We start from the raw sequence: 269677 nt of genomic DNA on the forward strand, positions 1-269677 counted from the left end.
GAAAGTCTGAATCATATCTATAAGATGACATTGACTCAATGATGAAAAATCTCCCAGCAAAGAAAAACTTAGGACCAGATGACTTCATTACGGAATCTTACCAAAATACTTAACACAGAATTTATTAATCCCCACCCCTTAAAAATGAGGAAGAGTAGAAACTTTCAAAATCATTTTATGATATCAGTGTTATTATAGCATCAAAGTCACACATCATTATGAGAAGAGAAATTTCAGTCAATATTTTGGATGAATATGGATGCAAAAATCTTTCATAAAATATTAGCAACCCTCATCCAATACATTAAATGGATCATATTTTGTAGTATTTATCCCTAGGATACAAAGATCCAATGTACAAAAATCAATTAACATGATACAACATATCAACAGATTAAATCAAGAGTCATATAACCATTTACATAAATGCAGATGAAGTATTTGACAAAACTCAGCACCCTATACTGAATGGAGAATGGTGGAATGGAGACTGGGTTTTGAACTGGCAAATGGCAAAGTTCATCCCACTTTTGGAGAAAAAGTGAGCAGATGAACAATACAGCTCTTAGTTCCCTTCTGGAACATTAAAAAATGGAATATAAAGAATAAATAAAATAAAATAGAAGTTTTGATATGACAAGCCCACGGCTAACATTATACTCAATGGTGAGAAAATGGAAGCTTTTCCTTTCAGATCAGGAACAAAGATGCTCAATTCCAGGATTTCTATTCAACCTAGTACTGGAATTCCTAGCCAGAGCAATCAGGCAAAAAAAAGAAAAGAAAAGAAAAGGGAAGGAAGGAAGGAAGGAAGGAAGGAAGGAAGGAAGGAAGAAAGAAAAGCATCCAAATTGGAAACGAAGAAACAAAATTGTGCATATTTTCAGAGGACATGGTTTTCTATATACAAAACTCTGAAGACTGTACTAAAATTGATTAGAACTAATAAACACATTCAGTATAATTGAAGTTTACAAAGTCAGCAATATAATTTAGTTGTGTTTATGTATACTAATTCATCTGCCATAAATGTGCCAAGAGTACAAAATGGGAAAAGAATATTCTCTTCAATGAATAGTGTTAGGAAAACTAGATTCCATGTGCAAAAAATGAAACTGAAGCAGGGTGTGGTGGTGCATGCCTTTGATACCTGGGAGGCTGAGGCAGAAGGATCACAAGTTCAAGGCCAGTCTCAGCAACATTAGTAAGATCCTTAGCAACTTAGCAATACCCTGTCTCAAAATAAAAAAAAATAAAAAGAAGACTTAGAGCTGTAATCAATGGTAAATTATCCCTGGGTTCAATTCCTACTATCAGAAAACAAAAACAAAAACAAGGAGATGAGCTTTCAGCTTATACCGCATACATAAAAAGGAGAAAAAAAATAAAAACAGACCAGTGGGACTATGTAAAAATAAAAAGCTCCTGCGAACCATAATAATCAACACATTTAAAAGGTAACTTACAATATTGGAGAAATATTTGCATACCATGTATCTGATAAGGATAAAATATACAAAATATTAATACCTTCAACAACTTTGTGGCAAAAAGACCTAAAACACCCACTAAAAAATGAACTAAGGACTTAATAGATATTTCTTTGAAGAAGACATACAAATGGCAAGCAAAAATATGAAAAAATACTCAATGTCATTGATCAGTAGGGAAATTCAAATCAGAACCACAATTATATGTCTTCTCACATTAGTCAGGATAGCTATTTAACATGACAATAAGTATTGATAAGTACGTAGAGAAGGGAAACTATTGTACATTGTTGGGAATATAAAATGGTACTGCTGCTCTGGAAAACAGTATGAAGATTTCATAAGAAATCTAAAGAGAGAATTATCATATGATCCAGCAGCATGACTTTTGGGTATTTAATCAAATGAATTAAAATCAGGTCCTTGAATAGATATTAACACTTACATGTTCATAGCAGCACTACTCACCATAGACAAGAGGTGGAAATAAACAACCTAAATATCCATTCACAAAAAGTAAAGCAAATGTGTGCCGCAGTCCAGCTGCAGCAAAATAGCCTGGGGGGGGGGGGGTGACTAGCAACTTGTGTACATTGATACAGCAGGAGTGGGAGCCGTTTATTGTAGGACCGGAGGGATATTTATACATTCCACACAGCTTATCTTAATTAACATAAACTAGATACAGCAGTCAACCAATAAGGAATCTCCACACTTAATGGCTTGCTGGCGTTACTTCACAAACCACTCCCTCTGGCAAAATGCCAGGCGCCATCCAGACTTGTTTACAAATGTGGTGTACACATACAGAATAATATTTAATCTTAAATAACAAAAAAAAAATATGTAATATGTGACAACATGGATGAATCGTGAATAATTTTGCTTAAGTGAAATAAACCAACCACAGAAAGATAGACAATACATTTTTCTACATATATGTGGTATCTAATATAGTCAGATCTACAGAAGCAAAAATATTCTCAGCAACTTGACAAGACCCTGTCTCATAATAAAAATAAACAAATAAAAATAAAAGATCCAACGATATAGTCAAGTGGTAAAACTCCCCTAGGTTCAATCCCATAGCATAATAATAATAATAATAATAATAATAATATTTAAATTTTTTTTGGCTCTTGTCAGTTATACATGACAGTAGAAAGCTCTTCTATTCATTGTACACAAATGGAACAGAATTTTTCACGTTTATGGTTATACAGGAAGTAGAGTCACATCATTCGTGCAATCATAAGAGAGTAGGTCTCATTTGAAGTGTTTTAACTACATTAGTAAAATTTAAAAAGTTTTTAAAAACACTCAGAAGAAGACACCAATAAAGACTTTGGGGAAAATTCAAATTTTTAAGAATTTCATATTTAAAACACAGTAGACTACAGAAATTTCTATTTCTTCTATAAGGGTTGACAGTTTATGTTTTTCAAGGAGTCTGATAATTTTCATTTAAGTTTTTGAAGGTATTAACATAAAGGTTTTTCATTTTGTTCTATTTGTAATTATTTGTATGATTTTATGCCTGATATAGATAATTTCCATTTTTCTCCATTTTCTTCATCAACTTTCCTGATGGTTCATATTTTTTATTAAAGTTTTAAAAGGATTAACTTTTAGCTTTTATATTTGTCTACTGTACATACACTTTCTGTTCAACTGGTCCTCATTAGATTATCTTCTTTTACAACATTATAGGATTTCATTTGCCAAAATTTTATTCTCACTTCTTCATATCAAAGTTTAAATTGAAGGTTTTTTAACCTTTCTTCTTGTGTAATATGATTATTTAAAGAATGGAGTATTACTCTGCATTAAAAAATGACAAAATCATAGAATTTGCAGGGAAATGGATGGCATTAGAGCAGATTATGCTAAGTGAAGCTAGCCAATCCCTAAAAAACAAATGCCAAATGTCTTCTTTGATATAAGGAGAGTAACTAAGAACAGAGTAGGGACGAAGAGCAGGAGAAGAAGATTAACATTAAACAGGGATGAGAGGTGGGAGGGAAAGGGAGAGAAAAGGGAAATTGCATGGAAATGGAAGGAGACCCTCAGGGTTATACAAAAGTACATACAAGAGGAAGTGAGGGGAAAGGGAAAAATAATACAAGGGGGAGAAATGAATGACAGTAGAGGGGGTAGAGAGAGAAGAGGGGAGGGGAGGGGAGGGGGCATAGTAGAGGATAGGAAAGGCAGCAGAACACAACAGACACTAGTATGGCAATATGTAAATCAATGGATGTGTAACTGATGTGATTCTGCAATCTGTATATGGGGTAAAAATGGGAGTTCATAACCCACTTGAATCGAAGTGTGAAATATGATATATCAAGAAACATGTAATGTTTTGAACAACCAACAATAAAAAATTAAAAATAAATAAATAAATAAATAACTTATTTTTAACAGTATTTAACAATATAATTCCTCATTTCCATGTGCTAATAATAATAGCACATCAGCCCTTTGATGAAAATGTGTGTGGCATTTTCCCTTCTTTGATAAGCAGACTTCAAATCATAACACAGAGTCTCCCCAATGCTATGTCTCCAGAAGATCATTTTCCTCATTTTTAGGGAAGAACATGAGACTTAATAGATGTGAGTAGCTGTGAGAATTATCATACTTAAATAGAAACCATTTCCCAAAATAATAAAAATCATCTTCCAGTAGTCAGAGCAGAGGGATCAAATAAAGCTTGACATACCTGAATGTACCTGAGAAAACCAGTGAATTTAATGACATTATTTTATAGGTAACTGAATTGAAAAGTTTACTCATGGCCAAGAGTGCAGACGGTAATTCCTTCTTCAGTTAAAAAAAATGCCACTTAATAAAATTTTTTATTATGACTTACATGCTACAAAGTAGCCTAGAGGAGTTACTATATCACCCAACACATACTTACAATAAACAGAGGCAAATGGTTACTGAAGATATGTAGGTTTGATTGCTATCAGACCTGAAGACCCATGTCTACTCTTTGGTTAATGAAAGAAAAATTAACTAAGAAGGCCCAAATCTCAAAGAACTTTCATGTGCATTTACATTACACATTCACTTACTACATCACCAAGACAGAGTTTCCTATTTTGTGCAGAAGACCAGAAGAAAATCTCTCAGCCTGTTCAAGCTCTAGATAATCACTCAATTGAACCCAAATAAATTATAACTTTATTTCACTATTAAAGCCTCTAACTTACTTAGGACTTAACCCTTTCTATCTATCACTATTCTCTATTACTTTGCTCAAACCATTTCTCTTTCTATTACTGATAATTACTCAAAGGTGCCTTTTCTCTGACCTTTTATTTCCAGTAAGTCAGCTATAATTACCCATCCGTTTGCCGTCTGGAACATCACTAAGAACAATAGACCTTTACCAGGTTATATAGTTAATCTTAGCCATAATGACAGAATTTGTAATATTCTAAAAATCAAATCCATTTTACTGCTTCAGAGTTAGTTTTAACAGTAATAGCTTCTGTGTGATGAGATTAATTTATCTTTTGCGAAACATGTAAAACATTTGTTCAGCTAAGTTTGGCTAGTGATTTTTAATATTCTTCACCATTTCAATCAATCAATGAGTCACCTACAATAACTCAAATAGAAATAACAAGACATACTCTTTATATTAGAACTATATCTGCTCTGAATTCAGCTGGATACACACATGTACATGCACAGCATAAAGCATCATTTGGTTTTAATTCATTTTGCATTAATCTGCCAAAAGATATCTTTATGCTGATTCCTTGATACTTACTAAAAGCCATAGCTCCCACCCCCACTCCCCTTTGATGACCATTCAGTAAAAGGAAACAAAAAAGTAGCAGAAATGCTATCAGCAAGGCAAAGTAATAATCAACAACAGTTAAACAATAAGCATTATGTTTGCTGAATATAGTTTCTTTGCAAGAAGGTATCTGAGCCCTATAAAATTTTCAATTAATAATATTATTCCAGTTTGCATGTGTAACTTCAGTTTAGTTACATAAATGTAAGGAACTATAGGCAGTTTGTTCTATAACTTAAATGTAAGAATAAAAAAATCAATAGAAACTAAATCATTTTTAATAATTATGATATATCCCAATTTAAACTATGGTCCCTTGTATATAGCTTGACTTTGTTTTCAAATGCTAGAATCTGGACAGAAGAACACAAGTTAAAAAAAAATAGCTACATGTTTGAGGTCTTCTCTGGGCTTCAAGGAAATAATTGAAATCATTAATGAATTACTTGACCATAAATAATTAAATTTACAAATCTGAATCTTTAACTTTCCTCTACTTGACCATAATAACACCTGCCCAACTCAACTATTTATGAAAGTCAACCATTAGGAAAATGCTTTACTAAGGGAAAAGCTGTCAAATAGAAACTATTATTAAATCATGTTTGGTTCCCCTCTGCTAAGGTGGGCCCAGTTGGCCTCTTGCTTTCAATTCTTAGTGAAATAAATCTTCCGTCTTTGAAAGGTCTTTGCTTTTCCTTATGGTATAAATTTTCTCCATTCTTCAAGACTCATTTTTTTAATGGAAAGTGAAAGTTCCTCTGTATTTTTTAAAAAATATTTATTTATTCTATTTTTAAACATAACAGCAGAATACATTTTAATTCATAATACACATATAGAGCACAATTTTTCATGTCTCTGGTTGTACACAAAGTAGAGTCACACCATTCGTGTCTTCAAACATGTACTTAGGATAATGATTTTCATCTAATTCCACCATCTTTCTTACCCCCATGTTCCCCCCAACCCCTCCCTTCCCTTTGCCCTACCCACAGTTCCTCCATTCCTCCCATGCCCCTCCCCCCATCCCCATTATGGATGAGCATCCACATACCAGAGAAAATATTCAGCCTTTGGTTTTGGGGGGATTGGTTTACTTCATTTAGCATGATATTCTCCAACTCCATCCTTTTATCTGAATGTGCCATAATTTTATTCTCTTTTAATGCTGAGTAGTATTCCATTGTGTATATATATCACATTTTCTTTTTCCATTCATCTACTGAAAGGCATCTAGGTTGGTTCCAAAATTTAGCTATCATAAATTGTGCTGCTATAAACATTGATATGGCTGCTTCACTGTAGTATGCTTCACCCAGACCGCCAAAGCCAGGAGATTCTGGAACAACATAAACCAAGCTCTGAACGAAAACAGATGCCAATGAAGAAGTCATATAATTTGTAAGGCCTTTGGGTATAGACCGAAGAATGGGATAGCTGGGTTAAATGGTGGTTTCATTTCAAGTTTTTTAAGGAATCTCCATACTGCTTTCCATATTGGTTGCACCAATTTGCAGGTCCACCAGTAATGTATGAGTGTACCTTAATAATATGCTAGTGAATGAATAATTGATTGTAAAAGACATCAAAGAAGAGATTAAAACAGTTCTTAGAGGTAAATGAGAATATTGCTAAAACATATCAAAATCTCTGGGACACTTTGTAGGTAGTACTAAGAGGAAAATTCATTGCATAGAGTTCATTCCTTAACATAAGAAAAAGTCAACAAATAAATGACCTAAAATTACATTTCAAGAGTCATTTTAATTCACATTGCATTAGCAGGTTTCCTAATTTTTCCTGTTGTGTAATGATCTCTTTTATTGTATGCCTACACCTTATGTCCTTTCAAACACAAAGGTGCTTGCTTTATCTGAGTAAGAGTAATTTTTATACCAGTTACAATGAGAGAAACTGACTATAAAGTCCTCAATTAAACCTTATTTCATTCTTTTTCAAATATTTATTGAGCATTTACTGAATATCAATCTTGTACAGATTCTTCTCTTGTCTTTTTCATTAGGACAAACAAAAATTCCTGTGATCATAAAAATGGACATTTAAGTTAGCAGAAAAGACAGAGAAATGAATTATTAGTAGCACAGGTGCAGATCAACTGGTGGAAAGTGCAATGAATAAACAAATAAGGCAGACAGTAATATTAAGAAGGATGAGAGGTCAGGCCCAGGACCGCCCCCGCTGACCTGCCCACCTGTGGTGGAACCCAAGCTCAGGCCTAGAACCACCCACGTTGACCCAGGCCAGGAGCCCAGGCCTAGGTCAGGCCCAGTACTGCCCACACTGACCCACCCAGGAGCCCAGTCCTAGATCCATCTCTGAAAGTGGTTGCATCCATCTTGGGATACCTTCACTGCCATCTTGAGTTACCACCACTATTGCCACCACTACCTTCAATTGAAGTAGCATCCATCTTGGGACACCTGCTGGGGACTGGAAGCCCAACACACAGGTAAGCTGCACAGATACTACAAGATTATAGGGTAGAAACTGTAATGCTTCAGATCTGCATTGAAAGAAAGGAAGACACACAGACAACATGAAAAAACAAGGGAAGAAAGTGACACAAACAAGCCAAGATACTATAACAATTGAATCCACTGACAGCACAATTGATGAAATGTCATAGAAGAAGTTTGGAATGTGCATAATTAAAATTATCCGCAAGTTAAAGAATGACATAAGAGAGCAAATGCAGGTAAAAATTAATCACCAAAAACGAGATAAGGGAACAAATATAGGCAACCATTGAACACACCAACAAAGAGTTAAAGGAGCAAATACAGGTAGCAAAAAATTATTTCAAGAAAGAGATAAGAGATTCTGGGGAAAAAAATTAGAAATCCTTAAAATGAAGGAAACAAAAAAACAAATTAAAAAACAATAGAAAGCATCACCAACAGACTAGATCACATAGAAGATAACAAAGATAAAATATACAATCCTGAAAATAAAGTTGACCACACAGTGAAGATGATAAAAAACCATGATCAGAACATCTAAGAATTATGGGATAGCATCAAAAGACCAAATCTAAGATTTATTGGGATAGAGGAAGGCACAGAGATTAAATCTCTTCAATGAAATAATGTTCGAACATTTCCCAAACATGAAGAATGAATTGGAAAATCAAATACAAGAAGCTTACAGGACATCTAATGTAAAAAATCACAACAAATCTACACCAAGTCACATTATAATGAAAATTCCTAGCATACAGAATAAGGATGGAATTGTAAAGGCTGCAACATAGAGGAGTCAAATACATATACAGGGAGACCAATTCAGATCTCAGCAGATTTTTCAACAAAGACCCCCGAAGCCAGGAGATCCTGGAATAACATATACCAAGCTCTGAAAAAAAATGGATACCAACAAAGAATCTTATATCCAGCAAAATTAAGCTTCAGATTTGATGACAAAATAAAAACCTTTCATGATAAACAAAAGTTAAAAGAATTTATAGTGAGAAAGCCTGAACTACAGAGCATTCTCAGCGAAATATTCCATGAGGAAGAAATGGAAAACAACAATGAAAATCAGCAAAGGGAGGAACTACACTAAAGAAAAGGCCAATCAAAGGAAAAATCAAGTTAAGTTAAAAACCAAAAATAACCCAAAATATCTGGGAATACATACCATATTTCAATAATAACCTTGAATGTGAATGGTCTATCTCATCAATTAAAAGGCACAGACTAACAGATTGGATTTAAAAGACCCAACAATATGCTGTCTTCAAGAGACTCATCTCACAGGAAAAGACATCTACAGACTGAAGGTGAAAGGGTTGGAAAAATGTGTCACTCATATGGACCACATAAACAAGCAGGGGTTTCCATACTCATATCAGCTAAAGTGAACTCCAAACCAAAGCTAGTGTAAAGGGATAAAGAAGGACATTTCTTCATACTGCTTAAGGGATTCATACATCAACAAGACATACAATTATAAATATCTATGCCTCAAACAGTGGGGCATCTATGTTTATCAAACAAACCCTTCTCAACTGTAAGAATCATATAGAACACAACACAATAGTATTGAGTGACTAATACACCTCTCTCACCACTGGATAGATTTTCAAACAAAAACTAAACAAAGAAACTATAGAACTCAATAAAACAATCAATTATTTAGAATATATATATATATATATATATATATATATATATATATATAATATTCCATCCATCAATGAATGAATACACTTTATTCTCAGCAGCACATGGATCCTTCTCCAAAATAGACCATATGTTATGCCACAAAGCAAGTCTTAGCAAATACAAGAGTAGAGATACTCCCCTGCATTCTATCTGACCATAATGGAATAAAGTTAGAAATCAATGATAAAATAAAAAAATAGAAGGTACTTCAACACCTAGAGACTAAATAATATGCTATTGATGTATGGATAACAGAAGACATCAAGGAGGAGACTAAAAAAAATTCTTAGAGGTCAATGAGAACTCCAGTACAACTTATTAAATTCTCTGGGACACTATCAAGGCAGTGCTAAGAGGAAAGTTCATTGCATTAACCTCATTCATTAAAAGAAGAAAAAGTCAACAAATAAATGACCTGCTTTGAAATTACATCTCAAAGTCCCAGAAAAAGAAGAACAAACCAACACCCAAAGTAGTAAAAGACAGGAAATAATTAAAATCTGGGAGGAAATCAATGAAATTGAAACAAATAAAACAATACAAAAGCTCTTTCTTTGAAAAAATTAATAAAATTGACACACTCTTAGCCACCCTAATGAAAAAGAAAATATCATAACAGACACTATTGAAATTCAGAAGACAATTAAAAACTATTTTTAAAATGTATACTCTGTTAAAATAGAAAAACTCAAAAGACACTGACAAATTTCTAAAGGCATATGATCAACCCAAACTGAGTCAAGAGGTTATACATCATTTATACAGATCAATTCCAAGTAAGGAAATAGAAGACAACATCAAATGCCTACCAACCAAGAAAAGCCTGGGACCAGATGGATTCACAGCTGAGTTTTACAAGATCTACAAAAAATAATTAATATCAATACTTCTAAAATTATTTCATGAAATAGAAAATGAGGAAACCCTTCCAAACTCATTCTCTGAAGCTAGTATCATCCTAATACCACAACCAGGCAGAGAAAATTAAGAAAAGAAAAATGCAGGCCAATATCCCTGATGAACATTGATAAAAAATTCTCAATAAAATTCTTTCAAATTGCATACAAAAACATATTTTAAAAATTTTGCACCATGATCAAGTGGGATTTATTCCAGGGTTGCAAGGTTGGTTCAACATACAGAAATCAATAAATGTAATTTATCATATCAATAGACTTAAAGATAAAAATCATATGATTATACCAAGTAATGTAGACAAAGATTTTGGCAAAATACAGTGGCCTTTCATGTTCAAACACTAGAAAAACTAGGATATTTTCTGAACATTGTAAAAGCTACATATGCTAAAACCAAGGCCAACATTCTTCTAAGTGGAGAAAAATTGGATGCATTCCCTCTAAAAACTGAAACAAGACATGGATGCCCTCTTTCACCACTTCTATTCAATACAGTCCTTGAAACTCTAGCCAGAGCAATTAGATAAAAGAAATTAAAGGGATACAAATAGGAAAAGAACTCAAATTATCATTATTTTCTGATGATGTGATTCTATACTTTAGAGGGTCCAAAAAACTCCACCAGAAAATTTCTATAATTAATAAATGAATTCAGCAAAGTAGCAGGATATAAAATCAATACCCATAAATCAAATGCATTTCTATACATCAGTGATAAATCCTCTGAAAGAGGACTTACGAAAACTACCCCATTCACATTAGCCTCAATAAAATAAAATAAAATACTTGGGAATCAATTTAACAGAAGAGAAGAAAATCCTCTACAATGAAAACTACAGAACACTAAAGAAATAAATTGAAGAAGACCTTAGAAGATTCCATGAAATAGAAAGTTCTCCCATGCTTGCATAAGCAAATTTAGTATTGTCAAAATGGCCATACTACCCAAAGTGCTACACAGATTAAATGTGATTCCAATTAAAACCCCAACATCATTCTTTACAGAAATAGAAAAAGTAATCATGAAATCCATTTGAAAAAAATAAGAGATCCAGAATAGCTAAAGCAATCCTTAACAAGAAGAATGAAGCAGGAGGCATCACAATACCAGACATTAAACTATATTACAAGGATATAGTAACAAAAATGACATTGTATTGCACCATACAGACATGTAGAACAATGGTACAGAATAGAGACAAACTCACATAAATACAGTTATCTTATATTAGACAAAGGCTCCCAAAACATACATTGGAGAAAAGAGAGCTTCTTCAACAAATGGTGCTGGGAAAACTGGAAATCCATATGCAGCAAAATGAAACTAAATCCCTATCTCTCACCATGCACAAAACTCAACTAAAGTGGATCAAGAACCAAAGAATTAGACCAGAGACCCTGCGCCTAATAGAGGAAAAAGTAAGCCCAAATCTTTGTCATGTCAGATTAGGCCACAGCTTTCTTAACAAGACTCCTAAAGCACAAGAAATAAAATCAAGAATCAATAAATGGGATGGATTCAAATTGAAAAGCTTCTCAGCAAAAGAAACAATGAGGTGAAGAGAAAGCCTACATTCTGGGAGCAAATTTTTGCCCCACACATGTCAGACAGAGCACTAAACTCCAGGATATATAAAGAACTCAAAAAACTTAACACCAAACACACACACACACACACACACATACACACACATACACACACAATATCAATAAATGGGCTAAGGAGCTGAACAGACACTTCTCAGAAGAAGATATACACTCGATCAACAAATATACGAAAAAATGTTCACCATCTCTAGCTATTAGACAAATTCAAATCAAAGTACTCTAAGATTACATCTCATGCTAGTCAGAATGGCAGTTATCAAGAATACAAACAACAAGTGTTGGCAAGGATGTGGGGAAAAAGGCACACTCATACACTGCCGGTGAGACTGCAAATTGAAGCAACTAATATGGAAAGCAGCATGGAGATTCCTTAGAAAACTTGGAATGGAACCACCATTTGACCCAGCTATCCCACTCCTCAGGTTTATACCCAAAGGACTTAAAATCAGCATCCTATAGTAAAGCAGCCACATCAATGTTTATAGCAGCTCAATTCACAATAGCTAAACTATGGAACCAAACTAGATGCCCTTTAATAGATGAATGGATGAAAAAACTGTGATATATACACAATAATGGAATATTACTCAGCATTAAAAGAGAATAAAATTATGGCATTTTCAAGTAAATGGATGGATTTGAAGAATATCATGCTGAGTGAAATAACCTAATCCCCAAAACCAAAGGCCTAATGTTCTCTCTGATAAGTGGATGATGATTCATAATGGGGGTGGAGGAGCATGGGAAAAATAGAGGAACTGTGATTGGGCAAAAGGGGGTTTGGGTCCATGAAATATAATGGAATGAGATGGACATTATTACCCTAGGTATGTATATGACTGCACATAGGGTGTGACGCTACATTTCGTACAACCAGATAAATGAAACATGATGCAATTGTGTACAATGAATCAAAATCCATTCGGCTGTCATATATACCTAATTCGAATAAATAAATGAATTTTTAAAAGAAGGATGATATCACAATTCTTATTAAAACTTATAGGCAGAGATTTAATGTCTCCTAGTATCTGTATCTGTCCTCTTTTTCCACAGATACTTTTATGATTATCTCATAAAGTGTCTGCAGTTTCCAATAACCCATCTAGTTAAATACAGTCTTGTGATTGGATTTTGACCAATAGCATTTTAGGTAAGAATTAAAATCATCTTTAAAAGTTTTTTTTTTTTTTAATGACATTTGACATAAGCCTTTGCCACTTTTCTTCTCATTTGTTGTACGTGGTATTCTGGTAAGGATGGGTAGAACTCTGGCCACCAGGTGAGCCAGGATGATAACAGCTACACCCTAAGGACTGCAGAGCAATACACTGAAAGGAACCTGGGTTTTAAGGACTCTGCGGAACAGAGACAAACTAATACCTTTGCACAAACTCCCAAATTTTATGTGATAGAGAAATAAAATTTCACCTGTGTAAGATATCTTTGTTTGGGGTCCCTATTATTTATAGCTTGACCTAATCCTTACCAATAAATTATAGATCTAACTGATGGTAAGGAGTCTTCAAATCATCAATGGCTTCTGGGCAGGAACTGAGCAAACCTTCAAATTTTACTCAATGTTTTTTTTCTTAGAAATATAAAAAGTAAGCAATCATGATTCCTGACCAAAGTGAAATATTTTAAAGCTGATTTACATACCACACACTTTCTCTTCCCTTATTTATGCAACTTAATTTATTGATTTGTAATTCTAAAATGCAATGAACAAAGTAAATCTCTATAAATTTCATAGGTATATGAAATATGTATATATATCAGATTTTCCAAAATTTCATGAGAGAATTTTCCTGAATCTCTATAACATTTCTACAGCCAGGCTTCTTAGGTTTGACAAGGTTTTTGAAAAGACAAAAAATTGTTACGATAATTTATTATTTTTAATATATATAAATTATAAAAACAAAGCACAAGTTTCTCATATGATGACTTATACAAACGTAAAATAAAACAAGTTTTAATTTAAAATAAAACAAATATTTTAAACTAGGAAAATATCAATCAGCAATATTATTTTAATATATTAAAAGAAGTTATTTTGCTCAAATTCAATTTCTTCTTGAAATGTGAATATGTACTGTTAAAGGTAATTCTCTTCCATACATTATATCTATAAGTTGTACAGAGATTTAATTCCTGACCACTGATATGTTTGAAAACCCCATTATTCTAAAACACAAAGTTGCACAAGTTGGCCTTTGCTTGATACCAAGATATCTTTGTGCATTAAATCATCCTCTGGAGGTTTATTTTTAACCTAGAAGAATGAAATCATGTTTATACAATTTTTAAATTCAAAAGAAAAGTAATCATAATGATTATATGGCAGATTTTCCACTATGGTATTCTAATATAGAGTGGCCTTTTGGTGCATCTGAAACAACTTATAAATGGATAAACATATGAATGATTTCCCTTAAGATATTAGATATTAGAGAAGAAAGCACAAAGCCCACAATAGCTTACTGTAGCAGGACTAATCAGCCCATTGGAAAACTATTCAACATTCAGGAAATAAGTACTAAAAGAATTGCAAAGAAGAATGCCCACAATTCACATACTGTTGGAAATAATACTTAGCCTCAGTGACCACAGTAGGAAAATTCAAAACTCACAAGTGTTCACCATGAGTACTAATAAGGATTGTACCTCAGTTAGTGGGAAAAATTGAAGTCTCCAGCTCTGTGCAAAAATGCTTAAGCAAAATTCAAAATTATAAAATTAAATAAATTTATGTCTAGATAAATTAATCATGTCCCAGGGAGAAGTGAAGAATATGTTTAAGGGTACAAAAATATTTAACAGTGAACAAAATAAAATTTACAATGTGTGACAATCGATCATACAAAGAAATAGGGAAAAAACAACTTACAATAATAAATATGAAAATAATACAATTGATCCAGAAATGATGGAGATGACAGATTTAGTAAACAGATATTAAAATCATTATTAAAGTTGAATTGTAAATATTTAGGAAGCATCAGGAAAGATTGAACATGTTAAATAGAAATATGGAATACATTTCAAAAACAACTATCTAGAGATAAATAGTACAGTAATTCACATGGAAAATACATCAGGTGGAATTAACAGCAGATTAAAAACTGCAGAAGAAAATATGAAAATATCAGTGAACTTAAAGAAATAGCAATAAAAAAAAGTCAAGATGAAACACCAAAGGGAAAGGGACTGGAATAAAAAGATCCTCACTGAACTGTGGGACAACTTCAAGTAGTCAAACATAGGAGTAATTAGAATTCCCAAAGTAGAAGTTAGGAAGAGAACTTTGTTGGTTCTTTTTAATTATACATAATATTAGCATTCATCTTGACATCACCATAAAACCATGGAATATAATCTGCTCTAATTCAGTCCTCAGTACTTTATAAACATAAAGGTGAGATTGGCTGTGATATATTCATATATATATATATATATATATATATATATATATATATATATATAGAGAGAGAGAGAGAGAGAGAGAGAGAGAGAGAGATGAAAGTTAGGTCAGATTCATCACACTGTTCTTTGTTTACTCTGTCCCTCCTCCCTCCCTGTCAATCCTCTCTAGACCACTGATTTTCCTTCTATTTTGATGGAATTCTTCCCACCCCATTTATTTTCCCTTAATTTGGGCTAGCTTTTGCATATCAGAGAAAATATTTGATCTTTGACTTTCTGGGTCTGGCTTATTTCACTTAGGATGATAGTCTCCAGTTCCATCAATTTACCACAAATGCCATGATATCAGTTTTTTTTTATGTTGAGTAATACTTCATTTTGTATGTTTACCACACTTTCTTTAACTATTCATTTGTTGACGGGCACCTAGGTTGGTTCCATAGCTTTGCTATTGTGAATTGTGCTGCTCTAAATAATAATGTGTCTGCATCCCTATAATATGTTGATTATAGATCTTTTGGATGTATACTGAGGAGTGTGATAGATAGATGGTGGTTCCAGTCCTAGTTTTATGAAAAATCTCCATACCAGTTTCCAGAGTGGTTGCACTGATTTGCAGTCCCATCAACAATGTATGAATGTACCTTTTTAATACATCCTCACCAACACTGTTATTATGTGTATTCTCAATAATTGCCATTTTGATTGGAATGAGATGAAATCTCAATATAATTTTGATTTGCATTTCCCTATAGAGCTATTGAACATTTTTTTCACATATTTATTGATCATTTGTTTTTCTTCTTTTGAGAAGTGCTTGTTTAGTTCTTTTTTTTGGGGGGGGGGGCAGGAAGAGGGATTAAACTCAGGGGCATTCAATCACTGAGCCCCATCCCCAGCCCTTGTTTGTATTTTATTTAGAGACAGGGTCTCACTGAGTTGCTTAGCACCTCACCTTTTCTGAGGCTGCCTTTGAACTCACAATCCTGCCTCAGCCTCCAGAGCCACTGGGATCAGAGGCATACACCACTGTGTGTGGCCTGTGTAGTTCTTTTGAACTTTTTTTTTTTTAAATAGATAAAACTTTGCCTGAATTGTGGAAATTATAAATGTACAGATCTGAGAAGTTAAAAAAATATCCAAAGCATGAACACATACAACTACACCATTCCATAGCATATAAAACTATTTTAAATTAATAATAAAAATCATTTAAAAACAAAGAAAAAATAAATATTATGTACCGGGGCACAAAAATAAGTATGGCAGCAAATTTCTCATCAGGAATAGTATAAGCTAGAAATCATGGAGAAAATTCTGTAAAGTACTAGGTTAAGGAAAAACTTGTCAACTAGAACTTTCACCCAGCCAAAACATGTTTCAAAACCAAAAACAACATAAATACCTATTCAAACATAGAAACAATGAATAAATTCATCATCAATAGAGCTGCACTACTAAGAAAGTTAAAGAAAGTCATTAAATTACAAAGAGATCCCAGGTGCACTTGAATATACACAAAGGTATAAAATCATGGGAAATGATAACAACAGAGGTGGATATAAATATTTTTTTCTTATTATATCAACACAGTCACATTAACATTTATAGCAGCTCAAGTCATAATAGGTAATCTATGGAATCAATCTAGGTGTCCTTCAACAGAGGAATCAATAAAGAAAATGTGAGATACACACACATACACACACACACATACACACAATGTTACTCAGTCATAAAGAATAAAGACTTTATGACATTTGCTGGTAAGTGGAAGGGTCTAAAGTGTTTTCCAATCCCTGTTTAGAACAATTCCAATTATTCAAAGATGTGTGAATATCAACTCTAAAATTTAAATTATTTTTGTTTAATTTAATAAATAAAGGAAAATATTTAAAATGTTGTAATAGAAAAGTAGTGAACAATCATAATATGAAAAGGGGTGAGATGGAGTAAACATTTCCTATTGAAACCTTACTGTCATGCACTGCCTAATGTGGAATATTATAGGATCTCCACTAAGTGGTTTGTTTGGGTAGGTGGCAGCTGGGATACTATAATATTCCCCATCAGTTTATGCATGAAAACATATAACATAGCAAATTGAAAAATTAAAATGTTGACAATTTAGAGCAGTGAAAAAATTCTGAAAATAAAGGAAGAAGACTTAAAAGTAAATGTGACATATAAAAAAACTATATTTCAGGGACACATTATGGGCAATTGCATGGAGGTAGTCTGTAAAAGCTAGATGACTTTCAGGAGCATTACCTGTATTTTGAAATCTTGCATCCTACAGAAGAGCTGCTTTTTGTCTTGTAGGACGTGGTTCTCTTCAGAAAATATGCTCACCTCCATTTTCTATATGGAACCGCTCTTTTTGAACTTCTTTAATTTGAGCATTGTCAGTTAAGTTTTCTGTCCTTTGTGCTACGTGTCTACGTTGTTTTTGGCATGCAGAAATCCATTCTCTGTGCACTCACACACAGACTACACATGGGATGGAAACGATACTGGTGATCAAACAGCAATATCATGTGTCTTCTTATCCTGTCATGCACATGATTATTTTCAAAATAGTAACTTTGCAGACTTCTTTAGGCTAATGTGGCTTTAATTCATTAAAAGTTCCTGGAATTTCATCAGCTGGAAAGAATGCCAATGCAGACAAACGATGGCTCCTTCTACTAAAGTTTCCATTATTGCCATAAACATGGCCAGTCCACTCACCTAAATTTCCTGCCAAAAGCATTCAGCTGAATGAAAGATGAACAAACTTCATGGTTAAGACCTTGAAATTCACTTTTAGAAGCCTTGTTCACATCTCATTCTAAATGTGTCATTATGGTTTAGGGATTTAATTGAAACTCATTTTTTCCTTCACCATTCACCAAATCTTCAAATACTTACAAAGTACCTTGCTGTTTCCTGTCATTGATACATAAATAAGTGGGTAAGTTCCAGAATTTTCAGATCCAACAAAGCCATGAATTACATATATTTGATTTAAAGAAATAATTGGGAACAGTTCTGAAATTGCTATTTATTAGCCAAAATGAAGAATGTGCTAGTTTTTCTATGTTAGATATATTGACAAATATGTCTTTCTTAACAATCAAATACCTAACCAATAATAGTTCATCATTTAACGTGTTTTGTAACATCAGAACCATCTATATCAGTAGGTGTCTTTAATTGAAAAAGTTGTTGAGATTTTCAAATTCTTCCTATTCTCTGATGAAGGGCATGATTATTATTATGTTTTTTAAAACGAGTTGTGTGCTGTGTGTGAAGTGGAAGCAGTACTGAATTATTTGGCAACAACCCAGCATACAACCCAAAATACATTAATCTCTTACCCAGTATTTGGCCTTGTATCTGTCTTACTTACTTTTCCCTTCAATGAGAATTGTGGTCTTTACAATTGCAGCTTTTATCAGAATTTCAACATTTTATCATTTGGAATTTTCTCTCTCAGGATTTTACAGAATTTTGATTATCTGGATTTTCACCTTTAAGGATTTTAGTCTTCAGGTATTTTGATTTTTTAGGATTCCATAATTTAAGATTATAGCTTTCAGAATTATCTTTCAGGATTACGATCGGAATCAACACTTAGTATGGGTATAACACCAACTATCATCTAGCCAGCTAGTCCATTTTCTGTCATCCCTCATGGACACTGATCATCTTTTTCCAAGATAGATAATGGGGGACAGTGTGTTGCAATCCCTTCAATCAAATGACATTGAGGTCACAATCGTATTAAACTGCTGATTTTCTAACTTGTTCAGAAAAAAGTTTATCTCTATTTCTCAGCATAATCAAACTAGCATATTTTTGAGATTTGTAAGAGATAAAATGTCCTGTGTATCCAATGCAGTCTCTAAGCCACCAAGTAGCAATTTTAAAATGCTAAGCTGCTATGATTTCCTCTGATATGAACCAAAGATGCTATCCATTAGTGTATTGGACATTTATAGGAAATTAAAGAAAAAAATCAGGAAAGAGAAAATATAAACTTAAGAGATTAATAGCAAAGAAAAAAATAGAAGTTAAATGTTAGAATGGATGCATTTTCAACAAGATTATCATAATGCTATGTAGTCAAAGGTATATTTTATAAAAGAAGAAATGTATTAAAACATACCGGACTCCTTTTACTCCCATGAAAGAAGAAAAACCAGAAATTTAGGGCTGTGACATCAAGCCGAGAAGTTCTAAAACATGACATCAATTTCAACAGTCTAACAAGCATGAAAAGGTGGCTCCCAGCTAAGAGACTCCCTCCGCCCCTTTTGCCAAGCTGGAGACACTACACTACCTGCAGTGAGGATTTGGGCTAAAACCCTGGAGAGGGCATTCTGCAATAAACTACTCAATACCAGTTTATCTTGTCACACAATGCTGACTCTTCAGGATAATTTGTAGCTTTGTGCACAGGCAAAGCTCCCACTCCTGTCTGCATAAGAATAAGCTCAAAATGCTGTGTGTTAAGTGGAAGAACCCTGGTCACCTGGCAGTCCTTCATTTTCAATTGCTGCATTAGCTCTAACTCTTCAATGCAATCTTTAACAGGTAAAATGCAAAACACACAAAACACACAACAACTGGATAAGAGTTGGATTATTTCAAAGTGTTCCCTTAACCTCGATGATTTTGGAGTTTAATTATAAACAGTTAAAACAGCACATGCACATTTAGTGTACACGTGTGTATATATCTATACAAATTTACACAGTGATAAAGAAATTTTTTTGGCCTTCATTTTAAAAAAGTATTTTATACTACACCTAACTGCTGATGTCATTAATGCAGTTATGCTTTGGAGCTATGTGGTTTCTGTTGTGTTATGGATATTTTACTTAAAAGTTATCTACTGCTACATAATAGATTGCACCCAAACTTAGTAACCTAAAACAACATAGACTAATTATCTCCTATCTTTTGTGTCTCAGGATTTCAAGCTTAGAGTTATCTGGGTCCTTTGCTTTGGGAAGTTCTGGATTCATATTCTACCTTAACTTATTTCTGAATTACTTCAAATATGGCCTTCTTTGCTTTGCATTTTGGAGATTTGTTGAATTACTAATGGTCCTAATACTTTCATGGACTAAGTGTAAGTCCAGGATGCTCTAGGAAAATGATATTTGATTACCTTCCATGGACACAGGACATAGTAAGAAATTTCTCTCAAGACATCGTTATTATTGATAAGGGCAAAATAGACACAGAGAACTTAAACATGGAAGGGACTGGAGTATTCTCTCTGGAGGACTGGAGGTTCTCTCTGAACCTTTCTCATTTTCATTTTTCTTTAGCGTTTCTGCCCTGATTGGCATTTTCTCTTGCCTGTTTTTATTCAGAATTCAATATGGTTCTCAAAAAAAGTTTCTGTTCTTCATCTATAATTCCAAGTAGACCAGTGTCTTCAAATCACTTGTGTGAGAATATCTCCAATGTTTTTTTTTATAATCTAGTTCAATTTTTTTTTCACCATAGATCAAACTGTTGCGAAGCATGATATCTAAAGCTTATCAGGAAGGAGGGCATTTAAAGAGGCCATACTATAAAATGCAGTTCTATATTTTTAGGATACAGCAAGATGGTCACTGCATCAACTTGAAAGAAAACACATATATTTCAAAAATAATATCATTTGGAAGTCATCAGCAAAAGATGGACATTGTAGGAAAGGGGACAAACCAGAAATAGATTACATTTTCACTAAAACTGCAATTTAATCAAAACCCAGCTTGATTCTGCCTTTTAGAGGAATGGGGAAAGCTGCTTTGGGAAGTACTATCATCTGAAGCTGCTCTGGTTGTTTTATATACAGTATCCAATAAGTGAGGGAAAATTTACTCGATAGTCAAAGATACAAGACCATTCAAAACAAGAGAAAAGCAAAGTAGAAACAGAAACATAAGGGATAACATTTTAAAAGGTTAGAAATTCAGACTATATTTTTTTAATTTGTTCTAATTAGTCATGCATGACAGCAGAATGCATTTTGGTTCACTGTACACAAATAGAACACAACTTTTCTGGTAGTGTACTATGCAGAGTTGCACCATATGTACAGTCATACATGTACTTAGGGTAATGATGTCCATCTTATTCCACCATCTTCCTATCCCCATACCCCTTCTCCTCCTCTCCCTCCCTTTGCCTAATCAAAGTTCCTCCATTCTTTTCATGCCCCCCCATTATTTTTAAAGGAATCTCCATACTGCTTTCCAAAGTGGTTGCACCAATTTGCAGGCCCACCAGCAATGTATGAGTGTACCATTTTCTCCACATCCTCACCAACACTTATGATTACTTGTATTCTTCATAATTGTCATTCTGACTGGAGTGAGATGGAATCTTAGAGTAGTTTTGATTTGCATTTCTCTAATTACTAGTGAAGTTGAACATTTTTCATATATTTGTTAATCAATGGTATCTCTTCTGTGAAGTGTCTGTTCAGACTCTAAATTTTTAATGATTAATGTTTTAAAATGAGAAGACCGAGGGGAAAAGGAGATGAAAGGATATAGAGTTTCACCAAAGATTGACATCTACAAAAAAATATATTTTGAAAAACACATTCTTTAACTAAAAAGTATATTAAATTATTGATTCAGATGGTGAGTTAGTAGCAGATAAGACACAGCAGAACCAAGATTAGATGTTTCTTCAAGGAAATAATAGAATATATATAAATTGAAGCAGAGAAAGAAAAAAATGAGAAAGCAATGAAAGAAACATAGGAAACACTCCAATATATCTCAGAAATCAAGAATAGGGACAATGAGGCAGAACAATATTGAAACAGATAAAGCCAATAATTATTCAGTACAATGAAATAATCAACCCACAGATTCAAAGAGTAAAAGAATACATAAAAGAAATTCTTAGTTTAATCACCTGCTGAACATTAATTTCCAGGACTGATTTTAAATCAAATAGTGCAATAGATAAATTATTATAAAATAAATATAAAAGACAAAGGACATTTGTATTCTCAAAACAATGAAAACCAAAAGTCAACACATGAATAATGCTACAGGAATGTAACCTCATGACTAGTATTAATAAAGCAAAAATACTCTTTGAAAAAGCCAAAAAGACAAAAATAAAGAGGATATTTATTGTTGGGATGTTTCTAGTAGAAGGAAAACCAAAAGGAATTATATGGCAGCAAAAAAGCAAAAGCTCCCATTTGGAAAATGAAAATACAGGAGAAAATGAAAAACATTAAAAAATAAATATCGACTTTAAGTCTATAATTATAATGTATTTTGAAATTTAAATGATATTATATTTAAAATACAAGTGAACAGCTAATAAAGTCTAATAAAAGATAATAAAGCTATTGAAGATACAACATACAAAAAGTTATGGAACATAGATAAAACTGTGCCCAAAAAGGAAATATACAAATTGAAGGGCATTTATCAAAAGCTGGTATCTTAAAATAGCAAAGTAAACTCAAGGAAAATAGTAAAGATATATAATAAAAAAATCAAAATCCAAGAAATAGAAGACAGAGCTGTAATAGAGGAAATAAATCCAAAGTTGATTATTTTAAAAAATTAAAAATTGATAAACTGCCATCAAAGCTGATAAAGAATTTCTAAAGAAAAAAACAAGATTAAGAATGATAAGTAAAAAATGATAATCTAATATTTTGCATAAGAATAATAAAATTCTCAACATTTTTGGGGAAAATCCAACCAAATTACTTATACTGGATAATTATAAGGTAATTGTTTTTAATAATTTCCACTGAGGGGGGGAAGGAAGATGGCGGTGAGGGGAGTGCATTGCCCCCGTGTGCTGCTTCACTGTGTGGGAGTATGACAAGTCAGGACAGCTAAAGGATATCTTGTTAGGAATTTCCAGCAATAGTGGGGTGCTCCGGAACCTGGAGGAAGGATTTCCATCGCACGAGGATCGGCTACGGGGACTCAAACGCGAGAGGTTTGTTGCACGGAGGGTAACACTGCTTATTCAGCAAATCGCCCCGTGGCTAGAGTCTGCAGCGCGCGCTGGGAAACGAGGAGATAGCGACTCAGGGATACAGCGCTGCAGTTTCTGCCAGCCGTGCAAGCACCGTACTCAGGGCTGAATTCTGGGTTCGAGACGGGGGAAGGAAGCGGTCCATCTCGGTTCTCCACACCGGTCAGACCACAGAGGAGGCCAGCAGCCACCATGTTGGAAAGCTGACGTCACCATCCCTGTTTTCGACTGACCGCAGCTCATTCAGCCATAGAACAGGTAATTTCAGGCTGCCATTCGCCTGCGGCTTGCAGACAGATTGCTAGGGTTCAGTGCCTGGGTGCTTCTTAGAACCTGATCTTATCGGAGCGAACACCGAGTGCGGGGCGGCCGAGTTCCGGCTCCCGGAACCGTCCCGGAACCGCCCTGGCCCAGGGCTGCGGAGCCTGCGGAGGCTGCTTCTTGGACCCTGCTCCTTTCAGAGCATACACCAAGCACTAAGCGGCCGAATTCCGGCTCCCGGAACTGAGCTCGCGGGGACTGCTTCTTGGAGCCTACACTTATAGGAGCTTACACCGAGCACGGAGCGGCCGAGTTCCGGCTCCCGGAACTTCCCTGGCCCGGGGCTAGGAGCCCACGGAAACTGCTTCTCGGTCCGAGTCCTGCTGAGGGCCGGTCAGGACTCACCCGTTGCTTTGGTTGCCCGGCAAGGGGAACGAAATGCTGCCATTTGCATAGGATACCAACATGGCAGAGATCTGATGTCATCAGAAAGCGGCGGAGGAGAGAACTTCATCAATACCAGCGGTGACATAAACAGTTGGTCTCCTGGTAGGGGGGGTGAGGCACAGACACCCGAGTCTCCTCAATTTGTCCTCGAGCCAGAGGGGAGGAGCCGGGCCGCCGCCAGCGCCCGGAGCAGGCCCAGCGGCTCGCCAGCGTGGTGACCGCGTGACCCAATTGGAGAGGGGGCGGAGCGGAGCCGCCACCCGCACCCGCAAGGTGGGCAGACCCGCGACCCAGTGGTACATGGGCGTGGTAGGAGGGGCAGGGCAGAGCCGCCGCTCGCGCTTGCAAGGTAAACAGACCTGTGACAGCCTGGCGGGTCAGGCCCAGTGGCCTGCCAGTGTGGTACACACGTCACCCCAACTGGAGTAGGGGCAGAGCAGATCCTTCTCCCACGCCCGGATCAGGCCCTGCCGGTGTGGTGGTCACGTGACCCCAATTGGAGTGGGGGGGGAGCGGAACCGCCACCCGTGCCCGCAGGGTGAGCAGACCTGTGACCAACCTGCAGATCAGGCCCAGGGGTCCGCAGGCGTGGTAGGAGGGGCAGGGCAGATCCGCCGCCCGCGCCTCCAAGGTAGGCAGACCTGCAACAGACCGGCGGATCAGGCCCAGGAGCCTGCCGGCGTGGTACACACACCACCCTAATTGGAGTAGGGGCAGAGCAGAGTCGCCGCCCGTGCCAGGAACAGGCCCAGCGTCCTGCAGGCGGGGTAGTCACGACACCCCAATTGGAGTAGGGGCAGAGCAGAGCCTCCACCCGTGCCCGAAAGGTGGGCAGACCTGCGACCGACCAGCGGGACAGGCCCAGTGGCCTGCCGGTACGACAGACACGTCACCCCATTTGGAGTAGGGGCAGAGTAGAGCCGCCGCCCACGCTTGCAGGGTAGGCAAACCTGCAACCGACCGGCGGACCAGGCCCGGTGGCCTGCCGGCGTGGTACACTCGTCACCCCAATTGGAGTAGGGGCAGAACAGAGCCGCCGCCAGTGCCCAGAACAGGCCCAGTGACCTGCCAGCGTGGTAGCCACGACACCCCAATTGGAATAAGGAGAGAGCAGAGCCGCCGCCCGTGCCTGCAGGAAAGATACACAAGCAGTATGAAAAGACAAGGAAAGAAAGGACCACAAGCAATGCAGGTCAACGCAACTTTAGAAGAGGTAACAGCTGCAGCAGATGGAATGTCAGATAAAGAATTCAGGATATACATGCTTCAGATGATCTGGAGTATCAAGGAAGACATTAGACAGCAAAATCAGACAATGAAAGATCACTTCGACAATGAATTACGCAAACAAATCCAGGAAGCAAAGGATCAACTATACAGGGAGACAGAGGTTATAAAAAAACAAACAAACAGAAATCCTAGAAATGCAGGAAGCAATAAACCAAGTTAAAAACTCAATGGAGAATACTACCAGCAGAGTAGAACACTTAGAAGATAGAACATCAGACAATGAAGACAAAGTATTTCAACTGGAAAAGAACATAGACAGCTCAGCAAGACTGTTAAGAAACCGTGAGCAGAACATCCAAGAAATATGGGATAACATTAAGAGACCAAACTTAAGAGTCATTGGGATACAGGAAGGTACAGAGCTCCAAACCAAAGGAATGAACAGTCTATTCAATGAAATAATACGAGAAAACTTCCCAGACTTGAAGAATGAGACAGAATCCCAAATCCTAGAAGCCTACAGGACGCCGAATGTGCAAAATCATAAGAGATCCACACCTAGACACATTATAATGAAGATGCCCAACATACAGAATAAGGAGAGAATTTTAAAAGCTACAAGAGAAAGGAAGCAGATTACATTTAGGGGTAAGCCAATCAGGATAACAGCTGATCTTTCAACACAGACTCTGAAAGCTAGAAGATCCTGGAATAACATATTTCAAACACTGAAAGAAAATGGGTTCCAACCAAGAATTGTGTATCCAGCGAAATTAAGCTTCAGGATGGAAGATGAAATTAAAACCTTCCACGATAAACAAAAGTTTAAAGAATTCGCAGCTAGAAAACCATCTCTTCAAAACATCCTCGGCAAAACATTACAGGAAGAGGAAATGGAAAATAACAATGAAAACCAACAGTGGGAGGTAGGACAGTAAAGGGGGGGAATAATCAAAGAGGAAAACAAACCATGTTTAGTAACAGAAATAAACAAATATGGCTGGAAGAACAACCCATATCTCAATAATAACCCTAAATGTTAATGGCTTAAACTCCCCAATTAAGAGACACAGGCTAGTAGAATGGATCACAAAACAAGACCCAACAATATGCTGCCTACAGGAGACGCATTTGATAGGAAAAGACATACATAGGCTGAAGGTGAAAGGTTGGGAAAAATCATATCACTCATATGGACTTCAGAAACAAGCAGGAGTGTCCATACTCATATCAAATAAAATAGATTTCAAGCCAAAGTTAATCAAAAGGGATAAAGAGGGACACTACATACTGCTTAAGGGAACCATACACCAACAAGACATAACAATCATAAATATATATGCCCCAAACAATGGTGCAGCTATGTTCGTCAAACAAACTCTTCTCAAGTTCAAGAGTCTAATAGACCACCATACCATAATCATGGGAGACTTCAACACACCTCTCTCGCCACTGGACAGATCTTCCAAACAAAAGTTGAATAAGGAAACTATAGAACTCAATAACACTATTAATAACCTAGACCTAATTGACATATATGGAGTATACCACCCAACATCAAGCAGTTACACTTTTTTCTCAGCAGCACATGGATCCTTCTCAAAAATAGATCATATATTATGTCACAGGGCAACTCTTAGACAATATAAAGGAGTAGAGATAATACCATGCATCTTATCTGATCATAATGGAATGAAACTGAAAATCAACAATAAAAGAAGGAAGGAAAAAGAATACATCACTTGGAGAATGAACAATAGGTTACTGAATGATCAATGGGTTATAGAAGACATCAAGGAGGAAATTAAAAAATTCTTAGAGATAAATGAAAACACAGACACAACATATCTGAATCTATGGGACACATTGAAAGCAGTTCTAAGAGGAAAATTCATTGCTTGGAGTTCATTCCTTAAAAAAAGAAAAAAAACAACAAATAAATGATCTCATACTTCATCTCAAAATCCTTGAAAAAGAAGAGCAAAACAACAGCAAAAGAAGTAGAAGGCAAGAAATAATTAAAATCAGAGCTGAAATTAATGAAATCGAAACAAAAGAAACAATTGAAAAAATTGACAAAACTAAAAGTTGGTTCTTTGAAAAAATAAACAAAATCGACAGACCCTTAGCGATGCTAGCGAAGAGAAGAAGAGAGAGAACTCAAATTACTAGCATACGGGATGAAAAAGGCAATATCACAACAGACACTTCAGAAATACAGAAGATAATCAAAAACTATTTTGAATCCTTATACTCCAATAAATTAGAAGGTAGTGAAGGCATAGATAAATTTCTTAAGTCATATGATCTGCCCAGATTGAGTCAGGAGGATATAGACAACCTAAACAGACCAATATCAATCGAGGAAATAGAAGAAACCATCAAAAGACTACCAACTAAGAAAAGCCCAGGACCGGATGGGTATACAGCAGAATTTTACAAAACCTTTAAAGAAGAACTAATACCAATACTTTTCAAGCTACTTCAGGAAATAGAAAAAGAGGGAGAACTTCCAAATTCATTCTATGAGGCCAACATCACCTTGATACCCAAACCAGACAAAGACACTTCAAAGAAAGAAAACTACAGACCAATATCTCTAATGAACCTAGATGCAAAAATCCTCAATAAAATTCTGGCGAATCGGATACAAAAACATATCAAAAAAATTGTGCACCATGATCAAGTAGGATTCATCCCTGGGATGCAAGGCTGGTTCAATATACGGAAATCAATAAATGTTATTCACCACATCAATAGACTTAAAAATAAGAACCATATGATCATCTCGATAGATGCGGAAAAAGCATTCGACAAAGTACAGCATCCCTTTATGTTCAAAACTCTAGAAAAACTAGGGATAACAGGAACATACCTCAATATTGTAAAAGCAATCTATGCTAAGCCTCAGGCTAGCATCATTCTGAATGGAGAAAAATTGAAGGCATTCCCTCTAAAATCTGGAACAAGACAGGGATGCCCTCTCTCACCACTTCTGTTCAACATAGTTCTCGAAACACTGGCCAGAGCAATTAGACAGACGAAAGAAATTAAAGGCATCAAAATAGGAAAAGAAGAACTTAAATTATCACTATTTGCAGATGACATGATTCTATACCTAGCAGACCCAAAAGGGTCTACAAAGAAACTATTAGAGCTAATAAATGAATTCAGCAAAGTGGCAGGATATAAAATCAACACGCATAAATCAAAGGCATTCCTGTATATCAGCGACAAATCCTCTGAAATGGAAATGAGGACAACCACTCCATTCAAAATATCTTCAAAAAAATAAAATACTTGGGAATCAACCTAACAAAAGAGGAGAAAGACTTATACAATGAAAAATACAGAACCCTAAAGAGAGAAATAGAAGAAGATCTTAGAAGTTGGAAAAATATACCCTGTTCATGGATAGGCAGAACTAACATCATCAAAATGGCGATATTACCAAAAGTTCTCTATAGGTTTAATGCAATGGCAATCAAAATCCCAACGGCATTTCTTGTAGAAATAGAGAAAGCAATCATGAAATTCATATGGAAAAACAAAAGACCCAGAATAGCAAAAACAATGCTGAGCAGGAAGTGTGAATCAGGCGGTATAGCGATACCAGACTTCAAACTATACTACAGAGCAATAGTAACAAAAACAGCATGGTACTGGTACCAAAACAGGCGAGTGGACCAATGGTACAGAATAGAGGACACAGAAACCAATCCACAAAACTACAACTATCTTATATTTGATAAAGGGACTAAAAGCATGCAATGGAGGAAGGATAGCATCTTCAACAAATGGTGCTGGGAAAACTGGAAATCCATATGCAACAAAATGAAACTGAATCCCTTTCTCTCGCCATGCACAAAAGTGAATTCAAAATGGATCAAGGAGCTTGATATCAAATCAGAGATGCGCCGTCTGATAGAAGAAAAAGTTGGCTACGATCTACAGTCGGTGGGGTTGGGCTCCAAATTCCTCAATAGGACACCCATAGCACAAAAGTTAATAACTAGAATCAACAAATGGGACTTACTCAAACTAAAAAGTTTTTTCTCAGCAAAAGAAACAATAAGAGAGGTAAATAGGGAGCCTACACCCTGGGAACAAATCTTTACTCCTCACACTTCAGATAGAGCCCTAATATCCAGAGTATACAAAGAACTCAAAAAATTAGACAATAAGAGAACAAACAACCCAATCAACAAATGGGCCAAGGACCTGAACAGACACTTCTCAGAGGAGGACATACAGTCAATCAACAAGTACATGAAAAAATGCTCAACATCTCTAGCTGTCAGAGAAATGCAAATCAAAACCACCCTAAGATACCATCTCACTCCAGTAAGATTGGCAGCCATTAGGAAGTCAAACAACAACAAGTGCTGGCGAGGATGTGGGGAAAAGGCTACACTTGTACATTGCTGGTGGGACTGCAGATTGGTGCAGCCAATTTGGAAAGCAGTATGGAGATTTCTTGGAAAGCTGGGAATGGAGCCACCATTTGACCCAGCTATTCCCCTTCTTGGTCTATTCCCTAAAGACCTAAAAAGAGCATGCTACAGGGACACTGCTACATCGATGTTCATAGCAGCACAGTTCACAATAGCAAGACTGTGGAACCAACCTAGATGCCCTTCAATAGACGAATGGATAAAAAAAATGTGGCATTTATACACAATGGAGTATTACTCTGCATTAAAAAATGACAAAATCATAGAATTTGCAGGGAAATGGATGGCATTAGAGCAGATTATGCTAAGTGAAGCTAGCCAATCCCTAAAAAACAAATGCCAAATGTCTTCTTTGATATAAGGAGAGTAACTAAGATCAGAGTAGGGACGAAGAGCAGGAGAAGAAGATTAACATTTAACAGGGATGAGAGGTGGGAGGGAAAGGGAGAGAGAAGGGAAATTGCATGGTAATGGAAGGAGACCCTCAGGGTTATACAGTGGAGGGGGTAGAGAGAGAGGAGGGGGGGAGGGGAGAGGTGGGTAGGGGGGAGGGTGGAGGATGGGAAAGGCAGTGGAGCACAACAGACACTAGTATGGCAATATGTAAATCAATGGATGTGTAACTGATGTGATTCTGCAATCTGTGTATGGGGTGAAGGTGGGAGTTCATAACCCACTTGAATCAAAGTGTGGAATATGATATGTCAAGAAATTTGTAATGTTTTGAACCACCCACAATAAAAAATTAAAAATTAAAAAAAAATAATTTCCACTGAGAGTAGAATGCTCAAGTCTGGTGAGAATGTTGTCGTTCCCAAAACTTCTTTTAAACTTTTGAATAGATTTTCATTTGTCAAAAATAAGTTGAATAGGGGCTGGGGATGTGGCTCAATCAGTAGCATGCTCACCTGGCATGCATGCGGCCCGGGTTCGATCCTCAGCACCACATACAAACAAATATGTTGTGTCTGCCGAAAACTAAAAAATAAATATTAAAAAATTATCTCTCTCTCTCTTAAAAAAAAGTTGAATAGAGAAATCAGGGTCATAAATACTTCCAAAAAGTTACATTAACATACTTCATAATTTAAATGAAAATTCTTTTTAAAATGTAACTTAACTGAAGAAATACTAGAAATTTATAAATTCATGGCTTTGTTATTAAATGTAATCAAATGCCTTTCCATTAAGGAAAATGTGTCCAGGTGGCTTTGTAAAATGATCATTTATTTACTTATTTATTTTTAGTGAGGATTGAACCCAGGACTTTAAATGTGTTAGGCAAGCTATATCCCCAGCCTTCATCATGTAATTCTTACAAACAACTAAGAAATATTACAGAAAAACATCTAAAATATAAGAAAGAAAGTAGTACCAAGTAACTTGTTTTATAAAGCCAAAAAATAAATAAATAAATAAACCCTAATAAGACTTGCTCAGGAAGGTCTCTTATATGAACATAGTTGTAAAATACTTAATAAAATATTAGTTTATTAAACCCAATGAGAAAGGCAGAATAAACCCCACCTATACTGTTCAAAGATCAGTCAGTGGAATTTGTCATTTGGAAAACAACTGCCCAAGGGTCTCATGTTTTTACACATCTTGCCAGCAGAGGTACTTACAACCCTGTTCTAGATTATCTTCCAAAAAGAGATGTAGAGCACATAGACTTAAATATAAAGATAGCATCACCCTGCAGAGAAAAGAGCAGGTTTGCTTACTATCCAGCAAAATAAATGTTGCAGAGCATGAATTAAAATTTTTGCATTTTACATATTTTTACATTTTATTATAATATCTTAAAACATTTATTTAATAATTTTTTAAATTTACACGTTTGATAAATTCCATTGTTATTATTCCATGTTTATTATTCACTGCCGCAGTCTGGCTGGGTACAAATCACGAGCCACTCAAGCAGAAACAAACTTTATTTCCAAACTCCACCAGCATACTCCCCTGGAACTCTCCCAAATGCTACCCACGCAGCTCCTCCAGGAACACACCACACACCAACTGGAACTCCCTCTCCCAGAACTTCCCCAACCAATGGGAACTCCCCAGGCAATCCTCGGAGAACTGCAAAGTAGCGAGCACCCAAGGACAGTAAAGGTCTAATATACAATTGAATCAATCCAGCATCATCTTAATGGCTCGCCTCTCAACCAATACTATTGGCAAAATGCCAGGGGCCATTCCAACTGGGCTGTGGCTCTCAGCAATTCAATGTACAAGATTTAGATTGTCTAACCTAGGGGTTGCTCTCTTTAAAGTACATCAGTGAATGTTTTAGGTATCATCCGGCTTTTTCAGGTTGAACTGAAGCTCAAGGAACCAAACCAAATGTTTCTATGAAAACTGTGATTCGGATGTGGGGATAAGAAAAGTAGTAGAATGAAACAGACATTATTGCTGTATGTATGTATGTGACTGTATGACCAATGTGATTCTACAATATGTATACTCAGAAAAATGAGAAATTATATCCCATCTATGTATGATACATCAAAGTATAAAAATGCATTCTACTGTCATGTATAACTAATCAAAACAAATTTAAAAAAAGAAATCTATGACAGCAATAAACTGACAAAAATATGAAAAAAAAAAAAAGAAAAGAAAACCGTGATTGTTGTTGAGTAATGAACCATCCCTGTCTCTGGCCCAGGACTCTTGTCTTCTGTCAGCATCCATGAAACTGGCAGGATATTCATTACTTGCCAAGCAGAGTTTAATCTCAGCCCCATCACAGTTCCAACAGTAATATTAACCAGAGGAGAAAAAAAGAAAATTTTCTACCATTATCTCAGTAAAAGCAGAGGAAGCATTAATGGTATTAACATTAATTCATCATCTAAAATTCTTAGTCAACTAAGACTAGAAAGGAACTTACTAAATTGGACATGTAACATCTTTAAAAAATGTGCTAATTAATGAAAACCTTTCCCCAAGATTGGAATGAGATAAAAACGCAAGCTAGTCATTATTTTACTAAAGGTTCTATCAAGTGCAATTTTGCAAGGAAAATAAGTAAAATGCTTGTGGTTTGGAAGTGAAGAAATAAAAGTGATATTATTCAAAGACAATGTAATGATGTATTTAGAAAATCTAAAGAGTTTATAGATAAGGTATTAAAATCAGTAAAGAAATTCAAGTGGTTTATAGGACACAAAATCAAAATATAAAAATAACTCTGCATATACCAGCTAAGAATAGTTTGTAATAGATAAAAATGGAATTTATCAAACTTGCAAATTTAAAAAATTATTAAATAAATGTTTTAAGATGTTATAATAAAATGTAAAAATATGTAAAATGCTAAAATTATAATTCATGTTTTGTATGAAGAATATTATACAACTAGGAATTAAAAAAGAACTTGAAGAACTTGTGCTACATCCTACAAAACACTGATGAAATATAAAAAACGATAAATGAAGGGATATATTCATTGAAAGAATATATTAAAGGTTCAGTTCTCCCCAGGTTATTCTTTATGCTCAACAAAATGTAATTAAAAAATTTAACAGTTTTTATTTGAACATTGTCAAGTGATTTAAAATTCACAGGGTCATGGAAAAGTTTTTAAATGGCCATGGTAATATATGACAGCGGGACAGTGGCAAAAAAATAAATAAATAAAAGACAAACATGTCAATGGAACAGAATTATGAGTGAAGAAAAAGACTCAGAGTTACCTAATTTATTGCAAAAGTTACACTGCAAAGTAATGCGGAAAGATGTCTTTTCTATAACTGGTACTAAATAAATTAGACATCTGTATGGAAAAATGTATCTTTCTGTTTACGTGATTCATAAAAAATTAATTCCAGATGGATTGTTATAAAAGGTAAAATACCAATGCTTTTAGAGGAAAACACATGACAGGATTTTTGTGGTTCTGAAATAGATAAAGTTCTCTTAAATATGCTAACCATAAGACAAAAAGTGGTAAATTGGTTTTTATTAAAATTGAGAACTGCTGATCATCAAGGGACCTCATAAAGAACGGTAAGGAATGCCCAACAGAGTGCATGTAGCCAAAATCTCAGAGGATGAGAAAACAACAGTGGCTACAAAAATGAATCTCAGGCCTACCACAAGTGGTAGCAGAGTCAATTCTGGGATCAGAAACCATGGAGTCAGTATTGAATACCCAAACAAAACTCACACATTGAAGTAAATACATACACATAAATAATAAAACTTATCAATGATGAAATTCATCCATCATATGTAAATACCTCCTACAAATAATCAAGAAAAAGATGGGCCATATGGGCAAAAATACTCGAAGAATAATTCATAAAAGAAGAATTCAATTGGTCAATTTACTTATAAATTATATCTTTTCATCAATCATTAGGGAAGTGCAGATAAAAGGTACCATGTACTACTACTATATGCCCTACCACCTGAATGGCTAAAATGAAAGTGATGGAAGATATTAAGTATTGACATGGATATAAAAGAACCTGAACTTTCATTTTCATTTACACTAAGTATAAAACCAGGCAAAAGCATCTAGGCTGTTAGTCCTCAGGACAGTGGCCCCTGTGGTTGTAGGCATGTGACTGCAAGGGAGAACAAGGACTCTATGGTAGTGTGGTTCTCTTCTCTGGATGCTGGTTACCTGACTACATTTGGTTTAAGAAAATGTATCAAAATCTACACATTTGTATCCTTTTTTTTTTCTTTTCATACAATATAACTTGATAGTTATAATAAAGCAAAAGAAAACACTTTTATCTCTTTTAAAAGTTTCTAGTGGAATCAAAATACTGTAGAAATTTTATACTAACATTATGTATAAGATATAGGCTATTATACATATACATTGTATATATATAAAATATATAGGCTACTTATTTTTAAACAGAAATGTTGCAACATTTCTTTTTTTAATCTTTGATTCTTCTCCCTTATCCAAAAACATTTTATTGTAATGAAAGCCCTCTACTAATCACTACATCAAAACCTCACAATTAGGTATGCACATTAACCTGTAAAAATACCTTGTGGTCATAATTTTCCAAGTACTAATGAATGTTTAAGGTAGAACTATCACTGTAATTATATTAGTCAACAATTAACTGATCAAAATGCATTTTGGTTTGCAAAAATGTTATAAAATAAGTCAAATTATATTAATTTATTATTGGAATAATTAAGGATCCTCCCAATTAGTTTATGTGTCTTCTTTTAAATACTTCATTTTGTAAATTGAGTTAGGGTTTAGCATCTGCTCTAGCTACATTTTCACACTTGTAATGTAAACACTGAGAAATCTAATGCATATGAATCAGTAGCTAGAGTTTAGGAATGTCAATGTAGTCTTTGAGCCTCTACAAAGATATATGTCCAAAATCATATAGAAATCTATAATTAAAGTTATTTAAGTCTATTTATTGAAAATATAAATGGACCCTCCTTAAATACTGTAGAAAGCTAAGTATTGCAAACCTTACTTGTGAAACATTTCCTTAATTATTCGAGTCACTCACTTTCAGTATTTCAGGAAAGTCCACCAAATTGCTTTACCAAGGCTTATCAAAGGTTTAGTAATCATTCCTCTTTATAGTTCACTTAAAGATACTCTGTTTTTAGTTAAAAAGATGTGAATCAAGGGTAAGAAAAAAAAAACATAATTGGAATTTTGGATTAAATATTTTGGTACAGGCATATAATTATGTCAAACTTCAATTTCATAATCATTTCCAAGTGTCTTAAAGAGTCACGACCTGAAAACAGAAATAGACACTTGAGAAATATTTTATGAATATATTGGTAATATTGCTATGAAAAATTCAAGTTTAAAATCATGCATTTGACAGAATTAAAGTAGCATTAGAACATATGAGAAAAAGAAATTGATGTTAATCCAATAAAAATCATTATACAAATTTCAAGACATATTATATTATGGGGATATGTCATCCTATGTTAATATATAAAGAGACTTTTTCTCTTAAAAGTCCATAATAATATTGTTTCTTAAGGTTAGCAATGAAAGAAAAAAAGTAGTATTTGGGTCACTGATATGTAATGACTAAGGGTGAGTTCATTATTTAAACTTCCAACATCTTACTACTAAGGGAATATTAATTTAAAAACTAATACACGAATTATAAATGATAAGAGGCTTGAATGATCAAGGAGAATAAGTAGCAACCAAATAAAGACTGAATACAGATTTATAATATCTGTAAATTTTGGCAAATGTCATCTAGAGAATTTTTCTATATTTGTGAATAAACAGTCAAGAAAATTTAAAATACTGACTTGTCTTTGATTTATGTTCCATTAAAGATATAAGAACCATCCATCAAAGATGAATGTCCACATTTTTGCCTTGTCTTCCTCAAAATCATGCAAATTGTATCATTAAGACTCAAGACATAGTCCAAGATCCAGAAAAATGTCTCATCAAATTCTTTATCATGAAAGAATCCAATAATAGGATCCATGTCTCAGAACACTGAAACTGACCTGTAGTCTTTTTACAAATCTTGAATCGATTACTTCTAAAAGATATACAGATGCTAGATAGAATGCACTGGATTACAAAGAGAAAGCTAGCCTGCTCAATAGGCTGTCAGAAAGAGGTAGAACAATTATATTGCTTTCTGAAGCCTTTTCTGGTGCTCTCTATCTCTAGTGCTCTGGTATTCACTCTCTCAGGACCTTTGCATTCTTTTACCTGAGGTGGGAAATGAAAGAGATAAGATCATAAAATAAAAATAACCATCTATACTATGCAACACATCTGAGTTCAGTTAATCTCAAACATGAACAGAGATATTTTGTATCTAATGCCAGAGAGACATGAATAGGATTCAGGAAGACATAAAGTGGCATAGCATAAAGATCCTCCAGGTAGCTATATATTGATTGATCTCTTTTATCTCTTGCCAATGTGCCTTACCAAACTGAGCAGAGAGGGAAGTAGCCTTTCTTTGTAGAGTATAAAAAGGATAATTATGACAATTCATGTGACAAGAGAGGTATGATAAGGTTCTCTGATTCTGGGGTTAATCAATAGCAGATCAGTTTTAGGAAGGAGTGAATATGGAAAGGGAGAGTCTAAAAGCTGACCCCATTCAATGTTATCCATGCCCTAATAACATGGATATCATAGCATGGACTATTATAGCTGTTTTAGTCAGCTTTTTCACTGCTGTGACTAAAGGATCCGACCAGCACAATTGTACAGGAGAAAAGTTTTATTTGAGGGCTCATGGTTTCAGAGATCTTAGTCCATAGAAGGCTAGCTCCATTCCTTGGGGCTCCAGGTGAGGCAGAACATCATGGCGGAGTGTGTGGCAGAGGGAAGCAGCTTACATCATAGTGATCAAGAAGCAGAGAGTGAGTCTCTAATCTCAGATACAAAATGTATACCCATAGCCCCACCCCCAATGAACCACTTCCTCTAGCCAAGCCCTACCTTGCAGTTACCACTCAGTTCATCCCTATCAGGGGATTAAATCACTGAATGGATTAAGGCTCTACCCAATCATTTTCTCCTCTGAACCTTCTTGCATTGTCTCACACATGAGCTTTTGGGGGACACCCTACATCCAAGTCACAACAATAGCATAGCATGGACCATCCATGCCCTCCTAGCAAAAGATTTTTAGAATCTTTTGGACCCTCCAGGAACATGAGTAATCCAGTTTCAATACTGCAGAGTAGCTCAGGTTTGGCACACCTCAAATACAATTCCCACTAAGGCTCTGCCTTTTTAATTTGACACACTGGGCAACATATCTATGTATTTTCAATTCTTATCAAGGGATTATTTAAAATTAATCTAATATAACCTAGCTAGCATTTTTAAATTTTTGTTGTTGGTTTTGTTTTTATGCTATTTACTCAATTCTTAGTTATTTTGAAGTTAAATTCCCACTGGAATGAAAGAAAAAAAATGAATGAAAGAAATAGAACAGTGTCAATACAGATATCAATAGATATAGTTAAAGTTTATGTTCCTTTTTACTCCTCTAGACAGTAGACTGGACATATCTGAAAGTCCAGTGGGGAGGGAGAGCAGTTTTTTAAAAACAAACAAGGTTAAGAATTCATCATAATCCTCTTCATCTTCGAATCCAAATAACAGAGGTCAAGGCTAGCATCTGAAAACAGAAAGATAACTTACTCCTCTTACATATGAGAAGATGAAAAGAAGCTGTACAGAGAACAGAGTGTATTTGAGAGGGGGAGCATATTTGTGAGTGGATTAGTTTGGATGGTATTGTATACAAAAGTCACCTTTATTGAATGGACTTTTCAAAACAACATCCACTGGCATATTTGTTAAACTAGGCAATTCCTGGACCTGTGACAACATTTTTTCAAGTATTCATATGGTTGTTGGGATTCACATAGCTTTATGAATAGGCCTGATTTAATGCAGCCTCATAGGCAAGTCTCTGCTTTAAATGGGAGCTCCAAGTTTGCAAATGCTTCTTCCAAGCCATTGTGTTTGTTTATCAAAAGCATTTGAGCCATTCCACTTTTCACAATGATCAGGGGACAGCTCCTTACTTGACAATGGTTTTATTTCTAAAGATGATTTATCACAAAATATGTACCTGAAATTACTCTGTCTACACACACGCACACACACACACACACACAAATGCATGCATGCACATAGCTTACACAAAACATGCTTTATTTATTGATTCTTAAGATGGATATTATGTGATTACGCTCCAAAGTTATTATAATTTAAGGTCTGTAAGAGTTTTCATTGTCAGCAATTAGTATGAGCTGACTTCATACTTTTGATCTAAGAGATATAAACATATACATTGTGATTGGTTTAACATTAATCAATTTGATTACTGTTAAGATGAATATATCTTTATCCTTTTCTCCAACTAGTTTCCTCTTCTCTGAATTTCCTATTCATGTTCTCCTCATATTTTCTGTGAGTCTTTCAGTTGTTCTTTAATAATTTGTAGAAGTTGTATATCTATTCTGAATGGCTTAATATTTTATTTTTATGGGATGTAAGTATCATCCTCCCTGCAGTCCACAGATTCTTACTTTGCTTAAGTTGACTTGGTTTATGAAAGGTTTATGAAAGGCAAATGCCATTGTTTGTAGTTTGGACTTTTGTGTCTGTTTATAAGAAAGTCTTCCCTATCCAAAGTCTTAGTCAAATTGGTCTATATTTCTTCTAAGTAGTTTTAAATTTTGCTCTTGGTTTAAGGTATTTTGTCCACTTAAAATTAATTTTAGTAGCATATGGTATAGGTATTTAATTGTATCTTTCTTCATGCAGTTAACTAAATGATACATCATTTGTTGAATCCATTCTCCTCATATTTTTAACATCATCTTTATCATATGCCATGTTAATATACACACAAGTTAGTTTCACAGCTCTAATCCATTAAATTTTTTATCTTATACCCTATGCCAATATCATACTCTCAATAATTGATAAAGAAGAATTATTTATAGTTCTTGCTAAAAATTTTACAGTTTGCTTTTTGATATTTTAATCGTCATTATTTTAAAATTATTTATTTTATTCATGATTGTGATTATTGATACATTTATAATACCATCATACAATTTTGTGTTTTCTAATAAGCTTTTATAATTTCACAAAATATTTTCTATTTTTCATTCCCATCTTCTGCTCAATTACTGAAATGATTTTTTACCCTTTTATTTTCTGCCCATTTTTTTCATTCTAGAAATATTCTTCTACCTGAACTGTATCCTTTAGGCCTACTTCTAATAAAAGTTGGAAAAAAGTACATTTTCTCCTTATTATTTTACCCTCATTCTTGAATGATAGTGCAGCGTGGCTGAGAATGCTAATTTAAGGATTGGTTCTCTTTCTAGCACTTTGAAAATATCATGTCCTTATATTCAGGGGTTTAGTTTTGCTGTTAAGAATTTTGCTCCATTCTAATTTCTTTTCCTTTGTAATTTCTCTCTCCTTGTTCTTTTTTTAAAGTTTTGTTTTAAGGTTCTGCAAAGTATATGTTCAAGTGTGGATTTATTTATGCTTGTCCAGTCTTAGTTTTGCTATTTTTCTTGAATCTGATGACTCTGATGAATTTTAATAGATTTGGAAAATTGTCAATCATTTTCTAATACCATCTCTGCCTTTTCCCTGCTCTTCTCTCTGTTCTCTGATACTTGAATTCCAGATACTTTATCATTTTATCCCATTTCTCCTGTTTTCTCTTTCATATGGTCCTTTCCTTGATCTCTTTGTGCTATGATATTTTCCTCAAATAATCCTTCACTTTCCTAATTCTTTCTTTAGATGCAACCAATCCCTTGTCAAACCTGTGTTCTGACTTTCCTATCAAAGTGAGTGACCTTCTCATTTCTAGAGGTTCTACTTCTCTGATATAACCTCCTGGATCTTTTCCGTGGTTATTCCATGTTTTGAGATGATTCCTCATACATAAGTCCTTCATGTCACCAGACCACTTCTACATTTGCTTCTACCAGGAAACATTTTTTAATGTTGCTTCAAGTGGGTAGTGTGAAATCAAGGCATGTTTGAGTATGAATTCTTATATGAGAATTTGTTCTTTCCACCATACTCTGCTATAATTTTCCTGTATCTTGGTTATAAATTTAATTTTATAAATTTTCTGCATGTTTTTCACTATCCCTCCTTTTTGATGTCTTTGAAGCTTTTCGAATGTTCCGCATTTTATTACAGGGGTCTTAAGTTACATTTTCTCATGCTGTGGTGATTGCGCAAAACCTTTCTTATCTTTGCCTGAACACAAGATCCTCTCTAAGCTTGATAACACAACTTATCCCTACCCCACCACCAGAGGGCAGCATTAAAATCAGCTCAAGTGCTTGGGACTTCAGTTTCTCCCTTTCAGCACCAGATTATTTGGCTTATCTTTATCTCAGCTATATGATTAAAATAATTTCAAAATATACTTTATTCATTGGGTATATCTAAATTAGGATAAATGTCAAATTTGGTTTTATTGCTTTTTTTTTCTTATTTTCCCTCAGAGTTCTGGGTGTACCCTAATCAGGTGTTGTGCTCATGGGGGACACACACAAGCGCTTCCAGCTCACTAGGACAATATTTAGGATGAATCCATGTGTCCAAAATTGACTTCAGAAATGGAAAGCATGGCTCTTCTTCCAGAGAAACAGAAAGAGGCTTTTTTCCTCAACAATTGGCATGAATAAGAAGGGAGTATTATGGTCACCTTCAGAACAGAGAATCAATCAATCCACACATTTATTGAGTGTTCGACTTCAAGTAAATCCCAACTTTAGAAAGAGTGTTCATGAATTTCTACTACATCACCCCTTCTACAATTTGTATATAAATTTGAGAGCCAAAAGACTTTTTATAAATGTCATTTTCTCTTGAGAATAGGGTTGCAAATTTTCCTTTATTTTTGAACTTACATGTTGTTCACCAAAGATACCAAATTCACAGTAACATATTTGTGATTTTGAAACTATTATCCACAAACCACAAATCAGAAAACAATTATCATGGAGACTTTTAGTACAATTGTACCATTTTGCTTTTATTCAGCAAAAAGAAAAAAAGAAAAATTAAGGCTCAGTATGTAACACAGGTCATACAAAAATATACACAGGTTTTCAAATAACTGCTAACAAGCAAATTAGCTACTGATGAAATGGCAGTAGATCAATAATGACAGTAAAACTACAGAGTTCTTGCTGATCTCATACTGTCTGTGAATGCAAACTGTAAAAGAGGTCCCTACAGGCCTCCAACAATAACCTACAAAGAATGAAACACAAAGGGTATCGAGCATAAAAATAGTTCAATTTCCCAAGACAGCCAGCTCTTGTCACATCAAACCACCTATTAGTCACAAACTCATACAACTAAGAATTCTCTGGCCTCCCGAGATTGCCTGTCATCTTGAAGGAGATAATACCAATGAAAGGCACCAGTTTCTTCTGAAACGTGTTTAGTTTATTGTTTTCAATACATCAAGCTATTTATGATGTTGCTATCACATAAAAATAAGGTACTATACTCTTAGATTAGAAAATGACACTAATGTGTCAGTAAATGGAAAAGGAAAGGTAAACAAAATGAATGTGAACATGAAGTAATATACCAAAAATAACATGTATCCTATTATTATTTTATGTATCTTTATATTACTTATAATTGCCAAAAAGGGTGTTGATAGAATAATAAACAGTAGTAAGAAATTTAAAATTTGAGAGCTTACAGAGCAATTTTTAAAAATCACTGGTTAAATCTTATTTGATGGATATTGAAAATGAGTCTTGATAGATATATGTAAGGTAGATAGGGTGACATAGTGGGTTGATGGTAATAGAGGGGCTGGATTCTGAAGTCAGTGTTGGAACACTCAAAAGGACTATGTAGTCTACACATAATACCAAAACATCTCTAAGAAGGTTGAAGTTTCACATACTCAGGCAGCAAGATGCAGTAGCAAGAGGCTACATAGACTCAACTCTGAACCACCATTGTTCCAAATGGGTATGGAGGAGCTAGTGACGTGCCAGGTGATGGGCTAATTGCTGCAACTCTAAAGGTGATAACTTTCTTCAAAAGTTAAAAGTCTATGGGGCTGAGACTGTGGCTCAGTGGTAGAGCGCTCGCCTGGAGTGTGTGAGGCACTGGGTTCGATTCTCAGCACTGCATATAAATAAATAAAATAAAAAGTCTATCAACAACTAAAATACACACACACACACAAGTTAGGAGTCTAATGGGAGAAGGCAGACAGGCATTTCAGTTAGACAATAATTGCTGAGTTTTGTGATGGTAGTATGAACATGGTGCCATTTGTGCAAGGATGGGGGAACCACCCAAATGGTACATCAGAAGGCTTCTAAAAATGCCTTCAAGAGAAGGAAATTCTTAAGTTTGAAAATCAGAAGGACAGAGTAGATGGAAACCAGAGGAGCCGAGAGTACTCCAGCTAGAGACAACTGAAATGGACAGAGCCACTGGAGGAATAGGGCAAGGTACAGAGTCAGGAGGGGCTTGCAGAACTCAAGAATTGTGGGTTACAATCAGTACTTTTACAGACTTTTTTTCTCTCTATGATATGAAAATAACTTGAGATTTTTAACAAAAAAAAATCATTCTAAGGAACGTGGACAATGGAATCAGAGAGGCAATGTGAAGGTTAATAGAAGAGGCCTGCAGCACTGGTAATGGAATGAACGGATTAAACGAGAGACATGGGGAAAGCATGGGTGTAGAATTTGGCTGGTAATGGAGCAATGTCTACAGTCAGAGCGACGTCTGCTGGGATATCTAGATTCCTGTTCTGATTTCACAAAAGGTAAGGAAACACAATTAAAGAGAATGTTTCACAGGAAAAGGGGGGAATGGTTTTATTTGTGATGAATTTAGTGGAAATACTTAACAGTCAATGCCATGAATATTTAGATATCAAAGATTTGGCCGTCTTTAGTACATGGTAAGGGCACAAGTGTTACATCTAAATGAAGAGAACACACAAGGTCAAGGAAGCAAAGGATCAAGAAGGGGCCTTTAGGACATTCAGATTCTTAGGGAGAAAGCAGAGGCAAGAGAATCCCAACCTATGGAGTGACTAGCTGGGTGTGGTGGTGCACACCTGTAATTCCAGTGACTTGGGAGGCTGAGATAGGAGGATTGTATGTTAAAGCCTAGCCTCAGCAGTTAAGCTAGACCCAGTCTCAAAATAAAATAAAATAAAAAGTTCTGGGGATGTAGCTCAGTGCCCCAGGGCTCAAACCTCAGTACCTGTCCCCCACAAAAAGGTCTGACTTGATAAGCAGGAAGTAGATTTAACAAATATATATCATTATGAAAGCCAAGGTAGAAAGGAATTTTTCAGAAGAGGAATCAGAAACTGACTGCAATGTTGGGCAAAAGTCAGGTCAAGAGAATTTAAAAGTATCTAATAAGTTATTTTAATTAGAAAGATATTGATGACCTTAGTAAGATGAATTTTAGTATAGTAGTCAGATAAAGACAATTAAATAATAAACAGGAAATGAGCTGGGCACAGTAGCACATGCCTATAATTCAAGCTACTTGGGGGGCTAAGGCAGGAGGACGGAAAGTCAGAGCTTGGGCAATTTAGTGTGAACCTGTCTCAAAATAAAACAAAAAGGGCTATTGTTATGGCTCAGAGGCAGAGAGATCTTGGGTTTGATCCCCAGTACTGTGAAAGTAAGTAAATAAATAAATAGGAAATGAAGAATTGAAGATATTATGTACAGACTGCATTTCTAAGAAGCTCATCTGTGAATTAGTACCACAATAGTTATTATAATGTGGCTGAGCCTTTAGGAGTGTTACCATATGTCAGCTGCATGCTAAGTGTAATATAGCAACTAAGCCATCAAATCATTAAAAATATGCGAAATACATATTATTATTCTCACTTTACATAGATAAAACTGAGGCCTTTAAAGATTAAGTCACGTGCCTCAAATCCCACAGTCAAGAGTCACATGCTCTTAACCACTGTTCTGATGCCCATAAACAGATGTAAAGAGTTGGAACAAGAAACAGAAAGAGCAGGCCAAGGGGAAACATTTGTTTTAATATATAAGAGATAAGACTGATCAAAAGGGTCCAGAGTCAAGGAAAAGCCAAGAGTAAGAAGGGGTGCAGGAGGTGGCTAGGAAGAAGGAGAAGAAGAAGAGAAAAGAATAGGAAGAGGAAAAAACCAGAGGTTACAGGGACTGGTATATAGCACCTGAAGGACCATCTTTGTATAAGACATTACATCGTACCTTCTGGGGCAGCAGGACTGAGGGAGGTCTGTGATCATAATTATTTAGTATCCTAAAGCTTCCACTGTTTTAAAAGGTGGAGGTAGCGAAAATTGCTTAGCAAATGTCATTTTGATTTTACCAGAAAGAATGATGGAATCTAAAGCATTTATGATCAGTTGTGGAGTTCAAATAGTGGTTTGGGCAGCAGTCTGTAGGCATGTATGTGTGCAGGCCACAGTGTTCCAAAATACAGGGATGTCATTAGTATCTCTGACCTCCCCACTCACCTGTGGCTTCCAGGTAGCCTTTCTGCAATTGCTTCAAAACTTCTCTACCATTCTTTTTTGGGACTCATGTCCAAGAAGATATTTCAGACTGTCTTCCATACCGCTTCATAATACTCCAGAGCATCCCCACACCATTCCTGTATCTGCACAATACTTAAACCTCCTGCCACACACACATAAAATGTGTTTTGATTTTTCCAAACCAGAGACAAAGTGTTTTGGTTTAAAAACTACTTTTTCCACATGTTTCTAATACCCAACTCCTGAGAACTTGGAATAAACAGTAAGCAAACAAAACTGATTTGCAGTCCTACTTCTATTGCATATGTAGGCACATGAATTGAGACAATAACCCGGCTGAACTTAAATTTCCTAATTGGTGAAATAAGGATATACTATTAATAACAAGACAGTTGGAGGATTGAGTTAGATATTATATGTAGAAATGGTGAGCTGTGAAGGCTCATTTTTCTGTCTTCTAAACTTCTTGTTTGTATCTTTTATTTTCTGTGTCTTATTTAAATGTTTTTCTTTTCTTTTCGTCATTATTTATTTATTTTTCTTTGAGGTGCTGGGGCTCGAATCAAGGGCCTCTTGCATGCTAAGTAAGCACTTTACCAGGGCACTTATTCCTTTCAGTACCTTCTTATCTCTGTTTTCACTGAATTATTTTATCCTCATTTAAACCAAAACAGAAAACTATGAACATATTTTTAGTAATACTTTCCTTTCTCTCTTCTTCCACAGATATCATCTCACTTTTAGTACATAGTACTTAAATAGTCCGTCTTTGCCATGTAACACTTTTACGTCTACCACTCCACCAAAATTAAATCTTCTATGTACCTCAGCCAAAGGCAAGTTACATAAAAGGTGCTTGTTGGATTAATGAATAAGTAAGGAATGTGTGTTTACAAGTTCATTTTATAAACACTTCAGTAAACTATATCTTGATTACAAAATCAATAAGCTAAGCCACACATTTGGTTTATACAAATGAAAACACAAAATGGCTTATTATATCAATATCAGTAAATGTGGATGTCAGCAATGGCAGAACAAAGATCATCACTATAATGGCCCGGCATTTTACACTTTGCTAGTTACATTGATTTGGTTCAGAATGCAGGTTAGTGCTGGATCTGCAAGAGACACAGGACAGAGCTGAATGAAGACAGCAGGGAGGAAGTTTATTATTCCACCTTTCACCAAGCAATTGCCACTCCTCTCTTATTACAGCTCATCAAAATATATTGAGGTAATTTCATTTATGCTCTACCTTTTAATTATCTTATTTCTCATTAAAAAACACATATGTGAGGAAAAACATGTTTGTTAGAATGTGATATAATAAACAACTTTGACTTTTGATAAAACCTAATAAGGATGATTGGTTACCAGTATCCCACTTAGGGATGACGTTAAGTAGTTTTTCTTAATTTGGTATACCATGACATTTCATCTCTCCATTATTCAGCAAAAGAGTATGAAGCAAATATCTCAAGAAACTCAAAAGGAATGTTTGTGGCATTCACGGTCCACATTCCTCCAGATCTACCTGGAAGGCTTTTTTATTTTTTTAAACATACATCTAACAAGGCCTTCTTATTATTCCAGGATCAGGTACATATATATTGGTATGTGCATGATTTGAAAGCAGCAAGACGTTCCCCTCCCATGCCAGTAGTTTTTCCACCAATTTAATTGACAAAATAAGTCAACAAGCTATAAGTTACTCTCATGAGACAGTAGTCAAAATGCAGTTGGATTGACTGATCGAATCATTTACCCTTCAATATTGAGTGCCTATCTGGAGCTTATACCATCTAAGTACGTAGGAAAGAGAAGTACTCTGGAAAAATTAAGTAACAATTCACAGTAGTGTATAATTAAAGAGGGAAAAAAGATACATACAGAACATGAGTATGTTTTAAGAAATAACACTGTAGTTATAAGAAGTGAAAAAAGGAAAACACTGCAAATTGTAATAAGTCTGGGGAAATTTTGAGATAGATGCAAGCCTTGCACAGAATCTTGATGCATGAGTAGCATTTGAATGGGTAACTGCATGAGGGAAAGTCATTCTTAATGGAAAAACACTGTGGATGTGTGGGCAACTTGGAATAAACTGGGTATGGACAGTGTGCCCAGGGTCAGAGGTTCACATTGTGGAGTAATGAGAGATAAGGCTAACCATATTGACAAAATTTGAAATCTTAGTCCAAGAACTGTGTGAGATATGGACAGTGAAATAGAGACATTTTAATTATATAATGAAATATTAGAGCTCATTCAGCAGAGCTAATGCCTATTTATATGGAATTGGGAGAAAGAATATTGGAATTCATCTGAAAAGAATAAAACTTTAAATCAAGATGTTTTTGAAACTTCCTTTAATGTATCACTCTTTCCAGTCTCTATACTGATCAAAGTTCCTATTTTTATGCTGCACATATACTTTTATCATGTTATAAAAGGAAGTAACTATTTACTGACTACATTTTTCTACAGTAGGACTTTTGTGTAGATATTTTTTGTTCCAATTGTAACAGCTGGAAGGTAAGCCTCATGAAGTTGAAAGTGAGTCTGTCTTCTTCACTGTTCTCTTCTAATCACTGGAAGCAGGCTTGGCATATGGAAATTATTCAATAAATATGTGTTGGATGAAGAGCTAACATTGGAGCTAATATTATCATCATTTTACAGACAAAAAGCAGCAACATTTACATGGTTTAAATATATATCTACTTGGCTTTAACACTTACCTTCTCTATTTTGAAGGTCAAATAAGTGACAAAGTTAAAATTAAGATGATGAATTCACAGCAACGTAGGCTTTCTGGAGATCCAGACAGCTAATGGCATGATCCAGCTTAACCTGACCCTATTTGTGGGGGCGAAAAGAAAATGATTTCCTCTTTCTTGATAGATCCATTTCTTTTCCCAAGTATGTTATCCAGAAAAAGTATGACTCGGGAAAAAGCACAAAAGAGAATTCATATGTTTGGAGACTGTCAAAAGAATTGGGCTCCTATCCGAGGCTCTGCTGGGGTCTAATCAGGTCCTGGATTAATGACTGCATCTATGAACAGCTGAACTCATGGACTGAAGGGAAGAAGGAGAACATCCCTGCCCTCCTACCTGACTTTCCTTTAGAATCGTAGTAGTGCTGAAATCCAGAGTTTAGATAAAAAGACACCATGTGTTTTATGTTAGCCATCAGAAGTGTGATTTCAGAGCTGGCAATAGCTACTCTTTTCTTTTTACTTTCTTTCTTTCTTTCTTTTTTTTTACTTTTACAACAGCAAAAACATAAATCAGAATTTCTTGGTTTTGTGATTTGCTTATATTTTCTACAGTTAAACTGGCACACGATACAGAAAATTAAAAGACACATTTAACAGTTGATTTTGAGTCATAAGAAACGTTTGATAATGCAGTTATTTCTTTAAAGGGATATGGTGAGAGACAGAGACAGAAGAGGTGGCAGATGTAAAGGTGGCAATAGAATGAGCATCAGGAGTAATGAAAATGCAAATCCTTCTCGCTGACTCTCCACTGACATGGGGAGGTCTTCAGTGGCTTGGCTGGTCTCTGAGTCTATTTGATGTGGTTCTTTCAGTCCTCCCGGTATTTGCATAGCCAAATCCACTAGGTTCTTTTTCCAAACCATACTTCTTAAAGATGTGTTTCAAATAGCAGTTGGGATCACTACCACCTCAGCTGAGACTCATCACCAATTGTATAAGCAATATTGTGATAAAAATACAAAATAAATCACTGTATTTAGCAAAATATTTGAGTTATTATTCAGTTAGTAGAGAAATTATTTTCATATTAATCATAAGTTCATATTGAAAAATGGGATGGAAAGAGTTTAAGATGTAATGCAAATAATCTCATTGAATCCTACACTCTTTTGTAGTGCTTTTCAACATTTTAACTTATTGTGTAATTTTTCATGAAATATCTACCTTCTTTTCTCTATAGTTGCCTGAGGGTTGGGATTCCGATGTCTTTCTCACTATTCTAATCTGCTTCTGTGCAGTGCTTGGAAAATAATTGTAAGGTACTCTATAATTATGTATTGGTTGAATAAATGACAGACTACTAAGTGCATACTATGTTTTAACAATTTACCTAGAGCCCATACAAAACAATACTAACACCAGAGCGGGTTCATATAAAAATGTTCAGATGAACACTAACAATGTATTTGAAAAGTTGTATAGCATTTTCAGTGGCTTATGTGTGCCTTTGGTTAAGAAAATGTCAGAATTATTCTTAGTTTATGAATATACCACATGGCCCATAAAACCATCTCTGTTGTCTCTGTTAAAGACAGATCGGAGGTGGTTGGTTATTTCCTACTCGAGAGTGTCCAGATAAAGTCATTCAATTTCCTTTCAGATCTTGAGAAAAAGTAGTCATAACTGTAAGATTCTTGAAGTCAGATTTCAAGTTTTCTAAGCAGCCATTATGGTGTCAACTCCTTCATTTAAACATGGAATGCATGATAAAATAATTACCAGTGTGAAGACAGTTTATAGCACATGGAGAGTCTGAGCCACATAATAAAGTATTCTTTAATATTATTCTTGCATTGACTTCAATAGACCCTTACATGACCTGCCTTTTTTGTGAAACAAGTGCTCTTTAATAACTGAATTTATCAACAGATACAGAGGAGCAAGCAAGGATTGTAGCTAAATACTTCCTTTAGTACTAACCCATGGTCCCTTTCCTTGTTCTTGCTATATCGAGAGAAAAAAATAAAAAACTCAGAAAGAGAGAAACAACAGTGAGCGAGGAAACTGGGAATGCCTCTAGGTTACAGAAAAAAAAAAAAGAGTTAACAGGGAAACGCGTTCTAAAAAAGAAGAGAAGCCAACACAGGAAGAACTCTCAACACAGAACGAATAACTTTTATCTATTTTCTTGTCCCACATAAATGTTCCCATTCCTAGTTCCTTGATTAAATTCTTTCCTTGAACTTGTCCCATGTTAGCAATCTTTCTCCTCAATGGGCACAAAAGGATAAAAGTTGAACTCCTACCAGAAATCGGAGCCTAACAACAAAGGCAGTGTCTTCAACTATAGTACACCACACTCAACAGACATACCAGCCATTTCCTCTTCAAGCTCATTTCTTCATTGGGCAAATAAATACCAGCTGCCTACTGTGTGACAGTCCCTGTTCTGGTACTGAGGACACAGTGATAAACTAAACAAAACACCTGTGCTCACAGAACACAGTAAATGTGATCTTTGGCAGCAAGAGCTATGTGCCAATTAAGCTCTTTATGGAAAGTTTTTTACTTAATCTTCAACACTTGGGGTGGGCTATGACATTATTCTTATATATGAGGAAACTGGGGAGTTAATAACTGAGGCAATTTGCAAAGACTACATACCTTGTTAATGTCAGAGTCAGGAACCAAGCCTAGTCAGTCTCCAGAGGGCTCATCTCAAACTCTCTATTCCTCCTCAAATATTGGAGAATGAGTGCAAAAACAAATCTTTTACTTTGCTTCAACTCTGTCATCTGGCACTTCATGTAGAAGTTCTATAGCTCTACAAAGCTAACTCTTTCCTTCTTAAAATATCTGAAAATTAAGCAGTGACCCCTGGCCAAGCAATTACAGAACAAGGTAGGAATCCTTACCCCAAATGAACACAAAAGAACACGCTTTAAGAACACTATGTGTTCAGAAACTTGGGAAGCTGAGGCAGGAGGATCACAAATTTAAAACCAGCCTCAGCAACCCTAAACAACTTAACAAGACCCTGTCTCAAAATAAAAAGGGATGGGGATGTGGCTCAGTGGTTAAGCCCCTCTTGGATCAATCCCTGGTATAAAAAGAAAGAAAAGAATAAGAAAAGAAAAAGAAAGAGAAATAAAGAAATGAATGAACTATAGTTACTTAATAATCAGAGAAACATTTTCAGAACTACTTGACAACTATGTTAAAGCCATGCTAGACATAGATAAAAATAAAAATAAATTTTATTTTCAACTTTCACTGGCAATGCTTTCACTGAATGATGGGTGAAACATGAGTCATCAATAGTAAATATCCACATCATCATCATTATCATGTTAATATTATTAATATGCTTCAGGTATACAAACATACATTTTTTCTTAATGTAAAAAACTTTGAAATTTCTTATAACCTCTAAAATTTAGAACTTAACTGGCTTTTGGTGGAGCATTAATTTTGGCGAACTATAATGAGCTTCTTTTCTGTTTATTCTTTCCCTGTCACAGTATCCATCACTGGAGTGGCCACTGTTTCTGTCCCCACTCTCTCTTCTTCCAGCATTATTTTTCTAGCATTAGTACCCTGCCTCCACGGCAGGCATTTTCTGGATCCCATGATTCTCTTAATTCCTTTGGAGGTCTTTCCCTTGAAGACCTCATCCTACTACCATTGATGTAGCCTTCTCCCAGTGACTCTTGCACATCCAGCAGCAAGCAGACTTTTATGTCCCTCCAAAGGATCATCAATAGCAGCACTTTGGCCCACTAGAAATACTTCTAAGGTACTTAAATGCTTCCCAACAACATACCTAACCATCAAAATTAAAATAGTAAGGTAGGATGCACCAACCAAAGACAACTCCAGTTTCCTGGTACACATGATTCAGGGAAGAAACAGGAAACTCATAACAGCAAATAACATTTCCTTTAAGAATTATTTACATGCCACAAATTGTACCTTGAAAAGTGCCTTTGTGTCTTCTAAATATCCCCAAGAAGTTCCTTTTTCCATGCACAATAGTCATCAGGAAAGAAAAAAAAAAAAAGCAAAACCAACAGTATTCAAACTGGCCTTTGTGTAGATAGAGCCTTAGTCTAGTTTATAGACTTGGACCCAAGGGATGTTATCTCAGATGCCTCTAGAATGAAATGGAATTAGCAATTACACAGATCTTCTCCACTAGAATTGCATTAAAAATAATTTAGCATACTTGTTACGTATACTTTAATCATATTATCCCATAAGTAACCAGCCACTGATCTCAGAGGTCAGTGTATAATTACAATGAATGTACTAGGGGGAATACAGCCCAACACTTTGGAATGTAATGTTGCAGCTACAATTCTTCCTCCCTTTCTTTCTTTCCTGTGCAGTCCAGTTGAAGAAGTTAGCTTCTTGCCTCTTTGTAGAAACCATGAATGAGAAATCTTAGAGAAGAGATACTATAGAACTGGTGCACTTCTCAGAATATAGCAATAACCTGTCGTCATCAAATAGAAAAATAACATCATCATTAAAATATCTCTGTTGTTAATATTTTTAAATCTAACATGTATTTCCAGAATAGCTGCTCGGAAGTAGCTGAACTATGGAATGAAGCATATTAATTATCCTTGTTATGTATATATTTAACTCATGACCTTTTCCAGAGGTACAAAAACAAATGTGTAATCTCTCAACAGTGCTGGTTGTATGTTTCCATAGCAAACTGAACTTCATCTGCACAAAATTTCTTGGAATCAGACTTTCTATTTCTTAGGCATTAAGTGGGCAAATATCTTTTCTGTTATGTATCCAGGAATCTATTATGAAACTTATGTCTGATAAGCAAGAAAATGATATGATCACCCTGTATTGTTATCTGGTGCCCAAATACTTAATCCTAAATAGTCCTTTTTTGGTGTATAAGATGGCTTATTGTATGCAGAGAACTAAGACATGATGCAGTGAAAAGAAGAGCTTAATTTAATGTCTGTCTCTCTATTCCTCTGCACTGGTACTTCCCAGAAAAAAACAGGAGCACAGAATCTACTAAACAGAGAAATGGTGATGGTATACAAATAAAGCCTGATGCCACTACCTTGTCTGTAAATCTCTGAGTTCCAGAGGAAAAACTGCCAAGTGCCATGTTCAAACTAACATAACAACATTCATTAGTACAACCAAAAGAGATTGGAACCACCATATGACTCAGCAATTCCTCTCCTTGAATTTTATCCAAAAGATCTAAAATAAGCATACTATAGTTATACATACATGCCAACTTCTATAGCAATGCCCACAATTCTAATAGCCAAGTTATGGAACAAGCCTGGGTGCCCATCAACAGACAATGGACAAAGAAAATGTTAGAGTAGAGAAAGGTAAATAATAAAAATAGAGTAGAGGAAGGGAATCAGGGGCAGAAAGGATGGGAGGGAAAGAGGAAGCACTGGGGATTAAAATGGAGCAAATTGAATGAATATGCCATGAATATGTCAAAATGAACTCTATTATTATGTAAAACTATAATGCATTAGTAAAAACCTTAAAAATGAAAAAGAAAGAAAAAAAAACACAGAGGCAGTGATGTGCTTCTCAAAACGTACTAAGAAGGAAATAGGAAAACAAGCTACCATTCCCTTACTGAGTTCTATGGGTGAGAATTCTAGGCATTCACATGTGATAAACAACCAGTTACCTAACATGTATTATCTCTACATGTTGATAACTTCACACACACCTCCATAACATTATACCAACAAATTTCATCCTTTAGTCCCCAAAGAGGTGTCTTTTCCCCAAAAATGGTGCCTCATTCTTGTATGTCTTCTCTACTTAAGGAAACAAGTAGATAATAGGTACGTAACAGAGAGGTATACAATATTAAATAAAAGAGGTATAAAATATTAAATTAAAAACAGACAAAAATATAGGTGATAATATAGAACCTTGAGTAAAACCATGTTTTTAATTTTTGTTTTATTTTGTTTCATTCCCCCCGCCCCCGAAACCAGAAAATATTCCACCAATCAGAAAATTATGTTAATATGTAGTTATTCCTTTGTCCCAGTCTCCTGAGTACTCTGCCTCATTGGTAGAGTGGAGAAGGTAGTAAACTAGCTTCCACCCAATTTGGGACCATATCTGAATTAGTTGTGTATGTGTGCCTCAGGTACATTTTACTTATATGTAATGGATATCACCATTTATTACAGTCTGAAGAAATAGATTGTGTAGTAGTCTAATTCACCTTTCAATCTCAGTTTGTTTTTTTGTCCTTTTGAGTGTCAGGCAGCTTGTTGTTCTGTGAGGTCTCTATTTTTGGCTGTCCAATTTCAGTGTGAGTCATCTCAATGATTTTAGCTGCCATGAATCATTGTTTGCCAAAGTTGTCTCTTACCACTACCCAAACATTATCAAAGAGCTATCATTCCCACCTGTGAACATTAACACACACCGAGTGGCCATCATGACTTCATGATATGAGCCCCCATGTTTACGTTTTATAAGTAAGCCAAATATTGTTTGATGATATCATTCTCTGAATTTTCTCAGCATTCTTGTCTACCCTTTCCATGCCTCTAGTTTCAGAGAATCTGTTTCCATGACTAAATTTTTAATCTGTATACTTGATAAAATACTTAGCTACTCATTTCTCGATTTCATTATAAATCAGTCCTTCTCTACAAGATCTCTTTCATCTATAATGTAGTCAATCTTCAACATTTTAGGAAAGTAAAATTCTATTTTATACAAGCCACCATTATATTTTTTGCCTAGACTGTCAGGATAGCCTGAAGCTTGGTCTCTGCTTCCTGACTTGCTCCAAATACTCTAGTTTTAATATAATAACCACTCTCCTGATTTTCTCAAATTCTCAGTGTGAGTCCAGAGTCCCTACTTTGTGCTTTAAAAGGCCAGTATATACATTGTATTCTGTGCTGCAATAAGTTCACTTGTTTCTCACATTCACTGGACTCCATGGTCTCAATTTATAGTATGTCATTTGTTTTTGTTCACAGGATGCCCAACATTTCCAGGTGATTGGTAGATGAATAAATGAAGGAATGAACAAATTCTGAAACTGTTCACAACTTTCTCTTTTTCGACACTTACTGGGTATTCTTTCTTCGGAGTGTTCTCCACTCTACATTTAGCATTTCCATTTTTTTTCACATTTAATGCCATCATAGCAACTGATGATCAGACTCCCAAAACAGACAAATGGTTGACCAAGGGCAAAAAGCTTAGGCTAAAAAGAAGACCTGGACCAAGTTCTTTAGGATTTCCTCACAAAGTGTATTCTGTAAAGTCATTTACTTTGTTAGATGTTGCATCCAGAAAGAGTTACGAACTTTTTATGAGATACAGAAGAATAATATTTGAGAAAGCACTTTGCAAAATGTCGACTCCTATACCACCAATAATATGTTAGAGTTAGTGACAGCAATTATCATTCTCACAGCATCAACTATTTTAACCTACCAAATCCTCATAATAGCTTTACAAGATGATTTCTATGTGTATCCCATCTTACAGATAAGTAAATAAAGACATAGAGACGTTGTATGAGATTCACAAGAAAATGAAACAATAAGTGAAAGCATTGAGGATCCATCCCAGGCTATCAAGCTCTAGTTTTTGATAGTTTTTGACTTCTCAGCTTTTCTGTACTTTACACCAAATTAAAATGATGGTCTGCTTCTCTACCAGGGTCCTCTTAAAGGCAAAGCTCTTTTCTTTTGATCTTGTGATGGGCTTTCTTACTAAAAGCTCTGCCATAGCTTTTTGAGCTTTTATATAAGTTTAGAGAACAGGATGAAAATAACATTAAAAAAAGGAAAAGAAGAGAAAGGAAAACAACAAAACAGAAAACTCAAAGCAAGAAAGCAAACAAATAAAAGTTCAAGAGAAATAAAAAATGCACACAAGGATCAAGACTTGACAATAACCTACCTCTCTGTCTACTCTATTACAATCATGGGGAAATATTTTGAGGCAGGTCAAGACAGATTGAGGACCGTAAACTTATAGCCTCCTTTTTTTTCACAGTTCTATATTCTCTAGTCTCTTTTTCCTCCACATCAAATGCAGCTCTTCCCTTTATAGTTCACAGAGACATTGAAGCCAAAGGTGAAGGGTGGGGCTGGAGCCTGCCGACAGCTGCCAACAGGGCCCTGACGGCTGGCGGCTAAAAGCACCAGCAAGCCCTGGGTGCAGCCCACTGAACTGTGGGCGCTGTCTTCCAGGCATGCCAACAAAGAACAAATCAGCAGCTCCTCAAAGAGAGGGACAGAATCATTTCAAAACTTGGAATCACTACTGTGCAGTGCTTGCCTGATACCCTGGTGATAAATTCAGAGCAGCACTGAACTCACCGGTTTTACAGACACAGGAACACAACACTTGTGCAAAGGTAAGCGCAAGGAGACCTCTTAATCAGGCAACTTCTCAGACATCCGCGAAAAATCTGCTCTCATCCAGTGTTTATCTTGAGTGGCAGGGAGATGTTCAGAAATCTGTTTTATTTACAATTTTTTAATACCTCATTAACAATGAAAAGCAGCCAAAACATCAGCAAAGAATTCTCTATAATCTTTTGGATTAATACAGTGATTTTTTTTTTTTGCAGTAGCTTCAATATGGCAAACTAAAGAAAAAGAAACATAATATGTTTTAGCAAATACAACACAATGTTCAGCAATTTAAATTAAGAAATTAAAACTAGTCATATGAGAAGGAGAAGAGAATGATAAAGACCCAAAGTGATATGCTGCAATTTTTACTATCTGCCTTTTATTTTAACTTTTACGGTAGTAGCTAAGGTCTTATGGTCATTTCAAGAGCTACATCCAGAAACCCAATTAAACCAGCTCACTGCATTTATTGCATCTGCTTCGTGGTGTGAGGGTAAATGCAGTTCTTAAAATCTAGTGAAGAAAAGATGAGAATGTGAAAGGAAGAAGAATTCAAGTTTGAATCAGAACCATTTTTTAAGTAAACTTTTATTATCTTAGCTATAATCTCTCAGTACAGTTAAATTTATTAAAAGACAATTTATTATAGTTTCTCAATAGCAAATATTATTTTGTAGTAAGTATTTTGATAAATGTTTAAGATATGTTAATTTTAAATAAATCTTTGTCTTAAAATTGAGAGAAAGTAATTAACTGGTAAGAATGTATTTTGTTCCTTAAGCTGAAAATATTTGGAAAATTTTTTAGAAAGGACAGAGATTGTTCAATGTTTTTCCTTCCTTAATATAATCTTTAAAATATGTTCTCTCTTCTATGCTTTACTCTAGGACATATATGTACTTAATGCAAAATAATTCTTCTAAATCAATCTTAATTTTTCACAGTTTGCATGAGAAGCAGCTTTAGTTTCCTCTCTAATATTATATGGTAAAAGGTTTGATTACAGTTACAAAAAAGGTGGTCAAAAACCTTAAAGCAGACTGTTAAAAAGACATGGAAAGGAGCAACAATAAGATAAAATAGTGGCAAGAGCTTGAGTTAGTGAACAAAATCTAGTGCAAAGAGGGTAAGAAAAAAAGATTTCAACAAGAGTAGACATTAAATATGCCAATATTATGATATCCTAAATAAAAATAAAGTATATTATTATAATGAACCTTCTCTACATCCAGGATCCAAATGAACATCGACAACTGAACATGATCGGTATCAGTTTGAGTTTTGTCACAGTTAACAAGCCAAATTGATGCAGATCAAAATGCTTTTTTCATGTCGGAAATAGAGCTTGGTTGTCAAAAAAGCTTGGTGATGAGTGACCGTGGGGAGACATCCCAGCAATAATCAATCGTCAATCAGTCATGGAAAGTGCTTATTCTGCTCTTATAGGCGCCTCTTCATTACTTGCCGTGCACCAATCTCAGGAGAGAGAAGATAAAGGTTCCTTTCAATGAACAAAGCAATAGTTTCTACACAGGGAGAAATGAAGAGAAAAGCAACCTGGATTGGTTTTAGAAACCACTTTTTTTTTTTTTTTGCTAATTTTTAGGAGCTTTATTTTTCATTTTTTAAAAAAAGTTTTTTTAAAAAAAAATGTTCGTTTTTTTAAAAAATAGCATTAGAAATACCAAAGTGGCGCTAACATTTGTCTTCTTCTAAACTGGCAATTCAACATTTCTTACATAAATGTCATAAGTCAGATATCTAAATGGAACTGATTAATTAAAGTGAATATGTTGCTTTAAATATGAACATAAGATTTGTTCAATTTAGGTATATATGGTGAATGGAGAGATAGTACATGGCTGCAATATCTTAAGAATATTAAAAGGTTAATCATAATATTAGTTTTGGGTAAATGTTACCTAGTTAAATGAAGTGTGTATGTTCATGAATGTGAATGCAAAGGCAAGATATTCAAGTGGCTTGAATTTGCAGATGCTTTTTTTTTTATATTATAATTCTCTTCTCTTGGGAATCTATGCTTAATAACATTGAATTCCACCAGAAAGAAAAAAAAAAGTCATTCTGCCTGTTTATTTTTGAAGCACATGCATTCTCTTTTCCTTGAGTTAGTGCACAACCACTTTGGCACTTTCCCTGTACCACGAAGCAGAACTAAATACTTCTGGTAGGCAAGCTGGTAAGGGAAATGATTTTGAATGTATTTTCATAGTGGAAAACAGGTTTGCCAAAATAGTTTGACTTTATGAAAGGGGAGAACAGCTGTATTTGGTTTATAATAAATCTTTCACAAATCAGTAAAAGCAAATAGACAGCACAACTGTAACCCATAAAAAGTGGAAAATATTAAACAACAGGCAGTGAAGTTGTTAAACTTTCCCACAGACACCAGGTTTTGAAAAAAAAAAAAAAAACCCCATCTAGCAAATCCACACATGCAACTCACATGAAAAAGTGGGCCAAATCACATCAGAAGAGGGGAAAGAATTATTACTGATTAGAGGGAAAATCCTGTTAAGGTGACTTTTCTAGGATGAAGGTGTCCCCAGCAGTTTCCTCCTCCTATTACTGAATGTTAGTGCAGAATAATTACTTGCTTGCCAAAAATGACAGGACATTGACCCTGCAGACTTATTGAATTCTCATTGCTTGCCTCCAGGCCATGTCGGGGGTTATTCAATTTTGCCTGAGGAGGACAATCTATTATGAGAGATGAGTCAAGAAGGCATCCTCCTTGATTGCCCACCAAAACCATTATCGCAGCACAGAGAGGGCATCGGCAGGGAGTGGACAGACAAGACAACACTGATCTCGATTACCCAGGGACAAGATACAATTTACATTACTTGAAGCCACAGGACAGAGGGCAATCAGCCCTGGGAATAGGGCGGGAGCCCTAGAGTGAACAGGTATTAACAGCAGAGCAGCATCGGAGCTACTTGCTTATGCTAGGCATGACCTTTAGCCTTACAAGGTAGTAACCGATTGGTTTGATCTGTAATTATGTAAATAATTTTACATTGATGAACAGAATAGTTCTCAAAAGCATTCAGAATCCTAAAGTATGAAAATCTTTGGATTAGATTTGCTTTATCATATCTGTCATAGATTTTCTGTTCTAACACATTTTCATAGCAATCACAGTTATTTTTGACCCAAGAACTTGTTGCAATCAAAATTGACTACCAGTGGAGAAAACAACAGCCTCAATTCTACAACTGCACCTTTAAAAAAAAATTCTGGATAATGAATGAATTTATCCTTTAAGCATAAGGCCCCAGTGTGCAATGTGCTGAGAGCAATGTTGTAAAATTTTGATTTGAGACTCTGCTCAATAAGCCAATTTTACGGGGCTAATGATAACATATAAGAAAATCAAGTAATGCTTCTCTTTAGACTTGATTGTTAGCTAAACATTACTGGATCCCAATATCCTGTTAAACTATTCCAGTGAATTAGAAAATCTTACACTATTTTTATTTCAGTCAATGAGAAATGCTTCATTACATGTTTTAAAAACTGATTTAATTGAGAAAAAGATATGCCTACACTTTTCTCTGGCTTATAAGGGTCAGGGACTCTAGTAGGAGTTTCTAAATAAATGATATGTTCAATTTAACATATTGGAATAATATTATGCTCCAAAAACCTAGTAACGGGTAGATTTTTGTAATCTTGGGAGTTCCTGACAGCACGAGATATAATTCCAATAGAAACAATGGTTCACATTTTCTAGATAATTACATAAGAATCCATGGGAAACTGCTTCAAATATGAAAAATAGCCCATGTTATTTCAGAATTCTCCTGCTATGCTATTAGTATATCTGCAGAAGCTGAAAAGCAAATAACCTCTCATTCCCCCATGAACACTGATTAATTAGGGCATGAAACCAGGGTGATTTGTGAAAGAGCTTTGCAAAACAAAAGCTTTGTGTGATTTTATGCTTAGAGTTTATTCTGAATCAATCTATCAACTAAAGAAAATTATATTAAACCACTGACTTAAAAATTAGAGTATGTTAAAAAAGGTTAAAAAAATAACTGTCAGCCCCTCTTTTCAAGTTAGAATTTATTAAATAATCAGAATGCCTTTTGTGTGCTCAATCCCAACAGCATACAGGTTGATGTGTCCTTATCCTATATCTAAGACTCAGTGTCACTCAGTGCAAGGGGCAATTTAAATTGATATAGTGCAAATAAAAAAAGTACCTACTGCGTTTGGCACACAGTAGGTACTAAAAAGATATTGATTCAGTGATAACATAAAACATAAATTTGAAACACAAATCTTTATAAGATTAAAGATCACAGAATATTGAAATATGTAGGCACCTTTAAATGGTCCTATTTGGGCCATGTGTTTTACAGTTGAGGAGATGAAACTCTTTCTTTTAAGCTTATAAAAGATGTATGCTAAGGGGTTTAGAGCAAGTCCTGAAATCAGACTCTGGCTAAAATCACACTGTGTAGCCTTAAGAAATTTACTTTACCTCTCTATGTTCCTGTTTCCTTGCACATAAAATTGGGATAATAAGGGTCCTTACTGCACAGGGATTTTGGAAGGATTTATTGGCAAAATATGTTCATAAGAGACAATCATAAAATACCCAGTACAAATTATGCTCTTAGTAAACATTAGCACTTATTGTTAAAGGTAAAGCCCAATTCAATTTAGTTGGGTGATACTAAGACAGGAATGAAAAAAACATGTTACTCTTTTACTAAAGCATCTCTTTTGTGAGCTTTTTGGTTGTTAGCATCAATTTTATATATCCAGTTTAGAAAAGGTAAAAATCAATTCAAATCAGTTAAATATACGTATATTCTGAAATCGTCCATACTCCCAACACCAAAAAAGAAGTAGAGTTGGTATCTTGGTATATGCTTTACCAATTAGATTAATTTGTTTATATGACACATACAGTAAAGCCCTTCCAGATACTATAAATGGGATCTGAATGTTCAATGTCATAAAATATGAATAGATTTTTATTTTGAAATTAATCAAGGAACCATGGGAAATCTATTTATTTAGACCAAGGGAAATAGCTAGTTACTTCAACAAGGAAGCAGAGGGTAATCAACTCCCAATCCCAGAAGTTTTACCACAAAGTGTTACTTTATATGTGTACATTTCATATATATTTATTTAAAATCATGCTATTATTGGCTATTCACTTTGGGGAACAACAGATTATAAATATTATTTCATGTGAAAACTATAACACAATAGTTCTAAATTCCAGCTCTGGATTAAGACAAACCTGGTTTCAACGGTTAACTCTGCCATTTACTTGTCAAGTTGACCCTAAACAAGTTACCAAGTCACTATTTGTTTATCTGTCAAAAAAGATGATATTAATAACTATTCATCATTTGCTAGTACACATTAAATGAAATAATCCACTTTAGACACATAATGCAAATACTTGGCACTTAATATGCATTCCAAAAATATTAGTGTTTTTACCTCTTTGGTTCATTCTGTGGCTAGAACATCACTCAGTCACCAAATGTTAGACACTTAGGGGTTTTATGCCTTTCTTTCATTACTGTTATAAAAATGTTTTCTGATACATACATTTTTTCCATTAGTCAGATTTTTACTTAGAATCAACTATTAGAAGCTCAATGTCCTGGGTCCAAGAGTATATGCATAAAATAATGATTTGTCATATTTCAAATTTGGTACTGGCATTATATTAAGCATTATACCAGCATTATTTAAGATTCCTATTTCTATATTATCAATTTTATAAATTAAGGTGAAATGCATATAGTATAAATTACAAACTCTTAGTACAGCTTGATGAATTTATATATATATATATATATATATATATATATATATATATGTAATACATACATATATGAATACATAATAATATATATATACATATATATGTGTATGTGTGTGTATCCATCACCCAGATCTTTATACAGAACACATCCAACACACCAGAATGTCCCTTTAACCTGTTGTCACTTAGTGCCCTTGCAACTCAGAGATAACCTCCATGTTAACTACAAATTAATTTTTTCATGATCTTGAACTTAAAATAAATGGAATCATACAATATGTGCTCTTCAGTGTTATTTTTTATCAACATAGTGTTTTGAGATTCCTCCAGCTGTGTATCAATAGTTTCCTGTTTCTTCTTTTCTATTGTTATTGTTCTTCTATAGGAACATACCTCAATTTGTTTACACATTTCCATACATTTGGATACTTGGGTTGTTCCCAATTTGGGGACTTTTATGAATAAAGTTGTCAACAGTTTATTATTTGGTGGACCTCATGTTATTGGGAATTCTTTTATGAGAATTGTCTATTCATTAGAGTGGAAATATATTTAGCTTTGGCAAAGTCTCTTAAATCAATTTATACTTTCATCATCAAAATCTGAAAATTCTATCTGCTCCTATCATATCTTCATCAATATTGACAACATCAGACTTTCTAATCTTAACTTTTTTGGGGTGTGTATCTAATTTAATTTCATCAAGCACTTTAAAAAATATGCTTATTAGATATTTGTTATGCTTTATTGAATTACTTATTCTAGTATTTTGTTCATTTTCAGCTGGGTTCCTTTTTCTTATTGACTTGTATTTTATATTATAGAGTTTTTACTTTATTTATAGTTATATAGCTACAAGACTTTTGAGCTTTATGATATATATATATATATATATATATATATATATATACTTAATATATATTTCTCTATATATATTTATGAAAAACTAGAAAAAGCTTATTTAATAAACATTATCTTAATATATGAAGAATTATACTATTTTCATGGATTGGAAGGTTAAATATGGTTAATATATTGATTTTTCCAAAATTGATCTCTAGATCAATAAGTCTACTTATGGATTTTGGTTCTACAAAATAATATCTAAGTAAATGAAGTAAATAACCATGAATTTAGAAGAGAGTTCAATAGAGTAAAAGAAATGGATCCAGAAGGAGAGAAGAGGCGGGAGAGAGGAAAAGTACAGGGGAAATAAATCTATCAAATTAGGCTATGTCTGTTTTGAACAACCCACAATAAAAAATTAAAAAAAAAAAAAAAAAAATTAGGCTATGTCCATGAATGAATATATAACAATGAATCCCAATTAAATATATGAGTATAATGTACTAGTTGAAATAATAATAATGATAATAGAAGGCAAATCAGAAGAATGGAATGAGCAGATCAGGGGGAGAGAAGAGAGATGTTCAAGGGAAGTATGAGATTGATGGAATTATGTTATGTGCCTGTATGACTATGTCATAATGAATCCCACTATTATGTATAATAATGGACCAATAAAAAATTAAAAAACAAAAACAAATACTTTAAGTGGAAAAATGTGTAAATTACAGTGAGTTGATTTTAAAATTTATTTGGAAACACAACACAAAGGACAAGACAATATTTAAGAAGAGCAAGTGTAACATTCGAGTATTATCATTAGTAATGATGGAAGTGTGATATTGATACAAAGACAGATAAATAAAATGAGAAAATAGAACAAAAAAACAAATATAGATAACACATGTATATTCATTTGATTTGCAAGAAAGGCATCAAAATAAAGTCAAATAAGACCTTTTACTTTTGTTTTTTCAATAGATCATTCTGAAGTAATAGGATATTCATAATAAAAAAAGTGAACCTGGGTCTCTCCTTCATACATACAAAATTTTATTGGAGATTAAAGTTCATTTTTAGTATTAATATATTACTCCTAAATTAATAAATAAAACAACACTCTGGTGATATTTCTATTTGCATTTCTCTGAATACTAATAGAATTTGCTTAAATTTTCTATTTATATTGTTTTCTTTTAGGATACTCCTTTTATGGTTAATAGATCTTTCTAGTTTTTTGAGGCAACATCCTCATCAACTTCAAAAATTGTATGTATTTTTATATCTGGTTGTAGACTTTCTATTTTGTTTCTTTGATCTATTCTTTTTTACTTACAGCAACAACTCTATAAGAAATAGTCTTTATTGTTCAAAAGGGACAGAGAGTTACACCTAGCAATGTTAATAAAATAAATAATAATGGCAACCTTTGTGTCTTGCCTGACCAAAGCTTTCATTAAGTATTAGTAGGGACCAATTAGTAACATACAGGAAGTAAAGAGAATCCAAAATCATGCTTTATTTAGCATAATTTTATGGCAGGAATGAGGGGAAAAAAAGGGATATTGTTAGCCTGGTAACAGGAGTTAAGCAGTAGGGAAAGTTTTCCTGTGGGCCTTCTACAATCCTGATTCATCCAAGAAAATTTAGTACATAAGTACATACTATAAATAGTTTGAATTATGTTCTAGAAACAAATTAAAACAAAAAAATACCTTAAGTTTGTGCTTTTTTATACTCTATGGTAATTCAAAGAACAATACTAAATAGGTCATGGTGTGGATAAATATAGTCAAGACTCCAAATGAACCTAAGAAACATGTTTAAACTAATACTGTAAATGTTTTGCCATTGTTTCTCAAGGAAGGTAGAAGAAAATAATAAAAGGGGAATTTGCATGATAGAAATTAAAGACATTTCCATACAAATCATTAGAAATTTCACTGATGATTTTTAAACACAGAGAGGGTATAAGAAATAACTAACTTGATTGGCATAGAATGGCAGGAAAAGTGAAAATCCTGGAAAGGGCTTATTTGTGATACTAACACATACACATTACATATTGAAAGGCAAATATACAGAATCTGTATCTCATGGTGTGATTACAGATGCTAAATACACACAGGTTCCAATGGAGTTTTAAAGTTTAAAGGTGATACATAGACAATAGATTTAGTAGTGAAAGTTGGAAATGTTATTCTAAGCCCTTTGCAACCAACATTTGGGAGAAGAAAATCTCTTCTTCCCTCAAAATATACCCTGGTACCAGCAGCAACAGAGAGAATGCTGAGATAAGAGGCACCTTTAGCCTGACAATCTAACCATATACCCTCAATGTCCCATTCCTTTTTATAAGTTATTGCTTCTCATGGAACAAGAGAACAGATGCTGCCCCATTTAAATCCAACTTTAAACTGCAAAATTAGGTTTGCTTTCCATACAGGAGGATAACACAAAGGTATTCCAAATTCACTCTATTCAAAACGTCTATAAACTCGTGGGGAGAAATACCAGAATGGTCCACTGCCTCTATGTACAATAATTTTTTGATACATGCTTATTAGTTTTAAACTTATATTTCATTTATATATTCAATAATCACTAATGAAGTTCTCTGCAAGGCTTTGGGGATACCAAATGCCTCCATATTCAGACCCTATTCTGAAAGAATCTGTCTTGCAAGTGAATGTAAGTGTCCAGAGAAAACCAAATAACAACTAAGATAATTCATTGAATAGGCATAGGAGAAGAAATAATCAACACCACTCCTAATTCCAAATGGTGTCTGAATAAAAAGGACCATGCTTCACCTCCTTGCTGTGGCCATCCCTGCTCTGTAATTTAGGTAGGCACTGTAAGCTCACTCCTCTACAAAGTATGTGCTTACTGATATTTACCCTACAGGATTGCTGTGTGGAATACCTAGAATATATAGAGTCAAAATTCTCTTACATGTATAAGTGAAAGTGACCTTTATGGATGGAGACAGTCCTCAATAATTATTCCTTCAACTGTTGCAACAACTTGACTTTGTGCTTACCTGACACTGATAAGCCCAAATTGCCTTTTAAGCATCCAAATGAATCATTCATACCAGGATAAGAATTCCTATTTCTCACAAAATTATTCTAATGTAACAATGAGGAAATGACAAAGAAATGAATCTTTAATTTCAAGTTAAAGCCTCTTATTCAAATTACACATTTTATAAATATCTCAGGAATGCATCATAGACAACAGAAAACTACCAGTCGTTGCAAAGAGTCAGAGATTTACATGACAATTTGTGTTTCATGAAGAGTAGATACATGTCATTTGGAAAAAAAGAGGAGCTATCCAGATAGGACATTCAGGCCCAGATTTACAGGCAAGATCATGTATTTTAATTGAATACTAAGAAGTTCCATGTAATTGAAACTTGAGAGTCATGTATGGCAGAGAGGAATATTAGGCTAAAGAGGTAATGGGGATGTTTATAGAGGGACGTGTTTGTTAACCTAAGAAGTTAAAATATAGTTTAAGTATACTTGAAGAAATTATAAGATAGGATCACTTCACGCATAGGATTCTGCAAGGAAACTTTCTTGTATTTGCGAATACATAGAGTATATGAGTATGTGGGGGGTAGTTATACCTGATAGGAAGAAAAGGTGGAAGGATATTGGAGAAAGGACTATATTTCAGAGAATCATTGTTTAATGGCCCAAAGGTGAAGAAAATGGGTAATCTAATCCAGAAAATCTTGAACTATTTGGAATCATCATTATGTATCCAAAGACTTTTATGGTACCTGATTTATCATGGGCACTCAGTAAACTATAGCTTGAATATAGAAAATAATTAAGAAACATGTTGATTGAGTTTATATTTGGGGCCAAAACCAGAAGTTATAGTTTTAGACTTTTGCTTTAAACTGAGGGTACTCTCTCCCACAATTAAAATAAGAAGATGCTTTAGATACACACTGCCATAACTGTTTAGAAATAAATGAGATTACTATTTTTGGAAAGCTAAAGAAAATTTAAATCCTTTATTCTTGAGTTATGAGTTCAAGAATAATGTGTTTGGACATGTTTCAAATATATTTTCTACTTCCTTGGGAGGTGGCATGATTCCATTGTTCTAACTCCTGTATGCATTTTAAAAATATTTCTCAGTATTCATAAAATGCACAGAAGTTCACAGACATAATACTTAAGAAACTTTCATGTATCATTTCAGAGAAATTCGCCCTCATTCTGTAATTTGGATCAATGATTTAGCCTCCTCAGCTTTTGTTCCTTCCTTTTTGATTTCATCAAGGAATTAACATCAGGAAAAATTTTAGTATCTGTGGATATAAAGTAATTTTGTTTCATTTGTCTTTCCTAATGTCATATTTTCAGATAAAATTTGGTTTAATTAGTTTACTAACTGTAATATTAAACTTTAATGTCTTTAGTTTTGTTTATTTTTTTCTCCATTGTGTTCCATATACTATATTAAGGCTATAAAAACATTATCTTATTTAGCAAAATGGAATCAGGAAAATAGTATTTTCTCATTAAATAGATGAGGAAAATGAGTTTGCAAGAGATCAATAATCTACTTAGGTTATATTATTATAAATAAAGAGATTTGAAAGCCATGATTAAAATGGTTATATTAATATTTGATGTTTTATACCAATGATAAATATCACTGTATCTGCTGCTTCTCACAATCTCTAGAAATGAAAGTTAAGCTAATAAATCAGTTTATTCCTTATAATCAGATATCATGTTGGTAGTATTCAATCACCCATAGCTTTTTCATTAAATTTATTAACTATCTAAATACATGGCCCTGTAAGACTCGTAAGATAAGTTCTGTGAATTGAAGTCATTCATGTAGTGAAATAAGTATAGTATATTTCTGGGTTTTATTCTTTCCAGATCATTATCACTAATATCACCTCAATATTTTATTACTCTGTTTCTATCAGCTGATATGCTTGTTTATTCTCATATGAATCAATAAACATAAATATTGCTCATCTAATATTTTCAATGTATAGAAATCTTCTATTTCAAAGAGTCTAAAAGAGCCCCTGGCCCAGGAATTTTTTCAATGAAAGGATAAAATTTCCCACCATTTATGTTTAAGCATGTATCAATTGCTGACTATTTTCATCTTTTGTATTTCAAATCAAAAGACCTTCCCTCTGTTACCACGATTAAATGGTAAGGCATTTCTTCTCACTTTGAAGATCTAAAATACAGTGCTTCATCCTCAAGTTTAATTTCCTTTTAGTCTTCTCTATAGAATATATTTTAAATATGAGTTTTGGCATTCCAAATAAGAAAATGTTATCTTTCCATTTTTATTGTATTCATTAGGTCATATTCTCCATCATTTAGAAACATTTCCAGTTAATCTTTTTAATTTCCCATTTACTTTGTAGTTACTTATAGACAATTAAGTCCAGTATGTTAATATTACTTATCACTTATCTTATACCTTATCTTCGCTTGTTGAACTCCCTCTTCTCTCCATTGTGCATGTTGAGATTATTTGGGCTAAGCAAAAGATCCTCCCTTAATACCCAATTTAAAGCCAACTTAATGAGCCCTGCCAGTTCTGAACACAACAGGGAGTTTGGTATCCCATCTGGTTAAGTGGAGACTACAATAACTTCCATGATGAGGACATCTGTTTAGAAAAATCAGAGTTCCATAAATCCAAAACTCTCTTTCCTATACCACTATCACACCCATGATTGGTGCCCTTTTTTTTCCCTCATCTTTTGTGACAGCATGTTTTCCGGGACTACTTCCTTTCTGCAGTCCTGTCAAGTAAACTTGAAAAGCATTACAGGTCAAAATCCTGTAACATCAAGTCCCGTTTTGTTCTTTTTCATCAAATTATTTATTTTCATCAAATGTATTCAGAAAGTGATAAAAGTATGGACTTGGTGATGGGAATAGAAATTATAATCAACAACTTATCTGGTGTTCACGATATTTTGAAAGGCACTTTATTTGGCTCTTGGAAGGCACTGTTTCCTTTAATCCTTACATCAGTGCTATGAGGGAAGGCGAATGGGCATTGACCACCTCTCCAACATACACTCCATTCCTCACTAATTGTGAACCAAACAAGAACAAGTGGTAGAGTGAGGAGACTCTGAAAAAATCGTAAAAGCAAAACTTCCTGCCTTCATGGTGTTTGCATACCTACATTTTCCTGAAGCCTACCCTACCTGTGGATTCAGGTGCTTGAGCAAAGGGATTTTCTCATGCTAACCAATGGAATGTATACTTGCACAATTTTTCCTTGGAAACATATTCCATATTAGGGGCTGTGCTTTAATTATATAGACTGAGAGAACAAGAAAACCTTTACATAACCTAAAACAAAAGATATGTAACAATTGTATTCATTAATACTTTTAGCAGTTTTCTTGTGCCAGACACTGTGATAATCACTAGAAATACAAATATAATAGAACACATGCCTACTTTCAAGTATAATACAGGAGATACTGAATAGTAGGGTTGTGGTATGGCTCAGTGGTAGAAACACTTGCCCAGAATATTTATGTTTCTGAGTAAGAGCCCCAGCACTGCACAGCCTCCCCCCAAAAGATACTGGATAACAATATATATCAATGTATTATTAATTTTAAAAAGTTTTGTGTCTTTCTTTCTCTTACCTGCATATATGCACACACATGCACATAAATACACACACACATGCACTTTTAAAAAATTTTTTTAGTGCTGCAGATTGAACCCATAGATGCTTTACCACTGAGCTGTATCCCATTCTATTTATTTATTTATTTATTTATTCATTATTTTTTTATTTTTTACTTTGAGACAGGGTCTCACCAAGTTGCTTTGGGTCTTGCTAAGTTGCTGAGGCTGGCTTTGAACTGGGAACCCTCCTGCCTCAGCCTTCTGATTTGCTAGGCACACACACATTACCTTTGTGTTACATACCATTTTAACATCTAGAAGTTCACAATATCTTGTATAGAGGAAATTAAAGAAAGACTTGCTTTTTATACTTCAAAGTAGTTCTTCATAGCCCTGAGAGAGAAAGATTAATTCTTTTAAAGGATGATCTATAAAATTTTTAAAAGGACAAATGGAGATAAATAATTATGAATAATAAATAAAGTTATAAATAACATAGCAAGGGAGTAGATTGCATTTAAGAAATCAGGAATGTTCACAATACCTTTTAAATAAATTTCTGTCAAAATGAATTCTTTCTTCTTTTTTTTTATTTTTATTTTTATTTTTAATTTTTTATTGTGAGTTGTTCAAAACATTACAAATTTCTTGACATATCATATTCCACACTTTGATTCAAGTGGGTTATGAACTCCCACCTTCACCCCATACACAGATTGCAGAATCACATCAGTTACACATCCATTGATTTACATATTGCCATACTAGTGTCTGTTGTGCTCCACTGCCTTTCCCATCCTCCCCCCTCCCCCCTCCCCACCTCTCCCCTCCCCTCCCCTCCTCTCTCTCTACCCCCTCCACTGTATAACCCTGAGGGTCTCCTTCCATTACCATGCAATTTCCCTTCTCTCTCCCTTTCCCTCCCACCTCTCATCCCTGTTAAATGTTAATCTTCTTCTCCTACTCTTCGTCCCTACTCTGATCTTAGTTACTCTCCTTATATCAAAGAAGACATTTGGCATTTGTTTTTTAGGGATTGGCTAGCTTCACTTAGCATAATCTGCTCTAATGCCATCCATTTCCCTGCAAATTCTATGATTTTGTCATTTTTTAATGCAGAGTAATACTCCATTGTGTATAAATGCCACATTTTTTTTATCCATTCGTCTATTGAAGGGCATCTAGGTTGGTTCCACAGTCTTGCTATTGTGAACTGTGCTGCTATGAACATCGATGTAGCAGTGTCCCTGTAGCATGCTCTTTTTAGGTCTTTAGGGAATAGACCAAGAAGGGGAATAGCTGGGTCAAATGGTGGCTCCATTCCCAGCTTTCCAAGAAATCTCCATACTGCTTTCCAAATTGGCTGCACCAATCTGCAGTCCCACCAGCAATGTACAAGTGTAGCCTTTTCCCCACATCCTCGCCAGCACTTGTTGTTGTTTGACTTCCTAATGGCTGCCAATCTTACTGGAGTGAGATGGTATCTTAGGGTGGTTTTGATTTGCATTTCTCTGACAGCTAGAGATGTTGAGCATTTTTTCATGTACTTGTTGATTGACTGTATGTCCTCCTCTGAGAAGTGTCTGTTCAGGTCCTTGGCCCATTTGTTGATTGGGTTGTTTGTTCTCTTATTGTCTAATTTTTTGAGTTCTTTGTATACTCTGGATATTAGGGCTCTATCTGAAGTGTGAGGAGTAAAGATTTGTTCCCAGGATGTAGGCTCCCTATTTACCTCTCTTATTGTTTCTTTTGCTGAGAAAAAACTTTTTAGTTTGAGTAAGTCCCATTTGTTGATTCTAGTTATTAACTTTTGTGCTATGGGTGTCCTATTGAGGAATTTGGAGCCCGACCCCACCGACTGTAGATCGTAGCCAACTTTTTCTTCTATCAGACGGCGCATCTCTGATTTGATATCAAGCTCCTTGATCCATTTTGAATTCACTTTTGTGCATGGAGAGAGAAAGGGATTCAGTTTCATTTTGTTGCATATGGATTTCCAGTTTTCCCAGCACCATTTGTTGAAGATGCTATCCTTCCTCCATTGCATGCTTTTAGCCCCTTTATCAAATATTTTCTTCTTAAAGGATTTGTCTTAGAGTTGTCAATCACCAGTTACCCAGTACCTTTGGCCATGGTAAATACAATAGGACAACTTTCGAAACTTAAATTACTTTATTAATTGTGAGCACCATCTCCGGGACACCACATAATTTTGCTATCATCACACCACTTTTCTTCCCCAGGAATTTCCAAGGCATTTCTCAGGAGAGACTTAAGAGCTACCTGTCTTACAATCTTACACCACTCATTGCTTTTAGAAACTAAAAACAATGATTCTTTTAGTCCACATCTGTGCTATCCTTCGTAGTGTTTTCTCTTTTGTTAACAAGTTTCTAGAAAGGATTGTCTTTACTCACTATTTAAAAATTTTAATGGCCTTTATTTTTCAGAGCAATTTTAAGTTAACAGAAAAACTGAGCACAAAGTACATAGGTTTCTCATATACACTCTGACACCCACATTACCTCCCCTCCGTTTACATCCTGTACCAGAGTGGTATATTTGTTACCATTGATGAACCTGCAACAACATCATTATCACCCAAATCCATAGTGTTATATTTCTGTGGATTTTGAAAAATGTGTAATGTTGGGCTCCGGTTGTGGCTCAGTGGTACAGCACTGGCCTATCATGTGTGAGGCTCTGGGTTCTATCTTCAGCACCACATATAAATAAAAAAAATAAAGTTATTATTTCCACCTTCAACTAAAAAATAAAATGTGCAATGTCATATGTCCATCATCAGAGTAGCATACAGAATAACTTTACTGACCTAAAACTTATCTTCGTTCCTCCTATTCTTCCCTTCTCTACCTAACCACTAGAAACCACTAGTCCTGTTACTGTCTTCTGATTTGCTCTTTCCAGAATGTCACATAATTGGAATTATGCAGTATGTAGCCCTTTCAGCTTGACTTCTTTCACTTATAATTATGCCTGTAAGTTTCTTCCATGTTTTTCCATGACTTGATAGCTGAGTCCCTTATAGTGCTGAGTAATATTCCATTTCCTAGGTGTACCACAGCATATTTATTTATTGATTTGCCTGCTAAAGTACATCTTACTTGCTTCCAGCTTTTCAGTAAAGCTGCTACAAGCCTCTGTGTGTAAGTTTTCACATTGACATAAGTTTTCAGTTTTGTGGGGTAAATACCAAGTGGTGTGATTACTATATCACATGGTAAGAGTATGTTTAGTATTGTGAAAAAGACTGCTGAACTGTGTTCCAAAGTACATTTTGCATTCCTACCAGCAATGAATGAGAGTTCCTGTTGCTCTGCATCCCTATCAGTACTTGGTAATGTATGTTGGATTTATATTGGATTTTGGCCATTCCAATGCATAATGGCATCTCAGTTTTGTTTCAATGTGCATTTACCTAATGACATATAATCCTGAATAAATTTTTCACATGCTTGTTTTCCATTTTATGTCTTTTTCAATGTCTGTTGTCTTTTGCCTTTTTTTCAATTAGATTGGTTGTGTTGCTGAATTTTAAGAGTTCATACATTTTCAGTAAGTCCTTTATCAGATAGGTCTTTTGAAAATATCTTTCCCAGTCTGTGGCTTATCTTTTCATTTTCATCTTCATTTCCATTTTGACAGTGTCAGTCACAGAACAGAGAGTTTTAATTTTAAGGAAGTCTAGCTTACCAAGTCTTCTTTTATTCATTTTTATATATGATATTGTAGCTAAAAAGTCATTACCAAACAGAAAGTCATCTAGATTTCTTTCCAATGTTCTCTTCTATGAGTTGTATAGCTTCTGACTCAGGTTTTTGTTTTGTTTTGATTGCTTATACTGCTTCTTGGCTATCTCAAAAGCACCAAAAATTCAGTAAATCCAAGAATATATTCTCTTTTTTAAAAAAAATATATATTTATTTTTTGTTGTAGTTGGACATGATACCTTTATTTTATTTATTTATTTTTATGTGGTGCTGAGGATCAAATCCAGCGCCTCACACATGTGAGGTGAGCACTCTACTGCTGGACCTCAATCTTTCCATTGCTCCTTTTTTTTTAAACCAACCAAAATGATCTTGCAATTCACTCAGTTATACCCAGTCAGAAAACAAGGACTACTTTCTGACAATTTGCTGTCTTGCTCTCTAAACATAATTCCTCAATACAATTTGTCTATTTTATTTTCTTAAAAATTATTAATAAATCATTTCATGTTCTTGGTCCCTGTCACCACATTGAGCCAAGTTATCATTATCTCTTGCTTCTTTCTTTATATACTACCAATGTATTTACCTCCACCTATTCTGGTACCAACCCACTCATTTTCAACAAAACAATCAGAACAAACAATTCTAGCAGCAAATAGATTCATATCATCTTTTTGCTTACAACTGTCCAATAATTTCTCATTGTTCATAGGTAATTACACTCATGGTGGTCTGTACAGTTTTGCATGATCTGAACTTCCATTCCTATTGAGTTTTATCTTGCACATCATCATCTCCTTCTTTTATTTGCTCCAGGCACATTGACTTCTGCTCACTATTGCTCCATGATTTGTTCTGTTATAGTGCTTTTTTAAAAGCTGTCCTCTCACACAGTGTCATACTATTTTTTCCTTCCTGTCTTCATTACTTCCTATTTAATCCTCATATCTCACATGTCACTTTTGGAAGAGAAACTTTCCTTGACTTCTCTGAAAAGATCAGTTCACCATATATGGTATAGATTTTTCTGGACTCAAACCTAGTGTGATTTTACAATTGTTCATGCAACGGGTTGTTTATGATTATGTCTTCCACTAGGTTGTAAACTACCTATTTGGACATAGATTTACTGATACTGACTCACTGTTTAGTCCCAAGGCCCAAAATTGTTCCTAAAAGAGAAATTCCATTAAAAATAATGGTCAAATGGATCCTCAGCCCCCAGCTTGGTCTGAATGAAGGGTTGTCTTCATTGAGCTGTCACTATCTCCTAATTCTTAATACATTCTTCCTTTTTCTCGTTTTTTAAGCTATAAAGCTCTGGTATTTTAAGCAACTTTTAAGGTATAACAACTTGAGGAAAATAAATGTATTTGAATATATTCTTTTCATACTGCCTTTCATTTTAAGTCTTGATTTTAGGAATTCAAACTTTCACAATATCTTCCCCATATATTCTCTCATGGGAAATAAACAATACTTTTGATGTATAGATGGTGCCTCATGGGTGATTTTCCTAAGGTTGCACAACTAAATTGTGATGGTTAAGGGTCGAAAATGTTAGTTTGCTGACATCTAATTTTATTCTTTTCCTCTTTATAGGTAGCTATGAATTATCATGTTAGAAAATAAAATAAATTGTGTCTGAATTGCGATAATTCTTCAAAGGTAATGTGTAGGTCAATTTACCTTCTAATGGCCTGCTCCTGCCCACTTACAGGGAACTGGAAGACACCTCTTGTCTACTAGATATAATTCAGTTGTATGCATGCCCAAGAAATGAGGCCTCATGAGATGTTCACTCTTCATGTCTGAGTCTATCCTTTCCAATTCTAGATGTACTATGGATTTCTCTCCTTCTTGTAAGTTCAGAAGAATAGAAATTACTGTCTTAGTATCTGACTTTGGAAAGATTATTGATTCCTTCTTTATACCAAATTTCGTTTATCTTATTTGTAAATGTAAAGATGTCCATGGGAAAAAATGGTATAAATTCATTGTTCATATCTCTTGAGCACAGATATTTTTAGTTAAAAGTTTAATTATTTTTGATAAAAATATCTTCCTAAGATATATTCTTTATGGTTTTAAGCTATGTTCTTCAAAGTGAAATGAAACTTTGGTAAATATTATTATGAAAATCACAACAGTCTAATATAATTTTCAGGGCACTCTGCAGTTTTTGATGCTCTTCTTTTGGTTGCACTGCATTATAGCTCAGTGATGTTCTTAGGTGACATTAACATGTACCAGATCACTGTAGACTTTGAGACTATTATGCAATTTCTTTTCATAGCCAACCTGTACCAAATAACATTGAGTGCATTGACCCATGTAGAACTTCCAAACTCCTGGTCATCTCTTTATTTCTTGTCTCTTCTCTCAATGATTGTTCTTATTTTTTCTGTTCCTATTTTTACTTCCCTCTACTTTTGTCATAATTGGCCAACAACTGTTTTCTGCCTTTTAATTTCTAAGAAACTAAACTAAAGGTGTCAAGGGGAAACTATATCATCAAGAGTTGTGTACTTTCTATTAAAAATAGTAATGTCTGTAATGAAACTCTAATTAGGAGCAAATTTCAGGCATCTGGATAATTCATCCCCCAATGATATCCGTCAAATGAGCTACTATGCTATATTCATACAACAAATGTTTTTATTGGGCAGTGTTTCAGAAGAGCTTTAATCCATTGCCCTTTGATAATATAAAAATTCTACATTAAATTTTTTCTTTAACTTATTAAAAATGTATACATCCACAGTCTCTATCCCCCTCCTTCTACCCTCGTTCCTTGAAAATCTTTGGTCATCTATGAATGAGTCTTCCATCAGCTTCCAGGGAACTTATACAGGCTGTAGGTGTTTAAACAGTAGGATGTTTCATAGTCTTCAAAAATAAACATGATTTCAAAGGATGGAATGGAAGTAGATAAACAGTAATCAAAACAGGATTAGGGCCTGAAGAAGTAAATAGTGTGTATGTTTATCAAAATGATTTCATCAGAACATAGGTTTCAAAAAAGAAGAATTTTATTGTTTCTCATAATTGATACATAATGAAATTCACCTCTAACATATGGAATTAAATAATTTTTAATATATTGATAGAGCACAAATTATGACCACAATGCAATTTTAGAATATTTTAAAGTTGTATTTTAAATACTCCATGTTGAAGTGATTTAAGGTAAAATAAAAATTTGAGGGAAAAATACCATATAACATTAATTTATTGCTAATATAAAAAACATTTTAAAATATAGATCTAAACTCTTAATATCAAATTTTCTATTTTTTGAGAAAAAAATCACTAAAATAAGTACTTGAATCTAAAGGGACCATAAAAGACAGTACACTATTATGAAAATTGTTACATGGCTATTCTTTGGTATAATTTAGATATGACATATAGACTCTAAATTTGATTTTCTTTAGATTTTAAGTCTGTGGGTAAAAGCTAAGAAAAGTCCCTTGACACTTAAGTCTCATGACTCCAGTAAGAGTATCTACATGACCAAACCACTAGGATTTGAAGACTTTGAGAATAATGACGGATAAAGTTGGTATATTTAAATTTACAAGTGAGAAGGTTGATTTTTTAAAGTTAGAATTATCAGAATCAAGGGATATTCTTCCTAAAGTTACAAGCCCAAAGTCAGTTGCAGCAAATTGAGGGATTAGAGTGTATCTCATTTAAGCTTGCTCTTCACTGGATCCAGCAATATTCTCACTTGCCAAAATAGAGACAATCCCAAAAAAACGAATACTCATGAAACTTCAATTATATGAACCTCATTTTTATCCAAATCCCTATTATGAGAATGAAATTATATATTCTGAATAAAAAAGTCTTTTGCACATCTAATCCTAGTGTTTATCCTAATAAATGCCATGTCACCCCATTCTTTTAGTCAAGTCTCTGTTATTATCTTTAAATCATTTCCAATTCCTGTTTTAAAACTAATACAAGAATATAGATGCCTTACTTTTATAGGCCTATACACATTTGTACTCACTTATGCTCTATAAATGCCCCAACTCCTTAGTTCTCACGTTTGTCATGTGGGAATCTTTAGGCTCCTGGTGTCTGGGTTTCACCCCTAGAGATTCTTATTTTGTTGGAATGATTTTTAATAGCTCTCCTCATGCCAAAGTTTGAATCTACCTTCAGTCATGTGAGGACAGGCATTCCTTCTGTCCAGAGGATATCGCAACAAGGTGCCATCTTGGAAACAAAAGTCCTTACTAGACAAACCTGCTGGCAACTTGATTTTGGACTTCACTGCATCCAGAACTATGAGAAAAATACAAATTTCTGTTTTTTTTATAAATTACAAAGTCTCAGGTATTGCATTCTAACAACACAAATGGGCCAAGATACCTGGTGATTCCAATAAGCAGCAAATCTGAGAACCAAGAAAAAGAAACCAAGAACATGCTTTCATTATTTGTCCTAAGAACTAATTCTACTGGGAAAGCAACACTGAATACATGGAGGAATATATATTCTAAATGAGAAAATGAGACACAAGAGCCTCCTGAAGCAACAACAATCTTTACCAACCTATGTCATTGCTAGAGGGACTGATACACTTTCGTTTTCAAAATGTTTTCTCCTTGACCTTTCTCTGTCTGCCAGATGCTTCATTATTTCTTATTATGAGTTTTACAGAATCAGATGAGTGTTATTTACATTGGCCTCCATCACTTCCTGGTTAGGGGCAAATTAAAATCCCTATACTACCTTTAGCAGAATTTCTCTGTTGGCACCGGATATATTCACAAGACCTTTTAAAAGTAAACAAGAAAACCCTTCTTAATATCTATTTTGGAAGATGAGATTTGTGGTGGATCATATATATTCACACTATTATTTAAAATAAATGCAAAAGAGGGAAAAGACACAAAATTGAAATATAAGATTTAAATATGGTATTAAAATACAAATTTGACTTTTGGATTCATTTTGACCTATCAAATTTATTTGAAAAGATTATTTAAAAATACTTTTAAGCTATTGAACTTGAAGTTTTTCTGGAGCATCTTTTTCTTTTTTTTTCTCTGCCAGGAGAATTCTCTGAGGCAAATCGAGTAAAATATTTTGCTGGAGGGGATACTTTACTTTCAAGAAGCATTCCTTTGCATCATGAACTGTATCAAGGAGAGAAAAAAAAATCAAAGACAATGCTAAAATTTGTTGCAAGTAAAAAAGAACTATTAATATTATAAGATATCTTGAACCGTCCTATACATTAAATCCTGATTTTAAAATCTCTTAGTTATTTAGATATTAAAACATGTGCCCATATAGTTTTCACTTCTTCCATTTAAATATCCGTTGATTTTCCCTTTGATAGCATGTCAAGGGAAGAGAATGCCCTTTACTTCTTATCTCAGACATCTGCTGCTGAGCAAACTTCTGTTAATTATCCTGACATATCTAACCTGTAAGGTTTGATTTTCCAGTTTCTTTCTTCTTATTTTTCTCCTTCTTTTTCTTTTTTTTAAGATGAACTGGAGACTAAGAGGAAAAAAGAAAAAAAGAACTACTAATGAAAATCATTTTATAATTTAATAATATACCTAAGTCACTTTCCATTATTAACTTGATTCATTTTTATATATTGGTAGGCCCTTTTGATAATTTAAAGTCTACATATTCAGAATGTGTTTTACAAGCAATTGTGACACAAAAAAGATATAGCAAATGCATGAATGTTCTTTATGACTTCCAGGCTTTCAATGTAATTGTGTGTGTGTGTGTGTGTGTGTACGCGCATGCCTGTGATTCTTTTTTTTTTTTGACATAGTTACAATTTCATACCCTTAATAGTGTCTTGCATCGTTATTGTTAAGAAGATTCTTGCCTGAAGGAAAAAAGAAGATTTATTCCTACGAGATCTTCTAAGATATTTTATGGATTGTAGATGGCATAGTTTTACATTTATTGAAATTGTCTTTCCCCTTGGGTCTTAAGAAAATGTGCCTAAAGCTATTATCGCGTCTATCGACTCTGTGGGATTTCATGGATGTGGCTCTTTGTCCCAAGTGGTTCAAAAATGACCTTTATGAGCCAAAGTTCAAGCTGAGTGAAGGATGTGAGATGGAGATTAGAGACCTGTCAGTTGCCCGAAAGGATAAAAGTGTAAAATCATATGTGACGCTCAGTTCAGTCACATCAAACACGAAGAAATGTTTACTGAATGAACTGCACCATCCCTAATCACAGTTTTCCCCTAAGTATTCACATTATCATGGGCCCCAAATACCAAAGGAGGTTTCGAAAGAAGAGCTCCTAATAAGTACGCACCAATTACAGCAGGCATGTGCTTGCACCTTAATTTCTCACAGCAATTATTTTTACTCTTCAAATGAATGTGACTTGTTGTTAGAAACACTCTATTCCATTCCTCCACTTCTTTTAATTAACTTCTCAGAATTAAGAGGGAAAAATCCGAGACATCGTTGATGTGTGTTAAATATGATGGGGAAAGCACAGAGAAAATGAAATGTTTTCAAGAATGAGATGTGAGCATGGTTTTAACTGTGGTACTTAGAAAGAATAAATGCCCTTTTTGCACCATCCCATAACATCTCATTGATAGCAGCATAATGGGGAGCTCAGATGACAAATGCAAAGTAGGCAACTGTGAACTTGCAGCTTGTAATTTTTGGAGGTCAGATACCATCCTGCTGCTGCACACACCACACCCAATCAAAATGAATTGGAGTAAAATCCATCAGGAGGAATACATCTGTCCCTGCTTCTACTCCCACACTGCTGCCAGAGTCTCTTTATTTGCCATAGCTTAGTTGTATACTTTTATTCTCAGAACAGCTGAAAACATACTGCATGTCTTATTGCTGCATCATTTGGGGAAAAATGCTCATATCCTCTTATTACAATTTACATGATACGATATTATATGTATCTGGCTATTTGAACATATCTTTTTTTGCAAAGAGAAGAAATTAAGTTAATAAACCATTTGGGATAGTCATTTACTGAAAAGATAATAATAATAATAATAATAATAAAACACTTAACACATAAATTGGGAAATCCTATTATTTAAACAGCTGCATATTTTTATTAGCTACACAAAACTAGTTTCACTGTATTGAATATTATATTCTTGGAAGTCCAAATATTTTAATGCATTGTTTTCCCCATGAAAAAAGCTGTCAGATTATAATTGGATTCGGTATTGTCTTACAGCAAATGTGTTTCCTTTAACATTTATCTTTAAACAGATTTCTACCTTATTATTACTTCCTTTTTTAATGCTTACACAGAGAACTGATTTCCCTAAGTTATAATTTAAATAACTCTTGGTCTTTGCTAATTCCAAATTGTGTAACATCATAAAATAATCTAATTAAAAAAGCAAAGGCCTCTACTTTACATAATGTATTCAACAACCAACAACTAAAAACTCCTGTGATTTTTTTTTGTCTGTAAGGGAATTATATAGACAAGAGCTTAATTAAAGTTGATCTCTCTCTATTTTATATCTTCATAGACACTAGGAAGAATAATGCTTTAAATTTCTAAAACTAAAATATCAACCCCCATTATCTCAAAATGGTTCTACTTTTACATTGAAGAAAAGTGTTTAAATTTGTCCTTTCTTATCTAAACTAGATCATAAAATAACTTTTTAAACGATACATAGATTACAATGCCTAAGCTATTTAGAGTGTCTGCTTCTCCCAAAGTATAGATTTGTCACTAATATATTTTGTCCTCTTTGTAAAAGATTATGGTTTTAAATGAAATAAGGACATTGACCTAATAATCAAAAGAGTTATTATAAAAAAGAAAATTTTCAAATGTAATGACTGTTAACAAAATGATTCATGTTTTATCAAACTATAAAGTTACCACATGAGGAAAGTTTATTATAAATCCTTATAGTTTAAACATCAATGAGAAATCCACTCTTAATTCCAGTAGGAAAGGAGGAAAATAATCATACTGAAACCATCCTGTGCCCAGAATTCTTCATTTTGCTTAACCTGACCTTAAGAGAAACTATTTTTACCAACATCTAAACAAATTTAGTTTATCAAAGCCTAACCTACTGGATGTGTTAGGCCTCTTCAAAAAACAGAACCAACTGGACAGATGTAGACATATAGATACAGATATAAAGAAGCAGAGATAGACATAGACTATAGAGATAGATACATAAGAACAGATTTATTATGGGAATTTACTCATGCAATTATAAAGACCAAGATGTCTCACAATATGCTGTCTGCAAGCTGGAAAATAAGGGGGGAGACAGTGGGGGTTATTTTACATCAGTCCAAAGGCCTGAAAACTCAGAGAGTAAATATGTAACTGAGAACCTTGGGGGCCACTGGATAAGGTTCTGGAGCCAAAAGGATGGAGAACCTAAAGTTCTCCTGTTCAAGAGCAGAAGAAGATGGATATCCCACAACACCTAAAGAGGAAGCAAATTTGCCCTTCCTCCGCCGTTTTGTTTTATCTGGGCTCTGGATATACTGGATGCCCACCCACCACGGGAAGGACAGGTCTTTTCTCAGTCTAGTATTTAAACTGCCAATCTCTTCTAGAAACTCCATCAGACACATATCTAGAAATAATATAGTAATGATATTTTACCAGCTATCTGGACATCCCTTAATTGATCAAGTTCACATGTAAAATTAAACATCAGACCTGGGGAAAGGGAGATTCCCAACCTAAGCTTCCTCTAGCTATCCATGTGGAACAAGCAAAATGTCCAATCTAAAAAGACTGAGACCTAATTATAGGACTATATGATGCTTTCCTTCTCCCATCCCTTCTCCCATCACTACACTCCTATATAATCACATGGGATTAAAGCTAAAAGAGCTGCAAGACTTGTTCCCTAAACAAGGAGTCTCTAGGGAAACTCAAGACAACAGGGAAGATAAAAATAAGGGCACTAAAGAAAACTGTAGCCTGTGACACAACTGCAACAAATCATAAACACAATCTAACTTCTAGCCAGATAAATATAAACCTCATGCTAATGGCCAATCTAACTCAGTCCCTTTGTCCTTATACACCACATCCAACTTTCAACAAAAAAATTACAAGACACGCTAAAAGATAAAACTAAAAGATAAGACTGAAAAGACAAGGCAAGCCTCAGAACTAGATTCAGATATGGCGGAGATTTGGGAAATATCAGATTGGGGATTTAGAATAACTATGATTAATGTGCTTAAAGCCCTAATGGAAAAAATAGACAGCATGCAAGATTAGATGAGCAATGTAAGCAGACAGAAACTCTAAGGAAAGAAGAGATAAGAAACTCTAAGGAAGAGATGTTTTGATTTAAGAAATAAGGATCTTCAGACAGTGGTTTGCAAACAATTTGGGTTTTAACAAATTAACTATCATTTTGAAAAGAAAATATATGTAGATACTTAATATAGAAATTAAGTGGAAGTAGACAAAGACTGGGCAAAATATGAGCCAAAGAACCCAAACATTAATCCAGCACGAGCAGACCTATCTCCCCATTTCTCCTCACCCCCACCCCATCCTACCATTTTCCCATTCCTGAGGCTTCTAAAGGTAGCTCTAGGAATCCTGGGGAAAGCAATTTGACAACTATTGTCCTGTGGATTGAAAGAGGAGTGCTCTGCAAATTTGCTTGATCATTTGGATCCTCAAGGGAACTTGATCAAAGTCAGACACTCAGGCTCTCCCAGGACTTCCTAACTAGAATATCTGGACTGACCGTAAGGCTTGTGAGTCCAGATTTCTAATCCAGTCTTCATCATTTGTATGCTGAGACAAGTTTGAAAAATGCTGCTTTGGAAGATATCTTAGAGCAGCAGTTTTCCAACTTCATGAGCAGACCCATTACAGAGCTTCTTTATAAAAGCCCAGTTTAAGAGCCCCATTCCAGAAATTTTAACTCAGCATGTGTGGGGTGGAGTACAAAAATCTGCATAAATATTCCCTTGCATTGGGGTAAAGACCATGAAGGATTGAGGAACCACATAGCCCTATAAAGTCAGGGTGGGACTTAAGTTTCCTGACTCGACTTGAAGCTCCTTGTATAGCATTTTGTTCTGCTCATGTGACTCATTTCTGATTTTTTAAATTTGTTCTGCTTAGTTACACATGACAGTAGAATGCATTTTGACACATCATACATATCTTTTCTGGCTTTGTGATCAGTCTGCACACCTGCCATGTATTCTCCTGTTTTACTTCATCAGGAACCCATTACAAAATCAAGTTTCACAGGACAGCTCCTGGAGACACACTGAGCTACACAGCTGGGAAATAGTAAACCCTCTGGACAATCAGGAACTCAATTACTTTCAAAGACACTGTGGATTGTGTATCTTCCTCTTCCTCCTGATACAGTTGCCATAAGTGGAATGGTTTGAAATTTATTAACCCAATGGGATTCAGGTCAAAAGTGAAGTAGCTCTTAAAGGATATCATATTGTGACTATTGTTTTTCAAAAAGTGTTTTCAAAAATCCAAAAAAGTCTCATCGATTTCAACAGGGATGTTTAGGCCCTATTACTATATCTACTAAAATAATGGACTAAAGTTTTTATTGTATTAGAATTTCACTACATAAGATGTTTTAAAAATAATTTTTCACAAACTGGGGGTATTGCTCAGTATGTAGGGCACTAGCTTACTATGCGTGCACACGTCCTGCGTTCAATCCCCAGCACCACAAAATAAATAAATAAAATTTGAAAATAAGGGAAATTCTAAATAAATATGCAATGCTGGTGGGACGTGAAGAAACAAAACATCCAGATCTTGCAGAGGGAGCATAAGTTGATCAAACACCTTGTAAAACTGTACAATTAGTTTAGAACATATGCTTACCTGATGATGCACAGATTCTGTACTAGATATATATCCAATAGAGATGCATAATACATATGTAAAATGCAGGTGTAAAATATTTAATATGACACAATTTACAGCCCTAAACAGGAAGCTATTTGAATGTCCATCAATAATAAATGGATAAATATGTTGTAGTATAGTCGCATTAGGGATGTTATCAGCTATGGGAACGAGCTAAATACATGCCATATAAATGAACTGGTCGAAACTTAGAAAAACTTGAGTCTAAGAAATCTGACATCAAAGAACACATGGTTTATGATTCCATTTACATTAAATTCAAGAACGCCAAATCTAATTTACAGTGTGTCAAGTCAGGGCAGTGATTAGCCCTGGGGGAAGACTGGATGGAGAGGGTGAGAAGGGGACTTCAGGGTTCCATTCTTTGATCTGGGTGCTGGTTACATGGACATTTTCACTCTGTGAACTTGAGAGTTTATAGCATGTATTTCTTACAAACTTTGGTGGGAATTCCTGTTTTATCTCTTCCTAGATTCTCAATACTGAGGTAATTTATCTGAACAGAGTTTCCTCATATATAAAATGAAAATAATTCCACCTACCCTGAATCATTACCAAGCTGGCTAATTGAAATTATTAAAGTACTTAGGATATTTCCAACACAAAACAGGTATTTAAAATTGTACTTATGTTGATAAGGAGATGCTTAGGGGAATATTTCTTTTTCACCTTCCAATCTTTGCCCCTGATGAATACATTTACCTCACTTAGCCTTACCTGACTTTGGGAAGGGTTTGGAATCAGGTGTGCTTCTTACATCAACTCCTTGATGAACCATGCTGATTTCTGACTTCCAAGGGACTCTTTCAAAACCTCATATATTGTCCCACTTATATAGAAAAACTCCATGTTTTTGTCACAGGGATCTTTCCGTTTGCACCTTCTGATCTTTACAGTCCCACTTTTGAAAATGTTTATACTGCTAAACTTTTGCTTGGTGATGCTACTAATAAAACTGCAGTTTCCAGGGCGTCAAATACCCTTTTTCTGATGCCGGTGTCTTATCTAATGCTTCATAAATAAGAGGCTGCCATTGAAGGGAAAGAGGGCACAAAGCATCTGCCACATGTCTCTTACCCAGGGGTCTCAGCTGCATATTTGTTTAACCTGGTTCACCTCAAATACTGTGTGCATTTCTGCTGCCACCTAAATGACCTTTACTTTTTTTTTCATTTTTCATTTGTATTTTCCAAGTGCTTTTCAAACATTCACTGCTAAACCTCCTAAAGGCCAATAAAACAGGTCAATGCTATTAGCCCCATTTTACAGATGAGGTTAGCAGAATTCCCAGAGGTTATAGGTGAGTTAGTGGGAAGGAGCTAGCTGTTGACATTTTCTGGGACCCACGGTGTTATGCACATAGGTTCCAGGACTCCAGGAAGAACACCATCCGCTGCTCTGAGAGGAAAGTACAGAATGACTGAGGGTAAAAGTAGACTACATGTGAATGTTTTCCTGAACTTCTTTGTGTTATGGTAGTGTTATCACCATTAATTTCTTCTCTCTTTTATGATGATCTACTATCCTGGAATTTTATAATCAAAATGCCTCCTGATCTATCTACGTGTATATTATGAATCTACCTATTTATCTTTCTCTCCCTCTCATGAACCCACCTGCCTCTCTCTTTCTCCCATTTTGATGACATAGTATTTAGTTAATATTACCTCCAAATTCCTAAAGATAGACTTTAGGAAATAATGACAATTAATAGTTCTGATCTATTAAAAGATTTTACTTTTAGGGCCTATAAAGGGGAGGGAAGGGCTCTGGGAGGGAGGTTTTCAGCTTTTCCCACACTCCTGGAGGTGGTAGTTTCAAAAGGCATCACTTAAACTGCCTTTTCTATGCCCAAAGTCATGGAGGAGTCCTGCGTTATAGGGAATAGAAGTACGTCATTCCAATGCACAGGCAGAATATTGCTTGTTACTGGGACTTCTTTCTCTCTAAACTAATAGTTCTGTGTTTCATTTAGGTATGTGTTCATTTAAAGACACTCATCAGAATGTGGTGAATCTGTGCATTGTGGGAAGATCATGAACACCGAGTAAGACTTTATCTGAAATTATATCAGATAATAAGTTTTTCAAAGTCCCAACCTAATGTTTTTACCCTCCAAATGTGCTCACTGAGTTAAAGGTAATAATGCCATAATCTGCTGGCAAAGTTCTAAATACCCCCGGTGTTCAATAATATATTAAGTTTTACTGTAAAATTAGATGTTGGTGTTTGTGTGTGAATTTATTGTGGGTAGGTAGAATCAGAAAAGTGAAGAAGACATTACTGTATCAAGGAAAGCAAAACTTATTTGAATATAATTGTTGAGTTCATATCATATACGAAGCAATGGAAAACAGTAAGTAGATCCTTAGAAAGAAAAAATAGAGTGAATTTTCCTAGGTTTGAAATATATAATAATAATCAAATAATGTGTCTATAATTTGTTTACTATGTTTTGTATAAAATAGACTTGTACAATTAGCATAATATTATTACAACATTTTGAAAGGAACACAAAAATAATTATAGACACTACAGTATAGCAATACTTATACATTATCATAAATACTTGTGGCAAATAATTAAAAATATAAATAAAAGTTGTTTTTTTTCCTTCAGTATATCTCCATTAAGAGAGTACTGTTTCTTTAAATAGTAAATTTAATATTTGCCCTTAAGTTACATTATTAAAAAAACAAGTTTAACATCTTTTTCATAAAAACTCAAAATTTATATGATACATACTTACAGGAAACTTTCTGAATATTTTTTAACTTGTAATTCAACAACAGTAGAATGTTTGCTCTGGGTTTATTCTTGGTTAGGATAAATCATGATAACTCTTTCAATCAATGTTTTCAGCTCTAATAAAATGACTTTTTCCCTATTCAGAAGTCTTTCTTCTCATGTTGGAGTTCTTGGCTATTTGTACTAGTATAGAAGTGATTAATTTTACTTGAATATTCTTACCTCATGGATCCTTGAAGTTTACTCATTCTAATTTCTGTAAAGGCATAAAATATTTTATGATTTAATACCAATAGCTTGTTTCCTTTTGACAGCATCAATTTAATAAGATTTTGTTAAAACGCAAGTAATACATAAGGAAAATTACCTAATGAATGTCTTTGGCACTATGTCATTTTTCCTCCTAGAATATTAATTTTCAGTCATGCCAAATTTATTTTTAGATTTCACTAGATTTTGGTGATGCTTTTTAAAATAAGAATCTGGCATCCTTTACGTGGAATCATTGTGTGTTATTCTTTTTAAATTTATTTTTATTTGTTCTTTTTATTTATACATAACAGTAGAGTCAATTTTGACATATTGATATAAAACATGGAATATATCTTGTTCTAATTAGGATCCCAGTCTTGTGGATGTACATGATGTGGAGATTGATCGTGGTTTATTCATAGCTGTACATAGGACAGTTATGTCAGATTCACTCCATTGTCTTTAGCTCCCTTCCCTTCATTCCCTTTTGTCTAACTCACTGAACTTCTATTCTTCCCTTCCCCATTCCTTACTGTGTGTTAACATCCACATATCAGAGAGTACAGTCAGCCTTTGGATTTTTGCGCTTGGCTTATTTCACTTAGCAAAAGAGTCTCCAGATACATCCATTTACCAGCAAATGTCATAAAGTTATTCTTCTTTATGGCTGAGTAATATTCCATTGTGTGTGAGTGTGTATGTGTGTGTGTGTGTGTGTGTATATATATATATATTATATTATATTTATATTAATTAATTAATATAATAATATATATTATATAATATATATTATATAATATATATATATTAGTTTCTTTATCCATTCATCTGTTGAAGAGCACCTAGGTTGGTTCCATAGTTTAGGTATTGTGAATTGAGCTGCTAAACATTGATGTGGCTGTGTCACTATACTATGTTGATTTTAAATCCTTTGGATATATATGGAGAAGTGGTATAACTAGGTCAAATGGTGGTTCTATTCTAATTTTTCTGAGGAATCCCCATATTGTATTTCATGTGGTTGCACCAATTTTTAGTCCCACTAACAATGTATGAGTGAACCTTTTCCTCACACCCTAGCCAACATTTATTGTTACTTGTTTTCTTGATAATTGCCATTCTGACTAGAGTGAGATAGAATTTCAGTGTAATTTTAATTTGTATTTCTCCAATTGCTAGAGATGTCGAACATTTTTTCATATCTTTGTTGACTATTCATATTTCCTCTTTTCAAAAGTGTCTGGTTGGTTCCTTTGTCTATTTATTGATTGGGTTATTTGGGTATTTTTGGTGTTAACCTTCTTGAGTTCTTTGTGTATTCTTGAAATTAATGCCTTATCTGAGGTGTGGTAGCAAAGATTCTTTTTCAGATTACTGTTAAGAAAGATGGCTGTCATTGATAAAAACACAAGTTATCTGTATGAAAATTGAAGCTTGCTTCCTTCCAAGACAGAAGAACTAAGCACTGAAAACACTGCAAAATGTGGGCTACCATGAAAATACTTGAAGCGCCACCCTCATCTCAATCCCAGTGTGGGTAGTGATATTTATGGGCCTCTCTAGAAACTGAAATGGCATGAAAACTCAGTAGCGGACAACAGTGCACACAGTTGAAGATTCAGCATTCCATAAAGAAAATGTCAGTGAGACAGACAAAACCATAAGTCATTCATGAGAAGGAACTACATAGAGGGGCAGCAAAACAGTTACCAGGAATCCTGTAGAAACAGATGAGGACTGAGGTTCAAAATGTAGTGATGGAGGCAAGATTTCAAGAGCTGAACCCAGGGAAGAAGCTTACAACTTTTTGTTGACTAACTATTGTCCCAGAGGAAATACACACCTGGTCAGGGCACACACCTGGTCAGGACAAAAATCCCCTTATTTCAGTGATAAGTATTGTGTAGTACACTAATGTGGTCCCAACTATTTCTCAGCCCCTCTTGATTAGCTGTCTTTCATTTCTGTACCACTGGAGTCTGGGTTGCCCTTGTGAACTGCTTTCCAAGAAGCTACAACAGATGATGTTGTTTGAGTTTCAGACACTCATCCTCTAGTGGTCTTAAAATCTCCACCTTCTTTTTCTTGAAATTTGTCCTGAAACTTCCATGAGAGGAAGTCTGTTTAGCATACTAGAAAATAAAAAGACAGAAGAAAAATAACTGAGTGATAAAACCCGGAGATAAAACCAAGAACCAATGGCCAAACATGAAGCCATCCTGAATCTTCCTGTTCAATGAACCTGAAGCTAAATTAATTCATATGAGTGAGCACAAGGAAGATCATGCAGTAACTCAAAGAATCCTCAGAAATAACAGGTCCTCATTATTTAAGCCACTAAGTATTGGTAGAGTTTGTTAATAGAGAAATCTGTACTAGAAGTCCTACCTTACAGAAACTTAGATAGGTGGCATTGATTTGGGGGACTGGCAAGCAGGTAGTAGCTGGAAAAAAGGAAATAAGTCTATTGGTATAGATGGGAATATGGAAAAGGAAATACTGGAGTCTGCAGAGAAAGGCTGGCCTGAGTTATATAGTACAGAACAATTGAAAAATTATCACCTGTGGTAATTATAAAGGCAGGAAATATACCTCCCCCCAAAATGTGATTTCTTTTTTCTTCATATTATAACTAGGACAGAATGTTGGAAGTGACAATTGGCTTGTCTAAGCCAAATATGGCTAGGATACGAGAAGAAAGAGTTGACCAAAGAAGAAAAACATGAGCCAAAGAAGGAATTATTTTGTGTGCAAGATGAATTTAGAGAAAAAGATAAAAGGTCCAAGACAGATTGAGCTGGAAAACAGTCTCTTAGTCTCAATTTTTCCAGTTGGTAAAAATTCTTGAATTAAAATAATTCTTGGAACCAAATACTGAGCAAGAGTGTATTAAGAGCTGAGCTCAGCTAGAGAAAGCTGAGCTGCCTGGGGTTAGAGTAGTCAATTAAGACAACAAGTTAAAATTAAAGTAACAGTTCCTAGTGTTTTATTTCATGTGAGAAATCAGTAGAGGGAGCCCTCCAAAAAAGGCCCCTACCGTTTTATGAATCTGGGGTAGAATGGATGGGGAGAGGAGAAGAAGAAGACATAAGAATTGGAAAGTATTTTGTCCTAAGGGTGGAGAAAATTGCCTTCAAGGTACCACCAAAAAGAGGTCTCAGTGGAGATGAAGGCCCCTGATAAAGAATCACCTGGGCTAAGAAGAGAGCCATGTTAAGAGCATGGGTCATCAAGGGCTAAATCCTTGACTACAGCTCCCTCCAGAGACTGCAGTGCATTGACTTTGCTCCAAGTCTGGTGTAAGAGACCAGCTTTATACCTGCCAGGTAAAGCCTTTGCAATTTTTTATTGAGAGGCCTGAATGATCACACAAGGGATTTTGGCCAGGAGCTTGGATGCATAGGGATAAAGCTATATGCCTTTTTTGTAACATCTGCAACATTTATGGTAGTGCCTATAGACCCTCTTATCACCTCTAAGTTACACAAATCTTCAAGAAATTGTCCCACAGCAGCTTCAAATACAGAGCAAAGCAAAGATATGCTTGTCTCAAATAGAGTTGTGGATGTGACTTTTGCAACATGAAATGAAGCTCAATCAGATTCATAGACAATACACACAAATTTAATAGAGGGATACTGAAAAAAAAATATCCTGAGTTGCAGTAAGTGGTTTAGAGGTAAAAAAATAATATGAAACATATGGATACCCCATTTTTTTATGGGTAGAAAACAGGCAGAGTGAACTACATAGTTGATAACACAAGAGGTTTCTTAATTAAAAGGAAAGACATTTCAGATGACAGAGCTAAGATTTAGTCCCAGGAACAGAAACAGGCTGTTCTCTGCCCTGACAGTAGGGGGACTAGACATTGTATAAGTTCCAGAACCCAGACCTGTAGAAATCTTGCAGCTTCACTTTTGTACTCTTAAAAAGTGAATACAATTTAAGAATCATTCTGATTTAATCTTGGCCTTTGTTGTGGTTTAAATGTTTGTGTTTCCCCAAAACTTCAGAAGTTGAGCTTAACCCTGAAGGTGATGGAATTAAGGTGCGAGCTTTGGGAAGTGATTAAGTATAAGGACTCTGCCCTGATAAATGGGGTTAGTGCCCTTAAAGAGCCTTCAGGGAGGCTGGTTGTCTCTTTTTCTATCATCTTAGGATGCAATGGGCCCTCTGTAGATATCAAATTTGCTGTAGCCTTGATATTCAACTTTCCAAGCCTTCATAACTATGAACAATACATTTCTGTCATTTTTAAATTATCCAGATTAAGGTATTTTGTTAAAGCAACCTAGACAGAAAAAGACAGAAATCACATAGATGCACCTTAATTTTCACCTTATTTTCGATTTGCAGATGAATATTTTAAATATATTTGCATATGTTTTGCTAACTTCTTTTAAATACTTTTTAAAACAATGCAGAATTGCTTCTCGGCCTTTTGGCTAAGATCAAGTGTAAAACACGGCAGAGAAAAAAAAACAAATACATAGATAAGCAAATATATGTCCCATAGACTTGCAGAAATAATTTTTCAAGAGAAAAGAAAACATAAAGGGATAACTAAAGTAAAATTATGTGAGATAAAGTGAAAAAAAAAATACTGGTGGAATCATAAAATTGAACCAGGAATAAGACACTTAAAAATTTCTTACTTTAAAGACTTGCTACTGGTAGACTGCAAATCTAGCTCTAAGCTTTTAACAGTTGGTGGGAAAATAGAATTCTGGTCAGTTACACAATTTACAAGTTATATAAGATAAAATCAAAACAGTTGTTAGGAGAAGCAAAATTATTGCTACTACTAATACCCGACAGAAATTTCTCCCTATGGTCCTCATAAAACCAGCACCATGTAATGTACTGGCTTATATCCTCAACCACACTCTTAGAGTAGACAAAGTGACAAGTTTCATAGTGTTGTTGACATGGCTCTAAAACAACATTTCAGTAAAGGCAACTCTATAGGAGTCAATACAACACCTTCCAGGTATGCAGCTGTCTTCTGAATCCATCATATCCAGGGGTAGATTTAAAAGCATCTGGAACAATGGATAGATTTCATCTTTTATTCAATCCTTTCTATATATTCTTTCTGTCTGCAGAACTTTTGATGAACATTAGGAATCAATGAGTTTGTAATTATATGTTTTAGCAAGCATTCAATGCAGACTAGTTATTGTCCTGGTCAAACAGACCTACACATTTCACCTGATAGTTGATCTGGTGGAGGGTTTTTCATGTCTTAAGAAAATAAAATAAAGAATCAAAGGAAAAATCTACACCTAAATAAAAGTCCAATTTTTCTCAAATATTAACTCAGGGACTAGTCCAGTCCAAACACTCAGAAAGTCTGTCTCAAACATATACAACTGAAGCCATGAACTGTATAGAAATGTCATAGGTCATGTAATAAGGCTTAGCTTCCAGATAAAGCCTCCTAATTAGACACTCAAAGAATGATGAAAATTTTAGCTCTTCTATTAAATTAAATTTTGAATTTTTGTTCAATCCAAATCCCACTAAAAACAATGTTTTAATAACATTTAATAATGTTTTCTGAAAGAAAACATTAAAGATGACTTGATCCAACAACCCAACATGGTATATAACATGGTATTTAATAGATAATAAACTTGCATCTCAAAGAAGGGCAAGAAGTAAAATCACTCTCACAAAATCTGAAAAGTTACACAGCTAACAAACAAACACACACACCCAGTTCTTTTTTTCATGCCATTCATTGACGACTCCTCAATCTATGGGAAAAAAAAATGGACAAATGGTCTCAACAATCTCAAGGAAACCCTGTGCTCACTTCCTCTCATTTGTTATAATTCTTCTTGAAAACTGGAATTCAAGGAAAGAACTTTAATATCTCAATTCATGTTTTTCCTTGCTTTCTTTTCAAGGCTAATATAGTATCACATTGAAGTCAATATGATTTTCATGGCTTACTCTGGAGTAAACAAATCATTGCAATTACCATATTGCCATAAAGAGACATAATTATCTTATAAATGCATCCTTTGATTAACAGAGGGGGAAAATAACTGATCCTCAAGGCTAGCAATATATTATTGCAGTGACATACCAAGACAAGATGTGGAAGACCAGAAATTATTTGATTAGCTGCTCTACTGTGAGTACTCAAACCTATGAGCGCTACCCAATCAAGCCACTGTGGCTTGAGCTGTAAGTCTTTCTGCAGTCCTCTGGGTCACTCTGTAACAAGAGCTACTACTTTGCCATCACGGTCACATCACATACTCAGTCTCTGAAGCTCTGCTCGTAGTTTCATTCTGCTCTATGTCTCCCCTAGGAGCACCTTCATTTTAATATAAATAGAGTGTTTCATCATGCGATGGCAAAGAATCATGGAAGGTATGACTCTCAATATTACTGGACACAATACACACAGATGAATTCCAAAAGAGGTCTAAAAAGGCAAAAAGAAAACAACAAATTTATTAAAAATGCATTAGTATTATATATCTAAGTATAATGCAAGCCAAATGTCTGTAATAGCCAAGAGTAAAAACTAAACTGCAGATGAGGAAACAATTTTGTGTTTGTGGATACTTCCAGGACATAAAGTAGCAGTTATCTAACAGATCCTATATCTCTTATTCATGTTTTAAAAAATCAGATTACCTTCATGCTTACCTGAAATGAGGTGGTTTTAGATCCCTAGTAACTGTTTAATGCAATAGTATGTCCTTGAATTTAGGACAGTTAAAAATATTTTCTGAGACATAACAAGAAGGGTGATTCAGGTTTGCGTCATCCCTATTGATCTTCTATCCCTATTGGAGGTAGGATAGAAGTAGTCATAAATGAAGATAACCACAACAGCATTTTCGTGCCTACAAATACGTCCTTCATAAGACCTTCCAGGGGTGTCATCAACCTTCCTATAACTTCTAGTGGTCTCTTGGGTAAGTTCTTTACCCAAAGTTATTCTCTCCCCACCTTCTCCATGGCCTAGTACTGCTCTAGTCACAGAACCCAGCCCTCACTGGAGGGAAGCTACCCATCACCAATATGAAAAGGTGACCTGTTACTGTACCTGTCCCCTCTCTTCCCCATTAACACTCCTCAGTGTCAACATGTCTTTGAAAGATGATTGATTAGTTGAAATTACTTAGTAGAATCCAACAACATGAACCCATTGCTTTATTTTTATTTGTAGGACACCACCAGCACCCTCCAAAAGAAAAAATATAGATATCCTCTGTTTTTTTTTTCCACAGAGCTAAGTTCTAGAAGATGGAAGTATATGCAAGACCATCAGACTCAAAAACCTTTCTTTACAGAAACTATAAGTCAGCATCCAAGAAGGTAAGCCAGGCAAATACCTTAATTATCTCCTTTACAGGCACCTTGACATCTACCTGCAGGTTTTCCTCTATCCTTGCCCCAAAGTTGAACACTCTAAATTTTGGGGTTTAGGTATTTTTTAAAATTCATTTTTACTGTTTGTTTTCTGGTTAAAAATATCAAATTGAGTCCCAATGTCCTCCTCTCATTTTACCCAACTGGAAAGTTGGTGACATGTAACAATGATAAATGGTTCTCAAGGCTGGTGTACCTCTTAGGCTTCCTCTAGAGGTGTGACACATATGTTAGTTGTCTTTCAAACTAAATTATAGTTGTTTTATTAGTTAATATCTCTGTTGTCCAATGCATTTATAATACAAAATTATGATTACCATCCCCAACACATATTTTATACATGCACACTTCAAAATCACATATGATACTTTCTTCTTAGTGGCTCATGGAACCTTCTCCAAAATAAACCATATTATATCATATCTTAAACAACAAAGTAATTCTTAGCAAATACAAAAACAAAAACAAAAAAAAAAACCTGGTATAACTCCTTGCATATTATCAGAACATAATGGAATGAAATTAGAAATCAACAAAACAAAACACTACAGAAACTATATAAACACATGGAGATTGAACAATAGTCTTTTGAATGATGAATGAGTGATTGAAGAAATCAAGGGAGAAATTTAAAATTCTTAGACTCAAATGAGAACAGTGATATATAACATACCAGAACATCTGGGACCTTATGAAGGTAGTTCTAAAAGGAAAGTTTATAGCTATAAGTGCCTACATAAGGAAATCAGATAGATTCCAAATAAATGACTGAATGTTGTATCTCTAAGTGCTTGAAAAAGAAGAAAACAACAATTCCCAAGCCAGTAGAAGAAAGGAAATATTTAAGATCAGGGCTGAAATCAATGAACTTGAGAAAACAATACAAAGGATCAATGAAATAATAAATAAAATTGATAAGCCCTTAACCAAACTAACCAAAAGAAAAAAGGTAGAAAAACTAAATTAATAAAATTAGAAATGAAAAAGGAGAAAACACCCAAACATCTCATAAATCCAGCAGATTATTAAGGACTATTTTGAAAACTTATGTTCTAATAAATTAGAAAACCTAGAAGAAATGGATACATTTCTAGGCAAATATGATCTGCCAAAACTGAATAAGAGGACAGAAAACCTAAACAGATTACTAACTTGTAACGAGATACAAGCAGTAATAAAAAGCCTTCCAACAAAGATAAGCCAAGTACCAGATGGATTCTCAGCTGAATTCTACCAAATCTTTTAAATAAAAACTAATGCCAATACTTCTCAAATTATTCCATGAAGTAGAAGGGGATGAAACACTTCCAAATTTATTCTATGGAGCCAGTATCACATTCACACCAAAAACAGATAAGGACATATCAAGGAAAAAAACACTACAAACTAATATCCCTGATAAACTTAGATGCAAAAATAATTAATAAAATATTAGCAAAACTTGTTCAACACCATATTAAGAAGATTGTACACCATGACCTAGTTGGTTCTATCTCAAAGATGCAAGGATTATTTAATAGACACTAATCAATAAATGTAACTCATCACATTAACAGAATTAAGGACAAAAATCACTTAGTAATCTCAAGAGATACAGGGAGAGATTTGACAAAATTCAACACCCATTAATGATTAAAAAAAAATCACTGAAGAAACTAGGGGTAGAGGAACCTACCTCAGTATCATAAAGACTATGTATGAAAGACCAAAAGCCAACCTCACTGTCAATGGCAAGAAGCTGAAATCATTTCCTTTAAAATCTGAGGCAAGATAAATATGTCACTCTTGCCCCTCCTATTTAATATAGTGCTAGAAATTCTGGCCAAAGCAATTGGTCAAGAGAAGGAAATAAAAGGGATAAAAATGGGAATGGAAGTCAAATTATCACTTTTTACAGATGATATGACCCTATACCTAGAAGATCCAAAAAACTTCACCTGAATACTGCTGGAGCTAATAAACGAAACTGGCAAAGTAGCAGTTTACAAAATCAGGTTACAAAAATCAATAGTGAAAAATGAATCTGTTGAGAAAGAAATCAGAAAAAAAATTACATTCACAATACCCACCCCCAAAATACCTAGGAATAAATCTAACCAAGGAAGTGAAAAATCTTTACAAATATAGAGCATTTAAGAAAGAAATTGAAGACAACCTCAAAAGGTTGAAAGAACTCCCATGTTTATGGATAAAAAGAAAAATACTTGTTAAAATGGCCATACTGCCAAAAGCAATATACATATTCAATGCAATCCCCATCCAAATACCAATGACATTCTTCATAGAACCAAAAAAAAAGTCTTAAAATTAATTTGGAAGAATAAAAGACCCAGAATAGCCAAAGCAACTTTAAGCCAAAAAAAGCAGTGCTGGAGGAATAATAACACATGACTCCAAATTATACTTCAGAGCTATAGTAACAAAAACTGCATGGTGTTGGCATTAAAATCAGTCACATAGACCAGTGGTACAGAATAGAAGACACAGACACAAACCAGCACAGATACAGTCATCTGATCCTTGACAAAGGTTTCAAAAACACACATTGGAGAGAAGACAACCTCTTCAACAATAGTGCTGGGAAAACTGGTTATCCATATGTAGAAGAATGAAATTAGACTCTTCTCTCTCAAAAACCCTAAACACAAAACAACTCAAGATGGATTAGAGACCTCAGAATTAAACCAGAAACTATACAACTCCAAGAAGAAAATGTAGGGTCAACACTCCAGCATATAGGCACAGGCAATGACTTTCTCAATAGAAATCCTAAAGCTCAGGAAATAATGCCAAGAATTAATAAAGGGAACAATATCAAATTAAAAAGCTTCTGCACATCAAAGAAAACAATTAGGAATATGAAGAGAGAATCCACAGAATGGTAGAAAAAATCTTTGCTATCTACTTTCCTGACAGAGGATTACTATCTAGAATATATAAAGAGATAGAAAAACTTTACAACGAAGAAAATAATGACCCAATTAATAAATGGGAAAATGAATTAAACAGACACTTCTGAAAAGAAGAAATACAAATAGCCCACAAATACATGGAAAAAATGTTTGACACCATTAGCAATCAGGGAAATGCAAATCAAAACTACACTGAGATTTGATCTCACACCAGTCTGCATGGCAGTTGCCAAGGTTACAAATAATAATAAATGTTGGAGAGGATATGGAGAAAAGGAACATTTTACGCTGTTGTTGGAACTGTAAATTAGTAAAACCACTAAGGAAATCAGTATGGAGTTTCTTTAAGAAACTAAGCATGGAACCACCATATAACCCAGGTACACCACTCCTTAGTGTTTATCCTGAAGAATTAGTCATCTTACTACAGTGATACATGTATACTCATGTTTATGGCAGCACAATTCACAATAGCCAAACTATGGCTAGGCTAGGTGTCCGTCAATGGATGGCCAGATTAAAAAAAATGTGGTATAGATATACAATGGAGTTTTATACAATCATAAAGAAACATGAAATTGTCACATTTGCAGGAAAATGAATGGAACTGGAGACCATCATGTTAAGCAAAATAAGCAAAACTCAGAAAGTTAAGGGTCATATGTTTTCTCTCACATGTGAAAGATAGAGAGAAAAAAGGATAACAAAGTTAGGGGTGGATCTCCTAAAAATCCAAAGGAAATCAGTGGGGGAAAAGGACCAAGGGGTCCCATATACTAATATGGAACAACAAATCCCATGAATATGTAACAACAAACCCCATCAATAGGTACAAATTTAATGCCCCAATAAAAAATGTGGAAAAATATAAATAATCATGTATGAGTTATTGATTTACAAATGATGTTTTCTTCATTTTGAAAATAAGTTAAACATTGTTCTCTATCCCTTTTATTTGTGACTACATTTAAATCAAAAGAAACAAAAAGTAGGATGTTTGGTGTACCCATCTTTATATACATTGTTTTTTTTTAGTCCAGTAAGTAGAAAAGGTAAAAAAAAAAAAAAAAGTAATGTGAAATCTAAGCAAAAGAAAAAGTAATGTGAAATCTAGCAAAACAGAAACATTCCCAAAACAAAAGCTATCATTTTTATGTGTCTTATGTTCTGATCTTTTCTTTCTCCCATTTTAACCCCTTTTGAATTTTTTAAATGACTGTATTTCCTACTAATTTTGTTTTCCTGTTTTAAAATAGCTATTAACAAAGTGGTAACGCAAAAGGCAGGGAAGATTATTGTTATTTTAAAAGTACATATATAATTCCCAAATCATTTTGTTTAATTATTACCTGATTATTTCTGAAGAAATAGTGTTATATTAATTTGGGGTTGCATACTGGTATTTGGGGGGAGGCAGAATTCTATCTTGGATTTTACAATTCTGTAACTTAAACTTTTAATTCTATAATGTACTTATTCCTATACAAGAGAGATGAATCATAACTCTCCTTCAATATTTTTAAGTATAGAGAATTACATATGAATAAATTCCAGCATAGAATATTATTTACTTCATGTTTTACGTTTTATAAACTACTATTTCTTTTTCATCAATAATAGATAGATGCTTATTAGTCCTTGTTCCCTTGAGGTGCCTATTTTAAGTTATTCTTTATCTTCTAACTATCTTATAGTGTTCTTGTAACAATTTTATTAAAAATCATTTGTGATATATTGAAAAGTAGAGCCAAAATGTTTTCCAGCTCCTTTTCCTCAAAGCATTCCACATCTTGATGGATTCTACCTTTCTCAATCTGGTTGGACTTCTGACTTGCTTTTACTAATGGAACATGGCCACATTAACAATTCTTGAGTCTTGACCTCAGAAGTCTTACTTTGGAAAGCACATGGAGAAAGAGATCCAGCTAAGACTCAGTCAGCATCAGACCCAGATGTGTAGGAGGGTCATTTTACACATTTCATTCACACTTCAGCTACCATATGATTACTGCCCCAAGACTTCAAGCAAGACCAATAGAACTGTCCAGCTGAGCCCAACCAGCCTATAGCACTGTGGGAAATAATATTTCATTGTTATTTTAAATCACCAATCTTTTCAGTAGTTATGCAGCAAAAGTTAACTGATGGAATGTTTATAAAGAATAAGACTTGGGTATATAGAAGGCACTCAATAAGGGTTAGTTCTGATCATTTATTTCTCTATTTTCTGTTTTTGTATGCATACGTGGTAATTACTCCATTGATTTAAAACAATTTAAATGTCTCTCTTGTGTGTAGATTCCATCAAAAGAACTCAGGAAATTCAGCAGACATCTAAATAGACTAGACAGTTTTATTTTAATGTAAGTCTTTATGAATGAAGAAAATGTGATTTCATAGTTTGAACATACATATAATGTACAAGTTATAATTATCTTGCAAGGAAAATAAAACATAGCAGTAGGCTAAATGAAAAAGAAAATAATGGAATAAAAGTGTTGAAGCTTTTGGTGACAGAGTAACTTTTTTTTGCCAATTGTAAGTTCCCACATGGAAATACATGATTTAGGAGAAAAATGTAAAAAATGACATTTATTATACTCAAAAGTGACCTATATAATAATGAATTCAATATTTAATATTATGTATATATTTAAATTTTATTGGTGCAATATCATTATACATATTAGTGGGATTCATCATACCATATTCATATATGTATATAAATTAATTAAAATACATGCAATTGGGGCTGGGGATGTGGCTCAAGCGGTAGCGCGCTCGCCTGGCATGCGTGCGGCCCGGGTTCGATCCTCAGCACCACGTACAAACAAAGATGTTGTGTCAGCCGAGAACTAAAAAAAAAAAAAATAAATATTAAAAAATTCTCTCTCTCTCTCTCTCTCTCTCTCTCTCTCTCTCTCTCTCTCTCTCCCACTCTCTCTTTAAAAAAAATAAAATAAAATAAAATAAAATAAAATAAAATACATGCAATTTGTTTCCCTAAAAAACTATTCCTGAACAGGAAGGAAGGAGTGGACATATGAGCAAAGGAAGTTTGGGTCCACAATCCCATATGGTTAGAAAATGCAATATTCTATATTGAGCCTCTCCCTGGAGTTTCATAACTAAGATATTAAACCCTAAGAAGTCTTTGACAAGGGAAATCTGTATGACTGCTAGTTTAACATAGAATTTCTTTGTAACAGGCTGTAGAATACACTTCAGGAGAATATTTTTCAAACTGAAGATCATAAGCTATTAGTGGACTTCAATTTAGTAGGAAATACAGTCATTTAAAAAATTCAAAAGGGGTTAAAATGGGAAAAAGTAGAAAAGATCAGAACATAAGACACATAAAAATGATAGCTTTTGTTTTGTGAATGTTTCTGTTTTGCTATATGCATATGTGCATTTATGTGTGTGATACACTATGATATAAAAAGTATTAATTACGATTCAGGATAAAAATATTTATCTTTTTGCCTTTTAAATGAATAAAACTTAAAAATAATCAGGTGATGCTCTGAATATAGTTTTTCAAGGAAATAACATTTATTTAGTTTGTATGAATAATTTGGAAATTTATTGTTTACATGATTAAGTAAATGAATTTTTGAATATTTAGGGCCATTTTCTCCATTATAAAAATTGGTGGCAGTTTGATTAAACTTTTCAGTTTTATGTTTACCATTAGATATAAATGTGGATACTAAAATCTGTGAAGAGGAATCAACTAACATCATTTCAAGATTTCATTATAATTAGCAAATCTAAGCCTCAAAACGATTACGAATAGGACTCAGACTTCTCTAACTTTTGTGTCCTTGATCTCATCATTCAAACGGATCAGTTGGAATTGAATAATGTATTTTGAGGCTCCGTAGAGAGGTTCAGATTTTTTCTATGTACTTATAAGCAAGTTTTTTTTCATCAAGTGGGAAATGTTCTTGAACAATGCACACTTCTACCTCTCATCCTACCTATACTGTCTCACCTATGTGCTCAGCATGACCACAAGGTCAGGCTGAATGAGATCATTGAGAGTTTGTGAGGGTAATTTTAAAATACTTGAGAATGAAGGCAATATTAAGGAAAAGGTTATTATGTTCAAAGGGAAGTTGCAGCATTATAGCAAGTGCAGTTCATTATTTTTCATAAAATGTTTTCTCTGGATATGAACACAGAAGATGATATATTGATTAAACAGCTAGATTTGGATGTATCCTTTATCCTAGAAACTATGGTAAAAAAAATGTTTCAATCCCTGATTATTACTGACCTCTAATTACAAGTACATATACTTTAAGTATTTGACTAATTTAGAAGGTACTCTTCTGTGTTGTCAATAAAACACTTGTGCATTGTCAATCTTCCATATTTCTGATATGGAATTGAACTGGCAGATGAGCGTTTCTTCTTACGTATTCTTGTCACTGTGTCCCTCCTTATATAAATTACCAAAGCAGTCTACAACTCATAATAATTTGAATATAAATGTGTTTCAGTCAGACTAGAAGTGAAATGATTAAGTAAATTTTTACTTTAAGGATTTAGTAGTACCAAAGAGGGTCTGGTTGACATCCTATCACATTATTATTATTATCCTGGATATGTGCATCTTTTAGAATTACTTAGCTACTTTGGAAGTCTCATCAATTCTAGAAATAAGATAATAAATACCACTCCAGATTCAAAAGAAAGAATTCCAATTACAAATCAAGTGAACAGCTTAAATGTTACATCAGGGCTTCAACATTCTATCATGGTAGATAACTATTAACTTAAAGATAACAGGTTTGAGGCAAACCTACCATGATGTCAATTCATTCTGCTGTAATATTTGCAGTGTCTGATGAAGTGTGTCCTTGGAATTATAAGCATTTCTCTCTTGATCATTCTTCTTTATTGTACTTTTTCTTGAAAACTGTAGTTAATATATCCATCTGATTTACAATTTCATTTTGATAGTAATGATAGTCTTGCTTGCTTTGTGATGCTTTAGTGATGTCAGTGTTGGCAGACTGAACCCAGTAAACATGGCATTTTCTCAGTGTCCCTCGTGGATCATACTCCTATACCTGTTGTGTTAAAATTTTAGGTTAAAATGTTATACATACATTGTGATTATAAGAAATTCCAGTGAGGAACTCACAGAGGGTAATTTTGAGGCAATTATACTGAATGTCATGAATTCCACAAAAGTTTCTTGAAATGTTCATAAGCTTTTCTTATGTGTAGAGATGTCAGAACTCTCTCACAAGTTTGAATTTAGCACATAGACAAAAAGGTTTGTGAAACACAGCAGATTAATCTATTCATTCTGTCATCTTCCTTCTTTCTTTCTCTCTCTCTCTTTCTTTCCTTCTTTCGGTGCCAAGGATTGAACCCCGGGGTGCTTAACTACTGAGCCACATCCCCCATCCTTTTTTATTTTTTATTAGAGACAGCATCTCTAAGTTGCTTAGGGCCTCAATAAATTGCTGAAGTTAATTTGGAACTTGCAATCCTCCTGTCTCAGCCTCCTGAACTGCTGGATTACAGGTGTGTGCCACCACGCCCAGCTCACTTGGTCTTCTTTTGCACCGTTTAGAATAAGTTCTTTTTGTCAGACCCTTAGAACCTAAAATTTAATGGTTACAATAAAGCCTATGATAAATGTGAAAATTCCTGAATTTCCTACTATTTATGGTGCTACCTGGGGAAATATGTGGCTTCATAACCATTCAGATCTAGTAGAAATGATACCAAAATTACTTTCATCTATTTCTTTAGAATTTTTATGACCCTGTTTTTTAATGGTTAGATGAACATCTTTTATTTAGAATAATACATTATTTAAGTAGCACTCAAAAATATTAACTAAAAGTAATTTCAATATGCCAGAACAGGACTTTTGAGTTCAGTAGGCCAATGCAATGAAGAAGCCAGTCAAGAGAGGCTGGAACTAGGAAGCTGAGAGGTAAATGTGCCCACTGTTGGGAATCATGCACTGGAGAACAACACAGAAATTGCAAGGCGTGGAAATCCGATGCTGGGGTTATGGTAATTCAGATAATGGGGGTTATGGTAATTGAGATATTGGGCTTATGGTAATAAATGATAGATGGCAGTGATCAGGTAGTTTCCAAAGTGATAACAGGTAATACAGTATCAGAGAAATAATAATAATAATAAAAAAGCAACAGACACTCTATACGTAGAAAATTGGCAGAATAATTTGTAGTTGACCTACTCAGTAAACATTTGCTAAGCAGCCACTGTATTGTGGAAAATATAAAACAGACTATTACTGATCTTTCAAGGCCAAAATCATACCTAGGAAACCAGGTGAGTAAACAAAAATGATGATACTATGCGAACTGACTAAAAACAGGGCTTAAATTAGAGAGCTATGTAAATATATATGGTCCGTGTTGCTGGGTATGGATTCAAGAACATAGTCTCAGATCTAAAGAGTAGATGCAAGGACACAGAACTGTCCTAAAGGAACTATATGGTCATCCAAGATCAAGGTTCAAGATAGACTCTAAAGCATGGAAAAATAACATAGGAACCCAAGTGAAACAAGTGGATTTAAGGCAGGCACTGGTTACAGAAACAAGGCAGAAACCCAGTTACTAAACCAAGAGATCAGGATGGATCAGCAATAAAGCCAACTCTCTTCTGTCCCTTCTCAGAAGCTGAACTTAGCTGTGTCAAGTCCCTCCCATTAGTGGAAACTTGGATCCAAATCCTACAATGTTCTTTTGAAAATGAATAAAAAATACAGCTGGATTAAAGGAAAAATGACTGAATAACTCACTAAAAATATGTTGGCAAATAGACTCAAAATTTCCATGTCCAGAAGTGAGGTATGGGGTATGGCAGCACCTGGCCCACACATGCCATTCAGCATTGTTATAAGTATTTAGACAACACCAAATAATAGAAATAAATAAGTCAAACTTACCAATGATTCAAAGACAAATATAAGTGTATAGCATCTGATACAAAAAGATCCTTAGCAACACAATCAATGCATTTTATCTAACAAGAAGATAATGAACACCAAACAGGTGAGTCAAACAGCACCAACCAAAAGATATAAGTGAAGAGGTATTATGTATCAGGAACACATGAACAATACTTAGTTGATTTACCATATTAGCTGACAGGCATTCACCAGCCATATATAATGTAGTTATCTAAAATCCTTCATTGATAGATTGATAGTAACTGTTATTGCACCAATAATAGATGGTGCAGTCCCAGAAATGCAAGGTCTGAGGTCCAAACTATGCATAGAGAAATTAGCATTGGAGAATAGAAGTATCTATAAGTGACAAAGGAGGCAAAGATGAGAGGTATATAATCCAACAATAGCATAAGAATTAAAGGAAGATGGATATGATATTTTAGCAATCAAGAGGGAAGTAGGAATGCACTGGTACCAAATACTGCATTTCAAATCCAAAACTTCCCATTTCACCATTAAAATATGAGTACAATAAATTGAGGGCAACTTTTGAATTACATTATTATGTACTTTGAATGTTGTAACAAAGGTTGCTTAATGTGCTTAGGTAACTTCTTTTTCTTTTTCTTTTTTTTTTTATTAGTTGCTCATGACAATACAATGATCTTGACATATCATACATTTGAATCAAATGGTAACTTCTTTTCCAAGTATAGAAAATTTTTTAAAACCTAAACACATACCTTAAATGCACAGGGTTAGCAAAGATCTCGAGGCCAACAAAATCATGTACTACCAGTGATGATTTGTAATTGCTGTTCTTATAAGCGTATCTCCAATTTTACTTATGCCACTTTTAAGCTATCATTAGTAGTGAACTGTGGGATAGGACATGGATATCAAAATCCAAGAATGGCAAACTCGCAACAGTGAACAGTACTTCTCATGACAAATGTTGCTAGGCTGGACCTATCCTGAAAACAAAGAGCAAGAATCCAACATCTAGAAATTGTACAGATGACCAAGGCCAGATACATCTTCAAAACCACATTGAAGGAATAGCATTGAGTGAGTAATGGTATGATTTGATGGGAAGAGCCCCAAGTGGAGTGACCACCAATCTTACTGCTCCTAACCACCACTCATTAGCTATGTGACCTTAAACAATCACAGACAAGATCCTGACACAGGGCAGGGACATAGTAAATGTGATATGGTAGAATGAATGAATAATCCTAACTTCTAAGGCACTAATTTCCTCAAGTTCAAAATGAATTGGTTGAATTAGATGACAATGAATGTGGCCTCTAGTCTAAACTTTTCAGAGTCTCTCCCATGGCATGGGTTACTCAGACACCTTAAGACCCAGCCATTACCAGTTCAGGCCACTGAAGCCAGATGGAATGGGAACTTATTTCATAATGTGTTCCCAAGGAGAACAGAATGAAAAATAATCTCAGTCCAGCAATTGCCACCCTACAAACATGCTTATTTTGTGTTGTTTTGAGCATTGAAACCATTTATCTATTGTTCTGAGGTATACCTGCATGCAGACAGCCACAAGGCTTCAATTGCATAGTTTCAAAGTACAGATACTTATGATCATGCTGTCAATAACATATGAGCAAAATATTTAAGCGTTCATGTGTTTTTATTTTTCTTCACTTTATTTGTATAGTTCATGTATCAACCTGGCTTTCATTCCCTCTTCTTTGAAACCATAATATTTATTTTTGTTGAAATAATTTTCTGCTTGGTTTGAAAATATACTTTAGTAAGCATTAATACAAGTTAGGGGTTCGGTTTTAATGAAATCTTAAGGCAAAATAAAAAATCTTAAATCCAGCATGATTTACTTCAGAAGCATAGGTCAAATATCACACTCCTCAGGGAAATCTTTTTCCCACCATTCTTTCCTTTACTCCTTAAACATTTTGACCCTCCATTAAAGTTACAATATTAGGTGTCACTAAAACAAATAGCTTTTTTCTAGTCTCTATTGAGTCTTCCTTTCTGCTTTAACTTCTTATCTCACTTCCATCCCATCCCCATCTCCTTCATCTATTTCCATTATTTCTTCCTTTCACTCTTCCACCAGGATTTTAAGATTACAGGTTTCTGGGGCCCAACTGCCTGGGGTCAAATCCCAAACCCAGCCCTTACTAGATGTGACTGTGAGAAAGTTACTGAGACTCTCTGCACATCGGTCTTTACACTGGAAAGTGGGTGACAATATTTAATAATAGTTACCAATCTCAAAAGGTTGTTTTGAAGATTTAATGAGTTAATATTTTCAAAACCTTCACAATGATGAAAACATGTACAATGATGCCTAAAGCACACCAGTTTCACAATGGATACCTAATATTGTTGTCATTACTTCTTAAACATGCACTTGCCTCCTCTGAGTGCCTTGTTCTGCTCAAGATGCTATAGGGTTTCCATCCCCATCACTATTGGTTGTTCTTGGTGTACTTGACACCCACTTCCTCCAGTCGTATTCATATAGATATTGAAATGATCAAGAAATTATGTAAATATAACATTTCCCAGTACCATCCACCACACCCTGCCCTTCTCCTTTAGCTTATAAGGAGATAAAGCATTCTCAACATCTGCCTTCAACAGTAAACCTTTAAGGAAAGAGCTATAATTCACAGCCATGTATCTATTTGTGGCTCTGATTCTTTGTATCACCTGTGTTAAAATATCACAATATTTCAGCTGTTAATTGAAGCACTCTGGCGTCTTGAGTTATTTTTATAGTCAACTTGAGATGTCATGTGATAGTTCAGATTCATGGAAGCTGTGAGTCAGAAATTCTGTCTCTAGTTATGGTTATAACTTTTAACATGTGCTAACATGTGATATCTATAGATCATGTGACCTGTACTTATTTCTAAAATGGGTATTTGAAACACTGAACTTTGGTCATGGTAGTAACACTTTATGCTAAATAAAAGAAACACTTTAGTCTCGTAATTTTTTTTTTCCTCCTGGTACCACATGTCTTAATAAAAAACAGTCATTCTAATGTTTTTCAGATGTCTTCAGAAAACCAAGGGTATTGAACTAAAATAAGCAAATACTAGGTGAAATAGGTTTAGCAACCTTTACAAGATTATTTATAAAATGCTGATCATGAGTGAGAAAACAAAGAAAATCAATTTGTGGTAAGGAAGTCCATCGACTTTTAAAGTTCCTCCAAGAGGTAACGAATAGATTCTTTCAGAGCCTGAGAAGCATTCAGAAAGCCAGTGCATAGCAAGTGTGAACTCTCTAAAAGGCAGGCTGGAGATCCTTTTAAGTGATGTGAGCAGAGAAGCTCTTAAAATGGGGCTAATTAGCTGTTTGATGTACTTGACAGAGAAAGATGTATGCAAGCAGAGAGGAAAGACTGCAAACATAGATATCCCTGATTGCATTATTGTCCAAAACTTTAATTAATTTCTTGAGGACTATCTTTTCCATAATTTAAAATGGTTTAAAAGATGTACAACTAACAGGTTCAAAGTGTTTCTTTAGCTAATCACTTGCACTGCAGGAGGCTGAAAATTATAGAGCACATTTTACATACTCCTCAAGCCATCCAAGAATTACTTTTGTAGGCTCTGGCTTTTGCTCTTCCTCTGTTTGCATAATGGCATTGAGAAATGTGTGACTTGACTCCCCTAATATGATGTTCAAGTCCAAACAGCCACCACTGCTCTCTTTCAGGACACAGAGGTATAAATGTCTTTTGCCATGAAAATGTTTTCTTGGCTCATATGTGTTGAAAGAGATGAAAATCAGGTCCTGGTTATAAACAGAGTTAAGAGATAAACTCAGAGTTTAAAATAAAAAATGTAATCCTATACTATGTGTTACTATAAAATATAGTCCATAAAGAAAAAAAAATGAACACCAATAAGGGACAACTTTTTTAAATAAAAATTTTAATTGCAGGTTCTCCACATTCAGTAATCAAAACATAAACATGTAAACATGCAACTAACTATGAAGTTCTTTATATTTATTGTTCAATCATAATTTATAAGCATTGCCAATTTTGCTTATGTTCTCTTGGCAGTTTTTTTTTCAATTTCATGTCATTTTATTAGAAGTCATTACTATAAAATCATTCTACTAGTATATTTTGGGAAATGGCAAACAATAATCATTGGTAAAATGAAAAACAAAAATCTAAGAAATAATCACTGGGATATGTGATAATAATGACCTTAATATCTTCCTCACAGAAACTATAATGTCATCTGAGATAGTTATCCAAGTTTAGTAAGTTTAGTGAGTAGTCAAGAAATTTTATTGAAAGGAACTTTTATCAGAAATATCCAAACTTTTTGCCAAAGGCATGGATGTCATATAGTTTGTGCTTGCCAATCTCTATACCATTTTTGTATACAAGCATTCATGGGAAAATTTACTAATTCATCCAACAGATATTTATTGAGGATACACTCGGTGTCTTATTTACAAGGAATACAACAGAAAAGTAAACTCAAGAAAACTTCCTTCATGTATCTCTCATGATAGTTGGGGTGTAAATAAACAATATAAATCACCAATCTAAATATTGCATCAGAAGGTAATTTGATAAGTGGAAGACAAAGAGCAGGGTGATCATTGTGGGCTATGACCCACTGGAATTTAAGAGAAAGATGGCAGGCCTTGACCAAGGAGTAACAGGATCAGATCAGCATTTTAAGACTCATTCTTACTGCTGGGGTAAAATTATTCTAAATGTACAAGGGTGGAAATAAGAAGATCACTTAAAAGACTACGTTATAGTGATCCCAGCAAGGGAAGATGGTGATTTAGGCCACCATTCAATTGGAGTGGGGAGAAAAAGAAGGGAACAAATGGCTATGATCCATGGGGGCTGGGTATGGGCAGGAAGATGAGGCTTTCCTTCTGTGCCTTTGATCTTGCCCTTTATCATCTCCTTCTGGACTGGGTTCCATCAATTATCCCAGGCTATCAATCTCTCCCATTCTCCCACCTTCTTTCCTAAACAGACACAAACTTTCTCATTTGAAAAAACAATGCAGTGCTGGGGTTGTGGCTCAGTGGTAGAGTGCTCGCCTGGCACGTGTGTGTCCCTGGGATCCATCCTCAGCACCACATAAAAATAAATAAATAAAGGTATTGTGTCCAACTACAACTAAAAAATACATTAAAAATACATTAAAAAGAGCATTAAAAAAGAGAGAATACATATTTTTCCCCCTTTGGCCTTTGTAAATGTCAGGGAAGAGGTTATGTTTGAGTTGAGAATTAGAGAATGAGTTAGAGTTTAGTAGGCAGACAAACAAGAAAAATCCATACTAAGATAATCACAGCAAGTACTATGCACCCCAGCTTGAAAAGGCAGATATTCAGAGAGCTGTGAGTAGCTTTAATTTGCCACTACTGGACTATCCTGGGACAGGAAGAGGTAGGCAGTTGGAGATGAAGGTGCCACGCATCATTCATAAACACTGCTCTCCAGAGTTTGATGTTTATGACTATGTATTAGTGTGTTGGGGTGGAGAGAGCAGCAAACAGCTCACACTGGTGGAAAAGGTGGAAAATGTTGCCCTGAGAATCTCATCCCATCAGAGCAGAGGAGGATGAGAGTGGCCCCATCAGGTCCCTGGATATGCAATAGCAGCAGGCTTTTCTTAGAGGGGATGCTGTCAATAACACAAGTATTTCAAGCATGGCTTGGTGTCTAAATTTAAACAATTCTACAAAGAAGAAGAGGCACTTGACTGCTTTCAGGGTTCAGTCTTGTGATCAAAGAAAGCAATTCTCCCTAATAAAAGTGATATTTTCTTAGGGTATCCTAGGCCCTAACACAAGGAGATTTTCAAGGGACCCAAGGAGATATATAAAGAGATATTTTTAAAGAAGACTGGATCTATATTTTAGAAAGATGCTTCTGGAAGTAAGGTGGATTAGATAGGATGAAGCTAGTTACATTGAGAACTAGACAGGGGCTATTGCAATACTTCAGACAAACATGATGGAGACTTAAAAATGCAACAGGCCAACCCATGGCCATCCATCAGTATAATATACAAGTGTTGGTTATAAGCAAGGAGACATTTGGAAATAAATTTTGGAGAGGAAAACCTAACAATGGGAAATCCTGCTAGCATCCAACTTCCTTAATAGTAAGAGGCTGAGTACATTAAAGTAGCAATTTATTTGATGGGCAATTGATATCTGGCAGGCTAGTGACAGCCTTGTTGCCAAGAGAGCACGGTTCCAGTCTCAGCCTGTGACTTTAAAAACTTCACTGGGGGAAAAATTACAGTCAAGCCAGCAGCAGCAGGCCATGGCCTACGGCACAATATGCCGATAACTAAGTCCCAGGGAAAACTGATTTGTAGCTTCTGATCACATGCGCTGAGAGCCGCTGCTATTGACTAGTTGTGGTTCATCGGGATGTAGATCTATCTTGGCTAACAAGAAAGCACTAGAGGTCTTCATTTAGCCACTGAGCCCTGTCTCCGGGGACTGTGTGCAGCTGTCTTTACCTTCCTACCAATCAACACATCAAAAGCTGCAGAATATATTTTCACTTTCAAAAATGCAAACTGCAAGCAAGATAAAGTTGCCAAACTAGACTTGAAAAGGGGTGAATGATTACAGCACGGCTCCAGATATAAAGAATAAATCATGTGTGCCCAGTTGGAATTTTCTTATACGTGTCAACAAGAAAGATAACTGAGTCTGTATCCGCAAGACAGCCACACCATATTAATTTGACTAGAAAGGATTAAAACCATTTACATTGGATTTCTTACTTGAATAATTCTAAGCAGCACATCTCCTCAGAATTTCTCACTGAAGATAACTGGTTATAATGAAATTATTAGAATATTCATTTTAGTAACCCTCAAATAATTACTTGGCAGAGGGTTTTGTGTTTTTTTTTTTCTTTCCACTCCATCTGTATAAAGGCAAGAATACATTTTATTTTTTCATTTAATTTGGGCACGTTTTTCCTTTCCTGGGAGTTTGGGCCTTTGCTAGAAATAAACTCCAAATCTTTAAATGTTTTCTCAAATTATCAGTTCTTTTGACATTGATTTCAATATCATCAAGACCTTTCCTCCCAGATGTTTTCCAGGAAGACTTAACTCACAAAAGGTCAACGTTGTTTCCCTGCTTTCAAGGATCATTTAGTTTCCACACTCTTGGTTTGGGATGTGTGCAGGTGCATGAAAAAGAGAGAAGGTTACCCTTTGGTAAGCTCTATTTAATTCTCTAAAATGAGTGAAAGGTCATGCTGGGGAACCAGGCTCCCGATGCATTTTAAGTAAAAGCCAGTTGCTTTAGCTTGAAATTCCAGGTGGCCCAGTAAGGACTGGAATGCACAGTTTGGACTGCTTCCCTTTCAGTCACCTCTTAAGGGAGATGCCACTTTGATTTACTGGACTGACAGTGGCTTCTCCTGAGCTGCAGGCAGGGCAGGTGCTGGACTGCCACATCAGTGAATGCCTCACCACGGGCTGTCAGTTCCCCAGCTGGGAGGCATTCCACTCTGCCTCCCAAACTGTCTTAGAGGCAGCTCCTCACAGCATTGCTTCCTGGCTCCAGGGAAACATTACTATTACTTCACTATTTCTGATATTGCCAAATTGACGGTTCATGAAACCACAGTGTGCCCCAAATTCACTTTCATTGTTCCCCGAATGTAAAAAATAAGCATTAAAAACTGATTTCATTAGACATTGTTGAGTGATGCAAGGACAATTTTAAAAAATTGTAATAGAACTAAAGTCATATGTAGATTCAACATACAAACATCAGACCTGCATTTTAATTCAAACAGCTTGTAAATTTCTTCATGTAGATTTCTAAATAAACTCTGGGTCTCATTTAATCTCCTTTATGAAAAAAAATCAAAGTTAATAGCTTTTCAAGTCCATTCATTCCACAGAGGTTCCAAAAAAGCTTAAAAGAATGTCTATCTCCACTGAAAGACCAGACAACACATAAACTAAACTTGCAAGACATGCCATTTTACATACCTTTGTAACATCCGGATTAGACTATGACAGTGCCTACCTCCTGGGGCAATTCTTACAGACCACCCAGGAAACCCAGCCACTGCAGAATGCAGCCAGTCTATTGATTTAAGAATGAAGAACACTGCAATTGTGTCTATGTTATAACATCAACCTGTTTACTTAGAGCACAATTAAAACCTGAAAAATAAAATTTAATAAGTAAAATTTGACTTCTCTAGAGTGTGGCTCTTTTGGAAACCGATTTTTTACCTTCTGTCCTTTGTGCCATTGTGGTTCTTGTAAATCAGGACTTGGTCCAGCTGTGTCCATATATACAGACAACTCAAGGGCTTCAAGTGTCTAATTTCATTTAATGCAATACCTAATATAAATAAAATCCGTATAGTGAAGCATAACTATTATCACCTAAGTAAGCACATTCTATCTATTTATATATAAATTTAAGTAAATAAGTGAAATATGGAAAGCTTATTAAGATCTATTGTCAGTGTTTCTCATACCCATGTGGGTTTTCTTTGTTAGCTTAGTTAAGGTCAAAGGTCATAGAGTTTGAATAGAAAGTAAGCTTTCACTTAACATTTCTCTAATAAACAAATTATAGGTTTTCAGTATTGTAATCTTTGTTCTCCTCCTTAAAACATTACCTCTTCTGCACAGTAATTGTTAGAGCCAACTCTCTGAACTAAGATGCAGGGAGCTGGTGTCTTTTAATTGGTTATTATATCAATTCAAGATTGTCTCGCCACCATCACATGCTTTACAGAAGATCCCAGCAGCATCTACAAGAAATGGAGTCTCAGAATCTGTACTTAGATGTCAGATCTTAGTATTCACATGCAACTACAGAACTGGCCCCCAAAACAAGGCAATTTATAGTCAGAATTTTCCAGTTATTTGGAGAAATAACTGCATAATATATCATGTGATATTGTGGTGATCTCACAATATGGTGGCCATATAACCTCACCCAAACCAAGACCACTTGAGCGAGAGGGAGAACTGTGGGGTCCATGCAAACACATAAGCAGTCTCTCTACAAATAACTTCTAAACTCCTCCAAAGATATTGCTTTCCTATGGTGAATAATTTACTTCATTTTCATGTTAAATTTAGAAACAGAAACAATGATCCAATTACCACTCTAATCCACCTAACAATCTAAATATTACCAAACAGATTCCCAAACCACTCTAATCCACCTAACAATCTAAATATTACCAAACAGATTCCCAAATCTCTGTTTTCTCATATCTTTTGCAAGACACCACAATAAACATTTGGCTTCCATAATCTCATTTTTACCTTTTAAAATAACTATTTTTAGAATTCTATGATTTGAAAACATTTTCATTGCCTTAAATTGCTCCCCAAAGTTACAAATAAAATTATGAAATAAAATCAGTGGATATTCTTGAATTTTAACCAATAAGAAAGGCAATTTGTAGTCATGCAATACTATTTCACATAATAACTTGAGTGACAGCATGTGTGTCCAAGCCTGTGTTTGTGGAAGGGTTGAGCCTGGGAGAAGAACCATTCCCTCAGTTTTTCTTTGAATATATTTCAAAGTCAACTGTAGTAAATTTTCTGCTCCATTGTTTATGTGGGGAATGGGCCCTAATTCATTTAATGCACTTTTTACATATAAGCAAGTAGTAGAAGGAGACTGAGCTTCCAACTGGAATAGAACTGAATTTGAATCCCAGGACAATTATTTATTTTTATAACTTTAAGCAAATTGTTAAAATACTTATTCTCATTTTTCTAGTTTGTAAAGTGGGGACTATAATACCTGTAGTAGGCACAGTGGGCACTAAAATAATTATGCTGGACTACCGGATATAAAAATAAAATACACTCTGCTACACGATACGTAATTTTGAGCAAATGATTCAGAAGACATTTCAGCATCTTATAATATTTTGTCAAGCATTGTTATGATCCTTCATTTTTAATATACTTTTAAGTCCCAGCTTAAAAATATGATTTTAGAAGAGAATGCTAGAAAGGTTCTTATTTCATTATTTAGTAACTTGGGAAATTTCTGTATTGTAAACAAATTAACAGAGAAACATTGGTTTCTTTAAAAATACAGGTCTTTTCTTCTTGTGATAGGTGAAACCTTGAATTAGAAATCATTAGAAACTTATTAGAATAATGTCTATAATCTTAGACAAATTAAATCTTTCCAGACCTTAGTTTCCTCCTATGTAAAGGATTTTCAACAGGTAATCTTTTAGGCCTTTTATATAGCAAACTTCATTATATTTATTACTTTTATTTTCAGGGAATAAGCAGATCAAAATAAAATTTCAAAACTATTATTTTCTAACTCTTCAAAACAACCATTTCTGCCACTTGGAGTAGCAACAGGGAAATAAACAGGAGGTGAAACAGCTGAGCCAAAAGTATTCACTTACGTTCTGTATTTTTTCTATAAAATCAGATTGAAAGGGATAGAAGTTAGGGAATCAACATGAACAGTAGTGAGCTGGCCTGATTTTTACAAAAAGAAGAAGAAGAAAAAAAAAATGAAAAAAAAGCACCATTAATCATAATGGCCCCGACTGCAACTTCTTGATAGAAGACTTATCTCGCACCTTCTTGGTCAAAAGAATTAAAGGTCGTGGGTCCAACCTTTTCCACATGTGCTGCATTCCACCTCTGTTAAAATCCTGCCTTTTGTGTCCAATTCAAAAATCTTCAGGAAATGACCCAGGGTGCATAAGGAAGATGGTCTTCTATTTTGCCCTCATTTCCTGCAGAAAATATTTAGATGTTTGTCTATAAAAGAAATATACATAACGTTCTGCTTTTAAAAAAAATAAGGCTAAACAACAACAACAAAACCCCATTCAATCATACACACATTGCAGTCAGTAGCTATGCTTTAGCCCACAAATCATAGTGAAAGCCGGCTTCTATCTATCTACATAACCCATAAAATTTCTTTTTAACTCAATATTGTTAGAAACATTCTATTCCAGATTTGAAAGGATTTCCCTATTATTTTCTACCCAAAAGATTAAGTATTAAATAATGACCCCAAAAATAGATACCGCCTTGTTTGTTAAGGAGACCTGTCTTACACTTTCCTAACATTATAGCCAGATTTCACGGTCACAGGAAAACAAAACACACATAATGGAGTGGTTATTAATTCAATAAATCCAGCAGCTCTCATGCTCTGGGCAAAAGGCAAAGTTAAAAGCAGCTGTTCATTGACGACATATGGGACATGGCCAGGGTGAGTAGCTGCTTTAGCACATCATCCACCACTTTTAAGGCTGACTGCACTCAATTTCTTAGACAATCTACACACCATTTTCAGTTCTGTACCTCCATAATTTATCACAACAATCCCTCAAGCACACAGATCGGAGGGGGAAAATGAAAGCAATTTACAGTATCGAGATGAAAGTAGCTTAGCTAGGTGGATGGAGAAGACCTACTATGTAAATCATATCCACGACTTCAAGGAATGTTGACATAATATTCTGGAATTAATTTTTTCCAGCATTCCTATGTAGGTCATACAAAGGTAAATCTAGTTTCTCCTCCCTACCTCTTATATCTGGAGTTGTTTATCAATATGTTAAAGAGGAAATTGATTTTACCTCTCCCTTCTACAGGGACAATAAGAACCTTATGTATAAAACTTACCAATAACAATGAAAGGAATCAGTTGAAACATTAGCATGCAATCTTTATATATGTCTCCCAGTTAAAGGTCATAGGAAGAGAGCAATGAATAAAAAAAAAAAAAAAAAGGTAGACGCACAGACAAATAGGGATAGCAATCTATTTGAAATAGTAGTCTGGATTATTGTAAAATAATCTCATTATGTCTCCCTTTAAAATATGTCCATAAAATCTGCCTCAGATTCATATCAGGAACTACACTGATGACAAACACCTTACTATAGAACAACTTAAGGCATGAAATTTGTATATTGTCTCATAGTGTGCACTTCTGGTAAGAGTCTGTTTTTACACTGTAATGAGAATAGTATGCTGATATCTTCATCAAAATCTAGGCAACTGATTGCTTCAATGCCGACCCCCCCCCCTTTCCCTTTTCTCCTCTATCTCTTTCTCTCTTAACCTTCTTGGGTTGATTGAAACAGGACAAGAAGGAACAGTTACAAGATGAGAAAAGATATTACAAGAAAGCCAGGGTCTCAGGACTGAAGGTAATAAGAAAAGACCAGGACATGTAAGAACATCCTAGGAATCTTTAAAAATACTCTAAAGGAATCTCAATTTCCTGAAGGCATGCAAGACAGGGGATTAAGTCCTTTAATTTAGATAGTAAAGGAAAAGTTGACCTTGGAATTGAAGAATTTGCCAACATATTCACTTACATTTCTTGTTCTATAAATAAAATAAATAATTCCCTGGTTGTTGTTGTTGTTGATTTTCATTGTAGACAATTTGAACAATTAAAAATGAAGACGCACACTTGATTCTAATAATTAGGAACAACCTTAATCTCTGACTATAGTTTGTCATCAGTTGTTTATTGTTTGAAATCCATACTCGTGATTCATCTTTTTATTGTAAAGGTGTAAGAAATCATTTATTTATTAATGGTGTAAAATCGTTGTATATCATACATTTTAAATATTTCTCCTTTTCTATTTGCTTTATCACTGTACCAAGTATTTAATGACCTCTTTTCTCCCCACAAAAGCCATCATGTGGTGTTCATTGTATACTTCTAGTAACAATGCTATTGCTAAGTATTTTATGGATTAGAAAATTGAGGCATATAAAAGTTAAATGCCCTGCCTGAGGCTTATACATAGCAGCAGAAAGCTTTTTTTAAAAAAAATTACTCTAATTAGTTATACATGACAGTAGAATGCATTTCAACATATCATACATCCATGGAGTATCACTTCTCATGGTAGAAAAGCTTTTTCAAACCAGATGTTCCTTTTTCAGAAGTAGAGCTCTGCCCACTAGGTATATCACAATGTTCATGTTTTTGCTCTATCAATTTTGTGAATTATTTATTTTCTTTCAGTTTACGCCTACAACAACCCTCCTTATGATCAGATAGAGTCATCTTCATTTTTCTTCTAGTACTTTTATTTCTTCCTTTACCTTATATTTCTTTGAGTACCTATATTTTATTTTAGCAAATGGCATAAGGCATCCCTATTTTTCTAACTGTGTAGCTAATCTCATTATCTAGAAAAATTTATCTACCTATATTTTCTTTGATGCTCAGAAATTCCAACTTATCAACCTTAGAGATGTGATGTGTTTTGGTTCCACTATTTTAATTGTATGATGAGATATAACAGAGCAAGTCACCCATTCCTCTATTTTAAAGATATTTTGCATATAATTTATCTGTTAATCTTTCCATATAAATTTCATATGGAGAAGACCTACTATCACAATATTTGCAATGAATTATGTTAAGTTTATAATTTGATTTAAAAGAAAATATCTGTTCCGATGACCAAATGTTGATTCATAACACAACATCTCAGTAATTACCTTTGTTTTTTATAGTTTAAATGTAAATTTTTAAATCTTAGAAGCTAAATCCTGTTTGTTATTCCACTTTATTTGTTTATTGCTCAAATAAAAGAATTTGTGAGTTTAGGAAGAATTGATATCTCACTTAATATGTCCCTCATTTTTTACAAAAATCACATTGTTTTTCATGCATTAATAACTATAAGCTTTAGTAAAGATTTATCTTTCCTTTTGAGTATAACAACAAGATGACTCTTGTTTAGAGTTACCTTCAGATTTTTCATATAAGTGAACTTTAAAATCACCCATTATTAGCTTAATGTGCAGCACACTCCTGTAATCCCAGTGGCTTGGGAGGCTGAGGCAGGAGGACCACTAGTTCAAAGCCAGCCTCAGGAATTTAGCGAGGTCCTAGGAGGTAACTTAGTGAGACTCTGTCTCTAAATAAAATATAAAACAGGGAAGAATAGAAGTCCACTGGATTAGACAAAGAGAAATGAAGGGAAGGGAGGAGGGTTGGGAGCAGAAAAGACAGTAGAATGAATCAGTCATAACTTTCCTATATTCTTATATGAATACAGGATCAGTGTAACTCCACATCATGTACAACCAGAAAAATAGGAGTCATACTCCATATATGTATGTCAAAATACATTCTACTATCACATATAACTAAAAAGAACAAATGAAAAATTACAAAAGAAAGGTTGGGTATGTGGCTCAGTGGCTAAGTGCTACTGGGTTCAACCCCAGGTATAAAAAGAAAAAAAAAAATCACTTGTTATTAAAAAGCCAATATGTTTCAGGTACTATGTTCATTTGGAGGCAGAAAGATGAATTATTTTTGTATCTAACATTGAATTCATCTAATATGAATTCATAATACATGCCAGAAGCTTTTCTAAGAGTTTTATTCATTTAATCCATTAAATACCTGATTAACTAAATACCTACTACTATTAGCCTCAGTGTACAGATGAGTGATTTCTTTACTTGTCTGTGCCCATTTGGCTAGTAAGTGCTGCACTAGGATTTAGCCCTGCCCTTTGATGCCAGTGCATGCCCCCAATATCTAAAGGTTCAGAATCCAGTGTAAAAGACTAAAGGGCAAAGCTACCATCTCAAGGATGTGATAAATGCCAGCTTATGACAGACTTAGGTGAAGACAGAGAGGATGCGTGTAACAACTCCAGAAAGGCAGGAATGACTCAATGGATGAAGGAGATATGATGTGAGTTTTAAAGGCTGAGTAGAAGATCACCAGGAGTAAAAGAGAAAAAAAAAAAAGTCTGTTTTAGACAGGGTATACAGCACGTGTGAAGGCTGAGGCTAAGGAAGACCACAACTCATTTGGGAATAGCTACAACTCAGAGCAGCAGGAGGCAGAATCAGAAACCTGGACAGAGTGCTTGCACAGGGACCACTTTGAGTCCTTTGATCTTGCTGAGATATGAGGAAATATAAACTCATATTCATTTTGTTCCCTGTTAAAAGTCCTCTATATGAACCATTGTTTAACTACTACATCAGATTGATTAAAGAAGCTAATTCACAAACCAGACCAAAACAATACTTTGTGGGCCACATAAACTCCTATTGTTTGGGAAGGATGTCCCAAGCAATCACCTAATTACTAACCAAAATAAATTGTCCATTACCAAATTGGATAAGAAGTCAAGGTTTCTCTGCTGCTGCAAGGAATTATGACCAACAAAAGGATTTTATTTAAATTACAATTGGTGAGGTGGCTTTTCTAGACAGGACGTGGGGTATTTAAAATTAATTTCATGCTATGGTTTAATTACTAATGAATTTGCTCTTTAGAAAGTCTGATGACAAAGATCACACCTATCTAATTTCAATGGGAGTATTAGTCATTGAATTAGTTAATTAAGAATATTACAAAATCAATTTTAATTTTATTATTAGTCTCAGTGAGCAAATGCTTTTTTAAAAAAAATTTTTTTTCATTAGCTCCTTACCCTATTACAAAATATTTTGAGGAAAGAATAAAGTGAATTTAAAAAAATAAATTGTTTAGGCTTCTATTCTGATGAATTTCATATAATTTTACAAACATTATTTCTCTGAGGGTAATTTCCATAATTATATCTGTGTTATCTATCTGGTTGACTTGTTGTGAGGATCAACTGAGATAGTGTTTAAATAATCTTTTGAAAACTAAATATTGTAAGTCCAAAATATTGCAATTATGATCAAAGATCAAGTATGGAGTTTTCTTTCATACTGGAGAATACATAAAAGTCCTTTTTTAAGTGTTTTTGTTTTGTTTTGTTTTGTTTTTTGTACAAAGATTCCTAGGACTAAATGTCCAGGAAATTAAGGAATGGTGTATTTCATATAGTTCATCAATTCTAGATTTAACTTCATTTCTTTGACAAACTGAAGTACAAAAGCTTTGAATTCATGACGTCACACATCAGAAGAGATGATAGATGTCAGGTAAGTTCAAATACCTCTGATTGGATTATTTTAGGGATAAGTTGTATTTTTTTATAGAAATGATATTTTAGTGAAGATTCTAGAACCCTTGGAAATATGTGTTATTTTCATTAAATGTCCACTTTTCCCCTAAGGTCAGTGTTGTGCCAGTAAGAAAAGAGATATGTACAGCTATCTACATAAAAATGAATCACTACTGGTCTCATTGTGAGTTGACTGAAATGGTTCCTGAAATACTGAGATAATTCAGAAAATTCATATTACAAATTTGAAGGGTTTATAATGAGTTAATAACATGATGAGAGCTAGCAATTGGAGATATCTTTTATCTTAGGTATTACATTTTATCTTCATTTTATTTTTGCTTATTTCATACAAGTTCATAAATATTGGGATTTATTTTCTTTCAGACAAAAACATGTCCCCATCTGCATAAAATTTACTTATATTATTTATCTCCTTTGCAAAGAAAACTAGAATGAAATTAGAAAATTAAATTTCATGACTAAAAACAATTTCATGATGACATATAAACAGTAAACTAAACCTTTCAGTTTAGGGAATAATCATATATTTAGCTCTATATTTAATAAGATAAAATTATTTTATGGAAAAAAATATCTGAAGTGGTTCCTCAGCAAACTTATTAATTCAGGTTTTACCTTTCTGATGCAAGATTAAGACTATACCTAGAAGGAAATGTACATTTATTGGCACAAAATTAATTGTACAGCATGTGTGCACCTTATTAGCTAACATAACAGTATGTAGAGAAAGTAAGAGGAACTTAAGTTATGTTAGGATTTCATATTCAAGGACACTGAGGCTATGTTGAACCCAGAGAGGAAGAAAACACCCACAAATAGACTGGCCAAAATCTGGGTAAGTGATACCATTACTTGTGTTTATACATCATTAGCGGAAGTAAAAAAGAAATCACTAAACCACATTTCCTTATAAGATGCTCACAGAAAATAGTTATGTGGTATTATATAGGAAGCTGCAAAGGACCTTAAATTTATTACTCAGTATTTAAGTAAAGAAAAAAAAAACTTTTTCTGAGTGTTTCCTTTATGCTAAACCCTGTACGAGGTGCTAATGATTCTAAAGTGTGACATCAAGTACAAATTTAAAGAAGAAACTGAAGTTGAACTTGTGGAAAAGTGGAATGGGCAAATGGACTAACAAGTAGAGTGTTTAAAAAAACATGAAGAATTTACAAATACATAGCACAGATAAAAGATGGTGATCATCCACTAGGTTGCATGAAGAATTTACAAATACATAGCACAGATAAAAGATGGTGATCATCCATTAGGTTGAACAATGTGCAATTTAGAATTAGATTCCATACATTGTGAATGGTATATGTTTCTGTCAGCTTTTTCGTTGCTGGGACTAAAGGACCTGACCAGTACAAATGTAGGGGAGATAAAGTTTATTTGAGGGCTTATGGTTTCATTGGTCTTAGTACATAGAAAGCCGGCACCATTCCTTGAGGGCTCAAGGTGAGGCTGGCAGAACATCATGGCGGAATGTGAGGCAGAGGGAAGCAGCTCACATCATGGTGAACAAGAAGCAGAGAGACTAAAGCTTCAGATACAAAATATATAACCCAAAGCCACACCCCCAATTAACTATTTCCTCTAGCCACACCCCACCTGCCTCTAGTTACCACCCAGTTAATCTCATCAGAGATTAATTCACTAATTGGGTTAAGACTCTCACAATCCAATTATGTCTCCTCTGGAACTTCTTGCACTGTTCCACACGTGAGCTTTTGGGGAACACCTCACATCCAAATCATAACATTATATTATGGAATATATGGACTTCATTATAGTTCTCCAGTCTATATTAAAGCAATTAATGAGTCTCAGAAAGCAATTAATTTGGTTGGACTCCCAACCACAAACTCCATCTCAGATAGCAGCTCCAAATCATTTTCTTGGCTTCCTGGAACCTGCTCTGAGCATGTGTGGTTCAGGAGTCAGCCACAGACTCAGGAGTATTTATACACAGAAAGGGGCATCTCCTCTCTTTTCCAACATTAGATTCTCACTCTCCTGTGATAGTTGTGCCCCGCTCCCTTCACTATCCTATTCTTGAAGTCACAAAGACTGTGAAGCTACTTTAGCAGTTTTAGCCATCTGAGCCAGTGACAGTTTCAGACTACCCTCTAGCCCAAATCCACAATAAAAGAGAAATTCACCCAGTGTCAATTCCCTCTTATAAGTTTCAACTTCCTTCTCGAAGTGTCCTGTTATTCTTCACTGGCTAGGTCCTTGTGGTTTTGTTTTTATATTTTGTTTTCAGATTACATAGGTTTTATTTGCAAGGACCTTTGGGCATATTAAGCACTTAAAGCATTGAGAGTTCTAGCAAAACTGTCTTTCAGTTTCAGGATTTAGGGGCTGATATAAGAGCCCCTGTCTCCCAGGCAACTAACATAACTAACATAACTATGATCCGAAGCCACAAGACTCTAAGATTGGATAAAGTTTGACTTGTTCACCTTGAATTTCCTTTGCATAATACAATACAAATAACATAGTTGGTATTCAACAAACACTGGTTAGAACCTTTTGGTAACTAAAGAATGACAATATAAGGGGTAGGGTTGTGACTCAGTGGCAGAGCACCTGCCTGGCACATGTGAGGCACTTGGTTCAATTCTTAGCACCACATAAAAATAAATAAATAAAGGCACTGTGTCCATCTACAACTAAAAAAATAAAAAAAAAAATTAAAAAAGAATGATAGTATAATGAAAAAAAAAAGCACAGTATTTGGGATAAAAGTCTACATTTAAATCCCAATTCTACTAATGACATTTTGTGCAAACTTAAACATTTTAATGAGTCCATAGTTCAGTTGCATTTTCTATCAAACACAATACTACTAAATATTCTAATTATGCTTATATTTGTGGATTGTGAGATCAAAGGATCTAAATCTAAGAAGCATAAAGGTTGCTCCTCATTTTTACTATCAATCAAGCATTACTAATAGTGATATCTTGAGATTAACAGCAGCATTAATAGAACATATCCAGAAAATACCTTGCTGATAAAATAACAGAGCTTATTTTGTTTAGAATTCTCATGAGTAAATCAGTCTATCAGTCAGTAATGACTATTACTAGAGCAAGGTAATTCACTTAAATATACTTAAGATAGATAGAAAGCTAAATTCTAGACCACTCAAGAAAATCTTCCCAGATTCTGGGAAAACATTGACCTGATCTAAGCCAGTAAGTCATGAAGATCAATAATTCTCCCTTTGTCTGTGCTGCAGGGGCAGACACCTAGGAGTCATGTGAGCAATTCAGATCTTGACAATTAACACCTGTGTAAGCAAGAATATCTACAGAAATATCTATGCAAGGTTATCTATTAAATTGATACCATAGGGTTATCTGTTGTGTTTCTTGAGTTATATGATTCAGTTCTTGGAGAGAATGATACTATTACTACTATCACTATTGTTTTATACATGGGAATGCTGGGGATAAGGGAGTTCTTTTCCCAAGGTCATACACTATTAATCATGAAAGCAATGATTTTAATCCAAGAGTGTTTACCTCAAAATCAGATGTTTTTCTCTCTTAGAAGACCCTCAATTCTCTACTAGTCACACTCTGAGAACTCAGAAAACCATGAGGCAAAGTTTAAGCCAAAATTGAATACAAACAAGAAAATCCTGCATTTTCTGTTTCATTAGCATTTTTTTCTGATTGCCAAGTGCTTTAATAATCGTTTGAAATTATTAATTGTTTGAAATATAATCCCAAAGTGATGATTTATTGACCAAAATGATTAAGTCGAAATATTTTTAAAATATGAAATATGCAAAATATTCTTAGATTAGTAGTCTTTTTAAATTTTTATTTATTTTTATTAGTTCTTTTTAGTTATACATCACAGTAGAGTCAATTTTGAAATATTTATACAAACATGGAGTATAACTTATTCTAATTAGGATTTCAGTCTTGTGGATGTACATGATATTGAGATTCATTGTGGTGTATATATATACATACATAGCAAAGTTATATTAGATTCATTCCACTGTCTTTCCCCCATACCCCCCTTTTCCCGTTCGTTTCCCTCTATCTAATCCACTGAACAAGTAGTCTTGATTTAGTATAAAAACATGTTATAGATGTACCAGAATTCTCTTGTTGATTTGATTTCACCAAAGAAGTATTTATTTTTGGAAAAAAATTACAATAACATTCTTTACTAAATATAGCTGAAAACTGCATATTTTAAATTAAATCCTTTTAATTTCTAAAAATGGAAAAAATTGGGAAGAAAAATTTGGTTACTCTGAAATTTTCAAGAAAGTGAAGAGAAAGCAAAAAGGAAAAAATTATTTTTCAATAATCTCCAAAATAATTCATACTGCATGTCAGTTTTCCTGGATTTCTTTGTTCTGCAACTGATTTACTAAGATCCCTATTTTGTTAAAGAAAGTGTTAGAAACTTGAATATAAAAATCCTCAAATCCCCCTCAGCTTTTCTTTGACTATTGATTACCACCCTTAAAAGGAGATTGGATTCAATTTGGCAATCCATGTACTAGTACTTCTTCAGGAAAATAGTCTTATAATGCCTCTGTCTTATTTTTTATCTTTTATTTTTTAAAAAATCAGTCTTAAAAATATGCATCATTTGTAAGGTAAATCATTACAGCATTATTATTATATATGAACTTCAAAATATCCTGATGGATTTTCATTAACCCTATTCTGAATACTAAAAATGTTGAAAATTTTTAGGATAGGATATAAGCAATGAATAAAACTGACTCTTTTGAAACAGTGTTAAGTGTGCCTAAAAAATATAACAAAAAATCCCTAAAGAAAAAATAAGATGTAAAGACAACCTGAGAGGCCACGGAATGTCCCCAACCAACTCTGGCAGATACTCATGTGTGGATCAGATTCTTACAATGAAAGCATCTTATTTCAAAGTTGAAACACAAAATTTTTACATTCAAATGTACACACAACTTACAATTTTGAAACAATAGTAAGATTCCCTTATCTTGTAAATTCCCTTTATCTTGTAATTTCAAGAGAACTATGAAATATTCTGTGCTGACTTGCAATTTTATATTCTTACTCCTAATACTAAAATTATAATTGATAGGCATAAATATTTTAATCTTACAGACAAATTTAAATTCTGCTCTATGATTGCTTGTATCTGCATTTATAGACCTGGCAGCTTATATCTGCATTTATAGACCTACTCAAGAAAATCATTCTATATTGTTTCATAGTAGATCGGTGGTGGTGCACGCCTGTAATCCCAGTGGCTCAGGAGGCTGAGGCAGGAGAATCACAAGTTCAAAGCCAGCCTCAGCAACTTAGCGAGGCCCTAAGCAACTTTTCAAGACCCTGTGCCAAATTAAAACATAAAAACAACTTGGGATGTGGTTCAGTGATAAAGCATTCCTGAGCTCAATTCCTGCTATAAATAACTAATAGATTGGTAGATTTCATAAAAGTGCTCAAAATATTGTTGATAATAAAAAAAATTAAGATTACAAATAAACGTGGAACACATAGATACTGGTAGACATTTTTGAGTGTGCATGTGCATGTACAATGGGGATCATTAGTAGTTATATTTAGATAGTGGTATTAGGTATTATTTGTTTGTTTGTTTGTTTTGGTACCAGGATTGAACCCAGAGTGCTTAATCACTGAGCCACATCCCCAACCCTTTCTGTCATTTGTTATTTTGAGACAGGGTCTTGCTAAGTTACTTAGGACCTTGCTAAGTTGCTGAGGCTGGCCTCACTCATTTGTGATCTCCTACCTCAGCCTCTGAGTTGCTGTGATTACAGGCTTGCACAACCATGCCCAACTATTTTTTATATGTGTAATTTTTCTCTAAGATACATGCACTAGTTTTACATAAGAAGACATTATATCTAAAACTTTTCTTATTATGAGATTATAGTAGCTAATTATAACCTTATTATTCCAATCATATATTCTTGTGTTTGCAGGACAAATAATGAAGTAACATCTTCTGTGAATATTTATGTCATTCTTCAAAATTACCAGGAAAAAAATAATTATTTAAAAATCCATTTGTTCCAACAGTGTCCAAAAAATGAAAGGATATATTTCAGAAGAAAGAAAGAAAAAACGGAGAGGAAAGGAGAATCATTGATTGGGTGTTATGTGTCTGTCTTTGCAATGATGTTGGTGGACATTCTGTCAACACTCAAACCTAGACTAAGCACTGGCAGGATGGTGGAAATTTCATGTTAGTTAAACTGAAGAATTGTAGCAAGTCATTTATCTCACAAAGGCTAATAGAACAAACTCTATTGCTCCATTGGGCAAATAGAGTCATTTAATACAGATGGTGCAGATTGCCAGGTTAGAAACTGGGAAAATAGGGGAATTCATTCTACTCTTTGTATTCCCTAAAAAAGCATCCCTTGAATGAGCAGTAGGGATATTTTTTTAAAAAATCTTGTAACAAGATACTGGCTTAAATGTTTTCCTACATTCCAGTTTTCCCACAGCTGAAGTCATTCCTCATCCTTCAGATCTAAGGCTCAACTTCTAAGATGCCACTTATAAAAACTAGGTTTCTTTACTCCTGCAATCTTTTAATGATTTGAAGATAGTACATCAAGCATGAAAGCAGCAGGTGGTTTAAAAACTAAAATGCATACAAGAGAAATAAGGCAATGCCAACACGGTTTTCTGAGAGTCAAAATTATCACAAGCATTATTATTGAATGCCATAATGTCTTAATTTAAAAGCAAATTAAAATCTAATCTGAGTTTTCTCCAAAATAAATGTATGTTTTTCAGTTCTTTGAAAGACATGAAGAATTAACTACTGAGTATCCTGTATCAACCACCCAGTTTACTTCTTAATTAAAGACATCATTCTGATATTTCTTGATTTTATTGAAACTGTACAATCCCTATAACAAAGAGCCTTCTTTACATGTTTATGAATATATATATATATATATATATATATATATATATATATATATATATATATATATATATATCTCCCCATACCATAAGCATTCTTCTGCTATTTGATTTCTTTCATGTCATCTCTGATTCTTAATGAATTTAGTATATTTGTGTTTATGGCATTATTTCGACCATAGTCTTATATGTATTCTAAGTATCCTGGTTGTCTGTGATATTTTTGCATTCTTTGGGATTGATTTTTAATTCCACTTTCTAACCAATTTATTTAGAAATCACATGCTATTTTAATCCTTTAGGAGATACTCTTAATTTTATCATGCATACTTAAAATATTAAGATTTAGCTAGTTTAAGATATATGGTAACTCAAAATATTTAGTATATTATCCTATAGTTTTTGGTTTCTATTGTTAGACTATGAATTCTGCTCTTATTCTGATATCATTTCTCAGTAGGTATATTCCCTCTCAAGCCACATTTTTTTCTTTTTTATTTTTTTCAGTAAATATTATTTACTGAGTTACTACTATATTCCAGGTCCTACAACAAACAATGGAACAAAAAATGAATAAGGTAGCATTCCAGTCCTCAAATAACTGAGTATAGTGATGGTTATGTACATATGATTATAAAACAATGAGCAATAATAGACATACACAGTGGATATTCTGATAAATGAGTAGAAGATACTTAACCCCATATGGGGGGTAGAGTACTAAGGGAAGACTTCAGGTCAAAAAATGATACCTGACCTTCATGTTAAGAGATGAACACCAGGAAAAGGACAGAAGACAGAGTGGTAGGTGAAAAGTCAGAAGAAGCAAAAGAAAAATCTGAGTTGCATAAGAACTTTCAGAACTATAACATATTAGCTCAATCTCCCTTACCAGACTGGAAATTTTCAAGGACAAAGACCATACTTAAATATTTTTGTCAGTCTTCCCACTTCCTAGTCTAGTGTATGAAGTCTTTGCTGAATAAATATACAATGAATAAATTAAAAGTCTCAAAATGTTCTGATACTGCTGTGACAGTAGGTAGTCCCACTGAACATGCATAAGTGGACATGGGGATTGTTATGTATCACAGAAGACCAGCTCAACTTAAGTTAATGTACAATTTAGAATTATTTCAAAGAAAGGATATCACTATTGCCCTTACAATTGCTAATATACTATTACTACTACTTCGACAAATAACATATGCTTTACAATTTTAAATTGCATTCATATACATTATTTCATTTGTTCTCCATAAAGTCCTAAGTATTGCTTGTGTCTTCACTGGCCATAGAAATGATAAAAAAAAAAAGAGGGAGAGAGAGATTATGGTCATTTGACAATGGTTGCTAAGCAAACACTTTCTATCATAACTTCATTAGCCATTGCATGAGAAATATAGTATTTGGAACAATACCATATGCAGCTAAGATAAATATTTAGTCCCAACTTCTCATTTTATAGGAAAGCACTGCCAGTACTATTTCACCTACATTTAAGGTCACTTTTTTTTTCATTGATTCTGAGAAGTGCTTAGATAAAATCACTTTGTTTTCTGCTTATAAAATGTCCTCTATTTTCTCTCTGTATTTCCAGTTAAATATATTATCAACCTCTCTTCCATATTTCTTGAATTTTCTTTCAAATTTCACTTCATTGTGTTTCTGTTTTAATTGATAATTTTTTTGATCGCTTTTCTAATTAATTATTCTTATTTTAATAGTGTCTAATCTATTGTTTATCCTAAGTATTAAGTTTATTAACTTATATTTCTAAACTTTTAATTTCTAAATTATGCTTTTATTTTCTTAATCCTACTTGGAAATTTTTGATAATATAAATTTTCGTTAATTAAACAGAATGATTTTCTTTTTTTTTTATTGTTGGTTGTTCAAAACATTACATAGTTCTTGATATATCATCTTTTACACTTTGCTTCAAGTGGGTTATGAACTCCCATTTTTAGCCCATATACAGATTGCAGAATCACATCAATTACACATCCATTGATTTACATATTGCCATACTAGTGACTGTCGTGTTCTGCTACCTTTCCTATCCTCTACTATCCCCCCTCCCCTCCCCTCCCCTCCCCTCTTCTCTCTCTACCCCCTCTACTGACCTTCATTTCTCCCCCTTGTATTATTTTTCCCTTTCCCCTCATTTCCTCTTGCATGTTCTTTTGTATAACCCTGAGGGTCTCCTTCCATATCCATGCAATTTCCCTTTTCTCTCCCTTTCCCTCCCACCTCTCATCTCTGTTTAATGTTAATCTTCTTCTCATGCTCTTCGTCCCTACTCTGTTCTTAGTTACTCTCCTTATATCAAAGAAGACATTTGGCATTTGTTTTTTAGGGATTGGCTAGCTTCACTTAGCATAATCTGCTCTAATGCCATCCATTTCCCTGCAAATTCTATGATTTTGTCATTTTTTAATGCAGAGTAATACTCCATTGTGTATAAATGCCACATTTTTTTAATCCATTCGTCTATTGAAGGGCATCTGGGTTGGTTCCACAGTCTTGCAATTGTGAATTGAGCTGCTATGAACATCGATGTAGCAGTGTCCCTGTAGCATGCTCTTTTTAGGTCTTTAGGGAATAGACCGAGAAGGGGAATAGCTGGGTCAAATGGTGGCTCCATTCCCAGCTTTCCAAGAAATCTCCATACTGCTTTCCAGATTGGCTGCACCAATTTGCAGTCCCACCAGCAATGTACAAGTGTACCCTTTTCCCCACATCCTCGCCAGCACTTGTTGTTGTTTGACTTCATAATGGCTGCCAATCTTACTGGAGTGAGATGGTATCTTAGGGTGGTTTTGATTTGCATTTCTCTGACTGCTAGAGATGTTGAGCATTTTTTCATGTACTTGTTGATTGATTATATGTCCTCCTCTGAGAAGTGTCTGTTCAGGTCCTTGGCCCATTTGTTGATTGGGTTGTTTGTTCTCTTATTGTCTAATTTTTTGAGTTCTTTGTATACTCTGGATATTAGGGCTCTATCTGAAGTGTGAGGAGTAAAGATTTGTTCCCAGGATGTAGGCTCCCTATTTACCTCTCTTATTGTTTCTTTTGCTGATAAAAAACTTTTTAGTTTGAGTAAGTCCCATTTGTTGATTCTAGTTATTAACTTTTGTGCTATGGGTGTCCTATTGAGGAATTTGGAGCCCGACCCCACAGTATGTAGATCGTAGCCAACTTTTTCTTCTATCAGACGGCGCGTCTCTGATTTGATATCAAGCTCCTTGATCCATTTTGAATTCACTTTTGTGCATGGCGAGAGAAAGGGATTCAGTTTCATTTTGTTGCATATGGATTTCCAGTTTTCCCACCACCATTTGTTGAAGATGCTATCCTTCCTCCATTGCATGCTTTTAGCCCCTTTATCAAATATAAGATAGTTGTAGTTTTGTGGATTGGTTTCTGTGTCCTCTATTCTGTACCATTGGTCCACCCGCCTGTTTTGGTACCAGTACCATGCTGTTTTTGTTACTATTGCTCTGTAGTATAGTTTGAAGTCTGGTATCGCTATACCGCCTGATTCACACTTCCTGCTTAGCATTGCTTTTGCTATTCTGGGTCTTTTATTTTTCCATATGAATTTCATGATTGCTTTCTCTATTTCTACAAGAAATGCCTTTGGGATTTTGATTGGCATTGCATTAAACCTATAGAGAACTATTGGTAATATCGCCATTTTGATGATGTTAGTTCAGCCTATCCATGAACAGGGTATATTTTTCCATCTTCTAAGATCGTCTTCTATTTCTCTCTTTAGGGTTCTGTAGTTTTCATTGTATAAGTCTTTTACCTCTTTTGTTAGGTTGATTCCCAAGTATTTTATTTTTTTTGAAGATATTGTGAATGGAGTGGTTGTCCTCATTTCCATTTCAGAGGATTTGTCGCTGATATACAGGAATGCCTTTGATTTATGCGTGTTGATTTTATATCCTGCCACTTTGCTGAATTCATTTATTAGCTCTAATAGTTTCTTTGTAGAGCCTTTTGGGTCTGCTAGGTATAGAATCATATCATCTGCAAATAGTGATAATTTAAGTTCTTCTTTTCCTATTTTGATGCCTTTAATTTCTTTCGTCTGTCTAATTGCTCTGGCCAGCGTTTCAAGAACTATGTTGAACAGAAGTGGTGAAACAGGGCATCCCTGTCTTGTTCCAGATTTTAGAGGGAATGCCTTCAATTTTTCTCCATTCAGAATGATGCTAGCCTGAGGCTTAGCATAGATTGCTTTTACAATATTGAGGTATGTTCCTGTTATCCCTAGTTTTTCTTTTTTTTTTTTTTTTTTAATTTTTTATTGTGGGTTGTTCAAAACATTACAAATTTCTTGACATATCATATTCCACACTTTGATTCTAGTGGGTTATGAACTCCCACCTTCACCCCATACACAGATTGCAGATTCACATCAGTTACACATCCATTGATTTACAAATTGCCATACTAGTGTCTGTTGTGCTCCGCTGCCTTTCCCATCATCCACCCTCCCCCCTCCCCACCTCTCCCCTCCCCTCCCCTCCTCTCTCTCTACCCCCTCCACTGTATAACCCTGAGGGTCTCCTTCCATTACCGTGCAATTTACCTTCTCTCTCCCTTTCCCTCCCACCTCTCATCCCTGTTAAATGTTAATCTTCTTCTCCTGTTCTTCGTCCCTACTCTGTTCTTAGTTACTTTCCTTATATCAAAGAAGACATTTGGCATTTGTTTTTTAGGGATTGGCTAGCTTCACTTAGCATAATCTGCTCTAATGCCATCCATTTCCCTGTAAATTCTATGATTTTGTCATTTTTTAATGCAGAGTAATACTCCATTGTGTATAAATGCCACATTTTTTTTATCCATTCGTCTATTGAAGGGCATCTAGGTTGGTTCCACAGTCTTGCTATTGTGAACTGTGCTGCTATGAACATCGATGTAGCAGTGTCCCTGTAGCATGCTCTTTTTAGGTCTTTAGGGAATAGACCAAGAAGGGGAATAGCTGGGTCAAATGGTGGCTCCATTCCCAGCTTTCCAAGAAATCTCCATACTGCTTTCCAAATTGGCTGCACCAATCTGCAGTCCCACCAGCAATGTACAAGTGTACCCTTTTCCCCACATCCTCGCCAGCACTTGTTGTTGTTTGACTTCCTAATGGCTGCCAATCTTACTGGAGTGAGATGGTATCTTAGGGTGGTTTTGATTTGCATTTCTCTGACAGCTAGAGATGTTGAGCATTTTTTCATGTACTTGTTGATTGACTGTATGTCCTCCTCTGTGAAGTGTCTGTTCAGGTCCTTGGCCCATTTGTTGATTGGGTTGTTTGTTCTCTTATTGTCTAATTTTTTGAGTTCTTTGTATACTCTGGATATTAGGGCTCTATCTGAAGTGTGAGGAGTAAAGATTTGTTCTCTGGATGTAGGCTCCCTATTTACCTCTCTTATTGTTTCTTTTGCTGAGAAAAAACTTCTTAGTTTGAGTAAGTCCCATTTGTTGATTCTAGTTATTAACTTTTGTGCTATGGGTGTCCTATTGAGGAATTTGGAGCCCGACCCCACCGACTGTAGATCGTAGCCAACTTTTTCTTCTATCAGACGGCGCGTCTCTGATTTGATATCAAGTTCCTTGATCCATTTTGAATTCACTTTTGTGCATGGCGAGAGAAAGGGATTCAGTTTCATTTTGTTGCATATGGATTTCCAGTTTTACCAGCACCATTTGTTGAAGATGCTATCCTTCCTCCATTGCATGCTTTTAGCCCCTTTATCAAATATAAGATAGTTGTAGTTTTGTGGATTGGTTTCTGTGTCCTCTATTCTGTACCATTGGTCCACACGCCTGTTTTGGTACCAGTACCATGCTGTTTTTGTTACTATTGCTCTGTAGTATAGTTTGAAGTCTGGTATCGCTATACCGCCTGATTCACACTTCTTGCTTAGCATTGTTTTTGCTATTCTGGGTCTTTTATTTTTCCATATGAATTTCATGATTGCTTTCTCTATTTCTACAAGAAATGCCATTGGGATTTTGATTGGCATTGCATTAAACCTATAGAGAACTTTTGGTAATATCGCCATTTTGATGATGTTAGTTCTGCCTATCCATGAACAGGGTATATTTTTCCATCTTCTAAGATCTTCTTCTATTTCTCTCTTTAGGGTTCTGTAGTTTTCATTGTATAAGTCTTTCACCTCTTTTGTTAGGTTGATTCCCAAGTATTTTATTTTTTTTGAAGATATTTTGAATGGAGTGGTTGTCCTCATTTCCATTTCAGAGGATTTGTCGCTGATATACAGGAATGCCTTTGATTTATGCGTGTTGATTTTAAATCCTGCCACTTTGCTGAATTCATTTATTAGCTCCCTCTTTTTCTATTTCCTGAAGTAGCTTGAAAAGTATTGGTATTAGTTCCTCTTTAAAGGTTTTGTAAAATTCTGCTGTATACCCATCCGGTCCTGGGCTTTTCTTAGTTGGTAGTCTTTTGATGGTTTCTTCTATTTCCTCGATTGATATTGGTCTGTTTAGGTTGTCTATATCCTCCTGACTCAATCTGGGCAGATCATATGACTTAAGAAATTTATCGATGCCTTCACTATCTTCTAATTTATTGGAGTATAAGGATTCATTATAGTTTTTGATTATCTTCTGTATTTCTGAAGTGTCTGTTGTGATATTGCCTTTTTCATCCCGTATGCTAGTAATTTGAGTTCTCTCTCTTCTTCTCTTCGCTAGCATCGCTAAGGGTCTGTCGATTTTGTTTATTTTTTCAAAGAACCAACTTTTAGTTTTGTCAATTTTTTCAATTGTTTCTTTTGTTTCGATTTCATTAATTTCAGCTCTGATTTTAATTATTTCTTGCCTTCTACTTCTTTTGCTGTTGTTTTGCTCTTCTTTTTCTAGGATTTTTGAGATGAAGTATGAGATCATTTATTTGTTGGTTTTTTCTTTTTTTAAGGAATGAACTCCAAGCAATGAATTTTCTTCTTAGAACTGCTTTAAATGTGTCCCATAGATTCCGATATGTTGTGTCTGTTTTCACTAATCTCTAAGAATTTTTTAATTTCCTCCTTGATGTCTTCTATAACCCATTGATCATTCAGTAACCTATTGTTCATTCTCCAAGTGATGTATGCTTTTTCCTTCCTTCTTTTATCGTTGATTTTCAGTTTCATTCCATTATGATCAGATAAGATGCATGGTATTATCTCTACTCCTTTATATTGTCTAAGCATTGCCCTGTGACATAATATATGATCTATTTTTGAGAAGGATCCATGTGCTGCTGAGAAAAAAGTGTAACTGCTTGATGTTGGGTGGTATATTTTATATATGTCAATTAAGTCTAGGTTATTAATTGTGTTATTGAGTTCTATAGTTTCCTTATTCAACTTTTGTTTGGAAGATCTGTCCAGTGGCGAGAGAGGTGTGTTGAAGTCTCCCATGATTATTGTATGGTGGTCTATTAGACTCTTGAACTTGTGAAGAGTTTGTTTGATGAACATAACTGCACCATTGTTTGGGGCATATATATTTATGATTGTTATGTCTTGTTGGTGTATGTTTCCCTTAAGCAGTATGTAGTGTCCCTCTTTATCCCTTTTGATTAACTTTGGCTTGAAATCTATTTCATTTGATCTGAGTATGGACACTCCTGCTTGTTTCCGAAGTCCATATGAGTGATATGATTTTTCCCAACCTTTCACCTTCAGCCTATGTATGTCTTTTCCTATCAAATGCGTCTCCTGTAGGCAGCATATTGTTGGGTCTTGTATTGTGATCCATTCTACTAGCCTGTGTCTCTTAATTGGTGAGTTTAAGCCATTAACATTTAGGGTTATTATTGAGATATGGGTTGTTCTTCCAGCCATATTTGTTTATTTCTGTTACTAAACATGGTTTGTTTTCCTCTTTGATTAGTTCCCCCCCCATTTACTGTCCTACCTCCCACTGTTGGTTTTCATTGTTATTTTCCATTTCCTCCTCCTGTAATGTTTTGCTGAGGATGTTTTGAAGAGATGGTTTTCTAGCTGCATATTCTTTTAACTTTTGTTTGTCGTGGAAGGTTTTAATTTTATCTTCCATCCTGAAGCTTAATTTCGCTGGATACACAATTCTTGGTTGGAACCCATTTTCTTTCAGTGTTTGAAATATGTTATTCCAGGATCTTCTAGCTTTCAGAGTCTGTGTTGAAAGATCAGCTGTTATCCTGATTGGCTTGCCCCTAAATGTAATCTGCTTCCTTTCTCTTGTAGCTTTTAAAATTCTCTCCTTATTCTGTATGTTGGGCATCTTCATTATAATGTGTCTAGGTGTGGATCTCTTATAATTTTGCAGATTCAGCGTCCTGTAGGCTTCTAGAATTTGGGATTCTGTCTCATTCTTCAAGTCTGGGAAGTTTTCTCGTATTATTTCATTGAATAAATTGCTCATTCCTTTGGTATGGAGTTCTATACCTTCCTGTATCCCAATGACTCTTAAGTTTGGTCTCTTAATGTTATCCCATATTTCTTGGATGTTCTGCTCATGGTTTCTTAACAGTCTTGCTGAGCTGTCTATGTTCTTTTCAAGTTGAAATACTTTGTCTTCATTGTCTGTTGTTCTATCTTCTAAGTGTTCTACTCTGCTGGTAGTATACTCCATTGAGTTTTTAAGTTGGTTTATTGCTTCCTGCATTTCTAGGATTTCTGTTTGTTTGTTTTTTTTATAACCTCTATCTCCCTGTATAGTTGATCCTTTGCTTCCTGGATTTGTTTGTGTAATTCCTTGTCGAAGTGATCTTTCATTGTCTGATTTTGCTGTCTAATGTCTTCCTTGATACTCCAGATCATCTGAAGCATATATATCCTGAATTCTTTATCTGACATTCCATCTGCTGCAGCTGTTACCTCTTCTAAAGTTGAGTTGACCTGCATTGCTTGTAGTCCTTTCTTTCCTTGTCTTTTCATACTGCTTGCATTTCTTTCTTCTTGGTGAAACTGTTGTGTTTTTGAAATTTTCCCCCCCTATATATTATAGCAGCAATTGATACTACTACCCTACCAGAGCCCCCATCTAGATGACTATTGGCATTCTGTCTCTCCTATTAATTCTAACAAATTTTAGGTGCTTTTTAATTACTTAAAAGTATCACTAACTAAACGTAAATTATTGATACAATCAAATTTTATTAAAGATAGTTATGGCTTTCAAAATATATCTAAAAAACACTCTTGTAGGAAGACTGTGGACTTGATATCAAATATATTACCATCCCCAAACACTATAACTATACATCATTTTCTTCAATTAAAAAGCAACATGAAAATGCAATTGATTTACACATTTTTAATCAATGAGAAGCTAGTTATTGGAAATAATCTGAGTCTGGGAAGTGTTATATTGACTATTCTTGATTTAATTTGAGCCAAAGAAGATCACAATCTACAGGGGAAAAACTGTTTTTAAAAATCTTAGGTCCAGTTCTGATATGTAAGGAATTTGAAAGTTGTCAGTTGTTCCTAACAGAAGTAAAGGCTGAAAAATCAACAACACAACTTAGATCTATCAGGGAAGTGAGGTTACAATGCAGACCACCACGCCTCAAAACTGAGAAAACAGACAGGCAGATACATAATATCACAACCTACTGGAGCAGAAATTTCCATAGAAAGCAGACCGAAATCTTCACAAGAACCAGAGGTATGCTAATTACACTGATTTGATCATTACTCTATGTACGTGTATTGAAACATCACATGATACTCCATAAATATCAATTAAGCTTTAAAAACAAAGGTATGGTAGAAAAACTATAAATGACTTTCTGGAGGCAAATATGATCAGACATTAAACTACCAATTCAGTGAGGCTGAAGACCAGAAAATATAATGCAGAATAAAAGCAAAATAAAACAAACAAAAATATATACATAGGCAGCATGTAAGTGTGCAGAAAATCAAATTTAAAGAAAAACTATTAAAAGAAGATGGAAGAAAATTCTTACCTATAGAAAAGCAAAAATAAGAATGATATCTGCATGGTCCTAAGGAACAATAAACACAAGGAAGAAGAGAGTGACAGTGAAATATTTAAAGTGTCAAGAGAAAAAAAAACAAGGTAGAATTCTGTTCACTATGAAATTACTTTTCCAGGCAAACTAAAGACCTGTCTTGCAAAAATTGTTAAAAGAAGATTTTCAGAAAGAAGTCAAATTATATTGGTCAAAGACTCAGAACTATGTAAAGAAGATTATTAGAAAAAGAATAAGTGACTGAATTTTTTAAAAAAAATTACCATTCTTGTACTTAATTTACCGAACAGATAAGGTTAGTTCAAAGTAATAATAGCAACAATGTTTTCGGTCGTGAATGTTTATGAGTATAATAACTAATGTATATATGCTGATAAAACACATGACAACTGATATAAAGGAGAAATTAGGATCATTTTGTCTGTATAAATTACTTGCATTACTTCACACAGTTATAAGGTTTTTTGAAAGTAGACTTAGATTAGTTTTAAATGTGCAGGGGAAACTGGATCAATCATTGAAAGCAGTGAAGAAAAAGAAGAAGAAGAAGAAGAAGAAGAAGAAGAAGAGGAGGAGGAGGAGGAGGAGGAGGAGGAGGAGGAGGAGGAAGAGGAAGAAGAAGAAGAATCACTGATGCTAAGAAACAAAAGTGAAGTCACCCAAAATGCTTATTAAAACCACAAAAGGCAGTAAAAGAGTAGAAGATGAATTAGAGCGAAAACCGTAATTATGGCTATGGTTTATTTAAATTGAATGTATACATTAGAAAAGGAAGATTTAAAATCAGTAATCTAAGTAATAGAGACCACAAATAAAAATAGTAACAAATATTGTAAATTTGAACTCAACTATATCAAGATCACTTAAAATACACCAACTTAAAACACATATGCCCCAACTGTATGTTTTCTATCAGAAACTCAGTTTAATATAAAGATACATACAGATTAAAAACAAAGAGATGGAGAAAGATATACCATACTAAGGCTAATTAAAAGAAAGCAGGTATAGCTATACTAATTTCATGGAGAGCAAACTTCAGAGCAGTGACAACTCTCAGGGATAAAGAGAGCCATCATTTAATGATGAAGAGGTTAATTTTTCAATAAGACACAACAATCTTCAACGTATCTATGCCTAAAAACAGGATCAAATTGCATGATACACAAAGCTGCAAGCAGAAAGAAATAAATGAAATCACTATACAGTTGGAATATTTAATGTCCCTTCATCCATAATGGAACAGATGCAGAAGACCAAAAAAATGGTAAGGACATAGCTGAACTCAACAGTACCATTTATCAACTGGACAAAATTGTCATCTATAGAGTAATCCAAAACAGAATAACATGTAGTCTTCTCAAACTCACCTGGAATTCACTACGTAGGTCACAGTGGCTGTGAACCACAGATCCCAGTCAATCATGTTATCAGATATGACCAGATAGTTCATAAAACACTTCTTAACCAATTTAAAAGAATACAAATGACATAATGTCTGCTCTCACACCACAATGAATTAAACTAGGAATCAATAACAGAAAGCTAGAAAATACCAAATAACTTGTAAACAAAACATTTCTAAATAACAAATGGATCAATGAAGAAATCTCTAGAAAAATAAAATACATCTTCAACTGAGTTAAAATGAAAATGCAATTTTTGAAAGTATGTGAGATACAATGAAGCTGTACTTTGGGAGAAATTTATAGCATTGAGTGCATACATTAGAAAAGAAGGAAGATAGGAAATCAGTAATCTCAGCCTCCATTGTAGGAAACTCAAAAAAAGAAGAGTAAGAAGAGTAAGTAGAATTCAAAGAAAGTAGAAGAAAAATAAAAATTAGAGCAGACATTCGTAAAATTAAAAACAAGAAATCAATAGAGAAAATCAACTAAATCTGAAAGTTGTTCTTTGAAAAGATCAGTAAAATCAATAAGCCTCTAGACAGAGTAAAAAAAAGAGAGCGAATACATTATTCATTAGAAATGCAAGATATGACAACACTACAGTTGCAAAGGACATTAAGAGTACAGATGATCCCTGACTTGTAATTTCCTGACTCTATGATGGTGTGAAAGTCATATGCATTTAGTAGACACCATACACTTGAATTTTGAATTTGGGTCTAATATGCACTAGGACACTCTATCACTATGGTGGGCAGTGGCAGTGAACCACAGACCCCAGGCAGTCATGATATCATGAGAGTAAAAAACTGACACTCTGCAGTGTTTGTGTGGTGCTAAGTTATGATGTCTGGTACATTAGGAATGTCAATGCATTTTTTACTTAATGAGATTTGCAGCTAATGATAAGTTTGGATGCAAACCCATTATAAGTCAAAAATCACCTGTATGATAAAAGAATAACTGACAAGCTTGACCTTGACACTCACAAACTTGAGTGTCTAGATGAAATGTACCAATTGCTTGTAAGACTCAATTTACCAAAATTCACACAGGATGAAATAGATATATTGAGTAGATCTATGTCTATTAGAGAAATTAAATCATTAAATAATAAACTTCTAAACAAAAAACACCAGGGCCAGATGAGTTTACTGATGAAATATACAGTAAACTTTTAAGGAATTTCTAATTCTCTACAATGTGTTTCAGAAAGTAGAAGCAGAAGGAATACTTCCTATCTTTTTCTATGAGCTCAATATTACCATAATATTAAATCATATATTACAAGAAAAGTCTCCAGAACAATATCTTTCACAAAAATTGATGCAAAAATCTTCAGCAAAATATCAGCAAATTAAGTACAACACTATATAAAAAGAATCACAAGTAGCTTTAATTTATCCCAGGTATGCAATGCTGGTTCAACATCTATGTCAATCATATCACCAGGCTAAAAAAGAAAAATAACATTAGTTTGTCAGTAGTTGTGAAAAAAAATGACAAAATCCACAATGAACTTGTGATGAAAATTCTCAGAAAATGACTAAAACTTGTTAAATTGAATTTTTCAAGGAATCAGTCCATTTCAACTTGAAAAACAACACCTACTTGTATAAGCTCTCAGGGTAATTCAGTGCAATAAAAATATGGATAAAAACCTCAGTGGACCAAGCACAACTTAAATTTATTAAGACCAATTTTCTGCCACATATATAAAGTAAGGGCTTGATATAGTAATTTAGGTTCATTCCTAGAAAAAGCTTTTTTACAACTAAGCTTTTAGCATTATATTTCTATCCACCATGCCTGTAATAGGTTAAACTATTAAAGTCACTCAGCAAGGCCTAGAAAGATTAAACCTAAGGTTTATAAAATACAAACCCACTTGGTCATATGCATTATGATCAGAAATAAAAAAAATTATTCATGATTATAAATTATGCAGTGCTGAAATATATAGAGCTAGGAGGATTGGATGGGTGATCCTTCCAATAATAAAGATAACAGGTCTAGAGATTAAGTACAGCCACAAACCATGCAGGAAACTTGAGGCCAAATGCCACTGGGAGAGTAACTAGAACAATACCTTCCAGGAGTATATTACTTTAGGATGCATATAAGCATTTGTAACCATAGATGATAGAGAACCACTGTGAAAGCATAGAGAGAACAGATTATGAAGCCTATTCTGGCAATCTGACAGGAAACACAAGAAGTTTTCTACTAGAGACTTCCTGTTATAGTTCCAACATATAAAGAATTTGATAAATATCACTCTAAGGCACAAACATGAAACGCCTGAAAGAAATTAAAACCATTGTGTTTTCTTGATCCTGTCAAACAAATAAAGTAGTAGGGAAAACCATCCCCCCAAATTTGGAGAAACAGGGAAATCCCAGTTCCATCTGACACCTGCTTACCTAGAACAGAAGCCAGCAAAGTCATAGACATGAGAAAATACTTAATGGTGATTTTGATGAATTGCTGGAGGCTGAATGTAATATGACATGAGAAAGAAGTTTCTAAAGACTACAGTTTTAGTGGGATCTAAGAAACTGGTTCACCATCCAGTAGATACTCACTTAACTGAGTCCATGAGATGAATATATGCATAGACAAGGTTATATAAATTGGATTTATTTCATATATATTTAAGCAGCAAGGGACAAAAGGAACCGAGGATCCATTATGAGCTGAGTCTTACAAAGCCAAAGCTAAGGAAAGTTGCCCAGATTGGATAGAAACTTACCTGTGCTCACTTATACCACATCACAGGGATTTTGAAAGGGAGCCTGTCCTGAGTTACTGCAGGGATCCTGGAACTCATTGGCAAAACATGGAAGAGCATCCTGCTTTCAGGTGAGAGGGAAACAAACTAAGGTTGACTTGTGCAGTTCCTTTCTAATTCAAGATGCTACATTCCCTAGGAGAGACAGGAACAAGCCCTGGGCTATTGGGTTTAAGTTCTTCCTTGACTCTGGATATTGTATTTCCAGCACATACCATGGTTATTCTTAAGAAGTTTAAGCAAGGAAAGAAGGAGAGAGCTATGTCAGTCTCAAGGCCACCCAGAGGACTGTCCTGCAGGTCCCTACACTTTCATGGATTTTTACTTTTAGGAATACCACCACGTTTTAATGGGAAATTTCTCTCCTTGCTCTGCTGTGGAAGGAGAAGAGTAAGCATGGGGGAAATAAAACCATGATGTTCTCCATAACAGAGACCTACACTTCAGGGGAACAGATTTTCCCAGAGTCTTCTCTCATCTAAGGCCAGATAATTTTCCTCATTCTAGCTCTCTCTTCCTGTCTCACCTTAGAGGGGGGACAGGAAGTAAGACACTTGTGAATGTCACACCCAGGACATAGGCTCATTAAAAGACTAGGACAGAATCATAAAATGTAGAGGGCACTTCCCCTCCACCCTACCAGAACACCAACAAGTCTCCAGTGTAATAGCAGAGAACCATACCTCAAGAGCTATAGGACTCAGACTCTGGATAAAGGAGACTTCTTGGGGAAGCTCACAGGTAACACAGGAGTCAAGCACAAGTGCACTAGAGGGAAACCTCTGGCACAAAAACATGAACACAGTAAACATTAACAGAACCTAACTCATACTCATATTAACATAAATCTTCACAGTTAAATTCCATGAACTCAGTACTAATTACTCAATGCAATAAGCCTAGTTTTCAGGGGGGAAAAAGCTAGAATCCATAACCCCCACACAAATTAAAAATAATTTGAAGAAATAAACCATCAGAGCCACACACAGGTATGATACTGATTTGAAGTTATCAGGTAGGGAATCTAAAATAGCTATAATTTATATGTTAAAGGTTCTACCTGAAGAAGTTGTGTACATGAAGGAACTCATGGGTAATATGCACAGAATATGGAAACTGTAAGAAAAAATCTTCATGCTTTGGGATATAGCAACAGATTCTTTTGTTGAAAACATTTTTTCTCAACAAAGGGCTTTATCAAGAAAGTGAAAAGATAAGCTATAGAATGGAAGAAAATATTTTCAAATCCTATCTGATAAAATTTAATATCCATGATATATAAAGAATAGTTACTACTCAACAATAGAAAGAGCAACAACACAATTTCAAAATGAGCAAAGGACCTGAATAGTTATTCCTTCAAAGAAGAAGGGATGACCAACAGGTATGTGAAATGATGTTCAATACCACTGGTTATTATGGAAAGCAAATCAGATTAGGATAATTTTAAACAAAAACAATGGGAAACAACAGGTGTTGGCAAGAATGTGGAGAAATGGAAATGGGAACCATTGTACATTGTTGCCAGGAATGTAAAATCAAGCAGCTGCTGTAGAAAGTTTGGCAGCTCTTCAAAAGTTCAAATATAGAATTATCTTATGATTCATAAATTCTACTCTTAGCAATATACCCAAAATAATTAAAAGCATAATTTCACGAAGGAATTTGTAAATGAATGTTTATATCAACATTTCTCATAAAACTAAAGTGAAAAAACCAAAATGTTCATCAACAGACTAGCAAAGAAACAATTTGTGTTAATACATGCAATGAAATATCATTCAGTCATAAAAGTAACAAAGTACTGATATATGTTGCAATTTAGATGAACCTCAAAAACATTATACCAGGTGACAGAAACAAAATACTAAAATTACATATTACATCATCCTTTTTTAAAAAAAATACTTTATTAGCTGTTGATGGACCTTTATTTATTTATATTTGGTGCTGAGAATCAAACCCAGTGCCTCACACATGCTACAACCCCAGCCCCTCCATCATCCTTTTTATATGATATATCCAGCATAGGCAAATCCACAGATAGAAAGAAGATCTGTGATTATTATGATGTGATTGGTAAGGGGAAATGGGGAGTGATAACTTAATGACTATGGGGTATTTTTCCAGGGATAGAAGTTTTGAAAATAGAGAGAGATGTTTTTTGCACTACATCATAACTACACTAAATGCCACTGAACTTTACATTTTAAAATGGTTAATTATATGTTAAAGAATTTCATTTCAACAAATCCAAACACTAGATATCAAAAGAACAAGACAGAAACGAAGAACAACTATGACAAACTCATCAGCATACTGGACACAGATAAGAAAAAAATTAGTTAACAGTAAGATGAGTCGACAAAACTTCTCAAATGGAAGTGGAAGAGAAAAAAGACATGAGGGAAAAAACAGAACAAAATATCTTAATAGGACAATTTCAAAGATATAACACATGTAATTAACATATCAGAAGAAAAAGAGAGAATACAGCAGAAAGATATTTAAGGTAATAAAAGCCAAGAAAGTTCCAAAAGTCATAGCAGATATCAAACCATATATCTAAGAATTTTGAAGAACATCAAATAGGAAAAACATTTAAAAAATCCTACATTTAGGCATACAGTATTCAAAATGCAGAAGACAATGAGCACATCTTAGAACAAGATGAAAAAGGAAACCCAGATAAGCTTACCTATAGAGGAACAAAGATAAATATTATGAAGGACGTCTCATAAGAAATCATACAAACAATAGAGCGTAGTAAATATTCTAAGTATTGAAAGAGAAAACCACTGGCCTAAAAATTTATATCCAATGAAATCATCCTTCAAAAGTGAATAAGAAATAAATCATTTCTCACACAAACAAAACCCAAGAAAATTAGCTGGCAGCAGGCCAGGCCTGAAAAAATAATAACAGTCCTTCAGTTTGAAAATGTTAATAAAAGTAATAAGTAAGTGTCATAAAAGAAAGGAAGTCACTGGAAAATGAATAATTGAAGATAAAATAAAATCTTTTATTTTTCTTATTCCTAATTGATTTTTTAAATGACTATAGTAATTATAGAAACAATGTATTTTGTGAATGCAGAGTATGTTTAAGTGAAATGAATTAATAGTACTATCATAAATAATAGAAAAGAGAACTTGAAAATATTCTGTTTAAGATGTACCCCACTCCCCACGGCTGCAAAGAAAATAATATTGCAATTTTAGGAGAAACCACAGAATTTACATGAACAGCAACATGTTGGACTTCAGTTTTTAGTTCTTTACTCAAATGTCATGTGATTCTTTTTTTTTTTTTTTTGCAGGGGTTGGGGAGGACCCAGAATTGAAGTCAGGGGCACTGGACCACTGAGCCACTGAGCCACATCCCCAGTCCTATTTTGTATTTTATTTAGAGACAGGGTCTCACTGAGTTGCTCAGTACCTCGCTTTTGCAGAGGCTGGCTTTCAACTTGCCATCCTCCTGCCTCAGCCTCCCAAGCCACTGGGATTACAGGAGTGCTTCACCAAATCCACCAGTCATTGTTATTCCTGAAATAATTCTGAACTATGCCAAATTCTCCTTGACTTTAGAATAGAAGCTTTCAGTGAATCTTGCAAAAGCAAAACTTCAGGTAGAGAAAGTTCAAAGTAATTGAAATAATCAGATCATGTTGCCAATTTCAAGGTAAAATTATTAGTACCCTCTTCCCAAAACTGATTAACTGATCAGTTAATATCTAGCATTGTGTTTGCCAAAAGTGAGAAGTAAAAAAAAAAAAGAAAAGAAAATAGGAAAGAGAAAAAATATGACATTAAACCATATTCTTGTCTTTGAAGAATTTGATTTAGATGGGAAAACAAATGTTGTGCCTTGTAGGAAATCTCCCTCAAAAAAGGGGGAGAGGCTTCTTCAGGGAATAAAGTTGGTAAGTGTTTAGATGTCTTCATCCTTTGTACATAAGGCTGAGTTGCATTTAGGAGAAGGATACTGCCTTCTTGTTATCAAAGAAAGCTGAAGTAGAAAACTGCAAGATGAACTGGCACACGGATTTTTTTGCAAGAAAATCCCCCCACTCCCAGGAGTAGAACAGGCAGCCATAACCTAATCTCAGGCTCTAAATGAAGGAGCTCACAGTTGGAAATAGACATTTTCTTTTATTTTTTCCAATCTACAGTGAAAAGGGGGGATAAAATTGAGGAAAACTGCTCTCTAAAACTTCTAAGAGAAGGGCTGTTATCATGTTACTTCTGTCTCAATAGCTCTCCCAGCTCTTCATGATTACTGCAAGCACTGTCTTATCCAACTCTATCAAGCCCAGTTTTTGGTCAATCACAAAAAGACTGTGACAAATAATTTTTAAAAATAAAAATTACAAATGGCAAAATTATTCTTTTAATGCACAACCCTTATGTTGGTCTATGCCTCCATTTCCTGAGTAGGTCTCTTGTTTGGTGTTTTGTGCTACTTTTCTAGTATCAACCACACCCATAGTGCACATTTTACCATTTTGACCCTTGGAGGAGAGCCTAAACTTGGACACATTTACAAAGCAACCCAAATAAAGAATGCAAGTGAAAATTTTCATTTTCCCCACCTATATTTTCACCTATATTACTAATATCTAATTCTGTATTGATGTTTTTCAAATATGACTCATATCTAATAAGTCCATCCAAAGCATTCAACTTGGGTTTGGGGCATGTGCACACACACCTGTGTTGTATGCACAGACACATACATATACTTTCTGCTTCTGTGGATTGGTTCATATATCATGCACTATACTGATCAAAGAGAATTTGTTCTGCCTTCTTATAGAATTAACTATTAAACTATGAGTAAGTGGATGAGGCAATCTGAATATTGCTTTGAATTTTTAAACTTTTATCAAAGAAATATGTGAAAATAATTTAAGAAGTCAAAAAAAATTAAATAATTTTGCTTGCAAAAAAAAATTGGGAGACCCATGTTTTATACCACTCAGTTGCCAAACTCCACAAAGGCAACTCTTCATACCATTTTTTTTAAATTTATTTTAGCTGGGCATGGTGGCATACGCCTGTAATCCCAGCGGCTCGGGAGGCTGAGGCAAGAGGATCATGAGTTCAAAGCCAATTTCAGCAAAAGTGAGGCGCTAAGCAACTCAGTGAGACTCTGTTTCTAAATAAAATACAAAATAGGCTGGGAAGGTGGTTCAGTGGCTGAGTACCCCTGAGTTCAATCCCTGGTACGGGGTTTGCAATGTAGATAATTAAATTACGCTTTAACTTTCTTCCACTACCATCTTCTCAATTCTACACACATATACTATTAATTTTCAATCCTCCCAATATATTCACTTTTGTGGAATATTCTACATATATACATTCTTATGCATTTGTAGATGAGATTTAGAATCTATGTAACATATATATTTTCTTTTCTTGGATATCTTTGTGCTTTTCTTTGAATTTATTATAGTCTATATTTTTGTTTGCTTTGCCTTAATTTTCAAGTAGCAGCAACCTATGCCAATCTCTCACACTGAACAGGGGAACTCTTATTGCAGGTAACCACATCTGACTTTCTGACTCTCAGTGTCCTTTTAGGTCTATCCCTCCTGAAACTCTATCCTGATTCTGTAGGTTCATGCACAGCTGTTGACTCAGAAATAATTTCCCACATCCTCTTTACTAGACGTCCTTTTTGTCATGTCCCATTTCTTTCTTATATTTTACTGATTTTCATTTACTGAAGTATGTCTTCCATTGATTTTTTAACAGAAGCACATTAGGAAAATCATTATGAATTCTTCTTGTTTAAGAATGTCTCTCTTGGGGGCTGGGGTTGTGGCTCAGCCGTAGAGCGCTTGCCTCACATGCGTGAGGCACTGGGTTCCATCCTCAGCACCACATAAAAATAAATAAACATAATGAAGGTATTGTGTCCATCTACAACTAAAAAAAAATGAAAAAAGAATGTCTCTCTTATTTGTATCTTCTTGTCTTAGTTTACAATTTGGTTGGATGAAGCATCTAAGGTTGAAATCATCTTTCAGCTTCAGAACTACTATTGTAAAATTTAATGATACACTTATTTTCAAATCTGTCTGCATGTTTCTTCGCTCTGTGGAAGCTTCTGAGGACTAAAATTCTATGAAAGTGTGCCTTGATAGAAGTTCCTTGTCATTTATTGACCTCAACTGTTTTTTTTAAATATATATCTGATATCTACATTCATCTCTCCTGGCACTTGCTTTTTTTGTATTTCACTGGTTATTTTCTCTCAGCTGTTTTCTCATTCCATTTTACCACAACTCTATTAGACAAATACAGAAACTTCTGAATTAAACTTCTAATTTACTACACTTGTTTCTACAATATTCTAACCCTTCATTGTCCTATTCCTCTTTCTGTGCCAGTTCCTCCAACCCATTTCTCTACCAACATTTCTTTTGACTGTTTAAATTTAAAAATGTTTATTATTCCCACAAAGTTATTTTTTGATTGTACTCTATCCTAGTTTTATAGATTCCATGTCTTCTTACATCTCTCTGAATATTATCATGGATCATCAAATGTCTGATAATGGAATCGGTTGAAAAAATAACATGACACATGTCCTGAGTATATATTGATTCAATTTGTCTTATTTATTCATGTACTTGGATCTCACTAAATAAAATATATATGTGTATTTGGGTATGTGTGCATATGTGTATATTCATACATGAAAATAATACTGTTTTCTAAACATATAGTGGATGAACTGAATAGTCTGTATTTGCAAAATATTTTTGTTGGACTCCTTTAATTTTAAAAATCTAATCTTTTTGAAAACAACTTGCAAATAACAAAAGACTTAATGCAATATTTCAACAAGGCAATGTTAAAGTTAACAATTTTGTCTATGTAATATTAGGAGGAGTTACATTGTATTTTTTTCTCATAAGATCTGTGACCATTTGTAGTATTTGTGGGTGGGTTTTGGTGATAAGATTAGAATATTTTATAGGTAAGTCAAAATGAATATCAAGTAACATGTCTGTCTGTTTTAAATGGTTGCAACCAAAAGAATTTATTTTCTTCATAGATAATTAGATTAGAACTTATATTTTATACATCTAACTACTAGTAATTATATGATTATCTATTAAACCTTTGGAACTCATTCTGCAGGTTCCAATAAACAATTAAAAGGAAATTTTATCAAGTTAAGCTAGTGGAGGGAAAGCTCCTAGAATCAGGAGTATTTTGAATAGATTTTATGTACTACTTAGAAACATTACTGACTATGAAAATGTCATTTACTATTACTGAGTAGAGAAGTTCTACATATATGTAAATGAACATTTTCTTTGGCCATTATTTGAATATCATATATCATGATAAATTTGGTCAACTTCTTTTGAAGTCAAAACTTCTTTTGACAGTATAAAAATATACTGTTGTCCATAAAATAATAAAGCATAACATATTGATTATGTTAAATACTTAATAAATAGAAAGAATAAAATATCATAAATATATACAAAATTAAATTTATGTATCTTTATGTTTGTATATATGTATTTTCATGTGTGTGTGTGTGAGACTGTATAGTAGTACCCACTCAACCCACAATCCTAAATAATGCTCAGATGCCTCTAAATGTTCTTTTGATGTTTGGATTTAAACTATATTTAGAATAAGCATCAAGTGTTTTGGTTTAAAAATTATTTGAATTTTTGGAATAACATAGATGGAATAATTATTTTCAGTTAGAACTCTCTTTTTTCTTTTATGAAATCATAGTTTATATTTTAAAATTTTAAAAGTAGTCCCAATATTAAATTATCAATCTTTAAATAATTTATGCTTGATTCTTACCATAATTTCTAATAAATCAAACATTCTTCTCTTTCATTTAACACTATGCCTTTAGTCTTCCTAGAAGTATATTTGGGTTATTAATGTTTTTCTTCTAAATTTGAATTTCATATTACACCAATGGCATTGGCTCACATATTTAGGATAAAGCACAAGAAATGCAATACAGAGAGAGTACAATGTTATACTTTCATAGAGAAGTCCAGAACACATCAATAATTTTGCTCTTAAAATTAACTTTTTCATTAAAAAATAAATTAGTAAAAATAGTAAAAATAAATTAGATTTACTATTGATAAAAATATGAGTTTAAAATCAAAATTAAGGCTAAATTTTAGATTCTATATTATATTAAATTGTTTGTAAAACTCACAATGCTATCATTTTGTCTCCATCTTTCTATTTTTATCATAAACCTAATTTGAATGTTACTGGACTTGTTTCTTTTTATACTTGAAATCAAATAATATAGTAAGTGAATGAGGAGAGGAAAATACAGAAATATTATTCAAAGAGTAATTCCTCAATATTTCGATGACTTTTCAGTTGACTACCCTTCTGATAAATGTTCCTGTTCATACACTGTGAACACATGAAATTACACCCTAACCAATGTAGCTTTCACATGCAGAAGAAGTAAGGAAAATAAATATATCAAAATACTATGTAAAATTAGAGTGCTATGAGCTGATGACTGTAAGTAGGCTGTTCTAACAATTGACCTTGGCTCTGTTTTAAAGTAACTTTCTCACAATGAATCCCATTATTATAAAAACCTATATAATAAACGCTTGAAGCCTGCTCATTGTCAGTCCTCCCCCATCAGAAGTCCCTGCACCATGGGTCCCACTTTTCTATAAATAAATAAATAAATAAAGTGCTAAAGATTTTCATCAGTCAAAAAACTAATGAATGGTTTAAGAGGTTATTCCCTAAGTCTTTAAAACACCAAGACTGTACCATAAAAAGTGATTTTTATTATTTCAGTAACATAGGGAAGCAGCAGCTCTTCCTTACTTCCAAAAAACAGGAGGAAAGGATTCATTACTAATCACAGTCAATGCCCCAAGAAAGAACACAAGTTTCCAAAGCTATGTGATGTGCCTAAGAGATCCATGAATTGTGAAGGGATCCAGAATATCATTTACACTTTGTGGTGTTCCACAGTCAGGTTGATTTGCTTCTGAAATAGTATATTATAAGGTTCTATGCTGTCAGCTTGCACCAGCCCAATCCCTAATTGCTTTCACAAATCTAAAACAAAATATAAATCAGTCTTCACGACAGGACTTTGACTTGCACAGTACTAGAATTTCAGAGCTAATCCTTTTCTAAAAAAATCTTCAGCTCTTAAAAAAACCCAAGGAGATGACAACTTAATCTGGTATGAAGGTGGCACAAATGAGAGGAAAATGGGAGAGAATGACTCTATCTCTACTTTAGTTGAAGCAATGATATAAATTTTAAAAAGTGGTAACAATGTAAGTGTTATTAATAACTCCAGTGGCTTCAGCAAAGGATGTACAGTATAGTGTATATGTAATTATAGTCTCTGTATTAATTTGGTCAGTTAGCCTGACATTTTTTGAACCCCAGTAATCTGGTTGATTTGTTCTTTTAATTGACTAGTATCTTGTTTCAGAGAAACTATCTATATTGAAAGCTCCAAATAAAGCAAAAGTTACAATACAAATTTTGAAGTACAATTTCAACTTATATTCCAACATCCTAAAATGTCCAACTATTAAATATTGATTTTGATTATGAATGTTTGAAATAAACTAACAAGTTGATTAAAAATGTACTGAAGAAGGTAGAGGTTCACAGCAGCTTCGAATACAAGCTAAGCTCTTCAATTTATTGTTTCTGCCTCAGCTTTCTGTCTTTTCTTCCTCCTCCTCCTCTTCTTCCTCCTCCTCCTCATCATCCTTATCCTCCTTCTTCTTTTTTTAAAACAGTTCTGGGAATCAAACTCGGGGCTCTGCAAGTGCTCTATCACTGACCCATAGCCCCAGTCCTTCCTGTTTTCTTATCTAAAAAATAAGATGAACATAATAACACACACTTGATTGGGGCTTTTGTCAGAACATAAGGCAATAGATGAACATCTACCACATCACACCTTGTGATAGTATTGCTTGCTATTTGTTCACAAAGTTTATTATCATTGATGATTCTCTGTGACATAAAGCGTATTCTAATAAGTGGCTTAAAAAGAAAAGACTATGACAGTAATGATCCATTCTTTTGTAAATGTTATTATCTACCCACTTCCACAAACTTGTTTAAAATGAAGTCAAATTATAATAAAAATATGATATTTCATATTTTCCATGTGTGGACTAGCATATGTAATACAGGTGTCTCAGTCTGTTCCTGCTGCTATAACAAAATACCACAAAGTGGGTAACTTGTAGATAATAGTCATTTGTTTCTCACCATTTGGAGGCCAGGAGATCCAAGATCAAGGCATCAGCAGGTTTGGTGTTGGAGGAAGGCTCACTTTCTGCTTCCAGGATGGGATTTTGTGGCTGTGTCCTCACAGGGCAGGTGGCAAACACTGTTCTTACATGGAGAAAGGATAGAAGGGACAAACTCACTCATTCAAGCTCTTTTACAAGGCACTAAACCAACCCTGAGAGCGACCTCCTGCCCTAACCACCTTGTAAAGGCCTCACCTCTTTAAAATGCTACATTGGGAATTAATTTTCCTGCATGAATTTTGGAAGAGACACAAAAATTCAAACCATGGAAATAGACTTTAAAATCAGACAGCCTTGAAACTTGGTAACTACTGCAGAGGAATCAATTTCACCATACAAATGGCCCCTAAATCTCAGTGACTTACAATAGCAGGGATTCACGTCTTGTTTTAACGATACACACGTGTCCAGGTTCTTTTCATTTTGGGACCCAGGTTCACAGAGCTTCCTTTACTGAGAACATAGCCAGTCACTCTGGCTAAGTGAAAGAAGCATGGCTGAGCAAGAAGCAGCTGAGAAACATTCAACTCAGAAGGACCCATTCTGAGGACATCACACAGCACACCTGAATTCAACTGGACAAGGAGTGGACATTGATTCTGTTCCCTCTATGCCTTCCACCATGCAAGAACATAGCATTTGCCTCTATTGCTGGACACCAAATCTGTCCACACCTTCCTCCTGGACTTCCCAGCCTCCAAACTGTGAGAAACAGATATCTGTTATTTACAAGTTTTCCAGGAACTGAATTCATCAAAATATCTGTGTGATCCTGAACTAGGCAGTCATTTTCTTGGTTTCACTTTCTGTATCTCTATACATTGAAGTAATAAGACTGACCCAGAAGATGTACAAAATATGCAGTGTCTGGCACATAACTGAACTATATTCAGTAAGTGTTTCTTTGTGTCTTTTCCTGGCCCTTGTTTTACTTCTAAGTTTGGTCAGTGGCTCTGGGCACATAATTTAAGATCTTTAATCAGTCTTCTCATTGATTCAAAGAAGTTATGCAATATATATTTTCTCCAGTTTCTGAAAACTCTGTAGTTCTACTATCTATGAATTGTGAACTACATGGAGTATGCTGGTTGAAATAATAGTTGAGGATATTTTACACAGAATCTTCCTTTGTAAAGGTTGGTTTTGGACTTTTAAGGTAAGAATAGCAATACTGAAAGACTTCAGAGCATTTATGATTTCTAGTTTATATTGTGGTAGGCTGTAAATATGCCTGTATCCCAATCCTAGAACCCCTACCTGTTACTCGACAGGGCAAAGGGGAGTTTTGCAGGTGGCTAAAGAATTTGAGATGGGGAGATGCATTATTTGGATGAAACTGATACAATCACAAAAGTTCTTAAAATAGGGATTAGGGAGAATCAGAGAAGCAGCTGTGATGACAGGGTCAAGAGTGCAGTGATATGCTCATGAGACAAGAAGTAACCTGTCCACCAACCTGTCCACAGTAACTTATCCTTCTGGAAGCTGAAAGAAGTGAGGAAACAGACTATTGCCTGGAGCCTCCAGAAGGATCTAGCCTTGCACAAACCTTGATTTTAGCATCTCACTTTCATTTCAGACTTGTGTCTGAAATTTGTGTCGTTTTAAGCTACTAAATTTGTGCCAATTTGTTATAGCAGTTAGTAGGAAACTAATACATATGCCAAATGGGAGAATAATTTTTTTTAAACTTGAAGATACCTGTATCATTTCAAAGAGTGAAGACTTTAATAAACTTTTTAAATAGATATACTTTGGAAGAACAAAAAATATGTATTTAAAAATTGGTTGCTTGTTAACTTTTAAAGATTTTACTTACTTTATTCACTTAGAAATGGAAATAGAAATCAAAGAAACCAAAGATTAACCTCTAATGCAATTTTAACCATGATCTTGTATAATGTATTTAAACTTCGAGTTTCTTATTTTCATTTCTTTATTCCCATGTTGATATTAAGTCAAATATTAGAAAACTCCCGATGAAGGATACTGTCACACTGCCAAAAGATTATGACTGAAAGAGCCATATATAAGATCAACAAGCCACCAAATATTTCACCAACCTGACCACAAATACCAAGACAGTTTCCATCTCCCACAGCCCTTCTACCATTCTCCGTCTCCTCAGTCAAGGAAAACATGTCCATACCACATACACTCCAAGTCTAACTATACATAATGATTCCCACAAAATTCCCCCAAAGAAGGAGGAACATGGCCCTACCTATTAAAATCCCATCTGCCTTACCTGATTATATTTTCTCTTAACCAATAGGGCCAATTTAAAAAATCCACAAGTATTTAAATTTTCTTAGCTAAACAGTATGCTGTTATGAAAATGTAATTTTTAATAATTTTTATTAAAATAACTTTCTAGAACTAAGAATATAGATTCACATAAACTGATCAAAAATTATCAATATATTTATTCTCTAACACTATAACAAATTACTATAAATTTATTCACTTAAAAGAACACAATTTATTCCCTTACAATTCAGTAGGTCAGAAGTTTAGCATGGGTCTCCCTGGGCTAAAGGAAAGTGTTGTTGGGTTCTTTACAGAGGCTCCAGAGGAGAATCTGTTTTCTTGCCCTTTTCAGCTTCCAGAGGCCACTTGTAGACTTTAGCTCAGGACCTGGTCTTCCATCTTTGAAGTCAGCCATGTCACCTCTTTCTGAAAATGTCTTTCATTGTCACATCTTGTTAAATACAGATAGGAAAATTTCTCTACCTCTAAAGGAATCATGTAATTAGATTGGAGCCACCAGATATCTCAGGGTGATCACCCCACCTCAAAATCTGTATCCTAAATCACATCTGCAGTCTCTTTAGCTATGTAAGGTAACATATTCACAGTTCCAGGGATTACAGAGTGGGAATCCTCAGGAACTACTATTCTACCTACCACACACAAGAACACACACAGAGAAAAGTGAAATTGAACTCCATGGGAGACTGGTGTAAGTAGAAACATGATGACCAAAACACCAGTCAATTGAGCCAAATTATAAGAAAGAACATATTCACCAGTTATTTTGTGTTATCTGATTAAATAAAACAAGCAAGTGTTTCCTACCAGAATTGGCTTCAGTTGGTTCTTTACACAGCTACCTTACGTTCTCTGTACTTTAAATGTGTGACGAGGAAGGTGGAGAGATTGAGAAAAGAATTGGAATCAAAACTAAAAGAATATCATTATGAATTCTGAATTCCCCAATCTTGAGAAGGATAGACATCATTGAGAAGCAAGGTGAATGATTTGAGATGTTGCCATAAACATACTTGAATGCCTGGAGCTTCTTCCACTCATTCAATTAACAGAAATATTTTGTTCCTGAGATGCTTCAGGACTTGGATAAGGTACTACAAAGAGATGGATGAGCAAGGCGGAGATTGTCCTTGTCTTCATGTTACACATAGTTTAGCAGGGAAGGCACGTGTTAAAGTCACGATATCCACACGATGAGGTATTGGGCTGAGCCCATGAATAGGCAAAAGCTCTAAGTGGACATATAAAGACATAAAAGTGAAGAAAAAGCATTTTTTGAGTGATCTCTTTGTAACAAATAATAAACTTCTTTAATTCAAATTAATAATAGTGATCCAAAAATGTTGATAATGACTGATGGTGGAGAGATTTGACTTCTTGAAAGCAGATCTATACTAAATTCATCTCAGGAGCACAACTAAAACACAGTAACTTTAGCTAAAAAGCATCAAATGATGTTAAATGTATGCCAACATGAAATTACTTTTAAAGTATAGTATTTGTTACGATCAGGTAGTACTTTAGCCAAGACTAATACTGGGCCTTGAGGTATGGAAACTGCTCTCAGTTCTGTGGTATGCCATGGTTTCTGTCCTGTCCATCATGTGGCGTACCACCAATTAGAATGACTGTACATACTGCTGCCAATATAGCTAGTCATGTCTTTACATTAAATCATAACCCTCTACTTTGCATTGGCAATATAACATGAAAGAGCAAAAGAAAATGTTGGAAAGTTCCTTTTGGTACACATAGACATTTCTACAAATCAAAACAATGTTTAAAGTTTCTCTCATAATTCCACCAAACTTCTTACCCGAAAGTACATACTTGGAATAACAATTTAATATCACTGTATCAATGTTTCTCTCTCTCTCTCTCTCTCTCTCTCTCTCTCTCTCTCTCTTTCTCTCTCTCTCTCCCCCCCACCCCCCACCTTTTTTTTGTTTGTATATGCCTGTGTGTTTGTGAGATAAGTTATGATACACTGTTTTGTATCTTGTTTGTTGTTGTTTCTAAATTTATGGATCACTTTTTTACACTGTATATTTTACTTTGGAAACTCCGATGATAAATTGACAATAAAATATTCTAACATCAAAATTAAACTATAAGTTGACTGTAAAACACTCCAACAACCAGATTTAACCATAAGTTATTTAATTTTGCTTTCTTTGTGGAAGTTACTTAGTACTATTTATTATTAAGTAAAGCTGTGATGAACGCTGCTTTACTTAGTTTTGTGTGTGTGTGTATTCTTATGATAAATTCTAGAAATGTAGTTATGAGTCTAAAGGTATGAATATTGTACTGCTCTTTATACAAAATGTTCTCCAAGAAATCTATACCAATATGTGTTCTTAGCTTATATGTCACAGCACCCTTTACAATATGAAATTTTCACAGTTATTTTATTTGTCAATCTTTAATTTTTGCTGTTTAATGGAAAATACAAATGCACCAACTCCAAGACGACCTGCAAGGATTCCTGTTTTCTGCTATTCATATCCTTGCCTGATTCCTTCCCCTTGAGTTCTTCTGAATTCCTGTTCTGTCTGATTTGTGCTGCTATAAAAAAAATACTACAAACGGTGTGACTTATAAAGAATAGAAATTTATTTTTCACAGTTCTGGAGGCCAGGAAGCCCAAGATGGTGTCTTGAGTATTATATTCTACACATGATGAGGAACAAAGTTCTTTGTTTCCATGGCAGCAGGGAGGAAGAGAACAAATACACTTCTATAAGCCCTTTTTATAGCAGCATTAACCCATTCATAAAGACAGAATCCTCATGACCTAAACACCTCCCATTAGATTCCACCTCTCAACACTGTTGCATTGGAGATCTAGTTTCAATCTGCATTTACCTGTTTCTTACAATGGTGTTTTAACAAGAATAATTTTTAAAACTATGATTGAAATTCTTTCTTTTTTTATTTTTCAATAGAAACATCATTTCTTAGAAAACATGAAAAAACTCTAATTAGTAATTAATATTCCATATTTATTTTATATCCTGCCACTTAATGCCTCTCTTAGTTCTAATAGTTTATCAGCAGACCCTCTTGGGTATTCTAGAAAAATAATCACATAATCTGCTAATAGTGATGGATTTGCATTCTTCCTGAGAGTTATAAGTTTTATATATGCCTTTGTCTTATTTTCTTGGTAAGAACTTTCAGAAGATATCAAGTCATGAATAGTATTAATGACCACAGTTGTTCCTCGTGTCTTTATTTAAAGGATTGGTCATAGTAGATCACCTTTAAGTGAAATTATTTATATAATCATATATTATATGCAAAAAGGTATATGATAATATTTTTTAAAAACAGATAATAGTCTTATATTCACTTAGCTGTTTTTTATTCCTAGGACACTAATAATTTCTATTTGTTTTACATACTGAATCAATGAAGTGTTATGTGATACCTCTCCTTTGTGAAATGTACTGATGAGTTACAATAACTTCTGCTATGGCAAGCATTCTATGAATAGATTGGATCCTGATGGTTGCTTTTTATAAATGTCTACTCCCTGTCATTATAAGGTTTCATGAGTAACCCCTCTTTCTCTGTGTATGGGGATTTCATTGTTTTAGGTGAGCAATGACTATTTTTAAACATGAGAAATCATATTGCACATTTATGCTACTTTGATGGGATAATTAGTCTTTCATCCAAACCCAAGGGACAATCCAAACAATCAAGAGAATCATATGAAACATACCTATGGAGAGCCAACACTGCCCTTGGTGCATTTGATTGACTGTTCTCAAGTATTATATAGTTGTTCCTGCCCATGACATCCCATCCTTACTTGCCATCCAACCTTTCCTCAAAGGCTGTAGTAGCTGTTGCTGGTGAATCCAGATTGATGGGCCTATCCTTATCCATATTCTATAAGTTTTCTCTCCTTTGTATCTTTTACCTTTCTCTTCTTGTCTGAGGATCTATTAACTTCACATTCATTTCCTTTTCTTCCTCTGCAAAATTTACTCCTCCAGTGATCTTCTAGTAAATTCACTTATATTAAAATATAAATGAATGACAAAAACTTTTCAAAAAAATTTTTAAGTATAACTTGGAATATTTACAATTAAATGGTGTTTGAAAATTAAGGAGGAAAAAGTGATTTTTTTTCCCCACAAACTAGGTAGCTAAGACTGTTACACACACTGAATATCAGGCTTATTTTGTCAACTAACTCACAATGCAAGGCCAAGCTAATACACATCATTTGTACATAGTAGAACACACAATAATAGCACAGTTCTTAGTCTTAAATGCATAATCAAGTGCCAAAAGGCAATTTTTCTCTTTGCTATTATTCTTCCTTACAAGAATATAAGTGTATTATTTTGAATATCAAGAGCCATGTGTTTCCCTTCATTTCCTGAAAGATAAAGACATTCTTCAAACTCAAGAGAGCAACTGGGCATGGTGGTGCACAACTGTTACCCTGGCTATTCAGGAGGCTGAGATAGGAGGATCTCAAGTTTGAGGTTAGCCTCTGCAACTTAATGAGAACCTGTCTCAATATAAATATATATATATATATATATATATATATATATATATATATATATATATATATAAATGATAGGCTTAGTGGTAGAACATCCCTGGGTTTAATTCACAGGTGTGGGGTTTTTTTATTTTTTAATTAAGAGGTCAATGTGTCTACAAATCTTTAGACTCACATTTTATTAAAAGATCGTTCAATGGGCTAGGTATGTGGCTCAAGCGGTAGCACACTCACCTGGCATGTGTGCGGCCTGGGTTCGATCCTCAGCACCACATACAAACAAAGATGTTGTGTCTGCCGAAAACTAAAAAATAAAATATTAAAATTCTCTCTCTCTCTCTTTAAAAAAAAAAAAAAGATTGTTCAATTTGAATACTTTTCAAATATAGGGAAACTAGTACTTTAGTCAGACTTATTTAAAAAGTCTTGAAATGATAATTTTGTTTTGAATATCTAAAAACAATACACCTGGAAATTGTTCTGTTTGGCAAAAGTAATTATGCTGAAGCTAGTCCCCCTAAACCAAGGGCACCATATATCCCATTGACATAAATCTTGCCTTCTCTATGAGGCTCTCCCTAACCTCATCTTAAATCCTAATCCACCAGGCCCTGTTTCTAAATTCCTAACCTTACTTTTTTCTTCATTGCATTTGCTAAGCTCTTGTACATTTCCTTTTTATATTTTCTCTCTAAACATAAGAATTTAAACTTTGTAAGAGCAGAGACTTTGTTTAGATCATTGCATATCCATAGCCCCTGTACCACTGTCTGGCAACAATCGTCCCTTGGTAACACATCAGTTGCATAAATTAGGGACATTAAATATTTGTGAAAATATGGAGCAAGTGCCTAAATATGGGTGGTGAATGCTCAACAAATGTTTATGGCCTTTGAAAAACAAATTTTTCACAAGTACATATGGAAGCAATTAATGTAATGTAACTGGAAACACATCTGTTATATTTATAGCATGTGATGTTATATATTTATCCAAGGACAGTATTAGAATAAATTTGGATTCTGGTTAAAAATATATTGAAATATTGATCTATTTCAGTGGTGTTTTTAAAATATGCTTTATTAAAATATTTAATCTAATATTTTATGACTTTGAATATTCCAATATTCCAAAGAAAACTAAACATGTGTTAAAGAGCATTGGACTTATTAGCTTTACATTCCACTAGTTATTTTCTTTAATATTCAGCAACGATATGTAATATGTTGTAATATAATTTTATTGTGGAGGAATAAACAACCATAATAATTGATTAAATGTTCAAATTCTTTCTTTCTTTTCTGTTTTTAAAATTTTTTTAGTTATTGATGTACCTTTATGCTATTTATTTATTTGTATCTGATACCGAGAATCAAACCCAGTCCCTCATGCATGCCAGGCAAGTGTTCTACCACTTAGCAACAACCCCAGCCCTACATGTTCAAATTTTAATTAAAATTCACTTGTCATGAAATCGCACTGCTTTCTGTTAAAACAATAAGGTTTCACGCATAATTGCTAAAATATTTTTGGTTCCATTTTCTGTAATCAAAGCAAACCAGCTCTGCCATGCAGAAATTAAGCATGCTAAATTTACGAAATTTATTGTGAGAATAAATGGAACTCCCAATATTTCTTCCTTTTAATTAAAATATGGCTGAATTTTGAGATTCTACTATTTGGGGATCTCATTATTCATACTCTTTTCACTTTTAACTCCACAGAAATATTTAGAAAAACCTAATTTGATTTTGAAAATACTTGACAGATAATTAGTTCTGCAAACATTGCATGCTACTCAAAATAATCACATTTAAAACAAGTTTCTCTGTTGAATCAGAGCAACATTAAGCTCAGTTACAAATGTACCTTCTAATTGTTTAAGGTAACAAATGGCTGCTTACTCTATGCTGGAGTTTTAGCAGATTTCAAATCCATGCTTATTACAACCCAGAAGAGATGCCACAAGGTCACAGGAAATATTTTTTTCCATACAGACCATTGCAAGGCATGTTAATGTGAAGCCCAGATATCATGGAAGTGTGACACGCCAACACAAAGCTGGAGTCCAGGAGCGCCTGTGGTGGTGGCAGGCTGCAGCCGTGCACAAGTGCTTGCAGCTGCAGTGACATGGTGCTAAGCATGTTTTAAGACTAGTCCCAGTCGAGCGGCATCTTATCCAACCAGAAACAATCCCACAATCCAGCTCTTTTTAAGTGATCATCCTTGTATCATAACAGATTAAGGTTGCAGCTACTTTGGATTATGTTTAATCTAACCTTTATCCATTCACATCTTCACCTGAAACTTACAAGGACCAAGAGTCAATTGCCAGGGCATAATTCACAATGACACTGATCTTTCCTTCCTCACTCTAATTATCTGGATTAAGAATAACACTTTTGAGTAATTATTTTCACATTGGATAAACATTAAGCTTTCCTGGATTTATCTGAGCTTTTTCCTAACATGAAATAGATCCAACCAGGCTTATAAGAACATAACTGACAGCAGTGACAGCTTAATCAAGGCAACCCTAAACAACTAAAACAATAAGGAAATGTTTATTTCTCATTGTTTAGAATATTCAGGAATCAGAAACTTGACAAATTAAGAGGCTAAAAAAAGGTCCACATTCAACAACCAATTGGAATGTTTTAACTTCCTTTTTCTTTCTATATAAGCATTCAGCAATCTGCAACTGAAGTTCAAACTCAGAGAAACTGAAAGCCATCATTATGATGACATAAAATTGACAGACTGATACCAGCCATGAAAACTAAGTATCTTCATTTTCCTAAGCAATGTAATGTCCTAAAGAGAAGGAACACATTCCATTACATTATATTTGAATCAATGCTCTGAAAATAGAATTAAGGCACATAAAGTAACTTGCCATTATCACTTCTGATGGCTATTTTTGATCATTCTGAATTGTCTATCCAAGATTGCACACAATCCCTAAAATTGCTATCACAAACAGCCCGGAAAAATCTTCCAAGCTTGTCTTTGAAACTATCTAAGATCATATACAATTACTCACTAAAATCACATCACAAAACCCAATTACACTTTGGCTTTGCAGATCCACAGATAACCTCTTAAAGAGCAAACTCCCTCACTGTGTCGACCTCTGACCTCAAGCTCTTTTTCCAATCTGCAGCAGCAGCCCTGCATGTTTTCTAGCGTGCAAAGAACCCAAACTCGGGTTAAAAAAAAAAATACCCTGCAGGACTTTTGAAGGGTGCCAAGTGTTTAAGGTGAAAGTTAATAATGCTAATGTTTTATTTCTGACCTTTTACTATAATATATATTGTTCTCTCACTTACTTATAACCAAACAATTTTAATGGAGAAATTTTCATTCAGTACTCTTGCTTTTAATGGTTTCATAGTTCATAGGCAGTAATAGTGTTTAGCTTCAAAGAAATATGATCACTGATTATTTTAATCGGATTGAAAAACACAGTGTAAAAGACAGATTTCAACCAAATTCCAAATAAGCATTAAAATGAGAAGAATAAAATAAGTGAGCTGTCTTTTACAACAGCTATCTCCTACAAGTCTTTGATTACATGTTTGTTAATCTGAATTTAAAGCATTATAATCATGTAGTACATAATTCTCCATAAAACCGGGATGGACTCTAATATTATATCGACTCTCCACCACAGAGTCTAAAGAAATCACCTAAGGGAAACTATAGAATGATTATTTGTGGCACTTTCTGTGGGTGAATATGAGTAGTAAGGTAAATAAGTCATCATCTTATTCTACATGTGAAAAAAGGCTCAAATTTTTGCTAGCTCTTCTTCTCATTTGGGGTCACTACAGTTTTACTTACCTGCTGAGTTATCTGTGCCCTTAAAATTCTTCACCTATCCCATAGCAATCTTGAGATCATAAGACTTTTCAGAATGTAATGGTACTTGGAAGTCATCTGTTCTAACTTCCCAAACCTGACCTCTGTACAGTAAGCTAATAACTGGTAAATGCTCCTTAGAATATCCAGGGTAATGATGCCAAGTTGGTAGCTAAGTCAAAGCTTTTCTTCTGCAGTTGTCCTCCTTTCAAATGAAATATCTAGATTTTGTCTGTAAGATGTGAGCAAAATAAAACTGTCATGACATTTAAATCATGGCATCTTCAGTAATTGGCCATTCCATGCTCAATTCCTTGGAGATATTACTTAACACATAGAAATACCCCTCCCTGTTCACCGCCTCAGAAGGTCCAGAATGAGTCAGCAAACATTGGGCCTCAGAAACGTAATGTCAGCCAGGCGCGGTGGTGCAGGCCTGTAATCCCAGCAGCTGGAGAAGCTGAGACAGGAGGATTGAGAGTTCAAAGTCAGCTTCAGCAAAAGCGAGGTGCTAAAAAACTCAGTGAGACCCTGTCTCTAAATAAAATGGAAAATAGGGCTGGGGATGTGGCTTTGTGCTGGAGGATCCCTGAGTTTAATCCCCAGTACCCTCCCACAAAACCATGCAGTGTCAGCAAGAACAAACCACTAAGAATTTTGAAAAATATTTCCTTAGAATAACAATACACTGGAATAAAAAGGATGATAGAGAATCAATATGATCAAGATTAAATGAACATCCTTGGGAGTTCATAAACATGAGTAAGTGCAAAGATTTGAGTTCATATCTGAATGATGTATTATAAAAAAAAGTTCTGATTTTTTAACCTAGAATAATGTATCATTTCCAAGTTTTTTTTCCTTAAAATTAGAATGCATGGATATTTATTCATCTATCAAGTCAGGCTAGCTGGTTGCTTTATGAGATCAGGAGCTATATTTTTGTGTTTAGTACGCGCATTGACAGTTATTAGTCAAACAAAATTCTCAAGAGTACTCAGATATGTGAAATAATGTGAGCTGCAATTTAATTACTCTAATTACTGATACCTAAAATGCCATCTACCATTTGAAATCATTGTGAATTCCCCCTCATGCCCATCTTTGTCCCTTCTGTAATGATGAAAGAAAACAATTTTTAATGACTGAGTTTCTAAAGATCTGCCAAGGGTACAAGAGAAGCATCTGCAAATGTAGGTAAGATTTCTGAAATCTGAAAAGACCAAAATATATTCTAGGGTCTGAAAATAGTCTGACATTGGGAATGTAATACTAAAGAAAAATTTAAAGAAATCAAAAATAAATTAGGTGCTTGGTGGACAAAGGTGTGAAATTTCTAACTGCTGACGATGCTTTATAAACATTTATGTTATCCTGGGGCTGCTCATACTTACGGACTTCCTGAACACTATATAATTTCACCCATTGTTGTACGAGCCGCATTCCTCATACAAATGTTGTAGGAGCAGTGTAAGGCATGTGTTCTTGACAATCTGGACAATTCCTTCTTGACAGTGCTTAAAGAGAGGCTGAGGCTACATGACAGCCCCAGATGGTTTGTAAGTGAAGAGTAGAAAAAGCAATATAATTGATTTGGTGCTTGTTGAGATGCCCTAAATGTTCAGTTTCAACTTGTACCTAATCCATGGATTCCACCTTTCTTATTTCTACTTCATTTTTTAAAAGAAGTCCCAAAAGGGATTGGGGTTATGAGTCTAGTATTTTAAAAATATTGCAAAAATTTTGCTGGGGAAACAACTGCCTCACAACTTTACTGGTAAATTGCTAAGGCTGTTTGACATAGATGTTTAATCTCTAGAAGGCTCTACAAAGATGATTCAAAAGTCTTGGTCTCCCCTAATCAGTCTTCAGTGGGTTACTCTGGATAAACTCCCTACATTGTTTCTAGAGATACAGAAAATAATTCCCAGAAAATTTTAAAATTGGTCTTTGAGAGTTGAGACATTCCAAGATACTGGAAAGCAAATGATATTGATAAACCATAAATAAAATAGAAATAGGAAACTCAGAACTATGGAACTTGTTATGTTGGAGTTTTATTTTATTTTTACACTATTTGCTTTGATACAGTTGGTTGTGGTTTAGCGTGGTTTGGTTGGTATGCTTGTTTCAGGAGAGGAAATCTGAGGAGGCTTGGAAATGGGTTTGGTTCTGAGTAATAATTAGTATTTTGAGGATCTCTTGGACTCCAGGGGCAATAAAAAATGTCAGAAAATTATTATATCTTTGTATCAAATTTTAATATGTGGTAGGGTTAATACTCCCAGTTTGATCCTAATTAAAATTGACTTGTCTATTTCTAGTCCTTTAAAATATATCATGGAGCCACCTTGCCAATTCACAATAAAATACAGGGGGAGTTTTAATTAGGATTATACTAAATCTATGGACCAATTGGGACAGAATTCATATCTTTGCCAATAGTAGTCTTCAAAATCAGGAATATGGGATGCTTTCCCATATACTCTATTGTCTTTCAATTTCTCTCAGACATATTTGGTGAAGATGTTGGGATAGATCCTATAATTTTTTTTTTAGATTTATTTCTAAGCACTTCATGTTTTTATGCCATTGTCAAAAGTACCTTTTATTTTATTTTTTCCAATTACCACTGATACATGGATATAAAAATGCTTTAATGTTCAACTATTTCTTTTTTATTGTATAATTCCTACTTAATTTATCTTGCTTTCTTATATTAGATAACAATATCTGGTTCCATGTTGAATTTTGAATAAAAGTCTTAAAGTAATTCACCATTAAAGCCATTGTTGCAAACTATAATTTTTGTGGATAAATTTTATCCACAAAAACAGTTCTCCTCTATTTCTACATGCTAAATGTCATTAATAAATGATTTATAATTTTATCAAATATCTCCTTATATTTATTAAGGAAATTATATAATTCTTCTTCTTTTTGTTATTAATCTGATGAGTTATACCAATTGATCATTTTATAATAAAGATTTTTTTAAAATCCCTAGAATGAGTTCAAATTGGCTGTGATGTACATTTCACTTTATTCTACTATTTTTTGTTCCTACATTCAGTATTGTAAATCACATTTTAGAATCACTGCTTTCCATGCATGTAACATTTTCATTTTTTCAAATTCACAAAAGACACTAATCAAATAGAATTCATATGTCTTGCTGCTATAATTTAGACTTTAAAGGTCTTACAAAGGACCATATGTTAAATTTTTGGTTACTTATCTCACTGGAGCATGCCATCAAAGGGTATTGTGGAATTTGATTATCTCTTTCTCTTCTTTCTCCTCCTCTTTCTCTTCTTCCTCCTTCTTTCTCCTCTTCCTCCTCATCTTCCACCTTCTCCTCCTCCTCCTTCTTCTTCATCATCATTTTCTTATTCCCTTTCTGGAAGATAAGAAGTTTCACTCCACCACATATTCCCACCACAATGTGCTACCTTGCCATAGCACCAGTGCAATAAAGCTAATTAATCAGAGAGTAGAATCTGCCAAACTGAACCAAAATAAACATTTTCTCTTTATAAGTTGATTATTTCAGGCATTTCATTATAGTGATAGAAAGCTAACACACTCTCTATCCCCATAACTATGCAACATTCTTTCTTTCTTTTTTCTGTTCATTGTTAAATTCATAATTATTTATGTTGACATTGACACAATTTTAAAAATAACTACATTTTGTAAAATAATTTAAATGTGCATAAAAGTTTTAAAAATGGCACAGAGTATTCCAATATACTCCAAACTCAGTTTTCCTATTTTTAACATCTTTCATTAGTATGGTTTATTTGTCACAACCACTATACTACATCAACATGTTATTATTAGCTAAAACTTATATATATATATATATATATATATTTTTTTTTTCAGGCTTTCTTAGCTTTTACCTAATGTCCTTTTTCTGTCTCAAGACCCCCTTCAGGATACTATATAACATTTAGTTATTATGTCTCTTTAAGTTCAGGTAGACTGTGGCAGTTTCTCAGAGTTTACTTCTTTTATATGACATTAGCAGTACTGAGTACTGATCAGGTATTTTATAGAATGTCACAGAATTGAAGTTTGCCTGATCTTTTTGTCATGATCAAATTTAGATTTTCAGTTTCAAGGAAAAGACCTCAGAGGCAGAGTGCCATTATCATTACATCCTTACAAGAATGTGTTAGTAAAAGAATATAAGAGTTTCCAGGACTCATGCCCCTAGAGAAATATCTGTTTGAACAATTATTTATATGCAAAAAATACCTTCACAAGATCTAAGGAATTCAAGTGAGAGAATATACTACTTAGCTGCAACAGAGAAACAAGAAAAGCTGGGAAGAGGATAGGAAGAATAGCTTTCACTGCCTAGTGCAGGGCAGACACCATCCAAATGGTGTAAGGAGAGTAAAGTGAGGATCTAACTTTGCTGCAGACCCCAGCAGCAAGCCATTACCGGTGAACCCCAGTGCCAGGCCATCCTTCATGGACCCAAACCAGGCCAGCACCAAAGACTCATTCTCTGGGTTAAGTCAAGCACCAAGTTTCTTCCCATTACCCCAAGCTCCAGGTCAACTCATAAAGACCAAGAATCATACAGCACTCATGAGCTGAGGCTCTAGGCCCAACACCATAAGGAGATAAAATGTATACACAAAAACATTTTTATGGACTATTTTTTAGTTCTATTGTGCTATTTGTATTCTACTTGTTAATTATTATATCTTTGTATCAAGTCTTAACATGTTATAGTGTTGATACTTCCAATTTGGTCTTCACTGAAATTGTCTTGTCTATTTCTAGTTCTTCAAAATACACCTTGTCCATTGACAATAAAAAACAGGGCTGGGGCTGTAGCTCAGGGGTAGAGAGGTTGCCTCCCAGGTGTGAGACCCTGGGTTCAATCCTCAGCACCACAAAAAAAAATCAATCAATAAATAAAGATATTAAAAAAAAAAAAAAACGGGGAGTTTTGTGGCCCCATGATCTAGTTCTGTCTTAGTGGATCCTGTAACTAAGTAAACCTAGAACTAGGTCTATACCTATAGATCCAGTGATTTGGTGTGTCCCAGCCCCAGGCCAGCTCCTTGGTCCCAGACCAACCCTAGTGGACCCCAGTGTCAGGCCAATTCCTACAGACTTACAATCATGAATGTACCTTTAGACCTAGGATCTATTCCCACCCTCATAGAACTTAGCACCAGATCTGTTGGCCTGAAGACTCTAGAAGGAAGCCTGCTGATATACCCTGTCAGCCACCACCCACAGAATCTCTGGATGGATTGTCTGGTGAAAGGCTTTCCCCAAAGCCAGTATATAATGATTAGCAAGGTGCCTACTTCTTCAACTGCACAAAGAATGTGAGAAATAGGGAAACAAGGCAGCACCAAAGGAACAAACTAAAGTGCCAAACTGATCTAAAGAAATGAAAAACTACAAACTGTCTAAAAATTTGTTTTAAATAATCATCTTAAAGAAGTCAATCAATTACAAAACAACAAAGACAGATAGCTAAGTGTAATCAGGAAAACAATATATAAACAAAATTATATGTTCAACAAAAAATAAATTGTAAGAAGAACCAAAAAAAAACAAAACTCTGGAGCTGAAAAACAGTGACAAAACTGAAAACTTTCAAGCAGAAAAAAGAATTAATGAGCTCAAAGGCAGATCACTTGAAATACACAGAGATCTGAATATTTTTAAAATGAAAAAGAATAAAGAAAATCTGTAGAACTCATGGAGTACATCAAGTAAACAAATGTACACTTTATGGTATCCAAAAATAAACAGAGAAAGAGAAAGCAGCAGAAAACTTGCCAAACCTGGAGAAGAAAATGAACATCAGATACCTGAATCCCCCCAAAAACCCAAGCAGATTAAGCATAAAAAATCTTCACTGAGATACATTATAATCAAATTCTCCTATTGACTGAGATGTTGTTGTTCAAGCTTTTCCATTATAAAATTACATTTTTGATCCCTTTTTCCTACAGTATCCTTGGGAAGGAAATCACAAGAAAATTGGGGTATTTCTATTACTTAGTTGAAAAATTTTCTGCAAGAGAAATTTTTTGTCTATTCTCTCTCATTTGTTTATCTATTAAATCATTTATTTTTGTCAAATCCAGTACATCATTTTTTTTTATAAATAAGTGTTGGAGATTTGACTGCTGTGGATTCTTTTCATTGGCGACCATCTGGATATGATATATTTCCGTCATTTTTGCTATAGTGGTTGTCATTTATTGTTTGGTTTCTGTTTTAGAATTTTTTTACTTTCTGATACTATAGGATGCTCCAGACCTATCTTGGCTATCTTCTCTTCAGTTCTAAAGTCAACCTTCTCCCAAAAAAACCCTCATTGCTCTTACTGGATTTGATATTAGAAATACAAAACTGTGTGTTGCCTTTGATCACTGGTAATAGAGTGTTGTTGCTTTGGAGATCTGTCAGATGACATAACAGGAAAATCTATTTGTGTATGTAGGTATTTGTCTTTACCTAGATTAAGCTAAATATGAAGTCATACTGATAGTTTCAACCATAATCCAGTATGACATGAAATACAATTTTATTTTGTCCCTGTACCAGTCAACTTCCCATCACTATAACAAAATATCTGAGAAAATTAACTTATAAAAAGAAAAAGATTATTTTACCACAGTTTTAGATTTTTTACCCCATAATCATTCATATCCATGCTTTTAGGCTTCTGGTGAGGAGGCACATAGGAAAGGTTGGCAAGATAGGGCAAAGCCACTCACCTTATGCCTGGATAAAAAAGAGAGAAGGAGAAAGCAGCCAGTGTCCCACAGTACCACTTGGGGCATATTCCCAAAGACCTAAATCGCTCCCACCAAGCCCAGCCCCTGAGAATTCCTCCATCTTCCAAGGGTGCTACCTTAGAAACCAAACCTTTCACATATGGGCCTTTGGGGGACATTATAGATTCAAACTGAAGCTTCCTTCCCCCTTCCCCCACCAAGAAAGCTGACTCCCACTATCTGTCCTTCTTTTGTTTAATTCTGATACATATGCATAGTGGTGTCAGAATTATTCATCTGTACTCAGGTACGAAACAACTTTACTGACTAAAGAGTGGTATGTAAGGCTGAGGTTGTGGCTCAGTGGTAGAGCACTTGCCTAGCATGCGTGAGGCACAGGGTTTGCTTCTCAGCACCGCATATAAACAAATGAATAAAATAAAGGTCCATCAACATTTAAAAAACGTTTTTTAAAAAAGAATAGTGTGTATGTACATTTCTGTTTTAGTCAGCTTTTTAACTGCTATAACTAAAAGACCCAACCACAGCAACCATAGAGGAGAAAAAGTTTATTAGAGGGCTCACGGTTTCAGAGGTCTTTGTCCATAGAAGGCTAATCCATTCCTTAGGGCTTAAGGTGAGGCAGGACATCATGGCAGAAGATTTTGGCACAGGAAAGCAGCTCACATGGTGATCAGGGAGGAGAGAGAGAGAGAGAGAGAGAGAGAGAGAGAGAGAATACACTATTCCAATACAAAATGTATACACCATAGCCACACCCTTAATGAACAACTTCCTCCAGCCACACCCCACCTGACCCAGTTACCACTTGGTTAATCCCATCAGGGTTTAGGTTAAGGCTATAACCCAATCATTTCTCCTCCAAACCTCTTTTGCACTATCTCTCATGAAACTTGGGGGGACACCATATCTAAACCATAACATTTCACCCATGTCCCCCCCTCAAGCTTATCTTATAATAAAAAATACATTTAGCCCATTTCCAAGTGTCCCCATAGTCTCAACAGTTCTGAATTTGCTCAAAGTTCTAATGCAAAGTCTTCTCTGAGGCTCAAGGTACTTTTGCATTGTGAGCTACTCTATTTTTTTTTTTCTTTTTTTTTTTTTTCTGAATGGAAATTTTTTTTTATTGGTTGTTCAAAACATTACAAAGCTCTTGACATATCATATTTCATACATTTGATTCAAGTGGGTTTTGAACTCCCAATTTTACCCCAAATACAGATTGCAGAATCACGTCGGTTACACATCTATATTTTTACATAATGCCCTATTAGTAACTGTTGTATTCTGCTACCTTTCCTATCCTCTACTATCTCCCCTCCCCTCCCCTCCCATCTTCTCTCTCTACCCCATCTACTGTAATTCATTTCTCTCCTTGTTTATTTTCCCATTCCCCTCACAACCTCTTATATGTAATTTTGTATAACAATGAGGATCTCCCTCCATTACCATGCAATTTCCCTTTTCTCTTCTCTTTTCTCTTCAAATTTTTCTTTTTTTTTTTCTTTTTTTTTTTTTAATTTTTTTTTATTGGTTGTTCAAAACATTATAAAGCTCTTCACATATCATATTTCATACATTAGATTCAAGTTGGTTATGAACTCCCAATTTTACCCCAAATACAGATTGCAGAATCACATCGGTTACACATCCACATTTTTACATAATGCCCTATTAGTAACAGTGAGCTACTCTAAAATTAAAAGCAATTTACAAGTATACAATATGTAATAGTACAGAGTAAACACTTCCGTTCACAAAATTAGGAACATAGAAAGAAGGGATAGAACCAAAGCAAGACTGAAATCCAGCTGGGCAAACAGGTCCCATAGCTCCATGTCATCATGGCATCTGGGGAACAATTTATAATGCTTTTAAAATCATATTCTTACTGGGTTTTTGTCTGTTTGATCTATCTGTGACTAAAGTGTTCTTAGGTCTCGAACTATAGAAATGGATTTGTTTCCTTCTTCTTGAAGTTCTACAAATTTTTGTAGAACTTGTGTGTAGAATGTTTGTTGTTATGTCCTTACTGGTTTAGAAACGTATGTCTTCTACAGAAATGATCTCTTTATAATTATGTAACGCCACACTTTATCACTAGTAATTTTCTTTGTTCTTAAGTCTACTTGTCTTATATAACTCTCCAGCTTTCTTTTGATTAAAGTTATTGTGTTTAATTTTCTTGATAAAATATTTTCACTTTTATCTGAGTCTTTTTATTTAAATTGGATTTCTATAGTTGGGTCTTGTCTTATTCACTCTATCAGTCTCCACTTTTAACTGGCATATTTATACAGCTAACATTTACAATGATTATTGATATGACTGGATTAAAACCTGCCATCTTTACAACTGTATTCTATTTGTTATTTTTGCCCTGTGTTCCTTCCTGCCTGCCTGCCTGCCTGCCTCCTTTCCTTCCTTTTTTCTTTCCTTTGTCCTTCCTTCTTTCTTTCCCCCTCCTTCTCTTCTTCTGTCTCTTCTTCCTTCTCTTCCCTCCTACCTATTCTTTGCTTCTGATTTTAATTGAGCATCCAATAAGATTTAATTTGATTTCCATTTTGATTTCACTACTTACATTTCCTTTAAAAATGTTTAGCAATTCCTGCAGCATTACAATATATGCTTTTATAATCCAAGTCCACTCTGAAAAAGCATTTTACCATTTCATATGTAACGTAATGCAGGCACCTTATAATAGAGTATTCCCAATTTCTCTTTCCCATCTCCTGTGACATAGCTGTAATTCATTTCACTTAAACACATAAATACCCATTCCATACTATTAATGCTCTGAATTAACAGTTAAATTTAAAAATTTAAATTTAAATTTAAGAATAGAAATATTTTATCTTCATTAATTTCTTTCTCAATGCTCTTAATTTCTTTATGTATACCAACACCTGCCATGTAATTTTCTTCTACCTGATGAATATATTTTATTATTTCTTGCAATGCCAGACTGCTGGACATGATTCCCTCAGTTTTGTGTGAGAAAGTCTATTTCTTCTTCACTTTCAGTGGATAATTTCACTGGGCATGGAATTCTAGGTTAGTGGAGATAAATTTAAATTATTTTTTGAAAACTATTGGCCATAACTTACTCCAGATATTCCTTTCCATTCTTTATGTTTTCCTCTTCTGGTATTCTGATTACTCATAAGCTACACCCTTTAAAATTATCCCAAAGTTCATGGATGTTCTGTTCTTTTTATTTAATTAGTTTTTTTTCTCTTTGCATTTTAATTCAGGAGGTTTCTATATACCTCTATCCACTGATTCTTTCCTTAGGTGAAGAGTGATGTGCCCATCAAAGGCATTTTTTCTTTCTGTTTAGTGCTATGATGTCTAGTTTCCTTTTGATGTTTTCTTTCTAGTTTTCATGTTCTACTTACATTACTAATCTGTTCTTGCATGCTGTCTACTTTTTAGTGAAAATCCTTAACATATTAACTATAGTTATTTTAAATCCCTTACATAGAATTTTAACATCTGTATTACTTCTGAGACTGATTCTGAAGTTCACTTTGTCTCTTCAGACAGTTTTCTCATATTTCAGGCATAACTAGTAGCCTGTATGTTTGAGAAAGTCAGAAATACTGTGTAGGATGATGGGAACTACACATTCGGGTCTTGTCACCCCTAAAAGAGTGGCCCCATGTAGTTTTTTGATCCTGTGCAGGTCCATATTCAGTCTCCAGCAGTTCCTCAAAATTATCATTTAAGTGTTCATATCCATTTGGCTAGAACAGCTTCTATTCCAGATAAGCACATCTTAGTTGCCCTACCTCTCCAGTGTGCCTATCTCACAAGATTTTGGGGTGCTGTTTTGCCATCCAACCTCAGTTTTAGTGTCAGGCACAAGAAAAATCATGGCTTATTTTCAGTTTCTTCAATTTTTCATGCTCTAAGGATGTGAGTGATGATGTCTGAGTTCATTGTGTGTCAGGACTGAAACTGGAAGTTGCCCTAATACAAACTTTAGAAATGACACATCTGTGTTAAAAAGAAAATTTGGTCTGTAATTTTCCCTTTTTATAATGAACTTTCCAGTGTTCAATATCAAAATTGTCTTGGCCTTTGAAAGAGATCTGGGATATGTTTTCTTAAAAAAAAAAAAAAAAAAAAAAAAACTTACCAGAAGAATTTATAAAGGTTGATTGTTTCCTCCTTAAATATTTAGAGGAATCCAAATATTTAAGTTTTCCAAAGTTTGTAATATATGTAATTTCTATGACATTGGTAATATAGTATAATTTTTTTCATTGTTTTTAAAATGCTTATTGAAGCATTTTATGGCCGCTCTAACATTCCTCTCAGATAATTTTCATATCTGATTCATCTCACTGTTATTGCTGATATATTGCCTTTTTTTAATTCAAGCTATGATTTTACTGGTTCTTGGTATTTTGAGTGATTTCAATTGTATTCTGACATTTTCAGATTATGTTGGAAGATTCTGATCTTATTTAAATCCCCTATTTTAGCAAGCAATTACTTGTTAGTTTTATTGTGTTGGTCCTGGCCTACTTTTGTAGACTTTAATTTCAATTTTAGGGCTATTCTGCTTCATCTACATTATGGTTGATTTTATGTGTCAATTTGAGTGGGCTATAGGATACCTAGATTAAACTTTTTTTTTTTTTTCTGAGTATCTCTAGGTGGAGGATAATGGTAGACATTAACATTTGAATCAATTGACTCAATAATGTAGATTGCCTTCCCCAGTACAGTTGGGAATTATCCAATTTTCCCTGGAGAATTCTTACCCATCAAGTCTACCTGATGCTAAAAGTTCTACCTGAATCACTTTCTGTTGCTGGGTAGGTCTGGGTCCAAGGTACAATAACAGGAAGTAGGGTGTCTGGGACTCTTTCCTATACTGATAATGCCTTCTGGGAAATATTTCCTCCCCATTTTTCATACTCCCCCTAAAAGTAACCTCTCTTCTGTCTTAGAGATGCCTATCATCCTCTGCCTCCCAGCAGTAACTTTCAATTGACATTCTAAAGTTGTCTGAACAATATTTTCCTAAAATCACTATCGTAAAAAATAACCTATACTAGAGAATCACACAAAAGGTCTATGACCTACCTGTCACGAAGATTGAAATAATAAAAGGCCCAGTCTCTCCTTCCCTGCCCACAAGTCTGCGCTGTTACAATTTTCCTCCATCTAAGTAAGCCTCCAAGCCTCTTTGTGTGAAGAGGTACCCTGTCTGACTAAACCCTAACTACCAAAAAACAACAAACCAACAACAAAAAAGCAGACCTCAGGGAAATCTTTACCCCCAAATAAAGAACTTCTGGCCAAAACACCCCTGATTGCTTATACAAGTTACTAAATTACTTCTATACAAGGGTGTAAAACAGACCTTAGTAACTTCAAAACACTTAAAGTATAATAGAGTATACCAGTCAGTTACCCTAGAGACAACAAAATCTCCTTTGTCTTTTCTTTTGCATAATATTAAAGTGTAAATGTAACATCTTATTTTTAAATTTTTAGTCAGTGGTCTTATTTCTAAAATTATATGTATAAAGGATGTTAACATTATATATCCTTTTCACATAAATGTTGGTATATTCTCCACACTCTTCTGAACGTTGCTCTTCATTTTATTACTATATCTTGGAAGTTGTTTCATGAAATTTTATATAGATTGATTTTTTTGGTGTGGAACAGCATGCAGCATTTAATCATATGTTTGTAACAGGGTCCATTTAATCTATCCCCTAAAAGGAGACATTTAGGTGATTTCTTGAATGTTTACTGTTACAGATATTGGTGAAGAATGTTCAAATACTGTATATACAAATGTCTGTAAGATAATTGCTGACATCTGACGAATTCTCACTGATGTTCATCAAATCTTCACCTCATTCTTGGACCAGAGGCATCAATGCCACAGAAGGGAGGAAAAAAAATACTTTTTGGAAGGCCCAGTTGCTACCATCATTAAAGAAACTTAAGTATTTTAGGGCACTCATGTGCTGAACAGCATTAAAAATAAATGAGATACATAATAAATTGGCCTTTTCAAATAAATACTGATTTTTGAAACTAAGCTCAATTTTATTTGGATCATTTTTAAAGTCAATCATTTATTTTTCTGCTTTCCAGTGTTATAAATCCTCTGGTTAAGGCTTTTCAAATGAGTTGCAGTCTTTGCATGTGTTGACTTCCTCTCACCAAACATTTGTCAGTATTCTATCATTCTGAGACTTCTATTAAATTGTTCCATTTGTTTCCATGAAGATAGCTTGGTCATCCAGAAAAATTTACCTCAGGAAGTTGTAAAACCCTGATCATGTTTCAGTTATTAGGAATTCCAAATTGAAAATTAATCTTCCTCAGACTTTTAAGAAGTTCCTCCTATCATGGAAATAAATTTGAAATCAACCTTTTCTTCATGTCCACCTGCCATCTTTATAAAAGTCAAAACCATATGTGCTCTGTCTTTGAAGTACAATTTTTTTCTTCTAATGATATCCTTCCCATAACAATATTATTCCACTGGCCCTAACTTCCATTGACCAACTGGAGCCAAATTCGGTGGAAGAATGACAAACGCAAGCACAGATGGGTGATGTCGGGTAACAAATGACCAGAACCTATGAAGTTACACACACGAAAAATGTCAACAAGTCACCCAGACAAAATGGCACACAAAGTGAGCCCATAGAGGCTGAATATTTAGGGCAATTTCTGGTTTGAATTACAAAATCAATTTTTCTTAGATGAAATGTTTCTTGAAACAGAGGATCTATTGTTTACTTTTTTCAAAAAAAAATATATCATTGCCTTTTAGCAAGTAATTGTGATTAATGTCTAATGATTCGCTTCTTTTGTGCCATAAATGAAGCTTCATTTTTGTTTGTAAAATATAGACATCACTGAACACATACAGATTCTAATTCAACAATTGTAAAGTCTTCACCATTAATATCATTGCTAGAAACTTTGTGGTGAGTGATTTTGTTGTCTCACTTTAACTCAAAGAATCAAAATAAAAAATAAAAAAAACCTTCCTCCTTCTAATATCAGCTGAGGGAATGCTGATACGTGGAATACAGTCAAATCCTACAGAGCCCAGGATGGGCTCCAGTCTTCAGAAAAAAAAAAAAAAAAAAAAAAAAAAACTTCCATCAAATAGAAAGGAGACCATTTTGAGGGATAAATGATATAGCTCTTGGGTAGTTAAATGTAAAATCCAGATGGAAAAGAAAATCAAAAGGAAAGCTGCCCCATTTTTCAATCACACATCACAAAGGTAAGCACAGAATGTTTTAAAGCCTATCAGATCAGCTATGGGGCCTTGTTTTCTGCATACCAACCATTGTAATCTGAACGTCAGGGAATCCTGGAAACATTTTTTACAGATTGAAATGTGCAATTTTCTTCCATGTTCATCATTCACAATGTACCCAGTCTATCCTTATATTCCTATTCATTTATAAAACATGTTTATAACCAACCCCACTAAAAGTTCTTTAGGTCTCAAATCCTTAAGCAGACAGATTCTGTGAGAAATTCCTTTTTGAAAACTTTGTAAAATCTATATAATAAGCCTCAGGTGGAAAAAGTCCCCAGTGGAATGAGTCTGATCAACAGCACCTCAATCAGAATGCCAAAGAATATTGATGTTCCTCAAAGCAGTAACAGTTCTGCTCAAGACACTGAAGTGAGGCAGAAACTGGAGTGCACAGACCTGGGCCTGGGACCTCCACCCAAGAATAGGCTCCTGCATTGAGGTCTCCTTGAAGCTCCAGAGGAGCAGGTCTAACAGCCCAACACCCTCTCTTCCCAGACAGGGCTGCTCCCCTGAGATGCCCACAGCACACCCAGCAAGGCATTCCCCATGAGGGTATCTACTCTAGCAATGGGGGCAAAATGTATTCTGTGGAGCTGCCAGAGGAGTTTTGTATCCCTGGCATCCACTAGGAGCTGCCTAAAGCCCAAGAAGTAGCTTATTAAGTAGGAAATAGAGAGTGGCGAAGAATTGTAAAATATATTATCCATTTCTGTGGTTTTCAAAACACGTGACTATTCTAAAAAGGCAAGACATTCTGTAAATTAGAACTTTATCATTGTTTGATATGATTATGTGAGTTCATTTTGAAATCAATTCCAATTTAAAATGTTCAGTGTTGTTCTGATTTGCATTTTCCTGGTAAAGTACAATGTTGCAATAAGCAACTGACGAAGCTCATGACATTTTGTACTTGAAATTGATGCCATTCTTGTGCATGCTATTCCTCAATAAATTGGCTGGAAAAAAAATCGTTATCACAAAAGTTTCAACCTTATATTTGGGAATGATATAAAAGAATTTTGCTTACATATAATTTAGCTTGCTATAAATTTTGTATGTGTAATTATTTTACACATTATTAAAATTATTTTAAATTTTCTTCTATATTTTTATGAAGAAAAATTCACTCTGTTTACTACCAAGAATTTGAAGACATAAAACTTTGATATTAAAAATAACAAAAATCTCATGTAGATGAGAATCCTTATTTCTCATTTAAATTTTAAAATATTTCAAAAATATCAAATTGAATTTAATCATTTTAAACAGAATTATTTTAAAATATTTCAAAAATATTTTTAAAATTTAAATGAGACTATATAGTACAAGTTCAAATTTTGTTGATTTTTCAGCAAAACCCTTGGAAACATCCTTCACCTTTCTTATAATTCTCATTTCCCCTGTTGTCCTGAGAATTAAAATTATGAAACTCCCTTCCCAAGTTACAAGTCATGCTAGCAGTCTATTATCTATACTTTTCCTTTTGACAGATACAAAGAAAATAAAAAATATGTGTAAAGTTACAGTTTTATAACATAAAATCACAAAGATATCAATAATAACTGAATTATTGGATATGTCTAGTATATGTCTTAATGACTAAATGATGCCAATACAACTGTAAAGCATGTTGTTTATAAACTACTAAAATAGATTTAATAATTTTCCTTTATTTACATAAAATCATTATTGCTTATGATCATATTTACCACAGAGTTTGTGTTCTATAATCTGCAAGGATCTAAAGATTTAAGTACATAAGAGAATTTATAGTATATACAAGCTTAATATATTTATATTTAAAATGTTAATTATATTAAATATAAACATTTTTAAAATATTTTTTCTGCTTTCAAATAATGCTTCTTGGGCATGGTGGCACACACCTGTAATTTCACCAATGTGGGAGGCTGAGGCAGGAAGATTGCCAGTTTGAGGCTAGCCTCAGCTACTCAGCCATAACATATTTCAGCAACATAGTTAGAATTGTTACTCAGTGGTAAAGCACCCTTGGGTTCAATCCCCAGTATATCCTCCCAAAAATATCCTAAATAATCTATAAAATAATAGATAAAATATAAAGTTGGGAAGTGTAGCTTGGTGGTAGAAAACTTGGCAAAGCTTTGTTTTTGATCACTGGCAAAAATAAAAAAAAAATGGAGAAAAGGAGAGGGGAGTGGAGGGGTGGTAAGGGAATACTCTCTGTGCTCCATCCACCTTTTCATCCCCCCACCAGTCCTGACCACTGATATTTTTATTGTCTCCATTGTTTTGCCTTTTCCATAATGTCATACACCTAACACATAGAATGTAGCTTTCTTTAATTTAGTAACATACATTTAAGGTTCTTCTGCATCATTTCATGGCTTAATAGCTCTTTTTGTTTTAGTGTTGAATATCCCCAAAGGACCATGTATGAAAGGCTTGGTCTCCACCCATGGCACTATGAGGAGCAGGTGGAACCATTAGTAGGTGGGACCTAGTAGAGGGACTTATGGTCATCAGCCTAGAGCCCTTGAAGAACCCTGGTCCCTCCTCTCTCTGCTTCCTGACCACCACAAGGTAAGGAGCTTTACTCCACCATGTGCTCCCTGATGTTCTGCCTCCTAAATGCAACAGAGCCAACCAACTACAGACTGAACCCCCTGAAACCATGAGTAAAAGTAAATCTTTTCTTATTAAGTTGTTTATTTTAGGTATTTTGTCACAGCATTAGAAAGCTGACTAACTGCTATAAACATTCATGTGCAAATTTTTGTGTGTTCAAGTGCAACTGTGGAAAAATATGGTAAGAATATTTTCATTTTGGAAAAATCTACAAAGTGCCTTCCAAATGGGCTATAGAATTTTGCATTCCCATCTTCCCATCAGCAGTGTGTGACAGCTCAGATGGTATTGTCATTGTTTTGGATTTTAGACATTCCAATAATTGTACAGTGACATATCATTGTTTTAATTTGCAATCCCTTAATGACATATGATGTTGAACATCTTATGCCATCTCTGTATCTTTTCTGGTAAGATGTCTTCTTCTTCTTTTTTTTTTTTTTTTTTTTGGTACCAGGGGTTGAATCTAGGAACACTTGACAACTGAGCCACATTCCCAGCCCTTTTAAAATTTTATTTAGAGATAGGCTCTCCCTAAGTTTCTTAGGGCCTCCCTAAGTTGCTGAGGCTGGCTTTGAACTCACCATCCTCCTGCCTCATCCTCCTGCCTCATCCTCCTGAGCCGCTAAGATTACAGGACTATGCCACCATGCCAGACTAGTGAGTTATCTTTTGCCCATTTCTTAATCTTGTTTTGTTCCCATCTTTTGCCTATATGTTAACTGGCTTGTTCATTTTCTTATTTTTGAGTCTTTGTATATTCTGGATACCAATCCTTTATGTGACGTGTCTTTTGAAAATATTTTATCTCAGTCTATGGTTTGTCTTCTCATTTTTCCTGACAGTATGTTTCACACAGAATAGAAAATTTTAATTGCAATGAAGTCTACCTTATATATTCTTTCTTTTATGGGCAGTGCTTACATTGTTGTATCAAACATCATTGTCATATCCAAGGTCATTTATATGTTTTTCTTTGATATCTTCCAGAAGTTCTATAGTTTTGATTTAACATTTAGTCCTATGACCCATTTTGAGTTAACTTTTGTGAAAGGTATTTCTGTGTCTAGATTCGTGTTTCTGTATGTGGAAGTCAAGGTGTTCCAGCACAATTTATTGAAGTGACTATGTTTTCTCCATTGTATTTATTGTCTTTGGTCCCTTGGCAAAGATATTTTTATTGGGTCTCTTTTTGACTTTTTGTTTTGTTTCATTGTTCTCTACATTTATTCCTTCACCAGTACTATTCTGTTTTAATTACTGTCATTCTATGATAAATTTTGAAGGTGCATAATATCAGTCCTCTGACTTTGCTGTTCTCTAGGGATGATTTTGCTATTGATTTCTAGCTTAAACCCACTGCAGCTTGAGACTATTCATTCTATGATTTCTTTTCTTTTGATTTTGTGAATGTGTGTTTAATGTTCCAGAATGTGGTCTATCTGGTCAATGTTCCATGTGAACTTGTGAATGTGTACTCTCCTGCTGCTGAACTAAGTAGTCTATGTCAATTGTATCCTGTTAGATCAATTGTATCTAACAATTGATCTGTTAGATCAACTAAGAATAAGAAAACATTTTTTAAAAAAATTTCTCACTCTTCTAGTGCTTTTCCTCTGTTTGTGTAGCTTTAGGTTGCTAGCTTATATAATTTTCCTTCACTCTAAAAGATTCTTTTTAATATTCATTGCAAGACAGATGTACCAGAAACAAATTCTCTCAAATTTTGCTTGTCTGAGAAAGTCTTTATTTCTTTTTCATTTTTAAAAGATAGTCTCACGGAGTACAGAATTCAAGGTAGGTGTGTTTTTTTTCCTCTCAACACTTTTATTATTTCTCTACACTCTTTCTCGGGTACATGAGGAGAAACTGGATATTAATCTTTAACTTTGCTACTCTATAGGGAAGGTGTTTTTATTCTCTTGCTTTTTTGTAGATATTTTCCCTTTATCTTTGATTTTCTGCAGTTTGAATATTATAGAGCTAAATGTATTTTTATCTAGCTTAGTTCCCAGGGCTTCTAATTTTGTGCTTTGATACCTGACATTAATTTGGGGAAATTCTCTCATTATTGTTTCAAATATTTCTTCTTTTCCTTTCTCTCTTTCTTCTGGTGTCCTCATTACACCTTTTGTAGTTTTCTCATAGTTCTTGCATGTTCATTTTTTGTGTATTTCATATTTAATTTTTTCCAGTCTTTTTTCCTCTTTGCTATTCAGTTTTTGAAGTTTCCATTGACTTATCCCAAAACTCAAACATGTCTCCAACCATGTACAGTCTAGTAATGAGCATATTAAAGGTATTCTTTTCTTTTTAACTTTTTTTTGGGGAAAGATATCAGGGATTGAATTCAGGGCCACTTGATGAGTCACATCCCCAGCCCTATTCTGTATTTTACTTAGAGACAGGGTCTCACTGAGTTACTTAGCACCTCACTTTTGCGGTGGCTGACTTTGAACTTTCGATCCTCCTACCTCAGCCTCCAGAGCTTCTGGGATTACGTTATGTGCTGCTACACCCAGCTTTAATGTTTTTTAATATTTAGAATTTCTTTTTTTTTAATTTCCATTTCTCTGCTTACATTACTCACATGTTCATTCATGTTGTCTACTTTACCATATTAATCAGTAGGTTATGGTTAAGGCCTTACCCACATTAATCTTAGTTGTTTTAAAATTCTGGTTTGATAATTTCAACATTCCTACCATTTGACTCTGGTACTCATGGTATCTCAGTTTTCTCCAACTATTTGATGCCTTTTAGTGTGTCTTGTAATTTTTTCTTGATAGCAATACTTGATAAACTGGATAACACGAACTGTTGTAAATGCCCTTTAGTGATGTGGCTGTGAGGTATACAGAGAGGGGAAGCATTCTGTGGTCTTATGATTAGGTAACAGACTTAGTGATGTCATACTGTTAGACTGTAAATTTCACAAGTGCTTCTCCAGAGTTTCCCCCCTTCACATGAGATAGGATTCCTGGAGGATTCTGGAGTTGGATATTTCTTTCCAGCAGGTCAGTTGAGCTCTAGTAAAGCTCCAGTGTTTCGGACTGTAATAAAATAAGTTTGTCATGAAGGCAAGAATACTCTAGCATATTTTAAGATGGCTACTTTCCCATTCCCCAGCTTCAAAGTCCAAGGAGTCACTCTGTCAGCTCCCAACCTTGGTTTTACTTTGGAATCAATCATCTGGAAAGCTTTAGAAATGCTGATTCCTGATCCTGCCTACAGAGTCTTATTTAATAGGTCAGCAGTGTGGGCTTATTATCAGACTGTTTAAAGTTCTTCAAGAGATTCTAATCAGTCCAGGTCTATGACTTTAATTATATCTGAATAATTATCAACTACTTTTATTTAGTAAAAGACACAAACTCTTCACTTTTCTGAATTTTAAACATTTTTTGAGACTTGACTCCTTGACTCCTTTGGCACTGCATTTGGCATCCAGCATTGGCGTTATCCAACTTGCATGAATATATCTGATCTCCCCAGCAAAAATGTGCAGTCTTTTATACTTTTTTAATTTTATTTTTAATTGGAAAGTAATAATTATATATAGTTATGGGACAAAATACGATATTATGTTACATGTATACATTAAAGAATGATCAAATCAGGCTAATTAACATACCCTTTACTTCTCATGTTTATCCTTTCTTTATAATGAGAACATTTTTTTGTTCTGTTTTGTTGTTATTATTTTTTACTTTTTGGTTTTTATTTCCTGGTTTTTAAATTTCTTTTGTTTTGTTTTGTGAGAAAACATTAAAATCTACCCTTCCAGCAGATTCTGTATAATCTTTTTTTTTTCTTAAAGAACATGACAGAAATTAGTTTGTCATATTCCTCATAATGCCTAGTATGATATTAAGGATGCCAATATATTTAATAATAGAAGAAAATATGAAAAAAGAACATATATCATTCAAAAGAAAAAATATAATCAGTTTGTGTTTTGCTTGAATCTTCAGCCCTGAATGAAATGCTGATTTGGCAAATGTGGGTGTTTTTATTAGTTAAAGAAAATAAAAAGTATAATTATAAGATTTAAAAGTACAAAATTCAGAGCTGCTAATGAAAAAAGAAAAAGGTATGCAAAGAAATGACTAGAAATAAAATTATGAGTTTTTAATTCTAACGTAACTTACAATTAAATCAGTAACTTGTTTATGATTGCTAAGTCATACATAGTTTACATTTTCATGGGCTTTTCATTCTTCTGCAGCTATCTCTGTGACTTGTATATATCACAAAAAAAAATAAAAATGTAATCTTGATATATACTTTTTTAAAAAAAATTAGACCACTTATGAAATTCAGTAGTTTTTTAAAAGGATATGTAAAATTTCACTGAAACCATAAAGAAGAAAATCTATACTTACTCCAAATTATAACCTTTTATCCCCATGAGTAAGAAGTCTGACAAAATTTTTGAAATATAAAAGAGGTTCTCATTTTTAACCTATGTGACCCTAAGTCTTAAATTACATATTAATTACAGACAGGGAAAAATTTAAATAATTTATATGCACATCTAGATTACCCCTAAACCTTTTAATATAAATAAATATTGGCTGATATTTCTTTACTAAACAGTTATTGAACTTCTAAAATGTTCAACAAAGCATTGAACAGTTATTTTATGGCATGCAATAAAAAAGTTATCACACATAATCCCAAACTTTAAAAGTATAATAACTAGGAGGAGAAATAATATGAAATATGTATTTTTGTACACTAAATGGTGATAAGTGCCATGGGGAAGGTATTCTTAAATCATATAGTATTAAAAGTACTGAGAGATCGCTTGCAATTTATCCTGTTAGGAAACTGAGTTTCAAGAAACTTGAGTTCAATTCTTGGTATAATTAAAACCTCACACAGTAGTATCTGTGGGAGACATATTCCAAGATCCCCAGTGGATGCCTGAAACTACAACTAGTACAAATCCTCTATCTACTATGTTTTTTACTAACCATACATGTGTATATCATTGCTTAATTTATAAATTAGGCACAGTAAGAAATAACCAAAAATGATAACAAATAATAAACTACAATATTTATAACAATATACTATAATGGAATTTATTTAAAATTTATGAATTATTTATTTCTGGGAGCCTATTTAATATTTTTGTACCTAGTTGACTACAGATAACTGAAACTATGGAAAGTGAAATCACAGATAAAGGAGAACTAAGGTATGTTTTTGTGTAGTTCTAAGGTATGTTTATGTGTAAACTTGACTGGGTTAAGGGATACCCAGATAGCTGTTAAAACATTATTTCCCGGTATGGCTGTAAGGCTATTCCAGAAGTGATTAGCATTGGAATCAGTAAACTGAGTAAATATCTGCCCTCACTGTTGTGGGAGGCATCCAATCCATTAAGGGCTCAGAATAGAGTGGAAAAGAGCAAATGTACTCTCTTTTTGTGTAGCTGCAGATAACATCCATCTTCTCCTGAGTATGTAGATCTTGTTCCATCAGGCTCCAGGATGTACATCGTCATGCATTCCATGTTTTCACCTTTTTCCCTGAACCCCTCTGTCCTCAAGCATATGACCTTGGACCAAATTTACAATACTTGCTTATCTAGTCCTCTAGTTCAGAGACTGCATGTTGTGGAAATTCTTGGCTCACATAATCATGTGAAGCAATCAATTTCCATAATAAATACCACCCTATCTATCAACCTACCTATTTATTGTTTCTCTAGAGAATCCTAACCCATTTTTTAAAAGAGTGTCTCCCTTCCTCATAGTCCTCATCTATAAATAGTGTCCTAAATATGCTACTCTCTTGTCTACGGCCATACCACCCTGAACGCGCCCGATCTCGTCTAAATATGCTACTCTCTTTGGTATAAAGACATGACAACAAGTGCTTTATCAATTGTATAACTGTTAATGCTTACTGCTGAAACAAATAAACCTCATATCACAGTGCTTTAACTCAAAGCATATTTTTCATGCATGTGAAATCAATCGAGATGGAAAGTACTCATCAGTGGAAGGCTTTTCAGACATTCGACTATTCTTTGTTTGTGTGTCTATTGTTTTTAACATTCATCCCCTAAATTCCTGCTGAGAATTATCTCTATTACAAACAAAGAAAAAGAAACCAAATGGATAAGTATGGGAAGTTCTTAGGAGTGAGGCCTGGGAAGTTCATCATGTGTTCATTAGGTAGAACTTGGTAACGTCAACACCAAATTGCAAGAGAGACTAGTCAAGAACAAGACGCCCACTCTGTTGCCATTACCATTCATGGGTTGAGGCCAATATGATCATGGATTGCTAAGAATCCATATTTTTTCTTGATAACATTTTGCGAGTGCCTGTGCTGACTTAACTATTTGGGGACAGTTGATTTAAAGAATTCTAACAGTGGGGCTGGGGATGTTGCTCAAGTGGTAGCGCGCTCTCCTGGCATGCGTGCGGCCCGGGTTCGATTATCAGCACCACATACAAACAAAGATGTTGTGTCCACCGAAAAAATTTCTCTCTCTCTCTCTCTCTCTCTCTCTCTCTCTCTCTCTCTCTCAAAAAAAAAAAAAAAAAAAGAATTCTAACAGCTATCCATGAGCCTCATCAGGTAGCTACCCAGTCTGGGCCTTTGAGTCTGATTTGCTACTCTTTAAATCCAAACACATTTTCAGTTCCTGTCCTGAAAGCCTACTCTACTGGATGCTAAACAAAGTGAATTGGTAATAGTTTCCACCAGTGGGGACGTCCCTTCCAAAATTTTAATGTAATATTTCCTGAGTTCTACACCAAGGGCTTGCAGAAAAAAAAAGTATTGAAAACTGTTTGCCAGATTTGGTCAAAATGCAAAGTCTTTGAAGGTTTTTCTGTAAGAATGTTATCAGTTAGTTTGCAGTTATTATTTAAGCCATTAGCAGTTTGACATGAGAATGTTAATAAATACCTTTGTTTTAACTGTATTATCCTTTGTTATATATGTGAAATATTAGAATTTAGAAGTATTTCATTAGGTAGATTTAAATTGTTTCTGCATATTAAATGATAGGACAGCATTGAGAGCATGTGTGTCTTAATCCAATCAGCTGTGGCCCATATAAATGGTGGAGAGATCAAAGTGACTCAAATGTCTATGTCTTTGTAGAACATAATAACCACAGCTGATCTGTTGGATCAAAAGAATATTTTCACTTCAGTTCTGCATTTCTTCTTATAGAAATAGCCTTGGTTATGATTAGAGGCTTAGCATCATCTAGTTATTAACCCGAATTTTTTAAAAATTGAAGTTAGGACTCAAAAGTTCAATGTACTAAAAATATGCAAGAAAGAAATCGAATTATACAGCAAGCATAATACATTTAAATTTTATAATAATGCCTCCGTTGTTTTCCCACTGAAGATATGCTAGCAGTAACATGTTGATGCATATCTTGGAATTTTAAGTTTTACTTATTATCATTCATTGAGCGTAATCTGCCGGGTCACAAACTAACTGTTCTCAGAATCACCAAGCTAATATGGGTTTATATAAATTGTTCTCTAGTCACGCTCAAACTCTACCTGAAAGATGTCAATTTGTCTAAATGAAAAAACTGCCTGAGAAAGCACCATCCATAGGAATATGGTAAATTACAACTATGATTCATAGTAACCAACAAAACAGTTTCAAATAGGAATTTTGTCTATATAGCCAAAATCTCAGCCACAGAAGCTGGGAGTGTATTCTTAACTCAGACACATAGCATCAGTTACTGGTTACCATTCAGTTTGACAATTTTATATTCTTGCTACATACAGCTCTTAACTGCTTCAACTTCTCATTCTCTCCAGCTTGTTGTCATCTCAAATGTTCACATTCCAACCTCCAAGTCTGATAAAAATACTACATGTTAGGGGCTTAAGCCTGATTTTTGTAGCATGGCAATGTGGCAGATAAGTCCCTTCAAGTTACCCTATTCACAGGCTACATGGAGTTAAATTTTTAAAAAGCTTAATTTAAACATAATTGCACATATTTAAATTATACAATTTGATACATTATGACATGTATTAGGAACCCATTACTTCAATCAAAAAGATGAATCTAGGGTGAGGATAGTGGAGTACTTGCTTAGTAGATACCAGGTCCTGGGTTCAATCCCCAGTACTACAAAAAATAAAGAAAGAAAATGAATCTGTCCATCATTGCCCACGTTTCCTCATGCCCCTTACTAATTTCTTCATACTCTCCCTGCTCCCTTCTAAAGCAATCTCTGACTGTTGTCAGTCACTGTCACACTGAATTAATTCTTAAAATTATGAAAAAAGTGTCCTCTTAACAACTTCTAGACTAAGGAAGTTGCTCAGTATCAGAGCACTCACGTGGCAAGCACTTTCCCTGAGTTCAATCCCCAGCACTGCAAAAAACAATCAATCAATCAAACAACAAAAAAACCCTCAAAGCATATCATCCACAAGATTTTTTTTAAAGAGAGAGAGAGAGAGAGAGAGAGAGAGAGAATTTTTAATATTTATTTTTTAGTTTTCGGTGGACACAACATCTTTATTTTTTTATTTTTATGTGGTGCTGAGGATGGAACCCAGCGCCCCGTGCATGCCAGGTGAGCGCGTTACCGCTTGAGCCACCTCTCCAGCCCAACAAGATTTTTTAAGATTCAATAAAAACCTAAGAAATATTGTGATGTTCCTAAGTAATATTCCAGATTTCACCAAAATCAAATACTCACAAGAAAGCTTAATAAATACAAAATGCTAAAAGCTGAAATTTAAACAGAGATTTTCTCTTTGACAAAGAGCTGTGTGTGTCTCTTGAAGAACTGTCTCAGTGGAAGGAAAAGCCCAACCCATCCCTGGGAGGGTCCACAGAGTTCGCTCAGCCATTTCTGCCCCTTCAGTAGGTCTCTTTCTCCACCGTGATGAGTGTTGATATTACTTTTAAACTTCCAGGAAAGACTATTCCCAGCTAACTAACCTACTGGTTAATAACTTGGTTTTATATAGAACACTAAAAATCCATCAGTCTCCTCTTATCTAAAACATTACAGTCCCCCAATAGTCTTCATAAAACATTTTCCATTATAAAAACAATATATACTCATTATAAGAAATTTGAAACAGAGAGTAAAAGAAAAAGGGAGAAATTACTCATGCACTCCTGACCTAGAAATAACATTCTTAATACTTAGGTATATTGTCTTTCAGTCTTTTCCTTTGCTTGCATTTTTTTCTTTCAGATTCCAGCATGAATTCCACACTACATGACTCTGTCTTTGAAGGAAATAAAATTATGTATGTTGACTTATTCTTTACAGGTTGTAAATATAAATGTTGGATTTTAATTTTTCATGTTTATAAGAAGTCTTTGCATCTCTTATTCTCTACAATTTAAAAAAAAAACATACTCATTGGGACTCAACTGTTATGTACTGTTTCTAAAAAGAAACAATAAAAATATATACTCATTGTAAAAGAGGCAGCTATTTTACACATTTCCTCAGAAACTTCAAAAATATTGAATAGGTCTATTCTGAATACATCTGTGGCAATCATTAGTGCTGTTCCCCAAATATTTCTGGCTCTTTTCTTTTGGAGCAAATGGTTGGATTGTACTCTCTGGATCCCCTGTCATGAAGTAGCAGGCATGTGACTGGATAAGTTGTAAACAGAAATGATGTATATCCTTGCTAAGCCAAGCCTTCTAGAGTCTCTTTTCTCCATCATTGGAACTGGATACACATCTGACATTGTGCTCTGCCAGCCTGAGTCCAAAAATGAAGACAAGTCAAGACAAGTCCACAACAAATGCACAACAGGGATGAGAAGCAAAATTTTATTTTTGTAATTCATAAAGGACTGTGGGGTGGTTACAGCAGCATATCCAGCTATCCTCATTTATTTCACGTCTGTCTTTCTAGCTTCTATTGTACCAATTACTAGTTTGTTCAAGTTTGACCCTTTTACTTTTTTCATCAATAAGTAATCCTCTGAATGCAGCAACAAAGAATACAGAATAAAAGAGAGTTATTTCTGATGGTTTTAAGCTTAGTGATAAAAAGAGTAAAAAGTTGGAGTCAAGAGGGTATACAAATAATTGCCATGGAGTCCCTATATTTAGAAGAAACATTGGTGCTTTATGCATGAGGGGTTAGAATAATGGGTAAAAAAGAAGTTACATATGATCTTGAGATCAGTGCATATGATAATTTTTCTACCTGGACATGAATGAGAATGTTCTAAAGTTAGCATGTCAACAACCTCATTCTGGAAGCCTAAACTTATGTAATTCCATGGAGTAAATTTCAGTAAAGTAAGGCCAGTCAGTAAAGGTCATCCACTTGCCAGATGGCCCTCCTTCAAATGGTCTGGCTGTGGAGCATGCAACAACATGATGAGCCTTAGAGCTCTTCCAAAAGTCTGAACAGTAGGCTGTTAACAATCGAAAAGTGGTCCCCAGGAGAAAAACAAAAAAGAAGAGGATCGACATGGGTCCTAGTTTGGGCTAGGGACATCCCCTCTCTTCTTCCACTACCAATCAGTCCTGGGTTGTCCCACTTATCAGAGGGAGGACTAAGAACATTCAAGGAAAGCAATCCAACTCACAACAGTGATAAAATAGGTCCATGCCCTCCAAAAGATAATCATACAGCAGGAGAAACCCACTTGAAATTTTTATAAAATAAGTGTACTTTTAGAGACAGAGTTAAACTGCTTTGTCACTCAAAGTCAAAATCTACAACCTTGACAGAGTTCTGATATAAGCACATTGGCAATAGCATTTCCATGTCCTCTGATAGATAACTTGTATTGTGTTTTTTTTTCTTCAAGGTTTATCTTAAGGATACATCACAATTGGAAGGAGAAGGAAGCAGCAATTATTCTTTTACCAATGCCTATTTCAATAGCATGGGATAAATCAATTATTCTAAGATTTTATTGTACATAAGAATATCCCCAGACTATTTTGTAAGAGTGCCAGGCAACTTTATTTTTGAGACACACTCCAGGTGCTTTCCATGGGCCAAAGACAGAGAAACAGAACTAGGGACAGACTCAACAATTCCAACTCTTTCAATATAAAGAATTTTCTTAGGGCTGAGGTTGTAGTTAAGCAGTAGAGCACTCACTTAGCATGCATGAAGCACTGGGTTTGATCCTCAGCACCATATAAAAATAAATAAATAAAAGAAGGCATTGTGTCCACCTACAACTAAAAAATAAATAAATAAATAAATAAATAAATAAATAAATAAAAATAATTTGCTTCACAAGGCAGAGAAATAATGTTGAATTCTAGAGCTGTTGAATTTAGACACTTAATGGTTGTTTTTGGTGTATGTTATTAGCTACTCTGTGACTAGAAGAGAAGGATTTAGAGCCAGGATCCATTTTTAGTAGTATAAGGGATGACCTCTGTAGAAATTGTTCTAAAGGCTTTACATGTATCTCATTTACATATAATCTTTAATATTTACAATTACTCTAAGAGGTTGGTGCCATTATAATCATCATTATTACATCAATGAACAGAGAAACAGAGAGTATAAGTAATTTATCCAAGGTTACAAAACTAGTAGGTGGAGATCTGAGATTCCAAACCAGGCATTTCTACTCTAGAATTTATGCTCTTACCACTGTCCTGTACAATTCCTAAGAACATAAACAGAGGTGCCCAGCAATAAGCAATACAAATTGGCATTGACTCTCTGCATATGGTAGGGAGCATCCCTATAAACATCAAGGTACAGAAGTCATAATACAGCCATACAGTTTAGACATCTAGCCACATTGAAACAGTACTTTCCCATCTGGTTACACAATAAAATAACTTGGGGTGCTTTTAAGATATTCCAGTATCCAGCTCCACCAAAGACAAATGAAATCAGAATATCTACATGGGAATCCTGAAATAACTGCTTTTTAAAAAGTCACCAACTGGGTGCAGCAGCTCAGGAGGCTGAGTCCAAAGCCAGCCTCATTAAAAGCATGGCACTAAGCAACTCAGTGGAACCCTGTTTCTAAATAAAATATGTGGCTCAGTGATTGAGTGGCCCTGAATTCAATCCTGGAGACCCCCTAAAAAAGTTCACCAGATAATGTTACCATGACACAATTCATTGGAGAGTTAAAAGTACACATTACTTTTATTTACTTACTTAATTCTTATTTTAAAATATGCATTTAATTTTGCAAATAACTTCCTTTTTCTTTCCTTTAGTTTACTTTAGTTTGAAGATGCGTTTACTAAACATTCTACATGTAGTTTCTGGAGGGTGCAGAGTGGACAGAATTTAAATACTTAATTATCAAATATACATGATTTGATTTTACTTAGTCTTATGTGTCTCTAGATTTAGAGATAATTTGACATCAGTTAGATTGATAATTCATTATCATGAGAGCTATAAGGGAATTCTGAAGCCATTCTTTCCTAGTTTACTAATTCTGGATAACTCCCCTTTACTCAGAGGTAAACTATGATTATTTTAGAGTGCACTTATGCATGCTGGATGAAATGTCAGATTTCTCCACATTCCTTTCTTGGATCCCATCCATCTGAGTAGCTGGGGTCCTTCATCTATATCTGACACTTTTAAAGCTTTGTATGAAACATCTGTTTTCCATTTTTAAAATGTCGACTTGTCCATCTTGAATGGGCATTGGGTAAAGGAGACAAATCCTGCTTTGTCTAAAAAGCCCATCGTGATTGTTATGCCAAAACCATATTTGCTCCATTAATCAGATTCCCTCACAACTCGCCAGCAAAAGCAGTGCGCAATGGTAATCCTACGTGCAACTTCTATGTTAACCACTCCAGAGAGCATTGTGCAGTGGGCAATAAAATGTGCTTTCACTCCGAAGTGGTATTTTCCTGCTACACCTTGTTCTTTGCTCTACTAAAGTTAAGTATTACCGTCACAAAGAGATCCAGGGAGATTTCAAAATAATGAGTGTTAATCTTTTACCCCTCCCATGCTCCTTTCCCTGCAGCTCTTTGTACTCGGTTCACCTGATAACCCTCAGGATTTCCTATCACAAGGCCACGCTCAGGAGTACAGCCTAGGATTCTTTTATAACTAAAGGTATCTCCATAGGCTATTTGGGAAACTAGACACTGAGCCCTACTGTACAAAGACCCCCTTTACCTCCTTCTATTCAGCCCCAAGGATATAGAGCCTTGGAATTTTCCAGGAGGCAATAGAGATAAATTAGAGTAGGACTTCACTATGTCAGAATGTTCTCCATCCTGGTAAAAAAATCTTGCTTTAACATAGCCAATCCTAGCACAAGCCCAGAACTCTAAACTTTCAGTGATGAAGATGACCAGGATTTGAGGATGGCATGCTTCTCACAGAAATTGGAATAAAATACCCAAGCAAACTAGGAGGAGTGGCCCTGGGCTGCTTCTGAGGTCTCACATTCCTTCAAGGGTTCTGGCTACATTTCATGATGCTGTGGATCTTGGTCATTCCTCAATGTCCCCAGTTCCCTGAAACTAAGATTTATGAATGACCAACACTCTCTGCCAAGTCACATGCGTAAGCCGGCCTCCACTTAACAGTGGCTCCAGCAGCACTTCCATGGCGCTTTCCCCGAGGCTCTGCCCCTCTGGTTGGCTGTCAGCATGATCTCGTTAAAGCTGAGCCAGTGACCCAGGCCCGCCTGTGGCAGCTCACTCAGTTGATACGCTGCTACCGTTTCCTTTCCCAAGACATCTGCTTCAGCACTGCTTCAGATAATACTTCATTATGTCCTGGAAATGTTTCTTACCACTTTGTGTGCCATTGTGTGTCGTTCTCTTTGAAGTTAATGTGAGTCTTATGTGATGATATGATATACATCAGAGCATACCTAAAAATTATGACCCACTGAATAAAAAAAAAAAATTAGAAAGATCCCCTTTTCATTTGTTTAATTCAAAATAAAAGAACTCCAGTTTCCTTTTATGCAAGCAGTTTGCTTGCAGACTGAGGACAGAAAGAAGAGAATATTTTTACTTACAACAGATAAGACTTTCAAGGAGGATCCAAAATACCCATGCAGTTGAGTAAGTGATGGGCTTATTCAGTGTTTATAGCTCTTCAAAGTCCCTATTAAAACTCTTGGAATACTTTTCTAAAAATTACTTAAAATACCTGTTTCACATTCTACATAATGACTTGGGGTGGATATCTACTGGGACTCTCTTAGACTTTAAACCACCAAATTATAAGGAGTTGTGTGAATGGTTCTAATATCCACAAATATTTGGTGATAAGCAAAATATTAGACTTAATAATAGTTAATGTTCAGAGTGTACTTGCAAAATATTAGACTTAATAATAGTTAATGCTCAGAGTATACTTGCAAAATATTAGACTTAATAATAGTTAATGTTCAGAGTGTACTTTGTAGGATGTAGTACTCTAAACTCATGGCATAGATTTTCTCATTAATTCATACAAAACCCAAACTATATGTTAATGTGTCATATTTTCTTCATTTTGCAGATGTGGAAAATGAGGAATTGACAGAATCAGTAATTTACCTGCCAAAAAAGTCATAGGGTCAGTAGTAGAATCAAATTCCAGTCCAGGCAGGCTGCACACAGGGGCACTCTGTTAACCACATGCCTTAGAAATGACATTTATAGATGTCTGGGAAACAGAAGATCTGCTTTTGGGTCAGGTGGGACTTCGGCTTCTTTGTGTGGCAGTGATATTTTCCTATCCTTTTGGTTCCATCTCCATTTGGGTCTATTCTATCAGCTGTCTGTGTTTTTGGAGATATTGACCTGTTTTATCCACGTCACAAACCTACTATGCATAGGAGACAATGGGAAAATGAGGAAATATCCACACTACCTCTGCCTCTCTACTAGCCAGTTTTTAAATTTTTATTTAATTAATTTAAATTATAGTATATAGCTATTGCATTCTGAGTTCACATGAAAACTTTTTCTACCTGCCAGAGGATATCTGCCATGAAGGAGCTACAAATCTTTGATTGCTAAAATGCCTTTGTCTACAAACTTAAGAATAATAACAAAGTAGCTGTATTTAGCTATTTGACCTCATCCAGCTAATTTAAATAAGATTGATATATTGACAGCAGCTCTGAAATTCTTGAAATTCACTATGGAAAGCAAGTATTACTTTTTCAAAATGGGAAAAAAGTATTATCAGAGCTTAGGATGTAGCTCAGTGGCAGAGTGCTTGCCTAGCATGCACAAGGCCCTAGAAAAAGAAAAAAGAATAATATGCTGAAGAGAATTTATTTAGATCCATTGTAACTTTAGTCAAATAATGTTTTGTGGCTTCCTTATCAGACTAATATTTCAGTAATTATATTTGGAATATTACCTCAACAGGAATTTTTTTTTTCTCTTGCTTTCCCTTCTCCATAATTTCCTTATTGACCACAGAGTAGGAGCCTAGTTGACTGGATATTTTCTATTTCTGGAAAAACACATGTAGAAGAAAAAAAAATTATTTCAAGTCATTTTATCCCCCAAACTGGTTCTGCTGTAGCTATAATATATATAATACAATAATTCTCCATTAGAAGATGACATCTACTTTGAAAGGTTAGCTAAGGGTTTCTTTCATTGAATTATTGGTTCTTATTTTCCCAGTGGTGAGAAAAGGGGAAAAGGAAGGGGAAAAATGAAAGTAGAATTCAACTTGAGACTGACCAAGAAAACAATAAACATATCAGAAAAAATGTCAAGACAGCTTTTAGATTTCCAGTTCCAAACCAGTACCCCCATCAATTACTAAACCTTAGTCATAAACCATTCATGATATCCCCATCGGTAATTCTGAGAAAGTATAAACAAGATGGCAAAGATGATACATGTCAAAAATGACTTTGAACCAACTACCATATGTAGTAGATACTCACTGTGGATATGAACTGAGACCTTAACAAATCTCCAAACTCGTGACTACCACCACATTCTACTTTCCCCATAAAATACTATGACCGATATGATTTACGGAGAAATTTGAGTCATCTCTTTGATCTAATTTGGAATTTTCATAGTGAAAGCTTGAGAAACCAGGTGGAATATGATGGACATCATTATCCAAAGTATATGTATGAAGACATGAATTGGATGTCAATATACTTTATATACAACCAGAGATATGAAAAATTGTAGTATATGTGTGGAATAAGAATTGTAATGCAAAAAAAGAACATGTATAAAGACATGAATTGGCATGCGCATACTTTATATACAAAGATATGAAAAATTGTGCTCTATATGTACAATAAGAATTGTAATGCATTCCACTGTGGTGTATTTAAAAAAATAAAATCAATTTAAAAAATGAAAGCTTGAGAAAACCCCATATCAAAGTAGATAGAAAGTAAAGGAAATCTCAGGGGATGGACTGGAGAGTTGGGCAAGGGAGATAAACCAGAACATTCTGAGATTTGAGATAAGAGGGACTTCCCTCCTGGAATACAGGGGTGGAAGTGAGTGAACAGAACTCAGAGGCAGTGAAGAGCCCCCAGGGAACACAGAGAGACCATGAGGTTTCACCAGAAGAGACAGTGAGTTAAACAGGTCCCACTAGGGCTGACACTAGCACCAGGGACCCAGCTTGAGGAGCACTACAAGATAATGCAGTGACCAGAAGATGTCCCATTGCCAGTACAGATACACCTCTGAAGCTTCTTCCTCTTGTCACTCAGGAGAAGCAAAGGGAGCAGGAGATGGGGAAGGCATAACAAAGTAAATCTATAAAAGTCAGGATGTTTAGATTAAAATAGACCTCATCAACTTGGGGGTCCCTGCATAAAGTGGCAATAACCAAACTAATCTTTCATAGTCAAGATTGAGATTCTTTTCAGGTTTTGATCCTATTGAAAGCAATCTTGTTCACTGAGTGACCCCAGGACTCAAAAGAAGTTTTCTACTCCTCCAGCCCTTTGTTTTAAATGTAGCATCTTCAACTTCACCCTGTTTGTGAAGTTTGTTGTGACTAGCTTGGAAGAGCCCCCAGACTGAGCTGACCGAACGAGGGCTCTGACTTACTCCTCTAATCTAGTTCCCCTGACTTGTCCTCTCAGGGCTTCATATCCAGAAAGCTCAGCAACTAGTCCAAGCTTTTTGGCCTTCTTGGACCCTGTCAAAAGAATTCTTTAGCCCATTTCTTCAAATCCAAAGACAGAAATGCCATTGTCAGTCTCACCGTGTGTGGCTCCATTTCTTTGGGTGTCTTTCACAGTCACTAGGCCATGCTCACATTATTCCTCTTCTGAAGTCATGTTGTAATCACACCAACACAGATCATGATGCACGTGAGCAGGCACAATATGAGCCCTTGATATGGTTCTCAATACCCACCGTCCTCATCTTGTGATACTGTCTTCAATAGTCTATGGTCTCCAGGTAACTGAAGCTCTGGATGGCCAGGAAGGGATCTTCATTTATCTGAAACTCAGAGCAGTGGCTGTATCTAGGAGCTGGGTGCAGTGGAGAAAAATCAGATTAAGAAGATTTTTGACTGCTTATACTTGGAGGATTTGTGGGTTTATTTATTTGTTTCATCTGGTTTGTTTTGCTTTTTCTTGCTGCCTAGTTGCAATGGGGATTCAGAAGCATGCTCAATTTAGTTTAAAAAAACTTAAAACGATACTGTGTTTCTAGGCATCTGTTTTGGGATTATGCTATAAACTCCCAAAAAGTTCAATCATTGCTTGGATTTCTGTAGCCCAGCTTCCTCATCCTCAAATAAAGATACTGCTTTCTTCATAGCATGTTGTATTAAATTAATGTAAATGCTCAATGCTGCCTGAACACATAGAAACACTTAACAAAAGCTATTTTCTTTTATTTTTGTATTTCTTTGTGGTGCTGGGGATCAAGCCCAGGACATTGTGCATGCTAAGTACATGTTTTACCACTGAGTTACATTCCCAGCCCAATGGCAATTTTAGTTTACTCAAAAAGATCATTCCCTCATGTGAGAGTTAATTACCATGTGATCTGATGATCTGAGTGCTGATTTTGAAGACATGCACTTTGGATACATTGAAGACATGCCTTTGGATACCTAATACAGGATCAGTGAACTCATCAGAGAAAGTGTCTTTTAAACTGAAAGTAGAAAATATGGAAGAATCAGTCAGAGGAAGGGATAAAGAACATCCCTAGAAAGAAGAAACAAAGCAAGAAATAAAAAGATGTACATTAGAGAAATTGCCCAGATTGTTCCTTTTGGCTTGCATGCTGTTGCATTTGGAGAAAGGGTCGTTGATCTGCAAAGCGTCTAAGGAATACTCAAGGGAGATTCCTTATGAGGGTAGACCAGGAATTATGAGAACCTGAACTAAAGTAGCATTCCACAAGATAGGAAGAATTGGACTGTGAAGGGGTTTGGGAGGATGAGCATACATATAAGAGATAGTAGAGAAATAATACTGATAGGATTAGGTAATCCTTTAGACATGTGGAAATAGAAAATAAGAAAAAAATAACATACAGAAGGGTCAAAGACGGCTTTCTGGCTTGGTAAAACAACTAGTTAAATTACTAGATTGCCCATTAAGACTTCAGAACAAGGAACACATGAAAAAGAACAAGTGTGAGGGCAGATGTAATTAATTTGTAGGTAAGGTGGAGGTGGGGGAAACCATGTTGAAAAATATAAATTAAGTATCCTAAAATTACTTCTAAAAATGGTTTTGAAATTTAGGAGGAAGGTCTAGTTTAGTGGTCAGCCTTTGGGGGCCATCAACCCTCATCTCACTCATAGATGAGATTGCAGAGGAAACAAGAACTTGGTAGAGGGGGGACTGACAACCAAACACTTGCAAACCTTGATGTTCAGTGTGAGCAGGGACAGAGGATCCTGTCTGTGAAGGAGACTATGAAAGAGAGAAGCCAGAATGTTCTGCTAGGAATCCATACTGGAACAAGTTTGGGAAAGGGGAGAGCATTTTTTTTAATGGGCTACCTGCCTCAGAAAGTTCCAAGGTACCCAGTCCAAGATGACTAGAGAATAAAAAACAAAGGAAGATGAAGTTTGGGTTTCAGGCTTTCTGTTCTTTCTCAAACCTTTGCTAGTATGACCTTTCACAGCCTTCTTCTCTTCCCTCTGTCTCCCATCTTTGGCCATTATAGCTGACTTTGCTGCCAGCTCTCAATATCAGGTCCAACCACCACTTTTGGTTTCATTCTGCTGAATTCATTGCTGCTACTACATTCTATTGCTCTTTCTTCCACTCTCTCCTCTCTCTAGTTCCCATACAATCTATTCACCTCACCAATCTTCTGCTACCCTTCTTATTTTTCAAGTGTATTCTACCTGGACTTCTTATTCTTTTACAACATTACTTCTCTTATTCCTTTACAACATTCTTTTTTCAATATTTTTAACATTCATTTGCATTTAAAAAGTTACCCTGTTGGTGCATATCATACCTTTGGATATTTAAGACTACACAACACTCTTAAACTCTAGTGGTACCACATGACCCCCTTCCTTTCTGGATAAGCTCCCTGGCTCTAGCCCCAGGCTCCTTACACATAACTTCCTGTTTCCTGTAACACTCTTCACCCTCGATTAACCTGCCTCTTACTTGACCTTTTTCCTCTCAGGTCGAATGCCACATCCTCCTTTGAGATCCCTACCCTGACCCCTAAAGTGGAGAAGCATTTCTTAGGTGTGTTCTCACCATATGCTTGTGCACATCCTATCGTATAAATTAGCACACTGAATGCTCATGATCTCTAAAGCTATTTTACCTGTGAAACTAGGAGTTCTACTACAATCCTATGTTGTTTATTCATATGTATGTAGCCTATACAAGGAGTCTAGGGGAAATAACTATATAATCATATGGAAGGTGATTACAATGCAGAATATGAAACTAAACTAAATGTACACAATTATTATAATTATATAAAATATATATTTTAAAAAAACAGAAGACATGCAAACAATGCTAAGATGTTTTAAGAGTAATTTAAGAGTTTGAGAGCAAGACTTTGGGAAGAAATTAGCTTTTATTTTTCTTAATTTTCCAAATTTTCAATTATTTCTTTATTTTTATCAGAAATACACAATAAATTTAACAATATATGACCATATTTCCAGTTGTCAATTGAGCACAATAACACTAACATAGTTAAATATCACTTTTTGGAATACTTTCTATTAAAATATTTCCAGGCATCAATTATTCTAATTCTAACATAACTCTGAATCTGGAAGACATAGGAAACTGGGATGATCAAAACATGAATTTTAAAATTTGCTTACACGGGGCCTATTTTGGCAGATTTCTTAAATTTTTACTAATTTTTCTTTATGGGCCATCTCTTTCTCCTCATTTCTCAAATACCCTTGTCCAATCTAAGGTATCTGCTGTTTTAAGTTGCATGCTTATTTAAAGTTGTTTGTAATGCAAAAGTTTATATTTGACCTATGAAATAAACCACTAACTTTTTTGCTTATAAAACAAGCTATTAATTTTGACTTAAAAAAAAAAAAAAAAACAACAACACTTAATTTTCAAGACCTACTAACAGCACCTTTATCCAGTCTCCTGATCTTACCCTGTCTCTGACCCACCCATTCCTACTCCCTGGCCTCAGACTCAGGAATGGCTCAGGGACTTCTTGAGGACAATTTTAAAAATCAATATTTATCTTTAATTTTACTTAATTTTATTAATCTAATGGGCAAAAAGTTAGTATCATTTTATGTGATTTCTATAATTACTAAATCACAGTAAAAATATTAAACAATATAGAAACATGGAAGAAAAGTTAAATTCATCTTCCACCTTGCCTAATCTGTCCTACTCTGAAGAAATAATTGCTATTAATAGCATGGTTCATAACCTTGCAGATTTTGTATGTTTGTATTATAGTCTCCTGTCATATATTCTCAAGTATATGAGCATTTACAAAAGTGCATACACATATGACTATATATGCACAAATATAGATGTGTGAACATTCACATGTCTACATATACAAATATTTGTAAGTGTGTGTACACATACATATGTATATAGGAGAAAGAGAAGAGGAAACGAGTAACTTATGGAGTTTTGTTATAATTAACACATACTGGGTCACAAAAGGTTAAGGTTAGGGTTAGGGTTAGGCATATAAGGTTTGGCATCTTAGTAGGGTTTTTATGATGTAATAATTTATTTCAGAGGTTTGCCAACTCAGAAAATATAAATTTAGCTGTTTTGCCATTGTTTTTTGTTTGCTTTTGTTGCTGTTATTTTTATTTTGATTACACCAGCATTTCTTTATTCCTTCCTCTTAGGTTTGAGCTTTAAAATCAACAATAAAGTAAATGCAATTACTATCTTTTCACTCAAATTTTTGTGGGCATATGCAAATAGATATGTGGGAAAACTCTTGTGAATAGAATTGATGAATCAATTGACATGTTCATTTTAAATATTTCAATTTATTTGTAAAGCATTTATATTACTAATCATTTTGATTTCCCAATCTAATTGTTTTTGAGAGAATCTTTGTTTTCTTTTCACGACTATATTCACTAGTAGAGTTGAGTGTTTTTCAAATATGAAGTTAAAGATTGTGATTTTTATTTTCTTCCTTTGCTTTTTCTCAGTTTTGTTGGATTTCTGTATTTCTCATGCTAATCTTTAGAAACTCTTTTATACAGTATTATTAATCCTAACCAAAATTCATGATTGATTCATCATAAGTTTCACATCTAGTTTTGTTGTTGCAGTGTGCACGTATTTCTGTTTTTACATATACAAGTTCTGTCACCATTCACTTTTATGGCATTATGACTTGGTGCTTTACTCTAGTTTCTACCGTACTGCAAACTAAATGAGATGGTCCTCTATTGATTTTTCTAATGTTCCAAACATTGGTTTTTATACTGAGATCTTTACTCAATGAATTGATTCAAATCTTATTTTTCTTTTTACTTTTTTAATATAATATGTTATTATGGTTTTGATATCTTCTGTTGCAAAAGATTTATTTGCAAATGTTTTCCATTTCTAATATTCAGATTAGACAAATTTCATTTCTTTGTATATAAATATAAAACAAATATTTGTTTGATGTACAAATAACTAACATATATAAATATATGCATACATATTTTTATGTATCACAAATCTGATTTCACAAATATGAAAGACATCTGTCTTAAACATGCCTTTTTATATGACTGGAGAAAACTTAGCTTATTCCATAATGCCTTCTTTTATTTTCTAAGTATATTACTATATTGACATTTACTTATTGTTATTATTACTATATAAGTATTTTTGGAGTAAAAGCAAGGAGTAGTGATGATATTCCTGGTTTTTACAACCATGATTTATTCTAGAGTTAATAAACACAATCTCCTTTTGTCTTTTTACTTACAAAAGTTTTATATACCTATCTTTATTATATGTATGTATGTTTTTCCAGGTGTTCCATCACAACTGTCAAACTTCTTGAAGTCAGATTTTTCTCCAGTTGCTCAAATTCTTTTACTTTAGTCACTGAAGATTTTCCTACAGAGTTCATCTTCTTACATGGTCAAGACTCTTGGCTGTCTAGATGTCAGGCCCAGTTGTCGTTTTCTTTCATTATTTTACTACATGACTTTTCTACTTCCTACCTCTTTCTCTTTCTTAATTTCCTATCTTATTTTAATGAGCATGCTTCCATCAGAATACATTTCCCTAGAGAACAATCAACAATCATTCTTGGGAGAAGAAATAGGGGAATTATTATGACATACAATGGTTTCTCCTTCTCTGTGGGGCATATGTTGAAAGACCCGTAGTTCCAAGACCCCGAGTGGATGCCTGCAATCATCAGCTGAACCCTATACATACTATGTTTTTTCTATTCATGCCTAAAATAAAGTTTACATTAAGAATGGTAAGAAAATAATAAAATAAAATAGAATAGTTATAAAAGTTCTTTAAAACTCATACGATTTTTTTCTGGAATTTTCCATTTGATAGTTTTGGACAGTTTCTGTGAAAACGAAACCATAACTAAGGGGAGACTACTGTATGCTGGCTTGACATTGCATGCAGTTCCCAGGGTGTCCTGGGCTCCCTTTGGATGGGCCCTGAGCCATAGGGGACTTGCCCTGAGTTGATGGTTTACTAAACCTCTCCACAGGCTTTATGGCTGCCATTGTCACTGTATCTCTCAAACATTAGAGGTTATACATTAGCCAGTGTCTCTGTGCTTTTATTTCTGTTCTTGAATCTGCCAATTTTTTATGTCTTTTTTAAAATTCCTTCTTTCTCCTGATACATAATACATTTCATTTTCTCTAATGTTTTGAAAGTTAAAGGTTTATTTTTATTCTGCAAGCAATTTCCTTTAGAGTACAAAACATACTTTTCTTTAGTATAATTGTTAAAAATAAAGTAACATCTATAAACATTCTGAGAGGATGAAAATTTAACATACTTTCTTTCCATACTACCTTTTTTCCTGCACATTTCTCAATATCATCTACAAAATCTAGAATTTTTCCCTGCTTATCATAATTATATTTTAAACCTTATATGTTATGCTTTCAACAATTATTTCTGCTTTTCAAACTATTTATAACCTAACAATAACTTTTTAAAACTCTTTTGCTGATGTTACTGCTGCTTATATAGTCCTTTAATACCTACACCCCCATTTAACTTTTTATCATATTGAACAACTGTAGTATTTTCTTTGAATAACTTTTTCCAAATGGCTCATACCAGTAGTTTATAAGAAATGTTTCTATTTTCTTTGCATGTAAATAGCAAAAAAGAAAATATTTCCATACTTTGAATCTGCAAATGAATTTGTCTTGAGGAAATTTGTCTTATTATTTATTTAAATAGTGCTTATGTTCTAGCTTGCCTCCTTTTTTTCCTTTTTCTATTTTCTTTTTATTTCTTTTTGTTGTTCTTGAAATACTCTGTGGATTATGTTTTAGCTTTTTCAAAAAGTTCTTTTCCGTTTTGAATTCCCCATTATATGTGTATTAGATTTCCTGAATCTGGTTTTCATCTCCCCTGCCGGATCACTCTTCTTCTTCTTTTTTTTTTATTTGGTACTCAGGGGCAGTGCACCACTTCTACCACTTCACCACATCCGACCCTTATTTTGTACTTTACTTAGAGACAGTGTTCACTGAGTTGCTGAGCGCCTTGCTTTGGCTGAGGCTGGTTTTGAACTCTCCATCCTTCTGCCTCAGCCTTTGGAGCCACTGGGATTACAGGCCTGCACAACCACACTCAACTCACCCTGATACTCTTCAATTTTTTTCCCCCTTTCTGTACAGGGAAGACTTCATCAGTTTACTTTCTATTTTGTTAATTCTAATTTCTCCAAGTACCCCAAATTCTTATTGTTGTTTTTAATTCTACAAATACATGTTTTTGTTACTGTTTAACCTTTCCTGATCAGATAGAATTCTTTCACTGGATACCAGATTTAGTTTCAGAAATTTGATGTCTCCTTTTATACTTAGGTGTGTAATTTCTAACTCCTACATCTTTTGAAAAGTCTCACTTTTTTGCTCTGTCATTGTGAAAATTTTCTGCACTTTTTATTGTGGAAGTGGAGAAGGAGGACTATGATATGGAATTCCCGATTAGTGTTTGCAGTCCCTTTGTAAGGAAGCTTGACACATTTCTGCCAGGGCAGCAATCCATTATGCAAGGGAGCCCTTGTAAATTTCCTAGTCCCCTGACTATTATTCAGATGAAATCCCCTCTATTGTATCAGTTTCCAGCTGGTTGCAGTTGTCTGCTGTGTGGAGACTTCATGGATGGTCCAACTTTGTGTCTGCTACTCTGGTGGTTCTCTAATGTGCCCTCACCACTATGAGTTAAAAGACAAACTGACCTTGCCAATATGTCCTCCATGCATACTCCATGCATACTTTGCTTTGCAAAGTAACTGAAATTCCTAGGAGATGCTCACTGTCCTTGTCCATTTCTCCATGGCTATCTTATACCTAACTAAAATTATTCAAACTTTTGCCGTGTAGAACTTGTACTCATTCAACAATTATTTTTGTGAGCTCAGATACTGTAATTACCAAGTCTCATAAATCTTGAATTTCATCAATTACATATCCTAATCAGGAGGGCTTAGACAATAAGCGCATGAAATGCCAATGTTTACAATGGCAAATTGTGAGAAATGTTAGATAGAAAAACAAAGCAAAGTCAAAGATAAAGGAAGAGGCAGGCAGAGCACCATTTTGAAATTTCATGCTGCATTAGATCCTTCTCCCCAAAAAACATGTTTCTGCCTAATTTCTAGTTTCTTTGGGAGTCTGGGATAGAAGAAGAATGGCAGAAGGAAGATGGCGGCGAGGGGAGTGCATTGCCCCCGTGTGCTGCTTCACTGTGTGGGAGTATGACAAGTCAGGACGGCTAAAGGATATCTTGTTAGGAATTTCCAGCAATAGTGGGGTGCTCCGGAACCTGGAGGAAGGATTTCCATCGCACAAGGATCGGCTACGGGGACTCAAATGTGAGAGGTTTGTCGCACGGAGGGTAACACTGCTTATTCAGCAAATCGCCCCGCGGCTAGAGTCTGCAGCACGCGCTGGGAAACGAGGAGATAGCGATGCAGGGATACAGTGCTACAGTTTCTGCCAGCCGTGCAAGCACCGTACTCAGGGCTGAATTCTGGGTTCGAGACGGGGGAAGGAAGCGGTCCATCTCGGTTCTCCACACCAGTCAGACCACAGAGGAGGCCAGCAGCCACCATGTTGGAAAGCTGACGTCACCATCCCTGTTTTCGACTGACCGCAGCTCATTCAGCCATAGAACAGGTAATTTCAGGCTGCCATTCCCCTGCGGCTTGCAGACAGATTGTTAGGGTTCAGTGCCTGGGTGCTTCTTAGAACCTGATCTTATCGGAGCGAACACCAAGTGCGGGGCGGCCGAGTTCCGGCTCCCGGAACCGTCCCGGAACCGCCCTGGCCCAGGGCTGCGGAGCCTGCGGAGGCTGCTTCTTGGACCCTGCTCCTATCAGAGCATACACCAAGCACTAAGCGGCCGAATTCCGGCTCCCGGAACTGAGCCCGCGGGGACTGCTTCTTGGAGCCTACCCTTATAGGAGCTTACACTAAGCACGGAGCGGCCGAGTTCCTGCTCCCGGAACTTCCCTGGCCCGGGGCTAGGAGCCCGCAGAAACTGCTTCTCAGTCCTGGTCCTGCTGAGGGCCGGTCAGGACTCACCCGTTGCTTTGGTTGCCCGACAAGGGGAACGAAATGCTGCCATTCGCATAGGATACCAACATGGCAGAGATCTGATGTCATCAGAAAGCGGCGGAGGAGAGAACTTCATCAATACCAGCAGCGACATAAACAGTTGGTCTCCTGGTAGGGGGGATGAGGCACAGACACCCGAGTCTCCTCAATTTGTCCTCGAGCCAGAGGGGAGGAGCCGGGCCGCCGCCAGCACCCGGAGCAGGACCAGCGGCTCGCCAGCGTGGTGAACACGTGACCCAATTGGAGAGGGGGCGGAGCGGAGCCGCCACCCGCACCCGCAAGGTGGGCAGACCCGTGACCCAGTGGTACATGGGCGTGGTAGGAGGGGCAGGGCAGAGCCGCCGTTCGTGCTTGCAAGGTAAACAGACCCGTGACAGCCTGGCGGGTCAGGCCCAGTGGCCTGCCAGTGTGGTACACACGTAACCCCAACTGGAGTAGGGGCAGAGCAGATCCTTCTCCCACGCCCGGATCAGGCCCTGCCAGTGTGGTGGTCACGTGACCCCAATTGGAGTGGGGGCGGAGCGGAACCGCCACCCATGCCCGCAGGGTGAGCAGACCTGTGACCAACCTGCAGATCAGGCCCAGGGGTCCGCAGGCGTGGTAGGAGGGGCAGGGCAGATCCGCCGCCCGCGCCTCCAAGGTAGGCAGACCTGCAACAGACCGGCGGATCAGGCCCAGGAGCCAGCTGGCGTGGTACACACACCACCCTAATTGGAGTAGGGGCAGAGCAGAGTCGCTGCCCGTGCCAGGAACAGGCCCAGCGTCCTGCAGGCGGGGTAGTGACGACACCCCAATTGGAGTAGGGGCAGAGCAGAGCCTCCACCCGTGCCCGAAAGGTGGGCAGATCTGCGACCGACCAGCGGGACAGGCCCAGTGGCCTGCCGGTACGACAGACATGTCACCCCATTTGGAGTAGGGGCAGAGTAGAGCCGCCGCCCGCGCCTGCAAGGTAGGCAAACCTGCAACCGACCGGCGGATCAGGCCCGGTGGCCTGCCGGCGTGGTACACTCGTCACCCCAATTGGAGTAGGGGCAGAACAGAGCCGCCGCCAATACCCAGAACAGGCCCAGTGACCTGCCGGCGTGGTAGCCACGACACCCCAATTGGAATAAGGAGAGAGCAGAGCCGCCGCCCGCGCCTGCAGGAAAGATACACAAGCAGTATGAAAAGACAAGGAAAGAAAGGACCACAAGCAATGCAGGTCAATGCAACTTTAGAAGAGGTAACAGCTGCAGCAGATGGAATGTCAGATAAAGAATTCAGGATATACATGCTTCAGATGATCTGGAGTATCAAGGAAGACATTAAACAGCAAAATCAGACAATGAAAGATCACTTCGACAATGAATTACGCAAACAAATGCAGGAAGCAAAGGATCAACTATACAGGGAGATAGAGGTTATAAAAAACAAACAAACAGAAATCCTAGAAATGCAGGAAGCAATAAACCAACTTAAAAACTCAATGGAGAATACTACCAGCAGAGTAGAACACTTAGAAGATAGAACATCAGACAATGAAGACAAAGTATTTCAACTGGAAAAGAACATAGACAGCTCAGCAAGACTGTTAAGAAACCATGAGCAGAACATCCAAGAAATATGGGATAACATTAAGAGACCAAACTTAAGAGTCATTGGGATACAGGAAGGTATAGAGCTCCAAACCAAAGGAATGAGCAGTCTATTCAATGAAATAATACGAGAAAACTTCCCAGACTTGAAGAATGAGACAGAATCCCAAATCCTAGAAGCCTACAGGACGCCGAATGTACAAAATCATAAGAGATCCACACCTAGACACATTATAATGAAGATGCCCAACATACAGAATAAGGAGAGAATTTTAAAAGCTACAAGAGAAAGGAAGCAGATTACATTTAGGGGTAAGCCAATCAGGATAACAGCTGATCTTTCAACACAGACTCTGAAAGCTAGAAGATCCTGGAATAATATATTTCAAACACTGAAAGAAAATGGGTTCCAACCAAGAATTGTGTATCCAGCGAAATTAAGCTTCAGGATGGAAGATAAAATTAAAACCTTCCACGACAAACAAAAGTTAAAAGAATATGCAGCTAGAAAACCATCTCTTCAAAACATCCTCGGCAAAACATTACAGGAGGAGGAAATGGAAAATAACAGTGAAAACCAACAGTGGGAGGTAGGACAGTAAAGGGGGGGGGGAACTAATCAAAGAGGAAAACAAACCATGTTTAGTAACAGAAATAAACAAATATGGCTGGAAGAACAACCCATATCTCAATAATAACCCTAAATGTTAATGGCTTAAACTCACCAATTAAGAGACACAGGCTAGTAGAATGGATCACAAAACAAGACCCAACAATATGCTGCCTACAGGAGACACATTTGATAGGAAAAGACATACATAGGCTGAAGGTGAAAGGTTGGGAAAAATCATATCACTCATATGGACTTCGGAAACAAGCAGGAGTGTCCATACTCATATCAAATAAAATAAATTTCAAGCCAAAGTTAATCAAAAGGGATAAAGAGGGACACTACATACTGCTCAAGGGAACCATACACCAAGACATAACAATCATAAATATATATGCCCCAAACAATGGTGCAGCTATGTTCATCAAACAAACTCTTCTCAAGTTCAAGAGTCTAATAGACCACCATACCATAATCATTGGAGACTTCAACACACCTCTCTCGCCACTGGACAGATCTTCCAAACAAAAGTTGAATAAGGAAACTATAGAACTCAATAACACTATTAATAACCTAGACCTAATTGACATATATAGAGTATACCACCCAACATCAAGCAGTTACACTTTTTTCTCAGCAGCACATGGATCCTTCTCAAAAATAGATCATATATTATGTCACAGGGCAACTCTTAGACAATATAAAGGAGTAGAGATAATACCATGCATCTTATCTGATCATAATGGAATGAAACTGAAAATCAACGATAAAAGAAGGAAGGAAAAAGCATACATCACTTGGAGAATGAACAATAGGTTACTGAATGATCAATGGGTTATAGAAGACATCAAGGAGGAAATTAAAAAATTCTTAGAGATAAATGAAAACACAGACACAACATATCGGAATCTATGGGACACATTGAAAGCAGTTCTAAGAGGAAAATTCATTGCTTGGAGTTCATTCCTTAAAAAAAGAAAAAACCAACAAATAAATGATCTCATACTTCATCTCAAAATCCTTGAAAAAGAAGAGCAAAACAACAGCAAAAGAAGTAGAAGGCAAGAAATAATGAAAATCATAGCTGAAATTAATGAAATCGAAACAAAAGAAACAATTGAAAAAATTGACAAAACTAAAAGTTGGTTCTTTGAAAAAATAAACAAAATCGACAGACCCTTAGCGATGCTAGCGAAGAGAAGAAGAGAGAGAACTCAAATTACTAGCATACGGGATGAAAAAGGCAATATCACAACAGACACTTCAGAAATACAGAAGATAATCAAAAACTATTTTGAATCCTTATACTCCAATAAATTAGAAGATAGTGAAGGCATCGATAAATTTCTTAAGTCATATGATCTGCCCAGATTGAGTCAGGAGGATATAGAAAACCTAAACAGACCAATATCAATTGAGGAAATAGAAGAAACCATAAAAAGACTACCAACTAAGAAAAGCCCAGGTCCGGATGGGTATACAGCAGAATTTTACAAAACCTTTAAAGAAGAACTAATACCAATACTTTTCAAGCTACTTCAGGAAATAGAAAAGGAGGGAGAACTTCCAAATTCATTCTATGAGGCCAATATCACCCTGATACCTAAACCAGACAAAGACACTTCAAAGAAAGAAAACTACAGACCAATATCTCTAATGAACCTAGATGCAAAAATCCTCAATAAAATTCTGGCGAATCGGATACAAAAACATATCAAAAAAATTGTACACCATGATCAAGTAGGATTCATCCCTGGGATGCAAGGCTGGTTCAATATACGGAAATCAATAAATGTTATTCACCATATCAATAGACTTAAAAATAAGAACCATATGATCATCTCGATAGATGCGGAAAAAGCATTCGACAAAGTACAGCATCCCTTTATGTTCAAAACTCTAGAAAAACTAGGGATAACAGGAACATACCTCAATATTGTAAAAGCAATCTATGGTAAGCCTCAGGCCAGCATCATTCTGAATGGAGAAAAACTGAAGGCATTCCCTCTAAAATCTGGAACAAGACAGGGATGCACTCTCTCTCCACTTCTGTTCAACATAGTTCTCGAAACACTGGCCAGAGCAATTAGACAGACGAAAGAAATTAAAGGCATCAAAATAGGAAAAGAAGAACTTAAATTATCACTATTTGCAGATGATATGATTCTATACCTAGCAGACCCAAAAGGCTCTACAAAGAAACTATTAGAGCTAATAAATGAATTCAGCAAAGTGGCAGGATATAAAATCAACACGCATAAATCAAAGGCATTCCTGTATATCAGCAACAAATCCTCTGAAATGGAAATGAGGACAACCACTCCATTCAAAATATCTTCAAAAAAAAATAAAATACTTGGGAATCAACCTAACGAAAGAGGTGAAAGACTTATACAATGAAAACTACAGAACCCTAAAGAGAGAAATAGAAGAAGATCTTAGGAGATGGAAAAATATACCCTGTTCATGGATAGGCAGAACTAACATCATCAAAATGGCGATATTACCAAAAGTTCTCTATAGGTTTAATGCAATGCCAATCAAAATCCCAACGGCATTTCTTGTAGAAATAGAGAAAGCAATCATGAAATTCATATGGAAAAATAAAAGACCCAGAATAGCAAAAACAATGCTAAGCAGGAAGTGTGAATCAGGCGGTATAGCGATACCAGACTTCAAACTATACTACAGAGCAATAGTAACAAAAACAGCATGGTACTGGTACCAAAACAGGCGGGTGGACCAATGGTACAGAATAGAGGACACAGAAACCAATCCACAAAACTACAACTATCTTATATTTGATAAAGGGGCTAAAAGCATGCAATGGAGGAAGGATAGCATCTTCAACAAATGGTGCTGGGAAAACTGGAAATCCATATGCAACAAAATGAAACTGAATCCCTTTCTCTCGCCATGCACAAAAGTGAATTCAAAATGGATCAAGGAGCTTGATATCAAATCAGAGACACGCCTTCTGATAGAAGAAAAAGTTGGCTATGATCTACAGTCGGTGGGGTCGGGCTCCAAATTCCTCAATAGGACACCCATAGCACAAAAGTTAATAACTAGAATCAACAAATGGGACTTACTCAAACTAAAAAGTTTTTTCTTAGCAAAAGAAACAATAAGAGAGGTAAATAGGGAGCCTACACCCTGGGAACAAATCTTTACTCCTCACACTTCAGATAGAGCCCTAATATCCAGAGTATACAAAGAACTCAAAAAATTAGACAATAAGAGAACAAACAACCCAATCAACAAATGGGCCAAGGACCTGAACAGACACTTCTCAGAGGAGGACATACAGTCAATCAACAAGTACATGAAAAAATGCTCAACATCTCTAGCTGTCAGAGAAATGCAAATCAAAACCACCCTAAGATACCATCTCACTCCAGTAAGATTGGCAGCCATTAGGAAGTCAAACAACAACAAGTGCTGGCGAGGATGTGGGGAAAAGGGTACACTTGTACATTGCTGGTGGGACTGCAGATTGGTGCAGCCAATTTGGAAAGCAGTATGGAGATTTCTTGGAAAGCTGGGAATGGAGCCACCATTTGACCCAGCTATTCCCCTTCTTGGTCTATTCCCTAAAGACCTAAAAATAGCATGGGACACTGCTACATCGATGTTCATAGCAGCACAGTTCACAATAGCAAGACTGTGGAACCAACCTAGATGCCCTTCAATAGACGAATGGATAAAAAAAAATGTGGCATTTATACACAATGGAGTATTACTCTGCATTAAAAAATGACAAAATCATAGAATTTACAGGGAAATGGATGGCATTAGAGCAGATTATGCTAAGTGAAGCTAGCCAATCCCTAAAAAACAAATGCCAAATGTTCTTTGATATAAGGAGAGTAACTAAGATCAGAGTAGGGACGAAGAGCAGGAGAAGAAGATTAACATTTAACGGGGATGAGAGGTGGGAGGGAAAGGGAGAGAGAAGGGAAATTGCATGGTAATGGAAGGAGACCCTCAGGGTTATACAGTGGAGGGGGTAGAGAGAGAGGAGGGGAGGGGAGGGGAGAGGTGGGGAGGGGGAGGGTGGATGATGGGAAAGGCAGCGGAGCACAACAGACACTAGTATGGTAATATGTAAATCAATGGATGTGTAACTGATGTGATTCTGCAATCTGTGTATGGGGTGAAGGTGGGAGTTCATAACCCACTTGAATCAAAGTGTGGAATATGATATGTCAAGAAATTTGTAATGTTTTGAACAACCCACAATAAAAAATTTAAAAAAAGAGTTATTCAAATAAAAAAGAAGAAGAAGAAGAATGGCAGGGCACTGGGCAGTGTTGGATGTTTTCAGTCACATGGGCAACTTCCCTGTGAAGTCTTTGTCCATTTCTCTAAGGACCCTCTAATCTATAAGTCTGGTTTTGAAATATTTTATATTTCATTTAGTTTTTAGTACGTGTTCCTGATCTACATTACTAGACATCTAGACATGACCACAACAATATATTGTGTGCACCAAAGACTTGTCATAGCCAAAGAGAAAACATCTTCCTATCCAAACTCATTCCCCCTTCTGCATTCCATAGAGGTAGATGACATTGCAAGGCCCAGAATTTTTCAGATTTTAAACATTCTTCTTTAATTCCTCTTTAAATGTGGTTTCCAAAACCCAGTGTCTAAACCCAATTCATTTGGATTATGAGAAATGTTTCATTACTCCCAGTATTTCTAATTCTGTCGCAGTGATCAATTTTCCCTGATTATAGCAGCAGCTGACAAGATTTTCTAATAACTGTTCTTTCTTCCCAATCCATTGTAAGTACTAAAGATAGCATTATCAGGATAAAAATACATATAATATATAATGACCTCATTATCTGGCTTCAGTGGCTCTCAACAAAGTATTTTGAAATCAAGAAGTTAAATATTTTTTCTGTATTTAAGGTACATTTAATTGGACCTCTCTTTATTCTAGCCTCTTTGTGTCCTTAAAAACATGAACTGACTTTGAAAGTCAGTAAGACAGTCGAACAGCAGAGTTAAAAATTTCCAAAACACAAACTATAATTTTCAGCATTTAGAAATCTTTATGTTGTAAAAAATATATAATTGTTATTCTTTAGAATTGGTATGTTCTCCTTCCTTGATGAGGACTATAATCATGTAGAGATTGGAGTTTATCCTTTGATTGGCTTTAAGTTAAAGGAGCCATATAAAGTTCAAAACTATTTTCTTAAAAGAAGAATGATTGCATTCATTTTATAGTTGAATAATTTCAAATGCTTTAAGTAACTTAGCTTGACCATATGAAAGTGGGACAAAGGCAGTACCTAATATGAATTTTTGCCCAGGAGAACAGTTTTTGATGAAATTATGACCAACTGAAATATGAAAGAGAAAAACTATAATCATCCCGTCTTTTATTTATGGTATCACCTATATAGCTATAAATAATAAGGATATCCTAATCATTTTAACTACTATTGGAATGCAAATAGTTTTGCGGCAAAAAGCAGTAACTTTTTATAAAGTACAACATGCCTATACATCATTTGGACAGAAAGAAGAATAACCTTTAAACAGTGAAATTCCACAAGTGGCTAGATAGGTAAAATGATCATGATCAGAGAGGAACACAGGTCAAACAAAGTACACTCGCACACTAAATTTACTTGTCTTTTACAGACAATTTGCAAAATGGGGACTATTGAACTACCAAGGTAATTACCTAAAACGTTGCCTTTGCTCTATTTTAAAGGTTGTGTAATATTAAAGAACTTCCTGTGGTAAGAATTTTTTCATTTAAATTAACCATCTCATCCTAGAGTAGAAAATAAGTAATAAAATAAGAAAATTAAAATGGAACAAAGTTCCTTAGTGGGCCAATGTTTTATTGATCTATACTGCTGTTACTGCAAGAAAGATGGAACATTCTAGAAGGTCTACATGTAGGGTGGTGGTAGCACACAGTTAAAATTCTCCAAGGCACATTTTGCTTCCAATATAGTACCTTGTCCTACCAAAGTTCTCAAAAGAGACTCATATTTTTTTTTCTTTCATGAAGTTGTGCTAGGGGTATGTGAGAATGGCTTATCTTACTGAAGACCCTGGCAACATGTTGAGAGTGTAAAACACAACCCTGGAAAGCTTCCTCTCAGCCTCTTTCTTTCTCTTTTCTTTATCACACAATCTGTTAATATACCTCAGCTGCCAAGCAGATGTGACAGAAAACTAACCAGAAGGGCATACCTGGGCAAGCATCTTGTGCCACCTTCCACAAAAGAGCACAAATTCCAAGATATTATGACAGTAACCCCTTGTGACCTGTGATTTAAGTACCATGCCTCTTAACTCAACAAGTGGTTTTGTTTCTCTCCCCCATACAAAAATGTAAACAGATATTATAGTTTTGGAGAAACTTCCCTGGCATTTCCTTTCTGCTTTTCAACTACAGCCCTGCCTCCATGTGCCAAAGGCAGGCTGGTTCCAACAAAGCAGTCTCACAAATGCACAGGCAAAACTATCAACAATGCTATTGTCTTTAGAAAATGTGCAGAAAATGACATTTGACATGCAAGGTAAGCCCAGCAAAGTATTCAGGAGATTATTCTTTCCTGCTATTATAATCCACTAACTTTTTGTTGTTAGTTCTTAATCCAGTATCATGTCTAGACTATTTCTTTCTTACCTCCAACAAAGCTTTGGGAAAAAGAAAATCGCATCTTCACATGCTTCTATACCCTTCAGCTATGATTGCCGGCCAAATGTGCAAAGAGCACATTGTGTTCTCCTCTCGAGTTTGGACTTTTTGTCTTTCTAGGACATTGGTAATCTGCTACGAGTATAATAACAGACAAGAAACACAGGTACTTGAGGTTCTTTTTTGGAAGATTAATTCAATCTTCTTTTGAAACAAGTACTAAGTAAACAGAAGAGGATATTGCTATAACTTCTGGAAAGTATTTGTGCAGTATAACTAATACATAAATGATGATATTATGGTTACATTAAAAAGAACATGTTTGAACATTTTGAATGTGTCTAAATATACTCTAAATAAAGAAAATATACTCTACCATACAAGTAATTTCTTTGATTTGAAGCTTTTATTAATAGAATAGTATTCAAAAATTCAAAAGGATCATAAATTCGATGGTCCCTCTTCCTACTGCCTGGCTCCCAAATCAATTTACAACAGCCCTCAGGACAAGAAAAGAGTCTTGTTGCCTTTTAAGTTTGGGCAGCATAGAATAAGAGACAGAGAAAGTTGATGCAGAATAATTTGCAATTTCCTGCAAAATGACTTCCATGAAGTTTAAAGTCATCCAGAACTGCAAAACTGATCCCACAGATCAAATAAATATGAGAACATTTCAATCTTTAACTAAACCGTGTTGGCTTTTCATTCCAATAAGGAGCCAAATGGATGTTTGCAAGCTAGAAGAATTTTAAATAATTTTTCACGGGAGCAACTTTTAAACAAATCTTCGACCATTTTCCTTTCTTTAGCTTTTGAACTATAATAATTTAAGAGAAGGAACCAAAATTAAGAAACATTAAAGATAGATATTTATTAATCTGTAAAAAATATATTTGAATACTTGCTATGTTTCAAGAGACTACCTCAGTCCTAGGGAATGTAACAAACTGGAGAGAGGATTAAAAGTCCCTTTAGTGATTTGTGAACAATGCAAAAAAGTAAGTTGCTAAATGTACTCATTTTGAGTATCATACAAACAGAATGTGGAAGTAAAGAGGTGGACTTAGGGCTGCATTTGAGTAAAAACAGGTACAAGAGGAACCCAGGACCCTATAGGTAGGAAAGTCACAGGGGCGTGGCTGAAGTTAGTATGAATTTGGTTTTGTACATGTGTGTCTGAGGTGGGTTAGTAGAGTAAAGATGGATGCTGAAGGCTGGGGTTGTGGCTCAGTGGTGGAGTGCTCACCTAGCATACATGAGGCACTGGGTTCAAATCTCAGCACCACATAAAAATGAAATAAAGATATTATGTCCCTCTACAACTAAAAAATACATATTTTTTTAAAAAGTAAAGAAGGATGCTTAAGTTATAGAAGAGGACAAGAGACCACTAAGTGGCTTTTGTGGAACACTACTAGCTGCCACACCCAGACTCCTGTGGCTCAACCCAGCACTTATTATGCTCTTCTTTTTCCATCAAGCACTTAAACTCTGCTTGTCAGTGTATTATAGAGTAGAAAATAAGGTTGCAAATAGTTTCACGATGGAAAGTCTTTAAAATCATTGGGTCCATATCATGAATCATAGAAAAAGATGATTCACCTGCCCTCTGAGTCAAAATTGTGTATCCACCCACCAGCAAATTCATCCATTCAGTGGGAATAAAAACAAATGGCATGCAGCTGTGTGCTCACATTCTCCTCCTCTTCCTCCCCATCCATTTAAAGAAGGAAAATAAACATGTGAAGTTACCAAATGCAATGTGTTTAGAGCAAGGTGAGATAGATGTGAAATAGAATGATGTGGTTTATTTGTGCAAATTGGTTAGATGACAGTCATTGCAAGACTAAGAGGTGGATCTTGATCACAAAGTGCTTAAAAGTCCTGGAACTCATATAGGAATGCAATATTTCTAGGAGCTTCTGTATGAGAAGCATAGGGAGCCACATGAGGTTATTAGTTATCCTTTCAACAAATATTTGTTTAGCAACTACTATGTGGTAATCACTGTTCTGGACTCTATCAGTCTTTCTGACTCATAAGAAAAACTTGGATGCTAGGATATGGATAAAATGATAAAACATCAATAAATTAATATAGTACATCCTATAATATCAAGATAAATGTGTTTCATCTTATTAGAGTCATACTTTTAGCAAACAAAAAATTAGAGGTAAGAATTAAATTTGGCATTTAATATAAAGCATTATGTTTTATGCAAACAATCACATGTATATTGTGGACAAAACTTCAAAATCTTTATAATATTTTTATAAATACAAGGTTTTAAAGTAATTTCATACTTATAATTATTTATGCCTCAGAACTCTGCTGGTTTTTTCTATGCTATTATAGATATGTTGTTGGAAAAGTTAAGAAGAATTAATGGATTTATTTTGCCAGTGTTTAAGTGGATTCTCATATATGAGAATAGGTATCTCTTAGGTTACTTTTAGATATAACGTATAAGCGTTTCTTATATTAGAAATATATTTTCCTCCTCAAACAATCCAGTATGAGTTTACTCAAAGACCATTTAATATACTAACATGATTCCAAAATAATGTTAGGTGTTGTCATCTTTACTGTAGAGGGGTTTTATTTTCCAAAGTTCAACCTAACTTAAAATTGATTCAAGTTTTATAAAAATAGGGGTGACACCATATTTCTCAAATTTTACTTGTATGGTGTCTTGATTAATACTTTCTGTGAGAATGATTTTTTCTGATCCTACATTTTAAATTTAATAGTTTCATTATGTAATTTTTTAATCTTCATGTACTTTATATAAACTATGGATTTAAATGTAACTTCCTTTGCATATGTATTCAATAAAAACATCATTTATTGAAAAAATGGGTGATACATAAAAGTTGCATTATTTGTAAATATTTCAGTGTTCTTGATAATGTAAATGAACATATTTGGGAGGTGGCACTTTTCCTGAAGAATACATGTCAAAGTCACCATCCATCTGCTAGTAAATTTTCAAATAAAAAATTGTATTGATAATTAATAATTATACAGCTCCAAATTTTGATCATAGTTTTTTTTTCCTTCTGACTGTGAAATGTCTAGAGCTTATGAAAGAAGTGAGAATTGGGGCTGAGACTCAGACTGGAGGAGAGGGTATGAGGGAAACTCCTCAGTTCTGGGAAATTGCCAGAAGAGTGCAGCTGTCATTTAACACCTGTCCTCTTTTCAAAAGCAGGGGGTGGCATTCTTATAGAGAAACCAGAGAAATATGGATTAGAAGAAACTGTTAAAAGATGGATAGCCCATTGTTTCTGATCTTTTGGGCACCAGAATAATCGCTAATAGGCTAATGTCATGTTTGAAGAAAATGTACATTATACAGTGTCTTCTCAACCATATAATTCAGTGATGTATTATAAATTGGAAACACAATCCAAAAGATAACCATAAACTTATGAAACACATTCATGAGCAACAAATAAGTGAGAGTGATTATGATTACCATTGAAGAAAGATATTAATACAGAGTGACTTTTAATGCATTGGAACCCAATTGCTTGAAATCAGATGGAAAATAGTTATGTGAAGAAATCCTCTATTCACATTAACACAAGAGGGGGTTTGATAGTACCAAAAGCTCTGGAGTGACAGGTTGTGGGCAATAAACTTAACAGGATTAAAAAAATTATTTCCATTAAAAGCAAAGAATTTAATGCAGCCAGATTGTAAGCAGAATGCAAAAAGAAAGAACCCACTAAACTGCTTTGAGTTGCTCATCTAAATCTACTTGAGTGTTGTGTTCTGTTTTGGATATCATATGTTTGAAAAGAAAGACAAACTTGAGTGAGTTCAAAGGAAAGCAACTGAACTGATAAAAGGTTTGGAAATAAGACAGACCTGTGAGCAATGGACATGTTCAGGCTAGAGAAGAGACAACTGAAGAAGAGACATGTTAATTGTCTACAAGCATTCGGAGAAATGCTTTGGGAAGAGAAAGAATAAGCTGTGTTAATCATTAGGAAAAGAGTAAGGAGACATAAACGTACAATATTCATGAGAATTGCCTGGAATAATTTATTTATTGTGCTCTGGAGGTAATTTATGTAACTCTGTAACTTGACATCATTCAAGTTCAAGTACAAATGCACAAATGCCATGTACTTTTAGACCTGAGGGCACAAAAAGACCACAAATCAGTGTTTGAGGATAAAAGGTAGCTGAAAAGAAATATGTGGGCTTTACCTTTTGCAACTAGTAGCCTGAAGTGATCTGTGGGATCCCAATGCTGTTTAAGATACGTCTGAGACAGAAAAAGGTTCAGGCTCTTAAGATGAGTTAATATATTTCTATAACACATTCAGACTATTCGAAGTTTGGGCAGCATTTCTATAAAATGCTTTACAGACAGATGTTTCTAGAACATACCAGGTAGCTGTGACTAGTAAGTATGCAGTGATGCCCTTTTACCACATAGTATTCCTTATTTTCCTTTCACCTACTTCCCACATCTCTCTCTCCTAGCAGACATTTGGTGGTATAGTGGCAGGAAACTGAGGGAGTATAAAATTTTTTATAATTAAGGCTGGATTAGTAGTAAGAATGCCCAGCCATCCAAGGCTGAGCAGCATTTTTGATGTTCGAAAGAAGTGTGTAATGTTGGATTAAGCTACAAGTAACCAAGCCTTTTTTTCTCCAAGGAGGCTTTGATGTTGGGGGTCGAGTGGGCCCCTTGCCTCTGTGCATTTCTGATACAGTGCTCCGTGTTCTAATCCATTGTAGCAAAGTCCTTGAACCAAGAAAAACTGACACTCATTCTCATTAATGGGTTTGCCTGGATTGCTTTATTTTGTTGTTATTTCTCACTGCTTCTTTTCCCCCTTTAACATTTTCTAGTGACTTTGATTGATCTAATGTAATCTCTTTTCTCCACTTTTTTTCAAAGCATGAAAATTTCCCTGCCAGGTGGATATTCCCCAATTCTCACAACTCGACTGATTTTTTTTTTTTTTTTTTTTTTTTTTTTTTTTAAGGAGAGTGATTCTGAACAGTGAGAACTCATAACTCATTTGAATGGAAAACAGTTGGGGGGTTGCCACACTTCATTGTACTTGATTGTTGACACTTGGTAGCAGCTGTTACTGCCAATCTATCTTTAACCAACTATGAGCAAATCAAAATCTCTCTCTCTCTCTCTCTCTCTCTCTCTCTCTCTCTCTCTCTTTCTCTCACACACACACACACACACACACATACACACACACACACATCCATAAATCCATATGTTAATGAAATTTGGGAATACTAGAGTATCTCTCTTTTCTAAACTTTCTCCAACAATTTTAATTAAAACTCAGGTTGATTTTCTTTTTCCCATCATCATTTCCCATTCCTACAATCTCTATATGTAAAATTTCAGCACTCATCCAAAATTAACAAAAATGAGTTAGACATAGGCAAGTTTTTAGAACAGAAGTCTGATAAAATCAAGAATTCCAGACTAAGAAGATTGTCTTATTCATATAGGTAGGCAAAAAAACAACAAAAAGAAAAAACTACTTTTTTAATGCTCTGTTGGGCAGCTATAACTTCAAGATGAAGAATATTATATGGATTAAATTATGCTCTAGGTTTACATTTGACCAACAGACTTGATGCATATACTGTGCTATCTTTGTTAAAATAGAGAGGTTTAGCAAAAAGAATCAAATAATGCTAACAATCTGAATTTCAGGTGTTAATAGACTCTGATAATACTTACTCTAGAGTGAAAAGTTTTAACTGCCTTACAAAAATTAATAATTTCCTCCTGTCCTGACCTACTGACATAGGTGCCATACATATCTTAGCTCATCCTATTAATTAAGTAGTGAGTTCATTACACCACTACCCCCAAATAATTTCACAAACAATCTGAATGAAGATGGTAAAGAACCATCATTAATGCATAAACCAATTCTGTGTGACCTCTTCTCTGAACTCGATCTATCTCTGAAAGAGGTGAGTATCTTCCATGGAATAATAAATACTAAATAATACATGTCCATGTAAAACATGCATTCTCAGGAGCAATGTGATAGGCCAAACACAAAACCGCTTATGCACATAGAGAATCACTGCCAACGCATAACGGTTTCCATTATGCATCTGAGAAAGAAAAGGAGAAAAGGAAACAGAGTGCCATCCTTTCAAGAGAAATCCTGGAAACTCACCAGTTTTCATGAATTTTACTACTTTGTATGTATAGTAATGATAATACTGCTGAAAAGTGGGCCATGAGCTAATATTTAATTTTTTATAAATTTAAAACTTTTTGAAATATTCTTTTACCCTTTGTCATGCGAGCTTTAGAGCAGTTTGCCAGATGGAGAAAATAAAAAGAAAATTTAATATTGTTGTTTTCTTGCCCTTTTTTGGACACAAACTTTTGGGCACATACTATCTGAAAAGGAAATAACCAAACAAAAACAATAAAAATAACAATAATAATACTGCATGACCATACAGAACTTTCTCTGTCTAATCAAAGAGGAATTTTCAGTGGAACCAGAAATTTCCTGATTGTTACTCACAGTTACCTCTGATGATAAATATCATATTATAAACCAAACTACAAGTCACTTTACTCCCTTCTTTTTTTCCCTAAATGCATCAAACTGTACATAAGCCAGAGAGGTTTAAGTATGTAGATGAACATTCACACTTCCTAACTGCCAATGTATCGTAAAAGAACTTCTGAGATTTTTCTGTAAGTTATGAAATTGGTGAAGAAAATAAGTGGGACATCAGCAAAAGACCAGCAGGGAACATTTCCACCATCTTTGCAAGGTGATTGTTTCTTTTCTAATACTTTTTCTTATCTGTTTAAGGAAATTGCTTTAAATAAATGATAAAAATTGAAAGTGATTAGGCCAATGGTGTGCATATGGAAATATTTTTGAAGACAAAGTAACAATAATTAAAACACTCAGGCTTAACAATCTAAACATCAATTTAGAATTAATAAATGTTCAAAACACAGTTACCGAACATTGAAAATGTTTGGTTCTTAGAGTTCTTAGTTCTCAATTTTTATTATTCTTTCTTATATTTTCATGAATTCAATACTAACATACAAATAAACAAACATGATTTAAAGTTAAATATAAACAAAATAGCATGTTATGGATTTTTATATGCATAATCTTATATTTATAAACAATACATTTTTTCTGTACATTAAGAATTCAGCTTTAGATAAGATGAACCAAAACAATACACAGCAGAGGTAGACACCCAGTAGGAGTTGGTTTTACTCTTTCATTCTTGATAAATTCAGAGAACATGTGTCAAAACCTAGTGTATGTGACCCTATTTGAGTGACTATGGGAAAAACAATAATGAGAAAACATGGCTCTTACCCTCATGGACTTTGCTGTCTAATGGTGAATTTCCCATTTTTTATGGTCCATAATTCAGGACCTTATAAGGTCGAGATGGAAAATTTTAACTCAGTGTGTTCATTTTCTTGAAGTTCAAAGCACAAAGAAGTTTTGTTTTGTTTTGTCTTTCTCCAGCTAAGACCATGTCATACCTTCTTCAGGGAAGAACCAGATCAGGGCTATAAAATCTATAAAATGAGTTCAGAAACAAAGGACTATGTCCCACTACACTCAGAAAGGAAATGTCCAGAAGGGGTCAAGTGTCTAGCTGAGCCCAGAAATATAGGGTCTTTGAGCTAGACTGCTGTCTCTTATTGGGGAACCCAAGTGTGATTCTCACACAAGTATAAACCTTCCCTGGCATTTTGTCTTACCTGGGAGAAAGAAAGAATGTTAGAAAATTACTGGTAAGCATGAACTATAGAATTGGTGTAAGAAACAAAACAATGAGAAGATAATACAGTGATTCACTGAACAAACAAAACAAGGATAAATTTATAAAGAAACCCCAAGAGTTAGTGTGCTGCCAAAGATTTAAAGATGCACACATTCCCGCATTAAAGTAAGATGGCTTAGTCTCCTGCATTCATTTAGTAACTCTTGGATTTCAAGTTATTATCTGGTATTATAAAAATAACTCTTTCCCTCTTTTCTCAATGCCAAAGATCTGCCCACCTTCTTGAAAGAAAATGAAGTTGCAATCAAGGGATTCTATTGTTTTCCACTGTCTATCAGAGCAGTTCTACCAGAAAAACCAAAATATCAGTTCATTTGCACGTTCTGCTTTTGCTATAAGAAGTCTATTTCTCCCTCTGTGTTTTGTTTTCCTGATCACTTAAGTTTAATGAATCCATTATTAATTATTATCACCTTAGCACTCTAAAATGATATAAACTCATGGATCATATTTAGAGTGTTATTGGTATTCTACAGAAAGAAAAAATAATAATAATACAGATTCTACTTATATCTGCATTGCTACATTTGACTTCCCATGCCAGCCAGTTCACGTGTGTATAAAAGAGAAAAAAAATATTTCCACATGCCATAAATGGAAAAGGAAGCATAGCCACTAGCTTTGTGTATTTCAAAATACTTCTATATTTAGCTGCCTAAATGAATAGTAAAGGATAACTAAAATAAGACTACAAAAATACCTAGAAAAAGTATATGAATTCAATGAAAGTTCAGAAAACATAAGTTGACAATGTATTTTAGGGTATTCTATCCAAAAATGTAAGTTACTTTATACAAAAGTATATTATCATTGTCACCTCTTAAAAGAGCTGAACTAAGACAATAGGAAGTCATAGTGATGGTTTCCCAATAATAATGCCCATGCACTTTGTATATCACAAAGTAAAAGTGCAATATATGTTAGTTTTTGAGTTTAGTTACATTTCAACACTTCAAAAATTAGTTCTCTGCTTTGGAATTCCATGCTAATTTGATATAGACCACTGGGGGAAAATTACTAATTAGAAACATCAGTTTCCCAATCAAAATATGTATGTAAGGGTCTACATTTTATAAAACAAAGATAGACAATCCCATTTTCAAAAAGTACTGATTTTTAAGATTTAGTTTTCAGAATTTCAGAACCCTTTAAACATTTGGAAAACTTTTCTTTGTTTGGGTAAAAACTTTGTTAGTCATGTAAGTCTGGAAGAAATTTAGATATATTAAATTTATGCATGCAGTTGAAAATAATAAGATAATTTAAGTTTGTAAATGCAACTTATTTTTAAAGGAGACATTAGTGTTTTTGAGTTAATCAACTTTAATCAAAAGGAAAGGATCCATAAAACATAATTGTCCTACTTTTACATGAAAAATAAAAATATTTGTCTTCATACTAGCTGCCATTCTGACTGGAGTGAGATGGTATCTTAGAGTAGTTTTGATTTGCATTTCTCTGATTGCTAGAGATGGTGAACATTTTTTCATATATTTGTTGATTGATTGAATATCCTCTTCTAAGAAGTGTCTGTTCATGTCCTTGGCCCATTTATTGATTGTTTTGTTGTTGTTGTTGTTGTTGTTTTTGGTGTTTAGCTTTTTGAGTTCTTTATATATCCTAGAGATTCGTGCTCTATCTGATGTGTCAGGGGTAAAAATTTGCTCCCAAGATGTAGGCTCTCCATTAACCTCACAGATTGTTTCTTTTGCTGAGAAGAAACATTTTAGTTTGAGTCCATCCCATTTATTGATTCTTGGTTTTAATTCTTGCACTATAGGAGTCTTATTAAGGAAGTTGGGGCCTAATCCCACCTATGGTGATTAGTGCCTACTTTTTCTTCTATTAGAAGCAGGGTCTCTGGTTGTACTCCTAAGTGTTGGAGAGGATGTGGGGGAAAAGGCACACTCATACATTGCTGGTGGGACTGCAAATTGGTGCAGCCAATATGGAAAGCAGTATGGAGATTCCTTGAAAACCTGGGAATGGAACCGCCATTTGACTCAGCTATCCCTCTCCTCAATCTATACCCAAAGGACTTAAAAACAGCATACTACAGGGACATAGCCACATCAATGTTTATAGAAGCACAATTCACAATAGCTAAACTGTGGAGCCAACCTAGATGCCCTTCAGTGGATGAATGAATAAAAAAATGTGGAATATAAACACAATGAAATTTTACTCAGCAATAAAAGAGAATAAAATCATGGCATTTACAGGAAAATGGATGGCACTGGAAAAGATAATGCTAAGTGAAGTTAGTCAATCCCCAAAAAACAAATGTTTTCTCTGATATAAGGAGGCTGACTCACGGTGGGGTAGGGAGGGGGAGCATGGGAGGAATAGATGAATTCTAGATAGGGAAGAGGGGTGGGAGGGAAGAGGAGGGGACAGGGTATTAGCAAGGATGGTGGAATGTTACAGACATCATTATCCAAAGTACATGCATGAAGACATGAATTGGTGCTAACATACTTTATATACAGAGGTATGAAAAATTATCCTATATGTGTAATAACAATTGTGATGCATTCCACTGTCATGTATTTAAAAAATAAAACCAATAAAAAATATTAAAATAGAATGATAAGATTCGTAAATTTTAACTTAAAGCTTATATAACATTGGATTTTTGAATATGAAACAATATGAAAGTAATCCTAAATAGGTTTTTTTCCCTATTTAGGAACATTTAAAAACATTTAAAAAATTAGGAACATTTTTAAAAAAGCTGTTCTAAAAGTTAGAAAGAACTAATAGAAACTTTTCTATAGATCCACATGGTAATTTTCTCTTTTTTATTGGTTCTTTTTAGTTATATATGACAGTAGAATCCATTTTGACCTAATTATGTAAGCATGGAATATATCTTGTTCTAATTCTCTCCCCAGTGCCTCACCTTCTCCCTCCCTTCCACCTACCACCTGTTCCCTTCCCTCTACTGATCTCTCTGTCATTACTCATATTTTTTTATTAATTTCTTATCTTTTATTAATTTCTTATTATACGTAGTGGTGAAGTTCACTGTGCTATATTCATATATGTACAGGAAAGTTATGTCAGATTTCATTTCACTGTCTTTCCTATTCCTATCTCCTCTTTCTACCCTTTTTTCTAGTCTACTGAACTTCTATACTTCTTTATTCTCTTTTTTTTTTAATCCACACCCTCCCCATCATGGGTTATGCTTTCACATAACAAGGGAAACATTTGATCTTTGGTTTTTTGGGGACTGGCTTATTTCATTTAGTATCCCCATGGTAATTTTCAAATTGGCTTCTTAGCAAATCCTCCCGGACTGGCCAGAAAAAGTGACTCATTTCCTCTTATGTACTTTCATACTACTTAATATAGTGGAGGAGAAAGTATCTAAGAGCATGAGTTTTGGAGTTAGACAACCTAATAACAAATTTAGGACATGCCAGTTTACTAGTTGTGTGATTTTGGACAAGTTATCTACACCTAATTATGTCAAAACACCAACAAAGGCAAGTCTGGAATGAATTATCTCTTGCTTTCTTTCCTCTGTTCATTTCAAGTGTCAACTCTGTTATCCACTGGATGGTATTACTTTTGCCCTATCCTTCAGCAATGCCTATGTTCAAGAGAAAATTAAGCACTTATTGGTTTTCATTGATCTACAATATCATAAGAGAAACTCCTAAGCCAAGGATAGCAACACCTCAGACCTTCCAAAGTTAATGGACAGAGACTCATCCTCCCTGGGAAAAAATGCATGTGGGCACACACTCTGATGACAAGACTAGTTTTCCTGGCCTTAAAGCAGTTGAAGTCCCTAAAAAAAAAACTTTCAGGGAATACTTTCTGTGAGATAGAAGAGTCAACGTAATTGCTAAGTATGAAACTATAGCACTACAGCTATTTTTTAAAAAGTTTTGGAATTTTCAATGTTGATCTAAATCTATACTTACCTAAGCAATGTTGATCCTGTCTTCCTGTCTTTACTGTCAAGTTCCCCTTCCATAGAAAGCCATCTGAAGCATAACCCTCTGGTTATTCTAGGAGTACAGTATTACTTGTATTTCTAGCTGTTTTTTATTTGTTTGTTTGTTTGCTTGTTTTTACTAATATCAACAGAAAGATTAGACTAAGTCTATGAGAGCGAGCCCATTTTACTACTGGGCTTCTAATCAGGTTTTAAAACAATTATGTTTGCAGTATGCCTCCCTTCTTCTTGTTGCATTGATACTGTTCTACATTCTACAAAGGAATAGCCATTCTTGGCTTTATTGTTAACTTTAGGAGAAAATTTTCATTTAAACCATCAGAAACGTTTACTCTGCTCTTCCAGAATTAATCTGATTGGTTCTTAAGTGTGTGGATAAGAGAAACAGATGTAGTTGCACGGACCTCCCTGAGACATCTGCTCTTTATTTGCTTCTGGTTATCTAATATAGATGGTGATGTGTAAGAAATTATCATTTCTGTCTATGTTGTGTTATCCACACTGGACATGTGGTCATTCTTCTAGAATTGGTTTCATTCTTAGTCTTGATAGAGCAACATTTATTTGCCTATCTGTTTGGGACTAAAAGTCTTTCCAATTGTTTTGGTTATCTATCACTAACGATGGATATGTAAGAAACAAAAGGTGAATTTTGGTAACAATTTACCTCCAAATTCAGTAGCTTAAAGCAAAAATCATTTTCAATTAGTTGTTTATAGATGTACATGATAGTAGAGTGTATTCTATGTATAGATACATAGAATACAACCCATTCCAATTAGGATCCCATTCTTGTGGTTGTACATGATGGGGAGTTACACTGGGGTTGTGTATTCACACATGAACATAGGAAAGTTATATCTGATTCATTCTACTGTCTTTTCTGTTCCAATCTCCTCTCCCTTCCCTTCATACCCCTTTGTCTAATCCAGTGAACTTCTATGAGGGGAAGAATAGAAGCAAAAATAATTTTATAATTTTATAATATTTTATTATTCTGTAGGTTGGTTGGAATCAACTGGGCAATTTTTTCTTTTGGACTGTGGACTCTCTCATGCAATTGCAGTAAGATAGAAGTTTGGCTAGATTATTGGAAATGCTCAACTTACATGCTAGAAACTGGCATCTGACTGAGCCTGTCTTCCTGTCTTTAATATCAAGTCCTTCTTCTTGTGATATCTCTTCTTACGTGAAGGTTCGTTGTCCCTCAATAGTATGAAAGCAGAATCATCTAGACTTTCTCAAGACTTAGGAGTGATACTGAATTAGCATCATTTTACCTCTTTCTATTGGTAAGAAGTCTATGGACAACTCACATTTAATAGTGGATGAACCCTCTGGATGAGAGGTATAACAAAGAACTCATTGTCATCTTTCATCTCTTTCGCTACTATCTATATATATTCCTCCCACTAGTAATATATTTACATCTCTTCAAAAGGCCACAGAAGATCTCATTCTAGTATAGAATTAGGTTTAAAGTCTAAGATCACTTCACTTATTTATTTAAATTTTTGTCCAGAATTTTCAATAAAGTTTGTTATGAATACGTATATCTGCTAAAGTAACAGGAAAGGAACACTCCATTCTATTTCATTAGCTTTTATGGTATCTTTAACATTGGTTTCTTCAATTTCTTACTTTTTATTGTTTCTTTTTAGTTATTCATAACATTAGGATTCATTTTGATATAATTTAAATTGTATGAAATATAATTTTCTCAAACTCAGTTCCTAATATTTCTACTTTCCCTCCCTTCCTCACTTCTCTGTTTTATTCCCTCTACTCTACTAATCTTAATGCTATTTACTTTTAGATTATTCTTCAGTTCGTGTCTTGTGAAAATACATGATGGGAAGATACACTAATGTATTCTTATATGTATACCAGAAAGTTACTATACACCATAGTCTCCAGTTCTATCCATTTACTGGCTAGTGCTATAATTTCATTCTTTTTATGACTAACACTCCCATTGTGTATATATATTACATTTTCTTTATTTATTAATCTGTTGATGGCCACCTAGGCTGACTCCACAGCTTGGCTATTGTGATTTGTGCTACTATAAACAATGATGTGGCTGCATCCCTGTAGTGTGTTGATTTTAGATCTTCTGGATGTATACTGAGGAGTGGGTCATAAAGAAAAAAATCCCCAGTTTTTTTGAGGACTCTCCATACTACTTTCCAGAGTGGTTGCACTAATTTGCAGTTCCACCAATGTAGGACTGCACCTTTTCCTCCTTATCCTCACCAAAACTTATTATTATTTGTAGTCTTAATAATTTCCATTCTGACTGGAGTGAGATGAAATATCAATTTAGTTTTGATTTGTATTTCCCTTATTGCTAGAGATGTTGAACAGTTTTTCATGCATTTGTTGTTCAATTGTATTTCTTGTTTTGAGAAGTGTCTATTTAGTTTTTTTGTCCATTTACTAATTGAATTACTTGTTTGGGGTGTCTTATTAATGAAGTTGATTCCTGTGAAAACATATTAGAGTGTTGGGCCTACATGTTGATTAACTTTTCTCCTACTCTCCAGCCTCTCGCAACTACTTTTCTACTCTCTGTTTCTATGAGAGCAACTTTCTTAGATTCCACAGGAGTGAGAGCATGCAGTATTTGTCTTTTGTGGCATGGCTTACTTCACTTACCATAATGTCCTTCAGGCTCATCCACGTTGTTGCCTCTTTATGACTGAAAGTATTCTATTGTATATACATACCACAGTTTCTTGATTAATGAATCCATCAGTGGATACCTATGTTGATTCAACACCTTGGCTGTAGTAAATAGTGCTGCAATAATCACAGGAGTGTGGATATCTCTTCAACATACCTAATTCATTTCCTTTGGTATAAATCCAATAGTATAATTGCTAGATCATATGGTAATTCTATTTTTAATTATTTGGGGAAACACCATACTGCTTTCCATAACGGCTATTATAATTTACATTCAGTTGATTTTACAGCAGTGCACAAGTATTCTCTTTCACCATGTTCTCACCAGCACTTCTCTTGTATCTTTGTGCCATTCTAAGAGCTATAAGGGGCTGGTGTTGTGGCTCAGCATGCTTGCCTAGCACATGTGAGGCGCTGGGTTCAATCCTCAGCACTACATAAAAATGAATAAATAAAATAAAGGTTAAAAAAGAGCTATAGGGTTTTATTGAGCTTTTGGTTTGCATTTTTCTGATGAATATTGATATTCAGCATTTCCTTTTTATTTTTAATGACCTGTTAGCCATTTGCATGTCTTTTGAGAAATGTCTGTTCAGGTCTTCTGCCATTTTAATTGGATTATTTGTGTTTTAAGCTACTGAATTGTATGAATTCCTTATATATTATGGATATTAACTCCCTGTCAGATATATAATTTGCAAATCTTTTCTCCTATTCTGCAGTTTGTCTCTTAACTGTGTGTTTCTTTTGCTGTGCTGAAGCTTGTTTATTGTAATCCTATTTATTTGTCTTTTTTGCTTTTGTTGCCAGTGCTTTGAGGTCTTATCCAAACAATCCTTACCAAGACCAAGATCATGAAGTATTTCCCATTTTATTCTAATAGTTTTGTTCTACCAGAGGAGTTTAAAGGCATGTCCTTAATATTCTGAGAAGCCTTTTGGTTACCCCAGGGTTTAGTAAGCTCTGCTCCATGGATCAAATCTAACTTACAGCTTATTTTTGTTTGGCCTGCAAGCTAAGAAAGGTTTTGAAATTTTTAAAGGATTATAAAATACAAACAGTACACTGGAAATTACAAATAATTGATAAAAGAAATTCAAGACATTCTAAAAAAATGGATGACATCCTGTGTTCTTGGATTAGTAAGATTAAAATGGTTAAGATGGTAATACTAAAAGCAATCTACAAATTCAATACAAGCTCACCAAAATCCCCAGAACCCTTAGACAGAAGTGAAAAGGCTGATCCTAAAATTCATATGGAGTTATAAGGTATCCCCAATAGCCAAATAATGTTAACAAAGAACAAAGTTGGAAGCCTCAGACTTCCCAATTTAAAACTTAAACTAACAGTAGTCACAGCATTGTTGTTTTGGTGTTAGATTAGACATACACACCATCAGAATTTAATGAAGCCCAGAAATAAAGCCATACAATTATGGTCAGCTGATTTTTAAAGATAGTTCTACTTATATTCAATGGGGACAGAATAATCTCTTTAAAAATCATGCTGAGACAACCAAATAGTATCATACAAACAAATAAAGTTGGTATCCTAACTCATAGTATTGGTGAAAATTGCTCCAAAATGGATCAGTGACATAAGAGCAAAAATTATAAATTCTTAGAAGAAAACATAGAAGTAATTTCTATAACCCTGGATTTGGCAAGGTTTTCTTAAACATAACACCAAAAAATAGAAGCAACAAAATGAAAATAAATAGGAAGTTGTACCTTATCAAAAGTTAAAACTGTGCATCAAAAAAACATTTTCAAAAGAATAGAAAGACATTTCATAGAATGGAAGAAAATACGTGCAAATGATGTATTCTCTAAGGATCTAATATCTAGAATATAGAAAAAACTCTTACAATTACATAACAAAAATATAAATGACCTAATTTAAAAATGCAGGTTTCTAGTATACATTTTAGTAAAGAAGATATGCAAATAACCAAGAAGAATATGAAAAGAAGCACTACTATTACTCATTAGGGTATTAGGGAAATGCAAAGCAAAACCCAGAGTGAGAAATAACTCTCTCGAGGGTAGCTGTAATTAAAGACAAGACAAAACAAAAGACAACAATAAATGTTGGCAAGAACATGAAGAAGTCAACAAACTCACACATCATCAGTGGGAACATAAAAATGTACAGCCACTGCGAAAAGCACTTTGTCAGTTCCTCACTAAACTAAATTGTCATGTGACTTAGCAATTCCACTTTCATTGCCTAAAGGTACTGAAAACAGCAGTTCAATGAAAGATTTGTATATGAATGCTCCTAACATCATTATTCACAATAGTCAAAAGATGGAAACAGCCCACTGATGAATGAATAAACAAAATGCTATATAGCCAAACAATGGAATATTTATTACTCTGCTATAGAATGAATTTTAAAGATAGGCAAAAGGCCCCATAATATAAGATTCCATTTGTGTAAAATATTCAAAAAAGCAGTTCCTCATGAACCTTAGAACAAATAAATGCAGTTAGAAAGCAGATTAGTGGGCTGGGGATGTGGCTCAAGCGGTAGCGTGCTCGCCTGGTATGCGTGCGGCCCGGGTTCGATCCTCAGCACCACATACAAACAAAGATGTTGTGTCCGCCGAAAACTAAAGAATAGATGTTAAAAGATTTCTCTCTCTCTCTCTCTCTCTCTCTCTCTCTAAAATAAAAATAAAAACCTTTAAAAAAAAAAAAAAAAAAGAAAGCAGATTAGTGGTTGTCAGGAACCAGGAGGAGTAGAGAGCAATGAATGAGCAATTAACAGGGATGGCTTTTACTCTTGGGGTCCTCTTTCTATGTACTAATGATGGATATCCAACACTGTGAATATGTGAAGTGTCGATATTGGTAAATTACATAACATGCATTATACCACCAAGAACATTGGGCAGAGATTGTCTGTGGCCTTCAAACTTAAAATATTTACTATCTTTTCCTTCACAGGAAAACTTTGTCAACCCATGATCTACCCAAAAAGGTCTTCCAAGAACACAATAAATATTTCTGAGGTCTTAACAAAGAAATTTGAAATATTTACCCTATGATGATCTTTTCTTGTAGCACCCTAGTTTTAATCTTACCCAAGGTATTGGTTTTTTTCTTTTCATCCTTTGCTGATTGGAGAAGTTGGAAATAAAAACAGCTGTATTTTTTAATCTAGCCAGTAATGTCTTAGGAATGCTTTTATATTTTATTTGAAAACTGAAAAGTGTTTTCTTTTGTTCCTGTTTCTTTTTTTAACCTTAAAATACAAAACTAAAAGAAACAAGCTAACATTTTTTAACACAGACTTTATTAATAGTTTCTTTAAGGTCCTTTCAGCTTCCACCCCCAATAGATTCCCCAGAGCAAATGCCTTCCACTATACTTCCAAGTTGACTGGACTTAGTTGAACAGCTGTCACCTGAGTTTGCAGTTGCAGCCAGATGGTGCTTAGGTTGAAATTAGCAGATAAGATCTCTCACATGTCAGGTACCTTATTTGGAATGTCTAGAACAACAGAGTGGTAGCAGGACCCCCCTCTCCAACCCCAGCTAGCCTAGGATTCCTCACTGCACAGTGGTCTCATGGTGGTCAACCTTCCTGAATGGTGGCTGGTTTCCCCCAGAATGAGCATTCCTATGACCTCACCTAGGAAGTTATGCAGAACCTTTTCCACAAAAGTCTAGTGATCCAATCCAAGTGACAGGACCAACTCAGAATCAAGGGGAAGGAACTATTTAATGACTTGAAATCATATCAATGCAGTTGATTGAACAGCAACATATCCATAGAGACAAGCTAATGCATTTACCTTTACATTTAATTGAAAGTCTAAATTATGAGCATGCTCTTTTTTTACAAAAATACATATATGTTGGAGGAAATAAATAAATAGACAACAGTGATAACTTCAATAACAGAAGCTTTAAAAAATGTTCAATGGCAACATGGAAGAAGGGAAGAGATCTGCCTTGAGAAAAATAGAGGAAATTCTTCATAGAGATAAAGAAATCCAAACTAGATGTTGAAGAATGATTAAATTTTACATGAAGAAAGGAGGCAATATGTTCATAAGCAAAGGGAACAGCATCAACTCAAACTAAAATGAGAAAACACATGATGTGGCCTAGAAGTTACTCCAGTTCATCGCCACCATATATTAGAACCAAGACAAGTCTGGCAAAGTGGATTAGGATGAGGGTAGAGAGGAGTTTATCTATCAGAAGAGGAGAGCCTCTGGTACCCTCTTCTCAAGTATGTGTTTCCCAAAGAGTGGGTCTCCACATATTTAGACCCAAGACCTCAACAAAAAAGGATGCTGTGGACACGAGTTGGGAAGCTGTCCATACATTTCTACAGCTCTCAGCAGTTCCCCAAGAACCTTAGAACAAAAATCCTGCGTTATCTCACAGTAAAGAAATCTATTTAACTCCAAGAAACTTTCCACTACATTTGAATACACAGTGCTCTTTTTGATGTAGCATCCATAAATCATCTGATATCTTTTATTCTATGGAACATCCTTAGGGAGACATTTATGACTCAAAAGCAAGGGCTAAAATTTTCCTTATAGAGAAAAACTCTGGTAATATTTTGGATGCCTTTAAAGGGAACAAGACTGGAATGAAGGAGAGTAGCTAAGGATGTATGGAAAGGGGATAAATGAAGTAAGAGAGCAACATTCAGAGGGACGAAGAGGACAAGAAGCATATCTGCTTTTTTTTTATTAAGAGAGAGTGAGAGAGAGAATTTTTTAATATTTATTTCTAGTTTTCGGCGGACACAACATCTTTGTTTGTATGTGGTGCTGAGGATCGAACCCGGGCTGCACGCATGCCAGGCGAGCGCACTACCGCTTGAGCCACATCCCCAGCCCGAAGCCTATCAGCTTTAATAATTTGGAATGAGCTCTTGGATAAAAACATGGGTACTGCAATTCCCATGATAGGATGGTGTTATCAGTCTTCCAAATAAGCGTGTCATCCAATTATGTAGATGTATCATTTTGTGTTGACTAGAACTGAAGGATTAAAATGAAATTTTAAAAAAATATATATCACATATAACCTGTCTACGTTACATGGGGCTTATTGTTAGGCCTGACCAAAGACTAGAAAAATGAATCAACAATAAAATGAAACATGTTCAATGGCAACATGGAGGAAGAAGGGAAGAGTTCTCCCTTGGAAGAAGGAGAATTGGACAATAAAATGAAACATAGCTGTATTTTTTAAGGAAAACTTTTGTTTTTCTACTGGTGCTAAATTCGAAAAGAAATTTATCATGTTGTTCTTAACTCAAGAGGACCACTAACTATAGAATGAATAGTGTCTTAAAGACTTATGTTGCAGAAGATGCATGCATTCTTTTAGTTTTTTTCTTATATGGTAAGCTTAAATCAAATGCAAAAATGTTATTTTATAGTTGTTTTGTCTTTTTCAGGGTCCAGTTGCACAAAATATTCCATAGGTGGCCTTATTCTCATCTGTATCTTTAGGAATGGTGGGTGCAAATTAGACATTGAATCTGGAACAAGTTAAGAGCAGCATATACATAAGGGCTTAAAAAAACCCTGCTGGCCCAATGTCAGTAACCATGGGCAATTATTTGCAGATGCACATACAGTTTACTAGGCTCCCGTGTTGTTCATTTGCGTGCCTGACATTATGCTATGGACTCAACACCTGTGGACATTTGCACGCACATCTTTTACAGCCAAATTTTCTGCAGGGGAGAGGGAAAACATCCCTGGGAAAGCAAACTCAGCTGAGTGGAGACAGAGGAAGATATTTTGATCACTCAATTGCTCAAGCACAGAGGCATGGATTTAGATCTTGGCAAAACCTTACTTGCAAAAGCCAAATGCATTACATAATTTGTATTCTGCTGTCTGCTATGCTTTTCAAATGAATCATGTTTTTCGAATTTCTTCGTTACCAGAGGTAAAAATAATGGTAATGCCATTGACATGCTATTAAATTTATTTTTAAAAGAAAATAATGTGAGCCCATAGAGTTTTTGAAGGCTATTATGGTAACATATCTTAGATTTCAGTAGAAATTAATTATCTTAGCCTTTGTATCCAGATATAGACAGGTTAAATAGGCTCAAGGTGATATCCATATCAAAATAAGGTTTCATGTTTTCCCATGCCATAATTCTTGATTTTCATAATATTGCTAATAATAACGGCAGCATTTCTGCAAAAGTATTTCTGAAAGAAAGTTCCATGGCATTAAGTGTAAATGAGATAATGTCCTGTAAAATATTTTGCACTACCTGGCACATAATAAATACCCAAATAAAACTAACTTTTATTTTCAGATATAAGGGCATGATAAACTTGGCAGAATAGGGGGCAATTGGGTTACGTGGTTAAAAAAAAATTAGTAGACAGAAGTTAAAAAATATTTTCTTATTGTCAGTGAATATTTTGTTTCAAATAGCTGTTAAGCTACCAGAAATAGATGATGTAAATGCTTGATGTGGAATAAATTTTCTTAATAAAATAGTATTCAAAGCAAAGGCATGTAAATCACAAAGGGAATTAGAACTTCACTAATACAAACAATTTGGTCTTCAATCCTTCATTCCCATTTTATTTTTCCCCTTTATTCAAACTCCTATATGATTTGAGAATGCATTATCCCACCTCATTATCCTAGTCTGTTTCAAAAACAAAAACAAAAAAAAACAAAACTTGGACCTCCAGGAGTTTCCCACTCTGTGCTACTACTGCCTTTGCTGATTTATCGATGATTATGTCTTTGGCACCAGTCCTGCTAGATAAAGAAAACTGAGAGCTTCACTAGCAAACAATTCGTTTATAAATGTCAGGCTTATTTTTGAGGAAGAACATCGTTACTCCACCCTTAAGAGGGTGGTTCTTATACAGGAGCATCTCGGAGGCTGTAATGTGAGTGATTACTGCTTACAGAAATGCAGAGAAAGTGGGAAAGCACAGCACCCTTCAGAGGACTCTTGAGTATTTGTGAATAACTGTAATGAACTAAGCCCAATGTCTGTCTGCCTCTTCCACAGGATATTCCAAATCTCTCCATTACCCCATGATCAAACCACTAGGACCTGGAAGACTGCAATAACCTTGCATCTTTTTTCCTAGATACAAACATTCTTTCATGTCAAACCATAAACCCACATTCTCCTATCTTAAAGCACTTTAGATTTATGAAAATCATGGTTTTAAAAATCTTAATTAGTTTGAATCAGGTATAAATTCCTTAGTTTATATTTCACTACTCAGCCCCAAACTGTCCTCCCAGCTCATATCTTAGTGTTTCTTAAAACCATGGGTACACTCTATCCTGTGCTATAAGGGAAGAGCCTTGACTTGTATAACTTCTCATTTTGTTTAGCAAGGCAAAGTGTACATGGTTGACTGTTACCTACTACATAGAATCAAAATTCTGCTTTTGTTTTTGAATCTTTCTAAATATTCAGATGCTTCTCCTTAAAGTTAGCTTTCTTCTTCAGGCAAGTTCCTCTTACTGGCTTCTGATCACATCCTATGTGTGATCCATACTTTGCCTCTTACTCTATTCTCCACCAAATTTCAGGTTTTCCCATAACGTTCATTTCAAACTCCACTTTTCCTAACTTCCCCTTGAGCCCACATACATCACTAAATTTCTGTCTTGCTCATCAGCTCAACTGTGTAACCCAACACACACTGATGTTCTTGTCCAAGTGTATCACGTGTCCTGTCTCTCACACTTATGGTTATGTTTCCCTTGAAAGAACTCTGAATATTCTATTTTTGATACATTGCATGATCCCTTTCACACTGTTAGGTATATAGTAGCTACTCAATAACCACTTCTTGATAAATTAATATTTATATTTGACATAAATATAAATATATTTATTTTATATAAATCATATATATTTTATATCAATATTATAATTTATAAATTAAGATTTATATTTTATTATACTATCAGCAAATTTGTTTTTAAAAATACTGGTTCACTTTTGTCCGTTTATATCAATGCAAAACAAACATCCTAACACGGACTAATGCTGACACATGTCTTTGAAAGTCATAAAACATCAGTTTGAGATGAAGAATTAGAAACACACTGAGATATTATTTTTGTTATCATACTGGAAGTACACTATCTTTTAAGCTGTAACATTTTTTTAAACAGATTCTGGAAAAAAATTAGTTTGTAAACTTCACTAAGGATGTTAATGATGCATGATAAGGATATAATAATGAAACGATAGGGAGTGTGAGGCACTTTCTCTAAACCACAGCAATCTTAAAATATGTGCATTGAAGCTACTAAAATCATATTAAGACTGTGTGTTTTCAAATTTTGCATTTCAACCAAAATGTAATCCTCAGCAAAGCCTAATTTAATAAATGGAAAGCAGTGTCTTATTTCTTTCGGTGGAGAAGCAAAATTGTGGTAATTCAGTTGGAGGCAGAAAAGGAACGATTCTGACAGGATCAAATAGCTCCTAGGTACTATAACTAACTATGGTTTAAGCGCAGTGCCACTGAGTTTATACAAAGCCATTATTGCATATACTATCTCCATGTTTCTAAGACGAAAATCACATAATCAATGGTTGTGAGACCACAAGGTTGGAATGATCATTGCGTTTAACATTCAGAAGTTACTTTTCCCCTCCAGAACAACCACTATGGTGGAATAAACTTTCTCATGGGAGCTTACTTATAACTAAACTCCAGTTGTTATGGCAGAACTTGTCAAAATAGACTCAGGATCAACTTTTACCTCAACCCGAAATGCCCAAGAAAGCAAAGAAAATTAAAATGTCATCAAAACATGGATTACCTTTGCTTTTTCCTGAAAACATGTACTGTTAGAGCAAATGTTAGCCATTTTCCTTATCATGTTCAGATTTAAATAACATGTGCCTAAATGATGTCCTACCAAAACATCAATGCATGGAAGAAAACAATAAATATCAGATAAATGCCCTTGGCTGCTTAAAAAAAAATGTAATAGATTTCTTATTTAGTCTTTCACCAACCAGATACCCCCACAAAGATACACAGGACTTTGGGGAATTTGACTTCGGCAGCCCTTGCTGGGGTCCTAGAGGACTTTGAAGGAATTCTAAATAAACAAAGTCTTTCAGCTCAACCTAGCCACAAAGAGCTTACAAAAGCCTCTCCCTACCTTTAAGTGGGCTCTACTACTTCACCACCAGCCTACACTCATCAATACACAGGAGTCCTAGATTATCAGAAACCAGATCCTGCTGGGACAAGTAAACACCAATCAACAGCCCCATTAGCCTCCAGAGATCTCAGTACTTTGTTTAGAGTAAATAGTGAGACAGCCAGTACTGCCCCCACACCCAAGTCCTGGACCTTGTAAATTTTTTATTTCATTTAGATGTCACAGATGGATCTTTATATAGGATATTTCTGTGCTGCACCCTCTCTCTATTTTTCAATAGTAAATTGCTTTACTTTTCTCTTTTTAATAAAACGAGAAAAAAGTTCAAGGTAAATATCCATGACCTTTCTTAAAACAACTGCTTTTCAACTGTATTTAACATCTGCAGGTAAGCACTAAAATTCAGAGACAGAAAATGAAGATGCCTTACGTTTTTTTCCCTAAACTCTAATACCAGAGCTCTTATAGGCATGATTAGTCATGGGACCTCTTTTCCAATTTAAGGCAGAGACATCTCGATTTATTATTCATCTAGAGCTGTGCTTGAATGCAGATGTTTCAGGCCACAGTCTCTTCCCGTGGATGCAGCTGGCCTAATTCTTTATTGCTGCCCTCAGATGCTGACACATGGGAGAGCTGGGCCAAGTTTTGGATGATGTTCCTTTGCTCTGGGAGTGGCTAATATATGAGGTGTGTTAAGACAGCCAAGAGGAGCCCTGGTGGCCTCTCTGGCAAGGTCACCAAGCTGGATCGAAGAGAGCCGAGTACCTCATAGGGTTGAGAGTTCAACTGCTTAGTTATGGTACTATCCCTAGAGAAGAAGTCATATTTATTTGTAAGAGCCAGTCTGTGAAATTCACATTGGCAAAAGGGCAAATTAAAAAGGTCAGCAATTTTGTTTTACAAAGTGGAGGTGATCATATTCTGAGCTGTCTTGCCACTCATTGGTCATCTCCTTACATCTTACTTTGTATCTATAAAAGGGTATGTGGTCCTCATTTTGCAAAGTTTATAGACATTTACATACATCTAGAAATATTTATAGACTCAACATATGTTTGGGTTAGAGGTGCAGCTCTGTGGAGGAGCACTTGCCCTAGCATGTGCTAGGTCCTGGGTTCCGTCCCTAATGTCACATTAAAAAATAAAGAAAGAAATTTAACTTTTTTTTTTTTGAAATGCTGTGTGCTATCACATTCTCTTGTTGCAAAATGAGGGAGCCAATTTAGAGATCTGAATGATCCCCCATATGTTTGTGACATTTGGAAAATGAAAAATCCTCCTCATTATGTGAAAAGCATTCCTAACTCTGAAGGAAAAAGTTTGTTAGCATAGTCTACCCAGAGAACAAATCACATGTAGGTGGCTAACTGCAAACTCAAATATCAAAAGATGATCAGAAAAAAATATTTCAGGCTTAATTTAATGTTTTAAGATTGGGTCCTAAATCTAATATTGTAATCCTTTCTGGATAACTGTTGATGACAGAATTAAAACCTAACTCTTTTCCACATTAAGCAAGGAAGCAGGGAAATGTGACATAATCAATTGGAAAGTCTTGGAAATGAATTCTCCAAGAATCATTCCCTTCCCTTCCCCACCATTTGTCAGGATTCAATTTGCCTGTTGATTTAGGTCTGAGATACTTTCTTAGCAATTGAAATAAAAGGAGAAAAAAAAACATAAAATCTTAATCTACTAGGCAGAGGCTCCCATGTTTCTTAGCTGAGTGAGATATTTCAACTTCACACACTTTCTTTGACCACCAACCTTCCATCCCTTGCCTAAGAGTCTCAGATCAATATGATAGATAAAGATTAAGGTAAAAGATTACCCTATAAGCTGATGGGAATTGTAATTTCAGTGTATAGCATACACAACAGGGTACAGTAAGCCTACAAGCATAATAAATTCATCACTTATTTCCAATGATTGATTTGTATTCCGGTTTAATTAGCCATGAAAGAGTCCATTTTTTTAAGCTTTCTTTTACTTTTCATTTTTATTTCCTTTTACCACTGCCTGCTGTAGAAGCTAATCCCCAGCTGTCAAGTTAAGGAAATTTAAAGGGAGACACTAAATAAAAACATTACCAATCATGAATGCATTTTCATATATCAACTGTAGATCTCAAAGATTGGATAGACAAACTGGGATATTTAATTCTATTTCAGGAAGATTGTCTTACTGTTATAATTAATATTGTTCTTAATTCCAATCTGATCGTTTGTAAACATAAAGTGATTTGCAAAAACTGATATCTTAGCCTCCCAGGAAACAGATGTTTTAGGATATCCACTAAACCTACAATTTTCACGTTGCTCAATTCTAAGTAACCAATATAAGTGACTCTAAGAGAAATAGACATACAGAACTCAAAATAGAATAAAAGCCTAAGCCGTAAGTGGATGGGGGTCAGGATGGGATAAGGGATTGGGGATGAGGGAACGACAGAGGGAATGATTTGGTTACTAAAATAACAAACTCACAAATGCATTCAGAAATTTCACCAAGAGTGTCCATGTTTATTTTAACTAGCCACTGCAAAAAGGGAGAAGCCAGGACAATCGCACAGGCCAGCTGTTGTTTTTCTTGAGGAGGTCCCAGCCCCGTGTGCTGAGGAGCTCTACTTGAGATGGCCTCGCTGAGACAAATGTTCTGTCTACACTTTAAATGGCAGCTGGTTATTAAATGACTCCCAATAGGGTGAACACTTGCTATTGACAATAAGGTAATATAAGGACCGTGCAGAGCAATCAGGATGGGAATGTGAATGAAAAATCTTTAATCTGAAATTACAGCTGTCAGGGTTATATTATAAAACATGAAAGTTGCATCTGCAGTTAGAATTAATGTGTCCCAAAAGCCAAGTTTCTCATAAACTGCATCTTGCAGATACATATTTTACAAATAGGCTACTGGTCTTCTATAAATCTAAGAGAACTGTGGCCTATATTAAGGAATTAAAAGGGGTCATCTCTCCTGGCTTTGGTATTTGTTGAGCAGTACTGGGGGATGAGGGGGGTGGTGTGAAATGAACATCGATTTCCAAAGTCTGGTGAAGAGGTTAGAAATATTAGTCCTGCACAATAATATCCCACTGATTCTGGCACCACATACAAATGACTTTGAGTTACATTTTGTAATAAGCTGTGAATGAGTAGAAATGGGAACTATGATATAATACAAACAGTGAAAATATCTTTCTGGCAAATTTACCAACAAAATGTAAATTTTGGTTTCTAGATGGTTTATTTTAAAAACTGTTATGACCTCTCAGGGACAATCACATAGTTTTTACAATTGTCATAATCTTAAGATCATTTCACATTGGCGATATGCAGAAATCCATATTAGTTGTGCTGTATAAGCACATAAAGTTGGGGATCTGGAAAGATTCTTAGAGATCATCTAGTACAGGAACTCATTTTTAAAAATCTGATCCACTTTTTAAGTGAATACATTTTAGTACTTGATGTCAAGTACTAAAATATATTTATATTTTAAATCTCTTTAAAAAAAACACGAAACATTTGACTTTACAGGGGCTTAAATCCCATTTATGTAATTGATGACCAATCTCATTTAAAGGACTGCAATGCTGTAATGAGTGAGGTACTCTCCCTATTGTTAACACGTAAGTAATAGAGGTGGCCTATGAACCTTCTGTTGTTTAAAAAAAAAAATGAAGCTATGTCTTTTTAAGCATTACTTAATGTAAAACATTTTCTTTAAAAAGAGAGAGAGAGAGAGAGAGAGAGAGAGAGAGAGATAATAGATAAATATGTAACAGCAATATATATACAAGAATGCTGGTTGATGTGTCATAATTTATCCTGAAAAATTCTCAGAAATTTGCCCCAATATGAAAAAACAGATAACGCCATTTTCTTAAAGTCTAGAAGATAAACTATCTCTTAAAAGCAATCACTTACTTTGCCTGAGTATTATTTATTGTCTTCCCAAATGAAACTACATTTTAATGCATTTATTATAAAATTGTGTTAAATACAAAGACCAATCAGGTGTATACCTGACCTGATTATATACCTTGGACTAATTTTGCAGATTAGCTTAAAACAAACCTTCCCTGATATCTACAGTGAAGAACTGCCAAAGGTGGGTAAGCCAACAACAGTGAGATCTGGGGATTCAGGTATCCTAAAAGAAGGCGGGAGGAAGAGTTCTTCTTATTGATGTATGAAACTAGAGATATGCTTCAATTGCTTGATACCACTGGACTTTCAAGTGGCATCAGTGATTGAAAAGACTTTTTTCTTGTTTCTCAATCATGTTATGACTTTCTCTCTTGTCTGTGGAACTTAGTCTCAGATTCCCAGGCCTTTATGACCTCCAGACTAGCTGACTACAGGAGCTTTACCTAGGTCTCCTTTAGCAGACCACCTTGAAGCTTCCACTGGTGCAAGATGCAGCAGCTCAACCTCATAAGGGTCAGAACTGAAAGCAGAGACCACAATTCAAATCCAGAATCTGATCTGCAAAAATCTCAGATTGGGTGTCTCAATCTGAGATTGAGGTCAAGAGGTCACAAATCAGACAGATTTTAAACTGTAGATCAAAGTTCAAGTGAATGATCTGATAATGAGTCTAACAGTTTGTCAAGTGAATGTGAACTTGAATAAATATTTGTAAGCTATAGTCTTATTACATTTTCATAACTTTAAATTTGAATGCAAAAGAATAGGTAGAATTACTCAAAATGAAAATGAAACCCTCAGTTATGAATATTGTATGCTAACAGTAATTAATTTTTGACTTCTAGAAGTCCAATAGTGATTCAACCAGAAAACACAACCTGTGTAGGAATCCAACACTATGAAAAAAAGAATATTGTTTCCTGATATGCTGGAGCCCCTAGAGAGAAAGAGAAAGAAAGGAATGAAGACAAATGACAAAGGAATAGATAGACTGAGATAGACCTGTCATATTGATTGTTATTCATAAATAATATCTAATTAACATTAATTCTATAATAATTAATATTAGGTAATATTAATCATCAAATAATTAAAATCAAGTTCTGTCCTTTCCAAATTGGGTAGACGTATATTCTCTTTTCTTCCAAAATAGAAACGTGCAAAATATAACTGCAGGAAATGACAACAAGTAAATATTTTTAAATATATAATTATAGTCAGTGTACATTTTTTGGCCTAAAAATGTTTGCCAAGATGTATCTTCTTGCTATGAGGTAATAGAAAGTGAAACTCCAAAGTTGAGCTTGTTTCTGAATTTCTTTCATTGTATAATATCTAAAATATAACTATGTAAGACTATGTTATTGAAAATACAATGAGTCTTGAAATTATTTTACTTAATTTGCAGAGTAAAAAGACCAGAGCTGTCAGGCCTCTCATGCATGTTTGGCCTCTCCCCACAGGGAGATAGGAGGCAGCCCAGGTGAACCAGTATCTCTGTGACCAGGCAATAAGGCTATCCCTTTTCAAGAAAGATTCAAAACACCAGCACACATTTTTCTATAGACTGTTTGAACCGTTCCAAGTTTCTGTATGCTTGGATTCTATAAGCCTTACTCTCCTTTATTTTATTTTCTCTGTATACTTCATTCCTACTCTCCTCACTGTGTCTGATTGGGAAAATTCCTGTTAGTTATAAATCCAGCATGGATGAGATTTTAAAATCTGGGAAATATAGTTGACATCCTTCTTAACAAGCCTTAGCCAAGCAGAGGCATATGTAGTTTGAAATTTTTTTCTTTTTTCAGTTAAGAACCATCCATATTTCTGCTGATCAAGAAAAAAAGGTGCAATGGTGTCATAATAAAAAGAGCTAAAATGCAAAGTCTTAATTCTGTCAGTACCTCTGGGATCTTGTCGGGGGCATGTTCTTGTCAGGGCATCTCTATCTCAGTTCCTCAACTGCAAAATTAAGAGTTTAGGTAAAATGATATCAAACATTCTTTTCAGTTTAAAAAAAAATCTATGATTCTATAAATATTTTAGTAGCAATTATATTGGAATAATAAACTATACATTAAATTGTCTTCAATTTAAAGAGAATAAACAAATAAAAATAATCCTCATTGTAAATTACAACTCTGCCATCCCAACCTGCCACAGAGATGTCCCTCAAGATATTTGCATATCCCCATGCCCACCTAATTGGGAGTTTTTTCTTTTTTCAAACTTTATCTTCTTATAAAAATGTCTGTCTCTATGGTCAATTCGAAGCTTATTTAGAGAAGACTTTGGAACAATCCTCCCCCTCAAAATTCTCTCCTTCATAATAAATACCAAAATACATTTACAGGGTGGGGGTTGTGGCTCAGTGCTAGAGTGCTTGTCTAGCACATGTGAGGCAATGGGTTTGATCCTCAGAACCACATAATTAATAAATAAATAAATAAATAAATAGGTACAAAAAAGTGTTTAAAAAAATAAAGTATTTTAAAAAAATACATTTAGAAAGGCCAATAAGCTCAAGTGTTCTATAACAAGTAGGGTGTATATAGTTTACAACGATTAATTATATATTTAAAAATACCTAAGAGGATTGTGAATGTTTCCAACAAGAAGAAATGATAAATATCTGAGATGATGGAAATACTAATTTCATTTTTTGCATACTGGATGCATGTATCAAAGTATCACACTGTACCCCATAAATATGTACAGCTATTATGCATCAATTAAAATTCCCTCCTTCGAGTTGCTACTGATTGTGATACCATCACTTGTCATTTCTTTAGTAGAAAGATTTATTAAAATGTGACCTTGTCTTAAAAGGGAAACATATGAAGTCCTTGACTCTCACTTATATCCCACAAGAAATAGTTTATTTGATTTTCAAACACATAGTTTTAGCCAATATAATGAGCTATAAATTTATCTCCAAAAGAGTGTGTATACTCATAAAGGAACTACTAGACTTCTAGAAAGTATGGGCAGAAAATTTCACTGTTCATAAATAACTTCTTTCTTAGTCATACCTAATTTCTGTTTGTGTATGTTTTATAATGCAAACATATATATTACTACAGAAATGTATAATTGTTAACTAAAAATGTATAATTTTAGTTAAAAGTAACTAAAAATAATATTTTAAGGTTAATATCCAAAACTTGATAATGATGAGTTTCATGAGCAAAACTTGGGAGATCCTGGGCTACTGAATAGGTAAGAAAGTGAAATAGATCCTTACCTATTAGACAGGTAAGGAAGACCCTGAGCTACCAGATTTGCAAAGGAAGTAAAGAGAGCACACAAAATCTTTCCAGTCAGAGTCCTTGGGAATGTCAAGCCAGAGGCCCTGGGTCCAGAGTGTAGAAGGAAGGGCAGCTGAAGAGCATGAAGAGTTGTATGGAGGGTAACAATGAGGTGGGGGCAAAACAAGGTTCAAGTCAGGTGGGAACCACAGAGCAGTTATCAAATAAGAGATTGTGCCGAAAGAAGGAGCATGAAGTCTTTACCCACTGAGATTTAATTTTGCACCACTCTGTTCTTAGTTTTTTGTATTTAAAACATATCTTTAGGATGGAGCTTTTAGGAATCCTCCTTACCTCAAGTGGCATTTCAATTAGCCCTGGGTGCATATGGCCTGTTCAAGGTGTGTAAATGATAACCCATCTGTTATAACTTAATGTTCCTGCACCTCCAAACAATCCATTTATGGGTGGAACACATTTGTATTTAGCTATTAATTTGAATATAATAAAAGTAACTAAAACTGTACTCTATAATGAAATATATTAATGGACATTAAGGAAGTTTATATTTAAGATAATTAAAATGTCTTCATCAGCTAAATACTATTTTAAAAGTATGAAAGAATGTTAACATTATATTCAAAATACTGAAATCGATTTGAATTTATCTGCCTTAATAGGTGCTAAGAATATGGTGAGCATTAATGTTTAAATTAGAAAAGTTATTTTTCCTTAGAGCAATCATACACTATAAATTCAATTTGTTGACTAAAACTTTCCCAGTGAAAAAATTAAAATATGCCAATAATTTGAAAGTAACAAAATGGAAAAAATATAAAAATGAAGAAATTTTCTTTTAACTTTACATCAACCTTTCAATGGAAATTGAATTTTGGTACTTATTTTAGAGCATATTTATGTGTTATTTCTACTTTATTGTGAAAAAAAATCTCTCTTCCTCTCTTACTTCTTCATATGCAATATTTGGTTGACAAATGCAAATCATTTGAGAGGATATCCCAGCAGAAACCATTGTGGTTTGAGGATTTTCTCATCATCTTGTATTAGAGAAAATGAGGCTGACTAACAGGATTGAGAGACTCCCAGGAGCCACCGTACAGGGATTTCTGTCAGCACATAGAGGGCAGAAGCTCAGCTCAGAGGGCACAGCTCCGCCTATTGGAAGAGAAGAAAATGGGATTCAGCCATAGAACAGGGGATGCCAGCATGGCAGAGATCTGATGTCATCGGAGAGCGGCCGAGGAGAAAACTTCATTGGTGCCAGCGGCGACGGAAACAGTTGGTCCCCTGGTAGGGAGGGTGAGTCACAGATACCGGAGTCTCTCTCGCTTTGTCGTCGAGCCAGAGGCGAGGAGAGGGGCCGCCGCCCGCGCCCGCAAGGTAGGAAGACCTGCGACCAACCTGCAGATCAGGCCCAGCGGTCTGCAGGCGTGGTAAGAGGGGCAGGGCAGAGCCACCGCCCACGCTGGCAAGTTAAGCAGACCTGCGACAGACCTGTGGATCAGGCCCAGCGGCCTGCCAGCGTGGTACACACTTCACCCCAACTGGAGTAGGGGCAGAGCAGAGCCTTAGCCCGCGCCCAGATCAGGCCCAGCGGCTCGCCTGTGTGGTGGTCAAGTGACCCCAATTGGAGTGGGGGCGGAGCGGAACTGACACCCTTGCCCACAAGGTGGGCAGACCTGCGACCAACTGCAGATCAGGCCTAGCGGTCCCCGGGCGTGGTAGGAGGGGCAGGGCAGAGCCTTCGCCCCCACCTGCAAGGTAGGCAGACCTGCGACAGAACAGCGGATCAGGCCCAGGGGTCCGCGGGCGTGGTAGACACCTCACACCAATTGGAGGAGGGGCAGAGCAGAGCCCCTGCCCGCACCTGCAAGGGAGAATTTTCAACTATACAAGAGCAATATAAATATATAGGGGGGGAAAAAATTTCAAAAACACAACAGTTTCACCAAGAAGAAAGAAACGCAAGCAGTATGAAAAGACAAGGAAAGAAAGGACTACAAGCAATGCAGGTCAGCTCAACTTTAGAAGAGGTAACAGCTGCAGCAGATGGAATGTCAGATAAAGAATTCAGGATATATATGCTTCAGATGATCTGGAGTATCAAGGAAGAAATTAGACAGCAAAATCAGACAATGAAAGATCACTTCGACAAGGAATTACACAAACAAATCCAGGAAGCAAAGGATCAACTATACAGGGAGATAGAGGTTATAAAAAACAAACAAACAGAAATCCTAGAAATGCAGGAAGCAATAAACCAACTTAAAAACTCAATTGAGAGTACTACCAGCAGAGTAGAACACTTAGAAGATAGAACATCAGACAATGAAGACAAAGTATTTCAACTTGAAAAGAACATAGACAGCTCAGCAAGACTGTTAAGAAACCATGAGCAGAACATCCAAGAAATATGGGATAACATTAAGAGACCAAACTTAAGAGTCATTGGGATACAGGAAGGTATAGAACTCCATACCAAAGGAATGAGCAATTTATTCAATGAAATAATACGAGAAAACTTCCCAGACTTGAAGAATGAGACAGAATCCCAAATTCTAGAAGCCTACAGGACGCCGAATGTGCAAAATTATAAGAGATCCACACCTAGACACATTATAATGAAGATGCCCAACATACAGAATAAGGAGAGAATTTTAAAAGCTACAAGAGAAAGGAAGCAGATTACATTTAGGGGCAAGCCAATCAGGATAACAGCTGATCTTTCAACACAGACTCTGAAAGCTAGAAGATCCTGGAATAACATATTTCAAACACTGAAAGAAAATGGGTTCCAACCAAGAATTGTGTATCCAGCGAAATTAAGCTTCAGGATGGAAGATGAAATTAAAACCTTCCACGACAAACAAAAGTTAAAAGAATATGCAGCTAAAAAACCATCTCTTCAAAACATCCTCAGCAAAACATTACAGGAAGACGAAATGGAAAATAACAATGAAAACCAACAGTGGGAGGTAGGACAGTAAAGGGGGGGGAATAATCAAAGAGGAAAACAAACCATGTTTAGTAACATAAATAAACAAATATGGCTGGAACAACAACCCATATCTCAATAATAACCCTAAATGTTAATGGCTTAAACTCACCAATTAAGAGACACAGGCTAGTAGAATGGATCTCAAAACAAGACCCAACAATATGCTGCCTACAGGAGACGCATTTGATAGGAAAAGACATACATAGGCTCAAGGTGAAAGGTTGGGAAAAATCATATCACTCATATGGACTTCGGAAAAAAGCAGGAGTGTCCATACTCATATCAAATAAAATAGATTTCAAGCCAAAGTTAATCAAAAGGGATAAAGAGGGACACTACATACTGCTTAAGGGAACCATACACCAACAAGACATAACAATCATAAATATATATGCCCCAAACAATGGTGCAGCTATGTTCATCAAACAAACTCTTCTCAAGTTCAAGAGTCTAATAGACCACCATACAATAATCATGGGAGACTTCAACACACCTCTCTCGCCACTGGACAGATCTTCCAAACAAAAGTTGAATAAGGAAACTATAGAACTCAATAACACAATTAATAACCTAGACTTAATTGATATATATAGAATATACCACCCAACATCAAGCAGTTACACTTTTTTCTCAGCAGCACATGGATCCTTCTCAAAAATAGATCATATATTATGTCACAGGGCAACGCTTAGACAATATAAAGGAGTAGAGATAATACCATGCATCCTATCTGATCATAATGGAATGAAACTGAAAATCAACGATAAAAGAAGGAAGGAAAAAGCATACATCACTTGGAAAATGAACAATAGGTTACTGAATGATCAATGGGTTATAGAAGACATCAAGGAGGAAATTAAAAAATTCTTAGAGATTAATGAAAACACAGACACAACATATCGGATTCTGTGGGACACATTGAAAGCAGTTCTAAGAGGAAAATTCATTGCTTGGAGTTCATTCCTTAAAAAAAGAAAAAACCAACAAATAAATGATCTCATGCTTCATCTCAAAATCCTAGAAAAAGAAGAGCAAAACAACAGCAAAAGAAGTAGAAGGCAAGAAATAATTAAAATCAGAGCTGAAATTAATGAAATCGAAACAAAAGAAACAATTGAAAAAATTGACAAAACTAAAAGTTGGTTCTTTGAAAAAATAAACAAAATCGACAGACCCTTAGCGATGCTAGCGAAGAGAAGAAGAGAGAGAACTCAAATTACTAGCATACGGGATGAAAAATGCAATATCACAACAGACACTTCAGAAATACAGAAGATAATCAAAAATTATTTTGAATCCTTATACTCCAATAAATTAGAAGATAGTGAAGGCATCGATAAATTTCTGAAGTCATATGATCTGCCCAAATTGAGTCAGGAGGATATAGACAACCTAAACAGACCAATATCAATTGAGGAAATAGAAGAAACCATCAAAAGACTACCAACTAAGAAAAGCCCAGGACCGGATGGGTATACAGCAGAATTTTACAAAACCTTTAAAGAGGAACTAATACCAATACTTTTCAAGCTACTTCAGGAAATAGAAAAAGAGGGAGAACTTCCAAATTCATTATACGAGGCCAACATCACCCTGATACCTAAACCAGACAAAGACACTTCAAAGAAAGAAAACTTCAGACCAATATCTCTAATGAACCTAGATGCAAAAATCCTCAATAAAATTCTGGCGAATCGGATACAAAAACATATCAAAAAAATTGTGCACCATGATCAAGTAGGATTCATCCCTGGGATGCAAGGCTGGTTCAATATACGGAAATCAATAAATGTTATTCACCACATCAATAGACTTAAAAATAAGAACCATATGATCATCTCGATAGATGCGGAAAAAGCATTCGACAAAGTACAGCGTCCCTTTATGTTCAAAACTCTAGAAAAACTAGGGATAACAGGAACATACCTCAATATTGTAAAAGCAATCTATGCTAAGCCTCAGGCCAGCATCATTCTGAATGGAGAAAAACTGAAGGCATTCCCTCTAAAATCTGGAACAAGACAGGGATGCCCTCTCTCACCACTTCTGTTCAACATAGTTCTCGAAACACTGGCCAGAGCAATTAGACAGACGAAAGAAATTAAAGGCATAAAAATAGGAAAAGAAGAACTTAAATTATCACTATTTGCAGATGATATGATTCTATACCTAGCAGACCCAAAAGGCTCTACAAAGAAACTATTAGAGCTAATAAATGAATTCAGCAAAGTGGCAGGATATAAAATCAACACGCATAAATCAAAGGCATTCCTGTATATCAGCGACAAATCCTCTGAAATGGAAATGAGGACAACCACCCCATTCACAGTATCTTCAAAAAAAATAAAATACTTGGGAATCAACCTAACAAAAGAGGTGAAAGACTTATACAATGAAAACTACAGAACCCTAAAGAGAGAAATAGAAGAAGATCTTAGAAGATGGAAAAATATACCCTGTTCATGGATAGGCAGAACTAACATCATCAAAATGGCAATATTACCAAAAGTTCTCTATAGGTTTAATGCAATGCCAATCAAAATCCCAAAGGCATTTCTTGTAGAAATAGAGAAAGCAATCATGAAATTCATATGGAAAAATAAAAGACCTAGAATAGCAAAAACAATGCTAAGCAGGAAGTGTGAATCAGGCGGTATAGCGATACCAGACTTCAAACTATACTACAGAGCAATAGTAACAAAAACAGCATGGTACTGGTACCAAAACAGGCGGGTGGACCAATGGTACAGAATAGAGGACACAGAAACCAATCCACAAAACTACAACTATCTTATATTTGATAAAGGGGCTAAAAGCATGCAATGGAGGAAGGATAGCATCTTCAACAAATGGTGCTGGGAAAACTGGAAATCCATATGCAACAAAATGAAACTGAATCCCTTTCTCTCGCCATGCACAAAAGTTAATTCAAAATGGATCAAGGAGCTTGATATCAAATCAGAGACACGCCATCTGATAGAAGGAAAAGTTGGCTACGATCTACATACTGTGGGGTCGGGCTCCAAATTCCTCAATAGGACACCCATAGCACAAAAGTTAATAACTAGAATCAACAAATGGGACTTACTCAAACTAAAAAGTTTTTTCTCAGCTAAAGAAACAATAAGAGAAGTAAATAGAGAGCCTACATCCTGGGAACAAATCTTTACTCCTCACACTTCAGATAGAGCCCTAATATCCAGAGTATACAAAGAACTCCAAAAATTAGACAATAAGATAACTAACAACCCAATCAACAAATGGGCCAAGGACCTGAACAGACACTTCTCAGAGGAGGACATACAATCAATCAACAAGTACATGAAAAAATGCTCACCATCTCTAGCAGTCAGAGAAATGCAAATCAAAACCACCCTAAGATACCATCTCACTCCAGTAAGATTGGCAGCCATTATGAAGTCAAACAACAACAAGTGCTGGCGAGGATGTGGGGAAAAGGGTACACTTGTACATTGCTGGTGGGACTGCAGATTGGTGCAGCCAATTTGGAAAGCAGTATGGAGACTTCTTGGAAAGCTGGGAATGGAACCACCATTTGACCCAGCTATTCCCCTTCTTGGTCTATTCCCTAAAGACCTAAAAAGAGCATGCTACAGGGACACTGCTACATCGATGTTCATAGCAGCTCAATTCACAATAGCAAGACTTTGGAACCAACCCAGATGCCCTTCAATAGACGAATGGATTAAAAAAAAATGTGGCATTTATACACAATGGAGTATTACTCTGCATTAAAAAATGACAAAATCATAGAATTTGCAGGGAAATGGATGGCACTAGAGCAGATTATGCTAAGTGAAGCTAGCCAATCCCTAAAAAGCAAATGCCAAATGTCTCCTTTGATATAAGGAGAGTAACTAAGAACAGAGTAGGGACGAAGAGCATGAGAAGAAGATTAACATTAAACAGAGATGAGAGGTGGGAGGGAAAGGGAGAGAAAAGGGAAATTGCATGGAAATGGAAGGAGACCCTTAGGGTTATACAAAAGAACATACAAGAGGAAATGAGGGGAAAGGGAAAAATAATACAAGGGGGAGAAATGAAGGTCAATAGAGGGGGTAGAGAGAGAAGAGGGGTGGGGAGGGGAGGGGAGGGGGGATAGTAGAGGATAGGAAAGGTAGCAGAACATGACAGTCACTAGTATGGCAATATGTAAATCAATGGATGTGTAATTGATGTGATTCTGCAATCTGTATATGGGCTAAAAATGGGAGTTCATAACCCACTTGAAGCAAAGTGTGAAAGATGATATATCAAGAACTATGTAATGTTTTGAACAACCAACAATAAAAAAAAAAAAAAAAAAAAAACCTTTCAAATATCACCTTTTAAGTTTATTATGTGAGTGCCAACCTCACCACCTCTTTTCACTAGTATTATGCCACTTCTCTTCCAGAGTGACAAGTTCTCTACTTTCCTAACATTGCTTATAATGCAAATCTTAAAGGAGGTGTGATATAAATATGCAGGCAGAAAACACAATCTCTTTTTTGACCTGTTAAGAACTGTGCCTTCATGATTAAGTCCCTCATTGGTGAATGTTCAACCCTGTCTTCATGCTATGTTACTCACATAAATGTTCTAAAGTATCTGTACAAATAATGAAGGGATGATTGTTACCCATTGGGACATTGAGAATGATTATATAATCAAAAAGTTGCTACTTTGCTTTTATTTGCCCTTAAAATTTTTGAAAATAGTAAAGGTAAATAAACATTTCTGACTTTAAAATATCAAAAAAATCAAGAAAATGGGTTTCACTTACAATTCTGTATTATTTCATTTAGATAAATTTGCAGTAACGTATTTGTAATTTTTTAATAATCCGAAGAGTATTAACATCTATTTCTCCTAGCAAATATTTATGCAAACAGAAAAAAAAATGCCGATCATAAATATCGTATTGAATTGCAAAAAAAAAAAAAAAAAAAAAAGAAAATGAGGCTGAATCATATACACTTAACAAATCAAAAATCAGCAAGCATGTGTAAGTAATGAAAATGCCCCATAGTAAGTAATCCTCAGGATGCCACTAAAGGAAAACAAGATCTTTTATTTGCTTAACACATTTGCCATGTTCCATAGAGAAAAAAAAACTTTTTTTACCAAATACTGTTGATTAGAAATCCTATCCACCCAATTTTGTTTTCATACATATAAGTATTGACTATAGCAAATACTAATTTCTCCAGGAAAATGAATTTTCATTATACACAAGGGACATCATTCTTGTAACTGGTATAGATGAAACAAATAGCCCTTCTAAAATTGGTGGGGGGGATCCAAGGGAATCATCACATGTTTACCAAAATAGGAACCTTCAAAGAAAACTATGGTAGCCTCTTTAGTGCTAACAGCACAAACTCTACAACAGATGAACATATGAACAGGTACAGTTCTTTCTTCCATCTCACTAACGTAGCCATGCACTCTATGTTGTAGAACCATAAAAAATACAAAGGAAAATCTAACCAGAAGGAGAATAAAGAAGCACAATGGAGCCGTCAATGAAAAAGAGATTTTAACTAGTTTCCGAAAGCTAATGAATGACTGAAAGGATATATTTTAAAAGCATGGACCCAGGAAGTATTGTGATGAATTGTAGGGAAGTTATGTCAAAAACAATGAGAGGATAAAAATAGGAATGTTAAATTAAATCTGCATATGAAACAATTAATCAGCCTGTACCCCAAAAGTGGCATCAAATGAAAATTCAGTGTTTATCTCCCCCGCAAAATTCCCAGATGATTCTTCTCTGAAGAGTTTGAATGGACTTGATTGGTTATGTATAGGTTTCTGCTGTGAATGTTACTGCCAAAAACAAAAGTTCTCTTTGTTAAACGTTTTTAGGGATCTGAGACCTGACAACTGTTCCCTGCTCATTCAACTTAGCATGCCAGTCCATAAACTACATCCACCCAAACACTGAGCTCCACATCTACCAATCATAGGATGTACCTATTTACCTATTAGCAGAGGAAATGCACACTAGCTACCAAATACTTCTTTCTTAAATATAAGCATCTGACCAATAGTGAGACAAAGAAACATAAAACAGAAACACATATATAAATTAACAGAGAAAAAATGATTTTAGATAATTCAGGAATAGAAGATTGCTTTGAAAGAATTAAAATAAACACATTCATATGCAACATTTGGTTGACAAATGCAAATCATTTGAGAGAAACCATTGTGGTTTGAGGATTTTCTCGTCATCTTGTATTAGAGAAAATGATGCTGAATCATATACACTTAACAAAGGAGTAAGGAGACCTTTACTCTAAGGGTCTGAGGTTTAAGACAATATTATATCCACAAAATAAGAACAAATTGTTATACAAAAAGAATTACACAAGTATAGGAGAAAGCATGTGGGGAATGAAATGATAATCATTAAAATTAAAGATTCGAATACAAAGACAAGTAAATAATATCAAGGAAATATCCAAGATTATAGAAAAAAAATACAGACACTAAATGTTAGAAAAAACAAAATATGAATTAATAATGTCATATTTCTATCCTCTTACAGGTAGAAATAGAGAAGGCAGATCTCTCAAAGAAATAATAGAACTATGAAACCATTCAAGTTTTGAAGAGAGGAGACAGAGTAAAACTCACATTTCAATGTATTTCTAGTTTCAGTAGCAAACAGACTAAAGAGAAACTAGTCTGGGGGAAAGGTAACAATTTGACAACTGAAAGTATCTGTGCAAAATCTGCTGCTACCTTGGACTAAAATACTAGAAGTGGAGCTAGTGAAAAAGCAGTTCATTCCAAACTTGAAGGTAAAATCCATAGAGCTGTCAAGGAAGTCTCACTTTTTTTAATCAAGCAATTAGATGCACAGAATTCTGGTTTACTAAGACAGGAGTACTGCCAGGATGAACAGGTTATAGGGCTAGGATTTGAGAAATATATAATTTGGATTTGGACACCTTAGATTTGAAGTTCACATCAGACATCCAACTAGACATGATAAATTGGCCATGGCATATTAGAGCATAGATTTCAAAGAAGATGATTCTAGCAACAGTGTATAAATGACAAAGTTAAGGCATGAGATGACTTTACCAAAGACTGAGTAAATAGAAAGAAGAGAGAAGGTCCATAGACTGAGTCCTGGAGCACTTCTCTTTCCAATGTGAAGAAGATGAAGAGCAACAATCTGAGAAACCGCATCTAATGATGTAGAAGGATCATCAAAAGAGAGTGGTGCCCCACATTTCCAGTGTATTTCAAGGATAAAGTCATCATCATCTCTATCAAAACCTGCTTCTAAGAAAGCAAATAAAGACTTCAAAGTGATTCCTGGATTTTACAACATGGAGCCTCCAGTGGCATGATAGCAGTTATCCTTATGAAATGGCAAGGGTGAAACTGGAATAAAGTGTGTTTAACAGAGAATGGGAGAGGAAGTGGGAAAAGCTTACATACAATCTTCAAGGAAATAATCAGAACCCTGAAGAGGTAGCTAGAACTATATTGAGTTCAAATGAAGATTTTCTCTTATAATGTGTGACATCAGAGCACATGTGCATGGAATTGGGACTGTCCTGTAGACAGGGACAATTTAATGCAGGAAAGAGCAAGCAAGTACAGAAATAATGTCCCTAAGACACAAAAGGAGAAACACTGCACAAAAGAGGGGAGGTCTTAGCTGGAGCGAAGATAATTTATATTTACTACCTGAAGGGAAGGCAAAATGTTTGGGGACAGATAAACAGGTTGGTAGAATTGTTACAGAAGCACACAGAAATTGCCTTTAGATTGTTTTCATCTTTTTCAATAAGAAGAAAAAGCATGCTATGAATGAGGGCAGAGGAAAAAGTGTGGGAGGTTAGAGGAGAATAAAATGTGTAAAATAATCCTCGAGGAGAAGAATACAACTCCTCAAGAAACAGGAGGACTGAGTCCACTTGAGATTAGTGGTCATGAACTTAGAGATTTGAGAGGCTACATGCATGCCTTTCTTCCTCTCCAGTCAGCTACTTGGACAGCTGGATAGTGGGAGAAGAGTTGAGTTTAATAGGCTTGGGGTTTTACTAGGCCTGGATAATGGTGGGAGAGAAGAGCATGTGAGCTGAGGTGGTAGGCCAGGGAGTCCCTGTGTAAGGACAGGTCCACCACACTGAAGCTGGGTAAGGAACAGAGTGTGGTATGGTACACAGTCCCCAAGGTGGGAAGTGGAAAGAAAGGAATTTTGGAGTCCAGGTTGTAGGGATAGTGAAAAAAGAAGAAAGAAATAGATATAAGGATAGAGAGAGGAAAAGACAGAAGGGAAGAAGGGAGCAGGTTGTGCTCTAAGTTGTACTGAGTCCAAGAAACACATTCCAGCATGAGAGCCTCATTCTCCACCACAGGGGAAGGCTCTGCATGGCTTCCCACTGAAGCCTTGAAATGGTGACCAGTGAGGGGCACCATGATTCCTAATGTTGATATGGCAAGAGTGACTAAGGTAGACTGGAAGGCAAGTTTTTGAGACATGAGGAAGCAAAGACGTGAGCCACCAGGGTACTGGAAAGATGTGTCTGCATAAATATGAAAATCATCAAGGTTAAGTCACCAGCACTAGGAAGAAAAGATAAATGGTAAGTTATTTGCTAGGATCTTTTTATGACTGTAAGTCAATACAGTGAGGAAATACTATCTCAGGAATCTGGTGATGGTCATGGCAAGAAAGAGTAGAAACGAGTCTAATCCAGTGGCCCGGGTTTCTGAGAAGGCATGTTGCAAAGGGAAGGGAGGAGTTATAATGGTCTGGAGGCAGCCAGGAGAACATGAAAGGTCCTCATCCCTCCCTCCAGGAGTGGTGATAGGAGGATCATGGAAGGAAATAGGACTAGAGAGGGCAGCAGAAGGGTGTGCTCCGGCAGAGCTGCTCAGGGAGAGCCAGATTTCCCGCAGACCACCAGGTTGAACAGAAAGTTCTGTGAGGAGGCTGAAGATACAGAGCCAGGGTCCATCAACCATGGCCAAATTCAGCCGGCCTCCTGTTTTTTATGCCAAGAAACTGAGAATAGGTTTTATATTTTTAAAGAGTTGCAGTCTAAATCATTACAGAGATAAATATTTCCATGATATCCTTGATTCCATCTCTTGGCCCCCCAGGGCCTACAGTATTTACCAGCTGGCTCTTCAACTACACACTTTCCCATCCCTGACACAGGTTTTGCTAATGGCTGACCAAGAAAGTGTTGCAGTGGGTCAAATTAGGTGATGAACAGAACTGCTGAGAGCCACAGCCGAGTCGGAATGGCCCCTGGCATTTTGCCAGAAGTAATGGTTGAGTGGCGAGCCATTAAGATGATGATAATTAAGTTAAGCTGTCTATAATTGCTGTGACTGGATGATACTGGATTGAAACAGGCTGTGTATTCAATTGTATATAGACCCCTGCTGCCCACCTCTGGCTCCCGCTACTTTGGAGTTCTCACGGGATTCCTGGGGAGTTCGCTTTGGTTGGTGAAGTTCCGGTGGAGGGAGTTCCGGTTGGTGTGTGGTGTCCCTGGAAGGGTCTCGTGGGTGGCGTTTGGGGAGTTAGGAAATAAAGCTTGTTCCTGCTTAAGTGGCTCGTGATTTGTGCCCAGCCAGACTGCAGCACAGAACCACACAGGGAGGGAGGATGAGTAATGAGAAGTGACTTGATAGTACCAGGAGTCCTGCGTTGACTAAGGTGAAGAGGATGGTGGCCATAACCAAATTACTCCTAAGGGTCTGTCAACCAAACTGTGGTAGGAGTCTTGAGGATTGAGTAGGGATAGAGGAGGACAGAAACCTCTTCAGGAGTAGGTAGAATCCCTTGGGCCCCTGGTCCAGCCACTGTTCTGATGTCTAGGCAGTTGGAGGAGAAGGTTGAGAATATATGAAGCTCTGACCTGCTCACTGATGGCTCCCCCAAGTCTGGGTCTGTATTACTTCATGTTTGCATATTATTTAATCATTACAATTCTATCCTAGCTTCCATTTTACAGATAACAAGATCAAAGTTTTAAAAAAATATAATGATTTAACCAAAGTCACACAGATAGATTCTAAAACCTGGCATAGAAGCTAGATCTTCTGACTATTAAGCCAAGTACTTTTTCCCCCCGTTGACTTCATGCTACACCCAAATTGTACACTCAGAAACAGTACATGATGGCAGTTGGGAAGTTCTCCCTATAAACCAGAAAATAAGACACCCTCAAGAGCTCAAATTATGTGACTCCACAGCATGTTCAACCACAAGAATGGGTATGTATAACATGACAAAATAATGTGTCAAAATACATTCTCCTATCATGTATATATATCTAAAAAACAAATTTTAATAGAGCTTGAATTATTACATAGTATATACAGCAATCCTGCCATCTGACTGGGAGAAATGTACTTTCTAATTTACCAAACATACAAATGTGTCTATAGAAAAAAAATACACATGCACAAATGAAGACCAAAAGGTGGCCCACATCCACCATGGATTCCAGACAATATTGGTGGAAAAGAGAAGAACAATGCTCAGTCCAAAAAACACATTCCAGCATAGGAGCTCCATTCCCACCACAGGGGAAGGACTTTTATGGCTTCCCAGTGAAACCTGGGTAAAATGGCCAAGTAATGCTGGGCTTTTCATTAAACAGACTTCAAAGAGCAACTTTAAACTTTTAAGTCCATGGGTTTTTCTATATAAGGGTCCTAGCAGTTGGGACCATGGAAAGAGCTACCATCTTTTCCAAATAAATAAGCAAGCACACTCAATCTTATTTCATTTGGCTGTGATTATAACTCTGTGTAGCCAGCCTATTAGCAGGTAAGTCATGAAACCCACATTCTCACATCAAGAATGAGGGTCAGACTCAGAATTATAGTAAATATTCAGAGGTTATCATCCAGGCTTCCCATCTGGAAGTCCCCCTGCTTTAGTTTTAAAGTTGTTTTCAAGCAACTCTTTCTTTCCTTGAAAATCTGTGTAATAATTGCAACACTATACAGTCCATAGTAGTACAAATTAAATATGTGATACTTTATTTTTTATGATTAAAAAAATGTTTTATTACTTCAGTATACTTTTATGTAATAGTGAGGTTCATTTTGACATTATCGTAAATGTATAGAATGTAATTTGCTCCACTAGAGCCCCTAGTACTTCCTCTTTCCCTCCACTTCTCTCTCCCCTTGTACCCTTTCCTTCTGCCTATCTATTGTTTCTTTGATGCCTTATAGACATACATGACATACATAAAGGTGAAATTCACTGTGGGATATTCGATGTACATAGCAAAATCTGGTCAATTTCACTCTACAGTTCCTCCCTTTCCCATCCTCCTCCCACACTATCCCCTTCCTTTATTCCACTGATTTTCCTTCTATTTTTATGGGATCCCACCCATACCCACTTTTTCCTTACTTTTACAATTTTGAAAATACGGAGTTTTTTACTGCACACTATACTTTCAGGTGCCTATTAAAGAAGTATCCTGTGATTTCCTATTTAAACAAAGTGATTGGTACTTATCCTAGACTTCTCAATATGGAAATACTTGGTTGCACTTTCTTTGATATCTCTGGATCATTGTTTTTACAAAAGAATATATGTTAAATATTCATTCATTGATTCATTTTGACATATTTAAAAAATCTTTTATCTTAGAGGTTAGAAGCTTTTATGATGGATCAAACAATAACAAAGACACCAACATTATTTTTAAGAGATGTAGAGTCAAGGTAAATAAAATTTAAAATCAGTAATATAAAAATTATCAAAGGCACACAAATATTCACTGCCCTTCAGTATAGACAATTCTGCCAATGACAATGTGCATTAATCAGTTCAAGTTAAACAATGCTGTGATAACAAACATCCTCAGCAACCTGAGTGACTAACAAAATAAAGGTTTTTTTTTTATTTTTTGCTTCCGTGCCCATCTGGAATTCAGCATCACATATGCTCCAAGTTTTAATTCCCTACCTTCTACATTGCAGATCTTATGGCACATGGTAAAGATGGCATTGCAGAGCCACTGGATAGTCCTTAAAACCTTGGTTCAGAAATAGTACATGCCATTTTCATGCATTGCTCCTTGACCAAAAAAGGAGGGGGGGTGGTTTGAGAAATATAGTTCTCCTACAAGAAGAAGCAACACAGTGATTCTTGATGTTTAATAATTTTAAATTTATTTTTTAAAACTTAATGTGCATTTATGAGAGACAAAACACTGAGCTAGAATTATTTCAGAAGCTGTATGTGATTCCTTAAAGATGCAAGCAGGAATGTCACTCCAAGTGTGAGCTCTCTTGATAAGTGAAATCATGCTTGGACTATATGGAATATTTAACAAGCATGTGATGCCCTGAAATTTTCTCAGTTACTTCTTTGGCCGTCTGGCTTCCCTTGCAATCAGATCTTATGTTCACATGGGGTTATCCAGCTCCTGGCCCACTTCAGGCTTAGTGGCAGCATTTTTACTGGTCCCTGGCAATCACGGCTTTCTAGCCATCAGCTCTCTGTCCAGTTGAGTCCAAGTGCTAATCCACATGCTCTGCTCAATTTAGGTAGTCCCAAGACCTTAGGGTCTGCATCCTCCATGCACCTGTACCACATCTGCCTACATCTGCTCAGTCCAAATCCCAGACCTGGCTCCTTTCATCAAATTTGGCAGAGTAATGCCACTATTGTCTTTTGTTAGTTAAGAGTAGCCATAAATAAAAAGAGAAGAAACAAGTGATTAAGTAAATGCATTTTTAGAAAAATGGGAAATATGGGTCTGGAGTGGAAATTAACTTCCTTCACAGTAAATTTACAATTTACTGTTGACTTTGTTTCTAATATGGAGGAAACCTGATGGATGGTGGTCAGGAAAGGGGATACTCAGTAATGTGATTTGGGCTTAGGAGGGTTTGGGAGAATGAGACAGGAACTTAAAAGTATCACATGTAGTTAGCAACTGTTTAAAATGTCATAAATATACATAACTACCACATACAAGTCACATTTACTTTAAATTTCATTTGTTTTTGTTTTTGTTGTATGATGTGATAATTTTGTATTGCATACAGTGTAAATGATGAAATCAGAGTAATTAGCATTTCTATCTCCTTAAACATGTATCAATTTTTTATGCTGGGTATCTTTGAGCTCCTGTCTTCTAATTCTTCATAAAATACATTAAATTGTCATAAGCTCTTGCCATCCTACCATGCTATCTATAGACAACCGTAGTTTTCTATAACATTTGAACATATAAACCATCAACTTGAAACAGAGTTAAAATTAATAACAGCATCAGGGCAACTATAAAAAACTGAATCAGGTAAGAATTATACAAATTGAACTTATGCCTATAATAAATATTCTTAATAATAAGGGGAAACAGTAAACATGAATTCGGTCATATTTTCCATGTCAACTCTTTATAAATGTTACTGTCTCTTTGATTATTGCACTGCCAAACTGTTTTGTTTCCTGTTCAGGATGAAAAGACAGAAGAGAAGTGTGGATTTTGGATAAAGGAGCTTGTCTATTTAGGCTTTGGGCTCTGACCAACACAGAAGGGGGCTCAGAAATAAGAGAAAGAAATCTCTTCCATTTCTCCCCTTGTCTCTCAGACACAAGTGGATGAGCCTAAACCCAGTGGCACTTTATGAAAGCTACGTTTGAGGGCATAGCTTGGGCTAAGTGGGGTTTGGAAAGCTGATCTCATACAGCTGATCTTTCTTTTTTTGCAAAAATTGGCGACCTTGTTTACAATCTTTGTATTTAGAGGCAGTAAGTAATTTTTCCTGTCTTAACATATGAGAGCTATTTTACATAATCTTTTCCAACTTTCTTAGAGTACCCTCCAGGGATCAACAATTCAGGTTAGCTGGTAAGTTTTGTCTTTTGTTATTTTCTTTTTAAATGGGCTGATCTTGACAGCTCAGCCAGTAGCTGGTTCCAGCAAGCCCTGGGATAAGCTGGATGGTCCTACATGTTGAGGCTCCTTCTGGGGGAGACAGTACTAGAAGGCACTGAACACTGATGCATGATGAAGGTATTTGGCTTTTAGTAGATTTGCTTCAGTTTTCCATGCAAAAATCCCTTCCGGAAAAAAAAAAAAGTTCAAGCACTGAATTTACATTCTCCATCTCTGTTTTAAGGTCTCAGATGGAATGGAAAAGGATTAATTTTTCATATGAATTAAAGATGACTCTAACAATATGCTCCTTTACAAGGTTAATAAACAGGAAAAGGCAAGTGATCAAGATGTAACCATAATTATTACTATATTTACTTCAGACTGCTACTTAAAGCTACAAGACACTATCATTACAGGCAATCCTTTTAAATGTCAACATCAATTTAAAATTACCCAGGATTTTTCAATAAGTGGTCTAGGCTTATTCAAGTTTGAAATGACATCATAAAACTGGTGACATATTTTTATCATTCGATAATAATAAAAATAGTATGATTAAAGTCCTTTCTAGTCTCAAGTTATTGTTTTGCATAGCTAGTATGGGTCTAAACCACAGAGTAGAGCAATAATTATAAATGTGAAATCAATTTCAGATTAAAAGCAAAGATTAAGTCATGCAGGAATCTCTGCTGTTGTGCCACATGCTGATTGGAATAATTTTAAAGATTAGCAAAATATTCATTTTTGCCCACTAATAGTAAAGACACATAACTAACTTAATACTGTGTGTTTTGACATAGGGCTGATTTTCTTTGAGATAACTTACTTGTTAAGCAGTATAACCACAAAAAAGATGCCAATTGTATAATTTTCTATAGTTCACTTAATGTACTAATCTACACACAAATTCAAATAAAGTTCACCAAAAGGTTCAAAATGAAGAGATGAACTTCTCAAAGTTCTTCTTTGCTCAAATCTTTCAATTCTTATTTTCTACTTCTTTAATCTAAATGCTTTGCTGTTGAAAAGATACTTATCATAGCAACAGAGTACTCTTAATATCTACATTCATATATAAAAACTGTCCAAAAAAAAGTATGTTTCATGGGCACTGCTTGGGTACTGATGGTGAAAGCTTGAATTTGGGAAGTGAGGATTGAAAACTTGGATCTATAATGTTCTGGCATGGCTTAGTGGTAAAGAGCACAGATTCTGAAGCCTGAACACCTAATTTTGCAGCCTGGTTTTGCCAGATTTGTGATTTAGGAAAATAATCTTTCTGGGCCTCAATTTAATTGTCTATAAGGACAGTTGGGCCTCCATATCTTTAGCTTCCACACCCTAGGATTCAACCAATCATGCCTTGAAAATATTTTAAAAAGAAAATTCTAGAAAGTTCCAGAAAACAATACTTGAATTTGCCATATGCCAAGTACTCTGACTTGCTCCATTTCCCAGATCCTTGGTTTCTCTCTAGCACTCACTGTCTAAACATTGTTTACCTTGTAGGTCTACAATAGTACATCTGTATTGAATGCATACAGACTTTTTTTATGACTATTCCCTAAACAATACAGTATGACAACCACTTAGTGCTTACATTGTATTAGGTATTATAAGTAACCTGAAGATCATTTAAAGTATACAGGAAAATGTATGTAGGTTATATTCAAAGACTATGTCATTTTTATAAGAGACTTAATCATCTGCATATTTTGGCACCCAAGGTAGGGGAATCCTGGAACTACTCCTTTTCATATAACCAAAGGACAGTTGTATTATTATCATTATCATTATTATTAACTATTTTATCCACGTTATTTAAACTCATAAGCCTTCTTGCTCATCCTTAAAATGGGATAATAACAGACTTTACCTTACAGGGGTGTAATAAAGATTGAAAAACATAAGTCAGGTAAAATGCTTGGCAAAGTCCCTTGTACATTGGAAGGGCTCAGGATTCATTGGTAATATTTAATAGCTGATTTTTGAGAGTTCTCAGTTGTCTAGTAGTAGGGCTACAATGAATTTGCTGGTCTGAGGACTCTCATTAATTTTCTGATAGCTCTCCCTTTTATATTACACACGAAGAGGATGATAGAAATGACCAAACTACTCTGCAGAATATGAAATATGCATAGAAGAACCCTCTCTGAAAAGATGGAAATGCCTGCTACCATCTCATGTCACAGATTCCCAACACTCTGACCAGCTACCTTATTTTTATAAGGTTTTTTTTTTTTTTTACATGGAGTTCACAATTATGCTTGGAAAAATTAAAGTAGTAATACTAAAATTTATGATGATACTTGAGGATAAATATCAGTCCTTTCAAGAGGTTGGTGTTTTTCTTACTGACTCCATAACTTTCATGAGCTTTCTTGTCAACATTCCTACAGTAGGGCATGACTTAATATGAAACATTGTCACAGATAAACAGCCCTGCCCTAAGATTCCATCCAGAAGCAGATTTTGTCTCCAGTAGCAATGCCTCTTGTTAGAAGGGTGGTGCGGTCCACGTTTCAGCCAAACTACTGTTAGCTGGGAAACAAGACCATATGTTATACAATCTCTACTGTTCGGTTTTAATTAGGTCTTCAATGAGGACAGGGTCAAGATGGAGATCAGGTTTGCTTTTCACTCTTTATATGCTGCACCCCCACCCCAGCTGGAAAAGGTTCTTAAAATTAGGAAGCTGGATCTCTCATCCCCTGGGTCTCCACCGCAGGATGCCAAGAGTCTCCACCTTAGGTCTCATTGTCAACAGCTGCTCCTCTCCCTCATCTCCAGGGGTAAACTATGCATAGGAAAAGCATCAGGGAGAAAGGAACACAAAAACGTCACCCTGGCACTTTTTCAAAACAATAAACTCAATGCACTTTCTTTTATGAAGGCTTAAAAGATGAAATAGTCTGTTATGTAAACCCATGATTTAGATGAAATCAGCAACTCTCACCTCATCCAGAGGAACATGGAGGTCTTGATTTTTATCAGATAAAAATCTACCATTTGTTTGTGTTCTTTCTGCTTTGTTTTTTCTTTCAATCCTGGGGATTGAACCAAGGGCCTAGCATACACTAGGCAAGAGCTCTATCACTGAGCTTCAGTTAGGGCCCTTCTGCTAGTTTCATTAATACAATCCAAACATCTTTTGTAAAGTTTCATATTCTCTCCTTTTACTTGATTAGAAGCAGGATGTGTCATTTTATTGGGTGTTGTTTAATCTGACTTGATATCTTGAACAAAAGATGGTTTTCAACCCATCCATCGCCTATTTTTCAAAATAAACCAACTTCCTGGTGATGCCATGTGCAAAATTGGCTAGAAATCCTACATCTTTCCTGCACCCTATATAGATCACTGAGAGGTTTTGAACACAAGTAACAAGGGAAATGGTAGTATCAACAACCAAACTTCAGAAATCAGAAATATGATCCCGTGTTTTGATTTTAGAGAGACTGAATTTGAGATGATGGCAGAGTATAAAAATAAGAAGTTAGAGAAGCAACTATCATATAAAAAAAAAAGGTAAAGGTTGAGAATAAACATTTTTGAGTCATTTTCAATTTTAAATGATTTTTTATGATACACTGTAACAAGCTGTATCATTTTGACTTGCTTTTAAAAAACTCCTAAGCTCCACATTTCAAGTTATTTTTAGTAAAACCTCAAATTCTACATATATGTAACATATCCATAGCCTGTAATAAATACAAGAGCTATTATATGAATACTATATAGAGTATATTTGTATATTATATGATATATAGAATGTAACATAACATGGACTAATTTGCTAAGCTTAACCCTTATAATGACAATTAAATCTCATCTTAATTGTAATTCATTTTTTAAATTCTGTACCTTTCAAACTCTAATGAGCAAAAGGAAAAATCTGGAGATATTTCAAAATCCTTAGAGTCTTGTGTAATGAATCTAAGCAAAAACATAGGAATCCAAATTTTTCACAAATATACCAAGTAATTCTAAGACATGAAGTCTTCAGACAGCCCTTTCAGAAACTATTCTTAGCAGTTCTAGAGACCTTTAACCCACAGTGAATGTTATAGCATCATGGTAATAATCCTATTAAAGTGGCTTTTGTAAATATAAATAAATATTTTAAAGTTGTATATAGATTCTTATACCAAATGACACAGAGACATATAACCAACACAAAGAGTTTAACTTTGGGAGTCCTAACACTCTCGTTTCAGTTTTATGTTAATTTCCCCACTAAGAAATAATCTCTCATGGTAGAGCTCCTCACTCTAACAGAGTATGTTGGGATATAGAGTACTGCGTTGTAAACAATGCAAATACTACGTAATACAAAAAAAAATACAAAACAGAATTTCCACCGCAGCCCATCAAAAGATGCTAAGTGCTACTGAAGAAGCGAAATTCTTTGGGGAGGCTGTGTTTAGAAGAGAGGGGAGAGGGAGAAAAGGGGACAGAAGAAGGAGTAAGGTTTTAAGGACTCTAATCTCTCTTCCCTTTTTTGTTCTCACCGCCCTCTTCTCTGTAAAAATGTGACTTTTCATGGAAAACCCTGCGACTGATTAAAGAGGTGTCCTGGGCCTTCTTGGGTACAAAAACTGATCTATAAAAGATAAGCTACCATCTTTGAAGAATATTTAGAATCCAAGTTTTAAAAACCCTTCTGTAGAAACAAGATTCTTTATGTCAGGGTAGGTTTATTTTGGAAGGCAATTGTTCTGGATGGTTTTTGCCAAGCAAGCATGACAAAAGTGTTAAATAGCTTATATGTCATTTCACTGTGAACAAAATGAATCTTATAGAATTATTATTGTTTCAATTAAATGCAAGAAAATACCACATGAAACTAAATTACCAAGAAAATCAATTACCAATAAACTGACAGCATATTTGTATTATAATTCGTCCTTTAAATAATCAAATGTTCTTCCATAAGCTTTAGCTTATTTCCCCAAAAGGGTTGACATGGCATTTTGTCTTGTATTTGAAAGCTATCTTTTGCTGTTAATTTGCATTAAACAAACAACCAAAAGACAAGAAAATCAAAGGAAATACCCCTATATGGTCCTCCCACACATCTTGAGCTGTGTGAGCAAGCAGTTAAAACATGCAAATCCAGTTTGGAGGAAATTCGACATCTCTATTATAGATGAAAGGTAAACAAAGCAGATGAAGGATTAGTGCAATTCCAAATTTAAGATATTGCTCTCAGTGACTTATAATAAAGTGGTGTTGCATACGGTGGCATGTTTTAGATGACATTTCAATTGTACGAGCAATTTGCATTCTATCTGACATTAAATAACGTTCTTAGTATTATGAATTCCAGCAGCATCCTCATCTCCACAGCATAAAGATATGAACTATGAGGCACATCTTAATGAAGGGAGTAAGTTTTCCTGTCAATCTGAAATCTGAGACAAGGCAGTACCTGGGCTAAAACGCCAGCAACATTATTGTGAGTTGCCCACTCCTGGCATAGTACAAATCTTCAGCTAAGGCATTCTTCTTATTAAATAAAGATCTATAACTGAACACATGTATCTGTAATATCACTACAATCCAAAGAAAATTAAAAGACAGATTATGTCCAGGATATTACATGCACCACCACAGAGCACTGCTAGAATCTGGTATGGTCTTGTTGCTAAGATACCTGGCTAATGCCACGGAAACGAGCCCCTCTTACTAATCTAGTACAATCCATGCATGCTTCCACATATTTTGGCAGGAGAAAGTAGGAGTCCACTGACAATGGTTTGGGATATTACTAGCCAGTGTTCCTGAATTTATACATTTTTTATCTCTTTCTGGTAAGCTTCAACAATCTTAGTGAAATAAGAAATGTAACACTCAGTTAATGGCATTTGGTTGCTTTATGCCATTTAAAACAAGTAAGATTACTTTTTATCCTTCTGCATAGTCAATAAAAGTTGCTTAAAAAGGTAATTATTTAAGTGCCTTTGGTTGCAAAATTGTGGTGCTCCCCAAAATGATTCCCCTTAATCTTTGCGATTTATATTGTTATATGCACATAAATGACATTTTCTCTCTTCATTGCTTTCTTCAAGGAGAATGCAATACACCAGTTTCCCTGGGTGCATACTGCATAAGAAATCAGGACACTAAAATGAAATACTTTTATCAGAAATTACTTACAAACCTATGATGCATAAAACTGGTTTGCAATGTTAATGTTTCCAAAGATTTTTGTTTTATTCATTTAAGAAAAAAAAATTATGAAAAGAGAGAAGATTAAAGACTATCTCATGCATAACAATAATATATAAAATTCCAAAATGAAAAATAAATACTTTGAGGCTTCCCCTGTACAAAATGCAAATATGCTTTCTACCTCCTGGTTTTTTTGTTTGTTTGTTTGCTTGTTTGTTTTCCCAAAACAGTCTGTCTTTGTTAAAGCAAACTAAATGAAGATTTCTAATGAAAAATCAAACATATTTTTTATGTGTGTCCCTACTCTGTAGTGCCAATATGATCCTTAGAGCATCAGTGACAGTAGTTCCTCTGAGCTCAAATTATAACAACAATAACTTTTGCAGATGTTCCTAGCTGTCAAATATTATTCACTAAAATGGCAGAAAATGTGATAAAAAGTTAAACCTGAAAAATTATTCTAAAGTAATTGGTTCAAGTCAAGAAGGCAAGGGAAGGTCAACCATTAATCCCTATCCATAAACAGTGAATGAACTATAGAGAAATCACAGCCATATTGATTTTTTAAGAGGAAACAATTGTGTGCTGGTGTAGGTAGACACACAGTAAAGTGGACAGTGTGCAAATATACAGCTTTATATTTCAAAGGTACTCATTGATTTAAACCAAAGTTTTTCTTCAGATTTGCTGGATTTTTGACTCAAATTTGCTTTCTTATCAACAGAGACAGCCATCTTTGACAACAGTAAATTATAACCTGAATAAGTCAAGTTTGCATTATTCACACTCTTTCCTGCTTTCCAGTTCATGGGTTCCCAAGGTCATAGTAGAGGGTCATTTTGCCAGAAACCATGGGGAGTTCATGGGTTTAGAATTGCATTCTCAATGTTATATCAATAGTGCATCATTATATTGTGCTTTTATTAGTGCTAAAAACAAATATCACAATTATCCATATGTACCAGAGAGAGCTAGAAAAGTTATACACATGTTTACTGTTTGATTCATACGCTTTCAATATTTTGAGCCCCTCCGGACATTGTTGCAACAAAAATTATTTCTAAATTACTGCCTAGGAGCAATATACAAGGGTAACTGTATTATAAAACAGGAGATTGTTCATGACAAAGAAGAAATAAATCAATAACAGGTGCAAGTATCTCAGAAACTGTTACTTCGACACAAATTGTCCCTGTAAGAAGGACAGAAAAATGTTTTTACAAACCTTTTACTTTTTTCAATTCTCACTGGAATCCCATGTCAGAAGAGAAAATGGCTGTTTGCTTAGAATAAAGTGTCTTAGCTATCTACGTGGGCCCGACAGTAATGGCAAAGGAGGGTGCCGATCAATATCCATCTTCTTCATTCCTGAAGTAATAACTTTCAATAGGAAAATCTATTTACTTTTACTTACCTTTATTTTATTTCATTTTGCTTTAAAGAAGTTCATTCCAGAGGGAGGGTTTACCTTGCAAACAGCAGTTAACAAACTGAT

The 269677-nt window shown here is 35.0% G+C and overlaps 2 long non-coding RNA genes across 2 annotated transcripts; one reads left to right on the top strand and one right to left on the bottom strand.

The window, feature by feature from the left end:
• Positions 1-55839: 55839 nt before the first annotated feature.
• Positions 55840-141828, top strand: LOC124102563 (uncharacterized). The gene is made up of 3 exons (XR_009228138.1): positions 55840-56044; positions 94279-94366; positions 141440-141828. It is a non-coding gene; the product is annotated as an uncharacterized LOC124102563 (long non-coding RNA).
• On the bottom strand, positions 99672-170285 carry LOC124102561 (uncharacterized). The gene is made up of 8 exons (XR_006854903.2): positions 169789-170285; positions 158813-165839; positions 155064-155281; positions 151736-151861; positions 114858-115070; positions 112561-112672; positions 102147-102413; positions 99672-100187 (listed from the first exon to the last, which is right to left on the bottom strand). It is a non-coding gene; the product is annotated as an uncharacterized LOC124102561 (long non-coding RNA).
• Between the last annotated feature and the right edge of the window lie 99392 nt (positions 170286-269677).

The sequence above is a fragment of the Marmota monax genome, unplaced genomic scaffold (assembly GCF_021218885.2).
Source record: "Marmota monax isolate L192 unplaced genomic scaffold, Marmota_monax_Labrador192_F-V1.1 WCK01_AAM20220418_F8-fsc00002, whole genome shotgun sequence".
Taxonomy (NCBI): domain Eukaryota; kingdom Metazoa; phylum Chordata; class Mammalia; order Rodentia; family Sciuridae; genus Marmota; species Marmota monax.